We start from the raw sequence: 255,272 nt of genomic DNA on the forward strand, positions 1-255,272 counted from the left end.
TCTCTCAGACCAGAGTCCTCTTAGTGCAGCAACCTCTTTTGCACATAGGCTTGCCATTTGCCTACCTGCAGCAGAGAAAAACACCACTCTTAGCTGCAGCCATTGATGGACTTCTCCTCCATGAATCTGTCTAATCCCTTTGTAATGATTTATTTAGTTTTGAACCACCCTGTAATAATTTGTCATCACATCACCAGTGCCTCTCTAGCATTTATGCAAAACTCTATGGTTAACCATAGAATTTGGGATGCATACCACAGCATTGCCTGGCATAGTAACATCTCTTCCAGGTTGCACCAAAAGTGACATAATGGCATCAGGTGACACTAATCCCCCTCCCCAATTTCTCTAGCCATTTTTCCCCTATCACCCAGGTGACGTACTCTCATTCTCAAACCTAAAAACTCCTAAATACACAAAATGGCAGTTCTCACCATCAACCTTTACTTCCATTTCTTGTTTCACTTTATTTGTTACCTATCCCATGTCCTTCTCTCTTATGATCTTCTCTGTGGTATTTGTGATACGGTATGAGCTTTCGTGAGTCACAGATACCTGTATCTGAAAAAGTGAGCTGTGATTCATGAAAGCTCATATCCTACCACAAATTATGTTAGTTGTAAAGGTGCTACTAGACTCTTGCTCTTTTCTACTGCTAGACAGACAGACTAACACGGCAACTCATCTTGATCTAGGCCCATCATGTATCATGTTGGTGAAGCCATAACACTCCCATCACCATATCTACAGTGTATCATTTCTGGGTTCTCCTTTTGTCTCTTTTGTTCTGATTACCTTGGTGAGGGACCATAGCTCAGCAGCAGTACACAGCTGTGCATGCAGAAAATCCCAAGTTCAATCATGGACACCACTAGATAAAAAGAATCTTCAATAGCAAGTGTTAGGGAAAAAAACCTTTCGCTGCTTCTGGGCTTCGAGGGCTACTTCTGGGCAGAGCCAATGATACTGAACTAGGTGAACCCAGGTGTGCCTTTGTATAGGGGATTTTCATATATTTGTTTCCTATTATATATATCCCCTGCTGGAAACAAATAATGTTCGCACTGATTGTTTGAAAACTGGTCATAAAAACAGTTTTTCTCTTTCCCTCAGAAATATTTTTTTCAAGCAGGCGTCAGGGGATAAAACAGGTGTGAAAATAAGACAAGTCCATAATTATCACTCATAGCATCTGGAGAAGCAGAATGGAAGAACAAGAGAAGGACTCAGGGTGGAAATTTCTGCTTCTGTATTCTTCTTTGCTGAGCTCTCACATCACACTGAGAATATCAGTGGGGCCTGACAGCCCCATCTCCTCTGTGTGTTTAGGGTTGCAGTTCGAGTGATTGCAAGCCTGGTTTGTCCTTCTTGATAAAAAGATGATCCTTCTTTTCCAAGTACGCTTCACTTGCAAAAAAAAAAAAGGAACTAATATAAATCAATACCATTTACGGGGCAGGGGAAGGGGAGCTCTGATTAAATGCGGTTCACTCAGGAGAAGTGAAGTCCAGCCAAAGCATAAAAGCCACTCTGCCAAATTCTTAAAATTCTCATCAGTACTGCTTCTAAACGTTTCTTGTTCCATACAGAACTTGCTGGCGGAAGAGTGGAGGTGCGCAGCCCAGTCACTTCATTGCTTATGGTGTACTGCCCTCTGCTGGCGATTTCTGTTAATGTCACAACTGTAAATGACAACATTTTCTCCCAAAACCTAATTCAATGTGAGTTTGTGATGTTTCACTCAGGCAAAAATTGTGTGGAAAATCCAAGGCATGTTAAAAAATAGTGCTGATAAGATTCAGTTTGTAATGCATGTTTTGAACGCCATCCAAAGGGAAGGCAAGACATGAAGCAAAAGTAAAATGTGTCAAAGTCTAGTCACACTAAGGAGGAAGACCATAGAGGCCCTGTCAAGAAGCCAGTGCAAACTAAACCGCATTTACTTTATTCCATATCCTGAAGTGGTTGCACTGCCCTTCCCATTGGTGGTAGTCTATTATTTATTTGTTTGTTTACCAATATGGAAAATATATATCTTGTCTCTCTCTTTCTGTTTGAGGCAGGTACAATCAATTCATTAAAAGTATAATAATATTAAAATCACAATGGCTAAAATGAACCTAGACTACAGCCAACTTTTACTGATCTACTAAATCACTCAGCAGCATTATAGCTCCAAAAATGGTTCCGAAAAAGAATGCATTCAGAAAAGGAAATTTCTTACACTGCTTTTGAAAAATTAACATGAAGGATGCTCACTGGGTCTCTTCTAAAAGTCACGCCAAACAACTGGAAAGGTAACAGAAAATACTATTTGCCCTAGGAAGTTTTCACTCTGTCAAGAAGAGGGCACGGGTGGTAAGTTTTCTAAGGACCTATGCTGGCATGTAGGTTTAGGACAAAGCCCTTCAATATATTCAGTGAAGATGATAATTCAATGTCTTTTGAAAAGAATTTCATTAATTCATTTTTAAATAAAATGGGATGTATTGATAAAGTCAGCAGTAATAATGTTTTGCATGAAATGTATTTAATTTGGATTTTATTTCTGCTTGCTAATGTGGGTTTTTTAAAATTGTTACTGTCAGTGTAAATGCATGCCTCTGAGAAAAAATGGAGTGAGGCTGGGTGGGTGAATAAAGAGTGATCTGATTGGATGGTAGCTGTACTCTAAGAGGTGAACTGCAGTTTTTTTGTGAATGGGCTGAGAGAAAGTGTCCAGTATAGTTGAGTCAGGCAAACTGTGTGGAGCCTGAGAGAGTCTGTGTCAGTGTGTTAACCAGCCAAGAGATTCTGGTTGAGTCAGTCTTTGGGTTTCTCAGAGAAAGGGTTCTGGTTAAATCAGGCAAACTGTGTGGAAGCCTGACACCCTAATACTGTCTAAGTCAGACAAACTGTGTGTGCACCTGGAGCCAGTTTGTGTGTGAAAGAGATGAGTCTATCTAAGTCAGACAAGCTGTGTGGAAAGGCCTGAGTGAATCTATGTCTGTGTGAATGAGATAGGAGTTTATGTTAGTGAAGAACTGAGGAAAATAAGTCTTTGTGACTGGGACAAGGAATAAACATTTAAGAACATATAGCTATTTTGAAACCATCAAGTTTATGAATCTATTCTGAAACCTTATCGCTTATCAATATTCTGAAAATCTTACACATATTATGTACTTATAAATAAAATCTATTTATGGTTAAGCAAAATGCCTGTTTCATCTGGAGTATAGGATCCCTTATTTAATTAATTGGCTCCACTTATTTAATTAATGTATTTATAATCAGCCTTTCTTACTGAAAATCAAAATAGATTACATACTATAAGTCAGTACAAACATTGGCCAGGCCATTCAGTAAACAGTACAATAGAGTATGACAGAAGAAATGTGAAAACAAGCAGAAATCCCAATATGGAGCTGAAGAACAACAAAAACAAAAAATAATGCTGAAGCAAAACATAAAACAGCACAGAACTATCCAAGTAGGATCATATTTGTGTCGAGAACCACCTGACTGAAGGAGCATGTGGTACTACCCAGGCCAGGAGGGTCACACAATAGGCACAAAAGCCTTGACCCAAGACTTTGTTTTTAACACGAACTGAGTTCTGGAAGAAAAATACTTCTGAGCGTGCATAGAATGTTTTCCCCTCAGCATTGAAAAACTGCAGTCTCCTTTCTTCCCACACACTTTCATAACTAAGTAGCATACTTAATAATGCCCTGACCTGGATAGGCTAAGCTAGCCCAATCTCATGAGATATCAAAAGCTAAGTAGGGCTGGCCCTGGTTAGGACTTGGATGAGAGACCACCAAGGAAGTCCAGGGTCACTACACAAACACATGCAATAGCAAACCAGCTCTCTTTGTCTCCTGACTTGAAAACCCTCTTGCATCGCCAGATGCAGCAGCATCAGACTAGTACATAACACCTGGATTCACCTTGCTCCAGTGCTGCCCCAAGGCATGTGTGTGCCAGAGGCAAAAGGATCCAAATAGTAACATCTTCCCATGATTAACTACCCCCCCCCCTCAGAGCAAGGCCCACTGACAGAGGATTGTGTGGAGTTCCCATTCATATTATTGCCTGGATTTTTTTTGTTTTTGTTGCTCTTCAACTCCGTATTGGGATTTCTGCTTGTTTTCACATTTCTACTGTCGTACTCTATTGTATTGTATACTGAATGTCCTGGCCAGTGTTTGTACTGACTTATAGTATGTAATCTATTTTGATTCTCAGTAAGAAAGGCTGATTATAAATAAATTAATTAAATAAGTGGAGCCAAACATTGCAGCCTCTAGTTGTATAATGACTAGCCCCCCCAACACACACACACACACACACACACACACACACTTCTTTGCTTTCCAAGTTTTTGTGGTAATGCTCAGCTACAGATGGTCCTGCATGTCCTTAGATTTCCCACACAGGAAGCTTTAAATTGGCCATTATGTAATAACTGGCTGTTTGATCCCACCCACAGTGAATTCAATGACCAGGCCGAAGGAAGTCGTTTTCTTCCCCTGTCATTTATTTAATCTGTATGCACACTCTTATTTCTGCAACACCCTGAAGGGAAACCAAAGGCCCATCTCTCCCTGGAAAATCCAGTCAACAACCTCTATCAGCCACAAACATTTCAGCAGGACAACCACGGACTTACCTCCCACAGTCATATACATGGGTGTGAGAAAGCACATTATATATTAAGCATTGGAGAAAAATGAAAGGGAAGAAGGGACATAGGACAGAAGTCTGTGGGAACCTTGCAAAATGACCAGTTTGTATCTGCTCTCAGTTTCAGAATGGCAACTGAGAGGAAATTGTTTTTCTCTCTCTTTCTCTCGCTTTCTTTTTTTCTTAACAGGTAAAACCAGCAGACTTATTGCTATGAAGGCTGCAATTCCTTACCTTTATATTATCATACAGCTGGGCTGTTTTTCAAAGTGCTAACCAGCCTACCACCCACATTGGGCCAGATTACTTTGTAAAAAGAACAAAGCAGAGCCTTGCCACCTGATGCTCTGGGTGATAACCGCTCCCTCTGGGCTTGTGGTTTTGCCCTCATGCATGCTTGCTCTACGTTAAGCCTGAAGTGACATCCAAGGAGATGAGAATGTGCAACAGCATTGCTCAGATGGGAATGCCTCTGTGTGTTCCACATGCTGAACTCCATGGAGACAATAGAGTGGGCGGGGTAGGGAGGATGAGAAGGAAGATCTAGCATTGATCCAGCACACCATAAACAGAAGACGTTCAAAGAGCACTTAGGCCGCGATCTACATCTGAGTTGCACAGAACGAAGAGATACTTTCATCATTCTTTCATATAACAAATCTGTGATAGTATCTTAAGACCTGGCAAATAAAGGGAGAAATCAGAGGGGGCTGGGAATGGAAGTTTATATAAGGAGTGGGATTCTAGGACAAAGTATACAAAGCATCATAATGATGCCACTTAGCACTTCAAGATTCAAGTCCAGCAGCACATTAAAGACCAACAAGATTTTCAGGATCTAAGCTTTCAAGAGACAGTTTTCTCTTCATCAGATACAAGTAGGAATGGAGGTCCCTGAGTTTTTATATCTCAGCCAGAAGGTGGGAGGGGTATTGTAAGGAAGGGCATCAGGATGCAAAGGTACAGTGTTACAATGCAGTTAGATTAGAGCAGAAATTAGCATCTGTAGTGAGATGAGAATTTTATGTCTCAATTTGGGGGGCAGGAGTCATGAATTTGTGAATGAACTCAGTTTCATTGTAATCTTCCATTGAAGCTTCTCTGACTGAGAACAGCCATATTTAGGTCAGCAATGGAATGTCCTAGAAGATTAAAATGTTCTCTCACTGTTTTTTCAATGCTGTGATTTTTAATGTTCTATTTATGTCAGTTTATTGTTTTGCATAGGGACTAACTTGTTTGTCCAATGTGGAAAGTAGAAGAGCATTTCTGACACTTGACAGCATATATAATGTTGGAAGATGATATAAATGCTGGGATCTCCATTCCTACTTGCATCTGATGAAGGGAGCTCTGAATCTTGAAAGGTTATACCCTGAAAATCTTGTTGGTCTTTAAGGTGCTACTGGACTCGAATCTTGCTGTTCTACTGTAGACCCATCTTAAACTATTTACCAGTTGTATAACATTCTATAGTTTCCAAAGCACTTCCTATACATCATTTAAGTAATCCTTACAACATTTTAAAAACTGAGAAAACAGTGTTTCACCTATGCCTATCGCATGAATACTTGGCTGAAAGAAGGTAACTGGTTCCTCCTCCTTTTCAGTTTAAGATTCCAGATTTATAGCATCTAGATTGCAAATATGGCAGGCGCCCTTCACAGAATGTTAGCCAAATGTGTTTTAGGGAAGGGAGACAGTCTCGTTCTCAAATAACTAAGGAGGGTGACTTCTCCATTCATTTCAAGATCACCCCCCCCCTTTTTTTTCTTGTTTCTTCTCCAGTAATGGACTGGAAAGTTAAAATGGCTCTGGAAGAAGCCAAGTTGTGTGGCCCTTATAGCACTACAAACCAGGGATGCAGAAGCCACTCAGCCTAGCAATACCAGCAATGTGCTCATCTATTGCTTCCTCTTTCAAATTGATAACAGTACAGGAAACAATGTGGGAGCTAACATTGATAACTACTGCTGATAATCTGAGCCAAGGGGCTCCTTAGGCACTAGCCAAGCCACAGGGACATCTTGCTGAAGTTACACCTGGCCACCAGTGCCCCAGTGGCCCCTCTGGAAAATTTCTCTGCAAGTTAAGTGGCCAGTCTGCTCTTGTTCCTCTTTTTCTTTCCTGCTCATTGCCTTCCTGTTTCTTTCTTCTTTATTTCCCCTTTCTCCCTGCCATCTCTTGGTTCATTCTCATTTTCCCTTCTTTGTTTCTTGTTCTCTTTTGGTTTCATAAAACTTGAGAGCCAGGTGATGTGAGGGCTGCTTGTACAATAGGGCAAAAAGGTTTAGAATAATCCCTAGAGTAAATGTTATCTCTTTGGATTAATCCTCTGTATTGTTTCTAAGTGTTTTGTGTGACTTTCTGTCCTCTTTTACATCTAAAATCCTCTTTTGTTCTTTGATGACTCATCTGTTTATTTCAGGGGAGAACTCAAGTTGGGTCCAAACTTTCCATCCTGAGTCCTGTGTAACATGCACATGTGAGATCCTCAGTTCCCATGTTTATGGTGCCTAATGATGGCATGTGTGGAGAAGGAGCTGTAGCCCCTGGACCCTTGCCTTAAGGAGGGTACTTTTGAGCCTCAACTTTGGTTCTAACATAGGCTTTGGGCTAGAAATTAGAGTCTGCATCCTGATGAAGTTAAGCTAACAACAGTAGCAGAGAGCCATGCCAATGACAAGATGGTGCATCATTAAGCAGCAATGGAATGCAGACCCACTCTTCCCTGAAGCCCTCCTCAGGCTGATTAAATGGAGGGCCAATCTCCCCATGGAGTGTGGAGCCTCCTCCCTGAATAATTTGGCCCTAATGAATGACTGAGTTCTCCAAGACAATGAGCAATGGACTGGCCCCAGTTAGTTCCTCCCCTTTTCTTAGTAGCTGTACAGGAAGATTTCTGCCTCCTCCTTAATCTTATTAGGGATGTGCTTCTTCAAACCTCCTCCAGGAAGCATTTTAACTTTATGCAAACCAAGAAAACTCCTCTTTTCCAAATCAGCTTCCTCCGACTTTAAACTTGGGTGATCCTCCAGAATTAGATTTTTTGATAGCCTTAACAGATCTAGCAGGTACTCAGACTTATCATAGACCCCTCATCCTCTCAGAGACAGCCATTGGTCACTCCCAGTCTTTTGTTCACTTATCGTTGCCCCACCTTATGACCAGCACATTCCAGATCATGGACATCTGTATTATAAATATAGCCGAAGAACCCCCAATTCTTTGCAGCAGTTTCCTTCCAGCTGCTGCCCCTTTGTGGTGCAGGTTCTTTGGAGACAAGAGCTGGTCTCTGTACACCCCACTCTTCTGGCCTTCACATCAGGACTCTCCACATGCTACAGGACAGGTCGTATGCTCTCATTTGCCACACACACTTTTGTTTTCCCTTATAGGCAGGTAGCTATTAGGGAAAGGTTTTTTGTTTGCTGTTTTGCAAATCCTCTCTCTCTTTTCTTGTAACAGTTGTTTAATTCAGCTTATGTTATCTCAATAAAAACCATTTTCATTTTAAGAGTGCTTATTCCCCCTCATTCTGAGTGCTTTTTGCTGGATCTGCACCTTTGTATACACTGGTTAAAGATCCCCAAATATTGTTTTAAATACCCTGCCATATACATGTTCATTCTGGACCAGCGAAGAGACACCTTTGCTAGTTGTTACAGGGCCTCCATGCATACAGTAATTTGGGTAACAGGGCTTCAGCCTTCCTCTCACCCAAGTACCAATTTCCTGACCTGAAAGAGTCCAATGGGCCAAATAATTTTTTTATTTTTTTATTTTTTATTTATTTATGTCATTTATATTCCGCCTTTCTCACTGAGACTCAAGGCAGATTACATAGTGTGAGATTAGTACAATCAGTGGCAAGGACAAGGGCAGGCATTTCCATACAGTATCAAGAATATTTCCATAAACAATGTCATCGGGTAAATGAATACAAGTTTACAAAGACATAGCATTACAAACTCAGTTCCGAGGAATAAAATCCACTGAGCCATGTAACGAAATACAATACAAAACTAATAAAGCTCTCAAAACGTAGTTGTATCAATACAAAATTATCTATTCAATTCATACATGCAAACAGTCAGTTCTAAACATATTTGATACATTCAATGTACAGAGAATAGACCATATAACGTCACTTGTATCTCACAATGTGAATAGCTCAAATTCTTCAAAAGTAGACACAGTCCTCTGTTCAAAGTATAAAGTCTTGTCTAACACACTGGATAACAAGAAACTGTAGTCCACACGAAGGTAAGGAAGTTTGTGGTGCTATAGATTTATTCCTTGGGACCGCCTCTTTTTATGATAAAGACATAGTATTAGCAAGGATCCAATATGAAGAATTGCTGCAACAGAACATAATCAATTCTAGGACTTACATTAAACAACATGAAGCACAGGTAGTATATAGGAGTACATACTTAAAGCAACAGATAATATGTAAGGCAGCATAATGGTGAAATCTATGGTTCCTAACTCATTAGTGAAACATCTGGGACCTCTTTCCTACAATACCACCCTCTTAGCTGAGAAAAAGGTCTTTTTAAATAATTCAGTTTTGCATTGTTTGAGGAAAGCCAGGAGCGTGGGGGCTCTTCCGACCTCCTCAGGCAGGCCCCTATGTTAGCAGTCAGACCCCTCTTCCTGCTGAGAGGCAGTTTGTTGATACAAAATCATAAACATCCCTACATAGCACAAGTGCAAGGCATGGCCTGGCCTGAAATAAAAACAAAATGGATGCCAGCCAGGTAGGAGACTGGAAAATATTTTTAAAAGAGAGTCAGAGTGGCTGGCTGACTAAAGACCCCCTCCTTGCCTTGGAGAGGTGAATAACTTAGGACAATGAGGCTCCCAGGAAACCCTTGACTCATCTCATTAACACCTGGCCTCACTTCCCCTCACCCGTTTACCCTAATCTAGCAATACTTAATGCTATTTGGCAAACCTGGTAGCTTTTCCCATCTGGTACTCCAAGGGTCATCAAGCACCATTCACATCTATAGTCCACTTTAGGTAGACCCATTAAGCCTCTCCCAGTTCATTATCCACCTCCAGAAAACCCATTAAGTAATTCCTTTGGGGAAGAAGATGTCAGCTTACCCTAGGGAGCATTTTGCCCTATATCTGGAGTCCCTAGCCACCAGAGAGAGAGTGAGTGAAGAGGGGATCTGGGTCTGTCTTTGGATCTGAACACATGCCCCCAAATCCATTTGGGCCTTCTCCATGAAATGCTGGTCATTTTGCTGTTGCCTCTGTGGACTGGTAACTATAGCCTTCCCCTAAAACTGTTTTCTCCCCCTTCATCCCTGATTTCCTCTTAGCTAGCCTCTTGTGTGTGTTTGTATGTTTGACCTTTAATTTTAAAAACCTTTCCAATTGAACATTTATTTTGAGAGTTCTCTAAAGGAATAATTTCCATAAACATAGGTGGAGAATTCGTTACCCCCTCATGCTTGTTTCCTTTAAGCTAATTCCCCCAACTAATTAGGAGACTGCCTATTTGGGTAACATCCAGGTCTGTTTCAGATCAGAAAAATTGCTGGGGGAGAGCAATTTTTGCTGTGCAGGATATGTGTTTGGACTTTATTTTAAATGCTGGTAATTGTACTCCATACAACTTAGACCTCCACCATTCAAACATGCTATTCAAAATGACAACCAGAGGAAGGGAGGTGGCTGGTTGCTAGATTATTCATTCCCTAGGAGTTCACAAGCATGGTTGTAGTTGTTTCTACCAAGCCTGCCAGGGGAGCTGCTGGTCACCTGCTAATGTCAAAATTCCAAAAGGACTGGCAAGTGAAACCCCACTGCCTGGGTAGGCACTCTGCTGGTTGAATCCAGAAACAGGGTAGCATATGGCAAAATGGCCAAAGAACTGAATTTGGATTGAAGGCACAACTTTCAATAACTCCACACCAAATTAAGAAAAGGAATGTATTACACAAAACTGCAAAGGCAAACAAAATAAACATAGAAGAATGTGAGAAAACACAAAACAACAGACTATTTAAGATAGGCTATATTCACTAGAAGCCCCAGAACTTGTTCAGCAAGTTTCAGGGCCCAAAAAAAGAGCTTTAGGTCTTTAAGTCCAGAGGTCCTAAAGACAAAAGCACAAAGGTTGCTACTACAGGGATCTATCAGTTTCGTAGGATTCAGGAACAGGAGCAAAAGCAGGTACAAATACCAGAACAGGAATAGAACCCCCTCTTCTTCTTACTTCCTTGCTTGTTTCTGAATATTCCCTGATACTGAAAAAAAGCAACTCTTTTCAAGACCAGCCACCTGCAGCTGCCTGTAGCCTAAGCTCTTAGCCAATCAGATGGGTCAGAAGAACCTTTGATGACAGACTCAGCCATGGTCTGTTCTCACAGGTAAGGGAGGGGGGACTCAGCACCCCACCCCCATAAGGCTACATGCTAACAAACTAGGAGGCTGGTACCAGCCTCTGTCAAGCTTTGTCCTTGAAAGCTGTTTCAGGTTTGCATCTGTGGCTCAAGGCCCCTTATCTGGCCGGAACAGACAGTGACAACCAGCCCCAATATTCTTAAAGGGAAAAAAAAGTCTCAAAAGCCTAACCCAAGATATTTTAACTTTAAAAGAAATGAATTGAATAAGTGAAAAGAAATGATGGTTGTTGTGGGTTTTCCGGGCTGTATTGCCGTGGTCTTGGCATTGTAGTTCCTGATGTTTCGCCAGCAGCTGTGGCTGGCATCTTCAGAGGTGTAACACCAAAAGACAGAGATCTCTCAGTGTCACAGTGTGGAAAAGATGTTGGCAGGTCATTTATATCCTCATCAGGATACAGTGAAGCCTCCCGCCATTAGCATTCCACACCCTGGGAAACTCTTACAGGATGACTCAGCTCAACCCCACCCCTCCTGAGTAGATATAAATGACCTGCCAACATCTTTTCCACACTGTGACACTGAGAGATCTCTGTCTTTTGGTGCTACACCTCTGAAGATGCCAGCCACAGCTGCTGGCGAAACGTCAGGAACTACAATGCCAAGACCACGGTGATACAGCCTGGAAAACCCACAACAACCATCGTTCTCCGGCCATGAAAGCCTTCGACAATATATTGAAAAGAAATGAATTGAATAAGTGAAGTGGTGGTCACCAATCATTGGGTCATGGGAAACATAGGCACTAGGTGGGACCTTTCATCAGCAACACAGAAGGTAAGCTGGGAGTGTGCTAACCCTCTTGGCAAGTAATTCTGAAATTGACCAGCTGGTAGCAATGTACTGAAGGAGAAAAACAAGATGTCCCCTTTGAGAGTCAGGAGAGTGGTGGGTCACCAGGTAAAGACTCAGCATGATCACTGGTGCCCAGACGCCTTGGAGAGCCAAAACTCACCAGGACTTGTGGGTCAGCAGGACATTCTGCCACAATAGGGGTAAGGAGTACTGCTTCCAGCAGAATTTTCTGAGTTTAGTATGTGGCATGAGAGTTTGAGTCATGTGGTAGTGACAGAAAGGTCTGCTTCCCCCTCCAATTGTTAGCCTCCTCCACTCATAGTAGTTTTACCTGCATCCCCTGTATTCAGCTCCAGCAAAGGGGAGAGATTAATCAACATTAGTTCATACATGGCCACATTATTCATATAAATAATAGAGTTCTGCACAGAATAATTTTCCAGGGTTAGTTTCAGCTTTGTTAATGACTGAGATACTAGGGAGTTAACCATGCAGGGCCTGGCCCAAGCAAGGGGTCCAAATCCATGTTTATGTAATCTTAGAGGTCATATTTCTGGTGAAAGTAGGAGAGAGAACAACTTTGAACTGAAATAGACTTGATCTTTATTGAACATATTGGTCATTTCCACACGGCTTACCTTTGATCGGAACGACCCAGAACATGGCGCAAAAAATGCGGAGGATCGCATTTTCTCACAAGAGATTTGCACAATGTCGAACGATGTCTTGCAAATCTCACGCAGGAAAATGCAATCTTCCACATTTTTTTGTGTGATATTCCAGGTTGTTCCGAGCAAAGGTAAGCCATGTGGAAACGGCCCTTGATTGGTTGATTTACTTTATACCCTGCTTTTCTCCCTAATGAGGACATAAAGAGACTTGCATTGTTCTCCTCTGCTCCATTATACTCATGGGTAAACATAAAGAAAAAGCAAGAAAAGAAGCCAGATTAAAAGGCAGTGCAGTAAATATACCAAAGTTTGGGGAATATACTAAAAGTTAATAAATCACACACGTTGCTAAATGGAAACCCCATAATAAGGGAATAGGTAAACAAGCAATTAAACAATTCACAATGGAAGCCATCCTGTTAAGACACATATATCCACCCACAGGTAATCCAAACAGAGTTCAATCATAAAGAATATGTGTATGGTGTCCCCAAGAAGGAAGCCAGATAGGATAGAGAGGGAGGAGAGAGAGGAATACAGCAGTTGAGGGAGGGAGAGATGGGATGAGGATTCAGATTTCCACTGAATGGGGCTTAAAGGTGGGGGTTGTCAAAGCAGTAGATTGTATCTTTTTGTTTACCCAAAGTAGTAGGGGCAGGGCTTTTTTTTCAGCACCAGCACCTCTTAAAAATATCCAATGACTGATGAGCATTCGGCCATTTCAGCCACATTGCAGTGGCCCATTCCAGGCTGACTCGGGCCTGATCCAGGCTGTTTCAGGCCCATTTCAACCATATTGGGCCCATTTAGGCCCAATTAGGGCCCAAAATGGCCAGGATCGGGCCGCTGCTGAGTGAGAGATAGTTTCTCCGCATGGCAGCCTCCCGTTCCAGGCCAGTTTGGGCCCAATCCAGCCTGTTTTGAGCTCATTTTGGCCATTTTCGACAGCAGCAGCCTATTCCAGGCCTACTCAGGCCCAACTTAACCCAATTTGGGCCTGAAACGGCAAGGACTGGGCTGTTGCCAGGCAGGGGAGTGCTTTCCTGTGTGGCAGCAGTCCATTCCAGGCCTGATCCAGGCCGTTTCAGGCCCAATCTCTGCCATTTTGGGCCCCTTTCAGCCCAATTTGTGCCTGAAATGGCCAGGATCAGGCCTTTGCCAGGCAGGGGAGTGCTTTCCCATGCGGCAGTGGCGTGTTCCAGGCCTATTTGGGGCTGAATCGGGCCCACTGTGGAGTGCGAGAGCCTGTGTGATGATGTCACTTTCCGGACATGACATCATCACATGGTCCTGGGAGTGTGCACATGCGCAGGTGGTTTCCAGTGAGTTCCACCAGCTCTTTTCCCAGAAAAAAAGGCTTGGGGGGTGCTAGCCCAGTTTTCAGCACAGAGATTTGGAAAATTCCTAGACTATCACCCAACACCATAATATCACTTCCAGGTACCAAACTGAAATTGATGTCACAGTGTTGCCCAATAGTAGCCCAAACCCTCCCATTTTGTTCCTGCTGTGTCAATGAGAAGGAACATGAGAAGCTTAGGAAAACCATGGATGGAAAGGGAAAGGTAGAGGAGGTAAGGGAGGTTAAAGGGATGCTAAATCCTACATGCACACCTGAACCCTGCACCAGGTTCTTTTGTTTCAGCATGTTGCTTGCAGCTTGTGTATAACTTAAGTTACTTCCCATCATCCATCAAAGACTCCTATACTGACTTGGAAAAAATTAAATGCTTTAAAGAGCAAGTAAAGAGACGGTGTGGGAAGGCACAGGTTTTACCTCCCACATGCTCCATTTTGATAACGAAAAATACGCCCACACCCTGATCAGTGAGCCAGCCGTGCAGTGTGTGTGTGGTGGTAGGAGGTGTACAAAAACTCCAACCCAAATCCATACTGTGCAGCAAAAAAATATAGGCTGAGTGTTCTGGTTGAAGAAGTCAATGTGTGCCTGAGTTATTCTCTGCCCTTGCTCCTCTCACCTTCTCTTGCACCCTCTTGTGAAACAGAAACAGAGCAAGGAGATTAAAACTGAAAGCGGAGTGCATCTGTGGAGATAACAGCACTATCAAAGAAATGGGCAGGAGTGCCCTCATTAGTTTGGTTCCAAATGTCAGAAGTAATTTCAGTGGGACTAGTTATTCTCTTGAGGTTTACAGAAAAGGATTTTGATTAGTTATTTTCCAAATGCACACCCCTAATAAATAACAGGAGTAGAGGAGTGTTGCGCTATTCTCAAGTAATATTTTGCTGCTTACAGATTATTGTCTTTCTACTCTTTTGTTAGAGCAGTTTCATGTGATTTTTCCACAGACAAACCAATATGAACAACAAATTTCAAGTTCCTCTGAGTTGCTTTATGAGCAAATTTCTGCAGACATCATGAATACCAAAATTTTATAGAGGATTGGGCTAATTATCAGGCTAATTAAAAACAGTTCTGTGTGACTGCAAAAACCAGTCAACTGTAGAGCTTTTAAAATGTTCCACTTTCATAGTTTGCTAAATCTTTTTAAACATAGTTGATAAATGATAGTTATTAAAAAAATCCAGAAACTGAGCTTCTTTTTAAAGCTCAGTTCCTGTGCTGACAAAGAACTACATTTCAGATTTGGTGTATTAGTAGAATTAATAAGCCCTTTGACTAGATTAGCCATTGTCATCACATAAAATGGGTATAGTCAGGAGACTTAATTAGGATTTCATAGCTTGGGAAAACAAATTAAGAGACCATCAAGATTTAAGGAGAAGATGAATCAAAATTTCACCTCTGCAATTTTCAGTGCATCAGAAGATTCAAGTTAGACAAGTTATAGACTACCATTTCGAGAGTGAAGTCATTTCAATGGAGGGGTGTGTGTAAAGAATATCACGAGCTGTAAACATCATGGAAGTAACTGTTTCTGGGTCTTACTTGTGACTCTCTGGAATTGAAATGCCAGTCCTGGCTGCTTGGTAGTCACAATTCCGAAACCCCTCCCTGAACATTTCCAGTTTTTCTGAGTTCCAGCAATTACCTGCAATGCAACAATGAGCTTGCATTTCGCTTTGAATCTGTACTTATTTCCTGAACAGTGTCTCCCTTCCAATAAGATAGTTGCACAGCAGGAGCAAAGATCACTCCAAGCCAATCTAAACTGCAGAGTGCTGCTGACATTCTCCTTCCCCCCCCTTCCCCCTCCTTGCGGGATGGAGAGGTGTTTTTTATCTTATGAGAGTAGAAAAGCCTTGGCTTGCTCAGGGTCCCATAGAATTCACTCCTGAACTGTCTCTGTGGTATTCTTTCCTGAGGCAGCTCTTACACCAGTTTGTGTGAGGAGCACCAGCTAATGCCACTGAATGGGGAGGGAGCTTGGGGAACCTTTATGGCAATGCATCAAGAGAATGCTCTGTGCCTTCTGTTGAAGTACAATGCAAACACATATCTGCTGAGTAGCTAGCAGCACGCAGTGCAAGCCAGCAATATCATTGCTTGCATCCATATTAGATACTGTTAAGCTATTCAGGAGCCCTGTGCCTACACACGGCTATAGTAGCACCCCAATGCCTCCTTAATCACAACTTAACAGCCCTTGGTAAAGATGTTGAATCATATTCTCCATTTAACTGTGCTAGGTAGCCGATTGTACCCCCAGTAAATTGCTGTACAAGCTGCTGTTGTTCTCCCCAGCTATTGTTAGACTGAGACAGCAGGATTCATTGTTGTTTCTCCCTCTCCGAAGGAGGAAATATTCACCCAGTTCCTTGTCTCTTATAAAGCCTTCAGCAGTGATTCAAATAAGTAACAAATCTTTGCATTTGCTCACACAGGTCAATTTACCTCTCTGGATTAACTACTCTATTGTCCCCAATTTCCACGAAGTGAGGTTCAGAGCACCTTCTTGATTGTTTCATTTCACTGTAAATCTTTTTCTGCCTCTCTCCATGGTTGCTTTATGGATACTTCACTGAAGGCCAGATTCTGAATCAGCATGATGTGGGAGAAGTCTACAGCTGTTGCATACCAAATATAAGCCATTTTGTTCATTCTATAACCAGTTAACTTCTTCATTATAAACTGGATAACTGCAGTGCAGGAATATACAATCAGAGTGTAAGTCCTACAGTGCATTAAGCAGATATTTCAAAGTCACCTGTGCTGTTCAGGTCATCCTTAAGTGCTTCACACCCCATATTCTTAACACTTTTCTCAGAAGTGACTGCCACTACCATTGGTAAGAACACTGTCTTCTTAAGATATAAAACTGACTTCCAGACAGTGAAATCCTAAGCAGAGCTCCACCTTAAGTGAGTATAATTCTGTTTAGGATTGTACTGTAGGTCACTTATTTCAAATAAAGTTCTGCTGAAATCAATGAGAAATTTGCAAATAGAAGTGTGTGAGGTCTGGAAGGTAAGGGAACATAAGTTAGATCCTGACTAAAGTTTCTGCTAATGGAGAGCATTTCCATCAGCAGAGCAGAACTTTTCTGCCTCCTCTCCTCTCACTGCAACCCGCTGATCTCTCCAAAATGTTGTTCCTGGGGAACAGGGGACCCACAGGAATGGCGTCAAGTGCAAATTGGGGGTCTGAAGCAGGAAAGGGAAATGGGCAGAAATGATGCCTCCTTTTCGTATATGAAGATGATTTATCCTGATCCATCAAGCCCAGCATTGTAACTGGCAGAAGACCTCCAGGATGTCAGGCACACAACAGTCTTTCCCAACAACTACCACCAGAAATCCTTTAACTAGAGACCCTGGTGATTAAACCTAGGACTTTTTGCATGCCAAGAATGTATCTAGGCCATGGCCTCTCTCTCGGGTAGATAAAGATTATGTGCATTTACAATCTTGTAGATTCATAGATTGGGTAGATGCGGAATAAGTACTGCAGAATTTGGTGTGCCTGAAATTGCTGGTACCCACAGAATACCTTTCAAAGGATACTACTAAGCTAGCTGGATGGTGTCCCATCTCGTTACATCTGCTCAGTTTTATAAAGCAAGCTTGTCATGGTGTATGTGCTTATATTTCCCATTTTCCTCTTTCAGATCAAAAGTTCTCTTCGCATGTCAAGGGTTTTAAGTGTACAGTGAGTGGACTTAACTTGTATTCAGATTTCAGTAACAGCATTTTTGCAAACTGCACAGGGGTCTAAAACTATACCACCCTAAATGCTGGAACAATATTATCCAAGAAACTTGGGTAATCTCAAAAGCCTGTCTGCCTAATGATCCTTTGAAGACACATGGAGAACAACCTCAAAGGAGAAGAATGGCACTTTATTTATCTATTCAATTTTTGTATCACTTCTCTTCCATTAAGATCTTGAAGTGGTTCACAATAATTACAACAGTTAAAAATCAATACAAAAATATAATATATTCAATAAAATCACAATAAAACAACCGCCTAATGCAAATTAAAAACCACTCTAGTCCCAACCCAGCCTATAAAACCCTGTGAATAACATAACATAACAGGTAGATAAAATGCTGAGCAATTTGCTCTGCCTCACAGTAGAATATTAGATACCAAAAGCAGATAAAAGGAAGTACTTCTTCACCCAAAGAGTGATTAACACATGGAATTCACTGCCACAGGAGGTGGTGGCAGCTTCAAGCATAGACAGCTTCAAGTGGGGATTGGATAAACATATGAAGCAGAGGTCCATCAGTGGCTATGGAATTCTCTGTCTAGGGCAGTGATGCTCTGTATTCTTGGTGTTTGGGGGGGCAATCAGTGGGAGGGCTTCTAGTGTCCCTTCCCCATTGGCAGACTTCCTGATGACACCTGGTTTTTTGGCCACTGTGTGACAGAGTGTTGGACTAGGTGGGCCATTGGCCTGATACAACATGGCTTCTCTTATGTTCTTATGCCAGAGTAGTTCTGCCTTGCAGAGGTTCTAAAACATCAACTGATCTCGCTGAGCACAAGTGCCTTCTGGCAGCGCATTCCAAAGGGAGGGCATCACAATCATAAAGGCCCTGGTGGAAGAAAATTGTGCCACTCTGGGACTGGGAACCACCAGCAAGACCTGTAAAGATGAAAGAAGCATGGGGAGGTTCATAATGGGAGAGGTGGACCTAAAGGTATGAGGGCCCGAGACCATAAAGGGCTTTAAAGGTGAGTACAACAACCTTGATTTGGATCCAGTGGCTAATTGGTAACCAGTGCAGCTGATTCAAAATCAGTGTTATGTGAGCTAACCATGGTGCATTCTGCACCACCTGAAGTCTCCAAACATCTTCAAGAGTAGCCCTACGCAAACAAGTTGCAGTAATCTAAACAAGAGGTGACTGTTGCATGGATCACTGTGACAAGGTCAGATTGAGATAGATATGGGGAGAGTTGTCAGGCCTAGTGAAGATGAAAAATGCTGTTCTAGCCACCGTGGACACATTTTTGTCCACAGAAAGCTTAGAATCAAGCCAAACCCCCGAACTCTCCACAGAGTCCGCAGCTATATAGACACAGCCTATCATAATCATGGCCATTTTGATAAGTAAATTAAGTATTTTCAATTTGGCACAAGCTATAACTTAGTGGTATGGCTACAATTGTTTTTCTCAATATTGCTGTTTAGGTGTAATCTAGAATCAAACAGTAATGATAAAGTCTCAATAGGACTTCCGGTTTGGGATTCATGGAGGTCTAACGCAGCTCCATTTGTGGAGCTGACCGGATTGCCGTTTTAACCGGCCGGAGGGGTGAAAATAACCCGCGGCCGACTGCTCTCAGGCGGGGAGCAGGCAAAGAACGCTCAAGACCCTAGGGTGAGCTAGATCTCGGACGAGGGGGGGCTCTACACAAGGAGTCTCCCCCCCGATCCTTGAGGTCCCACCTTGCGACGGGTCGGCTATAATCTCTGCGGCAATTTTGGGGCCAATTCGGCTGGCATAAGACCTACATACCCAAGCTTCGATCGGGGAGGGAAGTCGAGAGGAGAATTTAAGATCGAAACAGCGATTACAACCCGAGAAAGTTGAAGAGAAGGTAAAGATCGCTATCTCTTGAAACGGGACAGATTGATAAAAACAGAGAGGAAAGAAAGTAGATTTTTAAACTGCAACAGACTAGTGAAAAGGAGGTGAAGACTCGGCAGGAGTTGTATTTTAAAAGAGACTAAGTTTAAAGAAGTTATTACAAAAATCGGACTATTGTTTTGAATACCTGTGGTTTTGGAGCTGTGGGAAAAAGACACCATCGCGAGACCTGCTGTGGGAAGACGGGAGACAGGAAGTGCGTAACAACAATAGAGTGGCTGGAGGGAAGCGGCCCTTGCCAAAGGACAGGAAGTGGGGAATCGCCATCTTTGAAAGTGGAAGGGTCGTGGCTTCAGCGGAAGAGGAAGTAGGCCATCTTGGATTACAACAACATAGAGAAACCATAGAGAAAAGACGCCCGACATTTTGGATATAAAAAATTAATTTTGGCAAAGATTGGGACTTTTAAAAAAAGGAAAACGTTTAATTATACGCCACGGAGCTGAGGAAGAGAGCAGATTCGTGGGAGCGAGCTAAAGCAAGCCCCACGATGTCGAAAAAAGAGTGGCAATCGGCAATAGAAAACTTGGACAAAAAACTTATAGACATGATGAAAGAACTTAAGGACACGAAATTGGAGCTTATTAAAGAGGTCAAGGAAGTTACACAGACAGTAAAGTCGGAGCTGTCAGAAGTGAAAAAAGGCGTGGAAACGATTAGTAGTGAATTACAAGGAACGCAGCAGAGAGTTAAAACAGTAGAAGACGCGATGGAGAATTTAATAGACACGCAACAAACAGAGATGAGGCTGGTGAAGGGGAGGATGTCAGTTGCAGAAACTAAACACATGGAGAAGCAGCTTCGTTTTCGTGGTCTGCCAGAAGTGGAAGGGAAGTCAGCGCAAGAACAGATGACTGAGGTGTTGGCTGATTACCTGGGGAAGGAGGAGGAGGAGATTGTGGCTATCCTAGATGTGGCGTATCGTGTGAACTCGAGAATTGCAACCCAGAGGAAACTACCAAGGGATGTGATTGTGCAGTTTACAACTAGAAATATGAAAGAGAGGATTGTGACAAAACAATTTCAAGATCCATTGGAGATTGATGGCAAGACGATTATTATAATGAAGGAACTGCCCAGATCAGTGTTATTGGACAGGAAAAAATATAGAGTGCTAATTCAGACTTTGAAGGACATGAATATCAGATACAGATGGGAGTTACCGGAAGGAGTGTCCTTTGAGTTTGGAGGGGCAAAAAAACGCATCAGATCTGAGCGGGAGATGGAGAGATTTATCAAGGACAATGAAAAAGACTTACCAACAAAACCATGAATATGGAGTGTAAAGTATTATCTTGGAATGTAAATGGACTAAACTCACCGAATAAGAGAAAAAATATTTTTCATTGGCTATTAAAACAAAAATGTGATATTGTTTGTCTGCAGGAGACCCATATTAGAAAACGGGATGTAAAATATTTAAAATCTGGAAAATTGGGCAAAGAATTTGTAGCGGCTTCCAATAAGAAAAAAAGAGGAGTGGTGTTGTATATAAAAGAGGAGCTGCAGCCAAAACTTGTTATGAGAGATGTGGAAGCTAGATTTGTAGTAGTGGAATGTAATTGGAATTTAAAGAGAGTGTTGGTAGTCGGACTTTATGCACCTAACGGTGCAAAGGAAAGCTTCTTTAAGGACTTAAGGAAGCACCTAGACGATCTTGTATATGACCAGATAATTCTTGCTGGAGATTTCAATGGAGTGACAGATTTGGAACTAGACAAAAAGACTATAAAAGCACAAAAGAAAAGAGGACTATTGCCAAAGCTTTTTTTTGAGTTGATTCAACAAGAGACTCTCGAAGACGTATGGAGGAGAGAATATCCTAAAACCAGACAGTTTACTTTTTATTCTGCAAGGCATCTTACATTATCAAGAATTGATATGATCTGGGCCTCAAAGGACTTAGCGTTATGGACTAAGGAGGTAGAAATAATGCCGATGGTAGGCTCAGATCACAACCCAATTATGTGGAAATTTGGAAAAAGGAGAAAAAGGAAAGCCTGGAGAATAAATGAGGACTTGTTACAGGAAAGTGAGAATATGGAAACATTGAGAAGAGAGACTAAGTTTTTTATACAATACAACGTGAATAAAGAAGTACCAACCAGTAAAGTTTGGGACGCGTACAAGGCGGTTGTAAGGGGCATACTAATGGACTTAAATGGCAGAGCAAGGAAAAAGAAAGAGGAGAAGAGACAAGAGATTGAGGAGAAAATAAAGGCCAAAGAAGCACAGTTAAAAAAGAGACCAGGGAAAAAGAAAATACATCAGGAAATCAAAATTCTTCAAGAACAGTTAACAGCAATGAGTAATAAAGAATTGGAGTGGAATCTTAAAAGACTGAATCAAAAAGCTTTTGAGGGTGCTAATAAACCTGGGAAATATTTGGCATGGCAATTGAAGAAGAAAAGGGAAAAGAAAATAATAAATAAAATCTGTGAAGAAAATAAAACGTACCTGGAGCAGACTACCATTAGTAGAGCCTTCTATAAATTCTATGCGAAGCTGTATAATAAAAAAGAAGTAACCAAAGAATCAATAGCATCATATTTGGAGAAAACTAAACTTCCAGAGATCTCGGAAGCTTGGAGAAACAAGTTGAACAGTGAAGTAACTGATGAAGAAATAAGTAAGGCAATACAATCCGCAAATCTAGGAAAGGCGCCAGGGCCAGATGGACTTACGGCTAAATTTTATAAGACAATGGCCAACGAACTGGCACCATTCCTAAAAGAGGTGATGAACGGAGTTTTCAGGGATCAAAGAATTCCAGACACTTGGAGCGAAGCGAATATATCATTGATCCCAAAAGAGGGCCAAGATCTGACTAACGTGAAAAATTACAGGCCTATATCATTACTTAACAATGATTACAAAATTTTTGCGAAGATATTGGCGGAGAGACTGAAGGGGTGGCTCTCGGAAGTCATAGAGGAAGAACAAGCAGGCTTTTTGCCGGACAGACAAATAAGAGACAATTTAAGGACAGTGATCAATGCTATTGAATACTATGACAAGCGTTGTGATAAAGAGGTTGGTTTCTTCTTTGTAGACGCTGAAAAAGCGTTTGACAATTTAAACTGGGACTTTTTGTTTGCCACTATGGAAAAGCTACAATTGGGAGAAAGATTCATCAGAGCAATTAAAGAAATTTATAGAGACCAGACTGCAGCAATTGTAGTGAATGATGAATTGACCAAGAAATTGACGATTAGTAAAGGAACAAGACAAGGTTGCCCGTTATCTCCATTGTTGTTCATTTTAGTATTGGAGATTCTGATGATACAAATACGACAAGATGAGGAAATACGAGGAATAAAAATAAAGGACTATTCATACAAGGTTAGAGCATTTGCAGATGACATAATGTTAATTGTAGAAGATCCATTGGAGAACATGCCAAAAGTGATAGATAAGATCAAGGAGTTTGGTGATTTGGCAGGTTTCTTCATTAACAAAAAGAAGTCAAAGATACTATGTAAAAACATGACTAAGCAGAAACAACAATTGTTAATGGAAACAACGGACTGTGAAGTAACTAGTAAAGTGAAATATTTGGGAGTTGAGCTGACTGCAAAAAATATAGATTTGTTCAAGAATAATTATGAAAAATTATGGACTCAGATAGAGAGAGACTTGATCAAGTGGAATAGACTGAATTTGTCATGGTTGGGCAGGATTGCAGCAGTTAAGATGAACGTGTTACCAAGAGTAATGTTTTTGTTACAGACAATACCAATCATCAGAGACTCTAAACAATTTGAAAAATGGCAGAGGAAAATATCAGATTTTGTTTGGGCAGGCAAGAAGCCTCGAGTGAAAGTAAAAGTTCTACAAGATGCAAAGGAGAGAGGCGGAATGCAACTGCCCAATCTGAGACTTTACCATGATGCAATCTGTCTAGTTTGGCTAAAAGACTGGATGACATTAAAGAATAAGAAACTATTAGCCCTAGAGGGATATAAAAAAATTTTTGGATGGCACGCATACCTATGGCATGACAAAGTAAAGGTCAACTCGATGTTCCTGCATCATTTTGTAAGGAGAAGTCTATATACAATCTGGAAGAAGTATAGAACTTACCTACAAGAAGGAACCCCCTTGTGGGTGGTTCCATATGAGGTGATAGATCCGAGAGCTGTGGATAATGAACAACAATGTTTAACGTACAAAGAAATAACTAAGATTGAAGTATCTAAACTTAGAATAAAGACGCAAGAGGAACTATCACCTAACTATGATTGGTTTCAGTATAGACAGATTAGAGACTTATACAACTCGGACTTTGCAAAAGGGGGCATACGAACAGAGAACTCGGAACTAGAGCAGACCCTTCTTAAAGAAGACAAGAAAAGAATATCCAAGGTATATCAAGTACTGTTGAAATGGTATACTGAGGATGAGATAGTTAAAATACAGATGGTGAAATGGGCTATAAACTTTAATAAAGAAATAACAATGGAGGCATGGGAATACTTGTGGAAAACTACAATGAAGACAACGACATGTATTAATATTAAAGAGAACATTTTCAAAATGATCTATCGTTGGTACATGACACCAAAGAAGATTGCGCTAGGGAATTTGAATACATCTAACAAATGCTGGAAATGTAAGAAACATGAGGGCTCCCTCTATCATATGTGGTGGTCGTGTGAGGTAGCTAGGCAGTTCTGGGGGGAAATAATAAGAGAAATGAGTGAAATTTTACAGTTTCAAATAAATAAGAACCCAGAACTCCTGCTGCTAAACTTGGGAATGGAGGGAATTCCAGCCCATCATAGGACGATGATATTTTATATGACTGCAGCAGCTAGACTTTTGTATGCGCAGAAATGGAAAGTACAAGAAGTGCCAACTATTGAAGATTGGATCTACAAATTGCTGTACATGGCTGAAATGGACAAGATGACAAGAAAACTGAGAGATCTGGACTCAGGGCAGTTTAACACAGACTGGGAGAAGCTGAAACAATATCTGGAGAAGAAATGGGAGGTGGGAGGAAAACTGTGGCAGTTTGAGAACTACTGAAGTATAATAAAAGTATAAAAGAGAGGGGTGACTTTACCGGGGGAGGAAGAGAAATGTGAATTTATAAGCAGTTAGATTAATTGATCGAGATATATATAGATATGTAAAGATTAAGTGATAGAATATTGATAGAGAATAATTAATGATAAGGTTTAAACATGAGGATTGAGTAACTAACAATATTTTCTTTCTTTGATAAGATTTATATGCACCAAACTGAATGCATAGAAGAGTTAAATTGATTGATTATGTGATAAGTTAGATAGAATTACCATAAAAAGATGAAATGAGTAATATATAGAGAATAAATCAAATTGTTTGATTTAAATGTGGGAAATTTTTATGGTTTACGATGTATAGGTTTATGATATATAGAAATATTCAAAACTGGAAAATGGGATAAATTGGTTATCTAAAGACGTACGGTTTGGGTGTATAATAAGTAAAGGAGTTAAAGATGTACTGCTTAATATAATGGAGAATGTATATTTGTTTTAGACAGATGAATTTTAAAGAAGTAAGGGAAAAGGGACAGAGGGTGGGAAAGCTGTTGGAAGTCAACAAAAGGGGGGGAAAGGGAGGGGGTTAGAAACGAAAAATTAGGGGAAAATTGAATGTAATGTAAAAATAATAATGCTCTAACCCAATAAAAAATTTTTCAAAAAAAAAAAAAAAAAAGTCTCAATAGATATATATGTCACTGTGAAGACAAGAATGAGGAAGAGTGTCTGGGGAAGAAGCTTGGTATCTGCTCAGTATCTGCCTCTAGAGGGCAGTATTTGTTTATACATTGAAGTTAGGGGGACTGTTGCTGATCCAGCATGAATTTCAATTACAAAATCGATCTTCACTTTTTGCCATGAAACAATGGGATGATGTATGAAAGACTAAAGTGCAATTTATATTTACATTAAATGCAAGCAGAGTCTAGCCAGCTGGATCTTTAAAAAAAAAAGTCATATATATGATAAAGTATGGCATTAAGAAGTGAAACTGCACAAGCAAATGAGGAAGGTCATTGCAGAACACAATGGCTTGTGCTCATTCAAAAAATGTGACATGATAATAATATTTGCTTCTGAGCATGTTTAGAATGCATTTTCTTCATCACTAAGGAACAGGAACCAATTCTTACTTGTCTTGATTTAAGGTCAAAAGCAGGTCTTAGGGAAAGGCTTAAATTTTCATATCTCATTTTAGAAATTTCTGCATATGTGAGATATGCATCACTGCAAAACTATCTGTTCACTCATCCTTTCTTCTTCACTCACAGTTGTGAGCCCTGTACAATCTCCTTTTCCTTGTATGTGTGGCACACTTCAGCTTGAGTTGCACAGGGATGGTTGGCAGAGGTCCTGCTTTTGAAAGGTGGGTGAGTTGGTTAGATGGTGTCACCATACCTTTGGTAGAGAGTGCCCTTGTCATAGCTGACTTATGGTGACCCCTGGTGGGATTTTCATGGCAAGAGACTAACAAAGGTGGCTTGCCATTGCCTGCCTCTGCAACCTAGTCTTTGTTGGAGGTCTCCCATCTAATTACTAACCAAGGCTGATCTTGCTTAGCTTCTAAGATCAGATGAAATCAGGCTTACCGGGGCTATCCAGGTCAGGGCCACCATACCTTTATGTATTACAAAATATGAACATGAGAAGAAACCTTTGGGATCAGGCCAATAGTTGTCTAGCCCATCTTTCTCACAGTGGCCAACCAGATAACCAAAAAAGTTCACAAGCAGGGTGCAGTGAAAAAAGTCTTCTCCTATTGGTGCACCCAAGCAACTAGCATCTGAGCGTCTCTGGACATCTTCCTTATGTCTCAGTTCTATGCCTTTAATACTCTTGTGCTGGTTATTGAACCCAGCCTCAAAAATGGTACTTCAGATCGGACCTTTCTATTTCACCATAAAAATCCCTTCAAGTTCAAACCTAGGAGCTTTGGGCAGTGCTCTGTGTATTTGCTGTAGAGAAAAGGATTATCGTGGAATTTTGACAGATAGTGTAGATCAGCCTAGAGCTTCCCTACCTGCCACACTGCAAGACACTTTTTGCCACAGTAGCTGACTCATGACCAGACAAGTAAAAGAAGAGTCCCACAAACTCATGAGCTCCCTTTGAAAAATGTATTGTGGACCAGCTAAACAGTTTCCTAGCATGCACAAATGTAAATCAGTCTCTGTTGCTATGCCCCTTGGAGTATGCTTATGACAGGTGTTACTGTTTCAGAGATACCCACAGAGAAGTGCATTCTCATATTCTTTCACTCCCCTTTAAGAGCTGTCTAGCTACCATCTCCTGAAAGGAGCCTCCAGCATTCCTCCCCTTTAATCTCAGTTTACTGTTAGCACTGTGTTTGCCTTTAATCCCTGCAGAGCTGAGCAGGAGAATCAGAGAACAGAAGTTCTTCATTCAGATCTTGGGGGTAAGCTGATCCTATTTCTTTGACTGTCATTTGTCTTCTCTGCTTGGTCTTGTCCAAAGTGCATCCCAAACAATCCATTTTCTCTTTTTAGGTTCAGTTTCCTTTGATGCTTTCACCCTGAAGATACAGTTTTGCAGATTCTGTCACTCAGTCTAATACTCTACTAGTTCTGACACTTTTATCTTGAAGCATGGCAGCAGGGGGGAGGGAGCTATCTTTATTTTGCAAACATTAATCTGCAAATGGATAGTAAATGATTTCTGAATGACCTTTCCATTGACTCTAAGTTAACAAATTCACTAGTATCAAATGTTGTCTGATGACTGTTGTATGGGTTACATGGTTTTCTTTTGCATATTTCATTGCTAAAAATGTGTTATATTTTCCTTCCTGAGCTTTCCTTTTAGTTATGATTATGACTGCCAGAATTTGATTGAGGGCTGTATTAGATGTTTGCCGAATTGTATTGAGATATTATAGAACTGAATTATATGAAGAATAATGTTTGGATTACATATATCCTCTATTTCTTTCTCTTTGAAGTTTGAAATTGTAAAACAGAGTTTTTTTTAAAAAAACCTGCATGATTTTGCATTCTTGTTTATCTTAACTTTACCTTTCAACTAACAACCCAATGTGTCTGTCGTATTATTAATGGACCCATTCAGCAGCAAGCTATCCGTGGATGAATCTGCTGCTGCAGGAGGACACAAAATGGAACAGTTTCTTGGGGCAATTATTTATGCATGATCAGAACAGCACTGATTAGATTGCAGTTGGTGACAGCATTCTTTGGATCAAGGCATATGAAGCAACAGTTTTATTCATTCATTGATTTCCAGCGGAGGGGACGGGGTACTCTTAAATATTGCAAGTTTTTGCTCTTTGTAATAGGAATTCAGACTTATATATTGAAGGGACAGCTTTTCAACTACTTTGCATGCTGTTATTCTTGGGTGGCAAAAATATATTATAATAATAATCTGGTATATATGTAATCCAAGGTGCTGGGGGCAGCATCCATTGTTTTTCTCCCTTCCATTTTCTACAACAGTCCTGAAGTTAGGCAGAGAGAGAGAGAGAGAGAGACTGTCCCAATGTTACCCAACAAGTATTATAGCAGAGCAGGGATCTGAACATGGGTCTTCCATATCCTAGTCCAGTACCCAAAATATTTCAGAATACTCCCATGTAATATCATACCATATAATCAATAGTATTTTTATCTTCATAGCATAGCATTCAAAGCAACACTTTATACACAAGTAAAGAGTAGAAACTGTACTTTGTGAGAACTTTTTAATGGTTATAGATATACAATATGTTATATTTCTTGCCCTGACTTCTAGGAGTTAGTGGTGGTTTGCTTTCCTTCTTTGCTGCTGCTTTCTTTCATTATTTGTGTGTGTTATTATTGTAGTGGTTTATTGTAGTGTTTATCACCTGACAGGAAGAAAATTGATTTCATTGAAATGTGGTACTGGAGTAGAATTTAACAGATACTGTGGATGGCCAAAAAGACAAATAAGTGGGTTCTACTAGAGCAAATCAAGCCTGAGTTCTCCCTAGAAGCTAAAATGATGACACTGAGGCTATTGTACTTTGGGCACATCATGAGAAGACAAGATTCTCTGGAAAAGTTAATAATGCTAGGAAAAACAATAGGCAATAGGAAAAGAGGAAGACCTAAAACAAGATGGCTTGACTCAATAAAAGAAGCCACGTCTTCCAGTTTACAGGATCTAAGCAAGGCTGTTAATGATAGGATGTTTTGGAACTCTTTAATTCATAGGGTTGCCATAAATTGGAAGCAACTTGGTGGCACATTACACACACTCATAGTGTTTATCATTATTATCAATAGTAATTTATATTTTTGAGCATTTAAAGATTTTCACATACAGTATCTCTAACCATTACAAATCCCTTTTAAGGTAGGCCAGCAGTGTTACCCCCCCCCCCCCATGAAAGATACATAAAACAGCTTTAGATAGGAGATGATGTAGTTGAGTAGAAGCTTGAAGCAGCTGGAATGAACATTCACAGTTGGAGACAGTCTTGCTAGCAGCTATGCAAAGTTGCCATAACATCATAAGCAAAGAAGCGACAAGCATTTTGTTTGCCATCTGTATAAAGAATGATCATGCTCAAGGGGAGTTTAAAGAACTGAATCAGAATCTAACCCCAAGTAAGGAGTTTAGGGCTTGTAACAGCCAGTGGAAATGACTGTAGGGTAGAAAGGAGGGTACAACAAATCTAGAATCGCTGGAAAATAGAAAGAGGAAATATAGGATTTTGATAAGTGGCTCATGTACTGCCTATGCCCCTTCTTATTAATTTATTAACAGAATAAATAGAACTGTGTCATGCAAGCTACATTACTAGGGCTGCCCACTCTGGATTGGGAAAAGCTTGGAGATCTGGGAGGTGGAGCCTGGGGAACGTGGGTTTTAGGAAGAGGAAAGACCTCTATAGGGTTTAATACCATATACCTCCATAGCCTCCGAAACAGCCATTTTTCTTGAGGGGAACTGATCTCTGTAGTCTGGAGATCAGTTGTAATCTGCAAGATCTTCAGGCCTGTCCTGGGGATTGGCAACCTAGTGGCAGATGGAACTTCCAGAATGCTGAGATCCATGAAGTTCAGCATCACAGCAATCACAAGCCCAGCACTTTAAGATCTCCCCATCAGTTTAAGAGTACTCAGTATCCAAATCCATATCCAGAATACGGTTGGAAACTACATGATACAATAGCCATCCTGAAGCCCGGCAGTGCCTGGATATATCTTCTGGGAATCCAATACAATTTGCCTTATGTTCTATAATATTTTCTTTTGTCTCAAAGGGCCTCTGTATATTCAGTAGATGGAATCAAAACATATGAAAATATGATTCCTTTGTCCACAGATTACAAAGGATATACGTCAGGAAGACAACTACCTTTAGAGAGCGTCAGAAATGGAGTGCTTCATGGAAGGGTGGTTCATTTGCACAGATAATTCTGTATCTCCTCCCCGCAAAAATCCTGAAAGTGGAATGATGGAGGCATCATTCCCCAGGGTGTGCACACTCATCCCGTTATTATTCAAAGGCTTTTGTAGAGTTTCAATAATCTACTAAACCTTTCTGACCACAGTCAACAGCAAAACAAAACAAATGTGTGTGTATGGCGTGGGAGTTAATGTCTCTGCCTCCCATTCCCTCAAAACTGTTTTCTGTCTGCAGTCAGAGAGACTGGATGCTGCTGAACAGCATGTATGAATATAGAAGCATATGACAGCAAAATGCATTCCAGCAGAAAAAGGCGGTTCTCCCAAATGCTCTAGTATCCCATTCCACACAACGTGTCTATTCTGCATTGATAAGATTTCTCAGGGGATCTCTCTCTTGCATCTACATCCTCTGAATTAGTTCCCCAATTACACTTCAATATTTAACAACAATCAGCCTTGTTCACAGCTTCTTTTCCTCTTCATGCTTTGGTGATCACAGTGGCTTCTCGGTTGCTCTTCCTTGCCTTCACTGTTCATTTTAGTGGCTTAATCAGATTGGCTTAACTTTCACATGGCACCCATGTGTGTTCAGTGCTCACCAAGGGGAAACATGTGCAGTGGAAGAGGAGTACAGCTATATGTGCTCACCTGATGCTGTCTGTCAGGGTCCTGTGATCTGAGAGGAATGGATTCCCCAACCAATTCTAGTAGACGGGAAAATGAAATCACAAATTATCCAGAGAAGGAATAAATCAAATAGAAGTAGAAAGGCTCTTTTCTTATGCAGATGTTTATAACTTCTCTTTAATTCATCAAGCAGCTTGGAACAGTCTCACCAAAAACAAATTATACTGCAACAACAAACTTACCAGACCTGCAAAGTTAGCAGATGCTTTTCTCTACCCTAAACTTCATTCCTGCAAGAAAAGTGGACAATAAATGAAGTAAATAAATTCAAAACTGAGCTCCAGTTCTAAGTATAGCAGGTGGGGATATAAAGCCAAATCTGATCACAAAAGTAATTGCCAAATGGGGAAGAAGAGCCAGTGGGGCAAGGAGACAAAACACATGAGACGACAGCCAAATTTGACTCCCAAACCAGTAATAACCTACCCTACAATAAGTAATAATGGTAAAAATCCTCCCATCCCACCCCCTCAAATTCAGATCAGATATTATAATTGGGGCCAGCTTCCCAACAAGGGCTGGCAGCGGACCTGAGAAGAGACTGTGCCTCCCAGGTCTGCAGCCCATTAATGCCCACGCCAGCCGACTTTGATTGGCTACCCTTGGCTTTGAATCCATGGTGATGTAGGCTGCCCCACAGAAGCTGCAGGGACCTCACCACCCTCCCAAAATGACTGCTGCCATGCTCCCTGCTCCCCTTCTAGCCCGCAACTCAATCCCCCAGTTGAGTCTGGGAGCTGGTGTTTTTTGCAGACAGAAGTTTGTATCTGTCTTATCTGCACCTGTTTGTCTGATGGCAGGCCTCCCAAGGGGTCTCAGGTACACCATAGATGCTTCTAAAACAGCAGTCAAGGTCTGGGGAAGGGAGGAGGAACAAATTTTTATACATTGATTGAAACAGAATTAAAATTCCCCTGGTTTTTAATGTGACTAAATATTTACCAAAAATCCGCATATGTAAAGTACTGTACCAGAGAAAAACTTTTATATTCTCAGTTTTCAGTCCATGACCAAAGACATTTTATAAGGGAAGATCCAAAAAATCTGGTGTGAGACTAGACCATGTAGCTACGGCTCTGAGGAAACTGAGGCACCACCTCATTATTTGGTGTAACACAGCCTGAAGTAATAGTTTACTAGCCTGAGTTTTCTGGAACTCAGTTCTGAGCTGTTACAAATAAGATTGCATTTTGTGCTAGAGGGTGACAATAAGGCAACAACAAAGAGGTAGAGTGATGAGGTGAGAGAATAGATTGTAACACTTCAGATTGTAGATTGAGGACAATATTTTTGAAAGCTTTCCTACCATAAAAAAATTACCCACAAGAAGAATCTAACATATTGTGAGTGGGGTACACCTGAATATTTCTCCTTGGGGGGAGGGGTGTTAGCTGGAATCTTTTGTACATAAGAAAGGTTTGAAAACTGGCATCCTATCCTACAGTTCCCAGTCCACTTATCTTCCCCATGGAATACCAGGCAGCCAGTTAGATTCTTCTTGTTCTGGGAACAAACACTGCATTGTGCAAATGGTGTATTTTAATTAGTTATTGTAAAATATATCTGGTACTCACACATTTTAATGAGCAGGGGTTAGTTTTAAACTGAAGGGATGAAACAATAACATCTTTACTTACTAAAAAGCCATTGAATGAGAAGCCTCATGGCACGGTATTGATTAAACCGTTCTTGAGACTCCCCCTCACGTGGCTTTCATCCACTACAGTCTTGTTGTTGCCAATGTGCTTCCTGTGTGGTAATTATAGAGGAGGCCTTTCACGATTTCCATTTGCTACATGAAAATCAAGGTGATTTTCATCAGATGGTAACTCTTCCACCTCTGGAAAAGTTGTGTGAATCAATCCCTCATGTTTACTATGGTTTCCATTCTGCTAAATCACCCTCCAGTCAGACAGAGGAAGGATTGTACACATAGTTGATCCCTGACTCCTTTGAGAATGCTTGCTCTCTTTTCTAGGACACAGTGTTCAATCAATTCCCATGAGAATCCAGCTTACAAAATCAAAATCATTTCAAGTCAATAAAACAAAATATAATTCCTTATCCCTAACCTGTCTGTCCTCACCGGACTTGCCTCCATTCATTGCTGTTGCTGCATTGCCAGGGATATGCAGCAAGCCAAAGCCCTTCAATGCCTCCCATAGGGATATCTAACAACAGTTTATTCCCTGGCATTTTGCGTACCATTCTCCACAAAAGCAGGTGCCTATGTGGGCCTGGAGACTTGCTGAATGTTCCCAGAGGTACAGAGGAGCCTGTCTACAAAGCTATGCACTTAACCTCATGGTGCCGGGCAGATATGGACATAGCTCTATGGGGATGGCAAGGGTTATACTGGTTCCTATGAGCCAGCTCCACATGCTACTCCATGTATGCTGGGTGTATAGGACTGTAGACTTTGGGGGTGGGGGTGGGGAACGTTCACTAGATATCCAGATTGAGATTTGCCAAATTATCTGAAAATTCACACACTGCAAGCTTTGCTGTGAATGTATGACTCAGCTCAAGAATTATAGATTTGCATTTCTTGTGCAGATGATGGGATAGGTCAAGGGCAATATTGGTTACAATTCAACATCTACAAGTTTTGCCAATAAAAAGTCTCTGTTTAATACTCCTACTCTACTCAAATCTTTTCATCAGCATATATTAAGAAGGCTACCTCTTTATCACGATTAGCTGCTTAATGCTCACAAGGGAATATAACACTCTTGTAAGAAGGTAAAGGCCAGTTCAAACTGTGGCCTTTAAGTGGTTTATACACTGGAGCTGTCGTTCTTTAGCAGCTGAGTCAATTTCTCTTTTACTACAGTTGAATTAACCTTTGAAATCCAATGCTAGGGCACTTGAAAATCATGTAACCCTGTTAATTAAAGGTGGCAAATACAGTTTCAGTGGGGATTGAAAACCTTAATTACCCATCTCAAGATGTGAACTTTCATCTTCTTTGCTAGTGATTTCTCTCTGCTTAGAATGATCCTTTTTAACAAAAGAGTCTATTTTGTTTCCAGGAAATATGAAGGCTCTCATTGCTCCTGAGAAGTGAGAAATGGAGCAGTGCCACTCTTAGCAACCAGACCCCCCCCCTCACCCCAATGCATTTCTTTAGTTCTCAGTTGCAAATGATGACTATTACTTCCAGGAACCTGTACTTAACACATTGATTAATGCATTAATATTTCTTGTTCCAGTGCCAGTTTGCCATATAGATAGGAATGGATTATTCTTAAGGACAGATTCAGTCAGTGTTGTGTCAGTGGAAATGAACTGCCTATGCATGAATGGGTGAACATGAGCCCAATCGCCTCTAAATTTAATCAGTCTCACAGGGTTGCTGTAAGGATGAAGGAGATCCACTCATGCCGCCTTGAGCTACTTAAAGGAATGTGTGTGTGTGGGGGGGGAGGCTTTAAATGTAAAATAAAATCAACCAACAGAGCTAGGTCTTCTGGAGTGACATCTGTTCATTGCACTTTAGTCCATATTGAATTCCCATCTCTCCACCTTTAGGCATTTTGCAAACTGAAAAGATGAAAGAAGCCCAAGTTTACAAACACAAGTAAAAATATGGCCTCCACTGCTGGTGGACATGGAACCTCTGTCCTTGCCCTCTTCAGTCTCTGTCTGGATTCTTCTTATCTTGTGTCAACCTTCATTTTAGCCATCCAACCTACATATAAGCCCTCCATGTTCAGTGACTATTTTGAAATGTTAATAATCACAGACAGCAGAAGAGTTTCCTTTCTGCAGGTTTTTTAATCCCCTAATCTTGGTTTTGCAGACTTTAGGTTGCTTGGGATGTACATGGACCTAATTCCTCATTTTCCCTTGACCTGCTTGCCAACTTGCCAAATCTTGCCAACTTGAGCCATCTTTAAGAATATAAGAAGAGTTTTGCTGGATCGGATCATTAGTCCATCTAATCTGGGATCCTGTTTCACAAAGCGGACAACCAGTTGTCCTAGAGGGCCAAATAAACAGGGCATAGAGGCCATCTGATGCTGCCTCTTAGCATGGGTATCCAGAATTCTGCTGCTGCTGGCTATGAAGGTCCCTTTAGCAACCATTGCTGTTCACCATTAATGGACCTCTTTTCCACGTATCTGTCTAATCCCCTTTAAAGCCATCTGTTCTTGTGGCCATCTCTTTACTCATTTGTATGGAATTCCATAATTTTATTACTTTGTAAAGAAGCAAATTCATTTTGTTTGTCCTCAGTCTATGGTCCATCAACTTTATTGGGTGTCCCTGAGTTCTAGTATTATGGAATGCAGAGGGAAAGTTCTCTCTATCCACTTTCTCCATCACATGCTTAATTTTAAAAACTTCTGTTATGTTCTTCTTTAGTCATCCTTTTTTCCTAAACTAAAGTTGGATTCTTTAAGTGTGTCATTTTTATGCCAAAGGAGGCCAAAGAGCTTGTTTCTTCAAAGGCAGCCAGCTTCCAGGTTATATTCCTAGATTTTTTTATTGAAGATCTGTAAGTAAGGGCTATATTTTTATGCATATTTATATGGGACTGAGTGCACCATTGGATTCAGTGAGACTTACTGCCAATTGAACATGCGTAGAGTTGGCCTGCACCTTTCAGCTTTGGGTAATTTAACTTTGAATGTTACCCTTTCAAATTCTAATGTTTACCTATTTCAAAATACAGGGATGTCCAAGTATTAAAAATCCTGTTATCCAGATCCTGGCCAGTTTTCCCATAAATAATACCTCCTAGTAATTCAGGCTCTCCCAATCTACCATAACTCCGTGTTAAAATAATCCCATGTTAACACTTTGGTCTATTTTTTACTGTCCTTATGTTTTGGATACCACCAGAGTCCTTTGGATAAATAAGACCACATATGCAGTCAGTGTCTGAAAATGAATCCATATTTACAAATCTTGGTCTCTCCTACTCCTTTCCCTGTTCTTTTCTGTTCCTGTCATTCTCATGATGGCCTTATTGTCATTGAAGATGCTAAGCCTGTAGACAGGCTGTGTTCTTTTTCATCCAGCTCTTTGGTTGGATCCAGCAGCAGAGTCTGCTAATGGAAGAGGAAGATTATTTTTTATAATGTTACATTTCCACTGCAGACCTATGATTTACCCCAGTGCTAGGGTTGCCAGCTCCAAGTTGGGAAATTCCTGGAGATTTGGGGGGGGTGCAGCCTGGAGAAAACCAATTTGGGAAGAGGAAGAACATTAGCAAGGTATAATTCCATAGAGATCACCCTCCAAAGTACCCATTTTCTCCAGGCGAACAGCTCTCTGTGGCCTGGAGATCAGTTGTAATTCTGGGAGATCTCCAGCCACCACCTGGAGACTTGCAACCCTACCCAGTACTGCTCTTAAGTGGTTCCAGGGAGCATTTTTGGGGCTGCAGCAGGATAGGAAACCCAAGGAAGTCCTGTTATACCACTGATGGAAATCCCTTCTATTAGTAAAAATATACAGCTGGATGCAACTCCAAGGTTTTGATGTGTATTATTATTATTTAGTTCAATATTTTGAAAACAGAAGCCTTTCATTTGGAAGAATATACACAAAGATTTTTTTTTATTAATTACTGTTTTGTTGGAAAACATAACTCTTATCAAGTGCTGCTCATTTGTGGCTGCTAAATCTGTTGTGTAAAGTATAAGCCTTAATTCTGTGCAAAGTGTGACTACAGAATCTATTTGGCTTTCTGTGTGATTACTCTGAATTCCAGTGGTGGGCTATTACATTTCATGAGCCTAGCACAATGAGATCCTGCAACTCCTGAAGCAACTATAAACTGCCATCATAACTACTGCATTAGCATCTAATATTCCCAGGCACTGTGTTTAACATGCAAATGAGCAGACAGCCACCTTAATAGAAATAGCATACATAATAATTATTGTGAAGACATTGATGGAACAGAATCAGGATTTTGTATGTGATGGTTTCCAAAACTGATTCACTATGGTAATTGTGAGCATTCCTGTTCTCTGTGTGTAAACAACAGGTTTAATACCTTTTGCAATGTCAATCCAGCATCCTCCATCACTGTAAAAGGAATACAAAATAGCTATCATTACCTCAACTCAGTTCTTAGATGCTAGTAATTGCTTAGAAGCTATTCTAATGTTCCAAGTCCCAGCCACCACACAGCCAGAATGTTTCTGATGGAAAATTCCTGGGTCCAGCACAGCTATTCTATAAGAACTGCTGAATCTCAGCTCAGCTATGTTTTTACAATGTTAGTCCTCAGAGTTGTGCTAAAAATTCTGAAGCCTTAAACATCAAGAAGCAAACTAAACATGAATTGTTTTACTATTCATGATTTTCTGTCCAAGTTTATGGCTTTTAGCATAATATGGTGATAATTACTAATCTGTTCATTGTTGTGGACAGCTACAATGCAGCGGCTGTTGCTCTCCAGACTTGGCACCTAGTGAGGTGTGGTGCACTGCTGGGTTAGGATCTCACCTAATTTGGAAAATCATCAGTGGTACCACCATTTCATTTTCCTTTTTAAAACGTTAGTGAATCCTCTGTGTAAGATTATTGGCTTTAAGGCAGGCCTGTGCAACCTGCAATCACCAAGTTGAGCTCAGCTGAACAGTCATATAATGTGTTTTTCCAGCGCTTAAGAATCCGCCCACTATCCAGTCAACAAAGCCCATGTTGGACCACCATCCATGGATGCTGGGCAATGTTTGGCTTAATGGGTTGCAACCACAGCAACATCAAAGTAAAAACTGAAAGCAGATCTAGAATGCAGGCTTAGGATGTTCATAAATATGAATTTGATCATTAAAAAGGCAAAGGCAATAATCTAAATTAAAAATGGGAGAACAACACTAAAAATAAGATCCTTCTACTAAAGAGGTAGTGGTTTTTAACTCTAAACAGTCCTTGCAAGGCATCATAACTTAGACCAGCAAGATGATGTCCATTATCTGCAGCAGTGATATAAAAACTAAATGAACCATACACACAGAAAATAATGTGTTCATAGGTTAGCATAAATATATCCCTACTACAAGGCATATTCCGCCCCCCCCCCCCATTTTTTAAAACCAAACTCTCACAGTTTTTATATTCTAACAGAACACTCAGCTTCAACACTGGAGAAGATGGGCCGCAAACAAGAGGAGGAGGGCAGTTCCTGGAAGAAACAGACTAACAACATCAGGAAAACATTCATTTTCATGGAAGCGCTTGGATCGTAAGTAGCTTTTGTTGTGTTTGTTTTGCTTTTTTCCTTTTTGCAAGAAAAATCCACCAAATATTTAGGGGAACTACCCCAGACTGTCCTATAAGTTCCCTCCCAAGTTTCATGGAGATTGGACCCCAGGGTCCAATTCTGCTGGCCGGGAACAAGGTGCCCCATCTATTCCATTTGTTCCTATTGAGGGGAAAAATTCCAATCTGGCTCCCACTGCAGAAACATATGGACCAAGGCTGCCATGGCCAGATGCAAACTCCCAAATACAAGCTCCACGCCAGATAGTCTAACAGAACCAGACTGATGCCTACCCCCGCAAAAAACCCAGAGCCCCCTGACCAGGCTGACAAGCCACTCTCCATTGTTCCCTATGATGAGAACTTTTACAAGATCTTTCCCAGGGATACATATGTATAAGGCAAGGATGCCACAGCCAAGGTGCACTCCCAAATGTTCCCTGCAAGAACCAACATCACACCAGAGAATCACCCAAACTAAACTGAAGCAAGGGGCAGTCTTGCAACTAGAAGCAAACTCAAGCAAGGGGAGAGAATTACCCCAGAACCAAAGTGAAACAAGGGGATCAACTTCACACCAGAAAAATCATTCATTCCACCTAAACCAATCTGAAGCAAAGGACACTCTTGCAACTTAGCTCAACAGAACCAGTGTCATTCACAGCAGACAGGTGCTGGGTTAAGCCAGTGAGGTAACACTACAGAACAGAACCAAGGAGTATCCAGCAACAACCACAAGGTACCAGCAAGCAAGCACAGTTGCAGAAGATGAATCCCACCCACATGACAATGAGGTACTTGGAAACCCAAGTAATATTCTCTCTGCAGAAGCCTCTTCATCATCAGCCCCCTGCCACCCATACAATGAAAAAAGTTAGGTTAATATTAGAACAACACATTGCATACATTATATTACACATCAGCATTCTGTAGCTTCATTTGGGTGTTTCTGTGGTGTGTTGTTTTCTGCTTTCCCTAACATCTCCCTCTGACTCTTCCCATCCCAGTGACAAGAGAACAGCATTTCTGGGGGCTATTTTTTGAATTATCTGCAGAAATTTGTGCTAACATGGGCTGGTGGTTTTGTGAGGTGTGTGGGGGGGGAATTCCAAATTGCAATGTCCTTTCGCCACTGTCCTTCTCCTGCTGGTTTTCTACCTAAATTTTAAGTCTGGGGAAGAACATTTTCCCCCACCTCACAGATGCCTAGAGGATGCAGGCCACAAGGTGGGCTTACCTCATTCACTCTGGAAGTTCAAAGTTGAGCAGTATGTTGACCATCAGGAAGACCAACTGCCCAACTCTCCAGGGAAGAAAATGAGTGTGATGTGATCTGACAATGTCACCTGCATGGGAAAAGACATGATCTCTCTCCATGCTCATCAGAGAGCATAAGAGGAGCTTCTGAAGCTCAAGAGAGAGGTCCAGCCAGACCACTGTTTTCTTGGCCGAGTACCTCAGTGGATTGGTGGAAAGCAACTCACAGGGCTCTGCAAGGTAATAATTGACTATTGCGTCCACTGAATCCTGGCTCATGTGCCTCACATTCCCAGAGTGGCTGAGGGCATGCCAGAGTATCCACCTCCATGGACATCCTAGAGTTGGCTGTGGGGGGAGCCTGCTGTGAAGGAGCAGGAGGGGGACCAGCAGCTGGGTCCCTCCCCCATTTCCCCTGTCCCATCTGCTGGCAAGAGGCCCCTTTTGGTTTGCCTATGCTGCACCTGCAACTCTCACACTGCTTGGCCCACTCAGCAAAAGTGCTCCTGATGTGCAGGTTGCACACAGTTGCCAACACATAATGACTCATTCTTCGTGAAAGGCTGCAGCCAGGATGTGATGCCCTGCTGCAGGCTTCTCACAAGTGTGCACACTCCTGGAACAAGATCTGCATGTCATGCATCTGGGCCCAGGAAGAAGACCATAGCGCTCTGAAGGGTATGCACCATAGGTATGACCAGACCCATGTCTCCATGTCAGATGAGACTGCATCAGTGAATTCCTTGAAGGGCCTCAGGACCTCCACTGTCTGGCATATGGCGAGCCAGTCCTCTGGGCTGAACTCCCCCTCCTCCCTCCAAGTGTTGCTCTCTGAGAGCCACACCATGAGGGCAGCCTGCTGCTCCACCAAATGCTCAAGCATGGCATGGGTGGAGTTCCAGTGAGTGACAACATCAGAAATAAGGTGATGTTCTGGCATGCCTGTCTGGGCCTACTTCTGGCACAGTTGGTGAGTTGCTTTCACACTGCATGAGAAGTGACTCATGAGTCACTGGCATTTCTGGAGGAGACACTGGAACTCATGAGTTGCAGGGTCCTTCCTCTACAGGTTCCTCAGAGGAAGGCAGACCAAGCACATCCTTCATCAGGAGGTGAAGTCTGTGGGCCGCATAGTAAATGTACTTGAGGCCCACTCACACCGTTGCTGCTTTATTTTTGCATCACTATCAGTCACCATGTATCCTGTGGTGATTCTGCCCACATCCTTACCTACCCAGTTCAGTAATTCCCTCCACTGCTGGGTCTCAACAGCTGGATGAGGGCAAACCTCAGCAGCAGGCCCCTGCCCAGTGCCATCTCCTGTCTCAGGCACCTGTGGTAGGGGTGGTGCTCCTGCAGGTGTCTCAGGAAAGAAGGCCTTGTGAATCCTTTTGCTATCACCAGAAGCCAGGCTGGTGAATGGCAGCTGTGCTGGGGCGGGCATCCTCTGCTCAGATGGGACGGAGAGCCACAGCCCTCTCCCTCCCCTCCAGTCCTCTAGACTTATCCCTCACCATTCCCCCAGGGCCACTTTCTAGTCTTCTGACAATCATTTTTCTGCCCCCAGGACCTACACTAACTAGTAACTAACCTTATGAAACAGTTAAATTACCCACCCACCCAGAGCACCTAGCCAAAGATGAAAGTTTCTTTTAAAACCTTCCTACCTACTCTGAAAGCTTGCTTTTTGTGGGTCTAAACCTGGAGATGGACACACAAATCTCTTTTAAAAGGTATGTGGTAGCACTACACTAGCAAGCAGCTTAATTCCTCTTCAGGAATCAAGCTACCCCTGACCTGAACCCCAATCTACAGGTAAGCATACGACACACACAAAAAAAAAACTACTTCTAACGTGTCTGGCCTGGCTCCAAGGGAGCCAGAGGTGGCCAGGGAAAACTTAGTTAAATGTCACTAATGGTCGGCCTATTTATCTATAGAATTTGAGTAGAACTTGAACTCTTCTTAATTTCTAAACGAGCCTATTAAAGGGGGAAAACTCTCTTTGGTCCTGAAAAGCTACAAATTAAGGTTTGCTTTACAAGACTTACAACTAGCCTATCTTAAAAACACTTTTTTTTTTTAAATTCATGCTTCACAACCCTTTCAGGATACCCCAAAAGTACACCCAAAAGCACTAGGTAATTTAAGCTAAACTGAACCAAGCACCACAGCAAACACCACATTCTCAAAAAGAATAACAACTCTGAACCAACAACAATCAAACACAAAACCAAATTTATAGCAACAGAAAACAGAACCTAGCAAAAAAACACTGAAGACTATAAAGAAACAGCACCCAAGCCCCAACAACAGGAAAACAGCCCACTCCCCTAAATAACAACCAGCAAAAACGGGTGAATGTAATAAAATTAACTTGAATTATAACACCAAATGACAAATCACCCATAACAGGATAAAACAAAAAGACCCCCCCCCCAGAAGAACAAGCAGCAGAATGAACAGTAACCAATGTCAAACCAAACAACAACAAAAATTAAAACGCAAAGTAAAAAAAAACCTTTTCCCTCCCACCCCCAACAGCATCCTTCCCAGACACCAGACCACCCCCTCCCCCCAAAGTCAGAAAAAAAACAGTGAGTCTACAACTCTCAAACCAGGAAGTGGCATAAAATCTCCAGGTGCAAGTATGAGCAGGAAAGAATCCACTGGACAGCACTCACAGTCCATGCCAAACCCAAAGCAACAGGCAGAGTCTCAGATCTTTACAGCCAGAGCACACAAAATGGAGGCTATTCTGAGGCAAGCCTACTTATTTAACTCCTTGCAGGGCAGTTTAAAAAAGATACTCTCCTAGAGAATCCCATTGATCAGAGAAGGAGGGGTCCTGCAAGGACTCGCCACTCACTCTCCCTCCCTTCCTCCTTCCCCCTCCCTTCTGCCTCTGCCTCACTCCCTCTCCCTTCTTTCCCTCCCACCTAGTAAAAAAAGGTAGGAAACAGTGTTTCTTTGCTGTTCCTTAGCAACAGAACAGCAAAAGAACAGCCCAGCCACTATTACCAAATTTGAGTTCAGAAACAGCAAAGCTTACCAAATCAAGTAAAATTCATTATTTTAAAAGGAATACCAAACCCAAATTGCACATCTCTAATTACCTTATATTTAACACTGGTAATTTAGAATTTGCTCTTTGCTCACAAACCCCAGGGTCTTTGAAAAAACAGTTTAGAGACCATTGTTTCAGTTGCTCGTTATACTGAAACTGTTAAATCTTCCCACGTTCCCTGAGTCTCTGTCTGTAGACCCAGAACGGTTACATGAGGCAAGGATTTTTTTCCCAGAATGCAGTCATGGGAACTGAGGTGTAAAGAAGCAGACCAGTGTGGCCATCCCCCCATCAAAAATCACCACATCAGTCTGCTTTTATCTGCAATTGAGGGAAAACATGAGTACCTATACATTGTGAGTACTTCCATTGGGAGTAGAAACATCTTGGTGTTGATTTTTTTGCAGCATATGCATGCACAAGGAGGAAGGATTGTATAGCCACTGTGCTGGTTTAACACTTTAAACAGCAGCCTGCACAACATCAGCATCATCCAGAAAAGGGAGGAAAAGCCTTGGAAGAAAAATAAATCATGGAATTACACCTAACCTATAATCCCACTGTAGGGCATAATTAGAGATTATGAAAGGCAAGAATCTAAAAAACTGTGACAGTTTAACATTTCCCCCCCCCACACACACACCATTAACACCTAGATAAACACTATGGACATTCAAAAAGAGTCCAGTAGCACTTTTAAGACTAACCAACTTTATCGTAGCATAAGCTTTTGAGAATCACAGTTCTCTTCGTCAGATGCATCTGACGAAGAGAACTGTGATTGTGTCACCTCATGCATTGTTTAGACCTAGATTTTTCAAGGGGGTACAGAGAAATGCAGAGTCTTTTCTTTTGTAAAGTATACTTCATCTCTAAGTTTCAACACAATCTCTTCTCAAGCCTGCACACATCATGCCTTGAGCCTTCCCTCTTATGCCCTTATGCAATCATTTTACTTGCTTGCCTCCTCCCTTTCCATTCTGTTTGACAAACAAAATCATTGTGTTTTCTATGAACCTCTGCCCTGTTTAGCAGTTACCCCAGTCGCTTGATTATGATTACATGGCTGAGTGGTCAAAAGATTTCTCCTTCACACTTTACTTCCTCTTTAATTCCGCCTTGGCATTCAAGTGACTCTAATATTGTACCATGACAGTCATTTGCTCCTTCCTTATGCCTATGAGGGGTCTGCTTATCTTCTCAATTATCCCTCCCTAGCAAGACTCACTTTGTGAATAATGGATTCTTAAAAACACTTTACACAGTATGTTAATTTGCATTTTTCCAGCACAGCTTTTTTTTTCCTTTAAAAAAAAAAACTGAAGAAGAGCTGAAAACATCCGAAAACAAATGCTTTCACAAATAATATTATTTCAATCTTCCACACATCTTCAGCTGGAGTGAAGTATTGAAATCCTGATAGGGTTTTTTTTGGGAGGGGGGTGACCAACAGTTTCTCTCCAACATGTCATTTAAAAAATAACATTCAAGCAGATGAAAGATATTATTTTAAAATATTTGTCTATATGCAAGGTGTTTGATATTTAAAAGCTCATATTCTTTCTTAATAATCAGTTTATATTAGAAAATGTACCCATTTATGTAGCAGGTGTTAGACTGAAGTATGGGGGGGTGAAGTTTGAACAAGATTTTTTGTGAAATTATCACTTACATAACAGCTGTTGATTAGCCGCAAAATCTGGCTACGCCCATCTAGTCCTTTCCCCAGTCTTCTTCCTTCTCTTTCTTCTTCCTCTCCTCTTAACTACATGACCCGTCAATCAGTGCACCAAACCCTGGGTTAAAAGTAGGGTTGCTATGAATGGGATCAAATGTGAGCTGATCACCTGGGCCGTTTTCACACTGCTTACCTTCCCTCGCAATGACCCGGAACATTGCACAAAAAACGCGGAAGATCGCATTTTCTCATGCAAGATTTGCGCAATGTCGCGCAAATCGCATGCGAGAAAACGTGATATTCTGCAGTTTTGCACGATGTTCCGGGTCGTTGCGAGGGAAGGTAAGCAGTGTGAAAATGGCCCTGGTCTGTTCAACTGTCACAGAGTGGCTCAAACCCCTGCCAGACAGGTTTACATGGAAGGTTTTTCAAAACTGTGCATGTGTGCAGAGCTGCTGATCCAAACAGATTACACAATGACTACTTTGATGATTACCAAAAGGTGGGATTTTTTTAATCAAACACCTCATAGATATTTTGTTTAAAAACACAATATTTATTTCATGATTTGGGAGTTATTTGACTATGCCTTCATCTGCCTGCCATTTTCTGCTTGCCATGCCACCAGGAGGCAGGGTTGAAATATTATCTATCTATCTATATAAAGACAAGTGTCCTGGCTGACTCATCAAATCCCAACCCAAACCCCTGGACCTAGAAAAGTGAAATTTGGACAGGACATTCCTTTTGCAGTGTAGGGGCTCACTAAGAAGGGGTTTTAAGAAGTTTGCTCCCTGAGGGAATAAAAAAGGGTAAAATGTGTTTTCCCATAGGGATACAGCTTCCTGTGTGGCTGGCAGGGTCCTCCCCCCTCTGTCAACTGCCACTCATTTGCATATGTGGCCTTGATTGGTCATATCTCCAACATTCTAAAGAGTATATACTTGCTATTGGGAGTCACTGAATGTGTCCTGAGGTAAAAATACACCTCCCAGTCCAGGGTTGCCAATCTCCCTGTGGGAAGTAACTAAAGCAGAAGGGCACCGTGTAGTAGATAGCAATAAACAAAACAAAGACCTACCACAGTCAGGTCTAATTGAGCCACAGTATTAAAGGCCACTATATAGCTGAAAGAAAACATGCTCCCTCTCACAACTTATCAAAAATATTACTATTTATCTAACCAGCTAGGTGTTCATACAGTCATATTACAACAAGTATGGTAGTATTCCAAAGACAATAGCAAAGAGTCAATAACAATACAATTTGAGCATCAAAGAATTATATTCCATAGAGAGGTCCAGATTCTCCAAAGTCCATACAAATTGAAAATGGAGCACAAGCTTTAAATGCCTTCAAGGGAACATGAAGCCACGAGCAAGCAGAAAGCCGACTTCTGGATCGGTGAACCCACAGTGGAGGCGATGGACATACAGGGAAAGAATCACAGCTATCAACTGCTCAACAGGGCGCAAGCTGGTTTCCTGTTTTGGTGTAGCTTTTTCAAGAGCATTGATAGACAGCTGTAATATTAATAAATCATAATAAAAATACAAAGCTTAAGCACTCTCACGATCAATATATAATATACATTACATAGAATCTTTACTTACAGTTCCAAATGCAGAAAGAAACCTCACTTCTCTAGTCCCAAGTGGGAAACCCAGCTATCAGGTAAAACTGATGAGTGGAAATGACCTATATACACAAGTCGTCCATGAGAAATTTAAAGGTACAGTGCACATCAATAATCCCAAGCTAAAGGCTTATAAGGAAAGCATACATTCAAGGGTAGCACAACCAGTCCAATACCTGATTCAAACCTCGTGGGTTCACAGTATCTAACTTGAAGATCCAAAAGGACTCCTTCCGCAAAAATTCTCATTGCATATTCCCGATAGGTGATGTTTTTACTACTTGGATCACATAGTATCTAAGTTCCCGGGGATCTCTAGGGTGGTTTAAGAAATCTTTCGCAAGCGGTGCTTCCATTGTTTTATTACGAATGCAGGAGATGTGCTCCTGTGTGCAAATCTTTACTGGTCTAATCATACTATCAATGTAAAATAAATTACAAGGGCATTGTACAACATAAACAACATTTGGTGTATTGCAGGCATAAAAATCTTTAAGGGAAATCAGTCTTTGTCCATTGCTATCGACTAGCAACGATTTCCCTTCTAACACCAAGTCACACACATTGCATCTCCGACATTTAAAGTGATCCATTGGCTGTTGCTATCTGTGGGTAGTACAGTAAAAGTCAGATCTAACTAAAGAGTCCCTATGGTTCCTTGTACGTCTATATCCAACCGACAGTGCTCTTTCACATCCCTTGATATCACTAACAAAATACCAATGATGCTTAACAATTTTGGTGATATCGCTAGCCAATGGGGTATAGTCAAGAGACCAGTGAAAAGATGATTGCTCACATCCATTTTTTTTGTACAAAAAGAGAATCCCTAGGGGTCTGTGCAACTCTCGCTGCTGCAGATGCAATAACGGCCTTAGGATACCCCTGTATAAGGAGATCTTTACTTAATTTGTCCCTTGCCTCAATATAGTCATAAACATTCACGGCATTCCTATGTAGCTGCAAGAACTGCACTACTGCCACTTCCAGAACAGCAGCAGTGAGAGTCAGTTGTGTCTGGGGAGTGCTCCTCAAGCCATAGCTGATCTGCCCCATCTGGAGGGGTCCAGAGGCTTTTGGAGTCCTAGGGGGACTTTGGCGAAGACTCCTGAAGCTTTGGATGCTATTAGGGGAGAGATCCTTGGATGCAGCTGAGGATAATCTCTCCGTAACAAATCCTTTTGCTCAAAACAGAAGCAGAGCCATCATGGCGTTTAACTACTAGCCTCCGGTAAAGCTACACTATCTCTATCTGCAAAGACTTTCTGTTTACAATTGCCACTGAAAATCTCCTCTGCTGGATGTGTGAGCTTTGTTAATTAATTGTGAATTGTTTGGGAAATTGATTTTATGGCTTAATTAGTAGACAATCCAAACTTACTGATTGGGAAAAAGAAGATGGAATTTCAACATCGTTAACTAGAAAATATTTTTACTTATAAGTGTCATGGATAAAACCTAAATATGGAAAATAGTTTGATAAAATGGTATTGTTAATATAACAATTAACTGAAAATTGCTGGTGCATGTTATGATTTATGGCTTTATGATCCCCCTTGCTCCTGCCTCTTCCTTTGTCTGTTCTACACATCAAATGTGCAAGTTGGTGCTGGAGGGATAGTGGAATCAATGGTTTAGGTTCATTGGAGATATGAGTTCAAAGAAAATGAAGGTTTAAGAACTACTTTAGAGGAAAACACAGTGAAAAAAGAAACATCCTTTGTGTCTTTCTCTATCTGGAGAGAATCCCGGCCCCTGCTTCCCTCTTATCTTGGGGTTAGACAGCAACTTTTCAAAACAAAAGCTGTTTACGAGTAGCTGAGTTTTGACTGAAAATAACCTCACCAGATTGTTTTGGGTTCTCTACTGACATCTACTGGAGAAGGAGTGATGCTGGGGATACTACAAAAAAACAGAATTGAACTACAGTATTTTCTACAGCTGATTATACAGTCAACCATGAATCAAGTAAAAAGCACATTGGACCAAGTCATGAACCAAGTTGAAAACTTGAAAATGGAAATTGTAGAGCTGAATGTTATAATGAATGGCAAGCAATCTCAGTCTGTTGAAATTCAAGAGGTAGCAGATTTGAAACAGGGATCTGATACACAAAGACTTAAAGTAATAGCTCTTCAGCAAAAACCTAAATGGAATTATGGAAAAGAATGGAATGTAGAAAGATCAACAAATAAGCAAAGATTACAAAGGGGACCCAGAAAGCAAAGAGAAGATATGAAGAAGAGGACAGAGGAGCCTTTGGAAGACTTAAAGGAAGACAAGTTGGAAGATATTCTGCTACACTACATATCTCAATTTCAAGCCAGTTCAAGCTACATCAACCAAAACCTGTTTAAGGATTTGAATAAATTAACTTTAAAAGTTATCTGCCAAGGAAAAAAAACTGAAAATCAAACTGAAAGCATATTGGGGAAAAAAGTGTGTGTGGGGGGGGGGGAGTACAGCCATGACATCCAGCTCTGTAAACAACAAGTTACCCGGAATGATGACAACAGCTATCTGAACCTGAGGACTTGAAAACTGTTAGATATATACTTATGGAATATGATAAAGTTGGGATCTATAAAGATTTTGAAAATCAATTTAAAGAATTTTATCCTTTTCATATGGAAAAGTGGTAACATTGATATAGGTTGAAACAATGTAAGAATATAATAACTTGTGTGATATGCTTTGGATAAAATGATAAAAAGAAAAATGTATGTATACTAAGGTAAAGAATGAAATAGACAAAAGAATATAAGATTAAGTACTCTCAAAAGTAAACTAGGAGAAGGATGCAGAATTTTGGAATAAAAGATAGAAAACCAAGACAATAGCAATTAAGATGTTAAATGTAAATGAGAATTCTTTCTTAAAAGGTTCTAGGGAGGTTATTAGATGTTTAAATAACAGATGTAAAATGTGTAAGACTATTTCAAGTAAAGGTTAGAAAAAATGGAAAGTATATAAAAAGTTGGTAACAGAAGGAGCAATTGTCTAAGGCTCCAGACAATTTTCTAAGATTTCATATAGTGGGTAGATAATATTAGATCATATATGTATTAGTTCATATTATTATATAGACACCTATATTCTTTAAGATGGATGTGTTTGTTACTGAAGTTTGTCCCAGATGAAGGTAATAAAGACCATGAGAGATGGAGGAGATTGCTGGACAGTAGAGACTATCCTATCGCTGGAACGATAACAAATATGAATAACAAGGAACTATATGCTCTATTATAATCATTATAATGTACTTATTAAGAATATTGAATGATATATTAGATGCTATTGTGAGCAAATCATCATGAAGATACCCCCCTTTTCCCCTCTTTTCCCTTATCCCTGTCCCCTTAATCCACCCCTCTCCTTATAGCTTGTTACTCTCCTCTTTAATACCTGTGATCTGTATTCAAAAACCAATTAAAAAACTATTTTTTAAAAAAAGAACTGCCCTACTGGCCAGTTCCGTTTAAGATGTGGGGGGTGGAAGGAACCATAACGTAGGAAAGAATTCCTGTCAGTGGGTTTGCGAAAAGGACATACACTAATTGTGTTAGAACCGTTCCTGTATGTGATCACATCTAAAAAATTGATACTTCCCCAGCTGTAAGGCCAGGAATACTGTATGTGTGGATTCATGGCATTGCCCCATGGCATCCACCGTGTTGACATCTTTATACACAAAATACAGGTCATCAATGTACCATTTGAAGTAAAGGATGCTAGAAAAGAAGGGATTGATATCCTTATTCAAAATAAAAGTTTTTTCTTGAATAATCATGTAGATGTTAGCAATACTGGGAGCCGCAGAACTACCCATTGCGACTCCCTTGATTTGTAAGAAAAACTCCTGATCAAAACGAAAATAGTTATGCTCAAGGTTAATATCCAGAAATTGCAGAAGTAAATCTTTTGAGGGGACATTGTTGGTCTGCATGGCGTCCTCCACAGCCCTCCAAGCCTCCTCATGAAGTATATAGTGCTGTGACATCCATTGTAACCAAAACGGCCTCCAGAGGGATCGGGCTATTCTCAACGGAATAAATGAAGGATCTGGTATCCAAAATAAAAGAATTTGGACTGGCTATGCAAGCGTGCCATTCTGACTCCCAAGTTCGACAAGGCTGCAATCATTAAAGAAACACAACTTAACTCACTCAAAAGGGAGTACAGATCTGTGGACTCAGTGATGCAAACAGATGATGTGGTCCACTACTTTGTGGAGTTCCTCAATATGCTCAACCCTCCTGGCTCCCAGCCCACAAGCTTCTCCTCTGAGTGGGGGCTTCAGTGATGCTGCTCCAGAACCTCAGCCCACCCCAGCTCTGCAATGCCACCAGACTACATGTGAAAGACCTCCACAGGACCGTCATTGAGGCCACATTGTTCACTGGTGGTGCTTGGTGGGGGGAGTCAGTGTTCATACCATGCATACCACTCATACCATTAGAGAACCCCTTCAAATTCAAGAGACTGCAGTTCCCCCTCATGGCCTGCTTTGCTATGACGATGAACAAGTCCCAGGGGCAGACACTGAAGGTGGCAAGAATTGACTTGAGGAAGGACTGCTTCTCACATGGGCAGTTCTACGTGGCATGTTCCAGAGTGAGCTCACCCAGCAGCATGGTGATCCTAGCACCTGAGGGGAAAACCACCAATGTGTTCTAAAAAGAGGTCCTTCAGTAGGAAAAAAAATGGTTGTACGTATTTTTCACTTTATTTATTGCACTACAATCTTTTCTTTTTAAAATCTCTTCAATAAATGTTACATTTCAAAATTCACTTAATCAGTTTTCGGCATCAACACTGTTGTGATCTGTACTTTCTTTAGGGTGGATTTTGCTTTAACTCTCCCCCTTACACCCTCTGGGTAGTTTGCTGCCACCAGGAATATATTATTCCAAAATGTTTTATTTAAATTTTCCCTTTTGTAACGTGTTTGAGCGTCAGGCTCCTTCGTGGTTCTATGTGGCCCTGAGGATAGGAATGGGAAATAACTCTGGGATATAACAAAACAAAATAAAAGTTTATTTTGTTAAGAAGCGTATTGGTTACATAAAAGTAGTTCTTAGTTCTTCTAGTTGCTTCATCCAAACTCATTCACACAGATCCCTTGTAAGGCTTCACACACAGCCTCTTTCTCTAGGCTCTGTATTTCTCTCACAGAGAACTCCTCAGGCAGCACACAGCTAGCCTATTTCCTTTTCACTCTCAATTCTTTCTCTCTCAGGCGCACACACAGTTTGCCTGCTTCGAATAGAATGAATATATAGTCTCACAGACACATTCAGTTCAGGCTTCCACTCAGGTTGCCTTTCCCTTACAAATACATGAACACACTCAGGCTGCACACAGCTCGCCTCTCTTGCCCTAACTGAATCTTTTTTCTCTCCCTCAATAACTGAAAACTGCCTTCACTCCGCCCACTCTCTGTCATCAACCAATCATATCACTCACTCATCTCTCTCTTTCACCCCCCACTCTTCACCTATCTCACCAAACATTTAAAGACACATGCACCCATTTCTTGAAATCATTACAAATCCCCCCCCCCTTCTCCTTAAGCGGAACACATCTCTTTTCCAGAAGAGTTGTGTGTAGCTTTCTCCGGCTTAGGGAATGTTTTATTGTCTCTGTAGTTCCAGTTAAGTCCACTTCTCACTCTTCTGTGGTTTTTGGTTTAAAGTCTTGGGTTTCTTTAACTTGCGTTCCTCCTCTGCTGGGGTGTCATCTCCCTCTCTGGGATGTTCCACTCCTGGGCTGAGGTCATCTCGCTCTCTGGGATGTTCCACTCCTGGGCTGAGGTCATTTCGCTCTCTGGGATGCTCCACTGCTGGGCTGAGGTCATCTCGGCTTTGGCCTTCTCTACTAGGTCGTTGTTTGCTTCTTCTGGTTGTTTCTCTATCAATATTCTGTTCTTTTCCAAACAGTCTATTTCTTTCTTACGAACACAGCTTGAGCTGCTTAGTTCTTTACATGCTCTCTTCATGTTTGATGCACTGGGTGACTCATTTAGTAGGCTAGCATCCTTCAAGGAGTTTCCTAACTCTTTATTCTGTTTTTTGCACATGCTGAACTTTTCTAGTACTTTACATTTGTCTTCAACCAGTTCAGCAACTGTACTATCAAGTTGTTTCTCTCTTCTTACATAAAGTCTATTTCTAACTGACTGATAGCTCCTGTGCATTAGTAGAAAGACAATTAAAAGGGTAACTGCGGCAAAATAAATCAACATTTCTAAATGCTGAATCTTTTTGTTGGTGTTTTCTAGGGCTTTTTGCAGCCTTTGGTTTTCTGTATCCAAACCTGGGTAACTGACTTCTAAATGTTCAGCCTTCTTAAAAGATGTTTTCCTAAGCCTTAGACTTTTCTGAAGCTGTAGGTTCTCACTTTCCAGTTCCTTGTTTTCAAATTGTAACTGAGCCACCATGAGGTTCATACTCTTCACAGATTCAACTGTTCTGAGTTCTAAATTCTCTTCATCAATTTGTGTATTCTATTTCTCTAAGGACTCTAGTTGAAATCTGAGGTTTCTCTGGCTAGTTAGAGTCTTTTTTGGCATTCTGTTTCCTATATCCAGATAAGAGTTTTCTTGCTCTGACCTATCTATTTTTTCACAAATTAGCTTTAGGTTAGTAACCCTTTTCTGTAACAACTCATTTTCCCAAGCAAAAATGTCTCTTTCTGTGTTCATTTCATTCTGCCTGGCTTTCTCTCTTATGTCTTTTAACTCACAATCTGTCATAATTTCTCTTTTAAACTCCTCAGAGTTTTTATTTATGCCTCCCCCTATTTCTTGGGACATTTCAGCAGTAATACTGACACGAGTTTGTGTCTCTCTCTTTCTCTCCTGCGATGTATCAATTGTGTCTGTTGCTAAGATACCTAGGGGCTTGTCTTCTGCTCCCCTAGCTTCAACCTGTGGAAAATCATTGGAGTCAGTGCATATTTGAATTCTTGCCTTTGCTCCCATTACATCTCTTCCCAGTATTACTGGTATTTTCTGTTCTTTAATAACTGCTACAGGAAAATATTCTTCTTTTCCTCTCCAGTTAATTTTTAGCTGGGCTAATGGCACTCTTTTAGAATTTCCCCACACACCTTGTAAGGATATTTGCTTATCTGGAATCAGGTTTTTCTTATTAACAAAATCCTCCCTGACCAGTGTTACTGAGGCTCCTGTATCTAGAATGGCTAAAGTATCTCTCCCATTTATTTGTACCACCTCTCTCAGTTCAGTATCCTGAGCAACCTTATCTATCCTTACCCCACACAAGTAGACTGTTTCTTCAGTGTTTTTACTGGGTGTTTCATTTGGGTTTGTTGAGCTTTCAGAATTTCTAGCATCTTCATCACTCTGATCATCTGAGTCAGTTCTAGAGACCCTCCTTACATGCTCAGGCATTGTTTGCTTGGGTTGGTTCTTTAAACATTTGTAAGCTAAATGTCCTTTCAGACCACATACATAACATCTTTTATCATTCCAGTATCCATCTTGGTTTCTTTCTATATTTTTATCCTGACTTTTTATAATCGCAGCTCTCTCATATGTTCCTTTCCTTTCTCCCTCTTGTCCTTTACTGGATTTAAACTCTGGTTTATAAGAATAGTCTTTCCTTTCACGGTGATCCCAACCTCCTCTATTAAGGGTTAATCTATCTGCCCACTCTGATGCTTGGTTGACATTCTCTGGAAGTTTGTCTTTAACCAGAAGTCTGATCTCTGAAGGAAGTTGAAATAAAAACTGATCCAAAATCATTAGATCCCTTATTCCTTCTTTAGAGTTAGCTTTGGCAGATGAAATCCACTTATCAAAATAGTCTGTCAGTTTGGCACTAAAAGACTTAAATGATTTCTCTTTCTGAGGCACTAGGCTTCTAAACTTCTTTCTGAAGTAATCAGCACCTAGCCTAAATCTGTCATATACTGCCTCTTTGTATTCAGCATAAACAACAGGCTTATCTGAGGGAAATGTGTTGTAGATCTCAGCCAATTCCCCTCTAATTAAGCTGGGTAAATACTTCATATATTGTGTCTCTGGTATTTCCCAGTTCTGAGCAGATCGTTCAAAAGTGGACAGGAAAATTTGTGGATCTTCTCCTGACATATACACCATAAAATCTTTTGGGGTAACTTGAGGTAAATAAGATGTGGGTTCAGAGTTTCCCTCCTTTTTGTCCCCATTCTTAAGTCTCTCTCTTTCTAATTGTAATCTTTCGGCTTCCAAACTGGTGTGTCTTTCCATCTCTTGAACTCTAAGTTCCATTTCAGCTTTCCATTTTTCCCTCTCAAATTGGTTTTGTTCTATTTCAGCTTTCAGCTTCTCCCTCTCAAATTGTTTTTGTTCTATTTCAGCTTTCAGCTTTTCCCTCAGAAATTCTAAATATTCTGGATTAGGGTTGTACATTCTCTCCTCTGCAGTTCTACTTGGCTCCACACTGCTCTGTATCAGTATAACTCTCAGTTCTTCTACACTTTTCCCCTCATGAGGTAAATTTAACTCACTGCACTTCTGAATCAGAGCCTCCTTTTTCATCCCCATAAACTCTGCCATTTTTCTCTTTTACTTGTAATTCCTTCTACAATTTTACTAAACTTCACCAGATTATGTTCGCTCTTATAAATCCTACTAGTTCTTCTGTGTCCTTCCTTTATAACAGTTCTATATTTCTCATAGGATTTAACTGAACACTCTGTCTCCTTGGCTATCTGTCCCTTCAGAACGCCTTTCTCTCAGAATGTTCCTTCCTCCCAGGCTATTATATCCCCCTTAAAATATATTCTTCTCCTCAGGATGTTTGGATCCCACCGCTATGCCACCACTTGTTGTGATCTGTACTTTCTTTAGGGTGGATTTTGCTTTAAATCTCCCCCTTACACCCTCTGGGTAGTTTGCTGCCTCCAGGAATATATTATTCCAAAATGTTTTATTTAAATTTTCCCTTTTGTAATGTGTTTGAGCGTCAGGCTCCTTCGTGGTTCTATGTGGCCCTGAGGATAGGAATGGGAAATAACTCTGGGATATAACAAAACAAAATAAAAGTTTGATGGTTGTTGGGGGTTTTCCGGGCTGTATTGCCGTGGTCTTGGCATTGTAGTTCCTGACGTTTCGCCAGCAGCTGTGGCTGGCATCTTCAGAGGTGTAGCACCAAAAGACAGAGATCTCTCAGTGTCACAGTGTGGAAAAGATGTAGGTCATTTGTATCTACTCAGGAGGGGTGGGGTTGAGCTGAGTCATTCTGTAAGAGTTTCCCAGGGTGTGGAATGCTAATGGCGGGAGGCTTCACTGTAACCTGAGGAGGTTCTTTTGCATATGGATTGGTGCTTGATGTGCTAATCTTCTCTGCAGGGCTATTGTCGGGTGTGGAGTGTTTTGTTGGCCTGGTGTTTTTCAGAACTGGAGCCCATGCTCTGTTCATTCTTAAGGTTTCTTCTTTCCTGTTGAAGTTTTGCTTATGCTTGTGAATTTCAATGGCTTCCCTGTGCAGTCTGACAAAGTAGTTGGAAGTGTTGTCCAGTATTTTGGTGTCCTGGAATAAGATACTGTGCCCTGTTTGAGTTAGGCTATGTTCAGCCACTGCTGATTTTTCAGGCTGTCCAAGTCTGCAGTGTCTTTCATGTTCTTTTATTCTTGTCTGGATGCTACGCTTTGTGGTCCCGATGTAAACTTGTCCACAGCTGCAGGGTATACGGTATACTCCTGCAGAGGTGAGGGGGTCTCTGCTGTCTTTTGCTGATCGTAGCATCTGTTGTATTTTTCGGGTGGGTCTGAATACTGCTTGAAGGTTATGCTTTTCCATAAGCTTTCCCATCTGATCAGTAATTCCTTTGATATATGGCAAAAACACTTTTCCTGTAGGTGACTGTTTTTCCTTGGTTGTTTGATTCATCCTGGGTTTGATTGCTCTTCGGATTTCATTTCTGGAGTAGCCATTTGCCTGAAGTGCGTGGTTTAGATGATTAATTTCCTCATTGAGAAAGCGCGGCTCACATATCCGTCTTGCACGATCCACTAATGTTTTCATTATGCCTCTTTTCTGTCGGGGGTGGTGATTGGAGTTTTTGTGTAAGTACCGATCAGTGTGAGTTGGTTTCCTGTAGACCTTGTGACCTAACTGAAAGTTTGCTTTGCGGATGACCAAGGTATCCAGGAATGAGAGTTTTCCCTCACTTTCTTTCTCCATTGTGAATTGTATGTTCAGGTAGATGTTGTTGAGATGATTCAAAAACTCCCTCAATTCTTCCTCCCCATGGCTCCAAATGATGAATGTATCATCCACAAACCGGAACCATACACTGGGTTTGTGGGGTGCTGATTCTAGAGCTGTTTTTTCAAAATGTTCCATGTAGAAGTTTGCTATAACTGGGCTGAGTGGGCTCCCCATGGCCACCCCATCCGTCTGTTCATAGAATTCGTTGGAATTCTATGAACAGACGGATGGGGTGGCCATGGGGAGCCCACTCAGCCCAGTTATAGCAAACTTCTACATGGAACATTTTGAAAAAACAGCTCTAGAATCAGCACCCCACAAACCCAGTGTATGGTTCCGGTTTGTGGATGATACATTCATCATTTGGAGCCATGGGGAGGAAGAATTGAGGGAGTTTTTGAATCATCTCAACAACATCCACCTGAACATACAATTCACAATGGAGAAAGAAAGTGAGGGAAAACTCTCATTCCTGGATACCTTGGTCATCCGCAAAGCAAACTTTCAGTTAGGTCACAAGGTCTACAGGAAACCAACTCACACTGATCGGTACTTACACAAAAACTCCAATCACCACCCCCGACAGAAAAGAGGCATAATGAAAACATTAGTGGATCGTGCAAGACGGATATGTGAGCCGCGCTTTCTCAATGAGGAAATTAATCATCTAAACCACGCACTTCAGGCAAATGGCTACTCCAGAAATGAAATCCGAAGAGCAATCAAACCCAGGATGAATCAAACAACCAAGGAAAAACAGTCACCTACAGGAAAAGTGTTTTTGCCATATATCAAAGGAATTACTGATCAGATGGGAAAGCTTATGGAAAAGCATAACCTTCAAGCAGTATTCAGACCCACCCGAAAAATACAACAGATGCTACGATCAGCAAAAGACAGCAGAGACCCCCTCACCTCTGCAGGAGTATACCGTATACCCTGCAGCTGTGGACAAGTTTACATCGGGACCACAAAGCGTAGCATCCAGACAAGAATAAAAGAACATGAAAGACACTGCAGACTTGGACAGCCTGAAAAATCAGCAGTGGCTGAACATAGCCTAACTCAAACAGGGCACAGTATCTTATTCCAGGACACCAAAATACTGGACAACACTTCCAACTACTTTGTCAGACTGCACAGGGAAGCCATTGAAATTCACAAGCATAAGCAAAACTTCAACAGGAAAGAAGAAACCTTAAGAATGAACAGAGCATGGGCTCCAGTTCTGAAAAACACCAGGCCAACAAAACACTCCACACCCGACAATAGCCCTGCAGAGAAGATTAGCACATCAAGCACCAATCCATATGCAAAAGAACCTCCTCAGGTTACAGTGAAGCCTCCCGCCATTAGCATTCCACACCCTGGGAAACTCTTACAGAATGACTCAGCTCAACCCCACCCCTCCTGAGTAGATACAAATGACCTACATCTTTTCCACACTGTGACACTGAGAGATCTCTGTCTTTTGGTGCTACACCTCTGAAGATGCCAGCCACAGCTGCTGGCGAAACGTCAGGAACTACAATGCCAAGACCACGGCAATACAGCCCGGAAAACCCCCAACAACCATCGTTCTCCGGCCGTGAAAGCCTTCGACAATACAAAATAAAAGTTTATTTTGTTAAGAAGCGTATTGGTTACATAAAAGTAGTTCTTAGTTCTTCTAGTTGCTTCATCCAAACTCATTCACACAGATCCCTTGTAAGGCTTCACACACAGCCTCTTTCTCTAGGCTCTGTATTTCTCTCACAGAGAACTCCTCAGGCAGCACACAGCTAGCCTATTTCCTTTTCACTCTCAATTCTTTCTCTCTCAGGCGCACACACAGTTTGCCTGCTTCGAATAGAATGAATATATAGTCTCACAGACACATTCAGTTCAGGCTTCCACTCAGGTTGCCTTTCCCTCACAAATACATGAACACACTCAGGCTGCACACAGCTCGCCTCTCTTGCCCTAACTGAATCTTTTTTCTCTCCCTCAATAACTGAAAACTGCCTTCACTCCGCCCACTCTCTGTCATCAACCAATCATATCACTCACTCATCTCTCTCTTTCACCCCCCACTCTTCACCTATCTCACCAAACATTTAAAGACACATGCACCCATTTCTTGAAATCATTACAAACACACTTTGCTTTATTCAAACACCTTTGTGAAGCTCAGGTTCTATTATACTACAAAACCAACTAAAAAAAATAAACTCCCACAAACCAAAAATTTTTTACATATCCATAAGTATTATAACTGGATTTAAAGTAGTTAAATACAGTAGTGAAGCACAGGCATCAAGCTAGTCTATATATATAAAGACAAGTATCCTGACACAGTATCATCAACACCCAGCCCAAACCCCTCAATCTAGAAATGTGAAATTTGGGCAGGATGTTCCTTTTGTGGTGTAGAGGCTCACTAAGAAGGGATTTGAATAAATTCACCCCTAAGGGGGTAAAGAGGGGTAAAATATGTTTTCCTATAGGAATACAGCTTCCCTGTGTGGCTGGCAGGCTTCTCCTCCCCCGCCCTGCCAACTGCCAACTCAGCCACTCTTCCCTGATTGGGCTAGCTTTCAAGGTCATTTGCATATGTGGATCAGCCCAACATTCTAAACAGTTGCTAAGGGAGTCATTGAATGTGTCCTGAAGTAAAAAGCACCTCACAGTCTTCCCCTAAAATTTCACTAGGGTTGCCAATCTCCTTGTGATGTTGAGTTGCCAACCTCCAGGTGGTGGCTGGAGATCTCCCAGAATTACAACTGATCTCCAAGTGACAGAGATCAGTTCCCCTGGAGAAAATGGCTGCTTTGGAGAGTGGGCTCTATGATATTATATACCATTCTGAGGCCCCTCCCCTCCCCAAACCTCACTCTATCCAGGCTCCACCCCCAAAATCTCTAAGAATTTCCCAACTTGGACCTGACAACTCTACTGTGATGCCTGCCTGCTTGACCCCCCTCTCTCTGATGGGTCAGTTGTGGAACTCGGTGTTCTGAGGTAAAAATTGGGTCAAGAAACCGCAGACAGTTGAAGAAAGACAGCATAAGACTCCTGAATAGGGATTTTATATAAAAGTCAGTATGGCAACTGAGTTTTCAAATGTTCATGGGGAGATGGTGCATGACCTTTCTAGGGGCCATTTCAATGTGAACCTCCCACATGAACCTGTCGAAGTGTCCACCACACCACTCCTCTCTCAGTCCAACTCCACCTCACACCTCTTGCAGCCAGGGCTTTTTTTCAGGGGGAACACGGTGGAACGGAGTTCTGGAACCTCTTGAAAATAATTGGTAATAGTGCTTGAAAATAATATTATTTCGGACTTCTGGTTTGGGATCATGGTGGTCTGACGCAGCTCTAAAAGCGGAGCTGTCCGAGCCGCTGTTTGTGAGGGCCAGTGGGGTGCTAGATCACCCGGGCCCCCCTGTTCTCAGGCGGAGAACAGGCATGAACGCTCAGGATCCAGAGGGTGCGTTGATCTCAGCTGAGGGGGGAGATCTGCGCAACGATCTCCCACCCAGTCTTGAGGTCCCGCCCGGAGAAGGATGGCAAAGATCTCTGCAGTGGCTTTGGAGTCATTGTTTTGGCTTAAGAACACCGTGCCCAAGATTCAGTAACTAATTGGGACTAATTTGGAAGAATTTGACTATTGAAACAGCAATTACAACCCGCAAATAGAACTATTAAGGTAAAGATTGCTATCTCTCTTTTTGAGAAGAAATTCAATAAGAAGAATTGAATTAATTTGGAAGACAAAAGTTGCTAAGTGCTAAGGATATATTGGCTAAGCTCCAGTAAAGTGACTGAGTTAAAAGGAATTTATTTAGAAGAATTAGAGCGAAGAAAGAAATGATTGTTTACATACCTGTGGTTTAAGAGAGATAGTGAACTGTGGGAAATTGGAAAAAACGTGAGAACCGCTGGGCGGTTGTGTCGGAGCAGGAAGTGCGTCAAGGCAATAGAGTAACAGGCTGGAAGTGGCGGCTAAAGGAAACCCGGGAAAGGAAGAGAGCCATTTTGAAAAAGGGAAAGGGCAAGACCTCAAGTTAAGCAGAAGTGGGACATCTTGGAGAAGGGTAAGGGCAGAAACTTCGACTAAAAACCATAGAGAAAAGACACCCGCCATTTTGGAGATCGGAATTATTTAATCGGAGAAGAATTTGTTTTAAATAAAGGACTTAACTTTAAAAATAATAAATTACCAATGCCACGGAGTTGCGGAAGAGAGCAGACTCGTGGGAGCAAGCTAAAGCCAGCCCCACGATGTCGAAGAAGGAGTGGCAGTCGGCGTTGGAGAGTCTCGACAAGAAAGTGGCGGATGGAAATAAGGAGATTAAAGATATGATAAGAGACATGGCAAGAGATTTTAAAGAGACACTTAAATCGGAGGTGGCGGAAGTAACCAAGAGTATCGATGAGGTCAAGAAGGAGTTACAAACGACGCAGTTGAAAGTGAAGGTAATGGAGGATGAAGTGGATAATTTGTCTGTTTCCTTCAAGACAGAAACTAAGGGTTTGCAAGGAAGAATGGCCGTGATGGAATGTAAATACATGGAAAGACAACTCAGATTTCGTGGGGTCCCAGAAGTAGAAGGAAAGTCAGCCCAAGAGCAAATTTCAGAAATACTTGCAGAATTTTTGGATAAAGAAGTGGAAGAAATTGTGGTTTTACTGGATGTGGCGTACAGAATCAACTCGAAATACGCAGCACAAAAAAATCTCCCAAGAGATATGATAGTGCAATTTACAATGAAAAGAACAAGAGAAGATATTGTGAGTAAACAGTTTCAAAGCCCTCTGGAAATTGTTGGGAAAAGAGTACGAATAATGAAAGAACTACCTAGAGGATTTTTGTTGGAGAGGAAGAAATACAGAGAACTGGTTCAAATATTGAAGGATTTGAATATCAGATATAGATGGGAAATACCAGAGGGCTTGAGCTTTGAATTTCAAACAGTTAAAAAAACAATCAGGTCCAGTCACAAGATGGAGAGGTTTTTTATGGACAATGAAAAAGACTTACCTAAAAGATCCAGAATATGACTATGGAGCGCAAAATTATATCTTGGAATGTAAACGGACTTAATTCGCCTTTCAAACGTAAAACTATCTTCCATGGGCTAATTAAACAGCATTGCAATATAATTTGTCTACAAGAGACTCAAATCAGGAAGCAAGATGTGAAATATTTGAAAAATGCTAAATTGGGAAGAGAATTTGCAGCCTCATCGAAGCAAAAAAAAGAGGAGGAGTTTTGTATGTTAAAGATGAGCTGCAACCTAAAATGATATTTAACGATGTGGAAGGAAGATATATAGCTGTAGAAATTATTTGGAATATGGAAAAGATTTTATTGATTGGAATTTATGCACCAAATGGAGCTAAGGACAATTTTTTTAAGGACTTACAGAAACAACTGGATGGACTAACTTACTCACAGAAAATTTTGGCAGGTGACTTCAATGGAGTTACGGCGTTAAACATGGACAAGAAAACAAAAGGTGCTCACATAAAAAGGGGACTATCACCAAAATCCTTCTTTGAAATGATGGATCAGGAGAATTTGGAAGATACCTGGAGAAGAAATAACCCCAAGGTAAAGCAATATACCTTTTTTTCACCAAGACATTTGACACTATCAAGAATTGATATGATCTGGGACTCTAAAGACTTGGTTGTTTGGACAAAAGATGTGGAGATAATGCCAAAAATAGGCTCAGATCATAACCTAATTATGTGGAAATTTGGAAAAGGCACCAAAAGATGGAGATGGAGAATAAATGAGGATTTGCTGCAACAAAAAGACAATTTAGAACTGCTACAGAGGGAGACCAAATTCTTTATACAGTATAACTTGAACAATACCGTTCCAACTCACAAAGTCTGGGATACTTATAAGGCAGTTATTAGAGGAGTATTGATGGATTTGAATGCAAGGGATAAAAAGAAAAAAGAGGAGAAAAGGAAAGAAATTGTGGAGAATATAAGAAATAAGGAGTTACAATTGAAGAAAAGACTAGGGGAAAAGAAATTATTTCAAGAAATTAAAATTCTGCAAGAACAACTGAAAGCAATGGAGAACAAAGAGTTGGAGTGGGAATTGAAGAAGCTGAATCAAAAGTTGTTTGAGGGAGCAAACAAACCTGGGAAATATTTAGCATGGCAGTTGAAAAAGAAAAAAGAGAAAAAGGTAATAACTAAGATTCAAGAAGATGGAATGACATTGACTGATCAAGCAGCGATAAATAGAGCATTCTTTAAATTTTATGCAAAATTATGTCAGAGGAAAGAAGTAAGTTTGGATGCTATTGAGCAATATTTAGGCGAAGTTAAACTACCATTGATACCAGAGAATTGGAAGGAAAAATTAAACGCAGAAATTACGGATACAGAGATAAGAGAAGCTATCCAGGCGACTAAATTGGGCAAAGCACCGGGTCCAGATGGAATTACGGCCAGACTTTATAAATCTTTGCCAGATGAGCTGGTACCTTTTTTGAAGGTGGTAATGAACGAAATTTTAAGGGGACAAAAGGTCCCAGAGTCTTGGAATGAGGCCACCATATCATTGATACCAAAGGAAGATCAGGACCTTGGTAATGTTAAAAACTATCGACCTATTTCGTTGCTGAATAATGATTATAAAATTTTTGCAAAAATACTGGCGGAAAGGCTGAAGGAAGGCCTTGTGGAATTTATTGCAGAAGAACAAGCAGGCTTCCTTCCAAATAGACAAATCAAAGACAACTTGAGAACTGTTTTAAATGCGATAGAATATTACGACAAACATTGTGAAAAAGAAGTTGGTTTCTTCTTTGTGGATGCTGAGAAAGCTTTTGACAATTTAAATTGGAGTTTTATGTTCGCCACAATGGAAAAACTGCAAATGGGAAAAGACTTCATTCAAGCAGTAAGAGCGATTTATAAAGACCAATGTGCAGCAATTGTAGTCAATAATGAGCTAACCAAAAAATTGGAAATAAGGAAAGGTACAAGGCAGGGCTGCCCATTATCTCCATTGTTGTTTATCTTGATTTTGGAAATATTGTTGATTCAGATTCGAGAGGATGATGCAATAAGAGGCATAAAAATCAAAGATTTCACCTACAAAGTTAGAGCTTTTGCAGATGATGTAATGGTTATTGTTGAAGATCCAATGCAAAACATGACGAAGCTGTTGGACAAAATAAAGGAATTTGGAGAGCTGGCTGGATTTTATGTCAACAAAAGAAAATCTAAGATATTATGTAAGAATATGACCAAACAAAAGCAACAAGAACTGATGGAAATTACAAATTGCGAAGTAACACATAAAGTAAAATATTTAGGAATCGAGCTTACAGCGAAGAATATCAACTTGTTCAAGAATGACTACGAAAAGCTATGGCAGCAAATCGATAGAGATTTGATTAAATGGAATAAATTAAACCTGTCATGGCTGGGAAGAATACCGGCAGTTAAGATGAATGTGTTACCATGGGTTATGTTTCTACTGCAAACAATTCCAATTATTAGAGACAGTAAGCAATTTGAAAAGTGGCAAAGGAAGATTTCCGATTTTGTATGGGCAGGCAAGAAACCGCGAATAAAAATGAAAGTTTTGTGTGAAGCCAAGGAAAGAGGTGGACTGCAACTGCCGAATATCAGACTATACTATGAAGCAATTTGTTTGGTATGGCTTAAAGATTGGATGTCACTGGAGAAGTGTAAGCTACTAACTTTGGAAGGTTATAAAAAATTGTTTGGGTAGCATGCCTATCTGTGGCATGACAAATTGAAAGCTGATTCCATGTTTTTACATCATTATGTGAGAAGGAGTCTCTTCACAGTCTGGAAGAAATATAAAAATCACCTGGGCGAAGGTATCCCCTCGTGGGTGGTACCATATGAATCTATTGACCCGAGAGTTATTTACAATAGAGATCAATGTCTGTCCTATAAAAAGATTCTCATTCAGGAACAAAATATGTTAAGAATTAAAACAGAAGAAGAGTTAGGTTCATCTTATGGATGGTTTCAATATAGGCAGATAAAGGACTTATATAACTCGGATTGTTTAAAAAGCGGAATTAAATGGAAAGATTCGGAACTGGAGGAACTTATATTGCAAGAAAGTAAGAAGAAAATTTCAAAAATTTACAAAATTCTTTTGAAGTGGCATACAGAAGATGAAGCTGTTAAAGTCCAGATGGTGAAGTGGGCTATAAACTGTCAAAGGGACATAACAATGGAGTCATGGGAATATTTGTGGAAAAATACAATGAAGATTTCAACTTGTACCAGTATTAAAGAAAACGTTTTTAAGATGATATATAGGTGGTATTTGACGCCAAAAAAAATAGCTTATGGAAATGCTAAAATGTCTGGTAAGTGTTGGAAATGTAAAATGCATGAAGGATCATTGTATCATATGTGGTGGACTTGTGAGGTAGCTAGGCAGTACTGGGGAGATATTTTAGAAATGATAAATGAGATTTTGCAGATTTCAATAATAAAGAACACAGAACTCCTACTACTGAACTTAAATATGGAAGATGTTCCTATGCAATACAGGACATTGCTATTTTATATGACAACAGCGGCAAGAATATTATATGCGCAGAAATGGAAAGTGCAAGAAATACCATCTATTGGAGATTGGATACAAAAGTTGCTGTACACGGAGGAAATGGACAAAATGACAAGAAGGCTGAGAGACCAGAATGCTGAAGAATTTTTCAAGGATTGGGGTAGATTGAAGGAGTATTTGGAAAAAAAGTGGGATGTGAAGGGGAAATTGTGGCAATTTGAAAGTTATTAGGGAAACTTAGTGGGGACTGTAATCTTTACCATTTAAAGAAAAATCTTAATTACGGTAGAATTTAAATTTTAGATAGATTTAAAGATAATGGAAAGTATTTAGTTTATAAATGTAAAAAAAAGTTACTATATAGAGGGAGGATAGAAGAATAGGTTATATAATAAGAGATGGGTTGGAAACCTGTTGGAAGTCACTAGAAAAGGGGGGGAGGAAAGGGGGGGAAATGTGATATTTAGGTTCAATAATTGAAATATTGATTGTAGACATGCACTCACCTAATAAAATTTTTTTATAAAATAATAATAATAATAATATTTCAAAGAATCTCGTATTTCTTCCACATTTCCCTCGAGAGTTCCGCCACTTCTTTTTCCAGAAAAAAACCCCTGCTTGCAGCCCTGCCCTCAAGAAGCCTCCTGGCAGACATCATGCAGGATACACCATGGTAAAAAGGAGGAAGGGGTGTTTTTAGGCACTGAGCATAACCCTCAAAAATGTCAGGAGCTACAAGAAAGTGATGGGGGGAGTCACCGGAATGCTGGTTGGAGACTTCTGGCAGACTCTGCCAGTAGTCCCAAGGGGAGCTCAAGCTGATGAGGTTATTGTGTGTGTTAAGGCATTGTATCTGTGGCTCCTTATCAGGAAACTCTCACTAAGAAAGAACATGAGGGTCCACTTGAGAGATGAGGTGTCTGCTAGGGAATTCTCTGAACTCCTACTAAAAATAGGGAACAGAGAATATCCTGAGTTCAAGGAAAAGGGGACCATACTTGCTTATCTGGGCACAGTAGTGATGACCCTAGCAGACCTAACAGCCACAATATACCCTGATATCATCACTATAACGGAGAAGTCCATGTGCAAGTGTGCCATTCTGACCCCTAAGAATGACAAGGCTGCCATCATTAATGAAACACAACTCCCTCAAAGGGGCAGAAATGGAGTACAGATCTGGGGACTCAGTGGGGCAAATGGATGACATGGTCCACTACCCCATTGAGTTCCTCAGCACACTCAACCCTCCTGGCTTCCCAGACCACAAGCTTCTCCTCAAAGTGGGGGCAGCAGTGATGCTCCTCCGTAACCTCAACCAACCCAAACTCTGCAATGGCACCATTCTGTGAGTGAAAGACCTCCACAGGAATGTCATCGAGGCCATCGAGGCAGTGCTTGGGGGGGAGGGTTGGTGTTCATACCATGCATACCACTCATACCATCATAGAACCCCTTTGAATTTCAGAGACTGCAGTTCCTCCTCAAGGCCTACTTTGCTATGATAATCAACAAGTCCCAGGGGCAGACACTTAAGGTGGCAGGAATTGACTTGAGGGAGGATTGCTTCTCACATGGGTAGTTCTACGTGGCCTGCTCCATAGTGAGCTCGCCCAGCAGCCTGGTGATCCTAGCACCTGAGGGAAAAACCACCAATGTGGTCTACAAAAAGGACCTTCAGTAGAAAAAAAAAACAGTTGTACATATTTTTCACTTTATTTCTTGCACTGCAATCTTTTCCTTTTAAAAATCTCTTAAATAACTGTTACATTTTGAATTTTACTTCATCACTTATCAGCATCAACACACTTTGCTTTATTCAAATACTTTTGTGAAGCTCAGGTACTATGCTATTATACTACAAAATCTACTCAACTCCCCTCCCCCAGGGCTGGATCTAGGGTTGCCAGCGCCTGGTGCAACCCTTGCCTGGCATTCCACTTACGCGCACAGCGTGCACACGCTCCCGGCGATGCATGATGGTGTTGTCCGGGGTCAGCAGCCCAGCCCCCGGACTTGCTGACAGGCAGTGGCAGGGGGCAGCCAGGAGACAGAAGTTCAACTGCTCTGTCTAGCAAACAGAGCCAGAACCTGCCTACTCCAGGGGGAAGGGGTGAAAGGCCAAAGCCTCAGAAGGCTGGAGGGAGCAGGGAGAAGCCAGCTAGTCCCACCCCCCAGGGGGAAGAGAGGGGGCTAAGCAGGCTAGAGGAAAAGGGCCAAGGCAGGGGGAATAGGGACCCAGCAACAGCCCAAACAGAGCCCTTACCTTCCAAGGGGGAGAAGCAGCCACTACAGCCCAGAGCCACACCCTGGCTAGAGGACAGCAGCCTGGCCCAGGAGGTGCTAGGAGCCAAGCCCCTCCAGGTGGAGCTGCCACAGGCATTCTGGGGGAGGAGATAGGTAGCCCTGCCTGGCATCAATGAGCAGGCAGCCCAGTAGCTGGCCAGGGCAGCTCCTCGTGAGCAAGGCCAGGCGTGCTCAGCAGCACAGAAGCCGGCTGGGGCAGCTCCTCGTGAGCAAGGCCAAGAAGACCTCAGCTGGGGATGGCTCGCCTTCAACCCCACCCTGCCAGCAAGGCAAGGAAGCCAAGAAGGGATTAGTGGTAGGAGGGAAACACCTGAGGGAAGGCACAGCTGGGCCAAGTCAGGAGAGGGAACAAGCCTAGAAGGAGGGTGGGGCGGGGAAAGGAAGCCCTATATAAGGTGGCTAGGAAGAGCTCTGAGGTGGTGGGTGTGAATAAGGAGTGATGGTGTGGAGTGAGAGCAGAGCAGTGTGAGAGTGGAGGCTTGGAGGAGAGTTCTGGGAGGAGGAGATGATGGTGGATGCAGAGGGTAAGCAGGCCAGGTTGAGCAGGCCAGCGAGTGGACTGAGAGGGAGTCTGGGTGATGTATACCACCCCTCCTTCCACAGAGCAGGGTCCTGCAGTATCCCTGGTGCCCCTCTGTTGTCAGGGCTGGCCCAGCTGGGGCCCTGCCCAGCAGTGGCAGTGACAAGCCCTGACAGGTGTCACTTCCGTGACATCATGCTGTGAACCTGGTGGCGAACCTGGTGGTGGTGGCGGTGGCATAGGTGTGCACTGGGGTGGCCAGCTTGCTGTGCAGGTGGCTGAGAGCAGGGCTGGGAGGTCCTGCGTGCACAGCAAGCCAGCTGCCCCATCGGCGGGGCAGGCGAGTGCCTCCCAACCCTGAGCTCAGCCTCCCGGCAGCAAGTTGCCAGCTCTGGTGCACTCCCGGTGACTGGCAGCCGCACCCAGCACACCCTCTTTGGTGGCACTGGTGGGCAGGCTACCCCCCTTCCCCCCTCGATCCAGCCCTGACCCCCCCCCCCCACAAACCAAAAAATGTTACATTCCTGTAAGTATTATAATTGGACTTAGTTAAATACCATAGCGAAGCATGGGCATCAAGCTAGTTTTAAATAAGTCGAAGATACACTTTAACTGTGCCTATTTATTAGCGTCAGAACTTAATACTTATCTCTGTCTTTAGTAAATTAGTGTGCATATTTGGGGGAAATTTGGAAGATACCTTTGTAAAATTTAGCAAGTGTGTCAGCCTGACAATATACATTTGAGAGTCCCTTCAGTAATACATTTGCCAGGCAATCCGAAACAGAGTTATACTTTTCTATGTCCATTGAACTGAATGAGCTGAGGAGGGTGTAACTCTGTTTGGTATTGCACTGTTGCTTCAGAAGCCAGTGCAGAACAGGACAGTGCTGAGTAAATGCAATACAGAGAAGTGCCTTGAGAACTGGAATGGGGTGGGAAGTGTTAAGCAAGTGAACTTTGGTATGAGAATAAATTGTTTTTACCCTATTTTCTTCATAGGGTATGCAAATCTATAGAATTCCCAGCAGTTATCCAAATCTAGTAGTTAAGAAGAGCTGTAATCTCCTGCCATCCTTTTCATAGCTAACTTATCAGGTACCGCACCTTTTAGTCACAAAAAGGGCCAAGTGGATTTAAATAGCAAAAGAGCTTGAGCTCAGCCCATAGACATGTGGTACAAGCTTGGGGTTTTGAATGTCACTGTTAACCGGAGAACAAATTCTAATTGTCTTGGTTTGAAATTGAGACACCGTTGAATTTGAACAGAACTGGGGCTCTGGTTATGAAAGGACTGAGGAAGGCTTGTTCCTTTAAATTCTATTAATTTCATATATCATGTCTGCCTTCTTCCCTCATGTTTTTTTGTCCTTGGCTTGTGATGCAGCAATGGTTAGTCAGCCCTAGGAATGAGCTCACATTTGCAGAGCCAGAACCCTGCTGTGCAATGTAGAAGGAGAGCTGGTGAATGCTTTTGTTTCCTCTGTGCCAGCTTGTTGATTCAAGTAGACTAAATGTGGGGCTGTAATTATCTTAAACTGTTTAGGAATGAAACATGGAACAGATGCCACAGCATCTGATCTGGAGGTTGATGATTTCCTACTGACTTGGGTAGTGAGGAACATACTGCTAGAAATTCTGATTCCCTCCCAGTGCAGTGGGTGTTTTCAGCGGGGAGATTTGATGAAGTAGTTCAGTTATGAGAATAAAAATAACATGAAAACTACAGAGGGAATAAGCAGCATTGCACCAAAACTTCAATATTCCTGGGATCTGCTGTGTGGTGCAGTTTAATACCCAAGAGCTGGTAATCCCATGCATATCTATGTAGAAGTAGCTCTTTGCTCTTTAACTCCCCCTTTAATAAAACACATACCCAGGACATATTTCTGTTCCTCATAAATGCAAAGTAAATGTAGAAACAAATCAGCACCATTTCCAAATGGGAACTGAAATGGTTCTGGTTATAGAGTTGGATCCCATGAAGGTTTTCTGATGATGGAAGCATTTCTGTCAGTGGAGCACAGTTTTCTCTCACACCCCCCACCAGCCCCAAATGCCTGTGATATGTTGTTCTTACCCAACAGGAGCAGCATTTCAGCAAGCGTTTGGGGTTGCAGCAGGAGGCTGGAGCCAAGGAAGTCATGCTCCATAGACTGTGTTGTCATGTCTGGCAGTAGAATATTCTTGTGGGATCCAAGCCATAGTGTCTAGCACAGTTCTAAACAGATAAATTAATGCAATTACAGAAGGATTTGTTCCAAGCCCCCAAAAGTATTCTAACTTAAGGGAAGTTTCAGCTGCACTTCATGGGTTACTTGTGGAGTTTCCTTTCAAAGAAAAAGAATTTGATGGAGATACATAAGGTACAGGATATCTGTTCTGAAGACAGGGTATAAACCATGTAAATCCAGCTAAGAATTGCTAGAAGATTACTGGGTTTCTCTTCAAATTGGTTTCATGAAAGTGGTGTGCAGAAGAACTTCACTGAACCCATGTATAGAAAAAAGGTAAACAAAGGAACAAAGGAAGGGAAGAACAGTGTCCTTTTCCTCTTTGCCATGGTCCCTCCACATACCATGATTTACTATGAGCTGCCATTTCTCTGTTTCTAACACCTGACCCACCCAAGCGTGAACATGATCTTAAATCACTGTGATGGTAGAGAAATAACAAAATAAAGGAAGACATGGGCTGCAGTTTAAAAAAATTTGTAGTTATTGATTGATGTCACAGAACCTTAGTGATCAAAGAAGTGAGTCTCCTGAGATGAGTTTCTGCGTTGTCATGTAGTATACACGAAAATTCTAGACAGCTTAAGGAGTTCAAATATTAGCACATAGGACCCAAATATGGGAGTTGGCAGTTCAGAAAGGGCTGCAGAGAAATAAAAAGACAACTTTAAGGCTGTGTGTGTCAATGGAACATATTGGTGTCATGAATGTGTATGATGAATTCCATAGATTTTTTAAAAAAATTTAAAAATGTCTGTGAACTGAAGACCTTCATTTGTTGATTTTAACTGTTATTTTACTGTTGTTTTAACTACTACTTACAGCATTGAATGGGCAAATGGGTGGCTTGGACTGGAAAAGCAGTTGAAAGATAGACAGTAACAGTTTATATCCAGATTACTTTTTAAATTATTATTTGAAAATGAAACAGACTTATAAGGAGGGGAGACAGGCCACAATTGCTACTAGTCCACTTTTAGTCTCAGTGAGAAAGGTGGACTACAAACTAAATAAATAAATAAAATAAATAATGTAATAATCTAACATGAATATGGTATAGAGGAAACCAGGGGCTTCCTTTACCCCAGAGAATAGCCTGGATGACATTTGTACAAATGAAATATGTAGATATTTCGCAGCAAAATCCACAGCAAAAATATCCTTGAAGCAGTCTCTCTTCAACTGAGCAGCTACTAAGGTGGTGAGAATTAATCAGTATTAACCTGGTAAGACAGCCAGCAAAACTGTGGGTGGCCACGTGCAAAACCTTCCCGTGCAAAACCTTTTAATAAGATTACCATCTTACTTCCTATCATAGAACTGAGTTCTTCAATAACCAGGATAGGATGTTCATGTATCAGGTCTTAATTAAGCCATGACAGCTCTAAGTCTGTTGTGCAACAAGTTGACTAAGGTCAGAGACCAAAGGAAAAGTTTCTCCTGAGGCTGAGCTTAACTGATTGTTTCCCATTCATGATCCAGCACAGAGTTTTGATTAACCTACAGATATAGAAAGGCAGCTTGGCTGCAGAGTAAAATAACGCTTGCCTCTCCAAGCAAAAGGCCCAAATTGACGGATGCAAAAGATAATGAGCATGATCTTGGCAGTCTCTTTTGGTTCAGTAAAAAGAGTATCTGACATTTTTGTCTTGATGCTCTCAGGTCATTTCTGCACATCAGCTGGAGTGCCATAACTCTAGAGATGCCACCCTAGAGTCCACTAAGCATATCATATGTATCTAGGTTTTCTTACACTGCCTATGGGCAAAAAGCCCAAATTCAGTAGTCTAAGGGAGCAATCCTAAGCAAGTCTACTCAGAAGTAAATCCCTTTTTATTCTGAGGAGCATAGTCCCAGGAAAGTGTTCTTAGGATTGCAGACTCAGTTTAGCAGATTACTTTCTTCAGTGTACTTTCTAACACCCATGATAGCTTATTTCCAGTGCTCATGTGCTAGAACTGCATTCTGTGTCTTCCTATAGATGAACAGGAAAACACACTTATTTCAGTGCAGACTCATAATAAGAAATTTAACTGGTGTGTCATGAGGGCATCCAGGAATATCAGGAGGGGGCTATGAGTGGCCCAGGGGAGCATTACAAGATAATTTAACGAGTTAACAGTCTAAATACTTCATTATTTCATATTTCATATATTTCATTATAATGTTTAATATTTTTAAAGTAAAGTTGAATTGTAATGGAATCTAAAAATAAGCACCTATGGACTACGGAATCATCCTAATGGATTTATATTCAATGAATAGTTGAAGTTCTTGGAGCTGGCTTAACTCTTACTGATCATGCTGCCTACATGTTCTTTTCTGTAGAAAACAACCCTGTGAAGCACCCAGATTGCCTTTCTACATGTACTCGGTTTCCAAATTGGTACATTTATACTATGTATTTTATACAGTAGACATGGTTACTGCATGTACACTGATTGCCAACAACCTGAAGGAAAAAATGCCCTGCCCCTTTAACAGAGGCTTAATGGGGTAGTATTTATGTTACATCCCCCTGTGCCATTAAAAGCTTCAGCATCTTAAGCCTCCATTGAAGGAGGAATATATTTTTTTCTCCAGGTTGTTGGCAACTCTATAAAAAAGGCAACACATATATGCAAAGTGTGGGTAAAATGTTCACATATCTTTAAACACTGGTACATGCATCTGGAAACCCTGTTTCAGTTGGGTGTACATGGGCATTTAAAGGTACACATGTTGTGTGTTTTTGATGCAGGCAGGCAGGATGTTAACAACCTGGGATATGTCCAAAGGAGGGCAGCAAAGATGGTGAGAGGTCTGGAGACCAAGTTCTATGAAGAAAGGCTGAAGGAGCTGGGCATGTTTAGCTTGGAAAGGAGGAGACTGAGAGGTGATATGAGAGCCACCTTCAAGTATTTGAAGAGCTGCCACACAGAGGATCAAGAGGAGTTGTTTTCTGTTGCCCCAGGGGTTGGACCAGAACCAACGGGTTAAAATTAAATTGAGTTTTCAGCTAAATGTTAGGAAGAACTTCTTAATAGTTAGAGCAATTCTTCAGTGGAACAGGTTTCCTTGGGAGGTGGTGGACCTTCCTTCCTTGGAAGATTTTAATTAGAGGCTAGATAGCCATCTATCAGCAATGCTGATTCTATGACTTAGTATGAATGTAGGCAGATTGTGAGAGGAAGAGCAGGAAGGCATAAGCTGGTGCTAGATTGCTACCCTAGTCAGAAGTAAGAGGCAGACACAGGCTTGGGTACTAAGGGCTACTTTTTAAAAGCAACAACATAACATTCAACAGCAACAACAAGGGGGCTAACTAGCAGTACAGGTCGAGTCAGCGGTTGCCATGGGACCTCCTCCTTGTACCTGTCTGGGCGAGACCCACTGTCCCGTGTGCGAGCCATCCAATAGACATGGCTTGGGCCCGGCCGGCCAGGCAAATGGCTCTTCCCCTGCCCCCATAAAGCTCCAAACACCCCAAGCTGAACAGCCTGAGGGAAGGACTTGTCCAGGAAGTCCCATCAGGCAGTCTGCTCTCACAGCTGGGCCATGGAGCCACAGCCGCTCCTGACAGATCCAAATTCCCCACCAATGGGGATATGCCAAGGGTACTCACCGGCCCGCTCTCATTTTCCCAACTCTAACCTGCCAATAACCTAATTAGGCTGCAGCACCACTGAGACAAATGACCACAACCACTGCATACGGAACAAGGTAGGAGAAAACCCCCCACACCACAGCCAGTCAGGTGAAAGGGGGGGGGATTCCTACCTGGCCCTAATAAGTTGACCGGCTAATCCTGTTCTGTTACAGGGTGTAGAGGGTAGGCCAAGCTCGAGGCACCAACTGAAGGGGAAAGCAGATGGAGCGTGCTCTAATGCACCTAGCTCTGCCCCCCTTCAGGTCCTGGAAGGAGTGAGCTGCTCCTACTCCTTCCAGGGCAGCAAAAGGTGGCCCCCGGCCTTAATGGCTGTAAGCCATCGCCAAGATTGCCATCTTCTCATGGCCTGTTCTTATATGCCCAGGGTAATGCTGATTGTCACTTTGGGGTCAGGAATTGGCCAGATTGGCCAGGGATCCTGGAGGTTTTTTGCCTTCCTCTGGGCCTTGAGCAGAGGTCACTGGAGGAGTAGGAGGGAGCTAGCTGTGAATTTCCTGCATTATGCATGAGTTGGACTAGATGACCCTTGGGGTTCCTTTCAGCTCTAAGTTTCTATATGTCTAAGTGTGTTTGCTCAATAAATTGTGAGGCTGCCTTCAGTACTTAAGATTCAGTGCCTGCCAATATTTACTGCAGTAATTCATCCAATACTTCACAGAAACTTAGAATGGACAAGGTACTCATTAGGGAGAATAAATATAAATGACAGAATATAGGATAACATCATGGTAAGTAGCCATGGCACTGGCACTGACAGTGAAGGAAAATGTCTGCATCTTTGTCACAGCTTACAAGCTATACTTCATTCAAGATTTATAAAGGAGCTTCAAGAAATCCTGCCAATGACCATAACTCAAGTGAAACTAGAAATGCTCCAAAGTGAATAAGATGATGTCTTGGCTTAAGATGCCTCTTGGCATTATTCATATAAGTAATGCTGAACAATCAAGTTATTAAGAGGGTGCAGCATCTGAACTTACTCTTTAACTTACTGGTGAATGATCCTTCTATAATATCAGCCTACTAATTTTTGTGTACCTTTTTTGTTACCCTACGTTGTTTGCTGTACCTTAGTTGTTATCCTGCGTGCTCTCAGCAGAGAAATAAATATCACACGGGTGTTTATATCCTGGCACATGAAATCTGTCAGGGCCAAACTAGATACAACATTTTTCCACGAGTGGGGTCTGGGTTTCTCATACTCCTATAGTCTGATGATACTGTGCTGAAAACTAAGTTCCCACCAAGCACCAAAGGGGCCCAATTCAGATTATGTCCCTTGTAGCTGTTTGGGGTTGGGAAAAGAGCAGAAGAGGGAGGTGACACCCATCCTCTGCCTGCACTGTGGTCCCAGTAGGGCCCTGAGGTGCTTGGAAACTTAGATCCCAGCAGCTGTCATCCGACTATTAGAGTATAAGAGGAAAAATGTCACATCTAGTTGGACCCTAAGGATTTCAAGTGTGGTGTGGTTGCTAACAACCTTGATAAAAAATGTTTTCTCCCTTTAACAGAGTATTAATGTGTGCAAATGGACAGTGGAAGCTTTTCAGGGCATAGAAGTAAACACCTCAACTAGTAAATATCACACCATTAAGCCTCTTAATGGACATCTTTTCTCCAGGCTATTGGCACATATAGTTCCAAAATGTTAGCAGTATCCGACTGTTTGTTGTGTCTGTGTTTTGCATATTTTCCTTGGCTGTTTATGTACCTGTTTTGTGAAGAATACCCATTTTTCAGAGTTTAGCCATCTTTCACTGAGTAAAACCATCAACATGCATAGCTTAGTATTGTCTAGTTTGCCAGTGGCTATCAAACAGAAAAAAAGTCATTCCCAATACATGCTGCCTGAGGTCCTTTAACTAGAGGTGGTAGGGACTGAACTTTTAGTTCTCCATTAAATGCAGTGGGAGCATTCTAACTTCCGTCATCTTTGGTCCCCTACACTATTCAAGATATGCCTTCATTGCCATGGTACCAGTGTAATTTTATGTGGGTGTTGCAGTGATGTTATGATAGCCTAGAGTCACCAACACTGCTGTATCTTTAAGTGAAGAAATAAATCAAGTGATTTATAATCTGTTGGTGAAAAAGAAATATCCTATATTAACATGTGCAAATTGTTCTGGCAGCTTATATTGTTCTGCATTGTGAGCATTGCTGGAGTCGTGTATTTCACATCATTGCCACTGCTCCTGTTTGCTGAGTTCCATTGTCACATATCTCCATTCTGTTATTCCCCCTTTCCTTTCCTGCCTTCTTTTTCCCATACAAAGGCATAGAATCTTTAGGATCTATGCCTATCTATCTGAGTTAATTGTTATATTGATAACCAATTGTATGCTTACACTCCTCATTTTAATGTTCAGAAGAGAACTTTAGTTTTTCTAAAACCTAGTGAGCACAGATGTGGGACTAATATAGGTTTTGATGCTTTCGATTCTCTGTGGGATTACTCTGGACTGGAGCAAAAGTGGTGGTAGAGTGTTGGACTATGAGTGGGGGAATCTGTATTCAAATCCCCATTCAGCCTTCAAACTCACAAGTAACCTTCAGACAGTCTCTCTTCAGTTACTTCACAAGCCTATTAAAAGGGTAATGGAGGGAAAAACATGTATGTCCTTATTAGTTCCTCAAAGGAAGGGTGTGTTTAAAATGAGACAGAAAGAGCTGAATTCTCCTGAAAATATTCTCTCATTCTAGATGCTGAACATTTGAAAAGGGACAATTCAAACGTTTTGGCTGCTCTAGATAAGCAAAATGAAGTTGTTACCGGAATGGGCCTCCTTGCGAGTATGAGTGGGGAATTAACGGCAAGGAAGATGGCAATGCAAGAAGGGTAATGTGGGAAATCTCCACCAATTTCTACCAGGTCCCCTCCCCAAGGTAGCAGATGAGGCTGGTGCTTTTAAGGTCAAATAATAATTTTATTTAAAGAGGAAAAACTAACATACACACAAGAAGTTAATTGAAAATGGTTGATACACAGAGAGAGAGAGAGTCCTAGGAAGCTAGCCAGAAGTTGGAATAGAGTGGGAGGAGGAGTATATTTACCAATCAGAGGAGCAGCATGGTCCATGGAAGAAGAGAGCTTCAAACGCCAGCATTCTCAGCCAGGAGTGAGGGAGAGACTTAGGGAAGAAACCCTAAGGGAGCAGCGCTTGGACTCAGGAAGCGTGCATCGTTTGAATGGGGGGAACCCCAGGTTCTTATAGGGTAAAATGTATCCTGAGGTGGGAGAGTCCTCCCAGCCATTAGAACCAGCCATGGAAATGTAAAGAAGGTATAGGGACATTTTTACATATGTGGTGGTCCTGCAAAGAAGTACATAGATATTGGGTAATGGTACATAAGTTATTACAAAATATCCTACAGATAACAATTCCTTTGAAACCAGAGTTTTTTTATTAAACTGTATGTTGGATATGAAGAGAGAGCAAGAACACTTAGTAACCCATATAGTAACAACAGCTAGAATCTTATTAGCAACATATTGGAAACAACAAAGAGTCCCCCAACAAGAAGAATTAATAACAAAGGTAATGGAGATGGCGGAAATGGATAAATTAACATTGTTAATGAAAGGGCAAGTGGAAGAAGATTTTTCTGTACCATGGGAACCCTTCTATAAATGGATGACAAACAACAATAACCAGTAAACATAAATATGATACTAAGATTAACTGTATAATGACATAATAGAGCTCACAATTGATGTAATAGGGTGGAATATAAGAGATAAAAGAAATAGATAATAGATATTGACAGATAAAATGATAACTGTCTCATGTTTGTATATATCTGTTGGAAAACAAAAAAAAAATTTAAAAAAAAAGAACAAAGACCATGAAGGTCAGTCTCTGGGAATTACAAAGGTTTGATTACTTTAGTTACCTGCTGCCGGGGTGTGTGAATGAAAATGTCAATCTTGCCCTGAGACTGCACAAAAGGGGCAATCTATTAGTGCATACCACCGGAGCTGGGTTGATGAATTTAGGATTGGAATGTACCTTACTAGAAATACTTCTGAATGCCATTTGATTAGCTCCTCGATCAAGGACAGGAGATCTCATCATGGAAGGAGGGAAAGGAATGTGTTGTGGGATGACACTGCGAGTCCTTTGTTGCACTGGGCTCCTCTGGGGCAGGAAGGACTGTAAATCCCATCACCTCTAATCACTCCACATTCCTCTGTGGCATTCCATTATGCCTGTATCTCCCAGGTGGGACTCAGCAACGGTTAGCTTGATTCTTCCCTGGTAGCAATTTCAAACTGCCATTTTAAGCCATGGGTTATGTGACATGGTATCACATGCAGCCATGTTAAAAATGGCTATTAAAATGGTGGAGGCTGGGCCGACCGCTTACAAAGTGAGGCTGCATCTGTGGGGAAGAAAAAAATAAACATATACACCAAGGTTCCCTGCATTTGTTGCAAAGGATTATAGTGTGAGGAATGTGCCATGCCAGAAGCAGTGTAAGAAAGCCTAATTACATGTGATGTGCCAGTGGACTTGGGGTATACCTAGCTGATGTACAGAAATGACCTGAGAGTATCAAGGCAAAAATGTCAAATACCTTTGTTGACTGTGCCAAAAGCACTAAGGGGATTGCCAAATCCATCCTCATTATCTTTTGTATCCATAATATGCAGGCCTCTGGATATAGTGGCAGCCTCCGGCATGGATGTCTTTAAAACAGGGATTAGACATATTCTTGGAGGATAGATCCATAAGTGGCTGACTAAATGGAACTTCCATGTCCAGGGGCAGTAAACCTCTGGATGCCAACATTGGCAGGCAGCTTCAGGGAGAGGCATTGGCCTCTGTGCCCGTATGTTTGGCCATCCAAGGGTAATTGGTTGGCCACTGTGTGAAATTGTGAACTAGATGGACCACCAGTCTGATCCAACTGGGCACTTCTATGTTCTCTTAGGGCCAAGCTACAAGTGACGAATGACACTTGAACGGCAAGTGGATTGAGTGGAGAGCAAGTGAACAGGGAAGAATACACTTGCTGTTCAAGTGTTGTTCATCACTTGTAGTTTGGCCCTGGGTCTGCAGTTCCAGCACTCAACCTACGTATCTATCATTGATTAGCACTGCAATTATCTCTCAAAATTTCCTAAACAATCACAAGATCAAATCCCGCCGGATATTTATGCAATTAATATACAAGTTTCCTGCCAAATCCTCTAGTCTAATTACTAATGCCATCTGCTTTTGAAAGGAGTGTTAATTTTTATTAGTATGTTCTTTGTTGGCTATTTGTGTTACTGCCTGTTCCATGTGCATTCTGCTTACCAGTTAAATCAAACATCCTTCCAACTTTGCTTTCTTCACAGAGGAGCCTTTTCAGAAGTTTTCCTGGTAAAACAGAGAGCTACTGGCAAGCTTTTTGCTTTAAAGTGCATTAAAAAGTCTCCAGTCACTCGGGAGAGCAACCTGGAGAATGAAATAGCCGTGCTGAAGAAGTGAGTACAGAGGGAAACAGAGCCAGCTACCACTATCCCAAGAGTCCCACTAAAGGCTAGAAGGCATTCATTTCTCAGGGACTGACGAGTGTCAACCAAAGGGCTATGTCATCAGAGAAGAAACATAAGAAGACATAGCTGAAATATGAATGTTTTATTAATGATGTAATTCATTATAGGAAAAGATGTTTTAAAGATTTTCTTCCTAGTTATGCTTTGCAACCCCAGGCCCAACAAAACACAAAAGAAGCAAAAAATGTAACTAAGACTGCAATTTCCATGTGTTAAGGCACATGGCACATGGTATGTCAGGCAAAAGAAAATAGTTTGCTGTCAGGGTTATCAATATGCGAGACAAAGGATGTGATCTGGAACATACTTGTAAGGGAATAAGCAAGCACCATTAAGGTTAGTGGAATTTAACTTCTGAGTAAACAAGTGTTAGGTTGCACTGAAATTTTCCTAATGGTGAACATATAGCAGACTTAAACTGATTTAGAGTATCTGACATATCACTGTGAACCATTTCTGTCTTTGGTTGCAGAATAAAGCATGAAAACATAGTAACTCTGGAGGACATTTACGAAAGCACAACCCACTATTATTTGGTCATGCAGCTGTAAGTATTAATTCATAGGTTGTTCAGTCAAATATCAGTGATCTTGGGTGCCATGAGAGATATGCACTGGCCACAATCACTAATAAGCAGCCCTGTCATATAAATACCCTTTTAACATTATAGTAGAGCAATGAGAGCCACTTTCCTCTGGATTCATCCCATACTGCTATAACTTTCAAAAGCCTGCAGCCATAGTGAGGAAGCCAGTTGAATAGACCCTTACCCTGATAAAGGCCCACATCCTTCTTTGGAATTGTAAACTAGACTAACAATGCAATCCTAAACGAAGTCAAGCCCTCCCGATCCTATTTATTTCAATGTGATATTAATCTATTTATTTACCTTTGTTATAGTACATCTTTCTCACTGAGACTCAAGGCAGATTACACAGTGGAAGTCAATGCAATTATTAGGATGGAACATCCAATAAGCAATGTAATAGGATTAGAAGGGCAAAAATTAAACCAAGTTTAAATATGGAGCAAAGCATAAATATTAATGTTGCTTATTAAATTATGCAGAAATCACACAACAGTATAATACAACAACACACAGTAGTATAATCCTCAGTCTCTTTCCCTTTATTAAAGTGCCTTCCCGAATTATTCCTTTATAATAAATCCTGATTACTTTGGTAAAAACACCTTCCTGAATAATTCAGTTTTGCATAGTTTCTGGGTGCCAAGAGAGTGGGAGCCTTCTTGACCTCATCAAGCAGACCATTCTGCAACAGAAATACACATGTTGATTTTGTTCAGTCACAGGGTGGCCTCTGCAGAAGGCTCTGATCAAATGTGCATAGGAGAAGAGGAGGTCCTGCAGATAGGAGGGTGCAAGGCCACAAAGGACTTTGTATGTGATAGCCAATACTTTAAATTGAACCCAGTAACTGTTGGACTGCATGGGAATAATTGCAGAATGGAATTACTATTTATGTTCTGCTAGCTCCTGATAATAACCAAGCTGCAACATTCTGCAACAACTGGAGTCTCCGAGTTAACTTTGAGGAGAGACCTATGTGGAGTGCATTGCAATATTCTGGGCCGATTCCAGACAGCCCCCCGCCTTGCAAAACGTCGCGCGTCGTCGCGCAGAAAACACGATATTTTGCGTTTTCTGCGCGACGACGTGCGACGTTTCGCGAGGCGGGGGGCCGTCTGGAATCGGCCCTAGTCTCAACTGTTGCTGTGGCATACAACCAGATGGCCAGATTGGCCATGTCAAGGTAGGGGGCCATCTTTCAGGGTGAACTAAGTTGGAAGAAAGCATTTCTTGCAGCTGCAATATCTTGCTTCTCCAGAAATAATGTTCAGCCTAGCATAACCCCTAAGCTCTTGACCAAGTAAGAGTGTCAAATAAACCCTATCGAAGGTGGGAAGCATAGTGTCCTTCAAGATCTCTTCCTTCACAACCAGCATGACCTCTGTCTTGTCAGGATTTAGTTTCATTTAACCATAACAGACTTGGTGAAGGTTGTGAGAGACATATCACTTCATGTTCTTACAACCACATCTGTTATACAAGCCAAGTAATTTTTTTCTTCTTGTAACAACTTAGACAAGCACACCATTTTGTGCCTCACCAATATGGTATTGCTCAATATTAACAAAGATCCAGAGGAAATAAGGGCCCTTATTTCCTCTAGAAATACCAAATGAGAACAAAGAGAAGAAAGCTAATTCCCAGCAACTGGCTTCACAACTTGCTCTAAAGAGACTCATGCATTGTCAATTCTCAGTTGGTTCCATCAAATTTTACACTTTTTTGTTTCCAGTCACCCTCACTCTTATTCACATAGCCACAAGTCTACTTGTGGAAGAAAATTGCTGCCATTAAGTAAGAAGGGCAGGGAATAGCATACCAGATATATACTCATCAGCCATACGTGTGTATGTGTATCACTGATTGATCCCAGTTTAATTCTGAACTGCCATTAAAATCTATCTCTGAAAATTCCAGTTGGAGAGCTTGAAACAACAGGATGCTCATAAGGAGCATCAACAATTATGCAACACAAAATCTAGGTGGTAGTGATTTCTTTATAAGGAAGTGGCGCAAGCAGGTGGGTAGATAAATTCCACTCTTCTGATAGATGTTGATAGATTCCACACTGCTACCTCACTCCCGGTAATAATTTTCTACAAAGGAAGAAACTGTGTGATTGGCGCAAAGATTTCAAATTAACTTCATACAGGGGCAATTTAAAAAGTAAAATGGGTTAGCATGTCAGTTAGTACTGAATTAAAGGAAGAATTGGCTACTGAAAGTATTTCATGAAAATTAACTGTTGGTAAATCAGACTGTGTTATGGAAAACTGGTGAGAGCTTTGTTCACAAAAATTACAGCTACACTAAAATTGATCCTAGTTCTTTGCAGGTAATAATGCACAAGTTGCACATGATTTAGGCAACGTTAAACTGCTTCCAAACTCTACAGCAACCATAAGATAACAACCAATAAATGTTAAATAGGAAGGGGAGGGGGACCTGACTGAACTATGGAGGATTCTGGAGCAGATGTGCCAAGAAGCTGAGCATTGTCTTCCTAACAGGTCTAGATAATCTGTCTCATCCAAGAAAGCCCAAAGTCACCTCAACAATGCTCACTGAAGCCATTTGCACTAGAAAGGGATTATGGCTATTAAAGTGCTCTCAAGAAGGCTTTTAACATTACTCTGTCCTTCAGTGAACAATTCACTGCTCCCTGCCCCTCCATCTCAATGTGAGGGTCAAGGACTAATGCAACAGCTCAACTCCAAGCAACTTGTCCTTCAAGCTGCTGTAACTGAAATTTAAATGGCCATTTCCCCAAGGAAATGGCCATTTACACTTTTCCTGCTGCTTGCAAGTGGCAGGTCCCTTTAAACTATAAGCTGGCAGTCGGCAGGGGGGATCCCCCCCTCGCCGAACGCCAGCTAATAGTTACTTCAGAAAGCCGGTAACAGAGCACAGAGTCTGAGGCCTTCCCCTTATGTTGCCTCTTAGTACTGGTATTCAGAGGTTCCCTTTAGTCATCATGGCTAGTAGCCTATGATATACCTATCCACCATGAATCTGTCTAATCTCCTTTTAAAGCTGTCCAGTCCTGTGACAAGCACTACACCCTCTTGCAGCAAATTCCACAATTTAATCATTCATTGTGTTTCTATCCTGAATCTACTGTCCATCAGCTTCACTGGATGCCCTCAGGTTCTAGTATAATGGGGAAGAGAGAAAAAATTCTCTCTGTCACTGTCTCTGCCCCATGCATAATGTTATAAATCTCTATCATGCCCCCCCTTTGTTGATTCTTTTATAAACTGAAAAGTCCCTATGCCTTTCTGCATAGAAAAGGTGCTCAGACCCCTTAATAATCTTGGTTGCCCTCCTCTGTATGTTTTCAAGTTCTGCAATGCCCTTTTTAATAATAATAATAGTAACATTTGATTTATATACTGCCCTTCAGGACAACCTAACGCCCACTCAGAGCAGTCTACAAAGTATGTCATTATTATCCGCACAACAAACACCTTGTGAGGTGGTGGGGCTGTGAGAACTCCTAGAAGCTGTAACTAGAGATGGGCAGGAATAAACATGGGCATGAACGAAAAAAACCCCCAACAAGCTGTTTGTTGTTCGTTGCCATCCACAAACAACAAACAACGAAGAGTAACGAACATGACCCTGTTCACAAACATGTTCATTGTTCGGATTCGGTTTTGTTTTCTCAGCCATGTCGGACGCTCCTCTCCGCGGGTCCGGGAGGAAGCGCCCGAGCCCCCTGACCGGGCGGCTGATCTGCAAGGATTAGCCCCCAGGACTCCCAGTTAGGGAGGCAGGGTCCGGGACGCTGCGGGAAGAACCCCCCGGAATCTATGCGGGGGGGAATTGCCCGTTTGTCCCCATGGAGGCCAGCAGAGGTGCGCGGCGCCTTGAGTGCCGCCGGGCAACGAGAAACGGCAAATAAAAGAAACAGGCGGAAGCCTGCAAACAAGCGAATCCCTTCTGTTCTACAAGCGTTTGTGAAGGAGTGGTGGATATGAAGAAGACTCGCTCTTCCCCTTCGGTGAGTTCCAGAATTTGGCTGGCGCCCCCCCCCCTAAAATGGCTGCAAAGAAGCAAAGTCCCGCTCTGGGTAAGTCAATCTCGGCTACCTTGCAGAAGGGAGAGTCGCTTGAAGAATTGGTGCGCAAGGCGGTGGTGGAAGCCATAAAACCCTTTGTTGACAAGCTGAACGAAACGGATCAAAGGGTGGGCTTAATTGAAAGCGAAGTGAAAACCATTAAGGAAGCAGCGGGGGGGCAGAGAAGTCTGCTCTGGAAAGTGCGTCACTTGTGAAGGCTACGAAAAAAGAGCTGAAGTTGGTGGAGAACCAGCTGATCGGGCTACAGGTGGAACGAACGCAGACAATTTTGCGTCTCCAAAACGTGAAAGAGGAGGAAAATGAGGATCTGTGGGGTTTGGTCTCGGAACTACTGGCGACACCCGCGAGGACAACTAAAGAAGAGGTTAAAAGCGCCATTTTGGAGGTCCGTCGGGCTTCTTCAAAATATGCAATAAAGCGACAGCTGCCTCGCGAGATCATCATTGACTTTTCATTTAAAAAGATTCGGGACACTATCCTATATAACTCATACAATGCGGATTTGGACTTTATGGGCAATAAGGTCAAGATTTTGAAGGACGTTCCATTTCTAGTCCGGAAAAGACGTTTTAAGTACAAAAAGTTGGTAGCTCTTCTGAGGGACCGCGGAATAAAGTACAAATGGTTACTTCCGGAAGGAATATGGTTTGGACATAAAGATCAAGCCTATAAGATATTATCAGAAGATCAACTAAGGGATTTTGAGGAGAAAAACCCGGAATTCCAGTGCACCAAGCAGGAAGAAAGGGAGAAGTCTGAGGGGGGGGGAGGAAACGAGCACCGCAGTTGCGGCTGCTCAGAGAGAATTGCGTCCGGGACCCAGAAGGGGGAGGAAAGTTTAATTAGAATTTGGAATGTGTATTCTGTATGATTAACCACTCCATCATTATCTTACTGAGCTTTTTTTTATTATGGCAGTATGAAGGGAAAACATTGAAGTGTAGTGTTGATTGTAGGTTATCCTCCCTTTTTTTCCTATTCTCCCCGCCCCTTTCCCTTTTCTCCATCTTTTCCCGTCCCCTGTGATAGTCTTGTGTAGTGTTTTGTATACTGAAAAATAAAAAAAATTATTAAAAAAAAAACATGTTCATTGTTCGTTGTTCATGGCCCCTTAAAGATCCCTTTAAACTATCAGCTGGCAGGCGGCAGGGGGAATTCCCCCTGCTGCCTGCCAGCTGATAGTTTAAAGGGCCCTTTCTTGCCATGTGCAAGGGGCAGGGCCCTTTAAACACCCCACAAACTGACCCTCCCGATGTCCAATACCCACCAAATTTGCAGGGGACATAGTCCTCACTGTCCTCCGAAGATCCCCCAAGTTTCAGAGAGATTGCACCACGGGAAAGGAACGATGCATGGGTCTCCCCCTTTGTTGTCATTTTCTCTTCACAGTGGCAAAAACGGGACTCTCTGCTGGAAGTACTTTGAAGGGTTAAAGCCAGAAGGAAAGCCAGAAGGAGTTCAGACAGAGTTCAGTCCCTGCTGTTACCAGGGGAATTGATTGAAAGGCCCCAGACTGTCTGGCTTGATGAACGGCTGACGAAGGCAACGAATGAGGCTTGCAACAATCACTTGTTCGTTTAGAATGGAGCCTGACGAATGGCTTGTTCGCGAACAGACGAACGGGCTGTTTGTGAGTTTCTTCCGTTCGTAATGCATTCATGCCCACGTCTAGGCACGAACAGCAATACAAACAACAACAAAAAAGCCACGAACAGCCCAATCCGCTGTTTGTGAGCAAGCTGTTTATGAGGCTCCGTTCCCAGTGAACATCTGTTTGTTCCAAGCCCTCTTCGTGGTGTTCATTAGCTGTTCGTAAAGCCAGACAGTCTGGCACCTTTCAATCAATTCCCCTGGCAACATAGGCATGGACTGTCTGAACTCTGTCTAAACTCCTTCTGGCTTTCCTTCGGGCTTGTAACCCCTCAAAGTAGCTTCCAGCAGACAGTCCAGTTTTTGCCACTGTGAAGAGAAAATGACAACAAAGGGAAGGACCCATGGATCATGCCTTTCCTGGAGTGCAATCTCTCTGAAACTTGGGGGGTCTTCAGAGGAAAGTGAGGACTATGTCCCCTGCAATGTTGGTGGGTATTGGACATTGGGAAGGTCAGTTTGTAACTCCTCAAAGTAGCTTCCAGCAGACAGTTCAGCTTTTGCCACTGTGCAGAGAAAATGACATTAAAGGGGGAAACCCATGGATCATGCCTGGCTCAAGTTCAGTTAAGTCCCAAGGGGGCCGTCCTGGCTCCCATGAACCTCCAACTACGAACATGTTTGTGAACAGGTAATGTTCGTCGATGTTCGTGAATCTCTGTTCGTGGATGGCAATGAACAACGAACATCACGTTTGGTTTTTTTCACTATTCATGCCCATCTCTAGCTGTGACTGACCCAAGGTCACCCAGCTGGCTTCAAATGGCGGTGTGAAGAATCAAACCCGGTTCTCCAGATTAGAGTCCCACACTCTTAAGCACTACACCAAACTGGCTTTGAGATACCAGAATTGCACACAGTATTCCAAAGGAGGCTGCACCGTAGATACAGGTGTATTATAAAATTGGCTGTTTTATTTTCAATTGCTTTCCTGATAATCCCCAGTATAGAGTCTGTGGTATGCTGGATTGACACACTTCTATTGAGTTATTTATTATGACCCCAAGGCCTCTTTACATCTCAGACTCAGCAAGTTCAGACTCCATTAGCTGTTCTTTTTCCCAACGTGCATCCTTAAATTTATCTATATTGAACTTCATTTGCCACACTGTTGGCCATTCACTAAATCTGTGGACAGCCTCCAGGACCTCTTCATAGTCAGCTTTGGTTTTCACCATCCTGAACAATTTTGTGTTACCTACAACCTTGGTCACTACTAATCCCCAGTTCCAGTTAATTTATGAACAAATTAAATAGGACCAGCCCCAGTACCAATCCCTGTGGGACCCCACTCCTTGCCTTCCTTGTGAGAACTGTCCATTTAGGTCCAGGAAGAAAGTCACGCTCCCCAGGCAAAAATCCTTCCATCCACAGAAATGTCCCAGCAGGTTTAAACTGAATTTCCATGCAGTTCAATCACAGAATCACAGAATCACAGAGTTGGAAGGGGCCATACAGACCTGCTAGTCCAAGCCCCTGCCTAATGCAGGATGGGCCTAAAGCATCCCTGACAAATATTTATCCAGCCTCTTCTTGAAAACTGCCAGTGAAGGGTAGCTCACCACCTCCCTAGGCAGCTGATTCCACCTTTGAACTACTCTGACCGTTAAAAAGTTTTTCCTAATATCCAGCCGGTACCTTTCTGCATGTAATGTAAGCCCATTGCTTCAGGTCCTGTCCTCTGCTGCCAACTGGAACAGCTCCTTGCCCTCCTCCAAATGACAGCCTTTCAAATATTTAAAGAGAGCAATCATGTCCTCCCTCAGTCTCCTTTTCTCCAAACTAAACATTCCCAAGGCCCTCAGACTTTCCTCGTAGGGCTCAGTCTCCAGACCCCTGATCATTCTCATCGCTCTCTTCTGCACCCTCTCAATTTTGTCCACATCCTTTTTGAAGTGAGGCCTCCAGAACGGCACACAGAATGCCAGGTGTGGCCTGACGAGGGCAGTATACAGAGGGACTATGACCTCCTGCAATTTCGATGCAATGGCCCTTGTGATACAACCCAAGACTGAGTTTGCCTTTTTTGCCACCGCATCACACTGACTGCTCATATTTAGTTTACAGTCCACTCTTACCCCAAGATCTCTTTTGCATACACTACTACTCAGAAGTGTATCCCCCATCCAGTATCTGTGCTTCACATTTTTGTCACCCAGATGAAATACTGTGCACTTATCTATGTTGAATCGCATCCTGTTCACAACTGCCTACTTCTCCAGAGTATTCAAGTCTTGTTGAATTTTAACTCTATCTTCTTGGATGTTTGCCACTCCTCCCAATTTGGTATCATCAACAAATTTAATAAGTAGCCCATTTACCCCTTCATCCAGATCATTGATAAAAATATTGAAAAGTGCCAGGCCCAAAACCGAGCCCTGCAGCACCCCACTGGACACTTCCCTCCAGTCGGATGAAATGCCATTGTCCACCACTCTTTGGGCATGGTCCTCTAACCAGTTCCCTATCCACTGAACTGTCCTATAGTCCAGTCCACAGTCTTCCAGTTTACCCATTAGAATGTCATGGTGAACAAAAGCTTTGCTGAAATCCAGGTAAATCACATTGACAGAGTTCCCACGATCCAGTAAGCTTGTCATTCAATCAAAGAAGGAAACTAGGTTGGTCTGACAAGATCTGTTGGGGGCAAAACCATGTTGACTTCCCCGGATCACTAAGCAGTCCTTCAGATGCTTATAGATCGATCCCTTTAAAATCTGCTAACATCTTCCCAGCAACAGAAGTCAAACTGACCAGCCTGTAGTTTCCTGGGTCATCCTTCTTCCCTTTCTTAAAGATTGAGATAACATACGCTCTTCTCCAATCTTGTGGCACATCCCCAGTCCTCCAGGAGGCCTCAAAGATGGCTCTGTAAGTTCTCTAGAAGGTTCTTTCAGCACTCTTGGCTGTACACCATCCGGCCCAGGGGATTTGTATTCATCCAGTGCAGCCAGGTGCCTCTCCACAACCTGTCTGTCAGTGTCAACTAGCCACCCAGGTGTCCTGTCCTGTCTTCTACCATCTCTAGATGGGCTGAAGTTATTCAGAGAGAAAACAGAGGCAAAAAAGTCATTAAGCCTGTCTGCTTTTCCTCTATCCTCCACCAGAGTTTCTCCTTCTACTCCCAAATCAGGGCATTTTAAATTATTCTTATGGCTGTCTTCCTCTGCAGAGTGTCTGGAGGGGAATTATTTGACCGTATTTTAGAAAGAGGTGTATACACGGAAAAAGATGCAAGCATTGTAATACGACAAGTTCTGGAAGCTGTGCATTATCTTCATGAAAATGGGATCGTTCATCGAGATCTGAAGGTATAGTTGTTTGGCCTTAGTATCCTAAATTATTTGCTAAATTATTTGCTAAATATGCTTATCCAGGGGTCCATAGACTCATACAGCCCTCCACCAATAGTCTTAACACACCTCTGGAAAAAGCTGGAAACAGTATCATTTACATATTTATTGAGTTATTTACTCATTTGCATTATTTTTAATCATGGCAAATTGCACAGTCAATATGATCATCAGCTAGTACATTCAATAAATAATACACGAGGGAGTGGACTGCAGCAAAGATTTGAAAACAAGTGGAAATGTCATACAGATCTGAAATAATAATGAAAAAATAAGCAATTTGACATGATGTATTAAATGACATAGACTCTACCCAGTAGGAACAAACTTACAGTAATAAAGAGTACAAACATGCTAGGCTAGTCTACACTCCCTATGCCTTTAACCAAAGCATCTTTCTGAGATATTTCCTCACAGCACATTCTAATTGTGTAAAACAGCCCTCCTAAACTACGTCGCATTGTTTGCAGAAAGCCAGGAGAGTGGACACTTTCCTGACCTCTTCAGGCAGACCATTCTGTAGGGTGGGGGGCACTACAGAGAATGTGTGTGTACAGGCTGTTGTTGGTTTTGCCAATTGGCTGGGTGATATCTGCAGAAGACCCTGTTCAGATGAGCGAAGCTGCTATGGTGGAGCGTAGGGTCCTGTAGATATAAGGGACTAAGGCCATGAAGGACTTTGTATGTGATAGTCAACACCTTGAACTTAGCCAGGGTAGCCATTGGAGTGATTGCAGAATGGGAGTAATATGTATGATCTGCCTAGTTCTTGATAACAATTGGGCAGTGGCGTTCTGCACCAACTGGAGTCTCTGAATTGACTTTAGAGGAAACCTATGTAGAGTGCATTACAGCAGTCAAGTCTTGATGTTACTATGACATGGATCCAGGTGGCCAGGTGGGCCATGCCAAAGTCGGGGGCCATCTTCTAGGCTTGACTGGGTTTGTAGAAAGCATTTCTTTCAGCTGCAATGACTTGCTGGATCCAGTATAACCCCTAGGCTTTTAACCAAGTCTTGCTTCTTACCTACAGCCTGAAAACCTGCTCTACTTAACTCCTGAGGAGGACTCCAAAATCATGATCACCGACTTTGGTTTATCTAAAATGGAGCAGAATGGCATCATGTCTACAGCATGTGGAACTCCAGGATATGTTGGTTAGCATTAGCAACAAAAAAGGGTTATCTATTCCTGGAATTTTATTTTATAATAAGAGTCAAAACTTCCTTCCAGTAAAGTTTTCTAAATGTAATCATCATACATAGGATATTAAATGCCAAATGGTTCTGTTTCATTTGATCCCCTTTAATTTTGTTAATGAAATAACACTGTCTCATCTGGAGATTGCAAATACAATCTAGAAACTGATATTTATTAACGCTTTTTTCTGGACACATTGATGTCAGGGGGCCTTAAAGAACATGCACATAGCATTGCAGTTTTAATATGTATAAATGAAGCTAGGAAGCTGAACTATTGTCCAACCAACAACTTCAAAAGTTGTAAAATTTTGTCCTATGTGCTACCAGTACATCAAACTGTGTTTTGTATGAGTTAAATAAAATATCAAACGATGCCTGGGACAATCAATGAATTTATAGAAATTCACCTAATACATTTATAGGCAATGCTTTTCAAGGATGTTTTTTACCACTTAAAGAAGAACCTTTTATGCTTTTAGTAAGGAGAGAGAGCAGAAAAGAAGGAAAGCGGTCTGTTGTATCTGAGTAGAAAAATATTTGTTGGATAAAAGTTAATAATAAACACATTGTCCTCAGCATCCCTGGAAATCCTTCTGATTTTTCTGTGGATTTGTGTGACTCTTATTTTTTTTATTACATATACTTTCCAGATTAATCCTCAGTCTTACCATGACAGGTGCTATCACCTGCCACAGACATGGGATGTCTCTTTTCTGGGTCACTTGAATATTTTTTCCTTGCTTGCTTGTAATTAAATTGTAGAATTGACTGGCAGGGGAGGTAGTGATGGTCATAAGCACAGGTGGCATTGGGAGGGAATAAGAGAGATTCAGGGGGGATAAGTGCATAGATCTGGCATGGCTCTTGTTATGTTCTTTCTTTCTCTCTCATAATGTTGAAAGAGATCCTTGCGCTGGTTTAGGGTTTTGTTTTAAAAGAAAAATCACATTGTTTCTCACAGTGATTTTTATTTGTTGCAGCTCCAGAAGTGCTAGAACAAAAGCCATACAGCAAAGCTGTGGATTGCTGGTCAATAGGAGTCATTACTTATATCCTGTGAGTGTCCTCGCCCATTGTCTTTACCAGAGCATGCTTGTAAATAAGTCCACAAATGTTACCAACATACAGAATATTATTACCAGCCAGTCTACTAGTGCAAACCATTTGTGGCACGTAGATGGCTGGATTTTTTTTAAAAAAGTATTAAATCTCTTCCCATTTTAAAAACACTTCTCTACCTCAGTTACCTGGAAGGTATTGTTGCTCAGCACATGCACCAAGTGAATGTTTTCTACAAGCCTATACTACAAGCTTAGTGGAATTTCATCTTTACAAGTGTTTTTTTCATCCTTACAATACGTTTTGAGGGGGGGGTCTGTACAACCTCTTTCTGTGTTGGTGCTGTGGGCTAAGAGGAAAAGAACTTGCCAAACCAACTAGTTCTTGGAGTTTACATCATCATCATCATCTATAGTCCACCTTTCTCACTGAAACTCTAGGCAGATTACACAATGTAAATCAACACAATCAATGGCTTGGACATTCAATAAACAATACAATAGGGTATGGATTGCAGAAATTTGAAAACAAGTAGAAATCCAAAGCAGAGCTGATATAATGCTGAAACAAAACATAAGCAACGTGGCATGACACATTAAATAACCCAAAAACTACTTAGTAGGAACATACTTATACAACAGACAGTACACAGTAATATAGTCTCAATACCTTTATTAAAGCATCTACTTGAACCATTTCCTTACAGCACAGCCTTATTATCTGTAGAAAAAAGCCCTCCTGAATAATTCAGTTTTGCAATTTGTGGAAAGCTGGGAGAGTGGGAGCTTTCCTCAGCTATTCAGGCAGGCCAGTACTGAGAATTTTTCCCATTTGCAGAGTGGCACCTGTGGAAGGCCTTTTTCAGATAAGTGAAGCTGCCATGGTGGAACAGATAAGTGAAGCTGCCATGGTGGAACAGGGAGAGAGGCAGTCCCATAGATATGAGGGACCAAGGCCATGGAGGGGTTTATATGTAATAGCTAAAACCTTGAATTCAGCCAATGGAGTGACTGCAGAATGTGAGTGACGTGCATGCTCCTCCTAGCTCCTGATAATAATCGAGCTGCAGCGTTTTGTACTGAGTCTCCAAGCTGACTTTGAGGAGAGACAAATGTAGAGTGCATTACAATAGTCAAGTCTCAGTGTTACCATTCCATGACGTAGGTCCAGTGAGTGGGATTGGTGTGGTTGTGGGGGTGACCATTGTTGTGGTGCTCCAAAATGGGAGCAGCATCGGTGTTCACAATAAGCTTGGTAGGGGCTGCCCATCCATAGCTTGTGGTGACCCAAATATAGGAGACCACAAAATGAGCCCTTGATGTTTATCATAAATCAGTCACTGAATCATGATTTTAGCAGCCAATACAGGAAAGGATGCAGTGCACAAGTAGTGGTCTTCACAGATGCCAGTATTCTGTCAATATCCATCGCGGTAACTAGGTCAAAATAGTCCACTAAACAGTATATTGAGCATTTCTTCCACTTCCACTTCTGCACTGCCACTAGTGGAGGTTGAGAGAGTTGGATTGAGGAGGGCAAAAAAGTGAAATCATCCTCCATCTTCTTCTGCAAGAGCAGTTCTCTGAGGAAAGGGGTTGACTCCATCTCCCTTACTCCAACCCACAACTCTTCACTGCTTTTCCTCCACATGGGTTCTGCAACCCCAGGAGTGATCATATCAGGACTTGGAAGGAGCCTCGGGAAAAAAGAGGAAGATGCAAAAACTCCATGTGCCTTCCACAGAGAGTTAGTAGGATACTGCCCACTGTTTCCAGGTACAGATAAATGAGCCATTGGATCAGCTGTCTCTTTATATTTCTGTAAGTAGCAGCCGCAGAGGCCCCAAACTGGGTCCTGAGAGTGGCACTTCGGGAAGAAAAAACTTAATCCTTCTACCCCAAACCACTTTCCTGATGTAAATCCCTCTCCCTTCAAAGCTGCTATTTGCCCAACTAAGGAAAAAATATCGGGCGGGGGGGAATAACATTTTGAGGAAGATAACGTTTTCAGTGGAACAAGCAAATTACAGAGGTGGGTGATTTGATCATGGTCTCCAAAGTCTCACCTAGATGCACATTCAGACTAGGGTTGCCAGGTCCCCTCACCATCCCAGCAGGAGGGGGGCACCTAGCATTCACTGTGGAGATCTTCTTGCATGCATGCATAGCATGCACACCCACCCAGAGGGGGTGTGATGATATCACACTCATGTGCCAACTCACGTGCTCACGAGTAGAGTTTTTGCTGCTAAATTGATTTTATGATCTGTGATTTTATTGTATTTTATTATGATCCATGATTTTATTGTATTTTATTGTAAAAGACACAAGGTATTATTGTTTTTAACAGTTGTTGTATTCTGCCCTGATCCCGTTCGCAGGGAGGGCAAACTATAAATGTAATAAATAAATAAATAAATCACTTCTGGACGTGACTTCATCACTCCCAACATGCTGCTGTGTTTCACAGGGGCCAATTGGGGCCTCTGTGAAGCTCAGGAACATGCTGACCGCTGGGAGCACTGATGTCACTTCTGGAAGTGACTTCATCATGCTCGGCATGAGTACACCCCCCATGCGGTGGCCTGGGAGGTTTTCGCCTCCCAATCCATTTCCCCAGGCCTTTTCCCCCCTGCTGGCCAGTTGAGTGGCAGCAGAGGGCAAAGGCAGGGAGCGGGGGATACCCCGTTCCCACCAGGGGACTGGCAGCTCTACTTCAGACTTCTATGAATATGTTGACACCTTTGTTGATCCTCTTTGGAAGATGAAGTGGTGCTAGTCCCGAAGTTTTGACCAATTTTTAAAATGTTTTTGTATGTGTATTTTAGTTTGGTTTTAATTGTTTTAATGGTGTGTTTTGTTTTATTTAAATGGTTTTCAAGACATATTTTTATTATATATGTTTTTAATTTGTTAGCTGTCTTGGTGGCCCTGATGAGGCCAGAAAGGTGGGGTATGAATTTTGTAACAGACTAAATAAATAATAAATAAAAGGCCCCTCATTTCATGAACAAGGAGTATGTTTCAGCTCTGCTGATAAATAGTCCCTCATGATTACAAAAGTATGGTGTTGTTTCTGCTATGCTCCCTCCTTAGTGCCTGTGTGCATCACTTACTATTTCTTTATCCCCAGTAATGTGCTAAGATACTACAGAGATCACAAAACTCATTTAGAACCCTACCCATACATCTTGAAGTCTATTGAATGGGTGAATTCTTTGTATCACACTGATGTAATGAACCCTCTTAACTTCTTCTGTAGCACCACTTTCAGAATAAACTGTGTGTGTGTGTGCACATGTGCACAAGTTTGTGTATGTGTGTTGCTTTATGGAAGCATTACCCTTTATTCTGCAAACATCCTTAGATTCCTCATTTTGACAAAAGTAAACTGTATTATAGCAGCATCTTATCTAATTCCCCTCCTTTTTTTTCCTAATCCAACTCAGCCTATGTGGGTACCCTCCTTTCTATGAAGAAACAGAATCCAAGCTGTTTGAAAAGATCAAAGAAGGTTACTTTGAATTTGAATCTCCATTTTGGGATGATATCTCTGAATCAGGTACTTTTCTACCTCCATGGCAAAATTGCTCAGAAGCCTTCATGGTTCTATGAATTTGGCTGTGTATAAGCCTCTCACCAAGGAACTCACCAAGGCTCTCACCCAGTAAGAGTTGTCAGAGATTTAACAAAGGACATTAGTTCTTCTTGACTGTAAAACTCTCTCACATGCCTTTGGAAGGTAACACCAGCTAGTAAGTTAACAGAAGAACAATTCTTTGCATATTCACTCAGTATGAGGCAGCTGAGGTTCCTGTGTTTATGTTCCTATACTCTGAGAATGTTTTCATATAGAGCCACTACAAGCTATATTCATGTTATTATGTGAATAAAGCAAGAACCTCTGAGCCATTTTATGCTTCACAGGATTAAAAGTCTGGAACAGTGAATCTTGTGACAGATTGGTTTTGCTTCCTTCATTTACTTGTCCTGTTTCCCGGATTGTGCATCTCTCCTGTGCTGATAACTGACTCTCTTCATTCCTCCCAAACAGCCAAGGATTTCATCTGTCACTTGTTGGAGAAGGATCCAAATGAGAGGTTCACCTGCGAGAAAGCCCTCAGGCACCCCTGGTAGGATCGACTCTGCTATTGCAATCAGGCTGTGCGATTGTGGGATGTATTAGTGACAAAAGGGTGGTAGTTTAACTGCCACAGCATCAGCCATGGCTCATAAAACAGGATTGTCTTCTGTGAAATTGCCATCTGCATGAACCAGTAGACAGGAGAATGTGTATAGGGAGCTATAATTTTTCATGTTACATGTGCTGGGAGGCTGTTTAAAACAACATGATTTTTAAAAAATTAAAAATTGCCCTGACGATATGTGATAAAACTGAGAAGTAAGAAAACAGCACAGTCTGGTATGAAGGCCAGTGGAATACCATGATTAGACCATTTCACAGGGCATATTCTCACTAAAAACTAAAATTGGTTTAATATCATTCCCTGTTCCCAGAAAACCTGGAGCCAGATTAAATTTTCTTTAACTGAAGGGGTGGGGTAATTTCCACGAATTCCCTTTTCCGGCTTCAGATCCCAGGTTGGTGGAACACACGAAACTGCCTTATACTGAATCAGACCACTGATCAATCAAGGCCGGTGTTGTCTACTGAAGTGAGAGAGATGCCATAAAGTGAGAGAGGAGAACGTGACAGATCAGTTCATAAGTGGATTTGTACAGTTTCATTGTAATAGCTGGAAACAGCCCCTTTCAGATCTAGGCTGGTACATCAGAATCCTGAAGTGACAAAATGGATATTGATCCAGAGGAGTTAGCCGTGTTAGTCTGTAGCAGCAAAATCGAAAAGATTCCAGTAGCACCTTTAAGACTAACCAACTTTACTTTAGCATAAGCTTTCGAGAATCACAGTTCTCTTTGTCAGATGCGTCTGACAAAGAGAACTATGATTCTTGAAAGCTTATGCTACAATAAAGTTGGTTAGTCTCAAAGGTGCTACTGGACTCAAAATGGATATTGTTACTTTAGACTGCTGATGGTGGTGGTAGGCAAACATATGTAATGCTAAAAAATCTGCAAATTAAAAAATAGCACATGAGAGTGAAAGGTTCTAGCCTAGCTCTTCAGGGTTGTGCTACTTTGCACAGAAATGTGTCTTTATTAATGTAGGCAACTTTCGAAAGGAGTGATGTGATGCGGTGGCAAAAAAGGCTAATTCAATCTTGGGTTGTATCAAAGGAGCCATAGCGTCGAAATTGCAGGAGGTCATAGCCCCTCTCTATACTGCCTTGGTCAGGCCACACCTGGAGTATTGTGTGCAGTTCTGGAGGCCTCACTTCAAAAAGGATGAGGACAAAATCTAGAGGGTGCAAAGGAGAGCGACGAGGATGATCAGGGGTCTGGAGACTGAGCCCTACGAGGAAAGGCTGAGGGCCTTGGGAACGTTTAGTTTGGAGAAGAGGAGGTTGAGGGGGGACATGATTGCTCTCTTTAAATATTTGAAAGGCTGTCATTTGGAGGAGGGCAAGGAGCTTTTCCAGTTGGCAGCAGAGAGTAGGACCCGAAGCAATGGGCTTAAATTACATGCAGAAAGGTACCAGCTGGATATTAGGAAAAACTATTTCATGGTCAGAGTAGTTCAAAGGTGGAATCAGGTGCCCAGGGAGGTGGTGAGCTCCCCCTCACTGGCAGTTTTCAAGAAGAGGCTGGATGAATACTTGTCAGAGATGCTTTAGGCTGATCCTGCACTGGGCAGGGGGTTGGACTAGATGGTCTGTATGGCCCCTTCCAACTCTATGAGTCTATGAGGAGTAACCCCGTACCCTGTAGTCTGAACTGGTACAGTCCATTCTATCTACTGACTACTCTTCCATCTCACCACCTGGTTTTGCTGCTGGTGTAGACCAGGCCCTAGTTCTTAAGGAGGTGGTGGTAATGCTGGGTATTGACCACTCCAGACTGAAAATGGGGGCTACACAACTGACTGCTCCTCTGCAAAATATTCCCTCCACAAAAAGGTCAGGGAGAAGGCTGGAGTCCTTCTCTCTGATTTCTTGTTTTCTGTAGGGAGGGCATTTTTATTTGTAAAACCATTCAGTCACAAAAACCCAAATGTGCACACTCCACATCAAGCTATAGACTCGGCAAAGGGTGGAGGCACCACACTCTGATCCTATCCTATTGAAGAAATTGTTCATATGGTGCTTTGTTGACTTTTCCTTTGAGTTTAATTACTACTGATGAATATATCAAAAAAGTTAGAGAGCTGTTGCAAGAATGCAAAGTGCCTTGCAAGCACCATCTGCCTACATCCCTGATCTTCCTCTCATTCCATCTGCAGGATGGCTGGAAACACAGCCCTCCACCGTGACATATACCCATCTGTCAGTGCACAGATTCAGAAAAACTTTGCAAAAAGCAAGTGGAAGGTAAGTTGTATGATGCTAACATCCAAGCAAGTGCCACACAGTCACTCTTGTCTAGTAATAAGGTGTTGTCATGAGTACATTGGTATAAAATTTCCTAGTGGCACCACAGTCTGGAAATCCTTCAAAATGATAGCATTGGACTACCAGAAGGCTTGATCTGGGTTTCTGTCTGACATACTATACAAAAATTGAGATGAAGCCCCTTCTTAAAGCTAGAATTGCCATGCAAATTAGGTATATCAAGTGTAGCAGAAATAAAGGATTAACATTAATGTAAACAGTTTAAGAACCCCTGTACTGAGTTCTTCCTTGTATAATTTATATACCACTTTTAATGTGCAAAGTGTTTTTATCATCTTCACTGAAGTGTTATGACATCACCACTTCTGTGAGAAATTCCAGGGGTAGCATTTACCCTTGTTGGTTCCCTTTGAAAAAGAGAACAACCAAGTCTTATAGCGCTGGTGAAGAGTGCCCTCAAGTCAAAGCTGATTTATGGCACCCCCCCCCCCAGTGGGGTTTTCATGGCAAGAGACTAAAGAGGTGGTTTGCCATTGCCTGCCTCTGCAACCCTAGTCTTTGTTGGAGGTCTCCCATCCAATTACTAACCAAGGCTGACCCTATCTGAGATCTGATGCGATAAGAATCACCTGGGCTATCCAAATCCCTCCTTAAAGCTAAGTCCCCTCCTTATAGCACTATTGTGATAATATTTACAATAACTCAAGCAGATCAGAGGTGGAGGAAAAGACATACTTCTGCAGGGAAACTGATCTGCTATCCTACATCAGATCTTCAGAGAGAGAAATCCTCTATTCCCAAGGTTCCACAGCCAAGTCACAAAGCCTGCCTGCTTCCCACTCTCTGCAGATACTGAACTACCACTTCTTGTCACATACCTGCTCCTATCCTCCCAGTCAGGGATTTTTTTCTGGGAAAAGAGGTGGTGGAACTCAGTGGGTTGCCCTCAGAGAAAATGGTCACATGGCTGGTGGCCCTGCCCCCTGATTTCCAGACAGAGGGGAGTTTAGATTGCCCTCTGTGCCACGGCGCGGAGGGCAATCTAAACTCCCCTCTGTCTGGAGATCAGGGGGCAGGAACACCAGCCATGTGACCATTTTCAAGAGGTTCTGGAACTCCGTTCCACCATGTTCCAGCTGAAAAAAAGCCCTGCTCCCAGCAGAGAGGAGTCTCTTTTTCTATGCTCTGATGAGTGCTTCAAGAGATCCACCAGTGGTGACCATCTTCTAACAATTTTGCCCCCACCCCCTTGACTCATCCACAGTAGAAAAAAATTAACATTTTAATGGGTCCCCACTCTAGTCTTCCTAAGGCAAACATGTAATAGTATCTTATCCCTAACAATCACCCTATGAGGCTGGTTGTTGTTATTTCCATCTTTCAGAAAGTGAACTGAAGTTTAGAGGGAATGACTTGCTTCAGACCATGCAAAGATGGCATGGTACACACTGGTGGGACCTGAACCAGCCTAGTATTTCCCTTTTGAACAACTCTCACTGTGTGATTGCCAATAGTAGCACAGGCATCCTTTGGGAAAGAAGGATTAGCACCCAATTCAGAGTCTTAACCTCAAGCTCAAGCTTCTTCTAGAGGTTCTTATATATTCTAAGATATTTTGAATGTCAAGACAGTGACACTACTATGGAGTAGCTTGGAAGACAGGGATAGGGAGGGCCTCTGTTACTACTTCCCGTCATTTCAGTGAGCCAAAGTCATCTGGTGCAAATGCAGAAGTCTCTTAGTAGCCTTTATCCGTCAATGATGCCATTAGTTTGTACTGGTGAAGGCAATCCATGCTTACAACTGAGTGAACCAGACCCACAGCCTGTTACCCGCTAGCAATCATGCCTGCCACAGTAATAGTAGCCAGTAAATGCAAGAATCCCAGCTGAAGCTTGATGGTATGATTGGAACAGCAGCATGCACTACTAGATACTTGCTCCTTCTGTTTCTTTGGGCCTGTGGATGCTGCAGGAATGCCTTCTTTCATGGCACTTTAGCTACCTTTTTGTGAGAGCACATGAGCTTGTGTGTGTTTACATGAGAGGCTCAGGCATAACACTCAGAAACTGTGTTTATGAAACAGCTCAGGGATGCTACAGATTGTAACATCCATAATAAATGAAGACATTTTAGAATGTTTGGGATGGAAATGTTAAAATATGATAACATTATGCATGAAGGAAATGATTCATGCAACCCTTACACCTACTTTGGAAATGTGTATTTATAAGGATACAGCTAAATAGTTCATATACTACTTTGCCCCCCTCCCAATCCCGAAGAATCAGACAGGCTAGAAAGCTGTTTTGTCTTGCAGGGCTGAGCAGGGGGGGGCGGGGTCCTAGATTCAAAGAAACCTGAGATCTCCTGGTTCACTGATTACTTTCTGCCTATAACATTCGATTTATATACCACCCTTCAGGACAATTTAACACCCACTCTGAGCAGTTTACAAAGTATGTTATTATTATCCCCACAACAAACACCCTGTGAGGTGGCTGGGGCTGAGAGAGTTCTGGAAGAGCTGTGACTGACCCAAGACCACCCAGCTGGCTACAAGCAGAGGAGTGGGAAATCAAACCTGGGTCTCCAGATTAGAGTCCCACTACTCTTAACCACTACACCAAACTGACTCTGTATAATGACTATTATGAGAGTAGTGTGGGAAAGATCACAATGAGACCTTCTTCCAGATATTAAATTCCAGTAGTGAAGTAGCATCTGAAAGGACCCAATGTCTGTTCAGATTCTAGCAAGCATTTTCACAGAACATGCTGTCTTCTCCTTTCTTAGCAAGCTTTCAATGCTGCAGCTGTTGTTCACCATATGAAGAAACTTCACATGAACTGCCAACACACAGATACCAAGGCTGAAAGCAGTCTCCCAGTCATAGAAGTGCAAGATACATCAAGACCCAACAGTCCACCAGTCACCAATCAGGAGCAACCAAATCAAGATGCCAGTACTTTGATGCCTCTGTTACCTTTCCACAATGTGTTAGATCTTTCTGATGAACATGACAAAATGACAGACAGCACCTTTTTGGATCACCTGGTTAGCAAATCCCTCCCCATGAATGCCTGCACAGCTACGGCAGACAATCAGAGCTCTCCAAACAGATCTCCATTTGGCTGCTCTTCGGTATGTGGAACACATGAGAAAATGAAACCAACCTTTTGTTCAGAGTCAGTGCTCCTCAAAAGAGCTGTTAAGCCTCAGTAAGTGACTGTTCTATCATCTGGCATTATTGAAAAAAAATCCTAAGTTTTGTTTGCAGTGGGGTTGACTACTGGGAACACTGAAAAAGAACAGTATAAATAAAGCTATTATCATTATTTTAAAAATTAGATATAGCCTTTCTGCCCTGCAAGGAATCCTAACGTAGTTTGCAATTAGCGATCCCAGATTCCTCAATGGGGGTGGGAAATTCCCTGCTCCCACCCTCTGCCCACCACCCCACTCACCTGGCCAGCAGTGATGTCATCATGCCATGCTGAGAGTGCTCCCGCACTTTGCAGTGGGCCAATTTGGGCCCCAAACGGGCAGAATCTGGATCATCTGGGCCCAAATCGGCCTGCTGCGAAGTGCTTGCATGCTCCCCTGCCCGTGCGATGATGTCACTTCATGGAAGAGCCATCATCGCACAGGCTTGGAAGCATGGATGCTTTGCGTGCATACAATGAACAAAAAAAAAATTGAGTGCCAGGTTCCCCCTCCCACCCTCCAGGAAGGTAAGGAGCAACCCTATCTGCAATACAAATGTAGACTAAATGTAATATTAAAACCAACTCCACAACATAAACCATGAAAGAGAACAGCCAACAGTAAAAACAGCAGCAAAATAAAAAAACAACAGCATCAAAGACAACCAGATAAAATCAAATACTTCTTGTTGCCTCTAATAGCATGAAGTATAAAAATGGCATGAAGTATAAAAAGGTCTCTGGGTCTCTGGGAGTGATGTCATTGCACCGTGCCAGGAGCAATCCCCTAGAGGCCCATTCCCTTGCCTTTCCCCCCCGCTGGCCAGGTGAGTGGTGGCAGGGGGTGGAAGGTGGTAGTCTGGGATCCCCCACCACCACCGAGCAACCGGCAACCCTATAACAGTAAAGACATATAGACATACAAAAAAAGTTAATGTTTTCAGTGCCTTCATGGTTGCTTCATCATGGATCCTATTTGGGTGGAAAGACAACAAATAAATGTTTTAAATAAATAAAATAAATATGGCTGATGATGAACGTGTCCAGAACTAGTAGCTGTTGTGGGCAATTTAGATGCACATGTATCAGGTTTGTCTAAAATATCTATCATGATCCTAAATAATATTGTTTTCAAAAAAGTGAAAATAATATTTTAAAGATTCCCCCCAACTGCTGAAACATCATTATCTTGTCCCCCAGTAATTTTTTTGAATTGCCCCTGAGCTGCTTTTGGCATCCAGGATTTTGTGTTGGTCTGCCTTTCAAAAGCATGAAGAAAAAAATAGTAGCTTACTGCCTTTACTGATGGCATTTATTGGTGAATTCATCCTTGAATCAGATAGCTAGGATGACATTTTGCTGACAAGCTGACTCATCTATACATAAGTAGATGTTGATTTTTCCATTCATAAAAGAAATTCACTATTTTGCTTTTCCTTCATTGTCCTTTTCTAAATCTCAGTCACTTCAAATCAGAGGTCCTTGTTCCAGGGAAGGCCGGTAACCACTCATATTTTGGCACTGGACAAACTGGAGTTTGTTTGATCATGTGATTGGAGAATCAGCCATATGAATCACATGCACACTTTTACAGGTAACCAATATAAATATAAACTTCCATTAAGTTTGGATTCAGCCAGCTTTTCTGCAGGTGAAAAAGGGTTGCATTGTCTGACAATGCAAAAAGGCTATGTTGGGGGTAATGAGACTAGAGGTGGGCACGAACCGCAATACAACCCCAAAAAATGCACGAACCGGACTGGTTTGTGGTTCGGGAAAACGTGGTTTGTGGGGCCGCGTTTTCCATGAACCACATGACTTTTTTGGCCCAGTTCATGCAATTTGTGAGCGGTTCGTGACCCCAGACAGGCTGGGGCCACTGCGGGGTGTGTGAAACTGACACTCCATTCTGCTGCCAGCAAGTGTCAGGAGAAGGGCACTGTCAGTTTCACACACTGCACGCCGGGTTCAGCCCATGGCTGAAGTTGGTGCGGGGTGTGTGAAGTTGACAGCCCCATTCTCCTGCCACCGGTGAGTGGCAGGAGAATGGGGTTGTCAGTTTCACACACCCCACACCAGCTTCAGCCCATTGGCTGAACTCAGCACGGGGTGAGTGACGCTGACAGCCTTGTTTTCCTGTCCCCCAAGTGGCAGGAGAACGGGGCTGTCAGCTTCACTAACCCCGCACTCGCTTCAACCCATTGGCTGAACCCAGCATGGGGTGAGTGAACCTGACAGACCCATTCTCTTGCTGCCCAAGTGGGAGGAGAATGAGAGCTGTCAGTTTGACAGATAGCTAGGTTTTGTGGAAGTTCGTGGTTCCTGGTTCGTGGAATAGCAACAAACCACGAATCAGGTGGGTCAGGGTTTTTTCGGTTTGTACCCATGTCTAAATGAGACCTGCAAAAGTTAGATGGGACAGAGGCTGAAGTAAAGAGGGTGAGATGGCGAAAAAGCTGATGGATCCAAATTATAGTCTTTCTAGATGATGAATTAAAAACTTGGATTTCATGCTTAGCATCCAGACAGTATAACTCAACAGTTAATATAAAATAAAAGTAAAAGTAAATAACTGTGGATGCTAGAATGTTCATCCCATAATTGTCCAGTTAGTTATCCCCAACACTTTTCTGTTGTGTTCCATAGTAAATCAGAGCCTCACTACAAGTGACATCTTACACGCGAATGGTACTTGATCATTTTCGCAAGTCTTTCTGGGAATTGAAGTCCCTCTCCCCCACCCCTTTTCCTTCTGTTTCTTCCCCTCTCTGTTAGAATGGCTGCCTGAAGAGACGGAGAAAGCCTACGAGAGCAGCTTTTGCAAATCGTCTTGCTGGGGGGTGGGGGATGCTCTGGAGAAAGCTGACATGTCGGTGAAGTCCTAGTGTCCTTCCCCTCTCTGTTAGTCTGCTCTCAGTGATCTTTGGGGGCGGGCAGCTGCAACTTTGCTAATCGTCTTGCTGGGGGGGAGATGCTCTGGAGAAAGCTGAGAAAGTCGCAGCTGCCCACCCCCAAAGATCGAGAGCAGGCTTGTGACTGGAGGAGCGATTTGCAAAAGCAGGCTTTCTCCGTCTCTTCAGGCAGCCATTCTAACAGAGAGAGGAAGAAACAGAAGGAAAAGGGGTGGGGGAGAGGGACTTCAATTCCCAGAAAGACTTGCGAAAATGATCAAGTGCCGTTCATGTGTAAGATGTCACTTGTAGCGAGGCTCTCACTCTTTTATGTTAGTTCTCGTATGTGGAAGAAACAGAAGAGCAAGAAACCTCACAGGGCTTTTTAAAGTACAAGCAAGATAAAAAATGTAAAAGGTCTGCAAAGGATTACTTTCATTAGCATAAGCCTATCTGGTCAGAAGGAAACATTCTGCTCTTGTGTATCTCCACCAGTATCTAGAGTCACATCTTACAGAACTTTTTGAATGGTAGTCCATGGCACTGAGAATTTGGAACTGCCTGCCTTGTGAGGTATACAATCCCAACCTAGGTCTGCCAAACTCCAGGTGGGGGTCTGAAGATCTCCAAGAATTATAGCTGATTTCCAGAGTACAGAGATCTATTTCCCCAAAGTAAATGGTTGCTTTGGAGAGTGGTCTCTGTGGAATTATACCACATGATATTATACCACAAACCATGCCATCCCAAGACTCCATCCGCAAATCTCCAGGAATTTCCCAACCCAGGATTGACAACCCTATCCCAATCCCATCCCTTTAGCCTTCAAAAGCCTTCAAAAGCCAAAAGAGCATACTTGCTCCCTTTGTTTTTGGTATGGACAAGTTTTTGTAGTTTGCCTATTTCCTCTAGCTGAGCTATCTGGCTGCTGTCACCTGTTTTTGATCATTATTTAGAAATAGAGTATTTAGTAAGCAGGTTTCAAATGTAAGCAGGTATCAAATGACTGAATAAGAAGTTATTTTCATCTCCCCTCCCCCAACCCCACTTTCCATTGCAGAAGGGCTTCAAAGGGCTTCTCTGTGCTTCAAAGTCAAACATCAATAGTGCAAAAAGAGAGACGGGCCTAAATTCTGCCCAGTGCAGCTGCATTCTCAGATGGCAGTCACCATTCATTGAAGAGGTGGACATCCAGAGGCCTGAGTAATCTGATGGAGCGATTACCTTGAAACGTTAGAAGGGTCATTTCATTCAAACAGAGAAGCATTTTTTTAATCGAAGAGAGAGATGCCAAGCTTCTGCTATCAATTTCAGTGTAAGGATCTACATCTTTGGGGGGGAAAGCTTTGTTCCTTTTTTTTTCTTTGGGTGGGGTGTGTTGTGTATCTGCAGTTGTTCAGGAGAATAACAGAACCATTGTAAAACGTTTTCCTTTTGTTCTGAGCCCCTAATGGAAGAGATGGTTGAAACTGAATGTATCTTTTTCTGGTTTGTTTGTGTTGCTGTCATCTATAATTTGAGACCAATATGCCAAGCATGGCTGCTGCCCAGTTGTTATTTGCTTCAAAGGATCTTTGCATAGGGCTTCCATACAGCCCCATTGGAATGAGTAGAAGACGCTATGCAGCTTCCCAATTCTGCGCGTACTTAACTGCTGCTTCCCAGTTAGTAACTGTATAATAAATACTATGCTTAATAAAGTTGATTGTTTTTCAAGTTCTTGCTGTTTATTGAAAGAGGCTGTTCATTCACACTGGAGAGTCCCACTCCCCCACCCCCACTGTGATAGCAGATTTGTTTCCTACAGTATTTTGCCTGCAACATGTGATGCTGTCAGTAAAGCAGGTGGTGGCTAATAAACCAGATTTCTTGTAACAGCCATTTGCCCTGAAGACTGAGATATATTTCTGTCTCTATTGTTCCTGAAAACACTATTCATTCCTGTTTGTGTGCTTTTATTCCAGTCTCAGTTCCAGCCTTAATCCAGTTTTTCAATGATATCCCTATAAATATTTCAAGAGGTTTACAAAAACATGCATTAAAGGTATCTCAAAGGTGGTATTTGACCCTAGTTAGGATAGCCCACTTAATGAAAACAAAGAATAAAAATTGCAGGAGAGGTTGTGGTGAATTAAGCATGTTTTTACATATGTGGTGGTCCTGTCCAGTTATAGCAAATGTTTGGTAATTAATATTTACAGAGATTGTTAATATAACTCAGGAACAAATAAAACCTACTATTGAATCAGCTCTGCTCAATTTATTTGCCAATGAAGACTCCCAAAGTAAACAAAAAACACATTAATTTTCTTTTAGTCGCAGCTAGGATAAATTATTGTTCAGTGCTGGAAGAAGGCTAAAGAGATTTCCTTGGATAGGTGGCACACTAAATTAAGAAATATAGCAGCACTTGAAAAATTAACAAACAAGATTAGATTAATGGTTGTTGTGGATTTTCCAGGCTGTATAGCCGTGGTCTTGGCTCCAAGACTCGGCTATACAGCCCGGAAAATCCACAACAACCATCGTTCTCTGGCCGTGAAAGCCTTCGACAAGATTAGATTAATTCAGGGGAGAAAAAAGAAAAATGATTTTAAGATAATTTGGAATAGCTTCATAATTTATTTAATAGAATTTCCAGACTATAGCTCTTTTTAAAACTTTTTCTAATTAGATGGAAACCTTCATCTGAATATTTGATTAACTTATTGAATAATTATATTAGAGGATATTATTATTCAGAAATATATTTAATGATTTTATGTTAATTTATAGCCAATTGGATGGAAGCTTCCCCCTTCTTTGTTTCTCCTTTTTCCTTTTTTTGAGCTTAGTAACAATTATATAATATGATGGTATTAACTATTGACTGGATAGGAGGTTATCAAATGACTGTGTATTGTTTTATTTTCTTGTGTGGTATTTGTTGTTGTGTGTATATACATATATACACAACAATTTTTTTTTTTAAAAAAAATGCAGTTTTTCCTAGGAGGAAAATGCAAAATAAATCTGAAACCTGAAACCAGTTTCCTCGTCTCAGCCCTCCCGCAGTAGCCATTTCCCCTAACATGAAGGTTTTCCCATTTTTTTAAATCAACAATTGACATAACAATATAGTATTATAATGTTCAAGTTTTTCCTAGGAGGAAAATGCAAAATAAATATATATCCTACAAAAAGCAGCCATCAAAAAGTTTTAATTCAATAAGTGAATTCCAGGGTTTTTTAAAAAAAATCCTGAAATACTAAAACAAATAAGTTAATGCACCAAACATCAGTTTCTGTCTCAGAAAGATTGACACTGAAAGAAGGTACTTCACAAAGAGCTCTTTGGGGTTCAAAGCCACATTTTTGTAAAATAAAAGGTAGATAAAGTTGTGTGATTTGCAAAAAGGCCAGGAAATGAGAATAAGCTCTGCTAGTCAGTACAGGTGGCAAAGTACGCTGCTCGGCGGCTGATATGATCTCGAATTGTTTCCACTTGCTTTTCCAAGCCTGCCAACTTGGCCGATTCAAGGATAAATGCATTATTGCTCTCTTGGACCTCTGTTTCTAAAGCTGGTAAAATAATGAGAAATGGGTTAACACGCAGAAAAACTCTTCTACCTCTAGTCTTCATTTGGGCTGCTTCCAAATGATGCAGATTTTGTGGAATATCCACACAAAATCATCCTCTAATTGTCCACTTTCTGCATTTTCCCATGTTTTGAACTTTCCAAAACCTGAAACCAGTTTCCTTGTCTCAGCCCTCCTGCAGCAGCCATTTCTCCTAACATGGAGGTCTTTTCATTTTTTTAAATCAACAATTGACATACCAATGTAGCATTATAATGTTCAAGTCCAGTTGCACCACAGAGACCAGCTTTGACTTTTAAAAGCTCATACCCAGGAAATCTAGTTAGTCTCTAAGGTGCAGCTGGACTCAAATCTTGCTCTTCAAATGCAGACCAGCATGGTTACACACTTAAATAATGTTGTAACACTCTATTGACTAGTCCTTCTGACTTCTCATGTTTCATTTAAAAAGAACACAGGAAGTCTGTAGCCCTTTTTGACGTGATGGTGGTAATATCTCGTTCCCTATATACACCGCTGCAGAAGAGTCTAAAGACTTCCTTTTAAAATAAAAGCCAGGAATTTAGAGGGTCTAGTAGACAGATGATTATAACACTATAGTATGTCAGCTGCCAGTACTTACTTACTTACTTTCTTACTTTATTTATTTATTTATTTGCTGAGCCCAAAGAAGCCTTCTGGCTACACAGGAGGCTGAGGCAAAGAAAGAGCAGGGGAAATTGTGTGGGTTCTCAGCTATCTCTTCCTTTAAATTTGGCAATGAAAGCTTCATGGAGAATTGTCACCATGCCTTGGTCACCAACATTATGAAGCTATTGGCCAGTATCTGTTTTTCACCCCATTTAATTAGAGAATGACAAATCAGTTACACCCCTGCAAATCATGTAACTTCTTACTATGGAGAAGGCATTCATTTTAAACTGTCAAGATTATGTTTTACCTCTGGAGATCCTGAGCTGAGTCTTCCTGTCTATATTGTTACTGTTTGCTTTTTAGCAAAGTTACTGAAGGTGCACAGCTATTTGTGCAGACATTCAGCATTCTTTTAAAACTTTTCAGCTCTGCAGAGGGAGTGCGTATGCATGCAAAAAGCAGCACTGAAACTGCCAGGGACATAAAGAGGAAGGCTGGTTCAGACTAGACATGGGCACAAACCAAAAAAACCTCTGAACCATGTGATTCATGGTTCATCGCATTCCACGAACCAGAAACCACGAACTTCCACGACCTTTTCCCAGGTCACGAATTGGTTTGTGGTTTGTGAAATTTCAACCACGAAGCCAGCACCAGGTGTTTGAAACAGACAGCCCCCTTCTCCTGCTGCTTGCAGTGGCAGAAAAACGGGGCTGTCACTATCGCACACTCCAAGCTGACTTCAGCCCATGGGCTGAAGCCAGTGCAGAGTGTGTGAAGCTGACAGCCCCGTCAGGAGGAGAACAGGGCTGTCAGTTTCACTCACCCCACGCCGGGTTCAGCCCATGGGCTGAAGCCAGAGTGGGATGATTGAAGCTGTGAGCCCCCATTCTCCTGCTGCCCCAGGCGGAAGGAGAAAGGGGGCTGTCAGTTTGACAAGCCCCGCGCCGGCTTCAGCGGGGGCTGACAGCTTCATTCACCCCACACAGGCTTCAGCCCATAGGCTGAAGCTGGTGCGGGGTCTGTCAAACTGACAGCCCCTGTTCTTCCGCCCAGGGCAGCTGGAAGGGGGAGAGTTTGAAGGGAAGGAGGTTCACCACACTGCAAGCGAGGAACCTTCTTCCCTTCAAACTCGCCCCCTTTCCTCCAGCCAGCTGGAAAGGGGGCGTGTTTGAAGGGAAGGAGTTTCCCCACGCCGCTTGCAAGCAGCACAGGGAAACTTCTTTCCTTTAAACTCGCCCCCCCTTCCTCCAGCCAGCTGGAAAGGGGGAGAGTTTGAAGGGAAGGAGGTTCCCCATGCCACTTGCAAGCAGCACAGGGAACCTTCTTCCCTTTAAACTCACACCCCTTCCTACAGCCATCTGGAAAGGGGGAGGTCCCGGCATGGGGTCTGTCAAACTGACAGCCCCTGTTCTTCCGCCCAGGGCAGCTGGAAAGGGGGAGAGTTTGAAGGGAAGGAGGTTCACCACACTACAAGTGAGGAATCTTCTTCTCTTCAAACTCGCCCCCTTCCTCCAGCCAGCTGGAAAGGGGGCGCATTTGAAGGGAATGAGTTTCCCTGCACCACTTGCAAGCAGCATGGGGAAACTCGCCCCCCCCCTTCCACCAGCCAGCTGGAAAGGGGGAGAGTTTGAAGGGAAGGAGGTTCCCCGTGCCACCTGCAAGCAGCACAGGGAACCTTCTTCCCTTTAAACTCACACCCCTTCCTCCAGCCATCTGGAAAGGGGGAGGCCCTGGCATGGGGTCTGTCAAACTGACAGCCCCCGTTCTCCTTCCGCTCAGGGTGGCAGGAGAACAGGATCTGTCAACTTCACTCACCCTGTACCAACTTCAGCCCATTGGCTGAACCCAGCACAGGGTCTGTGAAACTGACAGCCCTGTTCTCCTGCCGCTCGGGTGGCAGGAGAATGGGACTGTAGTTTCACACACAATCAGTGGTGCAAGCTTGTCTGGCTTTACAAACCACTGACGACTTGCACGAACCGGGCAGAAGAAGTTGTGGAGTTGGTGGAAAATGCGGTTTCACAAACCACAAATCGCCCCTGTTCATGCATTTTTTTGCTTCATATTGTGATTTATGCCCACCTCTAGTTCAGATGCATAATTAGTCACTGCCACAACTTAATACAAATATCTTAATAAATTCTAGGAAGCAGCATTCATCATTTCAATACACAGATTCAACCTTGAGTTTTTGCTTGGGCCTCTTCCCCACCAACCTATTCCAGGCCACATTTTCTGGCCATCCATAGTCCCAGTAAAGGGAAGCTGCTCAATGTCCCCTTAACCACAGGTACTGATCAGGCTTTCCATTCAGGAATCATCGCCCCATACCAATCTGCATCATTTTAGCATTTCTTCCTGATACAGCTGCAGCTTCTCCTGACAAGACCAAGTGGGTTTTGACATTGACGTCAGCAGACACTGATAATGTATGTTTGTCATGTTCTGCATGGGAAATTGTCGGCTGGCCTATTTAATAATATCAAGATTCTTGCTGCATTCAGTAAATGGTGAGTGGGGGTAACTGGCTGGCAGCAGCCAGCTGCCAAGTCTCTGGCATGGAGAGACACCTTCAATGAAAGACATTCATTAGAGGCACAGCTTTATCAATGAAAGCAATGCTGAACCTCCTTCCCAATAAAATCTCTGGCTTTGAGCCAGTCACTTATTCATGCAGCACCTGCTGCTGGGGCCAAGGTATTTAGTCCACACACTGGCTGCTTCCCAAAACATATTGAATGAAATCATTAAACCTGAATGCTTAAAACTGAAGTGTGTGACTCAAGCATCGAAAAATGGGGCTTGGCAGCCGGATGTTATTAAGTGAGCCTATGAGAGGCTGTACAGAACAGAGTGTTTATATTCCTTCTGAATGGACATGCACCAAAAAAAAGAAGCTTCCAGACATGCTGTGATCATTGCAGTTCAGATAAGCATTTGCCTTTCTGCAACTCTATCAGCAAAGATCTTATTGCTGAAAAGCTGTACCCAGGTTCCATTTTGGAGAAAGTAAACAAGAGCATGCTCCGGTGATCACAGGGTATCTTGCAGTAAGTATTTTCCACTTGAGATCCCAGACTGCAACAAAGATGTACCATAGTCTATTCCACTTCAACTGCTTTGTTACTGTTTTCACAACAAAAGTAATAAACCGTGAACTAGCCCATAATCCTTGTAGGTGGCAGTGATGCATGAAACACCATAACTGTGAGGTCAGCTAAAATATGTGAGCTTACATTCATGTTTGACTTACCTCCCATCTTGGCCATCATACCCAAAGTTTCTTTAAACAATGTGCTGGCTTCCATCTGAACACTTTGGATCCGGATCCCTTGTGCTCCCAGGTTTGAACCCTGCCCCATCCGCTTCTTCAGTTCTGCATATTTTTGTTTCACCATTTCAAATTCCTACCAGGAAAGGGATGAATAGAACTTCAGAGGGAACTATCATGTTGATACCATAGAACTCCTAATGCCAGAACCTAAGTTATCTTTCCAACTATGTGATTTTACCATTAGGGCTTGTCAAATAACGTGGGCTTGGTGCCATGAAAATGGAATCATAACTGCCTGCCTCCACTTTGGAAACGGTGACATCAGAAATCGTGCGAAAGGACCCACCAGCATTCTGTGAGTGTGGCACTATTTTTAAGACATGAGGAAATGGCCTATGCTAGCCTCAAAGAAAACTAATATAAAGCCATCAGGTCTGTTGACTGAGGGAGGGCTTGGGGTATAAACCTCTGGAGGTCCCAAGAAGTATACATACTATGTATTATTGATTTAGAAAAGTTGTAGGCTACCTCTCCAGAGACTTGCTCGAGGCTGGTCATGAGAACAAAACAAAGCATTTAAAAAATCTTAATAAAACTACTTCATGATGCTCTCACCTTGTAGGATGCCTTGGGGCTTTGGCAGTTAGAAGCTTGTCTAGGACTGTTATAATCACTCCTTTTAACAGTTTGTCTAACTTTAAAAGCAAAAGAGTATCTGCCTTTCCAGTCAAGCAAAGGTTTTGGGTTCCTTAGAGAGACTTGTTCCATTAAGGATAAATTAATTCTTTCCTTCCTTCTCTCTGTCCTTCTTTTTCAAATCGGAGGGGGGAATGGGGCTCAGCCCTGACAGTGATATGTTCTCCTTGGCTCATAAATGGATTTTTTAAAAAAAAAAAAAACTTGCAGTACCTGTCAAATCCCATTGGCGTACCTGCTGAGTGCTCCTTGCTTGCTCACTAGCTTCCACTGCTTTCTGCTGAGCATCTAAAGCCCACACCCGGTTCTGGTTTGCCTTGTGCCGTAACTGGCTGAGTGTTTTTGTGAAGTTGTCCAGTTGATCAGTGATGTCCTGTACACCCTTCTCAGCTGGACTAAGGACCATCTGGATCTGAACATCCCAAAACAGGAACCATTTAGCAATTTAACTAAGACTCTCCCTCTGGAAAAATAGTCATTTTATTGGATGGGAAACTTCATTCTTCTCGTGGAAATAGTAGAATGCACTGAATGAATGCACTGGTCTTATCAAGATTTTAATAAGGAATAAATGTTACAAAATTAACACTGAAATAGATAAAAGCCTGATAGTTGAGGTTTAGGAATAAAGTTCTGTTGTTTTACAACTAAAGCCAAATTTTAGATCTAATGTCTGTTTAAAGTAGACCAAATTAATAAGGGAGAATGCTCTATTGTGTCTGCTAATGAACATTCAGCCTACACATTACTTCCTTGCATTTTAAAACAAATAAATGAGAGAATGTGCATTAAGTTCTCTGATGGTGAATGTGTGGCCTTCACTGGCTGAATCAGATGAAAAAGATGTGCTCTTAACACCTCTCTACCTGGTCTTATCAGTGTATTGTACCTTTCAAGGTTTTTCTTTCAACCAAGCTCCAAGACTGGAAGTGAACTAGGATGGAAGTCAGATGCTAAAGGTATACGTTCACATGTCCATTAAAATGTAGATTTGTTTGAGAGATTAAAGGAAAAAAGTGCTTTAAAAGTGCTGAAAGCAACAGAGCACAGGCAGCTAGCACATGGATCACCTCCCGTCATCCATATACTCCATTTTTTAAAAAAATAGACACCCACCCCTACTTCTGAAATGGAGTGTTCGTGGAGGGAGGGGAATTCTACTCTCCTAGAACATATCTAATTGTGTGAATTGCTGACAAAACACATAAAGCTTATTTTGTGTGAAAAAGTGTTCTGCACAGTTTTCAACCACAGGCATTCTCACCAACAGAAAACATGTTCAATAAAGAATGGCCCTTTCTGAATTTTGCCTCATTCTTGGAAACCAATTTGACTTCTTCACATGCATTTCCCTTATTCCCATTTCAGTGAATGTTATTATTATTATAAACTGGAAGTAAGGGCAGCAAGACTAAGAGGAAAAGATAAAACTTGGCATGGGGGCCAGCTCTTTTACTTCTCTGATTCAAATTTCACCCTTGTAGACTTTAACTCACTCGATATATGTCAATAGGTGGGAACACTCTGCTTCTTTTATTTGCTCAACACATTTTTGTCCCACCCTTCCCCCAAGGAGCTCAGGAGAGCATACATGGTTCTTCACATCTCTGTTTTATTTGGATATGTTTGTGGATTGGCTGATCCATCATATGACTAGGCTAATAATGCCACGTGACTAGACAGAGAATGCAAGAGGAAAGGATCATGTGCTGCCATGATTTCTTTCAGGACAGGATAAAATTGTAATCATGGACAAATACACAAAATTCACCCAGTTTCTCCAGACTTCATGTGTGTTGAAAGAGGATACCTAGGATAAAGACCTCCAGGACAAAAATAAAAAACTTCCAGGAAGAAGCGCCATCTATGCAGCATGCTGGTCAGGGCCTCCCACATCTGCAGCATAGACAGAAAGACAATCTGCACATGCTGTACAGGATGACTTCATGCCCTAGAGGTCTTCAGCACACTTATAGCATGCCAAAGACCTAAAGAAACTTCTGGAGAAAAGTTCAAGTCTATGTGAGATCAGAAAGGGCTTTTCTCACTTATTCCAGGCTCTGCTTTAACTTCAGTGGCCTATCTTGCACAGTATGTTTGCTTTGTCCATGAAGCATCAAATTACTATAACCTTAAAATTACAGCGGGGAATGCTTAGATATTGTTCACTAGCACTCTAGCCTGCTCAGTTTATGATGCAATGACAAAAAAACAAGCCTCCTCCTCCTTTGAATTTATGGTCAGTTATGGTAAAATAATGTACTGTGGTTCAGAAACAAGACAACAACAAGATAACAAGAACTTGAAGAAAGAACAATAATTCCCCTATTAACTTACATGCAATAATAATGCACATCTCACAGTGAATCCTGCACAACTTGTGAGGGATCAGTTTGAACAAACCACAAGCTATGTACAGTGGCTGAGGAAGGCCCCAGAAATCCTCCTTGTTGCTTGCTTGCTTATGCCCCTTGGCTTATTGGTGCGCTCCGTTTAGAAGGCCATGTTTTGCCCACCTGCTTCAGCTCCAGCTTGGGAAGTTCCAGGAGATGGGGGGATGTTTGTAGATGGCAAAATTTAGAGGGGTGGGGAGCTCATACAATCCACTTTCCAAAGCTGCTGTTTCCTCCAGGGACCTTGATTTCTGGAGTGTGGAAATCAACTGTAATTCCAGGAAATCTCCAGGCCCCATGTGGAGGTTGGCAAGCTGAGCTTCACTGCAAGCAGTTCCTACAAGAATGCAATGCTAGAAGCTCAGCATGCATCACTCACCTCATCAAGGCGGTCCTGAATGAGCCGGAGGGAATATCCAGACCCATGTATAGTGTCTTCAGCTGCCTGGAGGGCTGTGTTAGCTTTTCTTAGATTTTCAGCCACGTCCTCCAAATTGCCTTCAATAGCATTTGCTCGATTTCTAGGAAAATATTAAATACAATCACCCCTCTCAATACTGCTTTGTGATTAATTATTATAAGATGGAAGATAAGACAAACAACCCTAATAAGAAAAATGGGCATGAGCAGGTTGCTAATTGTGACCTGACTCAAGCAGTCCCTGGAGAGGTGGCATCTATTCTTTCTAAACAGCATCTGAAAAAAAAGTAGGAACACCTTGAGAAGCAGCACAAATGGACGGGTTTTCATTTGATATCTTTAGTGCCCAATGAGCGTGTGTTGAAAAGAAGTGGCTGTAAGAAATTCCATCCCTATCGGCTCAAAACCAGAAGGACTAATCTCAGGTTGCATAGTGGCTATGAGAATGACCTATGAGCCAGGAAGCCCCTGGTTCACATGTAAGTCCAGACTCTCTTACTTGCACCATTGGGGAAATATTGCCCCAAAGAGCAAATAGTAGTTCCCTGAGACTGTTTTTTATTATGAAAGTTGCTCAGACCTTCTCCCCTTGCACTGTGGTCTCAATCCAAAGCAGGTCTCTGCACACCTGATTTTTATAGGGAAATGCTGGGAGGCAGTTACGGAGCTCTCAGCATCTGTTTGAGCCTTTAGCCATAAAGCATCACTAGGGGGCTAAAGGCAAGCCACTATTTCTCACTTGGCTTCGCACATCAGTTCCTCCCCCCACTCACTCATTCATCCACCCATTTGCAACATAGGAATACTGGCCTGAATAACAGGAATGTTGTCAGGATTTCTGAGATAACGCCTAATTGCTTCAACCACTTAGGAAAATCCTATACAAATATTAAACATTATTTTGTGGAGAAAGTCTAACAGGAAGCCTCATCGGAAATTGCTCCATACCTGTGGCATCTTCCCATACTGCTGCAATAATTGGTTGACTATGGGAGGAGAGGACCAGCTTGCATACTTTCTTCTCATCTGATTGCAGCATGACCAAAATGAAGGGCAACGATCAGCTGGAAAGGAACTATGCAATTGTCCCCACTCACATGGATCCTGTATTCAACCACTTACTGCAATGGTATGGGGAGATTCTTCAGAAAAGTGACCCTGCAACTAGCAATAAATGTAAATAAGGAATCAATTAAAGCATTTTCCATTAAGGTGAAATGTTAACTTTTCCTGATGAGTGAGCAGAAAATGCTCAGGACAAATGTTATTGAAATGATGTACCAGTTCTCTCATTGCCCTACACTGAGGCAAACTACCCAAGACCTCTTTTACCTGGCTTCTTGAGCCTCCTGTTGAAGCTTTTTGGCCCTAGCAATGTCCCCAGCAGTCTGGGCAATGATGCTCTCAGGGCACTGCAGCTTAGCAGCCAAGTTCTGGATTTCATTCATCTTCCTAAGGACCATGGCAAAATCAGTGGGAAGGCGAAGGGAAAGGACATAATTGCTGACCTGCTGGATAGCCACTGCATCAGTGTCTGGATCTGTGAAGATTAAAAAAGTCATATAAAGAGCGTATGAGATTACACTGTTTGTTCAATTCCATAACAAAGTTCTCATGTTAAAGAGAAGTTGTCATCAAACTTAGGGGTCTAAATCAAACAAAATGAGATAGGCAATGCATAGTTAGGAGCAGCTAAGCGCCAAGCTACAAGTGATGCCTGACACAGGTTGGACACTTGTCAGCTTCCCTCAAGTTTTGATGGGAAATGTAGGCGTCCTGGTCTTGCAGCTGTAATGGAGAGCCAAGCTGTAAAACCAGCTGTAAAAAACATCAGTAAAATCTTCAAAACACTTGTGAACTTCTGGATAACATTTACTGGGAGACAAACTGGAGGACACCTCCCTGCAGTCCCAGGGACTTCCTAGAAGCATGTGGCAGACCACACTTAGAAACAGGATTCCAGAGTAGGTGGACACTTGCATTGATTCATCAGGGATCTTCTCGTGTTTCTTAGGTAGTTAAATTACTTCTGCTATAATTCTCTACCATTGTGACATTACACACAGGCCCCACGAAGTTAGAAAAGGCCCAGAGAAGAAGGGGTACAACAGCTGAGGCTCAGAACCTGCTTTGTATGCAGGAAGTCCCAAGATCAGTTCTCAGCACCTCTAGGTAAAAGGATACGATTGTAGCTGAGAGAATGGCCTCTCCCTGAGACAGGGTTGCCAGCTCCAGGTTGGGAAGGGAGAAACCCCAGCAGGGTATTATGCCATAGAGTCCACCCTCCAAAGCAGCTATTTTCTCCTGGGGAACTGATATCAGTTATAATTCCTGGAGATATCCAGCCACCACCTGGAGGCTGGCAACCCTGCCCTGAGACCTTGGCCGTCGACACACGGGCTTTTATTTAGCACTAAAATGGCGCTATTTCCTGGCAAACACCCACCTTATTCCAACACTGTAGCGATTTTCTCTCTTCTGCTTTGTGCTTGATAATCGCGCTATTTTGTGCCTTAGTGTGAATGCCTCACATCGATGTATTTCACCTCGCAACATCCTATGCCCTCCCTTCAATCCCAGAATCCATTTCTTCCTGCGACTCCCCCTTTTTAAAATTTTATTATGTCCTTATAACACCATAACGACATAACACAATGCAAACTTTCTGCTGAAGTAAAAACGACTCAATTGCCATGGCAGAGTCTTCAGCGATGGGGATCACGTCAGACACGGAGTTTTTGGCGGGTAAAGGACTATTTATATAATTTCAAAGTTGGAAAAACAAAAGGGTCGTAATGTTTTGCTCTAACGGAATGTTTATATGCTGTTATTCCGTTATAGCGGAATTTAACACCAGAATAATAAAAAAGGGGGAGGAGCTGCTTCTGCGCGGTTAGAGAGAACAGAACAGAGTGCTTCAGTGTGGACAGCTGGTGGCGTGAAGAGCCGTTAGGTGACCCAAAGAAACGTTACTGTGCCGATAACAGGTAGGACGCTATATGCTGTAAATTTAACGGAAGAGATGCCCGTGTGACGACGGCCCTTAGAGGGCTCACAGTCAGACAGTACTAACCTTGATAAACCAAGGGTCTGGTTCAGCATAAGACAGCTTTAAACCCAAAATGTACAATGACTCAGCTCCTATTTAAGGACTAGGCCTTATTGTCCCCTCATTAGCAACACTCACTAAGTTGTCTTGGTCACGAGGCCAATGTGTTATCTTAAAAAATTTCAATAATTAAGTCATGCTATTACTTTCACTTAACATAAATAAAAACTGCAATATCTTCTGAAGAAGCTGCCTTATATGGCATCTTACCACTGGTCTGGTCAATATTGTCTCTTTGGTTGCCAACCTCCTGGTGGGGATCTGGCAATGTTCCAGAATTGCTACTGATCTCCAGACAACAGAAAGGAAAAAATGGCAGCTTTGAAATGTGGACTCTACACTGCAGCGGTCCCTCCTCTCCCCAAACCCCACTTGCCCTAGTTCCATTCCCAAATCCCCAGGAATTTCCCAACCTGAAATGGGCAACCCTATCTGCAGTTCTCCAGAGTCATGGGCCGAGGTCTTTGCATCACCTTCTATCTGAGCCTTTTGACTGGAGATGCTGAGGACTGAATCTAGTATCTTTTGCAGGGCCAAGTAGACGTTCTACCACTGAACAACAGCCCCTCTCCGGTTTTCAGATGTTTAGTTCAGATTCACAGAGAACAACAGAAAGTTTGGCCTGAAAACTGTATAAAATATATAAAAATGTCATGGCTGTACTGTCAGGATTGACATCAATGTCTGAAAATTAGGCAAAATTTTAATGTCAGAAGACCACCGACTTTGGAGACATGTAGGCTAAACTTTTGGAATCATTTCTAAGCTTAGCAAGTCCTTTCAGTGAACAACACAAGCCTAATGCCTTTCCACTTTTTTCTCTTGAAATGTGGCCTTGAGTTGGAAGAGAGTTCCCATATGTTTTGATTGGAACACAGGAAGTAGCCCACCTGATAACCTTTTGAATAAAACTTTGAGCACGACTACTGTTATGCAGAATGGATTCTATTTCAGTACAGAGCAGGGAAATCAGACAATGGGCAGAAAACATTGTGTAAGCACTTATGTATAAAAAGGTGGAGCTGCCAACACAATGCTGCTTGTCAGAACTGAAGGAATTATATTGTATTATCCAGCCTTAAATAGTTCGTAACGTTTTAATCAATTAATTGCTCTAGTAAGTGATACTATTTCACTTGTTCTATGCTCAGTAAAAAACCAGTAATTTTAGAGAAGGGGATCTAATGGAAAGGAGTAATTTGCCTAAAATCACACAGGAAGTCTGTGGAAGAATAAAGAAATAATACTACTACTGACATAATCTGTCTTATTCAAGATAAAATTGGGGGTATTATGGCACAGCAGCATCCAGAACCTAAAGTGTCAAACATGTGGCCTGGCACATAGGAATAATAAAAGCAATAATGAACTGTACTAAAAACATAGGAGAGATGAAAATCTCAAATAAATGAAAGGCTGTGAGCAATACAATATACCCATTTGTTTGAAAAAATGTTTGTTAACTTAAATGAAGAGTGATATTTTTTATGGCTGGTTGCTACTAGCTTGTTTCAGTTTGGCCTGGAGAGAAAATGTTTAGCAGCTGGATTTAAGCCAGGGAAAGAGACAGATGTCTGGATTTTTCAGTTGAAGAGAAGTGTATGGGAGAGAGGGCTCACTAGGGCAAACTATGTGGTTTTGTTCAATCGTCACTGCTTTAAAGACTAGCATTGGCTATTTGAGTGCCTGCCTCTTCTTCAAGCTCAATTTGTTATTTGTAAAGAAAAAAAATTCACAAAAACACAGCATATTTCCTTATAAGGACTTGTGAAAAAGATGTACCTGGAACCTGCTAGAGGTCAGGGGAGCTCAGCATTTTCACAGCATTATGAAAAAGTGAACACACAAAATTAACATATACTTGTCAAAGCAAAAACCATGTTACACTAAGGCTGCCAAGTACCCACTGTGGGTGGGATATCCCCCCACCCCATTCCTGTTGCCTGCCATCACTTCAGCAGCTGGCAGCATAAAAATAAAGATAAAAAACACCATTGCCAAAATGGTGTCACATCACTTCTGGAGAATACCCAGAAAAGACATCACCTGAGAGTTTCCAGTGATTCCTAGAAAGGCATGATTCGGGAGTTTCCTGTAGTGCCATCATGCCAATGATTCCCCCCCACCCGCCCCATGTCCCTGTCCTCCCAGACTCCTGCTGGTTGCCAGCCACTAGCTGGCAATCTAATGTTATGCATACTTATCCAAACATGTACATCCCAGATGAGTCCCTGACCCTGATCCATCTATGATTAAGTGTTCAGCTGTATGGCTGATCATTGGATCAATATCCTTGATTCTCAAGAGATAGTAGAGCAGGCATAACACACATCAAGTAAATGGAGAATGTCCATTTTGAAGCCTGCCTATAAGTGGCCCTCAGAGCTATCTGGTTTGTGCACCCCATCCCACAACTTCTGTCTAGTTCTTGCTGCCACCATCTTTAGATACATAATGTTTAGAGCCCTGGGACCTATCTGTACAGATGTTTTAAACACTGCTTTCTGGCCTTACCAGATAGAAAGTTGCGAACTTGGCGGATGAACTGCTGAGTGCGTTGGATGTCTCCATCTATCTGTGTCCTGGTTGTGCTCATTTTGTCTCCCAGACTTCGGGCATTTGCTTGGATCTGGTTGGCAGCTATTTCTGCTGATCTGATCTGTTAACATGCAAGGCAGAGTCAGTATCTGTATGGCATTTAATTATCTATTTAAATGTGCCTTTTCTCCTGAAAAAAGACCTAAAGTGGGATACAGGACACCCCAAAAAATTCTCATTCCTACTACTATTGCAGGAGTGTCTTTCAGCAAGCCTTTTCTAATAACCAACCTCAAAGTGGGGCCTGGAGGTCTCCTGGAACAGGAATTGATCTTCATACTACAAAGATTAGTTCCCCTCAAAGAAACAGCCGCTTCATAGGGTGGATTCTAGGGCATCACACATCCACTCTGAGCTCTCTTCCCAAATTCAACCCTCCTCAGGCACCACTCTCAAATTTTCAGGCATTTATTAAGCCACAGTTGGAAACCCTACCTATTTCACAGTTAGCCTGTCTTATTATCTCACAGGAAAAGTGCAGAAAACATTCACAGTTCACAGCATGCATTCTCCTTGGCCCTTATGTTCTCTCTGTGATGTTCTCTCCATGACCCTTATATTCTCTCTCTGTTCTCTCTCATCTAGAATCCCAGTCTGCCTCACCACAACTCCATTCTGGACACTTACCATCTGTATAGTCTCCTGTAGTCGAATGCTTAAGTTATGGATCTCTTGGGTGGTTTTCCTGGCAATTTGGATGGAGCTGCCAGCACGTGAGACAATCCCTCTACAGGCCAAGCCAGGGCCACATTCAGTGGCATTGTGCTGAGGACACAGTTCCGCATGACACTCTCCAGGACTGCAAATTTCTAATCTGATGCCACTGCAGATCTAAAAAAAAAAGCCGCAAGATCAAGTGAGTTATGCAATCAACAGGATAAAAACTAATTAAATAAGCTAATAATTTTTACATGGTCACAAGGCAATTTTATTTCTGTGTATTTTTGTATATTGTTATTGTGCAGCTTTGTGGTTTGCAACCATTTAATTTGCTAGTGTTTCCAATTGAATGGGTTCATTTATGCCAGTTTTGTTCAATGGAGCCTAAACTAACATTAAGCATTGTGTACATTTAATTGAGAAAATTCAGCATGAAGAAACAGAAAATAGTTTGACAAATAAAGACTTACAGACAGGGGCAAATCAGCCATTAAGAGCACCAGGAAAATCCTGTGGCCCTTTCCAGCAGGGCCACTGGCCACAAGCGAGGGCAGCTCTTGGCCAGATGAATGCAAGGGTAAGCCACTGCCACTGTCAGAAGCCGGCTGTCAGGTCTGTTGCCCACTGTCCCTCCATATTGTTATTCCTTGTATAGTATGTTGCAATAGCCTCTTGCACCTGCTTCCTGTTGCTTTCCAGATCCCGAGACGAGCGAGCCCTTCTCTCGGATGGCTCGCCACAGTGGCCTTGGGACAGCTCCTTCCATCCCGCTACTGATTGTGTTCGGCCGGGAGAGCCGGAGGGGTCGGGGGAATATGTGAAAGCCTTGATATAATGTAACCTGTGCTCACTGTGTCATTCTTAACAAGAGACCTGTGTACAGCCAGACGCCTTTAATTGCTTCTGTGTAACCTATGGACATATGTACCGAGAAGCCTGTGATATCTCAATAAAGACCTATTTACTCAAGAGAGCTTGGATTTCTTGCTGCAAGGGTCGGGAGTCACCTTCAACGTATCCTGTCTTCCATAGTCTGACATAGGCGCCCCCTCACTGCATGAGGTAAGTGGGAGCATCCTCTTCCTCCTTCCCCCTCTGTTGTGAGGACAGGCTGGGACAGGCTTTTCTGGAGTTGTTTTTGCCTCTTCTGTATGGAGGGGCAGAGCTGGCCTGACCCTCTTTGTCCTTCCCTCTGCCTTGCTGCCTCACTTCAGATCACCTCACCAGAGGGCAAGGAGGATGGGCGGTGGCTTTCTGACTCACCTTGCCTCAGTGTAGGGGGACAAGCAGGGCAGGCAGCAGCTTCCACACAGCACTTCTTGCTGTCTCAGCTCATGGCAATGCAGGGGGCTGAGGAGGGTCGGCAATGGCTTCTTGCCATGCCTCAGTGAGGGGGAGGGGGAACAGTTACTTCCCCAAGGTCAAAGAGGCTGCAAAACTTCACCACCTAAGGTGCCAAAAGTCCTTGGGCCAGCCCTATAGCAACTTTAGTTGTTCATACAACTTTAGTTGTTTTATGTCTGAAATATTCCTGCTACTTCCACTCTGCCAAGGCAGGAAAGAGACCACCACCTTGCAAAAATTCTGGCTCAATTTTTAACATTGCTTGGCTACATATAAGCAGAAGCCCCTGAGTTTCAGAGGCAACTAGAGTAGCTGACATCCCTGCCATCCCACCAATACATGTTTTTTATTTGAAAACACTGCTTGAAAAAGAACAAGATGGGTGTTTTGTGATTTTCATGGCAACAGGAGATGCTGATATGAGTCTCCATGGCAATATCAGAACAGCAAAAATGAAGAATAAGAATGAGAGACCTTGGCAAATAGATTTACTGGCTCATAAGACTACAGTCACTTAGTTCTCAGTGGGAACCATGAGAAACAAATTTCACTCGGTACCAAATTATTCATGTATCATCAGACTCAGCAATCAGACAATGCAATTCCAAGTTTTGCAAGGCTCAAGCAAAGGTTCAGTTAGCTTCACCTTATTAATGACTGGTGTCAAGTTTGGAGAGAAGGCCAGTTCTCCCTGCAGAGCCTCCAGTCCTCCTGAGCCACGATCCGCAAGACTGTTTACTAGCTCCTCAGTATTTTCCCTGTTCTTCATGGACTGAGCCAGCAGCCTAGAAGATCCAGCTATGCGCATGCTAGCATTGGAAGATGTTTGGTATGATGAACCGACAGTCTTGAACGCTCCTGTGAGCAAAGAAAAATGCAACATGAATGGCTTCATGACTCATAAATGCAGCATTGTTTCCCAATGCCTCAGTATTTAATTTTACCTTGGGTGGAGGGGAGAGGATGAAGGATGTGCTAGAGCTGTGAATCACAAGGATGTCAACAGAAAAGCACTTGTCAATTACCTCTCACATCTACTGTCTCCATTTCTAATAGTTGTTCAATAGAATGAATCAAGACGGGAAAAAATAGATGTGAACAGGGAGCACATGGCATAGAAAGGATTGACTCTGTTACCCCTAGCTGTTTTATCGGAACATAGCAAGTTGAGTGTGTGACCAGTCATATTGTCCTCCATCAGAGTACAGGAAGGGAGACAGCACTGAAGCTGCTGCAGTAGCTCATCCACCTGGAATGTTTCATCATTAAGTTGAATTATGGATCAAATAAGAGCACAACTTCTGCATGGATCCAAGTGAGCCAATGGCTTTACTCTGACAGTGTTGTGAAAATAATGTTTACACAATTTTTTTGGTGGATTCATCATTACCCCCACTCAAATTCTAATGTATCTTGGGTTAGCTAAATGTCCAAAAAGTCAGTAACCTGTATCCAACTATCTGTGTACAGAATATGGAATCTTCCCATGTTCCTCCTTGCTCCTGCAGTCCCTTCCAATCTCAGGAAAGAGTATTCTGGGGTTGTGGAACCTCTGTGTAGGAACAGCCAGGGACAAGGAGGTAAATTGCTCCTCCTCCCTCTTTTGCAAGTGCAGCTCTGCTGTGGAAAGGGAGCGATTTCATCCCGTCATTCCTCCTTATACCTGCATCACAACCCAAATGGCTATTCATCCATACCCAAGAAATGACTTTTCCAAGGTTTGAAGGGACTGCTGGGACAGAGAAGAACATAAGAAAACTAAACTTGCCTTCTGTACAGAGACAGAGGCAGGTTAGTGCCCATGGGTGTCTGCGGAGGGGGAGTGCCAACGCAGAGCTTCCCCCTCCTAGGAAATCTAAATTCACTGATAGTTTTATATACCCATAAAGATACACACTTCCATCTAGTCAGCAAGAGGGCTACAGTGATCACTAAGTGGCTTTTCCCCCTCCCTCACTAAAATTATTTAGTGGATTCTGTTGCTAATATGTTTCAAAATGCCCTGAGCTTGTTTTAAACACCCACAGCCTCGAGAAACACTTTGACATGTGGTGGAAAGATTAAGTTGTTTAAATTCTCCACTCCTCTGCTTTCATGTTTAATAACTTCATGCCAGAGAAGAGGTTGGCAATCCTACATACAAATCACATGTCAAAGTAAGTGAAATCTGGGGCTGCAAGAAAACTTAGTAAATATATTCAACTGAGCTTTGGTTTCTTCGTTGTGACAAGAGGTCTCCTCTCTCACAAACACCATAATAATAGAAGAGCAAGATTCAAGTCCAGTAGCACCTTAAAGACCAACAAGATTTCCAGGATATAAGCTTTCAAGAAGTATCTCACTTGTATCTGACCAAGGTAGCTTTGACTCTCAAAAGCTTATACCCTGGAAATCTTGTTGGTCTTTAAGACACTACTGGACTCAAATCTTGCTGTTCTACTGTATACCAACACGGCTACCCACCTGAAACCATAATAACAGAAGGTAGACAAATATAGCCCAATCTCTCTGTATGATGAACGCACACTAATGGTAAAAATGAATTTCAATAACATGGTAAATTCTGTGTGTGTGTGTGTGTGTGTGTGTGTGTGTGTGTGTGAGAGAGAGAGAGAGAGAGAGAGAGAGAGAGAGAGAGAGAGAAGCTCAAATAAATTTAAAACCATTAACCACATTTCTAAACTGGAATTAAACCAAGGCTCCACATCCCATGTTGGGGAGAATAAATAAACTCCAATTCAGCAAGATGCCTAACACATCTTGGACCTCTTAGCAAACTAGAGCTTGATCAGATGCTGAAGCTGGGCATCAAGTTCCACATAAGAAGAGAGTCAGAAAAATACAAGAGCATGACAACAACGTGTTTGTCCCCAATTTCAGTTAAATCTCAGTTGGTTGTGATGTGCAACTTTGGCTGTTTTTCTTTTTTTAACAGCACTTAATCTATCGTTGCAGTTCTCTTGTCAAATGACATCCAGAGGCAAAGTGGCTCAAGGGGCTAAGCAGCTATTAGAAGGTTAGCTTTCAGATGAAAAATGCATCTCAGAGAGACAAAGGCTGCATTTGCATATTATTAGATATTGCACTATTCTTGCTGTATAGCAATTATTTGCAACTGGATTTCCTTGCCCACACAGGACAATCCAATTATGAACAACTGATATAGTACATTAGCTAGCTATGTGTGGACACAGCCAATTAAATAGATTTTTGCTGCTCTTCCATTCCATACATTAATAGAACCTATTTTACAAGCAAAACCATTATTACCAATTTCACTATCAGATGCTATTTTCATAAATGAAACTGCAAGTAACTCTCTGAACTTCCAAAATGCTTTTTATGCATGTGTGAATGCTGTTAATATGGAACAGAAAGTAAGAGAGTCAATCTGAAATAAAGTGATATGCTTTTGCTAACATTAATTTCATGTTTGGATTGCAGTCATGAAGAAAAGCAGTGAGTACTATTATTTATGTATTCATTGTCAAAAACACTCAGGGTTAGGGTCAGAGAACAGTTTTGTAGAGAGGTGAAGATGGTATGGTTGAGGCATGGCATGGTTGCCCTTGGTGCAACACCTCTTTTGTCCAACACTGCAGAAAAAGAACAAGCCCTACACTGGAGACACAGGTTTGATGATGTTTTTAACCATGAAAAAATAAATCCATAACTTATCTTCAGCCCAAAATGATTTACAATTTTCAATCACTAAAACAACACTGTCTCTGAACATGGCCAGAGCTTTTGTAAAGGTGTACAAAATTTTCAGACAGAAATCACTTCATTCACTGCTGTGACCTGTTTTCACTGTGGAATTATAAAAACAAAATGTGAAAGATTGTCATTTTTGATCTCTTAGAAAATACTTCTGTACAATTCTTCACTGCCTGAGACAGAACTTAAAACCATCAATACTTTTAACATCAAGTATTTATCCTCATTTGCAGCAGAAGATGCATCCATCACAACCCATTTATGATTAAGGCACTACTCTTACAAATTGAGAAAAACGTAATACCTGACAAGTCTGTACTGCGGCTGGTTTCAAACTGGACTTTCTTATTTTGATATTCTGCGGTAATCAGAAGCAGGCTTCTAGCGAGAGCATCCATGTCTACGGTTAAGGAGGACATTTCATCCATAAGAGGTATCTCAGATCTTAAACCAGCAATGGTCTGCCTGAAATTATACATCAAAATGCATTCTTATTGCAGTCTTCACTCTCCCTCTCTCTCTCTGACTGCATCCAGATGGAGGAATGAAAACATGCCCATCACCACCATGGCAGCAGCAGTGGGACAGAATGGCATTCCTATATACCCATTCCTGCTAAGCTCACTATCACTGCCCCACTATAGCCCCTCCCCTTCTTCCATTGCCCTTGTGCAGAAGTTCTGTTACAATAGTGATTTTCCTCTCCTTTACTTTCAGCTTCTCTCTTTTATTTTTTACAAGAAAACACTATAACTCTACAGTGCAGCTTAGCAGGGAAATGCCCTTTAAAAGGCTAAAAGGGAATAAGAGCGCTAATGGCACAATAACAAGCAACTCAAAGCCATTCTGAAAGTGGAGTTTAGCTCAACACGCTTTTCTTATAGTGGCTAACATTCACACAGATGCTCCACCTGTAACCCCCAGCCATCGTCCCTTTGAATCAAATCAAAATAGGTTTAATTTTTTATTTGGCTTGAAAGAGAAAATCTTGGGGGGGGGGAGCACCATGAGTCACACTATCAGTCAGTACAACATTGTGTGCACATCTGTCTGAAAAGTGAAAGCTCCCTATTCTCCATGTGGGGGGAAAAATTCCCACGTGGAAGCTGTTGTGAGTGACAGAGAGGTGCAAGATGCCTTGAGTTACACCCAGGAAACACCAATCTCAGGTGCTATAAACTGTTTAAATGCTAGCTGAGTGGCAATGAGTTTCTGGCATGGAGATAACCACTTGCCCAACTGACAGGAAAGGACAAGGTGGATGGCTATTTGGATGACCTGAGTTGGACCATAAAGGTTTGAGACATACAACCTAAGTTGATTGGAGAACAGCATACAGAGTGATCCATACGAGGCTGACTCGCAAACATTTTATAGGGTGAAGAGAAACCTACCCAGTTGGGACAGGAAGGGTTAAAAGATCTGGATAAGCTTTCAGAAGTGCCCAAGCTGGGGCCAGGAGAGGTTACAGAGTGGAGTTTGTCTTGACCACCCTCTGTTTCTGATGTTTCATTCCCAGGGGGGCTGGATACCAAAGTAACACTTATGACTGTAAAACTAGATTAGTCCCATATTTTCCTTTCTTTGATCTGCCACACTCTGTGGTACTGTGATATACTTTCCCTATGTATTTGTGCTCTAGTGGCTATAGTCTGTATTAAGTAAATTAAGATCTTTTTCTTTAAAAGAGCTCAGACTAGGTTAAAAGATTCTCACCTTTGTGCCTAGCCACTCTTTCTAGGCAAAGGCTAGATATTCCGAACTGGGCTAAGTTGGATAGCAGGCAGGAGAAAGTGGTGTGAGTGCACACCTCACATGGAGCCCTACCTGCACCTCAAGCCACAGGTGGACAAGAAAAGGGGCAATGCTTGAGTGGTTGCAGTTTTTCTCAATCCCCACTCTGCCCATGCTGTCATACTGAGGCCAGTGCTATAGGCCAAAAGGCTTGAGCTTCTGGACTACATTTCATTAGCAAAATGATCCTGTGGTGCTAGATGCAGGAAAAAAATATAGAACATACATTGCCTAACAGAAGTTTAAATTATCTAAGCAAAGGCTGAAGTTAATATAAAAGTGAAACAACTGATTCAAACTCATAAACAGTTTTACTGTACAAGTTAATTTGCAGCTTGCAGTACAATTTAATTTACAGTTTGTGATGTCACTTCCAGAGCAAAACCAGAAGTGATGTCATCATGTTGGGACAACACTCTAAAATTCACCCCAAACTCTTTGGTTAAGTTGATGCCAGGAAGCCCCAGTTCCCTACTGGCCTGAGAAGCAACAGTCGGGAATAGGAGTCAATGTTGTTCAGAGAGGGCTGATGTCCTATGGGTAGTCCTTATTTATTGCAAGTAAAAAGTACAAAAACCGTTTACCGGAGTGTAGCAATGGTGCTGGCCACATGATCCAATCCCTGCTCTGTTATGAGAGCATTTCCCAGGATCCGTTGTATGCTCTGAATTTCACCTTCTGCTTCCAAGAGGCGAGTATTGAAGCTAGAGCTCAGTGTTCCCAGTTGTAGCCGCTGAGTGGAGTTTTTCAAGGTGGCCTGGCGCAAACCAAACCTATGGATGTCCTCATCGTAAGCCTGAAAGCAGGGGTGGCATGCCTCACAGCTGTGGTAGTTGCCACAATAACCCCGTTGGCACTGGTCACAGCGGGATCCAGTAAAGCCAGACCGGCATTGGCAACTGCCTGTCAGCTTGTCACAGCCCACCTCCTCTGTGCCCCGGAAATTGCAGTCACATGCTGTTGAGAGGACAAAGAGAGAAACATGAATCTCTTGAGAGTTTTTAAGTGGTTTGCTGGTGGCAAACTAACAGGACATCCTAATCAAAATTACACCTGTCTAAGGCCCAAACGATTCATTACGTATAATTGCCATGGGGGTCTTGCAGCCATAAGTTTCATGTGAGATCTCAATTCTAAAGCACTTCAGGGACCCAATTTGGATTGGGACAATGCCACAAGGGGAGAAGGGGCTGAAGCCCCCACCCACAGCGCCATTTTCTCAACTTGAAAAGGGCTCAAGGAGAGACTATACTTGCCCCGTGGAGGGTGGGGTACAACTCCAAGTATTACATTAGTTTTTACAGTGGATATTTTGTAGTATAATTTTATGTTAAGTGAAAGATACTATTAATTAAGTCAAACAGGATAAATCTCTACTTATAAGATCTACTTCCCTGAAGCATCTACAACATTTATCCCACCCTTTCAGGAAAGTGAAACCAGGCCACTGAGAAGAAGGATCTGTTTCTAACAGAAAGGAAAAGAAGTAGAAGGGAAAACACCCTTTGTGTTGTGCAGTGAGCTTCCTAATTTCCTTATTTCCATAGGAGAAACTCCCCACAGCGCTAGAGAAATCATGCAGTTCAAAGTTCCACTTTGAAAATCATTTTCTAAAAGCTCATTTCATGCAATGATGATTATGATGACGATGGTAACCAGGAGCTTATATACCACTCTTCTGGACAAATTATTGCCAAATTCCGAGGAGTTAGCAAAGTCTGTGTCATTTTTATCCCCACAATACATCTGGGGAGCTGGGGCTGAGAGGAGTGGCTTACCCAAGGCCACCTGCAGTAGTGGGAGTCAAACCAGCAGAGTGCTGGCTCAGAGCCTGGCCACTTAACCACTATGCTACAGCAGCAACAATAAGGAAAAGCTAATTAGACCAAATGAACAGGTGAGCGGAGCAGAGCTGCAACAGGTAAGCAAGCAATGGCAAGAGGTGGAACAGAGGAGGCTACCAAAAATCAACAATGGCAAATATCTTGTGCCTACGTAAAGGAAGCAACAAGACATGCATAACCCTTAAGAAGATACGCAGTGACTTCTAGGCAGATGCAACCTGTGCCCCTTACCTCTACATCCTGTCCTGACATCTCCATAAGACTGGTCTGGGCAAAACTGTACTCCAGATGCAGAGCACATCAGGCCCCTATAGCCTTCTCTGCATGGGCACTGCCCTGTGAACTGCAGAAAGAGGGGTGGGGAGAAAGAGAGAGAGAAGCAGTCAGAAATAGCTTCAATACAGCACCACAGTAGTTTGGAAGACAATTGACTAGGCCAGAAGATGCTTGCAAGTCTGAACCACATAACAGCAGACTGCAGTGGACTATCACTTTCAAGAAGATCAGCTGATGTGAAGGATTCCAGACATGGTTGTTGTGGATTCCAGACAGCTTGCTGCTTGAAACAATAGGCTGAGATACCTGCCTACAGGCAGATGACCTAAATAAGCATTTTAGCTTGGAGTTTGGGGGCGGGGACTGTGTGTCCTTTTTTCATATAATGTCTTCGCTTACAACACTGAAGGTCAGGAAATACTGTTTTCCAGCTACAAAGCCCAGTAGAAGACATTATTACCCAAGATACGGTGGAGACTGCAATTCCCAGAAGACAGATCAGGCAAAACAGTTGGTGCAGGATGTCTTTGGAATGCTCTCACTTCTTTAAAATAATTCCTCTGCATGCTTAGAGGTTTTGTTCATGGGGAAGTCTTTAAATATACAACACACCCCTTTCCAAGATACAACCTAGCCAAGACATTAGCCCACAAGTCAGGTATGAGTTTCTCCTGAACCAGCTCACCATTCCTATAGCCACGTAGAGCCCTGCAATGGACCAAGTAACACCCCCAGGCCATCTCAGCTCTGAAAAATGGCATGCAGAGAGGAAGAGGTCCTTCCTACCTCATGCTGTGATCTCAACCCATACTGGACCCTGTGGCACTTGAGGAAATAAATTCCCTACAGCTACCATCTGACTGCAGGGAAGATGAGTGGGTTCAGGAGAACCTGGACTCATGGACTAACAGTCTCATCTAAGAAAAACTTCCCCACTTAGTTTTGTTTACTACATAAACTAGTTTCAATGGTGGCTGTAGAACAAAACATTTCCTCCCTTTTTACCCATAAGACTGGAATGAGGCCCTGACTAGGATGCTACTAATAGCAACTGCCCAGAATTTTCCTCTGCTGGCTCACAATGAAGCATTGCATGATGCCACCTCACCGCCTCCTCTTGACAGCCAATACCTGGTTACACTGAGAACTAAGTGAATTCCGAGGGTCACAGTTGCAAGGCTGGCAGCCCTCCCCACTAGCAATTTTCCAGTGATTCACAGCACATTTATCACACTTGTCTCCCACCACGTTGGGGAGGCAGAAACAGCGCCCCGTCTCATCATCACAGGGCATTTTGCGGCTCCCTAAGATGTTGCAGGCACAGTCTGAAAGACAAAGAAGCCATTATTCTTGTCAGACATGGGTCAGCAATGACTGGCTTTTTAGACGCTATTGAAGGAAGTACCAGAGACACTCTACACATTATGCACAATGAGGACGTAGACTGGGGAGGCAGAATTATGGATTGTGCCTCTGTAGGCTACAGTGAGGGTCATTTAAGAAACCCTGAGTGTAGTAGAGAGATAGCAATATTAAATCCTTCTGCCTGTTGGGCTCATTTTCTAAATAGACAGATTTTTTTCTCAATGGAGAAGCATTTAAAAATATGACACATACCACCACCACCCTTTGCCTGCAATCCAGAATTCTTTAAATCTGCGTCTACCACCACACTATGTGTGATGTTTCTCAACAGCTTAAAGGCTCTTTTCATGGTGTTTTGACAGGGTGAGAACAGTTTCTGTGCAGCTTCTTCCTTTGCTATTTAGATAATATGAGTGTGGAGGACCTAATAGTTTCTGGGAGGTGTGAGCTCCTGCCACGTAACTCAAGACTTCTAACTTTACCCAAGAGCCACAAGAGAAAGCTGCTCTCATGTCACCAAGATGATATTGGAAGGGGGCCTGAGTTATTTCAAAAATGTAGTCTTTTGAAGCAAAGTAAATCTTGCTTTGAAGAGGCCAACAGCACATAAGGGGCATGTGGAGCTGATGTGTTTGACTTTATGAAGCCATATTTGATTGACTGAATGGGACTGTGGCATCATCAAGCCAGCTACATATTCCTTGAGTCAACAAGAACCTGGTTTTTAAGAAAAATGTGCCAAGGCAGCTGCTGGTAGCAAACAGGTGCTGAATGGAAGGAAATGGATTCTCACTTTTTTTTTGCACAGAAATATTTGCCCACAAAAATTTGTGTCAGCCTTAACTGAAATTCAACTACTGCACTAATGTCCCGGCAAGTACCTTTGCAAATGCAGGAGGGTATATGCATTACACCCCCAAAAGTAGCATTAGTGAGTGATACATTGCAGTTGTTTTCGTTATATAGATTTTTCTTCCTGGCTCTCATCAATGGAAAACAGGCAATCACAACTCTATCCAGTTACTGCTGTTTTCCTATGTCATTGTTCAAATTAAGTACCTACTGCCACCTGCTGGAGAGCAGCTGAAGTTCATCCATGCATGTTTTGCAAGTGTTCGAAACATTGTTTATGAAGTCACTAGTCCTGGATGGATGTGGATCCACAGCTCCTAACGGCAAACTTAGTGTAATTATTTTACTGGAGCTTAAAGTAGCCAGAGCAGAAGTTCCAATTGGGAAACAGCACGGGAGAAGGCAGGAGTTAACCTGCCATTAGCTCCACCATAACCTGATTTCCACACACAAGTTGTTGTTTGTTTTAGGACCAAAAGACATACATGGGATTCTAGTCACAAAACTCTAGCATTACCGTAGTTTAGTGCAGAATGCTTGGATTTTTTTCTTATGTGTTCAAGCAAGGACATTCTTAATAGGGTTATTTCACATTTTTCCTAAAAGTAAGTCATTATCTACGCAGGGACTCACTAACCTCTGCAACCTTGTGGGTTAGAGCCGACTAGCTGGGTGAATCCAGGTTTGCAGAGATGGCAACGATCCCCTTGCACATTGTCCTTACAGACACAGCGGCCACTCATAGGATCACAACTGGAGCCAGGAACAGTGCCATCTGGATCACATTCACAAGCTAAAAAGGGAAGGCATCAAATCCATAGCATTTTAGAAGCTGCAGGCTATATCAAAGCACCAAGCAGTGGTTGGAGGGCTTGCATGGAGGTTTCATACCTCTTGATTTCTTTTTTTACCACACCATTAAATTGCATATAGGATTGCCAGTTTTGGCAATCCCTTACAGAAGCAAACCCTTACAGAAGCTCAGGGGAAACACCTAGTGGGACCTATTGAGAACAGTTGGAACGTACAGAAAATGTTCTCTGCCCACCAAGCTCTACTTGCAAGAGAAAATAACACAATTTTCCAGACTACAGCAGAACTACAAGCATAAAAGAAGAACTAAAAGTGAATGCAAAGTAGATTCAAGTCAGCTTGCATGCATAAGTTACTGGCTCTCCTTCTGAAATGCAGCACACCCGTGTGCTGCATCTTAATAAGGAATTCCATATTTTAAAAAATGTTACTCATTTTACAGAAGCAAAGCACCAAGGCTGACACAAGTCTTGAGGTCCATCACTGAATCCATGGCTTCCTCAAAATTAGCATTGAGCTGAAATATTCCAGATATGATGGTTCAGAATGAATTGGGAATGAGACAGTTTTGGAACATGAAATGACTTTCTAATCCAATCCAAAACACCTTTAATTGACTTCTTCTTTGTAAAATTTCACACTTATAGAGATATTAAGGCAGTTTCAGCACTCTGGGAATGTTAACAAGCAATAGGGAAACTCCTCTCTAAGCAACAAGGTTGATGTACAGTGCAGAAAGGGCAGGACACCTGTATTGCCTAGGTAATAATGGTGAAACTTTCCCTAGCTCTGTAAGGTCACTTCAAATAACTTACAAAGGGGCAGTCCAGCCGCAAATGAGACCTCAAAAATAGGGCTTTTGTTTCAACTCAACTATATATAGCTCTGAATTACTCTGCCCAGAACTCAAAGGCAAAACAGACCACTCAAAAAAGTGAGCCAAGTTACAGAGTACAAGGTCCATAAAGACACATATGCATTATATGATAATGGAATTAAAGAAGATCCCCTCAAACTAGCCACCATTTTTCCTGTCCATTTATATTCTTCCAACGGCTACAAGGCAAAATATAGGCCGTCTCCACATGTTGTTAAAGCAACGGGCTACTTACTGAAGGCTGGCGTTTTTTTTTCACAGATTCCAGATGCCTCCAATTTCAAAGCGGAAGCAGACAGTTTGTCTTTCATCTGATCAGCGTCTTTTCTGAGACCTGGATTTCCCACTCTGTCCTGTGCTGGGTCAAGGACGCTGATCAGACAAAAGACAAACTGTCTGCTTCCGCTTTGAAATCAGAGGCATCTAGAATCTGTAAAAAAAAAAAATGCCAGCATTGAATAAGTAGCCTGTTGCTTTAACAGCATGTGGAAATGGCCATACTGAAAATCTGAGCTTTCAGGCAAGAATGGCAAGTTCAGTTACAAGTAGAGGTGGGCACGGATCGAGAAAAACCCATGGGCCGTGGGGCTGTGGTCTGTGGCATTTCATGGACCACGTACCACAAACTTTTCACAGTCCAGCCCTGGTTCATGAACTGGTTCTTTGGCCTGAGCCGCCAGGAGCACTTTAACTCCCCCTCCCCCCCGCTCCAGATGACTGGCAGGCCACCAGTCAGATGGAGCAAAGGGGGATTTAAATGTTAAAGCGCTCCCAGTGCCACTTGTCAGCAGTGCTGGGAGCATTCGAATCCCCCCACCAGGTGACTGGTGGGCCCGCCAGTCAGCTGGAGCAAGGGGGAGCAACGAGCCTCCCAGGTGTGCTCCCAGGGTGGCACAACGATGTCAGTGACATCGTTGCACCACCTGAGAGCACTCCCGCGCTTCACCACTTTGGACCCCAAACAGGCCGAATTGGACCTATCTGAGGCCCAAGTTCACTCGCTGTGAGGCATTCGCTCACTCCTGCACCTGCTCAGTGATGTCACCAGAAGTGACATCACCAAAAATAACGTCATCATGCAGCCATGAGACCACATATGAGTAAAACATTGACAGGGAAAGAAGGAGGTAAGAGCCAGGTCTCCCCCCTCCCACTGAGAGAGTAAGGAGACCTGGCAACCCTACTGCTATGTGAGTAGGAAATTTTGGATTTTCTACGCACATGGCAGCCATTTTCCCCAATTCTGTCCCCTCAGCAGCCATTTCCTCCCCCTGCCTCTGAAACAAAAATATCATTATACCAATATAATGATACCAAGTTTTCTTCAGGTTGCAAAATATTGGATAGTAGTGTTAGCTTGTGAGACTGCTGAACTCTCTTAGTATTCTGGTTGCTTTTTCTGTTCAAGATGATGATTGAATGAACAGTAACACAAGTAAGCAAGAATTTCTAACTCTCTCTTTTAAAATTAAAACATAAAACTAACATCTTTCATTGAATACGTATGCCTTTCCCCTTATATCTTTGCAACAGAAGGCACTAAGGACAAGTTTTTTGAAAATAACGAAAGATGGGAATTCAGAAAATGTGGTCCAGATAGCGGTATAATGTTATAACCATATTCTAGAGACATTATTTCAAAAATACTCTGGTAGCCCAGGGGAAGTGGGGTGGCTGCTGATCAAAGACAGAGGCAGAGGAACTGCAGGAAAATCTGCCACGTGGAAGCCCCATTGCTGCTGTGTGTTATTAGCACCAGTAACAGGGAAGCCACACAAACCCCTCCTCATGCAGAAACCACTTTAGACACGTTCAATAGAGAGTCATTCCTTCTCTGCAGGGAATCCTTGGAACTGTAGTTCTGCCAGGCTCCAGGGATCTCTCACAGAATTTATAGTACTTTACTAATGTAACATTTTCAGTGTTTCCTTTGGGTGGGTGGGGATTTAACTGTAACATTAAATTGATAAGAAACCAAATTGTGGATAGACTGTTAACTGGATTTGATATTTCAGTCTTATTATCTTTCCCTAGCCCCTTTCATCTTTGATTATTTAGAATGCGAATTTTTGAACACTGTTTTGTGTTTTTATAGCAATATTCATGCTGCAAACTTGAAACAAATAAAAATAAAATACATATGGCTTCTGGAGAAGCTTATGGTGGGAAATAGAATGTTAAAAGCACCCACTTACGGAGACAGGCTTCAGGGTGGCTGAGATCATACCGCCGGTTACGGAAAAAGTAGGTCTTGCAATGCTCACAGTTCCTCCCTGCTGTATTGTGTTGGCAGTCTTCACACACGCCTCCACTCACTCCCCCACTGGCTTGGTACACAGCTGGGTCAAAATAACACTTGTTGGAATGACCATTACAGTTGCACCCTGGGAAGAAGCAAACCATGTATTCATAAAAATGGAAACCAATAGTGTATATTTTTAATCATTCCACCAGATGGTGCTCTGGCCTCCCACATCAAATTCCACAGCACGAGTCTACAGCGTTTCCCAATCTTTTTTCCATGGAGGAACCCTTTAAAGTTTTAAATCCTGAGAAACCCTACCTATGAAAACATTTACAGGCCAGAAAAGTTGATAGTGAGGAATTCAATCCAATTACTACTGTATTATTATCAAATATACATATATCCGTAAAGAGCTGAGATAGACAGACAGAGAAGTCAGCTTACATAATCTTAATAACTGTTACATTTTGAGGGATATTTGGAATTTTTCACAATATTTCAAAATTTGTATTTATTTATTCCACAATTTCTTGCAGAACTCCTGACGATGTCCTGTGGAACTCCAGGGTTCTGTGAAAGCCTGTTTGGGAAACACCAGGCTAGTAGTAACAGACGAAGGAATATTTCTTTATATACTGCTTTGTTTGAAATAAAAATGTATCCTACACTCTTAATTAGTTGGATTTCTGAGGCTAAACAATAAGAATCATGATCAGGGCCGGCACCACCACTGAGGTGGTGAGGCGGGCACCGTGGGTGCTGAGGCGTCGAAGGGGGCGCCGGGGGCAGAGGCACGCACCACGGAGCTGGCATGCCTGGCCCACAGCTGCTGCAGCCGGCCAGCCCTGTGCCACTGCTGCCACCAACACACGGCCCTGGCTGGGTGCAGCAGCCACAGTCCCGGCACAGCAGGTGTCTGGGGTGGCATGCAGAACCTCCCCAGCCACCTGCCGCACCCAACTGGGAATGAGGGCAGCCTCCGCACGGCGTCCCAGCCACCCGCCGGCCAATGTGGACGGCTTGCTGCGTGATGGCGCCGCCCCTGATCATGATAGTTAATATTTTAAAATAATAGATGTAAATATCATAGCAACCATTAAATAAAAGCTAAATAACAGCAGCTTCTCTTAAAACTCCAGATTTCTGCACATCTTTTAAAAAGATTGGAGTCAATGGACTTAGACTGGAGTAACTCTCCATAAGATTGCACTGTTAGACATTTTCCTTACTTTGGAAGAAAAGGGCACATTTCCATGAGAGAGATGATCCTTTAAGATCTCTGTTCCCTAGTTAGGGTTTTTAAGATAATAACCAGCATCTCAAATTGAGCAGCCAAACTGAATTATTTTAGAAGGGGTTATGTTCCCTGTTATTTGTCCCAGATATTAATCTTGCTGGTTCATTCTGTACTAGATGAACCTTCTAGACAAGGGGTGTCAAACTCATTTGTTACGAGGGCCACATCTGACATAAACGTCACTTTGTCAGCCTGGGCCATATAGACTATAAAATGTAATGCCAGGTATCAGAGATACAAACTTTATAAGGGACACAGGCAAACCCAATTAATTATATTATTGTTTACTCAAAATACAAACATGCTTAAAACATGAACGCTCTTACATTATTTTCTTTATTTAACTGATAACTGACACCTCTTGCTCTGAACTATTGCATTAAAGTCTGGAGTTACTATAGATATTAAAGCTATTAACTTCCAAGCAATTAAGATTTCAGTTTCACCTATAAATGCCACTCTTCCTACAACATTTACAAACAATGAATTTACATTCTCACACATACATTACTGAACGTTTGTGCACTAGTTACCTCGGGATCCCAGGTCCCCTGATAGGGGAGGAGGAACCCTTGCTCCCCCCTCCCCCTCCCACCATTACCTGGCCGGCAGGGGGGGGAGCAGAAGAACAGGCCTTCCGGGTATACCGCTGGAGCTGCTCAATGACATCACTCCCAGGAGTGCCCCAGGAGCACACATGTGCTTTGTGTGTGCAAGGAGCAAAAAAAAGATCCCCCCCCCACATTGGAAATCCCTACATTAACCTTCCAATCCATTGTTTCAGCAGCCTTCTTGAAACTTAAATCAGAGAAAACTAGCAGCAGTTGTCATGTTAAGCAGCCCCCACAACACTCGGGAACACTGAAAATTTACAATTCTAAACAAACTTATTTCCACCTAAACATGTACAAGACTGGGTTATCATTCCCATTTCATCCAACAAGCCTTACTCCACAGTGAGTACACTCTGAATTGTAGCTTTCTAGGGAAGATAGTCCTGGTACCTTTACTAGAGATGGGCACGAACAGCAATACGAACTAAAAAAAGCCACGAACAGTCCAATCAGCTGTTCGCAAACAAGCTGTTCCTGAGACCCTGTTCTAAACGAACTCTAAATGAACAGGTGGTCATTGCAAGCCTCGTTCATTGCTGTTTGTCAAGCCAGACAGTCTGGCACCTGCAATCAATTCCTTTAGCAACCAGAGGCAGGGACTGCCTGAACTCTGTCTGAACTCCTGCTGTTGCCCTGGAAACCCCAATCTAAGCCCAATTTAGCTTGATAGGTAGGTCTTCCTTTCAAGTGTGGAGCTCCAAATTTGTTACAAGGAAGCAAAGAGGAGGGCTCCCAGCTCTGTTTTTGCAGACATTGGAGAGGGAGAGACAGTTGTTGGTATTTTGAGAGAGAGACAGGGAGAGTGCACTGGAGCTTCAATTTTCTTTGTGTGTGGCAGGATAGGGATCTACCTCTTCAAGTTCCAGGGCTGCTGCCAGGCTCTGGGGCCAAGCTATTATTTATTACTGGTACCTTTCCTGCTGCCTGCTCAGGTAAAGTTTCTGGGAGTGGTGCAGTAGGGATCTACCCCTTCAGGTTCCAGGGCTGCTGCCAGGCTCTGGGGCCAAGCTATTATTTTTTATTGGTACATTTCCTGCTGCCTGCTCAGGTGGGGTTTCTGGGAGTAGTGTAGTATGGATCTTGATGGCTGGAGGAGAGCCTGCTGGCCCCCACGAACAATGAACAATGAACATATTCGTGAATAGGTCATGTTTGTCAATGTTCGTTGTTCATGGATGGCAATGAACAACGAACACCATGTTCAGTTTTTCCTGTTCGTGCCCATGTCTAATCTTTACTAGTACCTTATTCGCGAGTAAGGATGGTTATTATAGGAGACTGGAGAACAATTATAAACAAATTCTGTTCAGAATCCTACTTAGGTTCGTTCAGTTGCTGGAACACTCTCAGGACCTGGCATGCAGGGTGTATGTTTGATGCCCTTGTTCTAGACTATCTTCAAAGGAAGCCACACATAGAGCAGATTTCAATAATCTAGCCTGAGTGCAATCAGAGTATAAAGAACTGTGCCCAAATCCATGCCTCTCAAGGAAGAACCACAACTGATAGACCAGCCAAAGCTACTCATTGACACTATGGGCTACAATGCAGATCTGTGTTTTGTTATGAAGCCTGGGACACCCGAAAACAACTTGTTCACGTCCTCAGGCCACAGTAACTGAAATTCATCCAAGTATTTGGATTATAAAAAGGTAAAGGTGCAAACACCGAGTCATTACTGAACCATGGGGGGGAACGTCGCATCACGACATTTTCTTGGCAGACTTTTGTTATGGGTGGTTTGCTATTGCCTTCCCCAGTCATCTACACTTTACCCCCAGGAAACTGGGTACTCATTTTACCGACCTCGGAAGGATAGAAGGCTGAGTCAACCTTGAGCCGGTACCTGAACCCAGCTTCCGTCAGAATCGAACTCAGGTCATGAGCAGAGCTTGGGCTGCAGTACTACCACTTACCACTCTGAGCTCCAATATCATCCTGAGAATGTACTGTCAAATTTATGAAGTCTAAATTCTGGCACGTGTTTTTTCTCTGTGAAATGCTTAGCCAAAAGGTCACAACAAGCTACTCAGTGTTTTTATTTATTTATGTATAGTCCACTTTTCTCAAGGCTCAAGGTGGATTACACAGTGTAAGTCAAATGAACACGAGCTGGGATAGTCAATAAACAATACAATAGGGTATGCATTGCAGAAATATGAAAAGAAGCATAAATTCAAATGCAGGAAACTACCCAGTAAGAGCATATCTACATCAACAGACAATATGCAGTAGAATAGTCTATGGTCTCTGTCCCTTTACTTAAGCCTCTCTCCAAGCCATTTCCTTACAGCCCAGTCTTATTGCCAGTGTAAAAAGGCCCTCCTAAATAATTCATCTTTGCAGAATTTGCAGAATGCCAAGAAAGTGGGTGCTTTCCTGACCTCTTTAGGCAGACCATTTCATAAAATGGAGGCCACCACAGAAAAGTCACGTGTACAGGCAGCTGTTGATTTTGCCCATTTGCATGGTGGTATCTGCAGAAGGCCTTGTACAGATGAATTAAGCTGCCATGGTGGCGCATAAGGGGAATGGCGATCCTGAAAATATGAGGGGCCAAGGCCATGAAGGACTTCGTATGTAATAGTCAACACCCTGAGAGCCAGTTTGGTATAGTGGTTAAGAGTGGCAGGACTCTAATCTGGAGAACTGAGTTTGATACCTCACTCCACTGCTTGAAGCCAGCTGGGTGACCTTGGGTCAGTCACAGCTTCTCAGAGTTCTCTCAACCCACCCACCTCACAGGGTGATTGTTGTGGGAATAATAACAACATACTTTGTAAACCTCTCTGAGTGGTCATTAAGTTTTCCTGAAGGGACATATATATAAATCAAATGTTGTTGTTATTGAATTGAGCCCAGTTATTGATGGGTAGCCAATGGAGCAACTAAAGAATGGGAGTAATATACATGATCTGCCTAGCTCCTGATAATAATCAAGCTGTGGCATTCTGCACCGACTGGAGTTTCCAAGTTGACTTTGAAGGTAAACCTGCATACAGTGCATTAAAGTAGTCTAGTCTTGATGTAACCTTGGCATGAATCCCAGCAGCCAGGTTGGCCATGTCAAAGTAAGGGGGCAATCTTCTACGCTAGTCTGGGTTGAGAGAAAGCTTTTCTTGCAGCTGCATTTACTTGTTTCTCTAGCAACAGTGTTGGATCCAGTATAACCCCTAGTCTCTTAACTGCAAGGGTCAACTGAACCACTCAAAAGTGGGAAGCATTATGTCCTTCAAGATCTTTGCCTTCCCAATCAGCATCACTTACATCTTGTCTAGGTTCAGATTCAATTGGTTCACTTTCAGCTATTTGACCACAGCTGGCTGGCAATGACTTAATACCCTGCTGCATCACTGGGGGATGCAGATAGTGAGATTTAGAGCTGGGTATCATCTGCATATTGATGACATCCAATTCCATAACTACAAATGATTTCTCCTAAAGACTTTACCTGGAGAGTGAATAACATGGAAAGAAGACTGCACCTTGCGGAACCACACAAGATAATTTCCACACAGAAGATAGTCAGTCACCAACAGCAACTCTTTGAATTTGTTCCATGAGGAATAATTTAAATCAGTTTAAGTTACGTCCCTAATACCATATAGGATGGTATGATCTACTGTATCAAAGCTAGATCCTGGAGGAGCTGCAAAGAAGCATGGCCTTTGTCTTCATTCCGGTAGGGGTCATCAGCTAAAGCCACTAGAGTTGTCTCCATCCCATAGCCCAGTCTGAAATCAGACTGAAAAGGATCTAGAGCAGTGTTTCTCAACCTTTTTCCAACTGTGGCCCCCTTCCGACCTTGTTTCCTTCCTGTGGCCCCCCTGTCCTACTAGTATAAAGGTAGCCTTATAAAGGTACACCTAGAATATCAAATATGTAGGTTTATAACAACATTTGGAGTCCTTCAGGCCTCCCAATAACTCTGGGGAAATTGCGCTTTTTCTTCCTTATATGGAATACCCCTGCTCTTTAGCTCCCCCTAGTGGACTCAGGGTTATACTTGCATGAAGAAACAGCACCCCACACACTGACCGTTTCCACATGGCTTACCTTATACTGCAAAATAGCGAAATCTCGCGAGAAGATGCTGTTATCACGCGAGAAGATGCTATTGTGCGAGAAGACACAATAACAGCGTCTTCTCATGAGATTTCGCGCGAGATTTTGCTATTTTGCAGAATAAGGTAAGCTCTGTGAAAACGGCCACTGTCTTTTCTGTTTTCTTTTCTCGGTCACTTCTCTGTTTTCTTCACTTTTCACTTCCCTCTGTGGCCCCGTAGTCTCATGCTGTGGCCCCTCATTTATGCAATTTTTACCTGTGGCCCCCTTGGAATATCCTGGGGCCCCCTGGGGGGCCATATGGCCCCAGGTTGAGAACCACTGATCTAGAGCACAAGAGTTAACAAAGAAGACCTGGAGTTGGTCAGCTGCTGCTCTCTCAGTCATGCTGCCTAGGAATAACAGATTAAAACTGGGCAATAGTTGGCCACACCATTTTTGTTTGGGGTTGGTTAAGTAGTGCACAGATGACCACCTGTTTGAATGGCTGAGGGAAGGTGCCTTGGGTTACTGACTGATTTATGATAGAAATCGAGGGCTCTTTTATGTGATTTTTACAGGATTTTAGCAACCAAGGCGAGCAAGGATCCAGTGCACAAGTAGTGGCCTTCACAAATACCAGGATCCTATCAATATCCATCATGGTAAGTGGCTCAAAATGGTTCACATATGGGCCAGATTGAGGATTTCTTCCATCTTGCCTATATTATAGCTGTGTTTATACTATGGGATTATATCATCAGGGACATGGGAAAGATACTTCCCCACAACTTGGAACAGTTCAGCTGTATGGCCTTGCACAGATGGAATGGTAGCAGGAATGTAATGTATTTTTACCACCAACAGTACCACAGAATGGAACTGAAAATATTCTCTCAGTAAACTTCATCAGACTTGTTTGAGTTTTAATCCCCTTATTCCAACTGACTGCCAGCTCATTTCATTGCTGGAAGCTATACAAAGGGCATATAGAACTAACTCAGAAAGAGGCTTCCTATATTATATACATAAGGCTGAGATATAGATGTATAGATCTGCTTGAACCTTTGAACTGGAAAACATTTAAGAACAGAAGCTGTAACTCAAGTGTTAGAACAGGCAGCTTGCATGACCAAGACCCCAAATTCAAGACCTATTAAGAGCTCTTACGGATCAGGGCTGAAAAAGAGCTGGGGCCTTGAAGAGCTTGTACAACTTGTTGGCCAACTGGATAGAAATAGAGTCAGACCTGCTTATATGCCTTTAACAGCAGCCCAATACTCCGTAACCAGCAGGCAAAATGTCTCATAGCACAGAATAGACTTTTAACATTTGCTAAAGGCCCATACAAACGTTGGCAACCAGAGTCAGGGTTGAAAGTCATAGGACTAGACTGAAACGGGCTAAACGTAAGGCAATTACCCAAAGAAAACAGATTTGGTTTTATTTTGTATCTCTCTTCAATTAATGCCACAAGCATTCACATCATTAGCATTCACAATGCAGCATTGTGCGTCTTCTAATTACCACCTTCACCAAGTTTTATTCTGGAAAACTATTCCAGGAGGAGAACTCAGCCATTTCCACTGCAATAATACACCAACCCCATTCCTTTCATACCCACTGGGAGTTATGTATCCATTCAAACCTTCTAATTACATTACTGGAATTGTGAGGTTTAAGATTCTAATCATATTCACAAGTTCCAGAACAGAAGCCCTAATCCCAAAGACGCAATCTATATATGACAAATGAAATATCATGGCTGCAGGAATGCTCTTTATAGCCTTAAGGAAATCATGGCATTGATACCATTCTATACACACACTGAACCATCCCAACCCTCATGGCCTTTCTCCAAGCTGATATAGAGATTAGTTAATAAACAGACTTCTTCCTAAATGAAAATCATCATCAACTGTCATCAGTTTTCATCAGTTGTAATATTTTCCAGTAATGTTATGATTTTTCCCAGTTTTTTTTTTAATCTACTCCCCCAGCAAAACTTTCAATAAGCTAACTGCAAAGAGGAAACCATAGTTCTTTAAAAATGGCAGTTATTATTTCTGAAAGGCTTCACTAAAATTAGCATGATCTTTGTTTTGCCAGGCATACATACTGCGGCATTCATGGGGGTTGTTGTCTTCAGCAGGTCTCCATGGCTGGTCATTGAAAAAAACTGCACAATGTTCACAGTTTGGACCAGCTGTGTTGTGTTGGCACACACAGTGTCCATGAACCTAGAAGAGAATGTTTTCCAGTAATGTTATGATTTTTCCCAGTTTTTTTTTTTTAAAAAATCTACTCCCCCAGAACAACTTTGTAATTCAATATGCTACCCTCTGACAAGGGACTAGTACTCACATTTTGTCTTTGCCTAACTGGTCCTATAGAGATTTGCTATCTTCTGATTTGTTCAAAGAACTCGTTCAACGTGATTCTACATTTTTAGGTGTTCTTATAGACACCGAATTGGAGTGCTTGAGATCTGCAAGCCATTTGTGTAGATCCCTGCAATTTCAATTATTGCTTAGGATATTGGTGGGATTGCTACAAGGCTGCCCAGCCCAAATGAAGGAATTGTGCTCAAAATCAGGTGCATTTTAATATCTACTTTTGCTGGTTCTGGAACTAACATTTTGGGCATAATTCTACAATGCCAAACTGACAATGTTGGAAACTCCTGCCTGATCTAAACTATGGCAGAAAAGGAAGAGCTCATCACTTCTTTAGTTACAAGATGCAAACAGTGGAAGTCCATCAAAGCCAAAGGGCTGAGAAGGGTGTAACCTGACCTCAGATGGCACAATAAGTGAGGAATTGGGGTAGGAAAGTAAGAATCTCATATTGAAGTAAATCTAGGGTTGATTTCACGTGTGGGTTTTTTCCATGTTAACCATTATGCCAGTGTGATTGTTGTTCAATTCACACTCACAATGAAGATTCCACATGGCACAAAGTAATTATTTTTTCTCCTTATTAGCCAGATGAGTATTGCATCCCTGCACCTAGCTGTTTTCATGCTGCCATCATGATTATCTACCCACTCTTTTAAAAAAAGATTCTGGCGCATGCATAACTCTGCTCAGGATCAGTGCAATTCTACATCCCTTTTTAAAAAAAACACACATATTCGCTTAGTTGCAGAGCTGAATGAGGCAGATCTTTCCTCCATCATTACATAATGACTGTGTTTCTCCTTTTATTTGGGCTCCATTGCACTCCTGAACAAGACATTAATGCTGATTTCTCCCTTCCCACCCACCCCCCCACTCCCTGGTTTAGTATTCTGCTGAGCTTTGCATGCACAGGGGGGAAAAGAACAGAAACTGTGCAAATGACAAACAATATTACAGTTTGTGCTTATAACTGGAATTTGAATCGTTTGATGGCCATGGAGAAAGGTTTATTTACAATCACATATCAATCTTCTTGCTTTGACAGTGCATGATTTTGGTCTCTGTAGGAAACATTCTTTCTTTCCAAAATCACAAAGAGCTTCTGGTATATCTTTGCAAACCGGAAGGAACAAATTGCACAAACTGCAGGGTATCTAAAACCTATGAGGGGAGGGGAGCTGGAAAGCAATGTAGCACCATCACTGTTCTCACCACAGCATTAGGTTCTCTAGAAGAGGCATCCGGTGCAGCACAGCGCTCTGCATGACCATTACAGAAGCAGGTCCCTTGCACCTGCATCTCAGTCAAGGCATAGAAAGCACTTGGTAGGCGGTAGCCCTGGTGTGGGGGACGGGACAGGTGGGTGAAGTTGATCCTCAAGTTGGTGAATTCAGCTAGATCTATTAGGAAACAGGTGAGAGAGAACAATGAAGGGCTGAGAAAACAGATAGAACTAAGAACAGACAGGTCAAGAGAAAATGCAAGACCAAAGTTACAGTAAGATATGAAGGTGACAACTATGCCGGTATGTGGCTCTTTTTGTACAGCAATAAATGAAAGAAAATAATAAGGCTATATCCACATCCCAATGAGATAAGTATATTTTAGAAAGCTCAGTAAGAGGTCTTGCTACTCATAGAGAACATTTTCTAAAGGGATATCTGAAGCACTGTATACAGCTGGCTCCCACAGAGGGTTTCTAAAGTATTTTAAGAAATGCTTCACCATCTCCAGACAGTAAATATTATTATTTATTAGCACACACAATTGCACCACTGTGCAGAGGTTTTCATTTGGCATCAGAACAGCAGTTTGGGTCCCAGTTTCTAGTGACACCAAATGGGATTAAGCTAAACCCTTTTAAAAGATAGCCAGCACATTGTACTTGTTAGACTTCAAGACTAGACCTGGGTTCTAATCTCCACTCTGCCACAAAGCTTGCTGACCTACCTACATAGGTAGGGTGAAGAGGCACATATACCCACATATACATATACCCCTGAGCTTCTTAGACAAATAGCAAGATAAATATCTAATAAAGAAAACATAAAACTAACACAAAGTCCTAAATTGAAATAGCTTCACAGTTCTTTCATGCTCCTCACTACATAAACTGCACAGACAAATCCTGAACAATGCTGATAGCTGCTCCTAGAGAAGCTGAGCATGGTGTTACATAGATAACACTACCCATTAATACGTTACATTATTTCAACTAGTGGGGAAAAATGTCTAGTATTCTGTGCTTTAAAAATCCCAGATTTTGCAATGGTGAACCCTGAGTTATGAGTTATGACATCTGCTCTGTTCACAGGCATGCTGACATACCACTTAAAAGTTCCTCAAAACCAATCTGTCCCCTGCATGTATCAGTTTCACTTCTGATCCTTCCACTTAACTAATGACTCACATCATCACCCATCCTGCACCACCCCAAACACACATTCTTCTTAAAAGTAATTAGAGAGCTAGTTTGGTGTAGTGGTTAAGAGCGCGGGACTCTAATGTCAGGCAGGCAAGGCAGCCTGCCTGCCATACCTGTGAATGTATTTCTACTGGGGGGGGGCGGTGGGTGGGTAGTAGAGTAGCTTTCCTCCTTCATTGTATCTTGGCTATGCTTCGCTTGGTCCAAGCGGTGCTATCAGTGCAGCTGGAGCGGCGTGTCTGGGAACAGACCTTGGGAATTTCAGCTCTGCATCTCTTTCAGGACTTTCGCGCCAACTTCAACCGACGCTTGTGTGGCCTGGGGGGAGGGGACTGGAGGTATGACCTCTTGGGGAAGACTTGGCTGTGGCATTCCAGGCAATTACTCTGTACTCGTGCACTACTAGGGAGAATTATCTAATAAAGACCTTTAACTCATACAACCGTGGTTGATGGAGTGAAGAGTCTGAGAGAATCCCCTAGCCGGGCCTGACATCTAATCTGGAGATCTGTGTTTGATTCCTCACTTCTCCACTTGAAGCCAGCAGGGTAACCTTGGGTCAGTCACAGCTTCTTGGAGCTCTCTCAGCCCCACCCACCTCCTCACAAGGTGATTGTTGTGGGGTAAGAATAACATACTTTGTAAACCACTCTGAGTGAGTGTTAAGTTGTCCTGAAGGGTGGTATATAAATTGAATGTTATTGTCATGTCTCTACCTGTACATCTATGCCATTGTTCTATGTGTTGAACCATTGCTAATGCTGTACCTTGTTGAACCATTGCTAATGCTGTACCTTGCTTTCATTTTGCAAGTGCTCTAACCAACACTTTCGTTTCTCTAACAGCCTGAGAACCCAGCTGTGTTATCTCATTTCTTTGAAGCTTGCAGAAGTGACCTTGTACAGTCTGAAATGTTACAGTTTGCTTTCATGCATTCCCAGACCCTTTCCCACGCAAACCTGTGGTCTAGCTGGGAGGGGGGAAATGAGTGGGTATTTAGAGTTGTACTTTCCTCAAGTCTCTATTCCTATCAAGGAAACATGTACTGCTTAGATGCTTTCTTGCCTCTGAGTAATTCTATGGACATATATATGGAAATGATTGGATTTCTGAATAAAACCATTTAACCAAGAGTTTGGACTTCTTATTGCAATGGTACAGGGACCTGTCTACCATATCCTGTCATCCATAGTCTGACAGTTATCGAAGCAGAAGCACAGTCTGATTATGAAGCATATGTTATTGCCAAGGCTGCAGTATCTTCAATATCTGCTGAATGGCATCCTCCCACATGGGCTCTCAGTTATGTTCTGCCCCCTGTAGCCCATCAATTATAAATATCATTGACAAAAATATGTACATACTGTTGATACTTTGGCTTCGAGATGTTATCATCCCAGATGTGAGACCAATGAGGCTGAACTCAATCTTACAAGAACAAAAGAGGAGGAAAAGAATAAGGTAAAAGAATGCAAGCACAGGTGTTTCTATCCCATTTTCTTGCAGAAAAAATATTATTAAGAATATAAGAACATGAGCTGGATCAGACCAGTGGTCTATCAAGGCCAGCATACTGTTTCACACAATGGCCAGTCAGTTACTACAAGATACCAAAAAATATGGCAATAGATATTCAGAGATCTGCTACCACTGTACCATGGCGAACAGTCACTCATTGACATTTCGTCTGTGAATCTGTCTAACCCTCCTTTAAAACCATCTATGCTCATGGCTCATGCTCCACTGTCAAGGAATTCCATAATTTAATTTCTCATTGAGTAAAGAAGTACTCCCTTTTATCTGTCCTGAATCTACTGCCCAACTACTTCATTGGGTGACCCTGAATTCTAGTTTTATGGGAGAGGGAGAAAAAGATCTGTGTGTCAATTTTCTCCAACCCATGCCTAATTTTACCAACCTTATCATGCCTCCACCTTAGCCATTGTTTTTCTAGGCTGAGAAGTCCCAGACTCTCCTGCCTTTCCTCATAGGAAAGTTGCTCCAACTCCATAGTCATCTTGGTTTATTTTATTTTATTACATTATTTATAGTCTGCCTTTATTACTGAGACTCAAGGCAGATTACACAGGCGGTTGCCCTCTTCTGTACTTTTTCCAGCTCTGCAATGCCTTTTTTGGTAGTGAATAAAGTAGTGCACAAAGTAACTAGAGTAATAAACAGTAAGGGCACATCATCCATCAGAGGTTGATCTCATGGGACATGCTTGTGAATACTACCAACCAATAAGTTATCTAAGAAAGACTTTGTTAGCTGTGGCACACTGGGACAATGTAATGGACTTTGACCGAAAGTCCAAACAATATTGTTAGAAAACCAAATATTCAATTCACAAATTTGAGACTGATGCAGGGAAGCACATAGCACAGAAAAGGAATGGGAACTGGGATTTGTAGACAATGGACTCTAATCTCTAAACAGGGTAGCATGTAATTTCCAGCGAAGGTTTACATTAAGTCAGAGATTTTCCCAAAACCCATTTTTGAATGTAAGGGATCAAGTTAGGTGCATAAAAAGATCACTTCTGAGCAGGTGCAAAGTACCTTCTCATTCATGAGGAACCACAGTTTTCTCACTCTCTTCTTGGATTAGAGAACGAGTTTTCAGAGTAGAGTGTTGGACTCCCAGCCAGTTTCAGATATAGCATCTCTTTTATGAAATCCACACAAAATCTATAGTGAACTAATTCCAACAAGGCTGGAAAAGGCTAATTAAAAAACTCTCCTACATTTTTTTCCTGTGCAGTTACCACCAAGCAGATATATAGAGGAATGGCTATTGCCTTCACAGTGGGTGTTGTCCTCAAAACAAGCTAGTTGAAATTCTAGAAGTTAGTTAAGTTTGATGAACTTCACATCAATTTTGTAGCTGCTTAGTATCATACTGATGGAGGGAAGGCAGCAAGTTATGCCCTGATCTTACATCTTGGAAGCTGAGCAGGGTCAGTACTTGGATGAAAGACCACCAGGGAAGGCTCTGCAGAAGAAGGCAATGGCAAACCACCTTTGCCTTGAAAGCCTGAGAAGAGGTTGTCATATAAGTCAGTTGTAGCTTGACCGCACTTTACACAGACAGTATCATATTGACTGTACCTTCCCCCCACCCTGAGGTGGTCTGTGATGAGTCTGCATATCCTGACACCGGACATCCTGCCAGCTCTGAGGGAGGCCTCTGGAGATCCATGGAAATGAAGTGGCACAATCTGTGGACAAGTACTGAAAAACTTTCCATGATGCACCATAGTCAGTAGATCGTTCAATCACCATGCCAACTGGTAGAGGGCTCTAGAGAAACAAAGGGAAAGAGAGCTGAAGGTAGATTCTTCTTAATACACCAAATCAGAGTTCATATGCGTTTCTCTATGCCTCCTCCCCTAGAAAGGGTTAACGATGCATCTTCTTGGAATGGATTCAGTTTTTAAAACTGTGTGTACAATTGCTCGATTTGTGACCTAAATAACTGATTTTCTTTTGAACATTTTCCAGCTGTATTTGGTCTTTGCAAGAGCAGAAAGAAGGATATATAGAAGGCAAACTGGGGAGGCAAAATAACTTCCTTGAACTCTCTGCTTCCAGAGATAGGCGTGTTTATAATTGCAGCCTTAATTTGTTTATTTGGAGGAGGGTTTATTTTTATTTTTTTTGAAATTAGTATTTTTTTTCTCTTTGTAAGCCACATTGGGCCACTATAGAAAGAAATGTGGCTCAAATAAGAAGAAAAAAAACTTTTTACTGGGCTCAGTAAAACATGTAGAACAGTTTATTACTATTAATCTCTGCCTTTCATGCAGGCCTTGCAGACCTTTATAAATAGAAGCCAAACTTGTTAGAAAATAGGCACACACATACACTAAGTACATGAGATAATTATGGTTGATTTAAATGAAATAAATATGATTTATTTAAGATATGCTACTTTGGGGAGGGTTGCACTAGGCTGCTGTTGTCTGGGTAAATCCACCCTGGCTCTAAACTCGGCCAGCTGTTCTACCAACTTTGCTTATTTTCATCTAAACATGAAATGTGCCGAGAGGTGCCAAGCTCCACCCCCTTCCCTAGTGTGCAGTAAATCACTACCAGGTTTGAGACAATGCTGGCTCAGAACCAAGGGTGCTCCTCTTAGGGACTGGAGAACCCTGGGTTCGGAAATTCCGTGAGATTTGTGGGGTAGAGCCTAGGGAGGGCAAGCTCGAGGAGGGGAGGAACTTCAGTGGGGTATAATGCTATACAGCCCACCCACTCACCCCCAAAGCTGCTAATTTTTTCAGAGGAACTGATCTGAGTTGTCTGGAGATCAGCTGTAGCTATGGAAAATTTCCAGGCTCTTCCTGGAGGTTGGCGACCCTAGCTTCTTCCTACCCCATCACAAGACACATGATGGGCTGTTAAGGAAACCCCTCCATCATGCTTAATGCCTTAGGGTATTTGCCAATTCTCAAGACGTATCCTTCCTGAGCAACCCACCACATTCCTGCCAAACTAGTTACGGCCTAACCAGTCAATCAACCAATCCTATTTATACTCCACCCCCCAGGGACATCATGCAGCAGGCAAAAAATGGTCCCTCCAAAAGCAAATTAGGGGAAACTCAAAAATTACTGCTTGGCTCCAAAGAATCTGGCATATCCCACAATACTGCACTGCAGATTAGCAGCCCACAGCAAACATCTGGGTAAGAACAGCAGAACTCTCTTCAGTAGCCCCCCCATATGCGCCCTCCAATTGGCATCTTCAGCCCTGCCAATCCTGTCACATGACTTACTAGCATGAAAATGGGCTGGGACAACTGGTTCAATGGCTATTCTGCCATTAATGCCTTTACTCCCTTCATAATCAGATAAAAAGCTATTTGGTGGGTCCTTTGATAGGGCTATAGATTCAGATTCCGACTCCCCCCTCACCCCAATAGCTAACACACAGCCATACACATACCCTAAAGTCCAGGAGGATGCTACTCAGTTGAAACTTTTTATCCAGATCTAGTTCGAGAGACACAGGATTCACATCTAAGAAATAGAAAAGAGAAGTTTTCATAGTACCGGGTTATAGAAGATGGGAAAACAGAAACCTCTTCTCTTCACGTCAGATGTCTCAGGGTATCTGACACAGAGAGCTTGACTCTTGAAAGCTCATACCATGAAAGTCTATTTGGCCTTTAATGTGCTACTGTACTCAAATCTTACTCTTCTAAAGCAGACAAACATAGTTACCCACCGGAAGCTCTTCTTATCAGAAAGGTCATCCTGTTTCTCTTTACGTTTGATCCACTGAAAATGAAATCCCATTTGCCGAATCTGCACTACCCTTGCCCCATCTTACTTCATCAGCCCCATCAAAAGATATCCTGATGCATAATCGGGTGTGAATAGGGTTACCAGTCCCCTGGGATCCCCTGCTCCCAGCCTCTGGTCCCAGCCTCTGCCCCCCCCCACTCATCTGGCCAGCAAGGGGAGGTAGGGAACAAGCCCCGGAGCGCTGGCACATGCTCCCCCCATACTACACAGCTCTTCCTTATCACTCTGAAAATGATGTCATTCTTGTTGTGACAATGAAGGGAAGGCCCCTGCGAAGGGCTGTTATGATGAAAACTGGCCTCCAAGGGACTGATTTTCATCGAAACAGCCCCACATGGGGGCCTTCCCTTTCTTGTTGCGCCATGAATGATCTCATTTCCAGAGCAGAAGGAAGAGCTCCGGAGTGCACACACTTTGCATGTGAGTGAAGTAAATTCCCCCGTCCCCCCCTACAATCCCCCCCATCCCCCGGGTTAGGCTCCTGGGGACCAGGCAACCCCAGAACTGAAAGGAATAACACCAATTCAGACAATGTGTGTTGGGAGTTTTGTGCTTCCCTGGTGCATGGAGGCCTGATTCTGAGCAGGATTATGGTCTACATAGAGGATATTCAGCCTTCCACACCTCTAGTACCATTCTTCCTGACTTGAAGCAGCTCTGGGACCACTGTTTCATCTACAGGGAAACATATATGTAAGTTACCCCATGGAGCAAACACAAGCACCTTGGAGCCCTTTAAGATCAGGAAAACTGCAGGTGTGTGTGTGGGGGGGGGGACTTAAGGCCATTCTCTATGCATGCTGTGGTCCAATTCAAATCAGGTCCTTGTGTGCATGGGAAGCACATAATTCCCAACACATATATAATCCAAATGCCTTCTGGCCTCCACAAGGAACTCTGTATTGTGTGAAGCTGTTACAGGCTGGTACAGAGCACTGGTATGATGGGGTCTGTAATGGTACCTCTTGTCTTCTGCTTCAACACTACCACCACCCCCAAGAGGGACAGTAGCAGTAAGATTTTTCTTTCAATTCTGTGCATAGTTTTAAAATACATCCACATCATTTTATTGAAGGTATGCTGAGTAAGAGAGGGGCTTACCATTCTGGGACTGCCACCACCTCATTTGTCCTTTGGAAGAAAGGACATTGTCCACCCGGTGACTGTTGAATGCATGAGGTGTTCTAGAATCACATCGGCAACATTTCATTTGCCACTGAAAGAGAGCAAGAGGCAAATGAATACCAGATTATACTAGATTAGGTTGCCCAAGAAATGAGATTTCTATCCTTTAGAAAATAATCTGTTTTCTGAATGAAAGTTTTTATTACACAACAAATCCTTGTTATTATTCAAATGTAAGTGCACACTAGGAAACACAGAAAGAAAGAATAATGTTTCGTTTGGATTAACGAATTTAGAGACCTGAGAGGGAAATGATCATCCAGCTGCTGAAACAGGATATTGTATAGGACTTTCTCCTAAACTTGGCCAAATAATGAAGTGCAGTTAAGAAAGGCCAGCTTCATTTTTACATATCATGATTTATTGCATTTATTTCCTTCCTTTTATCCACGAGATCTCAAAGCAGGGGGCATAACAGGGTTCCCTGGCAGCTTTTTCCCTCTCCCAAGTGTCAGAAGAGCTTTGGGGTTTCTTAAATTGGTAATAGCAACTACTAATACTTTTTAAAAGCAAGTGAAAGCCCACTGATAGCATGTTGGAAGAAAATTGTGGTTTCAAGTGGATCACGGGGGTATGTGGGTGGGAAGTTTAAAAAAATCTACATCCCACTTACATAATAGACAAACCTGCTTTGACTATGACCTTTTTGGAAAGATCATGCCAAAGGAGGTGGTGGAAGATTACATAACAATGTCATGCAGACATTATGAAAAAATGCTCCAGTCTAGAGGCAATGCAGAGCAAAACAACCATGTGAAAGCAGCCACTGATCAAAACCAGATCTGCTTCAGCAAGACTGTGGCATTATATGTCTGCATATCACGAGCTGGAAATATTATAGTCAAACAGTCTCATCACTCTGTGACATTCCAAGATACTAAGTTGCTTTATTGATGCTTTATACCTCTGGGCCATCTACCCCAGTATTGTCTACTTTGACTAGCAATGGTTTTCCAGAGCCCTGAACAAGGATCTTTCCCACTCCTGCCGCCTGAGATACTTTTAGACAAAGAAGGTGGAAGGAGGTGGGTGAGACCTTAGGCATGCATGTAAAGCATAAGAACATAAGAAGAATCCTGCTGGATTAGACCACTGGTCCATCTAGCCCAGCACCCTGCCTCACACAATGGCCAACCAGTTACTCCAAAGGACCAAAAACAGAGCATAGAGGCTGAGGTCTACCCCTGATATTTCCTGCTGGCACATCCATTCAGAGGTTTACTGCCTCTGAATGTGGATGGAGGTTCCCTTTAACACCATGGTTAGTAGCTATTGATAGAAGTGTCCTCCATGAATCTGTCTAATCCCATTTTAAAGCCATCTATGCCTTTGGCCATCACTATATACTCTGGTAGCAATTTCCACACTTTAATCACTCATTGAGTAAAGAAGTATTTCCTTTTGTTCATTCTGAATCTACTGCCTATCAACTTCATTGGATGCCCTTGAGCTATGGCTGTTCACCAGAGTTCTGAAAGAAGAGGTTGAAGACTATACTACTTAAACATAAAACCATAATCAGTATAATCCAAGTATGACCCGCCAGGTAAGTCTGTACTCATGGTAATGCAAGCCTCAAGAAATTAGAACAGAATTGGACATTGTCTTTCATCTTGGAATGCTTACATGGATTCTAAATTACTTGGGACAGATATGCTAGTTTAGTATATGGCAGAGCCCCACTTTTTGAAAAGCCTTTGACAATACAAAGAATGTCCTCCAGGACATTGGTCAAAAGGGCAGAAAGATATGGCTTGTAGCCAGTGCCACAATATACAGCAGCGCACTCAAGACAGGATCAAGTTGTGACAGACCAAGCCCTCCACTTCACACAGTCCATACAAATGCATCAAGAGATAATGCTAAAGAATGGGATTTTATAACCTCTAAAAATGCCTTTCTTTAGAGTACTCTAAAGATAAGCTAGGTCAGCCCTATCCCCTCTCAGAACAAAGTAAGTCTGATGAAACCTATTTATCCCTGACAGATATTCTTCTGGACTACACAGCCTCATAATTAAAGTGCAAGGGCCTAGTCTTGGTAGGTATTTCATACTAACCTCACCAAACACTATGAGTTACTGTTCTTGGCTCATCCATTGCCATGAATCTACAAATGCTACGGTTTAAGAAACTACAGCTTTAAAAACTACACAGAAAAGAATATATTCATGGAGGAATTGTAATGCTCTCAATTGTTTTCATAACTTAATGGGATGGATTAGAGGTAAACCGCATAATGGTGGAACAGTAAGAGCAATGCCATCATTTATTGGTGAAATGATGAAGAACAGGCAGATGCAAGAAGATCATAGAGTGCCCTTCTGTCATTTCTACCCAGACTGCATCACTTCCTCTCTGACAGGGGCAGTTTTCGTGGTTCTGAGGCCCCAGGCAAAAGTCCAGGACAGAGCACCGGACTCAGTGTTGTCCTCACCCCACTGGCATCCTATGCAAGGACCAAGCAAGGGGTGGCCCTCCCATGTGAGGCAGGTGGGAACCATCCCTGGAACCTGGCTCCCAGAGCCCCAGACAGAGTGGGCACAAGTGGCTGTGAGTTGGCAGCCCAAGCCCTGGAAAGGATATGTGTGAATGGCAGAAGCAAAAGGTCGCTTTTTTTCTTCTTTGCCCACCTCTACTTGGGGGGCAGGGCTGAGAGTGGTCTGTGCCCCCCCCCCCAGTATAAGTCCCACCACGAACACCTGCCACTGCCATTGGTTAAGATCATCCCTGCTCTCTGGGGTTCCATTCTCCATTCCTCCATTCTTATAATCCCATCTCTTTCTTGTCTCTATTTTCTATTTCTAACAGCAAAATCACACACGCTAATATAGGATGGATGTCATTGTAAATAAGCTTTCCTGCATTGCACCTAGTCATCTCAAAACCTGATAAAAGCACATTTAAAACATGTATATCATATGTTTTTCACACTTGCACTTCCATGTCAGACATTTATGAATCCATTATTACACAGAACCTGGATACAAAAAACTCCTCTCTGGCCAAATATTATGGACTGAATCAAGTGTCAACAGATTGTCTCCACCTGTAAGCCATGCAACAAACAGTCTATGAAACCCTGTCCATGAATTGGATGGAGGCTGCTAGGCTTGAGGAGATATGGGGAGAACTAGATAGAGTGGCATCAATCATAGCCTTTTATTGTTGAACTAGGGTTACCAACTCTGGGTTGGGAAATTCCTGGAGATTTGAGGGTGGAGCATGGGAAAGCCCTATTACCCATGTTTAAAATGTAGTAGTATAGTCCTTAACAGTGCATCTTTCTAAACCATTTCCTTATAACACAGCCCTATTACCTGTGCAAGAAAGACCTCCTGAATAATTCAGTTTTGCACAGTTTGCAGAAAGCCAGGACTGCAGGAGCATTTCTGACCTTATCAGGTAGACTATTCCATAAAATGGGGGCCACCACAGAGAATGCATGTGTATGGGCAGTTGTTGATAGTCTAAAATTCAAGTAGGCAGAAAAGGATGTTTCAGGGCTCAAAAACAGTGCTGAAAATGGAAACTTTCTTTGGGTTTTCACACACAGTCAGTTTGTTTTTATCAACTACAGATCCACCAGCAACAAACAGTACCAACCCCATTTCTGGATTAGTCCTTATATCTTGATTTTTTTTCCCGTTCACAGGATAAAGTTAGCACCTTTGGTTTCTCACTCCTTTACCTCAGCCCTCCATGCTGAATGCCCCGAGCATTGCCCTGCATAAGAAGGGTGGTTACCAAAATACCCAGTTTTACAGTTGCCTGTGGTTGGAGTGTTTCATTTGGACAAACAAAAAGGTCTTTCTCTCTCAAAACATTTCAAGCCTAGCCCCCACCCCATGCACACACACACACACACCCTCTCCTAAGTAAGTCATATAGAGGGCAAACAGCTTTAGTGGGTGAAAGGTTACTAGGTGGGAAGTCAAGCAGAATAAAAGTCATCCCCTCAGCTGGAGTGAGTAATTCAAGAAGCAAGGCGGGCTGGGTTATCCCCAAAGGGTCATGCACATACGGATTAAAGAGACTGCAGTCCCAACTTCACAAACAAACGCTGGCAAATGATAGGTCAAGCTAAGCCTCAAATCTTAAGGAAAAGCTTTCCAACCTCCCCTGCTATAAGCAGATATGCAAAGAGATATGGTAGAAAGCACTCCATAAGGGAGTGACTATAGTTATAAATACTGTCTCATTTACATACTATATTCAGGATATTTTATAAATACTGCATTCAAACTTCAACTAAAATCACTTGGGTGGGGGGGAACGTGATATTCCAAGGAGCACCAATGCGAAATCTTCTAAAAGCATCTTGATTTTTTTTTAAGTATTCAAGAGGGTTTTTTAAAAAGGAAGAAAGCAGACATAGGAAAATACAAGTGTCAGAGGAAGAAATCTACTTCAAGTGGTGGTTGAAAGAGAGAGGAAGAGCCCATGCTCTAACCGGCAGCCACTGAGCCACAGTCTAGGGGAGGACCCACAGATCATACCACATGGGCATTGTGGCTGCCCACAGTGTTTATATAACCAGATCATGCCTGAGGAAAATGCTCGAGGCCTTTGCCCTGGCACATCTTTGCACCACCTGACCAGCAGAAATTGAACTATAATCCCAGATGCTACTTTCACCCAGGTCCTGCAATTGTATATGGGTGCATAATTGTATGCCAGGTGCCCAGCATCTCAAGGCCTGAAACGTTTGGTGGGGCAGGCCCTATTAAGACCTAGGGATGCTAATAGGCTGGATAAAAGTCCATTTAATACTGTGTAATGTTGCTTGCCTCAAGGCCGAGAAAAGTTTCATCTACCTATTTCCACACATTAAGCCTCTGTTAAAGAGGCAGGACAATTTTCCCCAGTTGTTGGCAACCCTTGCTGAGACCTGATGATATTGCACTGAGCAACAGTACTAAGTCACATAAAAGAGTAAGAAATATTATGGAAATTATGTGCTAAACATAAAATATAATTGGCCTCTTCATGCCAGATTATTACCTTCAAATTATCACAAAAGAGCTAGCACATTTTTTTTTTAACCAACATCCCTGGCATTCCAACCTACTGCCCGAACGATGTGCACCAAAACCTCAGTCTCGGGCCAAAACCTGAGACCTGAAAACTAAGGTTACCAACAGGCCTGGAAATAACAGCCTGTCCTTTTAACAGAGACTTAATGAGACCAAGGTTATTATTTACCTCCATGCAATGAAAAGCTTCAACTGCCCATTTCCACATATTAAGCCTCTATGAAAGGGACAGGAGATTTTTTTTTCCTGCAGGCATGTTGACAACCCTACTGGTAATCTAACTGCATTTTGTGCACACTGACTTGGATTGCCAGCTTTCAAACTGTTTGTCTGATAGGCTTTGTACGTGATAGTCAAAACCTTGAACTGAGCCCAGTAACTGATAGGTAGCCAATGGAGTGATTGCAGAATGAGAGTAATATTCATGTGCTACCTAGCTCCTGAAAGTAAATGAGCTGCAATATTCTGTACCAGCTGAAGTCTCCCAGTTTACTTTGAGAGTAGACCTATGTATAGTGCATTACAGTGGTCTAGTCTGTGTTACCGTGGTATGAATTTAGGTGGCCAAATCGGCTGTGTCAAGTAGAGTTGCCAGCTCCAAGTTGAGAAATTCCTGGAGATCTTGAGGGTGAAACCTGGAGAAACCTGGAGAAAGTGGGGTTTGGGGAGGGAAAGGACCTAGGTGTGGCATAACTACATAGAGTCCACCCCCCAAAGTAGCCATTTTCTCCAGGTGAACTGATCTCTGTGGCCTGGAGGCCAGTTGTAATTCCAGGAGATCTCCAGCCACTACCTGGAGGCTGGCAACCCTAGTGTCAAGGTAGGGGGCCATCTTCAAAGCCAGTCAGAGTTGGGAGATGGCCTTTTTTGCATCTGCATTTACTTGCTTCTCTAGCAGCAGGGTTGGATCAGTTATACTCCCTAGGCTCTTAACGGAGTCTAAAAGGGTCAACTGATCCTCACTGACAATGGTAAGCACGATGTCTTTCAAGAGCTCTGCCTTTCCAACCAGCATCACTTAAGTATTGTCTGGGGTCAATTTCAATTTGTTTCCTTTCAGCCATTTGGCCACAGCTGACAAACAGCAACTCATTCACTCCAGTGCTAGGGCTCAGTGGAGAAAGATGAAGAATAAAATACAAATAGGATGTGGTTTCAGAGATTTATTCGAGTATTTTTATTTATTTATAATCTGCCTTTCTTGCTGAGACTCAATGCAGATTATAAAATTAGAAACAATGCAATAAAAAGACATACTATAAACAATACAAAAAGTGGATAATATGAATTTCAACACAATGCAATAAAAACAAGATAATACAATAAGCTACAACCCTATTTCCCTTGTAAAAGTGCCCTCCTGAAGAATTCCAGATGAGGGCTGATAGTTGCTGGACTGATCATTTAAAATTTTTGTATATACCATGTTTTATCATCTATTATATTTATATCACATCTTTCCACGCGGTTCTGTCCTCCTTTAATTTCTCTTCACAACAACCTTGCATGATATGTTAAGGCTGAAAAAGCAGTTGGTCCAAGGTCACCCAGTGAGTTTTTCAGCTGACCTCTTCAGTTTTAGTCAAAAGTTCAACCACCACACCACTACAGGACTTTGCTTTAGAGTTTTTTAAGACCCTCCTGCTCTGCAGATTTCGTTGCTGTGTTGGGATATGGCATGATGTTGATGGAGAAGCTCAGAAAGCTCTTCAAGAAGTAGCACAGGAAAAAGGAAGAATTTGCACTCCAGTCTCCAATTGCATGGATTCTGAGATGCAGATCTTAGCTCATACATAGCACTTGCCCATCATTTCTACCATACCAAACACTGCACACTACTTTTCCAGAAATGTGCAGGCATGAGCCAGCATGGCCTCCAGTGAGGAAGCACCTCCTTTGCTGCTTTCTACTACTCAGATAGGAGGCAAAGAAAAGCAGGATGAAGAGGAAAAAAAGCTGAAGATTGCTCCCATCACTGGTTTCTTCCTACAATTTTCCCTCCATTCCCTCATTCCTACTATACCCATGGAAATGTTTGAAGATGTGAGTAGAAGATATGAGTACATATGAAACTTCTTTATACTGAATCATACCATTGATCTATTAATTTCAGTATTCTGCACTCTGTGCAGCAGAAGATTTCCAGGTCTCAAGAAGAGGTCTTTCTCATCAGCTACTATCTGCTCCTTTTAACTGGAAATGCCAGGGATTGAACCTGAGGCCTTCCATCCACAGGCAAAGCAGATTCTCATATACACTGAGAAATCATGGAAGGAGATCCTCGTTCCGTGAAGTTTCAGGCACACGAATCCCCTAAATATCCACCCCTTTTCTGCTTAATGCAAGACACTGTGCAAAAGGTCTGTTTGCTGTAAATAATTCCAGTAGGATATTACATTGGCTCAAATCAAGGTTATGCCGTTTTGGAAGAGCTTCACCCAAGTGTTCTGCCTGCCACACAGATTGGCTACAGCTACACTTGTGCACTGAAATATTTGTTTCACAAGTCAAACTGTTGCCGTGTTGAAATCTTTTTTGGACAGCTAAAATTAACACTAAAGGCAAATGTAGGGGTCGTCTGTTTTGAGCAAATTGTGTAACATTTTCATTGCTTAATAACAGAATGTTGCCTTTGGTTGAAATTGCAGTGTGTGAGAGGAGGCACATATTTCAAAGTACTCCAGGAGAGAGGGAAAATTACTAGACAGAAAATAAAACTATGGATTAGAGACCCTATAGACCCTAAGGGCAGATCTGTATACCAGTTTAATTATCATAGCTGCCAACAAAGAGGCCTGGGAACTATAATTGTGAGAGTGTTGAGATTTCTGTGTCAGATTACCCCTAGTTCCCTCATGGTCCTTGGGCTCCTGGAGGAGAAAGAATAAGGGCTACTTCACAGATTACAAAATCCTCATGGCTGCCCTAAGGACTTGGTTCACATGTGAACTGCTCAGTGCTTTCCAAGTGCACAGAAGTCCGGGGCGGGAGAGTTACATGCATGAATCAATTCATGTAAGTTTTCCACAGGGCAAATAGCGTTGGAAAAATAACAGGAGAGGCTGAATCTCTAAAAGGATTATACTCTGTCTCAATCCAAATAAGGGCTATCTGTTCATAGAACGCCCAATGCATGTGTGAATTGATCCAGAATTCTTGTGGCAGCCAAGGACTTTGGAACTTTAATTCTCATATCAGATTAACCAGTGATATAGTCTTTCACTTACTAGTAGAGTTGTCAACATGCCAGGAGAAAAATGTCCCCTCTCTCTAATAGAGATATAATGCAATGTTATTTACCAGGTGGTGTCCTTTACCTCCCTGCCATGGAAATTCTCAACAGCCTACTTCCACACGTTATGACATTTTCTACAGGCTGGGGAAATGGGTGCAAATGCACCTGCATCCTCAGCCAATGACATCACTTCTGGTGCAAAAATTATGTCATAGTGTGAAAGCACTATGTTTTGGGATGATTCAGCCCTGGTGTGATGCTATCACTTCCAGGTTATGCCAGAAATGATGTCGTTGTCTGGCACCATGGAGGCACATGTGCATTGGTGCACAAATGCAAACAGAAGAGGGGTAAGCAGTGCACCAACCCCCAACATCCCACCTACTAAATCCCTGCTAATCAGGGGGAACCAGGCAACCCTAAATTGTGCCCCATCTTTTCTCTTGGCTAAGGCAGGATGTTATTTATCAGGTAATGCTATTTAGCTCCATGCTGGGCAAAAACTTCAATGGCCCATTTCTATATATTAAGTTTCTATTAAAGAGACAGTTTTCTCCAAGCCTGTTGGAAACTCTAGTTACTCCTAGTATAATTCACATTAAATCTAGCCTTGGGCATGCCCATATATACATATAGTCAGGGTTTTTAAATCCATTCTTAGTTGAGAATGGTGATCAAAGTCATCAAGCATTTTGTAAATAAATATGGGCATGTGCCAAACTGAGGAATCTGATACCCTCAGATTCCCTTTGCTTCCCTTGTCAAGTGGACAAAGTATATTTGAGGTTCAGATAGCTGCTTGATGTATGGAATAATCTGTGTTCTTTTAATATTTCTTTCTAAATTTTGTGGCTCATTGAGGGACATCACCTGCATTCTAATGCAAAACAAAAGCCTGAGCTGTAATCAGGGTTGTTAACAACCTGAAGGGAAAATGTCCTGTCTCTTTAATAGAGGCATAATGGGATGGTATCTACCAGATGATGTTACTAACCTCCAGTACTTTTTTCTTTAAGCCATGCACTCATACATATATTTGCCCTGATTTCCTCCAATTCCCTTTTCAGGACTTGGGAGAGCCCCTCAAAATATACCAGTCAGTACTAGTGAGTACCACTAGAAAAAAGTCCTGCTTACCTCTAAGCCATGAGGAGTTTCACTTGCCTATTTCCACACATTAAACCTCTGTTCAGGATTTTTCCCCCCAGGTTTTTGGCAACCTAGCTTTGGGGACTGAAGGAAAATTATTGCACTCACATCTAGAAGATTTAAATATACTGAACAAACATACATAGTCTCCCTAACTAACACTTTTCACAGCCTTTGATAAAGAGAAATGTGTGGATATATAAACAAAGATAAAGGCAGAATTGCAATGGTGCAGGAATGCCACTGAATTCATTATTATGTGAAACCATGAGAAAACTTTAAGATAGCCTGAAACATTTGCAGGCCATGTATATCTATTCATCTCCCAGTCCATAGCTACCAATACACAGCTTCTCAAGTTGAACCTTTCTGTGTCCTTACATTCTACGCTATTAAAAGAACTATTAACTGCTAGTGTTGAGCTGTATCAGGGAGGAGCTAGAACAGTACACAGAATTTTTTTTAAGAGTGAAAGATATCTCAAGGACTGGCAGAAGTAGAACTGAGACAAATGGTAAGTCAGCTCAGGACAAGGTTACCCATTAAAGCTTGGTTACACAATTCTCTTTTTATGTGCCTAATTCTGATATAAATATAGAACCAAATCATATTATAAAGGAAAATTCCAAAATAGAGCTCTCGTAGACATCCATTGTCTTCTGTGAGCAAAGGGAAGTGGGCCAGACATGCTATCCACTGCAGATTTCCAAGAGTCTCAAAGGACAATTTGATATTACTCCACTGATCCCTGCCCCTCGCTTTGAAAACTCTGAAGGTTACCATAGGTTAGGATAACCTTTTTAAGCATGAGGGCAGCTTTACAATTCTGGAACAGGGTGGTAGCTACAACCACAAAATGGCTGCTGCAGTAGGTGAAGCCAACCACAGGAGGCAGAGCCACACACACATACCCCAGAGAAAGTCTAAGTGCAGGGAAGAAGAAGGGTAATTTTAAAAATACACTGGGAAAGAGGAGCAAGCCAACCACTCAACACTGGTGGCAACTGCCATCAAAGTAGCATTATTTTAATTTGCACAGCCAATCAGATCTTTTGTAATGCAGAGGCTCACTTCATCAGATGTATAGATTGTACATAGGAGACATATTTAAAGTTACAAACAACAGAAAAGTGGGAGTTACAATAATCAATCAAAGATAATTCATAGGAGACATATTTAAAGTTACAAACAACAGAAAAGTGGGAGTTACAATAATCAATCAAAGATAATTCAAGCTTCTGATGAGCTTTGCTTCACCTTTCACCTTTCATGATTAGGTCTGATTTTATGTTTCCCCTACTCTGCCCATCTACCTACAAGAGGCTAGTCCAGTGGCACTTTTAAAACTAATAAAATTGATTCTAGCTTAAATCTTCATGAATCAGAGTTCACTTCATCAGATGTATGGAGCGCATAATTATTTTACAGATACCATTATAAGCAATGTTACAAACGAAGGAGAGAGATGAGAGGGATTGTGACAAATCTTGTTGTAAATCACTGAGCTATAAATCCCTGTGAAAGGGACTGGAATGATTGGAATTTACTGATGGTAGTGATACTTTAGCCACTCTGAATGCATTGAATTCTTTTTGATTGGTTATTCACATCTGTTAATTATAGGACATTTTGGAGGTCTTTCTTTCGCAGGGTCACCATAAGATAGAAGTGACTTGATGGCACATCAAACACACCCCTATTATTTCTAACTTGCCTCTCTTTGTAGCATCTCCCCACTCCCACCTTTCTGTGGCTTGTAAATTTAAGCCGATTTTAGGACCCTGGGTAAAAGTCAAGCCTGGGCCCCAACATCACTCCCCCCTCCATCTCCCCCCTCCAGCCAAGCAAGTGGTTGATAAACCAAGAGAACATTTTCACATTCTCTGCTTGTGGGTGCCAAAAAGCACCTACCAGCGCTACTACTAGAAAAACAAGTTAAGGCAGCTGCAAAAAACACTATGATCTCACTCTAGCCTGGAAAATCACTTCTTATCTCGACATGGCCGACATGGCCACCTGGATCCATGCTTGGTAACATCAAAACTTGACTACTGTAATGCATCATACATTGGCCTCCCATCTAAGTGAACTAGGAGGCTCCAATTGGTGCAAAATGCTGCAGCTCGACTGTTATCAGGAGTGAGCAGGAGCTTAAACATCACTCCTATCCTACAGTCACTCCATTGGCTACCTATCAGTTACCGTGCTCAGTTCAAGGTAATGGTTACATACAAAGACCTTCATGGCCTTGGTCCAGCATACATAAATAAATAAATAAATAAATAAACACTTGGCTGTCAGATCTTGATTTGGTCCTGGCAAGACATTTTCTTACACAGATATGACCTGAAAAATGCACGAAAAACACAGAGTGTTTCCGTTTCCTGTCTGGAAACTCAATGTGCTAACTAGTTTATCCTGCATGTCTATTCCTGACAGAATAGTTGTAGATTTTGTGTAGTTATTTCTCCCTGTACAGAGGTTACCTTCATGTAGGAAAAATGGCATCTGTGAAAGAACCTTCTGGGTGAATTGACAATTAGGCTCACAGATGATGAAATTCTCTCTCTAATTGCAGTGGATAGAACTGGAAACATCCTGCACATATTTGCCAAGAAACTGATGTTAGCACCTAGGAATTAGAAATATTTGTTCATACCTGTGTAAGGCTGGATTCATAAACATTGGTGGTAAGAGGTATGAAATATTTTTCTCAGCATGTGAAAGAAAGAAAGAAAGAAAGAAAGAAAAGAAAGAAAGAAAGAAAGAAAGAAGAAGAAAGAAAGAAAGAAAGAAAGAAAGAAGCCTCACAACAGTGAATGATCAAACTATAATACAATTTGAATTGTTGAACTGGTCCATCTGAGGCCTTCTGAGGTCTGAGTTGGAATTCATTGCTAGTCTGAGACAAGCAAAAATTCACAGTATATTTTTGTCCAAGTTTGTGCAAGGTTAACCTGTGATCTTCTGTTGGCCATAACTGAGAAACCAAGCTATGAGCAGGAAAAGTAACAATTATAATTGTGATCTATAAAAATAGCAGTGAGTAGCAGCACTTTATTTGTTTTTATTTACTTCATTTGTTCCCTGCCTTTCTCCTCAATGGGGACCCAAAGTGGCTTACATCATTCTCCTCTCCTCTATTTTATCCCCACAACAAAGCTGAGAGACAGACTAGGCTGAGTGTGCAATCACCTAACAAGCTTCCATGGTAGAACAGGGATTCAAACCTGAGTCTCTCAGATTTTAGTCCAACACTACACTGGCTCTCACTTGAGCCAGCACTCTCAGCACTTGAGAATTAATCTGGTGTCTCAGAACTGTAACTGTTCATCTAGGCCTGTGACCCCCAATGTGGGCACCGTGACACCCACTGCTATGTTTACTGGTGCCTGTTTCCTACTTCACCAAAGCAAGAAGCCAGTTCTAGCCTTCCACTATGTTACTGGAGCAGAAGAGTTCAGTAGGCACCTCCTCATATCTGCAGGGAGCACCTATTCTATAACAGCTGCTGCCTTCATAGGAGAACACTAGGGTTGGAATTTCTCAACATTCTGTGATTGGCCTCAGACCCCACAGCGTCCATTTTATGGTTGGCTGCATCCCTCTTCTTGCCAGCCATTTTATCGGGTGCCTTGTTCTCAAAATCCAGAAGTCCTTATAAGCTCAACAAAGTTGAGGCCCCTTGATCTAGGTTGTTCTGTCCGTTGTAATGCATATCTATGGGCCAAGCTACAAGTGACAAATGACACTTGAACAGCAAGTGGATCGAGTACAGCGCAAGCGGAGGGCAAGTGAACAGGAAGAAATATACTTGCCATTCAAGTGTCATTCGTCACTTGTAGCTTGGCCCTAAGTTACCACCAACATACAACACACTTTAGTCTTTGTCAGCACTTCTAATAACAAGGATTCTTCACTGGTTTTCCTTAACTCTCCTCTTTTATGAGTTTTGAGAACCTTCACTTCAACAGCCACTTCAGGCCCTTCTATTTCAGTTATAATGGCTTTTGGAGATTAGATTTGCTAGGTTCTTGACAGAACCAGAGAACAACAGGAGGGAATAAAACTATTATACAAGGACGAAACCAGGGCTTTTTTTTCAGTGAGAATGCGATGGAACGGAGTTCCAGCACCTCTTAAAAAATGGTCACATGGCTGGTGGCCCCACCCCCCTGATCTCCAGACAGAGGGGAGTTTAGATTGCCCTCCGTGCTGCCAAGCAGCGCAGAGGGCAATCTAAACTCCCCTCTGTCTGGAGATCAGGGGGTGGGGCCACCAGCCATGTGACCATTTCTGCCAAGGGCGATTTAAACTTTAAAAAACTCCCCCCTTGTTCCAGCTGACCCAAAGTGACATCATTGTGCGGTCCTGAGTTCCACCACCTCTTTTCCCAGGAAAAAAGTCCTGGACGAAACTATATACCCATTCCTCTATCAGTCTCCTTTGCATCATCTACCTGATAAGGACACCATTTTTCTTGAGCATGGTCAAGGAGGAGAGTGAGCAAGAGGGCTGCAAACCAGGACAGTAATTATTCTGTGTAGCTTTCATTGCTGCTGCAAATGCAGATGCTTTCAAAGTGGCAACAGAGTGCATGGGAAATGTAATTGCTGCATCCCAAACTGGACTGCTTTGCCTCATAACTTATCCCAGCTCATTCACTCGCTTTGCTTTTTTGGCTATAAATCAAAAATACTTGGTCATCTTCAGTAAGATTTTAAAAAATCCCTTCTCTCACCACCACCCCAACACCATGCACATGCATATGGTCTTGGGTAAGCTTGTTTTGCTCCTTTACTGTACCTATGCAAGGCACTAGAGATCTTATCTCTAGAAAATGAAGTTGACAAGGCCTCACTTAACTGAAAAGAATTAGCTTGGCATGCTCTCGCCATGCCAGAGGATTGGGGTGGGGGGTAGGGGTGGAATCACATGTTGGTTTGTTTCAAGTAGCTTCAAAAATTTGGAGATAGATTTTGGCTCTGAATGCTGCAGTGATATTCAACTCTAGCTGGAACCTGTCCCATACCAGGTCTGATTTCATATGTAGTTTACATGTTGACATTTTAAAGATATCCCATGCAAGGACACTGGCATAATTATTTCAAGAGAAGATGACTATATATTTTAAAATAGAAAAGAGTCCAGTAGCACCTTTAAGACTAACCAACTTTACTGTAGCATAAGCTTTCGAGAACCACAGTTCTCTTTCTCAGTTGCATCTGGTGAAGAGAACTGCGGTTCTCGAAAGCTTATGCTACAGTGAAGTTGGTTAGTCTTAAAGGTGCTACTGGACTCTTTTCTATTTTGCTACTACAGACTAACATGGCTAACTCCTCTGGATATATATTTTAAATCAACATTATGCCTTTTAGCTTGCTATTTTTCCCTGATAAAAAGGAAGTCTAATAATAAAGTCAACAGCATATCCATCAGACAAAAACATATAAGGAAGGAGCATTTGAGGACAGCAGGATATTACCAACAGCATGAACTTTGTGTAGGTAAGTTAGATAACTACTCCTCAACTAGTGCTTTGAACTCACATGGCACATACAGTGATAGTGTATACATAAAGCACTACAATAACATGGGCTTTGAGAGGAGAAAAATTGATATACTAGTGTATCAGGCATTATGCTGTGATTCAGAGGTTGTGGGTCTAGAAATAAACAGCCAGATTGAATCCCCATTTAGCTTTGTTGTCCTTATTCCTCAGTATTGAGGAAGAATCCTTATACTGATCATTTGATCTATTTCACACCAACTTACAACTGAAGTCAACACTACTTTTCCACCTGCTATGTCAGATACAATCTCTATTGAAGAAAAAGTGAAGAAAAAGTAAGCCAGCAAAATTCAGCAAAACATTATCTTTTGAATACCAGAAGAACTGCATTGTTTGCAAACCTCACCATCCCAATTTCATTTTCACATACAAGTTGCTGCTGTTTTTCTCTTTCTATTTGCTTCAGACCCTATTCTGTTTGATTAAGTATTCCCTATGGTCATCCTTTCTGTCTATGAAAGAATGTCAATCTCTTTTGTATCCCACCATTCCTCCAGGGTCTGAAGGATCACTCTACAAGAAAGGTTAGACCGGACTTGCCAGAGTTCACATCTGAACTTTATGAATGAGGAACTATTAGAAATTAGGCTTCCTCTATCTAATTTCAAAACATGATCCAATAAACCATATTTGAGATCTGAATCAACACTACAATGCCAAAATGCAGCTTTTAAAGATCCTTTCATTTCAATGGACTTAACAGATTTTAAAGAACTAGTAAGATGCTATGATGGCTCCCCTGTCACTCCCCCCACTGTGAGGCAGATTTTCCCACCAAAATTCAGTTTGCCTGCTTTAACTGAGCAGCTCCAAGTAGTGTGTTAATATTTGAGGGTTTGAAAGTCTGTTTGTCCCACCCTGACTGGCAGATATAATTTTGGCTTTTTAGCCTGGTCCAGAAACTTGGGGAAAGCAGAAGCCCTCTTCCTTTTTGTAGGAAATGGCACTAGAGACTATATATCATTAAAAAAAAAAACAATTTTGTGTAACCGGCAGGGATTGAATACATGTAGTCAGAGAATGAAAGTGCTGAAGTAAAATTTTGTTGGTGGTACAGAATACACTTTGAGTAACAAGCAAAATAGTTTCCTTGAAGCTCAGTTTCTTCTATTCTTAGCAGCTAGAGGTTTTTACTTAATACTTTAGTTACGGCAACAAAGTTTCTCCACAAAGTTCCCCATGACAGTTCAGGTTTCCTGGAGTTCGTTTAAAACTGTTTTCCCTTCACAATAGATCCGGGGTCCTCCTCAGAGCCAAACCCCCTTTAGAAACTGGGCAGGAATTAATCTTCCTCTCCTCTGAAGATAAAACTCTTCTTCTTTTGGCTCAAAAGGGAGTCACAACCCACTACCCAATCACTCTTGCCAAAAACACACTCTCAGTTCTCTCATGTCTTTGTAAAGAAGGCTTCAGCTTATGATAACATACTTTGAATTCTTAAATAGAATTCTTCCTCAGGACAGTAATGATACAGTTAAGGCAACAGAGTCCTCTTTCCTCACACCAAAGGCAACCTGACTGACCTTCCCTGTCAGACTCACTCACACACACTGAACAATCCTGCCAGAAACCAACTGACTCACTTCAGACTGGTTCTAAACGTACTAATCAGAGAGGAGAGAGCAGTCTGTCTCTCAAGCCCTCTATTCCAGGCAATAGTTAACTCTTTCCCTCCCAGCTCTCTGATTGTGTTCCACTTAGAGTCTCTCTACATGACATCTTACACAGAGATGCTCAAGTGAAAGATCTTACACTTGCTGTCCCATTGTGGATACACATGCATTGCTAGGGAGACAGAGTACACTTGACTATAAGACCACACAGAAAGGAAGTCACTTGAGCATGCCTGTGTAAGATGTCTTGTATAGAGAGACTCTTAGAAAACCTGCTTTCAAGTGCAGTCTTTCACAGATGCTATAATAGTTTAAAGCATCATATGTCATGAACCTGACAAAACAACCTCTCTGACTCACTTTTCTTTTTGTAAACTTGAGACCTTCACTCAGTACTTGCTTCCCTTCCTAAGAAAAACTGTAGAAATCTACTAAAACAACAAAAGGAAACCACAATGCATTTCTTAGCTACCCTTACTAGAATTCTATGAGGAACTATAATGGTTGTGTGTCATATGGGAAACCATTTTTTATCTTTGAATTCCAAAAAAGCTCATTATGGGTTTCTGCAGCAGAGCACAGCCTTGGTGGATGAAATAAACAGAAAGCCCAGAAAAAGCAGGGAAGTATTTTCATTGTACATGTTAAAACATATCCCTGTCAAAACTGATGCAAGAAAGGAGTGTCCAAATAGAAGGGTCTACCACTTAAAAGATTAGCTGCAGATACAGGTAGGGTTGCCAGCCTCCAGGTAGTGGCTGGAGATCTCCCGGAATTACAACTGGTCTCCAGGCCACAGAGATCAGTTTACCTGGAGAAAATGGCTACTTTGGGGGTGAACTCTATGGAATTATGCCACACCAAGGTCCTTTCCCTCCCCAAGTCCCACTTTCTCCAGGTTTCTCCAGGTTTCACCCTCAAGATCTCAAGGAATTTCCCAACTTGGAGCTGGCAACCCTAGATACAGGAAATCTCCAATTCTGTGCTTTTGAGTATGCCATCATCTCTGCTGTTTGCTTCCCACTTGTTTACACAGAGGCGATTTTTGTTTAATCAGTGCATTATTATGCACTCATATAAATATGATGTGCCACTGCCTATAGGTCTATCATGGGTATGGTTGCCAAACCTCAAAGTGGGCCTGGAGTTCTAGAATGAAAATTGATCTCCAAACTACCAGCTTCTCCAAGCCCAGTTTCACAGCAGCCCTGGCTTCCCCTGGCTTGCCTGTTGAGCCCCAACTTCCCCCTGATGATTCCAGGAAAGAGCCATGGAATTGTGATGTGTGCCATGTACCTTCCATGATAATATCACTTCCAGTCTGCAATGATTGCCTTCCAAATGGCTTGCTGGCAGCACTTCTTCAAACTCTAGAGACGCCCCTTTCCAAGGCATCTTGCCACAACTACATTATCCGTATTTCAATGGAATGATCCATATGACAAATCCACTGCCCAGGATGAACAGGCAGCTTCAGAGGGTGGACTAGACTCTGATTACATGAGATGCTAAATGTGAGGCTTCCCCCACAAAATGGGGGGATGGGTTCCCAAGCATGTGTGTGGAAGCAAGAGAGGCTTCATCATTCCGTGCTTTCCATCCAGCATGCTTTTGCAGATAGAAAAGGGCTGTGGAGGTGAGTGGTTTGTCTTACAGCTGGAGGCATGAGTCTTCTGGGCAGATATGTGGAATAAACAGTAAGAGAAACAGCCCTTCCCCTTGCCTTCCTTTTCTATCTGCAAAAGCATGCAAGGTGGAATGCAGGGACCAACAAAACCTTTCCTGTTGCACCCATGTGCTGAGAAACCCCATCCACCTCATGTTTAGCATCTTGTGTAAGGTTCTCATTGGCCACAGAGGGTGAATGCTAGGACTTCTGTTTCTCCTATGGAAGAAACATCCCCCCCCCAATTCTGCCTTCCCCCAACACTGTCCCCCAATCTCCAGTAATCTCTCACGCCAGAGTCAGCAACTTTAGCTATGGACTGAATTTGAAACTGATTTTGTTCCTAGGATTAAAAAGGCTCAGATCTACTCATAACTGACTCAAGCATTACATTCCCCAAAATCACTAAAAATGGCTTCCATAAGGTGCCACTCTGTGCCTCTACCTGTTAGCATTTGATGGTTGTTCTTCACATCAACAGTAGGCTACATACCCATGATGCTTTGCTTTTCTGTCATCACTATCATGAACACAGATGCATTCTCGCTAACAACAGAGCATTTACGTATGAGTGTTGTTTGCGCTTTCTTCCATTAGCAGCCATTTTCCCTCACCACCGACCCCAGTGCTATCAGGCAGCTTTTGGAGGGCTTTCAATTCCTGTAAATTCCCAGCTTTGCTTTTTTAAAAAGTCTCTAGTCCTTTTGGTTGCTGATCTCCATGGCTCTTACTTTTTCATTGAAAGCTGGGGTTTCAGAGGTACTGGTAGATCATAGCAGTAGATTGTTATAACACGATTGTGCTATAGCACAATGGAAATTAACCATTTTTAAGCCCTCAAAAATGCTCTCCAGTGACACAGCAGGGTAAACAGTGGCTGCACTGGATTGATGGAGACACACATGAAGCGGCCTTATTCTGAGTCTATTAGTATAATTCTCTTGGTGCATCAAGATTAGTATTGTTGACTCAGGCTAGCAGCAGCTCTCCAGAGTTTTAGGCAGAGCTCTTCCATATCACCTTTACCTGATCATTTTAACTGGAGATACTGGGGATTGAACCTGGGTCCTTCTGTGTGGAAAGCTGAAGCTCTGCCAATGAGCCAGAGCCCTCCCCTAAGAAGGCATTATTGTACACAAGACTTTCAAAAATGTGGAAGCCATTTCACATCACTTTCACCTGGGTTTGCAACATGTGTATCAACCTTGAGCAGAAAATATGGGCCAAAAAAATCACTTTACTGCAGTATTTTAGCTCTTGCAACTAGAAGGCAATCTTAAGATTTTAAAAAGCCTATGTGTGCAAACAGGTAGAACGCAAATCGTTTGGCATCTTCCAGTTTCATAAGGGCATGAGGAGGATCTGCCACTATCAGAGAGAGGAAGGTAGAAAATGTTCAGTAATCCTGACTAGGCTGACCATAGCATCCCACACTTCCCCTAGGCTGAAGAAAGCAATCATCTTCCCTGAATAATAGTAGTTTCCTCGTGATGAATTGAGTATCCCAATCCAGATTCCAGAAGGGCAGGTGTGACCAGCTTGTTTAGCAGTCAAAACACACTCCTGTCTGCCTTGATAAAATTATCTCTCATTTGCTCTGTATTTTTGTATGATTTAGAACCTAATCCTAAGCTTGTTTGCCAGTGTCTTGTAGGGTTGCCAACTCTGAGTAGGGAAATTCCTGGAGATTTGTGGATGGATCCTGTTGAGGACAGGGTTTGAAAGGGCGGGGGGACGGGGACTTAGCAGGGTATAATGCAAGTCCACCCTCCAAATCAGCCATTTTATCCAAAGGAACTGATCTCTGTCATCTGGAGATCAGTTGTAATTTCAGGAGATCTCCAGCTCCCACCTGGAGGATGGCAATTCTACTTCCTAGTAAGCATGACTAGAATAGCAGCAGAAGTACACTTAGACCCAGAGTTACAAGCCGAGGCTTCTTTCCCAGGCTTGCTGATGATACAGACAGTTTTCTTATCCTGCCATATCTCAGATGATAAAAGCATTTTCTCGCTCTGTGTGTTTATCATGCACTAATACTTTCCTTGCTTCCAGGGAAGGCAATGAGGAGAGTCCTTGTCCTTGTCCTATGGTAAACAAGATCTTAATAGCCACAGACTCTTCCTTGAGAAGAGAAATATGGAGAAAGTTAGACTGGTGAGTTTACAGATAATCCTCCAAGATTACTTGCCTCATGATAAAAAGTTGGAACTCTGAGGGATACCTCAGAGTAAGATGGGAATTGCTGCCTTCTTGACTTTTTCACAAAACATCAAGAGGGTCAAAGGGCCTTCTTTCTGTAACAGTATAATGCTTCTACCTCTATTTTAAAGGTAGGCAACAGTGTATAGGTGTGACATTATGCCATGGAAGATGAGACAGCTAAACAGAACAGATAATATGATCTGTCAGTTCAATAAATCAAATTGCCTCTACAGCTGTCCCTCTTTTTTTTTCTGGCAGGCCCCCTAAATCTTTAACAGTGGCTTAACAAACAGAAATCCAGATAGCCAGCATGCCCCTATGACTATATCACTGTATTAGGAAAAGTTTTCTTTGGTAAGGGAAGTGTTATGGCGCAGTAGCAGAGTATGAAGCAGGTCCCTGGTCTCCCCAGCAAAAAGGTTTACGGTGTAATGTGGAGAGAAAGACCTTTCTTTGTCTAAGACTGGGAGAGCCACTGCCTGTGAGATGAGACAATTCTGAGCTATGTAGGTTAACCATCTGACTCTAGCAGAAGGCAGTTTTGTAAGTTCACCTATTTAATTCCAGCCAGTCACAAAGTTGTTAGAAGCAGAGGAGCCCTGCCAGAAAAAAGTCACACAGCATAAGAAAGCAATCCTAAACTGCTCTACTCAGAAGTCAGTCCCATTTTATTCAATGTGGATTACTCCTAGGGCAGTGTCTTTAGGAATGCAACTTTGGTCACTTGTTTTTGCCCCAAGGCAATACATATACGGATATCAATATAGATTCTGATGTGAATTTGTCTTTAAGCAACAGAGGGCAACTTTCTCCAAACTACTCAATAGGATTAATAGTCATTTTGTATAAATTGCTATAATGGATATGGTCTGGACTTTGCCACTCCTGGGCTACATGCTGTCACAGAGGGGTGTACAAAGTATAAAGGTTAGAGGGAATCACAGCCAAAACAAGGAGCACAGACAAGAGGCTCAGGACTGGAGTGTTTCCATCAGCAAGAAATTTACCAGGATTGCAAAAGATCACACTTTGGGACACTTCTGATTGGCACTAGACTCAGACAGTACACATTGGCCAGCAGGGCAGAGTGTGAGGAAAGAACAAGAGAGAAAGCAAGCAAAGGTTTGCAAGCAGAGGTTGCAAAAAATGGACTTTAAAACTTTCAGCTGTTTGGCACAATCCTAGGAACGTGATACATGGCATCATTAAAATTATGCACTAGCCGGATTGTGGGGAACAAATGAAAAAGGTCTCACTTTCAATTCACTGCACTGACTCATCAAGCTGAGCTTAAATGTATTAATTAATTCACCACACACACGCCCACACACACACAAAATCCAAGCAGCAAGATTTTGTGAAAAGGACTGCCTGCATAAGTATGCAAACCGGAGAAAGGAGCAGTGCAGGGAAGGCAGACAGGACATGATGGGGAAGGAGGAAATGAGAAGCCCCCCCGCCCCAGAAGTCCTTGAGGGGCCTCCACTTGTACAACCCTAATATGTGTGACTTCCATTCAAGAAATTTCTGAGGATATAAATGAAAACATTATTCCGTATTGGCATCAGCAGGTCAAGGGCAAAGAAGAAAGAAGCAGAAATACAACTAACATGAAGTTCAACATCTCCTAGATGCTTAAAAATGTAGGGTACCGACTGAAACATAGAAAGGACATGGAGCATTACCACTTGTTGAAACAAGTAACCATTAGCCCATGCAGTATGTTTTTTGTTTCTTTGAACTCATGGTACCCTGTGACTTGATTTCATAAAAGGAAATAACATTTTATTTCATGCATTTAAAAATATTGGAGAACACAACCTGATAAAACTCTGATGGTCATGATGGAAAGTGCCATTAAGTCCTAGCAGACCTATGGTAACTTCATAGGGTTTTCAAGTCAAGAGATAAACAGAGCTAGTTTGCCATTGAGTACCTTTGTGCAGCAACCCTGGTCTTCCTTGGTGGTCTCCCATCCAAGTACTAACCAGGACAGGCGCTGCTTAGCTTCTGAGATCTGACGAGATGGCCCAGGATGGCCTGGGCCATCCAGGTCAGGAAAAAACTCTTGATACTTCTATGTAAATAGACACACCATATTTGGACAAGATAGGAATGCTGATGCATGACTTTTTGTAGAAACCATTTTGAGTCATTTTTAATATGTACTGCTGAGGCCCTTGGATGTACTATCATTAAATTGAGATCATCCGTTATGCCTCCTAAAATCTTAATTTTATAGACACTCCATCTAATATTATCACAAACAAATATGAAGCAAATACGAAGCAACTCTCACCAATGTTAAACATGCCCTTTTCCTAAAGGAAGGAAGGAAGATACTTTGGGTCATACATACCTCCCCATATGGAGTGCAGTAAGTTTCAGGCTGGACAAGTCCACAAGTGGAGGAGGCTTTCAAGTGATGGATTCTGCCTACGAGCAGATCTCCCACAGGTGGGTAACAAGCCCCATCTGAGCAGGTACGCTGTGCAGCCAGGAGGTCTGAGGAAGCTTGAGCAAAACAAGAATTGTAATTTAAAAATACCATTCACTGGGGCAAAAGGGGATATAAAGGGCACTATTCCTCAAGGCAACATAAATCCTAGTTACTTTGACCACAGTGATTCAAGATGAAACATATATGTACTACAAATCAAGTGGATAAGAAAACTTCTTTTTTGAGTGACTCATGCTAGTAACAGAGTGGCCATTGCATTGTTTGGCAAACTGAGGAACACTACCACTGAAGGAATGAGCCTTTATTTCTTCAATGAAATGTTCACATTTTTTGATAAAAGGATGCAACAGATGCATGTTGTTCAAAGGTACAGAACTGACAATTACAACCAGTGAATCTGACACAATAAAGATACTCCACACTAGCCTATGTTACAAACCAGCCAATCCTTGTTTTAAAATCTCAGCTGCCAAGAAACCAAGAGGCTTTGGCAAGCCAGTCGCTTTCAGTCTCAGCACAACCACAATATGGCAAAATAGAAGTAATCTGCCCTACCAGGTTGTTGTAATGATTACTGCAATAGTATGCAAAGCACTTTAAAGTCCTATATAAATGTTAAGTATTGATATTTCTGTGAGGGTAGAGGAGGTAACACGGCAGCATCTTTTGACTAAATCTGGCAGATGCTAAAGCTGTGGCTGTCACAGTTGTTTCTTACTGCCAAGTATTTCCAGTGAGTGATCTTGGCAGAAGGAGCATAATTTAAACCAGGCTCAAATGGAGATGTTTAAGAATTTTTGTATTATAGAATTAACCCTCTAAACATAAGCAGCATCTAAAACATTGTATATTGCCACCAACAACTGAGCTGCAAAGGCTTTTGGGGGAGCATGCCAAGGAATAGGACTACTTACCTAGAATAAAAAGAATTATCCACATGATAACAAGTATCCACAAGACTAAAGATCCACCTGAGATAAAGATTAAAAAGGTACATAAATGATGAAGAGGAAAAGGACAAGCCAAGCCTTTAACCCCTCCCTCAGCCCCAGATTTGCAATTATCTTATTTCATTTTGCTCGTGATTCCACATTATGAAGCAAATGGAAGGGATAAGATGCACACTGACCTCTTGGAGAGCCAGAAGGTCTCTCCTTACCTTCAGAGCAGGATACAGCTCAGTGTGCACAAAGGGCTGCAAAGGAATGGGGCCAGGTGCACAAAGCTGCCCTTTTTTCCTGAAGTGAGTGGGAAAATCTACTGTGGCAGGAATGGTTCCTGATGAGTTAGAATACAAGTGGAGTTCTGCATTAGCACCTCCCTCCCTCTGCATTAGCAGCACCTCCCTCAGGAGTGGTCAGTGATGGGACAACTAGATGCTGATACTGCAGATGCCAAAATAACGATATCACACCATGATCAAATCTACCTGTGATGCATTTTTACTCTTGACATAACTTCACTGTCATGCAGACTCATGGCACAGTGCAGATTGAATGGCTCCCACAAGTCTATATGCATCCTTCCTGTGCAAAAGAACCTTGAGGCTAATTCTCACTGACAGTCCTGTTTGTAAAAAAGAAAGACTAGACCCAAAAGCTCTATTGCTTCAGGATTCATAGCTTGATCTGAGTTTACCTTTGTGCCTGGTTGCTATCTTTTTTGTAAAATTTATCTACTCATAAAGACGCTCTCCAAGGCACTGAACAACTATCCTTTGGTTTCTTTATTCTGTTCCCTCCATGGGGGATAGAAAAGTACAACAGTTCTACTCAAACTCTGGAGAACCTGATTATGTTATCTTTGGAGCCGCATTTTATAAATCAAGCTGTAAATACATGGCATACACATAACTCTTAGGCATATAATGTAGATATATAAACTATAGGCAGTTTTTAAAAATATATGTGCTGTATCTCTTGTCCTCACTAGCTTGCCCTCTTTTTTATTTGCTTACTTCATTCTGGATAACATTTCCTTAGCTCTTTAGAGACTTGCAAACCTTCAATATTATGTAGTGTATCAAAAAAGAGGCACTCCATTTACATAACCACATCCCCACAACTGTGAATTGATAGCCAGCTAGAAGCACATGAAGAAGATAATAAGAAATCTGTTGCCAAAGATGCTGTGGCAAAGGGGGGTGATGTCCATCTCTGATTTCCCCACTGCACATTGCCTAACCTACCTTCTCTGGAGCTAGATTTTTTCTCCTCTCATTTACAGGGACCAACGTGAATTGTCGTCTGAGAGCTGTCTTGCACTCACCGTCTTTAAACACAGCCTCACCTGAGGAAATAAGTTCCTATGGGTGTAGCAGTGATAAAAGGAATGATTCAATGATCTCTTCAGACAAGGCACACCCATTTACAGTATAAATCATCATACCTGCTAGACAGTGAGCAGTGCCTGAGACATAAAACCGCCGATCCTTTCACCCGCGAAGCAATGGATGTACATTTAAGAGTAAAGAACTATATCATGTTTAAAACAGCAGAGGGAGAGCAAATTGGTTTTGCTTTGTTGCACCCACACTAAGGAAATACAAAAGTAAAGAAGAAATCTCTTTTCATATCAATGTTGGTTTTCTAAAGCCACATAAGGCTTTTCCCTTACTTAATACTTTGCATTTAAATGCTGATGCTGGCTGTTCAAAAGGCTTCACCTACACTGTGATGTATCCTGCAAACAGAGGGGAGGGGGGAGAAATTGTTCTGTGGGTTATGTGAAGATCTGCGGAGGGGGGGGGGGTCAATGAAAATCACACCCTCTTCCGCCAGCAGAAAATGAGACATGCATGCCCACACTGGAGAGGATGAGAACACAATCTCTGAGAAACAAGAAGGGACAAGAAGAACAAAGACAAGATGAAAGTTGGTTCAGCCTTCAAAGTGGCACAGTTAGGGAGTGAGTCTTGAGGTGCAGCTTTGCATTATGTCAGAGGACCATTCGGTACGTGTCCATCAGCATAACCACAAAACACCAAGGATAATTGTGCTTGCTGAAGTTTTTTTTAAATATATATAAAAGCTGTTTCATAGCAACTGTACTTGGTGTCCTGATTGCTGAGGAAGCTAATTTCCTCACAACTGCAGCACTGACTAGCCCTGCGTCATCAGGACGGATAACTCACTTTACCTGCTGGAAAACCAATGTCTGGAAGACTTCGTGTGTCAGCATTTTTCTCTTTTCTGACACAGCGAACAGTTCTTTGTTGGCACTGTTCCTATACCTTCAACTGTATTCTGACACATGGAAATTAAACAGGTGAAGCTTCCCCTTCACTTAAAGCAAGAAAGAGCTTACACTATTAAATGTATTTAAAGGCACAGGAACAGGACTAATTTTTTTTAAAAAGCAAACCTGCAATCCTACTGATAAGAAGGACTCTACTGTTCCTGTGCAGCTGGTGAAATGTGCTCTACTGTTCCTGTGCAGCTGGTGAAATGTGCTCTACTGTTCCTGTGCAGCTGGTGAAATGTGCTCTACTGTTCCTGTGCAGCTGGTGAAATGTGCTCTACTGTTCCAGTGCAGCTGGTGAAATGTGCTCTACTGTTCCAGTGCAGCTGGTGAAATGTGCTCTAGACTCCCAAAGATTATTCCATAATAAATGCATTGGTCCTTGAGATGCCACATTTAATTCTATTTTCAACTCACTCTTTCCGTAAAGTGCTCCAAAGGGCCTACATGTCACCTCCACAAGCCAACCCAAGGGTTTTTGGCACCCCAGGCCAGCCACTCTCCTGCCAGTGCTACCCCACCCCCACCCCCTAGCTAGCCATACCACCCCATTATGGGACAGGGCATGTTCAAGCTTGCAAATGAAATAGCTGAACTTCCGACTGCAACAAAAGAAGAAGAGAGTGGTGACTGGGGGTGGCTAAGCTGGGGACCTCCTGTTCTTCCTCCCTTCTACCCAGGTTCAGATTAGAGGAAGGTAAGCCGGGCCAGCCACCACACCTGCCATGAAGCTCTCTGGCAGGAGCAGAGTCCAGCACAGTGGTACGGGCAGCCACTTGCTCCCCCTCGCTTCTGGGTTAGGAAATTGCTGGAGATTTGGGGGTGTGCAGCCTAGGGAGGTAAAGTTTTGTGGGAGGAGAGAGATTCCTGGGGTGGGGGCGGTATAATGCCATGAAATCTACCCTCCAAAACCGCCATTTTCTCCAGGGGAACTACGCTCTGCAGTCTGGAGATCAGTTGTGATTCTAGAAGCTCTCCAGGCATCACCTGAAGGTTGCCAAAAAACACAAATGAGCACTGATGCAGTGAACTAAATTCTTCACACAATGTTCACAAAAATAATTTAGTGAATTTGAAAGTAATATACAAGAGTGAATACAACATGTGAAATTCTAAAACATCATAATCACTATAATATCATCACAATCAATCACACACAGCAAGGTGTTACAACACCGAGTAGCATGTGTATCCTCAGAAAAGGGAAGAATCCCAAGAGTTCTCTTATGAGCTGTCTTCAGTCAGTACACTGAGGATTCCCGCTGAAACCGCGGGGGCAGATGAAAAGTCCCTCCGGACAAAGTGGAAAGGAGCTGGAAGACTGGGAGGAGAATGGAATGTGCAGGTGGAGAACAGCAACCGGGAGCCCCCCGAGGGGGACCTCCCCGCCCGACAAGCCTCCAGGTATCTCAAGCTTGTTTCATGAGCACTTCCTCACGGGGCGTGGTTTCTCCTACCACGATGGTATTTCTCCGACTCTCCCACAAACTCTTTCACGTGCTGAAACTCTGCGCACTTCCAGGGACTGCGGCGGGACTTTTCATCTGCCCCCGCGGTTTCAGCGGGAATCCTCAGTGTACTGACTGAAGACAGCTCATAAGAGAACTCTTGGGATTCTTCCCTTTTCTGAGGATACACATGCTACTCGGTGTTGTAACACCTTGCTGTGTGTGATTGATTGTGATGATATTATAGTGATTATGATGTTTTAGAATTTCACATGTTGTATTCACTCTTGTATATTACTTTCAAATTCACTAAATTATTTTTGTGAACATTGTGTGAAGAATTTAGTTCACTGCATCAGTGCTCATTTGTGTTTTTTGGCAAGTTTGGGTGGGTGAGCATCTTTGATAGCCTCTTTTGGTTTGAGTATCACCTGAAGGTTGGCAAAGTTGGGGAAGGCAGACCCACCCATCAAACTGTCATGCCTGCCCCCAAACCAGTGGGATTGTGCAGAGCTTGATATAGTAAAGTTGGTGACCACCTGCTCTTCCTCCTTCCCTCCTTTGCAAGGACCAGGTGGGGCAGAGGAAGGCAAGCAAGTCTCAGAGCTGCCACTTGCCATTAGCAAGCCTCCTTTGGTGCTCCTGGTACCCCCATCCTCTGGCACTCTAGGCAATAGCCTAGGTCTGCATACTGAGCAGGCTGACTTTGGTTGCCAACTTTTAAACTATCTCTTTTAGTTGTAATATCAGTATGAACTACAGCAAATATACTTTAAAAACCTTCACCTATGTGGGATGGCAGACATCTTAAACCTCTGTTAAAGAGCCAACGACATTTTATTCCTGGCTAGTTGGCTACCTTGCTCAAAACAACAATCTGGTGAGGTAGATTAGGCTTACTAGCCCAGGATCACCCACTGAACCCCTGTTTACAAGTTACAATGAATTTACACATAGAGTGCACATAGGATTGCCAGGGAGACTGGGGGGTTGGGGAAATGTGGGGGGAAGCCATCAGTGACACCATAACATCACTTTTAGGATAAACACAGAAGTGACATCATACCTCTCTAGAAATCAGTAGAAACTCTATAGAACTTCCAGTGATTCCTAGAGATGGCTAACGTTGCTTCCAGGTTATCTCCAGTTGAGACTTCAGTCCTTTCCAGGAATCACAAAAACTCTGTGGTTTCACCATAGAGTTTCTGGTGATTCCTAGAGAGGTGTGGCATCACTTCTAGATTTTCCATGGAAGTGATGTCATGCCGTTGGCTCGATACCCTTTTTAAAAATTTTCTTCCACAGCTCAGAATGGCCACAAGAAAGAAAAGGCAGGGGCTCCCACTGGGGTGGGGGGAGGGACTGGCAACCCTAAGTATACTTCATTTGTTTTAATATGTACATTGGGTAATTCTCATATTACATCCAATGCATGTACAGCTGAACATGTGATACAAACCCCACATTTATCCAGATACTGGTCCCTGGTTTTAATTGCAGCAACTGCAAAGTGAATGCACATTGGCTCTTTCTTACAAAAATATGTATACTCATACATGCAGAATGTACATGCGTTCACTGTAACGTGGAAAGGGCTTGAGTTTCATGGCAAGCAGAAATCTGAAAGTTGATCTCCTCAATCCTAGCCCAAACCTGTAACCACTACCCCATGGTGACACTTTTTTGTTTTGTCCTAACAAACTAACACTTTTCTTTCCAACTCTTTAAATTTGTAGGACCACAATTATTTTGGAAATGTGTTAATATCCCATAAAACAGTTGCACTGTTTGCTCTTTATATTCTTAAAATGGAAGGCAAAACCTACTGTTTAGAGCTTTTAAAAAATCTGCCTCCTAAGGCTACACTTTTGGAAGCTCGACAGGGAGTTTTTGCCTGTTCTCTCTTGGGTGGGGCAAGAATGTTGGTAAGTGGGTAGCGCTGCTGGGTGTGCCTGCCTGCTTTTGTTCTGCTTGCTCAGACACCAATTACTAATGCTGCAATGCCAAATTTTTCATCCTGGAATCTTGATTCAACAAACCACCTTACAGTCAACAGCTCCCAGCATGTCAGGGGACTGAGCAAAGTTAGAGAAAGAGAGACTTATGTGTTCTTTAAACCTTGTATACAAATACCATTTATATGTGTGAAGCAATGCTATTCTAATCCATGTGGGAGTGAATCCAAATGCTAATTACAGTCCATGATAACCCATTGCTTGGTCCCTCCCACAATATTTATTTATTTATTTATTTATTTATTTTCTTTGGATTTCTATTCTGCCCTCCCCACAAAGGGCTCAGGGTGGATTACAACATTTTAAAAACACATTAAAATTAATTTATACAATTAAAACCATAAATAGATTTTTTTTAAACTTCACACGTAAAAATATACACTCCGGTGGCAGCAATTAATAGCAGCAGACACAGCTCGACAAGATAAGGTGGTGGACAACCCTAGTAAGGAGGGATTCAGATTTTATTCTTCTCCATTTTTCGGCTGGTGGAGACCAAGCCAACCTCAACCATATGCCTGGTGAAACATCTCTGTCTTACAGGCCCGGCAAAACTATAACACATCCTGCCGGGCCCTGGTCTCAGTGGACAGAGAGTTCCACCAGGCTGGAGCCAGGACCAAGAATGCCCTGGCTCTGGTTGAGGTCAGGTGGACCTCCTTGGGGCCAGGGACCACCAATAGATGTTTATCTCCTGATCGGGGCATCTTCCGGGGCATGTATGAGGAGAGGCGGTCTCGCAGATACACTGGTCCCAGTCTGCGTAGGGCTTTGTGGGTTAATACCAGAAACCTTGAACCTGATCCAGTACTTCACTGGCAGCCAATGCAGCTGGCGCAATATAGGTATTATATGCGCTCCAGTTGGCGCTCCTACAATAACATGCGTTGCTGCATTTTGAACCAGCTGCAGTTTCCGGGTCAGGATCAAGGGAAGCCCTGCGGAGAGCAGGTTACAGTAGTCCAGCCTAGAGATTACTGTTGCCTGGATCACTGTAGTTAAGTTGCTGACTAAGAGGTATGGGACAAGCTGCCTAGTCTGTCGTAGATTTTTTTTTTAAAAGGACCTGGCAACCACTGCGACCTGAGACTCTTATTTTCAAGGAGGCATCCAGAATCACCCTCAAATTCCTAACTGACGACACTGGCATAAGCGGTGCCCCATCGAGGGTCGGGAGTCAGAGTCCGACACCTAACCCCCCGTGACTCAAATACAGGACCTCCATCTTTGTAGGATTTAATTTCAGTCAACTCTGTTTCAACCAACTGGTCACGCCATCAAAGGCACACTCCAGGACATCTGGGGCTGAGCCAGGCTGGCCGTCCATCATCAAGTATAACTGGGCGTCATCTGCATATTGATGATACCCAAGTCCAAAGCTCTGCACCAACTGGGCAAAGGGGCGTGTATAGATGTTAAACGGCAACGGGGAGAGTATTGCCCCTTGTCAGACACCGCACACCATAGGTTGGCAGAATGACAGTCTCTTCCCAAGCGCCACCCTTTATCCACAACCGTGGAGAAAGGAGACCAGTCACTGCAAGGCAACCCCACATATCCCCACGTCGGCGAGGCAGTGGGTCAGAAGTTCATAATCGACCATATCAAACGCTGCCAACAAATCCAATAATATCAGCCGTGCTGATCTACCTTGATCCAGGTGTCTGCAGAGATCATCTGTGAGGGCGACCAGCAATGTCTCTCATGTCCTGGGTGGAAGCTGGACTGGAAGGGATCTAGAGCTGAGATTTCATTCAGGAACCCCTGCAGGATGGTGAGCCAAAGGGAGGAAAGTCCTGCAGGATGTTGAGCCAAAGGGAGGAAGAAGCAATTAGATGACAGGATTAAATATTTTCCCTCTTCAAAGCCAAATGCTGCAAAAGCCTATAAATAAGGAAACTACCAGAAGCACCTTTGTTATCACTTATGCATTATATAGGAAACAGGCTACATTATGGGTTGTCATTTCTTGTCTCTCTGAGATAAGCTGTTGAAATTTAATAGAATGTTCCAACAAAATTCTAAGCACTGCAAGAGAAGGATCAGTCATGGAATGAGGGATATAGTGCAGCTATTAGGAGGGATGTGAAATGGGTCTGTTTGGCTGGAAGGAAAATGACTCAAAGTGCTATGGAATTGATCTGGATAGACTGAAAGCATGGAAAGGCTTGTGGCGGAGAGACCCACTTCTGAGACCGACACTTGTGGCTGTATTCATTCCAATGGATTCATCACCCAATAATTAAAAATCTATTAGTTTGTGAGGCATATGAAGTAATTTTTGTGTACACAAACTGAATATGTGCAGTCTGGTCTGTGGGAATCACGCTGGTTGAAAGATTCCCACATGTATGCACATAGTGCAGTCTGTATGCACATAGGCTGTGTTCAGGAAGCAGACGGAATACACATCGCTCAGGGTAAGAGCTTGCTGCCTCAGTTCCATTCTGTACCCAGAATGAATGTTTGTAATGGCTAGAGAGTACAGGGATGTTAGAAAAAGAAGAGCCCTTTGGGGAAATAGTAAGTAGAAAGTGCCCTAACGTGTCCTTACTGTGCTCGTAATTCCATTGCTTTGAAGATTGCTACTTATCACACATCAATTTACCATGCCATGGACAAGTATGTGGAACAGAATTCCACAGATTGAAAGTTGTGATAGCTATCTATGGGCAGAGCCAGTTGTCCTACTGTCTTACCATCATTCCAGCATTCCTGGGGATTGGGTATATGTGTTTTCCCCTTAATCTATTTGCTAAATGAGCCCAAATTATTCATCTCCCTGATGAGAACTAACAAATAACCTATCATGTTCAAAACCAAGAACCACATAATGCCAAGCAAAACAACACAAAATAATGTGCAAGGTTTCAGGTTGTCCAGACCTCTTTCATCAACATGTGTTATAACCCAGTACATACCAACACAGAAAACAAGTGGCTAGCCACATTTTCAAGGTAGTGTGAATCATGGCTATGACTTTTTCCTTAACACTATTGCTTCCTGTTTCAGTGATTCACAAGCTGATAACAGAATAATAAATGCCAATGTGCTGCCCATGGAAATGTTACATTTCAGAGACAACTGGTTCACCAAGCAGGGCAAAGTTCATCTTCAGTGTTTATCTCACTCTTCTCACAATTTCCTCTCATTAATTATGAAGTCCTCAAGTAAACAAACTCCTTGTCTTTCAGGTCCGTGGACTAAAGCAAAACTAGGAAGCCACTTTAGAAGGAAGTTACCTGTGACACTTAGATCTCGTTTAAACCTCTTTCCTCCTGTTGGTGTATATCTATGTTTCTCAACAGCCTGGGAAAAAAAATATTTCCTGCCCCTTAACAGAGGCTTAATAGGATGTTATTTGCCAGGTGATGTTATTTACTTCCATGCCATGAAAAGCTTCAGCTGTCCATTTCCATACATTAACCTATAGTTCATACAGAGCAATCCTAAGCATGTATACTCAGAAGTAAGTTCCATTTAGGACAGTGGAATTTACTCCCTAGTAAATGTGCTTAGGGTTGCAGCCTTACAGCATGCTCCTGTGCAGGTTTACTCAAAAATAACTCCCAGTGTATTCAATGAGGCTTACTATCAAGGCAAAGGACTATACTGTAAATGGTCTTGAATCAAGTTTCTGAACAGATTTGTGGCCAAACAGAAAAACTGATATACAATCTATTTCCAACCTTCCAGCATTTTTGAGACACATGAAATTTTGGGCCTGCCGAACATATGACACCTTTGCAGGGCAAACGCTATGGCATCAAATTCCTGCTGAGCTGCCTCCCCTCCCCAAACTCTGCAGTCCCCACCTCTAAATACCCAGTAATTTCTCAAGCTACTCAAGAGAACCTGCGCTGTCTGCCTTCCCAACCCCAGCTGTTCCACACTTTACTCCCATCAAAGCTGTGTTTTTAGGCATTTGTGGAATAATCCCCCATGCCATCATCACTTTGGTGGCACTGAAGTGCCCAGGAACATCATTGAAATAACTGCACACTTAAATGTTCCTTCACAGTCTCTTGCCTGATGCGCCTTTGAAACTGTATATAAGATTGATATGATGTAGAGTTGAGAGAAAGTCACCCTTTAAAGGCAGCTGCTAAACTGTTCTTTATTTTGGCATTTAACTTTATATCTCAACATGGCAGAGAGCCTCTACACACACACACACACACACACACACACACACACAATCTATTGGAGAGCCTCTCTCAGAGTGGTCACATGACCCCTTTCCTTCTTGAAGGCCTCTGAAGTCAGATATTGCATTAACACCTTGGTCCTTTTGGGATATGGCACAACGACAGTGGCTCCTTTCCTTTATATGGCATTGGGCTAGCATTGGGTGGGGGTCTCTAGACAACTTACAGCTCAATCCTATGCCCTGAGGCAGTGTCATCACTCGTGCATCGACATAAAAGGGGCACCACTCCATGGCTCCCTATGGACTTTTGCAGAAGTCCCACCAGCACCCAAGCATGGCAAGGCGAGGTGCAGCCGCCACCAGGAGCACCCGCCCACTGTTCCCCTGACAATCCTGCTCACACCAGCCAATGGCCACACCCCTCCTCTGACCAGCAGGTGAGGGGCAAGCAGCGGCGCAATGGGGGGCCCAATGGGGAGGCCGTGATCCCCGCTGCTGCCAATAGGCCCCCCCTCGGAAAGTAGGCATCCCTGACAGGGAGGGTGGCAGAGGTAACAGTGAAAGTCTGGATTGAACATCCATCCAGCCCCCATTTCCAATGCGGGCCAGGCCGTGGCTGCAGCTTGGTGCGCCTGCAAATCCACGATGCTGACGCTGCTACCACGAAAAACAGGTTCCCCTCCCTGAAAAGTGTGACCAGAAAGCCTGCAGCACTTGGGAGCAGCCCCCAGGATCTAGAGGGGCAGGAACGCCCATTGGAAAGCACGCAACAGGCCAGCTCCCCGGGCCAGATTTTCCAGGTCCATTCCTGCTTCCACAAACAGCGAAATGGAGGGTGGTCCATCCTTCTGCAGGCGGAGGAGAACCGACGATGTCACTTCACAGCCCCCACCTCCCTTCAGTAACTTCTGCCTTCCCCTCTACCAGCAGCTCAGAGAATGAATGTCCTCAATGGAGCATCGCCCCCACCCACCCCCGCCCTGCCAGACATTCATGGGCCACAGTTCAATTCCCACCCCACTGCCTGAAATTACATTGAGGGGAGGAAGGGGGCAGGGAGGCTGGATGGGGTGCCACTTGAAACATTTGCAAGGATGTGTGAGAGGACATTCCAACAGGGAGTTGCCAGCTACTGGCAATGTCAGGCAAGCATGCAAACACAGCAGTTTGTTGTTTTTCGGCACGTTTTATTAAACTGGAAAAAGTGCCAATGTCCCTCGGCTGGAAAAGGAGCCAAGGCAGTTTGCGCAGTCCTCGTTCTGCACTCCCAGGGGCGAGGCTGAGATGCGGACTGCCTTGGGATATTGCTCCCTGGGCTGGATCTGAATGGCGCTCATGGAGGATTACGGGGGAGGGGGTTGAAGCAGACATGCTCTGTTGTCTCCTGGACGAGTCACCACGTGCCTGCAAGGAAAAGAGACACATATGCTGCAAGTAACCCAGCCCAATCCATGGCTAAGGCAAAGCCCACACTCCAACATCTGGGAAGATGCACATAGTAAAGAACAGCAGCAGCAGCCCCACAGGTGCAGCTAGCAACCAGATGATGTATGACCCTCTGGCGAGGAAGTGCTCTGCCTTGGGGTGATTTTACCTTTAAGGGAGAAAGTCAACAGGTAGTTACAAACACCCAGTCAAGAGTAATTCTCTGGGCAACTGCCTCTGGGGCAGGCAGGGCCTGCCACCATCGTCCCCACCCCTGTCAAGCCTCACCTGAAGAGGATAGCGGTCGGGCGAGTTCAGGTGATGGAGCAGCCAGCACAAATAAGTGAGCTAGAGTAGCCCCCACCCCATCTCCTTCTCACCTGTAAGTGCTCCCGTGCTCCTTACTGAGCTGGAACTTCAAAGTCAAATAACCTGCAAGGAGACTAGAGTGGTTATTGTTAGTTAGCCAGACATTCTGGACTTTGCCCTTCTTCCTTTGGGTGAGTGCAAAGTTCTCCCGGGTTTCCCGCTAAGTCCCCCTGGTGCACTTAGTGCCCGTCACCATGGGTACTCACTCTCACACCTTGTGCACAAAGCACCCATGGCAGAAGGCTGACGGACAGAGCTTTTGGCCGTGTGCTCACCTACCTGAGGACATGAGTAGCGCAGCTGGACATTTTGTAGGGTGCGTGAGCAGGTGATTGGGTGCGGGGAGGGGGGCTTGCCCACCTCAGAAGCGGACGCAGATTGGCCCCTGTGGTAGTTCCCATCGTATGCTCCTTTGGGCCATGGGGGCAGGGCTGAGCGGCAAGAGAGGGGCTCAAGTTTTCCCTTTCAATGGGCGCCTATGGGCTACGCCTCCTTTTTCCTGGTGTAACTTTCTGCAGCTGGGGGGGGCATTCCCAGAGCTGGAGGGCTTAGGAAGTGGACTAACTTGAGCCCCACCCCCTGCCCCACCCCTGCCCACACCAGGGTAGGGAGTTGCACCAGACTTGCACCTCCCGGCTGCCAAGCGTGCCCACTGGTGGCAACCCATCTACAGTAATGCACCTTGGGCAGGTGCTGGCAGAGAGGGGTTTACTTCCATGTAAGTGCCACTTACGCCCATGCAAGGCTTAGTTCTCTCCCTATGTGGTTTCCACCCTGCTGCTTAGGATTGTTAAAGGATGTTATACTGTAAATATCCAGAGGAGTGTGTTAGTCTGCAGTTGCAAAATAGTAAAAAGTCCAGTAGAATCTTTAAGACTAACTGACTTAATTGAGGCATAAGTTTTCAAGAACCATAGCTCCCTTCATCAGGTGCATCTGAGGGAGAGAGCTGTGGTTCTCGAAAGCTTATGCCTCAATAAAGTTCGTTAGTCTTAAAGGTGCTACTGTACTTTTAATATACTGTAAATATAGCATATAGTAAGTATGCTACACTGTATTTTCACTGGGAAATCTGAAGTGAGAAAAATGCACATTTAATTTAAATACAATTTTAAATACTGTTTTATTAAATGTCCAAGTGATTTTTGTCATTACAGTATAAGTAAATAAAATACATTTAAAAATTATCTAAAATATATGAAGAAGGAGTTTTGGTTCTTTGCCAGTTAAAAGACCAGGTTATGAGGAACATGAGTTTATGAAGGGCTTTGGGATTTGAGCCATGTCCCTTGCATAGCCTGGTTAAGACATGACACAGGGTTGTTTACCCATCAAGTGTTACATTTTAGTCAAAGCTAGATATACTCTTTACCTTTCTTTTTGCTGGTTTGTCCTCAAACTGTTATTGATGTTAGGAGAATAAAAGGACAATTCTGGCAGAAATACCCACATCAAGAAATAAAGAGGTTTTAAAAAACTTTTGTAATGTGTAAATACCATTTTCTATTTCACTAGATTTGCAGAGTCAGGCAATGGCAAACAACCTCTGTTAGTCTCTCACCATGAAAACCCCACCAGGGGTTTGCCATAAGTCAGTTATGACTTGAGAGCTCTGCACGAGATGGGCAAGAACAGCAATACAAACAAAAAAAAAAGCCACGAACACCCCAATCTGCTGTTCGCAAACAAGCTGTTCGTGAGACCCCATTCTAAACAAACAGGTGGTCGTCGCAATCTTCGTTCGTTGCTGTTCGTCAAGCCAGACAGGCTGGCACCTGCAATCAATTCCCTTGGCAATGTAGGCAGGGATTGTCTGAACTCTCTCTGAACTCCTGCTGTTGCCCTGGAAACCCCAATCTAAGCCCAATTTAGCTTGATAGGCAGGTCTTCCTTCCAAGTGTGGAGCTCCAAATTTGTTACAAAAAAGCAAAGACCATAGGGGAGGGGGGGCTCCCAGCTCTGGCTAGTCTTTGCAGACAGTGGAGAGGGACAGATAGCTGCTGTTTGTATTTTGATAGAGAGACGGAGAGAGTGCATTGAAGCTTGAATTTTCTTTGTGTGTGGTGGGATATGGATCTACTCCTTCAGGTTCCAGGGCTGCTGCCAGGCTCTGGGGCCAAACTATTATTTACTATAGGTACCTTTCCTGATGCCTGCTCAAGTAGGGTTTCTGGGAATTGTGTGGTATGGATTTACCCCTTCAAGTTTCAGGGCTGCTGCCAGGCTCTGGAACTAACCTATTGTTTATTATTGGTACCTTTCCTGCTGCCTGCTCAGGTAAGGTTTCTGGGAGTGGTGCAGTAGGGATCTACCCACCCTCAGGTTTCCAGGCTGCTGCCAGGCTCTGGGGCCAAGCTATTATTTATTATTAGTACCTTTCCTGGTGCCTGCTCAGGTGAGGTTTCTGGGAGTGGTGCAGTTGGGATCTTGACCAAACTTGGATGATGGCTGGAGGAGAGCCTGCTGGCCCCCATGAACATGAACATGTTCGTGAACAGGGCCATGTTCGTGGTTGTTCTTGAGTCTCTGTTCGTGGATGGCAATGAACAACGAACATCATATTCTGTTCATGACCATTTCTGTTCATGCCCATTTTTTTCTGTTCATGCCCATCTCTATTCACAAATTCAAATCAAAATAGTCTTCTTTACATCTACTAAAAAGGAAACCTATAGTTTATTGCCAGAGTTACAGCATGATTTTACTACAGCCAACAAAAATTTAGTCCCAGAGTTACTTGTTTATCTTCATCTCTTAAAAGCCAAGAAGATAAAATCCTGCTTAAACAGAGGAAGAATCAATTTAGCTTGCCAATCTAAAAATTCAAGACAATGCAAAAGAATATGATCTATAGAATCAATTTGGTTAGTACCACATCCACAGAGTCTGTTAGAGTATAGAATACCACAAAACCTTCCCAACAGCACTGCTAATGGCAAAGGAAACAATAGTTATAAGAACATCTTGCTAAAAATTTAACATTTTCTCTTTTTCAACAAGATTTTTTTTAACCTGTTCTTGCAAAAAGGACTTCGCTATTGAAGCGCAATAGTATGTTGTGTTTGTTGTATGTTCCAAGCTTGGTAATTTCTCTCTTACTGTTGCATCTTATCTATGTTGAAATGCAGTCTTCTTTACCAGACTGCTGACCTCAGTCTCGTCTATTGGTCAGCTGACCAAAGTCTAGCAATAGGGGCCTCTGTATAGAAATGTATTGCGGCATAACAAGCCAATTTCCACTGGAAGGGTGGACAATTCCAAGCGTGTCTATATGTCACGTTTAGGCAAACAGGACTGGAATATTTCCTGTCTGGCTGTATTGACCAATGCCTGCAAGGTTGAAGCTGACATAGTTAAATCTAGGGCCGATTCCAGACGACTAACCTTAAGTCGCCTCATGCCGCCCTCTTCCGGATCGCGACGGGGAAAATGCGAAATATTGCGTTTCCTCGCGCGAGTTTTGCGCGACGACGCGCAAAACTCGCGCGAGGAAACGCGATATTTCGCATTTTCCCCGTCGCGATCCGGAAGAGGGCAGCATGAGGCGACTTAAGGTTAGTCGTCTGGAATCGGCCCAGGTGTAACGCAGCTATCTGCATTTCTGGTAATGGAAACAAGATATCATTTCTGGTAACAGAAATAAGATATCAAAATGAGAAGAGAAGTTAAGTCAAGGGAATGGGAGAGAAAGAATGGATAGGATAAGAATTCATACAAAAGTATTTCTTCACATAGTTTTCTTCAGCTGTCTAGAAAAATACACCAAGCAACTACAGCCAGCATTTTTTGCTCACTATCAACTAATACCCCTTCTTATAACAGTCAGTGTCCCACATGGCTTTTTTCTATGTAGGTCCTATCATCTCCAGCATTGCCTTTTGATAGTCGAAGACCCCTTCCTCCCTTTTTCACCAGAGGAAAATCTGGTTGTCTCTGTGTTTGCTGTGTTTCCTCTCTTGGGGCTTCCCATAAACAAAGCAAAAGCACCTTATTCCCCTCCCCACCCCAGGTTTCTAAACTAATATTATCAAGCCGCACTAGTTACAGTTAGAGACTTAAAGGAAGCATTAAAGGTTTTAAATTGTAAATCACGCTTTCCTAGTGGGCACATGTGAAATCAGACACATGGAGAGGAAGATACACACTGTCGCCAAGCTAGCCACAGAATGGCCTGACAATTATGCCTCTTATGAGTAGACTATGGGCTTCTCTCAGGAAAACTTAACAGATACAACAGCATAGAGGCTTGTGACAGCCTTAATAAAACCTAAGTTTTTGTTGACTAGAGTCCATTTTCATGATTTGCAAGAAACATTCTCAAATAGCAAATTATATACGGCCTGACTTCTGTCTCCTCCTAAGGACATACTTCATTCATGTGATGAAGTGGACTCTTGTTCATAAAAGCTTGAGGAGTAGTCTTGTAAGTTCCATAGGACTCTTTTTTTAAAAAAAACCTGTAAGACTGATATGACTTCCCCTTTGGAATGTTTAGCAATCCATGAAAAATGTGAATTTTCACAACTCCTGCCACATTCCTTACAGGAAGACAAGGTAACTTTAAAATCCAGTCAGTATGGTTTTCCTTCTGTCTAATACAAAAAAAAAATCATTTACCAGGTCATATCATAAGTATGTATCTTTATCACATCTTCAGATGCTATATTAGTCTTGAGGACAAGCTACCAAAAAGAGTGGAGATTCATTAATAGTTTCCTATCTCTTTGGTGGTGGAGAGTGCCCTCAAGTCATAGTTGACTTATGACCACCCCAAAGTTCTCTAAATAGCAGATACTGGTAAAACAGCTTGGACAAGGACTGTGGTACTGGTGAGCAGAGGTTAATCCTTCACTTTTGAGCCCTGCTATCAGTCCCCTGGTGGTGGTATTTGTCCCAGTGTGGAAAATATACTTTCCCCATATGTTTCTCCTATTAAGGTAAACACTACCACGGGGCCAATTTTCATCTGGGAAAAAACACTCGAAGAGAAAGGGGTACATCATCCATGACATATTGCTGCAGCCCCAGTCCAAATCTAACACACACACAGCTGCTATTTAAAAAACTTTTTAAAAACGGTAAATACAATTGCGGATCTTTAACAGCTTTTCTAATGTGGCCTTCAAAGGGGCTGAAGAAGAAACCTCCTAATTTTGCACATGGATTTGTTTCAATCCCTCTCCCTAACAAAGGAACTTGTAGATAGATCCATAACCCATTTCTATCCAGTCCTGCCCCTTTCTCTCTCACCCAGCTTCCCAAAACACAAATCCACTCAGCCCCCCTAAGACCACATGTGTGTGTTTTTCTTCCAGTGTCTAAGACTATTCGTTAAGAGTGGACGCCTCCTCACTCTCCACATACATCCAGTACCTTTACCCAAATAAAAACAAAACAAAACATTTAGAATCCTTAAACTAGGCCTCTATTTCCCAAATGGTATAAGATTAGCCAATGCTCTTTCTTCCCTCCCTTCTGAATTTCTGTCTGCAATTTTTTGTGGCCTTTATTATGTAATCTTTACTCCATGCTAGTAACCAGCAAACCATTTATCTTTGTCAGTCAAAGTCCACTTGCTGTTGACCCTTGCCCGTAAAGAAACCATGTGGAACTGAGGGATGTGGCAATGGTCCCTTGTGCCTTGTCAATACAAGGGTAAAAATAACACTGTGCAATATTTGGGAAGTATTGCTGTCTGGCAGAATACAGAACTGTTCTGCAAACTAATGCCACAGTCTCCCAAACCATTCTGGACAATGAGAGAAAAATCCAGGACACAAGCACAGAAATAGCACCTATCATATTTGAAAATCCCTCAGAGCAACATGTTGAGGCTCAGTAGAAAAAATACTAACTAGGTTTTGGATTTCCTAAGTATCAAATACTTGCCCAGAAAATATCCATATTAAAGTTAATGTATTTGCGGGGGAGGGAATGGTAAGAAGCTTAATTATCTAGAGGAGGAAGAAAGTGCTCTCAACTCTGGTCTTCCTTGGAGGTCTCCCATCCAATTACTAACCAAGGCTGACCCTGCTTAGTTTCTGAGATCTTATGAGATCTGGCTCACTTGGACTATCCAGGTTAGGACAATTATCTAGAGGAGTGATGCTTAATTGAACATGTGTGTATGTATGTGTGAGTTTGGGGAGAGAGAGACACAGAGAGAGAGAGCTGGACACTGTACCTGACCAGACACTCTTGGAGTAAACCAAACCCCAATGGCACTGCCATCATCTCAGGGTTTTGCCTTGACTAGGGGCTGCACAACAAAGAGGGAGTGTTATGGCCAAAACACTCTAGTGAAAAAAAGAAAAACACCACCATAACAATCTAACTGCTTTCACTCTTTACTCTCAATTCAACTTTTTAAACAAACCAACAGAATATATAACCACTTGTCAATGCCTGTTCATATGCAAGTCAGGTAACAACACTCTTCCAGATACATAGTCGTAAGAGGATCACCCATATTATAATCTTTAAGTACATATAATTCTATTAATCAGTCCAGTAATTTATTTTTACAGGAAAAATTCATCATTCCAGACACCGTCCAATGAGGGGCCTAGCTTATTGTTGCCTCATTTCTGGCTGCTTCCTCAAGAACGTGTCTGCAACTCTTTTCATATGAATACTGGTTTCAAGTCCACTAGTTATATCATCCAAAGGCTTCTCTCAAATGCTAGGGGCTGGGCAGGTCAGAAAAGCAATGAAGCACTAAAGCCATGCTTGTTGCTTTCTCACACAGAGATGGCCCCAATAGTGCTGTCAGAGATCTGGCCTGGGGTGCCACTTTCAGCTGCTCAGAGTCAGCACACATGCCAGGAGCTGCCTGCCTACTTTTGCTCTAAATAGTTAATCCATTTGTCTTCCCTGCTTTTCCAAGGGTAGTTTCTTATTGGAAGTGAGCAACATATGCTGTCTGTGTAATAATGTTTGATTTATTAATATATAAAGTATGTGGGATCAGAAAAAAACCGACAGCATATCTTTGAAATCTTCTCAATGATCTTTCTTGCAAGCCAGCTACAAAACTCAGACTTCTTTTAATTTGACTGGCTGATTACCCTCCAGTTTACAAACTGCTTCTCTCCGCCCTCAGGTGAAATGCATCCAGTAGCCATCAGATATCAAAAACCATCAATACTCATTCAAAAAGCAGATTTAACTATTAATTTAGACAAATCTAAAGGAAAAGTAATCTCACTTTGAACAGCCATGTCAATATAATTAGAGTAAGCTATTAGACTAGATGTATGATTAGAACAACCCCTTGGAATCTCTATGCTTTTCTTCTATGTGTCTTAATACCTGTTGCTCTATTATATGTGTGGGCTGTTGTGTGCTACTCTATTAGAAATAGCTGAGTTCCTGGGTATGGCACAATAGAAGCACTCTATCACTGTGACAACTTTCTTGCCTTTTTCCTACTTAGTTCTAGAGACACTGAAAGATCTCCAGTCCTGGGACCAAAAATATTAAGCGCACTGCCCAAGCAAATGCTATCTCAAGCCCATTGATGGAATTACATCAGAAGCGGAACAGCACCTGGCTTCTCCGCTGTTCTTTTGGCATGTCCATTTGAGGAGATGCAGCTCTGAGAATAATGCTTTGGGGTGGGCTTTCTTCAACTGGTTACAAACTGGTGGGGGGGCGGGGTTAGGGTGATTGTTCATCAAGGATAAATTACAGCAGAACTATATTTTATAGCGAGGGCTAAAGTATTGGCAAAATCTGTGATAAGAAGTAACTAAAATTGTATTCTAAAATGTTGTGAAGTGCTTGGAATATAAATGGAATACATATTAACTCCTTTCCTCATCCTTTTATATCCAAGGCTTTTCCCCACAGACCTCTTACCACCTTACATGGGCATTGCCTATATTCCTAGTTATTTGACAATAGGTCACATGAGAACAGAACATCCCTCATACTGAGCCAATGCGGTATAGTGTGGGGTTGTGGTTGGAGTGTCAGACTAGGATCTAGAAGAACCAGGTTCAAATCCCCACTCTGACATAGAAGCTTGCTGGGTGATTTTGGACCAGTCACACATTCTTAGCTTAAGCTGTTGTGAAGATAAAATGGACAAGAGGAGAATGATGTAAGCCATTTTGGGCCCTCATTGGAAAGAAAGGCAGGCTATAAATGTAGTAAATAAATAAATAAATATTGGTTACCTGACAATGTCCTTGTACTTGCCAGTCAGGGTTTGTGTCCTTCCCTGCCCTGAATAGATTCTGACCATTTCACATCACAATTTTCAACCTGAAGATGCCCCAAAGAGACAAGAACTAGGAGGACCTCCATGATGCAACTGTATGTAGGGACAAGACCATGACATGGGCTGTAAAGCTTGTTGATGTCCCTTTACGGATGCTGACAGCTTAACTGAGATGCCTCATGCCATCAGAGCCACACCATAGACTATGGGATGTTTACAAACACTGAAAGTCAATAAAAAGCTCTGCCGGACCATATAATTTTACAACACAAAATCCTTAATAAAACAACAGATCAGCAGTCAGACCGATGTTCCCAGCCACACTCTTTCTCTGCTGATGTACCTGTACACCTGAACAGCCGAAGTCCCTATCGCAGCTATAAAGATTACACAGGGACACTTTCCTCACCACGGGCCTTTGTTCACAAAGGTGGCTGATAAGGATTGTGCCCTTTATCCCAATGCTCAGGAGGGTGAAGGCAACAGCTCCTGAGAATTTGTGCTTAGTGAAGAACTAGTCTTCCATGCTCTTATGAGGAAGAAAACATGGGAGGCAGGATCACTTCTAAATTCAGAAGTCACTTAAATAATATTCATGGCTCACCACTGATTTGATGTGTGATATTTGGCCATCCAAGCACCCTAAAAATTGTCTTTCTGATAGGGGTATTTTGCTCCAGTGAACATATTATGTGTAAGAAAGAGGGTGAAGTTTCCCCAACTGTATTTTCTGAAATATAATACCGACTTCACAGATTGTCCTATAATAGGGTTGCCAGCTCCAAGTTGGGAAACTCCTGGAGAAACCTGGGGAAAGTGGGGTTTGGGGAGGGAAAGGACCTTGGCATGGCATAATTCCATAGAGTCCACCTCCCAGAGTAGCCATTTTCTTCGGGTGATCTCTGTGGCCTGGAGACCAATTGTAATTCCTGGAGATCTCCAGCCACTACCTGGAGGCTAGCAACCCTATCCTGTAAGCAATAATAATAATCACCCTCATAAAAAGCCTGTTAGAATCTGTCTACCAGGCTTAAATTTAACTGTTTCTGCTAGAGTGAAAGACAACTCATATAACTAAAAGTCCTCTCAGGATACATGAAAAGTTCAGTAAATATTATAGCTGGCTAATCCTATATTCTAAGTATACAATTCTCTTCTATATTCTCTTCTATACAATCAGACGGCCTGGTGTTGGGTGAACTCATCAGTGGAATCTTAAGATGGCAAACAGATTGGTCACATAAACACTTAACCACAAGGCAACTGTAATGAGTTTTGAACTTGCTCATGGGCAGGGCATTTTTTGTTCATTGGAACATGTCTTGATTGCTTGTTACAACTGATTATGTTGTTCAGACAGATATCCAGAACAGGATATTTCAAACTTATGCCCCCTTTTTGTGTTTCAGTTTCCCAAATCTGGAAGGTTATGAATTTATCTTGAGTCCTAAGCTGCAGGCTTTCCTTTCCCTGTTTGTGCACCCATCCACTCCCTTTTCTTCCTCTGCCTTTCCTGAATTAGTTAGGAAAAAGCAAGGTTATAGCTGAATCCTGAATTAAATGCAAGTCATAATTCTAAAAAGCATCTGAACAGAAGCAATGTACTGAAATCAGAAAAAGTCACCAAAGTCAGTTAATGTCAGGAAGAGTTGGATTAGGGTTGCAAATGCCAACTTTCAAATAGGACCCATAGTTCTCTGACTACAGAGGTCAGTTCCCCTGGGAAGAAGCAACAGCTCTGGAGGAAGGTTTGCCAACCTCCAAGTGGGGGCTGAAGTTCTCCTGCAATTATTACTGATCTCCAGGCTACATAGATCAAGATCCCCTAGGCTTGCCATCTCCCTTCCGGGGACGGTGGGAGAACCCCCATCCCCACCCCCACCCTGGCTTGCTCCCGGTGCACATTGAAATGGAGGTGAGTGAAAACCACCCCTTTGGAGGCAGTTTCATCCAGCTTGTCTTCAGCATGTGCACCTGCATGCACGCACCACAATTCCTTCCTTCTTTGTGTTGGAAAACGAGAGCCAATGGGACAAAAGAAGGAGTCATGGTGCATGTGCTCTGAAGAGGAGCAAACTGCTTCCAAAGGGGTGATTTTCACTCACCTCCATTTCAACATGCACCAGGATTCTTCGGTGAAGGGGGAGTGCAAGAGATCTTGCACTCTATGGGCGCGCATGGGAAGTTAACTGGAGCTACTTAGCTATGCAGTTTATGCATAGTTAACACAACATCACCTTGAGAAAAAAACTGAGTCTTTTTCATCTTCCAGGCCAAAAGTTGAGAGCCGAGTAATTTAATTCTGGAAAGCAATGTCATTTCTGACACGATGTGTAAGCACACGTAAGGTAAGTACCCATCACCCATGCTATCCATCAGTTTGGCCCCCAGGGTACCTGGCAATCCTGGGCAAAATGTCAAGGAGTGAAGTTATGGCTAACTCTATACTGATTCAACATTTCAAGCAGAAGGTCTATTTATCAGGATGCCGTTTTAATGAACATATTGTTTAAAAACATTTTCTTCCTTGCACACACCTTTCCTTCAGTCATGCAGTGAAGAGCCTTGAGCTGTGTGGCAGCTGATGCCAAAGCAATTTTTTTATAAATCTGAATGGCTAATCAGATTTCTATTGGCCAAACAGAAGATCTGCTGGGCAAAATTCCCACTTGGCCCTATCCACTTTCTAAAAACACTTGGATGCCAGAAAAGGTGTTGGCAGGCAACACAGGCACCACCTTGGAGATCCCTGGCCTAGCACGTAAGAGAATGAGCAGTAACCTGGCAGTCCTCAGTTCAAATTTTGCTTCTACCTCAAATTCACAGAAGACAGAAGTTTTATGCTCTCTGCTAAAACAAGACCAGGAGCTGATTGAACTGTTAATATTAAAAAATAGAATAAAGCTGAAAAGAAACACTAAAAGAATCAGAATGCCAAAATATAATTTAAATAACATTCCTGAAGAATTTAAAGACCATGGAAAGAAAGATTTGCATTACTAAATTTAATTGATTGTGAACTGGAAGAATTATGGGCTGAAACCATAGATATTATCAAAGAGGAATGTGCAAAGACTGTTCCTGTAGCCATAAGAAAGGAGAAGCCTAGATTAATGACTGCTAAAGACAGATGAGAAACAAAAGTAAAAGGTGACAGAAATAGAATCAGAATTCTAAATGCAGCTTTTCAGCAACATGCATGCAGAGACAAAGAGATTTATTATAATAACCAGTGCAAAAAAATAGTTCATAACAACAAATAGGACATAAAAAAGAAGCACAAGAGATGTTCCACAAAATCCAGAAAATCTGGGTTTATGGATTAAGAATCATGAACAACAGAAAAAAAAGAGGGCTCTTATGTTTAACATAGAATAAGCAAGACTTTGAAAACAATATATAGTTGTTGTGGAGAAAATTGGAACTCAGTTTGTGGTTTAGTTTTTTCCTTTTCCTTTTCTTATCTTCAGGGCTTTTTTCTGGGAAAAGAGGAGGTGGAACTCAGTGGGTTGCCCTCAGAGAAAATGGTCACATGGCTGGTGGCCCCGCCCCCTGATCTCCAGACAGAGGGGAGTTTAGATTGCCTTCAGCGCCACTGAGCAGCGCAGAGGGCAATCTCAACTCCCCTCTGTCTGGAGATCAGGGGGTGGGGCCACCAGCCATGTGACCATTTTCAAGAGGTTCCGGAACTCCGTTCCCCCGCGTTCCCCCTGAAAAAAAGCCCTGCTTATCTTTATAAACTGTATTTTCTTTTTATTATTATTAGCTGCTTGTCTTGTTTGCTATTTCATGTTTATATGTATTGTTAGTGTGTGTTTTTAGATTGTTGTGGGTTTTTTTATTCTTTTATTTTTACTGTTTATAGCTTAAATAAAATTTGTAAATTCCACAAAATCCAGAAAATCAAAGGGAAATTCAAACCACAAGTAGGAATGCTGAAAGATCAACATGGAAATGTAGTATCTGATCAGGACTCTTTATTATATATGAAATAAGAAATCCAAATGTTCAAGATGGCTTCAGAAAAGGAAGAGGCACAATCACATTGTAAATTTATGATGGCTAATGGAGCATACCAGAGAATCTGAGAAGAAAATCAGCCTGTGCTTTATAGATTACAGCAAAGCTTTTTGACTCTATGGATCATGAAAAGCTATAGATGGTGTTAAAACAAAAGAGTGTGTCACACAACATCTGATTGTTTTGATCTGCAACCTGCACTCTGGACAAGAAGCTACTGCTAGGACAGAAAATGGAGAAATCAAATTATTTCCAGTTGGCAGATTTGTCAGAGAAGGATGTATATTATCTCCTTATCTGTTCAATCTATACCATAAGGAAAAGTGGATTAGATTTTGAAAAAGGGGGAGTGAAAATTGGTGGAAGGAATATCAACAGTTTGAGATATGCAGATGACACCACATTACTGGCAGAAAATAGTGAAGACTTGAAACAACTACTGATGAATGTTAAAGAAGAAAGTGCCAAAGCAGGATTACAGCTGAGCATAAAGAAGACAAAAGTAATAATTATGGAGGAATTATACAGTTTTAAGACTGATAATGAAGAAATTGAAACTGTTAAAGGTGTTCTATTCCTTAGCTCAATCATCAACCAAAATGGAGACTGCAACCAAGAAATCAGAAGGATATTTAGACTTGGAAGGGCGGCCATATGAAGGAACTATAAAAGATCCTTAAGAAATAAGATATGTCACTGAGGACCAAGAAGATCAAGATAATCCACCCTATAGTATTCCCCAATACTATGTATGGATGTGAGAGTTGGACAGCAAAGAAAGCTGAGAGGAAGAAAATTGATTCATTTGAAATGTAGTGTTGGAAGAGAGTTTTATAGATACCATGGACAGCCCAAAAGACAAATAAGTGGGTTATAGATCAAATCAAGCCTGAATTCTTGTAGAAGCTAAAATGACAAAACTGAGACTATCATAGCATGAGAAGACAAGACTCATTGGAAAAGTCAATAATGCTAGGAAAAGAGGAAGGTAGTAGGAAAAGAGGAAGGCCTCAAATGAGATGGTTTGACTCAGTAAAGAAAGCCATGGCCTCAACTTTGCAAGATCTGAACAAGGCTGTAAAAGATAAGATGCTTTGTAGGTCTTTCATTCATAGGGTCACCATAAGTTGGAAGTGACTTAACAACACATAACACACAAACAGCTGGGCCTTGCTTGCATTAGATAACATTTTCCACTGAATCTGATGCATTTATATTCTTTTCCTCTTGAGAACTGTCATCCTCATCGGAACCTTTTCCCCCTATCTAAAAGTTTGCCCAAAAACATGCAGCCTGTAATAGTCCGCCTGCTTGCGTCAGTATTTTTAACTCTGTAAAAAAAAAACCCAAGTAAAAACTCACATGAGAGATTTTTAGCTGTTAACAAAACTCAAGAGCCTCATTCATTCTCAGTGCCTTCATTCCACATTCTAATGTCAGTTCATGACTTTAGCAATGCAGAAGGATAAGTTAGTATCTAGGGAACAATACACTAAGGACACCCCAATGCAGTCCTTACTCTTGATGTATAAAACTTTGTCAGTGTAACCAAAAAATGAATCGATTGTTAGGGAGGTTGTGTGGGAACTTGAAGATGGAAGTTCACCTTACAAGCCACACTTTTTCTGAGCAACTTTAAATAGATGGTTCCTTCCCAAATTATTTGGGTAGAAACCTCTTTAAATTCAAAAAGTTTCAAGCAAGTGGTAACGGATTGCTACCTTGGCATCTCCTCAATTCTTCTTTCTGTGAAATGGAGATAACTACATGCATATGTTGTTGAAAAAAATAATTTAAATATTGCAAGTTGATAAGATACTATGAAAGTATGGGATCCCATACATATACACCGTCATGCTAACAGAAATTATGTGTAGGTTTACAGTACCAAGTATATCATGGGCACTGTTCAATGTCATTTTGGAGTACCAATATTCATTACATATAACCAGGACATGTAATATACTATATGGATTTAGGTACCGAAGCTCATTAAAAAAAAAAATCATTGTCAAGCCATCATTTGCCCAGTTTTTACAAGATTCTCCTTCTGTTGTTGAGGCAGGTAAGACTTCCTTTGTTCCATCTTGCGGCCTCAGTTTATATGTTGCCCATTTTTTTCAGGTGACCCCTGACTTCTGCTGTCTATGAGCACATTCAGGCCTCTCTGGGATGCTTTTTTAATGCAATAACCATGCATTCGGTGCTTTGTATAGAATTCAGACTCCTTTTCTCATGCTGGTACTTTTGATTGGAAGATACTGTACTTATGCAAACCTAAACTGCACGACAGCAGAAAATACCATTTCCTCCTCTACCTTAAAAAAATTATCTAGAATGGTTTAAATAACAGTCACAAGCCACACTGGTGACTTCTCCATTGACCAACTTCCCTCACTCATCTATGCCAGATTTGTGGTATCTGTCAAAAATTGGTTGTTCTCCTGTTACATAATGCAAGAGCACTCCTATAGACTTTTGATTACAGAATAAGCTTCCATGCCCACACCGAAGTATCCTGCAACACCAACACATCAGTATTTCATGAAATGTATTGTTTTTAAAAAAACATATACATTTATTTGTTTGTTTGTTTTTGTTTGTTTATAGTCCACCTTTTTCACTGAGATCCAAGGCTGAAGATCTGTTCCTTTCATCTAGTGATTTTTTAAAAAAACTTTTAGAAAATACAGCTAAGCGGAGCATGGCTTGCTGCTCCCTGCTAACCTCTCCACCCACCTAGACAAATTATCCCTCCTGCAATACAACTATTCTTCCCCCATTATGGAGTCACACAGAAACAGAGAATCATGGGGGGGGGGGATCCTTTCCCTTGACCCACCTGTTGTTTTTCTCCTTTTTCTCCCGTTCCATCTCCCACACACAGACTCGCTTTCTCCCACCAAATTTCCTCATCAAGCCTACCTTCTCAGCCCCACTCATGGTCTCCTATCGCTTCTCCTCCCATACTTCCACTGCCTCCCCTTGCCCTCCATCCCTGAAATAACCAAATAGAGATTAATGGGATTCAGGAATACCCTTGCAACTGGCTCTGGGGTGGTTAATCATGCTCAGCTGACTTTGGCTCCTGAGCCAATCACTGGGGCTTTACATTAGGTTTCTCTTTGGCCACCCACAATGTCCCAGCAATCTAAGAGCTAGTAATTGCACACCGCTCTCCATTGATGTTTCAACCAACAAGAAGGTTGCATACATGCACACCCTTAGTCTACTGTTCTCCCATTGTGGATACACACGCACTGCTAGGGAGACAGAGTACATTTGAAAATAAGACCACACAGAAAGTAAGTTACTTGAGCATTCCTCGTGTAAGATGTCTTGCGTAGAGAGACTCTTAGAACCCCTGTCCTGCCACATCCTACCTCCACTTCTCATGTTAACACATGTCCGGGGTCAGCAGCCCAGCCCCCGGACTTGCTGACAGGCAGTGGCAGGGGGCAGCCAGGAGACAGCAGTTCAACTGCTCTGTCTGGCAAACAGAGCCAGAACCTGCCTACTCCAGGGGGAAGGGGCGAAAGGCCAAAGCCTCAGAAGGCTGGAGGGAGCAGGGAGAAGCCAGCTAGTCCCGCCCCCCAGGGGGAAGAGAGGGGGCTAAGCAGGCTAGAGGAAAAGGGCCAAGGCAGGGGGAATAGGGACCCAGCAACAGCCCAAACAGAGCCCTTACCTTCCAAGGAGGAGAAGCAGCCACTACAGCCCAGAGCCAAACCCTGGCTAGAGGACAGCAGCCTGGCTCAAGAGGTGCTAGGAGACAAGCCCCTCCAGTTGGAGCTGCCACAGGCATTCTGGGGGAGGAGCCCCGCCCAGCATCAATGAGCAGGCAGCACAGAAGCCGGCTGGGGCAGCTCCTCGCGAGCAAGGCCAAGGAGACCTCAGCTGGGGATGGCTTGCCTTCAACCCCACCCTGCCAGCAAGGCAAGGAAGCCAAGAAGGGATTAGTGGTAGGAGGGAAACACCTGAGGGAAGGCACAGCTGGGCCAAGTCAGGAGAGGGAACAAGCCTAGAAGGAGGGTGGGGCGGGGAAAGGAAGCGTGCGGTGCGGCGCAGGGCAGCGCGGTGCAGGGCAGCGCGGCGCAGGGCAGGGCAGCGCAAGAGTGGAGGCTTGGAGGAGAGTTCTGGAAGGAGGAGATGATGGAGGATGCAGAGGGTAAGCAGGCCAGGTTGAGCAGGCCAGCGAGTGGACTGAGAGGGAGTCTGGGTGATGTATACCGCCCCTCCTTCCACAGAGCAGGGTCCTGCAGTATCCCTGGTGCCCCTTTGATGTCAGGGCTGGCCCAGCTGGAGCCCTGCCCAGCGGCGGCAGCGACGAGCCCTGACAACACACATGTGCTGTTACAGGGGAAATACAGGCTTTTAACTTTCAGTCACTTTTGTATATTTTACTCATCTTTTAAATGTTTGCTTGCATAAAAAGCAGGATGTTAATCAAAGAAGGCTATTAACTTACCCAATTTTACCATGTTTAGAATACCAAAAACATTAAAAAGGCATAACAAAACAAACTGATACAAGAATTGTTTGCTCAGTTCAGAATTTTTTCAACCCTTGTTGCTTTCTTGGGAAAGCTCTTTCACACAGGAAGAAGAATGCAGACTACATATAGATCATTTTCTCTGATACACACATCTGGATCAATTTCACTGCATGTATCATGGAGTTTGTTTGAACACCAAACGGTTTTCACTCTGTTTCCTCTGTACATAGAGAGTTTGAGGGATGATTATGCACAGGAAACCTTGCAAGATTAGTGTCTTATCTTTTTCTAAGCTTAAATCAGTTCTTCCAATTCTTGCTAAATTCTGAGTGAGTCACTTGTGCCTTGTACACACAAATGGCACGTACCATAAGGAGCTCACAGCCTACAAAACCATGTGTTATACCATAAGCAGCTTCCAAGACAGGGTATTACTCACTAGCTGAGTATAGAGAAATCACTTCTAATAATTAACTCTCTGAAATCCCATTCATTCTTATGTTTGTAGGGCAACGGTTGCCAGTCAGTGTTCTGGGGTTAGCATATGATATTGCACCAAGAAATCATGCCTTAGAATTGCATGACATTTCTTGGCAGATGCGTCAAAGTAGAAGTGGTTCTCTGAAGCAGAAAATATGTCCTCTTGACCTCTGTGACAAGATACACTTGACTATGCCTAGGCAACATAATGCTCAATGGCTGTGTGGCATGTTTTCCTGGTAAAGTCAAGTTTAAAAACATAATTCCCTTTTAAAGGTTTAACAGATTTTGATTCTGGCACATATATAGATCATCCAATTGTTCAGAAAACCTACCTTACTGTATCCTTATACCATTATGATCCTCAATAAAAATTCTCCCAAGGGTTTGCTGTGATATTACTGGCATTTGAAATTCCCAGGCTTGGAAAATGACTTGTTGACTTGTAGTGCATGCCTGCAATTTAAGGTGAGGTTTACACTTCCAAGAATTCTTCCCCAGCTTGGCTCACAATTTGGAAAAACCTTTCTTGCATCCTTTCCTGTTTACTGCCCTTTCCTTTTACTCAGACATACCTAGCTATGGTCCAGGAGAGATGGGTGCAGCAAGCTTTCATTCTGGAAGCCTCCCCCTTGCATCTAGAATGCTGCCCCAGCAGTATCCCAACTGCAAAGAGCCCTGGGTAGTGTAGTATTTCAGGCACTAGAATTCATAGCAAAACTATTTTCTAATTGTTAGAAAATTTGTCAAACAGAAATACCAAATCAAGCTGCAGGGAGTTTTCCCATAATTAACGGTGACCATTAGGCTGAGCCTGGGATCATGGGTTTAATGGCAAAAGCTTTTTAGTTCTCCTGATCATGTGAGGGCAGATGGTAAAGTACAATCAATTATTTTTTAACTAGACACTAAGGGTCTCTCTACATGAGACGCCAGGGCATGTGTCCATCAAGCGTCGGGAGACAATGTTAGCCGGAAAGCATAATTTTGAAAAACAGAACTGGCAGAAATTGCTCTGGAGGGATGGATTCTCTCACAGGTTTCTGTCGCATCTGGCGGGCCAGACTCTCACCATCCAGAGCTTTTACTCTGCCTCCCTTGCTGCTTAAAACTTTGAATTAACCAGGCCTCAGCAGAGCAAAGGCTCTGGAAGGAGAGACACCAGAGGCAGTGGAAGACTGTGAAAGAATCTATCCCCTCTGGAGCGATCTCCACCAGCTCTGTCATTTAAAACTATGCTTCCTGGCTAACATTGCATCTCTTGACTCGTGAAGAGCACATGTCAAAAGTATTACGTAGAGAGACTCTAAGATGTTCAGGCACACTCAAATCCACACTTCAGTAGAGATTTGGCAGCACACCTTTCACAAAGGTCAGATATGAGCAGAAGAATGACCCAAGGATATGATGTGCAATATTTTATTTTTAAGTATATCCATTAAATTATAGTGAATGGAGTATGCAGAACAAAGTGGCAAGATTAATAGTATCAGTTGTGGGGAACTCTTTCCCATTTAGGAAGGTACAACAGGTACACTTCCTGGACACCACTGTACAACTACATAATGGACAGATAAATACCACCTTATACCGGAAACCAACAGACCAATACTCATATCTACATGCCTCCAGCTACCACCCTAAACATACCACTCAGTCTATTGTCTACAGCCAAGCCTTACGTTACAACCGTATCTGTTCCAATGCTGTTGATCAAGACTCCCACTTAAGAGATTTACAACAAGCATTTTTGGGGCTACAGTACCCACCAAATGAAGTGAGGAAACAAATCAACAGGGCCAGACTAGTACCCAGTGTCAGGTCCAGTGTATATCTAAACTGTACTGACTCCATTTTCTAATGCTTCTAGTGTTTAAGTGCTTTCTTCCCAGGTGCACCAGTTCCCAGGCAGCATTCCCACCGGAGGAGACTGTTTTGTCTAACACCGTTCCACCAAGCATTGGCCTTGAAGGAGAGCAGCTTCCCAGGACTGAGCGATGTTGTTTTGAGAACTGTGGGGGGAGGCTAATACAGATGGGTATTGTTACTCTGTACCTTATGCTTGCCCTTCATTGGTAACAATGATCATGTACCATCCTGAGTCTCCTATTCAGGACAGTGGACTATAATGGACCTTTTCTGCAGTAAAGTTTCCTTTTTCAAACAATGGACTTGTGTTTGCTTCTAAAGGGAATTCTGTAGTGAGAGCCTTATTTAGCCACAGTCTGACATTTTATTACCAATCATGCCTGAGTTGGGCCCAGCGGAATCCAAGGTTGTCCCGGACAGGGATCCTTTGTTTGATCCGTATGCGTCTCCCGACAATCAACCAGTGCAAGCCCAAGACTCCCAGGAGCTGGGACCAGCCGGGAACGGGACCGGAGCCTCCGCTTCTACCCCGCCTCTCATCGACCTCGGTTCTGAAGGGGCAAGGCCGAAGGCGACCGCTCTCCCCTTGATCTCGTTACCCACCCCGTCGGCGTGGGGAGCCAGACCCCGAGAAACGAGAGAGCGCCGAGCCGGTGGACTCCATCCTCGAGTTTCGATGGACGGGCGCCGAAGCCTAGAAACCGTCCCTGAGCTAGATAGCAGCCAACCATGGCGATATTGGAACAGGACGTTCGAACAAACGGAGGGGGACACATCCCACCGCGGCGCCCTGAGTTGGGATTATTCAGAACTTGCTCCGTGGAAAGAGCCAACGGAAGTTCCTGAACAAAGTTGGGTGCAGATGCAAAGTCGCACCCATGCCGTAGATTCCGGCATCTCGGCAGTGACGGGCCTGGCCAAGGGAATTCTAGCAGCGAGATCGCGAATCGTTCAAGGAGACCCTCCGCCTTGGGGCCCCTTTTCCCCGGTGAGTGCAACGAATGGAGGTTCCATGATGGAGCAACCGGGGCCAAGTCGAATGCAACAGTTAGAAGCTAGACTGATGGATATGGAAGAAAGTTTGGCTCATGCCATTCACCTAATCTCTGCAATGGGAGCAGGAGAGAGACTGTCACCGGAGGAGATGGCGGTGCAGATAGCTACCCTCCAGAGCGTCATCTCGTATCCAGTGGAGGGAGTCCAGCAACGGTCGTCACCTACGGGAGAGGGGGACGCCTACCCTGGCGAATCGGGAGAACAGCCCAAGGGATTTCCCAAACAGCACGAAATTCCACCGAGAGGGGATACCCCGGTTGAGCCGCCTGGAGAAACTCCAACCGAACCTCCTAACTCGGGAGGGGACCTGCCGCCAGACGAGACTCCCGTTGAGCGGCCTACAGAAGGGGAAGAAAAGCCAAGCGAGACACCGGTGATACCCCCTCACACTTCTTCAACAACGGTCCGGCCGGACCAATCGGAAGAGCACCCGGCTCCATCCGAGGAGGGAGCTCCTCGTCAACCCCGGGAAACTGTCCCCATCGGGCAAACTCCAGGGGACGGTCTACCGGCGCCGCGGGACCAGCCTTCGCTTCCCAGAATAACGACGCCGGGAGGGGCAAGCCCGCGCGGCCTTCCACCCATCCGGCCTTCGCCACTGCGGCCCCTCCCGCCTCGACCGCAGGCCATACCGTTGCAGCAGCCACAGGATCAGCCCGTTTTACCACCCCCGAATCAACCGGGAAGACCCACACCACTACGACATCACCCACCCCCTCCTCCGCGGCAGATCCCCGCTCAACCACACCAGCCTCCTCCACCTCGACAGCTACCACCAACGCCTCCCGTGTTACCAGCCCAACCAAGACCGCAAACACCTGCTCGCCCGCCTCTGCAGCCTCCGGCCCAACCGAGACCACCCCCTGCAGCCCAGCCACGGCAACCTCTGCCAGCACCGCCGGTGTTGCCGCCGCCAATACAACCACCACCGTTGCCCCAACCGGGGCCCCAGTTGCCTCCTCCTGCGCCTCAGGCGCAATTAAGACTACCGATGGACTTCTGCCCAGCGCCAGCTCCGAGACAAGAACTCCCGATGGGCTGGGTGAAACTGGAAGCCACCTTCGACGGGGATCCCTCTAAATTAGGATTTTTCCTGGTGCAAGTGGTGCAATTTTTCAACCGGTGGGGTCACCTCTTCGGCAGCGAGGCCAGTCAAATTGAACATCTTGGATCCCGCTTACAAGGCAAGGCAGCGGACTGGTATGTAGGACTATACAATGTTGGGGCCCCCGAACTCGATACTCTCCAGGGGTTGGTGGATGCTATCCGAGCGCAATATGAAGACCCCTTAGAGGAAACCAGGGCCCGAACAGAGTTACAAGCCATTAAACAAGGTAGCATGTCAGCAAGAGACTATGTCACGAAATTCCGGCAATTGGCAGCCAAGTGCCCTAGGTGTGAGGAGTCCACCAAGATTATTCTGTTCAAGCAAGGGCTAAACCCAAAACTTTTGGACCGAGCCCTCATGCAGGACAATCCCCCCACGTTGTTAGGCTGGATACAACTTGCATGCGAAGTAGAGAATCGCATTTTGGAAGTCCGTTTGGTTGAACAACAACAACAAACGGGACAAAGAAGACCCTTGACTCTACAAAAGGGGGGACGGGGAGCTGGATACGCCACCCGTGGAGCGAGAGATGCTAGATGGCAACAAGGGCTGTGTTTGCAATGCGGACAAGCCGGTCACTTTGCAGCACAATGCCCCTATAGGCCTGTGCAAAGACCTCCGCTTCAACTACGGCGCCCAACCCTTGCTCCGTTTCCCACTCTGCAGCGCCCGATTCCCGCGCCACGAACGAACAGAGGCCGTGGAGCTTCCCAAAGGCCCGCCTCAGAGAGAGGGCTGGAAGCGGAAGAAGTTATGGAATACGACCCCGCTTCCCCAAATGCCGAAGTCAATCCAGAAAGCCCCCAGTCGGGAAACGAGATGGATCTGTCGTAAGAGGACCCAAACGACAGATCAGTTCCAAGCCAGTCCCTGCACGGAACCGGCCGCCTGGGTCCATCTTATTCATGCCAGTGACTCTCATCAACCCAGAAAGAAAAATGCACATTCGAGTGCAAGCCCTTATCGACTCTGGCTGTTCAAGAGACATCATAGCGCCTGCCCTAGTCAATGGGCTAGTCTTACCAACTCGGGAATTACAAAACCCAGTAATCTTTGAACAAATGGATGGCACCAATATGAACCCCGTTACCGCTGAAACCATCCCAGTGATCACAGGCATGGGACAACATTGGGAAAAGAGGTCTTTTGTCATCAGCTCTACTGCCAAATATCCGTTAATTCTAGGCAGCAAGTGGCTATGTGATCACAATCCCTACATAGACTGGGCACAAGGATGCATCACCTTCAGTCATGCCAACTGTAAAAATCATCGTTGGAACCAAAACTGGGGGGATGATCCAACTCATACTGAAAAGGCCCTCCTCACTCAAGAAGAAATCAATCAAATCCCCGAACCGTATTGGCCTTTTCTAGACGCTTTCTCTGAGGAGGAAGCTGATACTCTACCCCCGCACCGACGAACAGACTGTGCGGTAGAAATTTTACCCGGAGCCTCACTGCCCAAAGGACGACTCTACCCCATGAGTCTCCACGAACGAGAGGAGCTCCGGAAATTCATCGACACCAACCTCCAACGAGGGTTTATCCACCCAGCCAACAGTCCCCACGCCGCTCCAGTTCTCTTCGTGAAAAAGAAGGATGGGGGACTACGACTGTGCACGGATTTCCGAGGACTTAATGCAGTGTCCACCAACAACGCCTATCCTATACCACTCATCCGAGACCTTCTCAACGTCGTGGCTCAAGGTAAGATCTTTACAAAATTAGACTTAAAAGATGCTTACTTCCACGTCCGTATCAAGGCAGGGGATGAGTGGAAAACCGCGTTTAATACGCCCCTCGGACAATATGAATACCTAGTTATGCCCTTTGGATTGACGGGAGCCCCGTCTGTATTTATGTCCATGATAAACGAAGTTCTGCACGAATTCCTGTACAAAGGGGTGGTGGTGTACCTTGATGATGTTTTAATTTATTCAGACACAGAGGAAGAACATATTCAAATGGTACAAAAGGTCCTGGCCACCTTGATGAATAATAAACTGCCCATCAAGTTGTCCAAATGTGAATTCCATAAAACCGAACTCACTTACCTTGGGTATTGCATCTCCCCAGAGGGTTTAAAAATGGATCCAGCCAAAATACAAGCGATCCAAGAATGGCAAACACCCACCACCCGTAAAGAACTGCAATCCTTCCTGGGTTTTGCCAACTTCTATAGAGACTTTATAGCAAATTTCGCCCAAATCACGCTCCCCTTAACAGAACTGCTGAAAACAAAAGATAAAGGGGACCAAGCTAAAAAACCCTCCTCCAAACTACAATGGACCCCCGATTGCCAAACTGCTTTCGAATGCCTAAAAAAGCAATTTGTAACGGAACCCATCCTCTCCCACCCCAACGAACAATCCCCTTTCATAGTGCAAGTCGACGCCAGCGATACGGCAATAGGGGGAGTTTTACTGCAGACGGGGGAGGATGGAAGATTGCGGCCTTGTGCGTTCTTGTCTAGAAAGTTTTCGGAGGCAGAAAGGAATTGGAATGTGTGGGAGAAGGAGGCTTTTGCAGTAAAAGCAGCCCTTACTAACTGGAGACATTGGCTGGAGGGGGCGCGATACCCTTTCGAGGTCTGGACAGATCATAAAAATCTGGAGGCCCTCCGAAGCCCACGCAGACTGAATGCCAAGCAATTGCGATGGGCGGAATTCTTTTCCAAATTCAACTTCACTCTAAATTATCTCCCGGGCAAAACTAACTTCTTGGCGGACGCCCTATCGCGCATGCCCCAACATAAGAGCAAACGGGAGGAGACTGTCGACACAGTCTTCTCGCCTACGCAACTTGGGGGCGTGGTGACTACTCGCAGTCGTGCCAAGCCGCCCCTCCCGGCCAACCAGGAGTGGAAATCGAAACTTAAAACTGAAGTGGAAAAGGAGGGGGATAAAGCTCCGCGAAACAAACTGACCCAATCCCCACAAGGGGATTGGCTAGCTGGGAGCAAGTTTTATGTCCCAGACAGCCTCAGGCTGGAGGTCTTGCAGCGCTGTCATGATGCTCCCACTGCTGGTCATTATGGGTATCTGAAAACATTGCACCTAGTCCAAAGGCAATTCTGGTGGCCGGGCATGCGCAAAGACATTTCCCAATATGTTAGTTCCTGCCCCGTTTGCCTCAGCGCCAAAACCAGAAAAGGAAAACCTCCGGGTCTCCTACAACCATTGGAAACGCCAAACAGACCTTGGGAAATAATATCTATGGACTTTATCACTGATCTACCTATTTCAAAAGGACATAATTGTATTTTAGTCGTGGTAGATCTGTTCTCCAAACAAGCTCATTTTATTCCCTGTACTGCTATACCCTCCGCTCGAAAACTAGCGGATTTGTTTTTGAAACACATCGTAAAATTACATTCTTTTCCGTCCAAGGTATTTCGGATCGCGGCGGACAGTTCGTTGCCAACTTCTGGCGGGAGCTTTTGAGAATGTTGAATATTGAGCAAGGTATCAGTTCAAGCCACCACCCACAAACAGACGGACAATCCGAAAAAACAAACCAGATACTAGAACAGTTCCTTCGTTGCTACATTAATTTTCAACAAGATAATTGGGTGGACCTTCTCCCTCTAGCCGAATTCTCATATAACAACAGTGTACACGCTTCAACTGGAGAGGCCCCTTTCAAAATTGTCTATGGAGCTCACTTCAATCCCTTCCCGTTGGACGCTCCCCCTCTCCATTCCTCTAAATTGCCAGATGTATCTTCGTGGTGGGGGGAGGCGGCGCAACAGTGGACTCTTATTAAGAAACACCTTGAAAAAGCCAAACTGGATTACAAAAAATACGCAGATCGCCATCGTGTGGCCGAATGGGATTTACAACCTGGAGATCATGTGTATATTTCCACAAAGAACCTGAAACTAGCTCAGACAAGCCGCAAACTCGCTCTGAAATTCCTGGGACCTTTTCCTGTGCGCAAGATAATAAATAAAGTGACTGTTGCTGTAACTTTGCCCAAGAACTTGCGCCATGTTCATGACACGTTCCATGTCAGTCTTTTAAAGAGAGCTCCCACCGATGACAAATGGCACATCAAAGCTCCACCCATTCCAACTTTAATTGACGACCAAATACACTATGAGGTACAACAAATTTTGGACTCTAAACTCAAGCGAAATCAGCTTTTTTACCTCATTAGATGGAAGGACTTTGATTCTGGTTACGATGAATGGGTGAACTCTGCACATGTTCATGCTCCTAGATTGACCAAAGCTTTTCATACTCGCTACCCATATAAACCAGGGGGGGATCTGTTTTAAGGGGGGCAGAATGTCAGGTCCAGTGTATATCTAAACTGTACTGACTCCATTTTCTAATGCTTCTAGTGTTTAAGTGCTTTCTTCCCAGGTGCACCAGTTCCCAGGCAGCATTCCCACCGGAGGAGACTGTTTTGTCTAACACCGTTCCACCAAGCATTGGCCTTGAAGGAGAGCAGCTTCCCAGGACTGAGCGATGTTGTTTTGAGAACTGTGGGGGGAGGCTAATACAGATGGGTATTGTTACTCTGTACCTTATGCTTGCCCTTCATTGGTAACAATGATCATGTACCATCCTGAGTCTCCTATTCAGGACAGTGGACTATAATGGACCTTTTCTGCAGTAAAGTTTCCTTTTTCAAACAATGGACTTGTGTTTGCTTCTAAAGGGAATTCTGTAGTGAGAGCCTTATTTAGCCACAGTCTGACACCCAGAAACAGCCTGCTCCAGAACAAACCTAAAGGAACTAACAACAGAACACCACTGGTTGTCACCTATAGTTCCCAGCTCAAACCCATCCAACGTATCATCAGTGAGCTACAACCCATCCTGGAAAATGATACCTCTCTCTCAGAAGCCCTGGGTGGAAGACCTTTCCTTGCCTACAGACAGCCCCCCAACCTTAAACGACTTCTCACTTACAATCATGAATTGGCTAGCAGAGTCACCAGTACAGGTACCAGGCCCTGCAACAGACCCAGATGCCAGCTCTGCCCTTATACCTACCCAGGGAATACAATTACAGGACCCAATGGCATCAACTACACTGTCTCTGGCTCTTACAGCTGCTCATCCTCCAATCTGATATATGCCCTCATGTGCCAACAATGTCTTTCCGCTCTGTACATTGGACAAACCAGCCAACCTCTACGCAAAAGAATAAATGGACACAAATCTGACATTAGAAATGGCAACGTCCAGAAACCGGTGGGAGAACACTTCAATCTACCAGGACATTCCATCAAAGACTTAAAGGTCGCTGTAGTTCAACAGAAACCTTTCAAAAACAAAATCCAATGGGAAGCTGCTGAATTGGAATTCGTATGTAAATTTGACTCTGTCAAGCTGGGACTGAATAGGGACTATGAATGGTTATCTCAGGGCCAAGCTACACATGGCGAATGACACTTGAACGGCAAGTGGATTGAGGGGAGGGCAAGTGAACAGGGAGAAATACACTTGCCATTCAAGTGTCATTCGTCATGTGTAGCTTGGCCCTCATTACCACAGGTAACCGATTTCCTTTACAGAGGCGGGGTCAGGGGGAGTCCAGTGGCACCTGGCGTGGGCTTTCGGGGATCACAGTTCTCTTTGTCAGATGCATCTGGCGGGGAGAGCTGTGGTTCTCGAGGGCTTGTGCTGCAGTGGAATTGGTTGGTCTTGGAGGTGCTGCTGGACTCTTTTTGATTTTGCTCCTACAGACTAACACGGCTAAGTCCTCTGAACCTTTACAGAAGCAAACTGATCTCCGCATCAGAAGGAGCTGTTTGCATCTGCATATCAGAAGATGTTTGCATCTACCCCACCCCCCTCCTCCTCTATATCTGACCAGTTTCTCTTTTTGCCCTCCATGCATCTCACGAAGAGAACTGTGATTCTCAAAAGCTTATGCTACAATAAAATTGGTTAGTCTTAAAGGTGCTACTGGACTCTTTTTGATTCCATTTAGGAAGGGAGCTCAAGAAAAACAAAAAGGAGACTTGAAGCACTCTCAAGGCTAACAGGTTTATTGAAGCATAAGCTTTCATTGGCTGGAATCTAACTTCAACAGAAACAAAGTGAATGATCAGTTAGTAGATCTAAGAGGGGAGATATTGTGAAGAGTGAGTTAAAAGGTCATGAAATACAAAAGTCATAATCTGTGACATTTGAATGTAAAACTCTGAAGTATACAAAATAAACACTGTGACCACTCAGAACTGCTGGAGGTGATAACAAAGTCTACCTAGCTATGTTAAGCAATTTAACACCTTTAGTGGATAAGAAATATTTTTGGCTCTGTTTAAGCCCTGATTAATACAATTAACCTATTGATAAATTCTAATTCAGCAATTTCTTGCTGGAATCTTCCTTTGAAATCCCTTTGTTGACTTTCAGCTCAGCTGTGCTATCACTCACTACAGCTGATCTGAGTGGGCACTGGTGCTTATCTTGTACATTTGAGTTTTGTATAGAAAATGCCACAAAGGATGCTTCTTGAATCCTATGACCTTTAACCCACTATTCACAATGTCTCTCTGGCTGCTTCCATATGGTGGGGAAGGATCCTCGCCGGCTGCAGTTGTGAATGCTGAGTCATTCACAGCAGCAAAGGAGAATCCACACAGAAGTTTTCTGCTCACTTTCCTATACCGGCACCATTGTCCTTGAATTTAATCCCAATCATGCTACTGAAGGGATTTTTTTATTTTAAAAATGGTAATTGTTATAGTTGAATATTCTTCACGTTTTACGGGACTGTAACTTAATACCAATATCTGTAGATTTTCATTTAAACTTATCACCATGCTTGTTTGAACCTGACTTCTCTCATCATCCATTATTTGTAACTGTTTCAGACACACAAAGAGCTCACATATTGAAGTTTTATGACTAGATTCATGCCTAGCCTTCCTCTCTCTTTTTTTCCCCACACAGATTTACACCCCAAAAGGTTCCTGACAGAATTCAATCTCTGCCTTAATTCCTCCCTCCCCCCGCTCCTTCTCAGTTCCCCCCTCTCTATGACATCAAACACTGTACTGGAAGAGAAGCCAAGAAAAGGGCCGTCGTCACACGGGCTTTTATTTAGCGCTAAAATGGCGCTATTTCCTGGCAAACACCCACCTTATTCCAACATTGTAGCAATTTTCTCTCTTCTGCTTTGTGCTTGATAGTCGCGCTATTTTGTGCCTCAGTGTGAATGCCTCACATCGATGTATTTCGCCTCGCAACGTCCTATGCCCTCCCTTCAATCACAGAATCCATTTCTTCCTGCGACTCTCCTTTTTTTAATTTTATTATGTCCTTATAACGCCATAACGACATAACACAATGCAAACTTTCTGCTGAAGTAAAAATGACTCAATCGCCATGGCAGAGTCTTCAGCGATGGGGATCACGTCCGACAGGGAGTTTTCTGCGGGCAAAGGGCTATTTATATAATTTCAAAGTTGGAAAAACAAAAGGGTCGTAATGTTTTGCTCTAACGGAATGTTTATATGCTGTTATTCCGTTATAGCGGAATTAAACGCCAGAATAATAAAAAAAGGGGGGGGGGAGGAGCTGCTTCTGCGCGGTTAGAGAGAACAGAACAGAGTGCTTCGGTGTGGACAGCTGGTGGCACGAAGAGCCGTTAGGTGACCCAAAGAAACGTTACTGTGCCGATAACAGGTAGGACGCTATATGCTGTAAATTTAATGGAAGAGATGCCCGTGTGACGACGGCCAAGAAGTAAATGACATCTCATGTCCTCATTTCCTGCCAATCGTATGTCCCACCCTCCAATTAATTTTGTCTGAACTTTGTGGGGAAAGGGATTGTAAACTGTTTCCCAACACCTCTGTGTCTATTGTTGTTGTTGTTGTTATTGAAGAGATTCGTACCCTGCCTTTCGGCTTCCAAAGCAATTTGCTAAAACCTTTAAAACAAAAACATAGCAATAAATATAGCTGACAATTATCATACCATAAATAACAAACCTGCAGAAGAAATAACAACAATCCTATTCAGAGGGGCAAGATAGAGGAAACTGGTATGCAAAAGAGAAAGAAAAAGAGGGAGATAGCCTGAGAGAACAGTTACATTTTATAACCTGGCACCTGAGGCTAAACAAAGAACATACCATGGGGGTAATTATGAGGGGGAAAGTACCATAACAGAGGGAGCACTGCAGAAAAGGCCTTATCTCTGGTGGCCCCTACCTCAGCTATGCTAATTGAAGCATATATAGTAGGGTCTCAATCAGAAGAGGTGAGGTAGGCAACAATCAGAGACATGGTCTTTTCTGCCATGACTCCTCAGTTATGGAACTCCTTTCTCAAACCTATATATGATTTGATATCTCATCACAGACAGCTTAACATGTGAATTGCTTCTACTGAAAAAACATATTTGTTTTATTATACCGTGATATGAAAACCCTGTCTGTGGTGTTTGATGTATGGTGGCCGTTTCACACATGCAGACCATCATCTGATATCAAAGGCACTGAGTGACAAACATACATGTGTGAACCAGACCATGTGAAGAGTCACAGAAGAATCTTGGAGAGTAAGTAGCAAAATACCAGATGACATTCAGTGTGAATATATTTCAAATGAAAAACCACAACTATACTTTCACAATACTGCCTCAATTAAACATTACAGTGCATGAAGATGACATAGGGCAGCTTAAAATACTTTAAAGTCAAAAGCTACTGATTGTCACTCACATTTCTAGAACATTTAATATTATTATGTAACAGCATTAATATCACCATCCAAACTCATAGCTGAAAACATGGTGTAACCTCAGTGTACACAAACTTGTGTTGGCTTTGCAGGAACTGTGGTAGGGACTATGAAAAGATCAATAATTATTGGAAAATAATAATGAAAACCATCTCTAAGTTAACAGGATATACTTCTCAATCAACAATACTCAGCTTACTGGGTTTATTTAAAAACAAGAAGTATTGCTCTTGTGAAGAGTTTAACAATGGAAAAAATATGTATAGCTAAAAACTGGAAATCAGTAACCATTGGACATAGAACTTTGGAAAATGAGAGGTTGTTGTAATCATGGGAAACAATCTGGCTAAATGATATCCATGGTTGGAATGAGATCTCTCTTCTCTTTAAATGTCTACAAACTGTAGCCAGGGTGAAGAAGGACAAACTGGATCTTGACAATACTATTAGACAAGGGGGAGGGAGATGTTAACCCTTTCAGCCAAACATTTTCCCAAGGTAAATTAGCTCCAGTACTATTTGCCCCAACGTGGAACGCAGATGTGTACCTGCATGTTTTCCATACTTTGGCAAATAATTTTGTGAGAAACTGAAGCCATTAAAAAGAATTAAAGGAACTTGACATTTATAGAACAAAGCAAAAAGGAGTCTTGTGGCACCTCAAAGACATCAGAATGTCAAGCAAAGGTTAGAATGTTATCAAAAGTATTTTTTAAATTATTTTGAAAAAAGAGGTAACCTTATCTTTTATCTGTGTTTGGAATATCATAGTTAAAGGGTACAAGATCTTGAGATATACTGTTCATTATGTCCATAGGGCTGCCAACTTCCAGGGGTCCTGGAGGAATACTCATCCTGCAGCCTCTACCAGTCCGTCTTCTCCAACTGCTCCATTTATTTGTTTATTTACTTTTAAAAAACAAACTTCATATCTCTGCCTCCAACTTGGCACCAAAGGTTACAGATGGATAATATGTTTGAGACATATTTCCCCTTCTGTGCATTGAAAAGTGAGCATTTGCAGAGAAGATAACGGCCAAGGCCCTGGAAGTTAAGTAGAGAAAGTTCAAGGACAGTGTAATTAGTACCAGACAGGTAGTCAAGGATGCAACCCTTGTCTGGAGAAAGATTTACACCATACAAAGTCCTCCTGGCCGCCACAAAGGCTTTGTATCACATTTGTACTGGGAGTTCTCTGCCTCCCAGGTGCACACGAGTTGTATTCCAACTGTAATTGTAATGTGCATGGAGAAGGAGCTACAATTTTTGCCTCCACATTGTTTCTGAGAAAGTTAGTATTTGATCCATTTGGAAACGTATCTGTAGCAATAATTACACCAACACATGAATACGTAAAGCTGCCTTATACTGAATCAGGCCTTTGGTCCATCAAGATTATAATGACTACTAGTGGCTCTCCAGGGTCTCAAACAGAAGTCCTCCACACTGCCTACTACCTGATCCTCTTAACTAGAGATACCAGGGATTGAAACCTGGGAGCTTCTGCATGCAAAGTAGGTGCTACTGAGCCACAGTCCATCCCAAATGTAACTCTCCCAACAAAGCTAATAGCAGCTCCCCTGGGCTGTGCAGTTTGCAAAAGTTTCATGGAGGGAAGGCTGAATCTTGGAATATAGCCTGCACATACCTGGGGCTCAGGTGGCATCCATGAGTGCTTTGTATCACCTGAATTAGTTCTGATAGAACAAAGCTTGTTCTATTTTTTCAAAGTCTTGTTCTATTGCATAGGAACCCATTCTCTAGCATTGTAGAATTACAGGGAAGCACTCACTCCTTCCATTAATAATGTACCCCATGGACTGGCCCATTAGGGTTGCCAACTCTAAGTTAGGACATTCCTAACACTTGGAAATGGAGCTTAGGGAGGGGGAGGGGGACCTCAGTAGGACAAAATGCCATAGAATTCACCTGCCATAGCAGCCATTTTCTCCAGGGGAAATGATCTCTGTCATCTGGAAATCAGTTGTAATTCCTGGAGATCTCCAGGCCCCACCTGGTGGTTGGCAACCTTATGGCTCATCAACTGGTTCCTACTCTGGGCCCCATCTTCAAAGACTGAGCTTTTCGGGTATAACTCCCATCCACAACTGCTCATTTGGTATCTAGCTTGGATAGCTTTAGGTACCAGGTTTATTCAGGCACCTGGATGAGTTAGGGATTTTTTTGACATCTTACTAATGCTTAATCATTATCCCATATTGTTCAGCCCACCATTTAAAATCTGCCTTCCAAGCCCTGTCTGTGGCATCAGAGATAAGGTGGGGGGCAACTACAAACAGTATTTTTGGTGGTGGCACCTTGCATTTGGAATGTCCTCCTCCCCTTAAGATTCACTTGGCAGCTACCATGCGGTCTTTTAGGTGCCAGGTCAAAACATTTTTTCCAAAGTTTTCAACTAAAGGTTTTCATCTTTTTAGCTGTTTTATGATTTGCTTCTAGTCTGAGGTACATTTTAAAGATGCCTTTATTTATTTTTATTGTTTATAGTCTGTGTTTCTCACTGAGATGCAAGACAGATTACACAGGATGAGATGCCCAATAAACAATGCAATAGGGTTAGGATTGAAGAAAGCTGAAAATAAGCAGAAATCTTAAACAGAACTGAGTGTTGAAACAAAGCATAAGCATTTAAACATTACAATAAAAATGCAGACATTACATAGTAGGAGCATACTTACAGTAACAAACAGTACGCAATAGTGCAGTCCACAGTCCCTATCCCTTTACCAAAGCATCTTTCTGAACCATTTCGTTACAATACAGGCTATTCCCTGGGTAAAAAAGCTCATGAGTAATTCAGTTTTGCAGTTCGCAGAAAGCCAGGAAAGTGAGAGTCCACCTAACCTCATCATGTGGGCCATTCCATAAGGTAGGGCACAAAAAAGAATGCAGAGAGTCACCAGGGGGTGCAGACGGTTGGGGGCAGTAGGATACTTACTTCTCATGCGCATGTGAATCCTGCAAACAGGCAATTTTTACTGACCTGGGCATCAGCATGTCCTGCATCTTCTCTGTTGTCAGAGCGATGGGGCAGTGTGGGAACACATGGATGCACATCTTTCCCCCCCACCCATCTCCCAGCCAGGTGAGTGGGGCTAGGTGAGTGGGCTGGGGGGGGGGGCAGGGAGATCACAAAACCTAAATGCTACATTCAGGCAGTTGTTGATTTTGCCCAGAGTGACACCTGCAGAAGGCCCTGCTCAGATGAGTGAAGCTGCTGTGGTGGAGCATAGGAAGAGAGGTGGTGTTACAAATAGGAGAGACCAAGGCCATGAAGGTCTTTGTAACAGTCAGTATCTTGAATTGAGCCCAGTAACTGATGGACAGCCAATGGAGTGACTGCAGAATGCATGTTCTGCCTAGCTCCTGATAATAACTGAGCTGTGGCATTCTGTAATGGAGTCTCCAAGTTGACTTCAAGGGGAAACCTACAGTTCTATCTTCCTGTGAGGAGAATGTATTTATTGAGGGTACAATCAATCACATATTCTTCTGGGGTATTCTTCCAAATATATCCATAGTGGAAAGGGGAATCCAGGAAAGATCATCCTCTGGCAAGAAGACCTCTGAAAATGGAACAATGTGAAGAGAACACTTAGACCAGACCGGTTGGCCATCAGAGAGTATTACTAACTTCCTTAAGTCAGTATTGTTCCCACCCAACCTTTCCAAAGCTACACTTTTTGTAATATATGTGAAAAATGTTAATCCTAATTCAAAGTTAAGGGAGCTGTTACCAAAGCTGATATCTCTATTTTTTATTGCAGCTGATGCAAATTCCTGTAAAGAAAGAGAACAGAAATGTGCTGGTGACTGGGAAAGACCCATTTCTTCCTGTACAGAGTGTGCTGTCCCTTCTAGCTATGATTCATTCCTCAAGTCAATGCTAGCATTCAGTCAGTTTCTCTTTTTCTGCAGGAAAAAGAAAGGAAATCTTTTATATAGTGTTGTTTTAAATCCCTAATTATAATAGTGTTGTTTTCTTTTCCAGATGTCAATCTATATATGATAAAAAAGAAATACTGACAGAGGAAGACCGTCTTCCCTATACCATCAACTGGTCCAGTGTAGTCAAATTGGAATCTTCATATAATTAAATTGTTAAGAACAAACTAAACATGGAACATTGTGGTGAGAAGTTTTACAGAAAAAGAGCAACTAAAACCAGTTGACATAAGTCCTGTTCTCTCCGAAAGATGAAGAACATCCCTTTTGTGGACATTGCAACTAAGTTGCTTTGCAGTACTAAAGTCCATAACAATGAAAAATGCTTGAGTAACCAGTTCCTATGGACTGGAATAAACTGTAGTAGCAAGCAAAGGTATTTACTACCGTATCTCAGGTGTCTGGGGAGACAGCTAGTTCTGACTCACTGCACAAAATCCATCTCTTCTGCTTCTTATGCATGACCTCTATGACTCTTATGGACTACACAGCCCCATGAAGTGCTGTGAGCCCTCAGAGTAATACAAATGTCATTGCATGGCCTAATGTCGAAAACGGAAGTCATGGGGATTTGAAGAAGCAGGCGGTAGCACTAAAAACAGCTGCTCAGGTGAGGGAAGGCCTGACTTTCCACCATCACACCATCTTCTCTGATGCCATACAAGTGGAAGGACCCTTGATATTGATTCTAGAGTTAGCATATTTGCTGGCTGCTTCTCTCTCTATATATATATACACTATGGAAGTGAAACTCTTGAACCAGAAACCTGGATTACTTTTCAGCCAAAAGTATGGAACCAAATAGAACTTTACCTGTATTCAAAACTAACATGTCTCAGTGCATAAGTCAAAAGCAATCCTCTCTTTGTGCCACTGTATAGTTATTCAGAGCATTTATACCACTACTTTCTATGTGCATCAATGCCCAATAAGAAGATATTCTAACATACCTACAATTTTAGTCTGCGGCCAGATTCTTAGCACCAGAACCTATTTGCCATGCTGGAGCTCAGCCAGTGGATACGTAACAACAGCTCCTCTGAACATGAGATGACCATTTTTCCTCCTCTCTGAGTAAGCACAACCCCTCCCCACCATATATCTGGGATTAAGAATCAGAATGTTGGTTTCAACGTCCAAGAATTGGGCTCCAGGTCTTCTTTCTCTCAGAAATCTATTAATCAATCTATCTATCTATTAATTTTATTTTATTTACTTATTTATGTCATTTATAGTCCACCTTTCTCACTAAGACTCAAGGCGGATTACACAGTATGAGGTTAATACAATCGGTATCAAGTAAGTACAATACAATTCCATAAGGTAATCATATACAAGTTTAAAGACATAGCATTAGCAAGGCTCCAAGACATAGCAGAGATACCGAAGCAAAACATAATCAATTCTAGGACTAACATTAGATAGAATGGAGCAATGGTTGTACATAGGAGTACATATTTAAAGCAGCAGATAATATATGAGGCAAAAATGATGATGAAGCCTATGATCCCCAACTTGTTAGTGAAGCACCTGAGACCCCATCCCTACAAAGCAGCCTTCCCATTTGAGTAAAAAGCCTTTTTGAATAATTCGGTTTTGCATCATTTACGGAAAGCCAGGAGAGTGGGGGCTCTTCTGACTTCAAGCAGGTCATTCCACAGGATAGGGGCCACCACAGAGAAAGCCCGTGTACAGGCTGCTGCTGAGTGCTGACTTCACCAGTGTGCAGCCTGGTACCTGCAGGACACCCTGTTCAGATGAGCGAAGCTGCCGTGGAGGAACATAGGGAGGGAGGTGGTCCCGTAGGTATGCCGGACTAAAGCCATGAAGAACTTTGTATGTAATAACTAATAATTTGAACTGAGCACAGTAAACGATGGGTAGCCAGTGGAGCGACTGTAGGATAGGAGTGATGTTCATGCTCCTGCTCGTTCCTGGTAACAATTGAACTACAGCATTTTGCACTAATTGGAGCGTCCTAGTTAACTTAGATGGGAGGCCAATGTATAGAGCATTACAATAGTCAAGCCTTGATGCTACCATAGCATGGATCCAAGTGGCCAGGTCAGCTGTATCAAGATAAGAAGCCATCTTCCAGGCTAGAGTGAGGTTGTAGAAAGCATTTTTTGCTGCTGCCTTGTTTTTATAGTAACAACTCTGAATCCAGTATAACCCCTAGGCTCTTAACCGAATAAGCAAGGGTCAGACAAACTCCATCGAAAGTGGGGAGTACAATGTCCTTCAAGATCTCCGCCTTGCAACATCTAAATCCTACTCCATCATTTGATAATCACTATTCTTATCATTTTTTTGGACAGCATTGAAGATCTCCCTCTTTGATTCACCAAAGACTTGGGCTTTCAAAATTAATGCATGGATGGGGAGGGTTGTAAGGGAGTGAGATTCTGCCTGCTGCCCCTCTCTGTAACTTCCATGTGTTCACAGGGCCACTTACACAGGTGCTGAGGTACCTACACACTCACAGCCGTATATACAATCTGTTTCCCAGAAAAACTGAGAGTAGGAAGCCTATGCACATTTGGGTAGATGAGTGTAAGATCCAGTGCAAATTACACAGTGACAATATGGAGACTGTAGAAGGGACAGCACGGGCAATTCAGACTTCATGAGTCCAGTTTGAAGGCCTGAACAGGGATCTAGTAAAAGAAATTCTACCCATACTTATCTGAATACCATAACCAAGTCTCTGTTTCAATGAGCCTTTCTTTCTCTTTCTTGCTTTCTTTTCTTTTCTTTATATTTTCCCAGCAGCAGCCTGTAGACTCACAACCCCTTATTGTCCAGACAAAGCAGCCAGTGGGTGAGAGGTGAGAGGCAGGCACACAGACTTATGCAAGGTTGCATAGCAGCCTGGTGGACAGAAATAGAATACAGATCCCTTGAGTAAAGTCCTAGACCCGTGCCCTATGCACTAGAAGGGAGCTAACCACATTCTTCCAAAGCCTGGACAGAATCGGAAAGATACTAAAATGTACAGCTAGCCTTTCACCTGAATGACTCACAAACTGCCTGAAGAAGCTGGCCAGGGGCTACTGTGGGGTGGTAGAATTGGAATGTGGTTGCTTTACTAAAATAATTTGGTCCTTAATATGTTTATTAGTTAAAATATTGATAACTTATCAAGGTGACTTACAAGCAGTAATTAAAACTTTACAAATATAAAGAAACTCTGTATGTTGTAGAAAATGCTCAGGATATCAATCTAAATGAAACTAATGGCAAAGCCAGGCAAAATGAGCGTAGTATAGTGAGTGGTGTGTTAGGGATGAAGAAACAAGGGTTCAAATCCTCTGGTCACCCACAAAACTCACAGGGAGACCTTGGAGTCAGCTGTAGTTCACAACGGCACATGTTGAAATAAATATGGTTAGTCTTTAAGATGCCACTGGACTTTGGTTTTATTTTGCTACAACAGATCTAACTCAGCTACCTCTCTGCAATAACCACACTGTTAGCCTACTCTACCTCACAAGATCATTGTGAAGTGAGTGGTCCTAGGTTGGTCACCCTAAGCTCCTTGAAGTTAGCAGAGACAGACAAAAAAGCTGTCCCAAGTCTCTTGGCAGGACAGATGTGTAAGAAAGAATAAACATGAGGCCAGGGAAGGCGGTAGGTATACACCACAAACAGTTTTCTATAGTTGTATCATGGGTTGGGTGTTTAAAGCAATGGTTCCTTATACTGCCAAGTGAACCACCAACCACAGGATGAAAGGCCAGGATATTTTGAAACGGTAAGATCCTTCCTGTGATATTCAATATATATGGGTTCAAAATGCAACCTTCTGAGAAGCAACGATATTCTGCCAGAAACGCGTATCTTCGAAAACGAAGTGCCGCCTGGCCAGCGGGCCGTCGTTGCTATCTGAAAGGCTGATCATCCAACAAAAAGGGGTTAAAACCCTCTCCTGGAACGGCATACAAAGCTCTGCTTTCTGGGCCTGCCTTTCGAGGCGCCTCGGGATTCTCCTTTTCTTACCTGCGTTGTTCCTTCGCACCCTTAAGCCTTAAGTAAAAGGGGCGAGTTAAAAATGCCAATCAATAGAGCTAAACAATGAGCGCGCCCAGGCCAAGTAACCCATTAAACTTCTTGGAGTTACATGAAAGCCTATTAGCACAAGGGCCGTTTTGAGGGGAAGAGTGAAGGTCACCCAACCCCGCCGTGGCACTGTCACACGTATCTGCTCAAAAAGCACAGTCGGGCCCCCTCCCTCTGCCCGCGCCGCCTTTGCAAGGCGCAGCCCAAAACCAGAGGCTGCCCGCACGTTTGCTACGTGACTCTCGCCCACCTGCCCCCCCATAGGATTGATTGCTTGATGGCCACGTGTTGGATGCATGCACCCCCCCCCTCCCCAGTCAGGAAGGAGGTGACGACCCCTGGCCGCTCCAAAGGCGAAGGAGGGTCTAGCCGCCGGCCAATGGACAGCGCGCTAGCGGCGTGCTCGGCGCATGGGCAGCCCCGACGGCCCTTTCGCCCGCGGCGACAGTCTCAAAGAGGCTGGCCGGGCCAGAGGAGGAGCTTCCCCGAGCGTGAGGATAAAAGGCAGAGGCGGGCGGCAGTAACAGCACGGCTCAGAAGCCCTGAGCTCCGAACTGAGTAGTGGGGGGAAAAACCCAAAAGCAGAGAAAGCAGCTCGGTTGCTAAAACGCCTTGAGCGCCACCGACGAATTCTCTGTGGTAAGTACAGCAGAGCCGGAAGCAAAGCCTTCGGGTTATGATTGTAAGCGCTGGTTTGACGTGGCATGGGGTTGGTAGGAAACTGCTCGGGACGCCCAGCGAGGAGGGCTTCGCCTGCCCTTGAGGTTCTCCAGGCACGGCGGTCTTCCGTTTCAGGCCTGTTTTGCAGACGCATTTGCACGGGTTTTCACCCCGGGTTTAACTAACGAATGCTCTTAAATGATCTTGCACTAGCAACGTAGCAGCATATGTGTGCTATACCGGCCAGCCAAAGATTATTATTGGACGTCTCGATTAATATATGTACGGGGGGCACCATCTGGTAATGCTGTGTGAGAACTGTGGGCTATTGTGAGTTTGCCTTATGCCTGTTTTTTATAAAGGAGGATGAGTTGGGACTGGAAAACTTTTAAATCAAGCTCCTGGAACTGATACACCTTTCCTTTGTGCTTTTGTTCTCTAGGTTTTGTGACTTTGGTCTAACTGCAGCTGAACCATGGAGACCATGCAGGAACTGATCCCCTTTGCCAAAGAGATGCTGAGCCAGAAGCCAAATGGGAAGATGGTCAAAATGTACATGCTGGGAAGCGTGCTGGCTTTTGCTGGGGTGGTTATTGGCCTGGTGGAGACTGTATGCAGCCCTTTCACCTCTGAGGGAAAGCTGGAGGAAGAGGAGGCCACGGCTGCAGAGGAAGAGAAAAAGAAAAAACCTGCTTCCTTGACACAAGAGGCCGCTGTTTTCCCCAAACAGGATGAGGTTATCTTGGAAAAGAGCAAGCAGGCTGTGGCCCTGAGGAATTTGGTGAACAGACAGCATGCATCATAAGACCATCCAAAGAAATCATAAAGACTGTCTTGACTGAGTGAGGACGTTGGGCCTGCAGAGCATAAACACATGCAAGCCTGCTTTGTGAAAGTGCAGATGTCAGGAGACTAGAACACAGCCCTGTGAGGAGAGACTGCACCCTTAAAAGGACTCTGAACAAGACTCCTATTTTGCTGCTATGCAGCAGTCAGACACAGTGTCTGAAATCTATGTACCTGTTCTGATGGTATGAATAATATGTGAAGCTTGTAGCATCTTGTACTTCCCCATGTGGGGTTATTTTTTATGATGAATTTACATGCATTTTACACTACATTTTAAATAAAATATTTTATACCTATTAGATTCCAGTGTGCACATCTTGCACAGGGAATTGCTGACAGGGGAGGGGAGGAGGGAATCTCTTGCAGGAGCATTTTAATATTCCTTTTGGGGTGGGGGAGGATCTGGAAATGACAGAAAAAGAGCTAATACTTCAGTCCTAAATACATACCAAACCGGAAAAGTTGAGACTAAAGTCAACTGAATCTTTGCGTTTAACAGAGCACTCAGACTTTTAATTCCAAGGTGACTTAACTTTGGACTAATTTTTGTGCCTGGTGTATGGGAAGTCCCAGTTGCTTTAGTATCAGGAAATGTGTTGCATCATAGCCAGATATTTACTGTTGCAAAGATACAACTGGTTTGAATCCTAATTATTCTGGTTTCACTGGAACGTCATTAAAGTAGGTCTTGGAATAGGTATTGGTGTATACATTCCAGAACACTTATTTGGAAATGGATTCAAAATTAAGACTATCTGCTGTCTGAATTAACACATTTTATTCTTTGTAACAATGAAAGTAATTCAATAGAATGTAACATTCTATATGCAGCGGATAAATTCTATTTCTGAAATATATAGGAAAGTGGTTGTATTGAGGGGCAGCAGGGGTTTGGGGGTATCACAACAGCCTGCTTTTCCTATTCCCATCTGTTATATGTTCAATTCTCTAGGACACTATAGAGCAACATCAGACACTGGGGCAAAGAAACCGATAACCTCTATAAATAGGAGTCTCCACCAAACTTGAAAAGAGGACAGCTTTAAACAGATACTCCTAACTTCTAGTCACACAAGCTTTCAAGGCTGTGCTGTTCCCAAGAGTACAGACCTAAGTTCAAATCTCCTCACTTGGTGATTTTGAACCAGCTATTCTTACTAGCTTAATCTATCTCCCAGGGTTCTATAAGGATAAAAGGAAGGGAAAACTACATATGTGACTTGAGTTCCTTAGAAGAGTGGGATAAAAATGGATCTTGTTCATTAGGGTTTTCCTAATTCATTACATTTCTGCTGCTCCAAAACATAAACTACACACCTGAATTTCCCTGTTTTTCTATAATTGTTCTTAACTATAATTAACTCATCCTGTGCTGGTAAGAAAGATCCAAGATGAGTTAAAGGGAATTTATTGTACTTCAGTTATATCCTGCCTTTCTCCTCAATGGGGATCCAAAAAAGGCACATGTTCTCCGTGTTATCCTCATAACAAACCTGTGAAATAGGTTGTTTTATTTACTATATTTACAGTCCCTGTTTCTTACTGAGACTCAAAGTACAGCGTAAGTCAATAAAATCAATATGAAAAGACATTTAATATCCTAGTCCTACTAGGAAATGGAAATGGGAATAAGCATAGCATATTAGGAAAGATACGGAGTGCAAATACGATAAAAAATGTATCAGAAAACAATGCAGCACAGAGTAATCCAAGGAGCAAACTGATAATGTTGGTATACCAGGTTGTCAACCTCCAGGTGGGGCCTGGAGATGCCCTGGTCTGGGATTACAGCTGATCTCTAGATTACAGAGATTCAGTCCCCCTGGAGGAAACGACAGCTTTGGAGGTGGGCTTTATGGTAAGCTCCCTCCTCTTCATAAATTCTGCTTTCTTTGACACCACCCTGAAATCAAAGAACCTCCAGGAATTTCCCCAAAGAGTTGGCAACCCGTTCATATACTGTGGTATAGTCCCTTTATAGAGTGTCTTCCTGAACCATTCTGTTATAGCCCTATTACCTTTATTTAAAGAGTCCTGAACAACTCTGTTTAACATAGTTTGCAGAATGACAAGCATGGAAGCCCTCTTGATCTCAGGTACAAGGCGGGAACCACAACAGAAAATGCCCATGTACAGAGAGTTGGTTGATCTTGCCCATTTGCAGAGTGGCCCTCGCAGAAAGCCCTAATCAAATGAGCGAAGCTGCTGTAGCAGAACATAGGAGAGGCAAACTGCAGATATGGATTGAAACTGGTAACTATTGGGCAGCCAATGGAGTGACTGCTAAATGGGTATAATATGCATGCTCCACCTAGATTCATGTAATAACAGAACTGCAGCATTCTATGCAAAATACAGTTTCTGAGTCAACTTTGAGGTCAGACCCATGGAGAGTGCATTACAAAAGTCTAATCTTCAAGTACTGTAGCATGGATCCAGATGGCTGTGTCAAGGTTGGGGGCCATCTTCCAGGCGAGACTGAGTTTGAAGGAAGTATTTTTAGCAGCTGCAATAACTTGCTTCTCCAGCACTAATGCTCTTAACCAAGTCCGCAAGGGTCAGCTGAACTCCCATCAAACTGTGTGGGTGACTGGCCTGAGGAAACCCAGCAAGATTTCATAGCACAGTGGGGACTTGAACCTGGATCTCCCAGAGCTTAGTCTGACACTGTTGTATACCACACTGGCTCTGGTGAAGGCTTGCTTGTTTCTGCAGCAAAACTTGTAAGGTCATATTGTATTGCATCATTTCTCCCCACCCAATCATTCCCATGAAAGAGCTGTAATTTCTTTTTAGCATAGATTGCAGCCTGTTACTGTTACAGTAATTCCAAAATTGGTAAATTTTTTAGTTTAGAGGTGGTGGGGGCTCAGGTTCCAAAGCTTCAGAATGTATTTATAAGTGAATGTGCTGTTTCTAAGCTTACTAGATCATCTTTCTCTTTTCCAGCCTTATACCTCATTGTTCATACATCTCACAGTACTTCCCCTCCCACCCACACTGGGCCAGCTCAACTATAGAGGCAAACAAGGCAGTTTACCTTGGGTGGCAGGCTTAAGGGGTGGCATATTAAGCAGATCTTTTCTCTGTATTAACGTTGTATCTTATTTTTCTCTGCATTGAAGGAGGGACACCAAAGTCACAGTTTGTCAAAAAACCATGGGCTAGCTCTGCCCACTGACTTACCTTTCCCTCAACTCCATTTTTCCACAGTACCATATAACTCCCTTTCCACATACTATCTCTAGCCTCAATTAACTAACTAGTCCTGATTTATAATATTTTTATCCTTCTGTTCAGCCAAAACTGAATTGCAAAGTAATTTGCAAGAATGAAATACCAATATAAATTACAGTTGAATGCAATACAAGTATTCGTGGAAAATGGATTCTCAGCTGGACCCAGGCAAGGTGGGGGGGGGGGCGCTGGCTACTTCCTGTCCTTCCTCTGTAACTGTTTGGGATTTGCAAACACACTCTTCCTCTTCAGTGCTCTTAGTAAGGTATAGAACCCTCATTCTGAGAGCCAAAACACACGTTAAGAAAAACCTAGGTTCAGCACGTGTTCTCTTACCTCAAGGTTTGCTGGGATCTGTAGGCGTCCTGGAAGCTTAAAGTTTAGCATTTACAGAGCAGCAAAAAGGGAAAGGGAAATACAGACGCCTGTATTTTAAGCTTTAAGCTTCCAGGACGCCTTTAAGCTTCCAGGACGCTTACAGATCCTTTAAGCTTCCAGGACTTTAAGCTTCCAGGACCCCTACAGATCTTTAAGCTTCCAGGACGCCTACTTTAAGCTTCCAGGACTCCTACAGATCCCGGCAAACCTTGAGGTAAGAGAACACGTGCTGAACCTAGGTTTTTCTTAACGTGTGTTTTGGCTCTGAGAAACACTATAATTTGATAGCCCTATTGTCAAAAAGATGCCCAAGCCATTTCTATCTCTCCCACTTGATGACGTTGCATGACCACAATTTAAAAAGCACAGGCCAGTTTGGCGTAGTGGTTAAAAGCACGGGACTCTAATCTGGAGAGCCAGGTTTGATTCCCCACTCTTCCACTTGAAGCCAGCTGGGTGACCTTTGGCTAGTCACAGCTCTCTGGAGCTCTCTCAGCCCCATCCACCTCACAGGGTGTTTTGTTGTGGGGATAATAATAACATACTTTGTAAACTGCTCTGAATGGGCATTAAGTTGTCCTGAAGGGCGGTATATAAATTGTATGTTATTATTATTAGTTGGAATGGAGTATTCCATTGCAAGTAGTCGGTAACATTGTATGCTGTCATTCACAGAATATGACGTCAACACCTGTACCCAGTCCGTTTAGGAAGACAAATCACATCACAAATTTAATGGCTTGCTTTGTTCTTTGATGAATTTTAAATATTTTCACCCTGCCTTTTTGACCTAGCAGGCCTGCAAGGCCGCTTATATAGCAGCATAAAATCATACAATGTAAAATCTAAACAATATAAACAGGAAAACAGTTACACAGAAACTCAGCCAAAAAGAACTTGCAGTTATCCAGCCAAAACCAAATCCAAACAACCCAAAGTGCTGACTGAAACAGAGCAGTTTTTATCTGTTTCCTAAATGAAAACAATAAGGAAGTCAAATGGGCTTCCTCCAAGAAAGTGCTCCACAGCTTTAATGCTGGCACGTCTCGTGCCCACAGAACATCAAAAGATGGGAGGGCACATGGGGCAGGGATTCAGAGGAAGATCTCGGAGCAGATCCACACATTACAGAGGATGAGTGTGGGTCCCTGTCCTCTGAAACAGTCAGACATCGGTTGCTAGTTCTTCTCAGTTTCTGCACAAGTATTGCCCCATTCATATCGAGACCACAGTGCTTAGAGAAGGGGCTTCAGTATTCTTCCTCAGACCTTTTTCTGACCTGGAAGGCCCTTGGGGGGAACAATTGGGCCCACTGGAGAAACCCATGCTCATCCCCAGAAAAATGGGCTTCTTCCCTGAGCCAAATAATACCTCCACTCCTGGCCTTTCAAATTGGGGAATTGATGCAGGGGAGGGTGAATTCCTTTCTCCATGTTCCCCATAGCCCTGATCTTAATCAGGTACTATGCATGTGAGAATTAAGGAGCATCCACAACTCATCTCTGACTGTTATTCAGGGTAAGGAGGATCACCCAGACCCAGACCCAACCTGTGTTCTCTGTAATGTGTGTTTGTGAAGTTTTAGCACTACGAAGTTCTTACTTGTAGGACCCTCAGTACAGTGATGGGAACCCTGCTCTCCTAAGCTGACGTCAGTTGCTATAAGCAATATAATGCAAAAAGAAGAAATGTGCATGGTTAATTCTGGGTTGGTGTTGAAATATGAAAGGCAGGTTGTATTTTGTTACAATACAGACTAATTTCTGGAGCAAAAGGAAGCCATCCTTTTAAAGACAAGAACATCCTGAACTTTTAAAGTATATACAAAGGAAAATCATGGTGTGAATGAACCTTTTTTTAAAAAGTGCATACATAGATTTGCCGATGAAAAATGGGTGTGCATAAGGGTCTTTCTGGGTAGAAAGGTATTAAATGATACCTCACACAGTGCTGCTAATGTTAACCACAATTGCATAACCCATAGAGAAGGGACAGAAATTAACCAAACCATGTGGCCATCTGCTTCACAAAAACAGCTTTCCAAATGGAAAAAGCATCCATGTAGTTTAATTTGGTTGGTTACCAGGCCACAAAAAATGTCTGAAACAGCCTTACGGCTGAATTGCACATTACAAAGGGAGAGTCAAAACTCCCAAAATATTTTTAATAGTAAAAAACAGCCACGGCAACTCTATATGGATTGTGGCCAGAGTGTACAGGTATCTATACACACACACATATAGGGTTGCCAGCTCCAAGTTGGGAAATTCCTGGAGATCTGGGGGGTGAAACCTGGAGAAACCTGGAGAAAGTGGGGTTTGGGGAGGGAAAGTACCTAGGTGTGGCATAATTCCATAGAGCCCACCCCCCAAAGTAGCCATTTTCTCCAGGTGAACTGATCTCTGTGGCCTGGAGACCAGTTGTAATTCCGGGAGATCTCCAGCCACTACCTGGAGGCTGGCAACCCTACACATATAAGCTGACTCTAAAAACAAAAGCAATGTAATATCATTTATTAGGAACAAGCAAAATAACACAAAATATTATACAAGGTTTCTCCAGAGTTTTGAATCAGGCTAGATGTCAAAAAACAAAAGTGAAGAATGGAAAAAAGAATATTTCAAGCCCTGATCTTAAGGTCCCATTTGCATTCTGTGTTGGCATCGCAGGGGCAGACTAAGAAAGAAAAGAATGACCCTGACAAGGGCCCCAAACCCATGAGGGAGGGAGGGAGGGAGGGAAGGAGGGAGGGAGGGAGAGCCAGCCAGTCCCATACTTGGCACAGTGTGGCTGGGTGTCTGCCACAAGACTGCTGGATGCAACCATCAGCTTGCTGGGCTGGATGGATCCACACATGGCTTGCCCAGGTTGGGAGCCACCTTCTCTGGGCCAGGCATGGCTTGCTTGGACTCTGAGCCACATTCCTTAGGCTGTGTGCATTTCGCCTGAGCAGTGCACCACCTTCCTAGGGTTGCCAACCTCCAAGTGGTGGCTAGAGGTCTCCAGGAATTGCCACTGGCCTCCAAGCTACAGAGATCAATTACTCTGGAGAAAATTGCTGCTTTGGAGGGTGGACTTTGTGGCATTATGAACTCTGAAGTCCCTTTCCTCCCCAATCCCCAGGCTCCCCAGGCTCCGCCCCCCCCCCAAATCTCCAGAAATTCCCCTGCTGGGATCTGACAAACACAACTTCCTTGGGCTGAATGCAGTTCACCTGGGCTGCAATCAACTTCCCCAGGCTCGGCCCAGCTTGTCTAGGCAAGGAGCCACTTTCCCCAGACAGGGCATACCTGAGCCAGGAACTGCCTTCCTCAGGTTGTATGCGGCTTGCCTAGGCTGCACACTGCCTTTACTGGGCCACACACAGCCCTTCTACCGAGAACTAGACTGGCCCAAGTGGGGGCAGCAGGTAGGGATCCCAGGTCCCCCAATGGGGGCAGTAGGGTTGCCAAGTCCCTCTATCCTCTCGCCGAGAAGTTTGGGATCTGGCGCTTACCTTGTCCCAGGTAGTTTCAAATCCTCACACGCGTGCTGTAGCAACGCCGTGATAACATCACTTCTGTAAGTGACGTTGCCACGCTTCACATGGAGCCGATTCTGTAGGTTTGGGGGCCAAATCAGCCCCAAACAAAGTGTGAAAATGCTCCTGTGGGCAGCACAACGACGTCAAACATGGAAGTGATGTTGGTGTGCTGGTTGGAAGTGTGTGCACAGCACGTGCTCCTGAGGTACCCGCCAGTGGCGGGCAAGCTCCAGGAGCTTGCCCTGTCCCACCGATCGCCCAGTGATCAGCAGACGAGCCCACCACTGGTGGGCATCTGGGAAGTGGGAGATCCCCCAATCTCACCCTCCAACTCCTGCCACCACTCACCTGGCCAGTGGAGGGGCTAAGTGTAAGAAAAATGTGGTCATCAACAGAGTGACAAAACTGGAGATTGGGTTGGATCCAGCAGAAGATTTTACAGATGGAAGCCAGTGTTTTTTGCCAATTACTGCCTAGACTGCAGACCTCTGACTCCCTCCAAGCTGTTCCTGAGGATCCCTTTTCCCAAGAGCAGCATTTTGAGGAACATGTTGCACTACATGAGAAGGAGGAGGCAAGAACTTTGCACTTTGCTGAGGGAAATCCCTTCCATCAGGAGAAAATTCTGGTGAAGCCAAGCCATGGTGTTTTGGATGTTGCAATGGGTAAAGACTGAGTCTATGGTATCAGGTGCTCAGGATCACCTGTCATATTCAATACCCCTTTGCAGCTGAAGCTGATGCTGTTGGGGTGTTTCTGTTATTTGAACCTGGGTGAGAAACTGAGAACGAAAGGTGTTTGTTCCTGTTGTAACCTCTCTGGATCCTGGGAGCCTGCTTGACCTTGAGCAGTCCATGAATCACACAGCCTGTTTTCCTGAATGCAAAATTAGAGAACCGTTAGGAGAAAGGGGGAGGGAATTAGGAGTAGCCTTGAGGAACCTATATCTGCATCATACTTGTCTGTAGTCGCCAGTCTTAGCAAAGATGGAATAAGTGTATGATACTAATATCTTATCAGTAAAGAACTTTTATTCATGAAGTGAAGTCTCCTGAGAGGTGCCTGGAAATCCTTACATAGGGAAATTAAACTGGGTAATATTACCTAGTGACGAGGAGCAAGGAACTCCTATTATAGGGGACTATACATTACAGGGACATACCTCTATTATACCCGTACCCCTTCCCAATTGGGACTAATAGAAGCTTTGGTACTTTATGCACCATATACATGGGCTGTAATCCTATTCCAAATTGCAGCCCAATAGAAGGTCACAGTGCAAACGACTTGCTGGTACCTCAAAAATCACCAGTAGCCACAGGACCTGACTGCTTTTTTAAAGTTCTTGTGTCCTCCACGTGTTCACCCTGATCCTTTTTACTAGACTAGATACGCTGTGGGAGTTCTGTGCTCAGAATTTAATTCCCAGGCATACACAGCCTGATTTAGACCACTCCCCCATGCTGTTTTCCTGGCCTTGGGAAGAAATTGGAGAAACATTCATGTACTGATGGACTGCATGAAGTTTCCCCAGCAGGATAAATAGTGGCTCCTGGAGCCGCTACAGGTCAGAACAGCACGAGAGGGAGGCTTAAATCCCCTCTCCATGCACACTATGGTCCCAGTCCAAATGGATGTCTAGCAATTAAGATATGAGCATGGAATTCCCAAAACATGTCTGGACTGTTTCCACACAGGTCCCACTGCAGAAGCAACAGCAAATGTTGCACCGAGCAACTGGGTGGGAGGGCTGGGAGTAGGGGTGTGCAATTCGGGTTTCTGAAACCCGAAAGAAACCCGAAACAAACTTGTTTCAGGTTGTTTCAGAATATCCGAAACGTTTTGGGAAACCCGAAACGTTTCAGGTTATCCGAAACAAAATAACCCGAAACGTTTCGGGTTGTTTCGGATTGTTTCGGGTTTTTCAATGGGAAAATGCCTCTGTCTTCCCGGACGCCTGGGGGAGGCATTTTCCCACCGAATCAAGCCAAAATTGGTGGGGACCTTCCTCTAACTCCTCTCTAACAACCCCCCACGTTTCAGACCGATTGGACTTTGGGGGCCATGTTATGGCCCCCAAACCAGGTCCCCCTATCCTCATATAAGAAAGTGAAGGGTGAGCATATTGTTAGCTTGCTGCTGCTCATCTTCTTCTTCATTATTTCCTATGGGGAAAAAATGAAGAGGCAGGCTTCCTTTGCCAGGGGTGGCATTTTGCATGCAAAATGCCCCCCCACCCTCAGGGGCCCTTCTCCCACCTTTCCTCCCACCCCCCACCAAGGCACAGCCTGCTCCCACTTGGGGGGGCATTTCATGGCCTCCCCAAGTAGGTGATCTTTTCTCTACTACTTACAGCTGGGGGAGGCTTGTCTTGCCAGGGGTGGCATTTTGCATGCAAAATGCCCCCCAACCCTCTGGGGCCCTTCTCCCACCTCTACTCCCACCCCCCACCAAGGCTCAGCCTGCTCCATGGCCTCCCCAAGTAGGTGCTCTCAGCCCCCAAAGTCCACCCCCTACAGCCCCACACAAACCCAATTCCCCCCCAGCTGCCACACACAGACCCAAATCCCCACATTAGCCCCTCACAGACCCAAATCCACCCCCAGCAGCCCCACACCCATAACCCCAGGAACAGGCTGGCAAAGGCCAGCCCTCTCCCTTTGTTCCCTATGCTGGGAACTTCTAAACTCTCTTTCCCTGGGCAATTCTGCACAGCCCAGGGGTGCCGCAATGGTGGGCACACTTCTGAGTGCCAGCTGGTCCCTGTGAAAGAGCACCTGAACCACAGACACCCTCCCTCAAATTCCCCCACCACCTACAGAGATGGCTGGCCAGCCAGCCCCATTGTTCCCTATGATGGGAACCAACTGCACAACAAAGAATAAAACACGAACAACACAAAGTAAAGTTTTTTAAAAATTATTGTCTCCCTTTCAAAGTACAAGTAGGCAAAGCATTATGACACATTACACCAGCAGTCCCCCACACAGAAAAATAACACAACTCACTTAACATCAGAGAATCACAAAGCACAATTCCTGTCAAAAACACTTTATTTCTTGAACAGCTTTAGGTTACACAGCAGGGGGGCACACCAAAGGGCATGGCAGCAGTATCTTACACAAAAATAACACAACTCACTTCCCATTAAAGAATCACCCCAAAAAATTGCTGTCAAAAGCACTTTATTTCTTTAACTGCTTTAGGTTACACAGTAGGAAGGCACAACAGGGCATGAAAGCAGTGTACTACACAAAAATAACACAACTCACTTCACATCAGAGAATCACCCAAACACAATTGCTGTCAAAAACGATGAAGTGGGTTGTATTATTTTGTGTAGTACACTGCCATCATGCCCCCCTGTTGTGTGCCCCCCTGCTGTGTAACCTAAAGCTGTTCAAGAAATAAAGTGTTTTTGAAAGGAGTTGTGCTTTTGTGATTCTCTGATGTTAAGTGAGTTGTGTTATTTTTGTGTAAGATACTGTTACAGCACCATCGAATTACAGTTAACAAAGTGAAATCCGGCATCCTCACACACCAGTACTACTGCAGACCAACATGGCTACCTACCTAAACTACACTACAGAACAGTACAACTGGACTGCATGGCCCCAATAAAATTGCAGCTGTAATTCCTTAGAATCATCTGGACATGACTTAATTCAAAGCTTCTCCTTCAGAATCTTTGTTCATACTGAAATCAAGACACATCTCATCCTGTCTCCGTTGTATTTTGCTAGTCTCTTCCCATCATTGTTAACATGTCACAAATGTTGATATCTTCTTGATTGATTTGATGGCATCAAGGTGGTCTCCTGCCAAGAAAGATGTTAACATAGGTTATAGCCGGTAGCCATCATGAAAAGAACAGATTGTTCCATTAATTTACTAAATGAAAGAGGCTGGGATATTGAGTTACAGGTTCAAAAAAATAGCAATGGAATGCAAGGATACTTCATTTATTTTAAAGAATGGAGGGTTAATATTCTGTTTATGCCATGACCCCTGGATGGTTTTACTACATTCTAGGATCACTGCATTTTTCAAAAGCGAAGGAGGACACTTCATCATAAAAGAATGTTAAGCAGAGCTCCTAAATTCCCTGCTCCTGTATTTAATGGCTTGGCCCACACAAGTTTACTTGTCAGGGGAAATCTAGGAGAACAGCCAGCAGCTCCATTGGAGAAAACACTCTGTTCCCACAAAGCCTTTCAGTGTTTTGTTTCCCCAGGCTGTTAGGATCCAAAGCAATTAAATTCCCTAGCAGCTAGCATACAAATGAGAGGAAACTTCACCAGGCTAAAAAGCTTAACTGCTTTCTTCTTTTCAAGAGCAAGGTCTGATTTTGGTTATCTTTGTGGCACACGCAGACCCTCACACTTGGAAACAGGGTTGTACAATTGCATTGTTATAATTGGTGGTATCAAATAAATAAAACTGAGCCCCTCTCCTAAACAATTTACCAGTTTTACCCAATGTGCTCATTCCCCAAAAACTTCAGCTCAGTTTATACTTATCCCCAGCCCATCTACAGGATATACAGAGATGATATTGGGGTTGACGTGACACAACATGTTGCTATGAGGTTCCACAGCTTATTCTTCAGCAAACCTTCTTTTGAGGGGACTTCTTACACCTTTCCAGTTTAGCATCAGTCCAAGAACAAAAAAAGCTGTTATGCATAGCATCTGATCAGGGACCAGAGAGACCTGGGTTCAAATCCCATTCAGTCATAAAATTTTTGAAGTGATCTTGGGCCAATCACTCTCTCTCAATTAAGCTACCTCACTGAGTTGTTGCAAGGGTGTGTTTGCCAGTATCTCATCTATTTTTAAGCCTAATTTTTTATGTGCAAGTAGTTCTTATATGATAAGGCATCATTCATTCCACACATGCAGTCTGAACTGGTCCAGGAATAATTTGTTTTATCCTTTGATTAGCTGTTTTCCTAGAGATCTACTCAGTGATATTTCTGCATATACAGGCTTCTTGAGACGAAGGTTCTATTTCAGAGCAAATGTTCAGTCTTTGCTAAATTGCTGCATGGTATATCAACAGTGCAACCCTAAGCAGTTACACTCTTCTATGTCCACTAAAGTCAGTGGGTTTAGAACAGTGTGATCTTATTTAGGATTGCACTACAAACATCTTTCTGAAAGCTATCACATCTGGTATCTAAAAAGTCTGCCAAGCACAATCCACAGAAACGGATCTCTTTGAAGACTGAAGATTTAACTGTACAATTAATTAACTTCAAGGACGCATAGGCACTACCAAGATTGTCTGATTGTTACCCATTGTGTTTCTGTAATTTATGTGCAGGTCCAAAACTCCCAACAGTTTAGGACATGCTTGTGGGCAGAATTACATGTCACAAAGAAAACACCACAGCCTTGTATTCAATGCAATTTAACCCTAAGACAAACTCCATTGTATGGCATTTCCCAGAGCTGCTGTAGAACAGTGGTTAAGTGGCTTGACTGTCAATCAGCACTCTACTGGTTTGAATCCCACCACTGCCATGACCTTAGTAGGTGGGCTTGGGTAAGCCACTCCTCTCAGCCCCAGCTCCCTAGCTGTATTGTGGGAATAATAATAACACTAACTTGTTCACCGCTCTGGATGGGGCACTAAATCTGTCTAGAAAGAGCGGTATGTAAGCGGAGTTATCATCATCATCATCATAACCAGCACAAGGTAGGGAAATGCATCATCATGATGTCAGAGATAAGTTGAAAAGGATGCAGTGGTGCAGGAGAGAGGAATTCAGTGGTGAGATTGCCATTTCCTTATTTTTTTGTAATATTCAATACAATTATGGGGAGACAAAATTTTTGAAAAGTAAGGCAGGTCTATTAATATGGTTGGGATGTGGGTGTAGGATTCTGGCTGTCCCAAACATCCAGAGAGACTATGTTATTGGGTAAGTTATATGATTTCTTCCCCTAAAAGATTTGGGTTGGGTCTGGTTGTGAGGGGAAGACAGAGAGCAACTTTGGTCTGGGGAGCTGTGGTCTCAGCAACCCTACAATAGTGCAATGGCTTATATCAGGCCAAACTGCAACATCACTAAGCAGTGACAAGGCCTTACAGTTCAGCAGTGGGGAATAGAGTAAGGTGGGATGTAGAGGTCTCCCACTATTACTATGGATCTCCAGACTACAGGGATCAGTTCTCTTGGAGATACTGGCTACTTTGGAAAGCAGACTCTATGGCATCACACCCCTGCTGAGCAGGACTGGATCTACGGGGGGGGCAGGGGGGGTAGTCTGCCCCCGGTGCCGCCAGGGAGGGGGTGCCGGGAGCAGCTCCCAGCTGCCGGAGCATGCAGGCAGCAGTGTGGGCAGCCTTGCAGCCCCCGCGCTGCCTTTTGCCTGCCCTGCAGGGCAGGGGGTGCCCAGCAAGCCGGCTGCCCCCTGTACTGCGGCGCAGGCGAAGCAGTGCAGGGAGCCGCGCTGCCTCTTGCCTGCCTTGGAGGGCAGGGGGTGCCCGGCAAGCCGGCCGCCCCCCATCCTGTGGGGAGGCGAATGGCGCGGGCAGCCTTGCAGCCCCCCGCGCTGCTTTCACCTGCCCTGGAGGGCAGGAGGTGCGCGGCAAGCCATCTGCCCTCTGTCCTGCGGAGCAGGTGAAAGCAGCGTGGGGGGCTGCGAGGCCGCACGCGCCATTCGCCTGCGGGGAGGCGAATGGGGCGGGCAGCTTCTCAGCCCCACACGCTTCCTCCATCTGCCCTGCGTGATGACGTCACCAAAGTGACATCATCACGTGGCGTGAGGCAGTAAGCCAAGGGTTGCCCCGGGCATGGGCAACCCTGGATCCGGCGCTGCTGCTGAGCCCCCTACCCAAACTCCATTCCCCTAGGCTCCACTCCGAAATCTCCAGGAGTTTCCCAACCTGAAGCAGGCAACCCTAGGGAGGGGTAGAAGACTGTGGAAGCAAAAAGCAGCAACCAGATGTAACAACACAAAACTTCTGTACCATGACTAGTGTGCAGTAGAGATGGGCACGAACTAGAAAAAACCAAACCACATGGTTCATGGTTCGTCACATTTCACAAACCACAAACCACGAACTTTCACAAACCTGCCCCGGTTCACGAATCAGTTCATTTGGTTCGTGAAAATATCACATCCAGGTCAGAAAATCATCACTTCCAGGTCAGAGGAAGGTCTCTTCCGGGCCAGCAGAAGGTCACTTCCGGGTTAGCAGAAGGTCTGCAGGAAGTCCATCCCCTGTTGCCTAGGAAACTGATTGATCAGCACCAGGCTGCCTGCAGTGACAAACCAAAAAATGAACCAAACGAACCAGCCTAAAGTTTGTGACGGTTCGTCAGAAATGGGATCTGACGAACTGCTGGTTCACGAACCATGAACCAGCCTGGTTCGTCATGAATTTTGGTTCATATTTTGGTTCGTGCCCATCTCTAGTGTGCAGCCACAAAGCTGAGTGACTTGATGCTTATCTCAGGCAGTGAACAGTAAGTGTAAGACAAACTGAGCTAAGGCTTGACTCACAAGTAGGCAGAAGTGACTATACAACTTAAGTTTGCCTGCTGTGAGCACATTTGCTGCAAAGTTCTCAGCATGCCTAATTCTCTTTCCATGAAGCCAAAAGTACATTTATGACATGAATGGTACTGAAGACAAGTACTTTTGAAAGTAAGATTTTGCTTCTTTGGTGCCAGATTGTTTTTAAAGCAAAGATTCCTTGCATGCAGCTTTGCCAGAAAAAATAGAGTCCCCTGTTCTTAAGTAAGGCACAGTAACATACCCAGTATTACAATAACAAAGCAATGTCAGGGATTAATGAAAGCATTCAGCAGGCAGAAGCTTCGGCTTCCAAGGAGCAGCAAAAAGGAGCTCTGAGGTCCCAGTACCTTCCAAACAAATACAGGAAAATTAAAGGCAGCCTCTTTTCTAGCACTCTGGGGCAACAAGTGGCTGGCTGAATTCTTCTCTTGACTCAAGTGATATGAAAAAAAGGCCCTTCTGTCAAGTGTGCAGACAGCCTGCCAACCTCCCTTCCTGCTTCTGATCACAGTGACTGTGATATTTAGCTAGCAGGATAACGGATGTGTTACCAACATTGTCTTTTAAAGAGATGAGTAAACAAATGCCTGAGTTTTATTTTTGGTATCTGATATTTGGGGTGACTGATGTTTGGACTTAATGGCTGTAGTCTTAGGATCAAACGAGATGTGATGTGAGAAGATCTGTAAGCGGTTCTCCAGCACATTCAAGAGCTGCAGTGGGAACCTATAGGGAACCAGATTTAGTTCTTTCTCCAGCAGCACTTTCCCAACCTCTAACAGTCCTCTGGAGCTGCGAGGTGTCTTACTGGGGAATATGTAGAGGCGTTGTTGCGCAGAAAACGTGAAATATCGCGTTTTCTCGTGCGAGTTTTGCGCGACATCACGCAAAACTCGTGTGAGAAAATGTGATATTTCGCGTTTTCCGCGCGACGACGTGTGACAATTCGGGATGGGGAGGGCCGTCTGGAATCGGCCCATATGTTTTCCCATCTGGAATTGGTGGAGATTCTTGCAAAGTCCATCTGAAATTTTCATGCCGGTACTATTTATGAATAAGCATTCCTCTCTTGCACTTCAGACTACCTGGAAGGGCTGAAACCTTGCTCAGTCTCAGCCACTAGGCTTCTGAGACTTCACTGTGCATTGCCACTTTCTTTCAAAGCTACAGTTGTTATAATAAGTGCTAGACGGTTTTGTTTTTTTACTACTGTGCTTGTGCAATGCTGCTTGAGGATGTAGATGAAACTGAGAGCTACTTGGCTAAAAGCAGTACAAATTCGCCTACCTTGTAATGCTGAGAAGTGAAATTTCATTTCTCTGACAAGGTTAAAATTGGATCACAATGTAAAGTGAGATTACCGTCTGATTTAGTCTTAGTCAAAGGAATTAGTTGCAATTCACACTGAAGGGGCCCATGATTCTTAAGTTTTCATGGAACTATGGGCAAGGCAATCCCAAGAAAGCTCTGGAGTATCAAGGGGAAAAGCTGTATAATCCCTGAGTTTCTCTGACCAAATACTGGGAAATTTCTTAATCCAAAAGCCAGTGGTTTATGCAAAAATCTTTTATATATTCTCCAATTACCCTTTACTTCCTTGTTTTCTTGCTCTTTTTAGCTATGGAGAGCCACAGATTTTCTTCAGGTACCCTCTTCTGAAGGCCCTCATCTTCTGAAGTAAGATTGATAAATTCCTAAAACAGGACTTTTCGGTTGTGATGCCTTGTCAATTGAATTCCGTCCCTACAAAAATGGGAGAGTTTCATTGGCTGTAGTGATGCCTTGGCTGTAGTGATGCCATGTAAACAAATCTCATTGGCTACATGATGCGATGCAATCATTCTGTGCCCTACATATTCCTGACTGGCTGAGATTATGGCATGAAGAAGTCCTTTCAAGTAAAAAGATGATGCCAAATCAGTAACAGAACAATGAATCAATGGCTGTGGAAAAGTATGAGAAAAATCTGTCAGTGACTGGAAAAGAGAAATTGCTCACAGTACCTTTCACTGCCATTCTTCAATGACACATTAGGTCACATTAAAAAAAAATTCTTGTAGAAATTTGATACAGTGCTAGTCTTTACCTAGGCAAAAATCTCTTTTTTAACCCACCATTCCTCTAAGGTGTTAGCAGTCAGATCCCTCCACTCAGTGAGAGGCACTTTATAGATATGAAACCATAAACACCCCAACCTCAAATACCATAAACAAAATGGATGCCAGCCAGGTAGGAGCCTGGGAAAATATTTCAGAAGTAGAGATGGGCACAGAATGATTAAAAATCAAACCGCTCGGTTCGTGGTTCGTTAATTTCCATGGAATACGGAACACAAACTTAACAAACCCAATTTCCAAACCAGTTCGAGATTCAGGGTTCGGGGGGGGGGGGGACAACACCACAGCCAGCCACCAAGCTCTCCTCCCTCTCCCACTCTAGAGAAACTGAAACCAGGAATCACACAGTTTCCCCTATTTATGGAAAAAGCCAAGAGATTGAACAACACAGGAGCACTCTGGTTAGCAGAAAAACCTGCCTAACATGGATTTGGAAGGAGGAGATTGGTGTTACCATGGCTGCTGAAGGCCCATCTCCTCAGGCCCCCCCTTTTCCTGGCTGGATAGGCCAGAGTGGGAGCTCTCTAGTTGGCAGGGACAGCTGCCAATCAAGCCTGGAGGCCTCAGATTGGGGGCAAGCTAAAGACTGCCATCGTTGCCTGCACGAGGGAGTATTTGATGCAAAAGTGTCTGAACCGGCAACGGAACAATAAGAAAAGTTGGTTTGGTTTGGAAAAACGCAGTCCCATGGAACGCGTGGTTCTTTAACTATGAACCGGCCGTTCCGTATGGAATTTTGTTCCATAGTTCATTTTGTGCCCATCTCTATTCAGAAGGAGAGCCAGAGTGGCTGACTGACTAATGGCCCCTCCACGCCTTGGAGAGATGCATATTTTGGAACAATGGGCCTCCCAAGAAAGTCTTGACTAAACTTGTCAACGCTTGGCCTCACTTCCCCTCACTCATTTACCCTGATCAAGCAAGCCTGGTAGCTTTTTCCCATCCAGAAAAACCCATCAAGTTGAGCTCAGTACACTCCAGGTGGCTAACTTTCTGCTTTTCTCTCCAGGGGAGACCCAAAACAGCTCTCATCATTCTCTTCTCCTCTATTTTATCCTTACAACAACCCTGTGAAGCGGGTTAGACAAAAAGAGAGAGACTAGTCCCAGCCCCAGGTCACCCAGCAAGTCAGTACGGTAGAGTGAGGATTTGAACCTGGGTCTCCCTGATCAATTTCTGCTTCTGCTTGGCATCAGAGGTCTTCATATCAGAGGTCTTCATATCACTGACAAATTAATATTTCACCTAAGTTATACTGTGTTAAAAGCAATGAATGGAAAAATGAAGCGCAGGCGCACCTCATCAATAAAATTTAAAACACAGACTCACATACACTATTGCCCCAACTGGAACAAACAGGCATTTGGATGAATCCATGCCAGATACTTCAGACAAATGAGCTGATTTTTCCATTTTCAAAATGGTGTCATCTGGCATTAGTCAAACAGGTCAGATTCCGCACTTTCCATTATTGTTACTTTAGGGAAATAAAGACATTGCACATGACAGCAAGAAGCATTCCTGCATGAATCTAGTACCTATGAAGTCCCAAGTTAAACTTCAGTGCACAGTTAGCCTCATTGTTTAATTCTGGTTTGACTTGAGAATGGTACAGATACAACTAGAAATTCTGGAGAACTGTTGCTGGATCTGACTATGTCTTTGCACGCAGAAACATAGCTAGAGATGCCACAAAGTGAGTAGAAGCCTAGAATAGAATGACCTTGGAGAGGAGCACAAAACAGAGGAGTAACACAGTTGTGTGGCCTTGCACAGATTAGAAAAGCCCTCTAACCCATATCAGTGGGTACATATCAGTGCAACTGGGTGTTGAGGCCCAGTTGCAGAGAGTGTCTGATAGTGGCAGGAATGTCCATCTTCACAGAAATTAAAGATATAACTCAAGAATGGGTGCATTGGTTAAGGGCCAAAAGATAGTTATATGTATGAGAAATTTGTAATGACTAATTTTCCATAGACTTTATTTATTTATTTATTTATTTATTTATTTATTTATTTATTTATTTATTTATTTATTTATTTATTTAATATTTTTATTTCAGTTATTAACAAAACTGTTTACAATATGAAATACAACATGGGTAAATTGTTAAAAACTACATAACAGAGAAAGGTAAAACATGGAAAGACAATTCCATAGACTTTATGATAAAATGTAGTAAGAATGAACTAACCATTGTATATATTTTAGAAGATGTTTCATTTATAGATACTCTTGTCTGCTGCTTGAAATTAGATAATTAGTTAGCCAAGAATATGAGCCGTTTTAAGTGGGACAGAGATGGTTCTAAAACCCTTTAAATATGAGAAGGTGAATTGATCCGGAGCTTCTTTCTGGAAGGGTTTTTTTGCCTGTGAAGTGCTTTTCTTTGATTAAGATACTTTCTTGGACTCATGTAATTGCTCTCCTTTAATGATCTATGTAGTTATAAATTGAAATTGAAATATAAAATAATGTAGTTATATTAGTATTACTTGTGTACTATACCAGGTAACGAACCTCAAGTGTTATTTGTGGTACCTTCCATGAGGATATTTTTATGTTGGTCTGCAGAAGAAAAGTAGGATTTGAGACAGGGTTACCAGTCCCCTGGTGGGGACCAGGGAGCCTCCACTCCCAGCCTCTGCTCCCCGCACCTGTCACCTGGCTGGCAGGGGGAAAGGGCACAAGAATGGGCCTGGGAACCTCAAAGAGTGCTCCTGTGAGCGCCAGAGCACTTCCACATTGTGCTGTGTCACGGGGCTGCTTTAGTAAAAATCGGCTCCCAATCTAGTGTTTTGGGGCAATTTTTACTAAATCAGCCGCACACGTAACCCATTGCTTCCACGTCATGCCAGGAATGATGTCATTCCCAGAGTGATGCAGAAGTGCTCCAGAACATGCATAAGTTAAATCTTCCCATTGGGCTCTCACCCCACAGCCCCTGCATCCCCCACATTCATGCCCAGGGTACCTGGCAACCCTAATTTGTGTCCAGTGACACCTTCTGAAGAAGGGAGCTCTTACTCTCAAAATCTTACATCTTGAAAATGTTGTTGGTCTCTAAGGCACCACTTATTTGTGGTGTACCTCTTGCCAGGAGTTAAATGATTTAATATAGGAAAGCTAACTAGACTCTTATGGCTTCTTCAGTGCACAGCTAAATCTGAATCTGGCCTTACCAGAATCATCTGGAACAAGAGACCCTTCACTGAGAAAAGGGTTTTTACAAGTACAAAATAAAAACATAGTGAAACAGCAGCTCCTATAATTGCTTGAACAAGGGATATCCTAGCTCTGCAAACATCTTTCTGATGGGTTCTGTCCTGAAATAAGGGATAAACATAGACTATCCGAGTTTTGCTGGTTATCTCATTGGCCATAGTAGAACCTCAAAGTTCAAAGTCAATATTCTTCTGAATACCAGATGCTGGGAACAAACAACAGGGGGATATTATTGTCTTCATGTCCTGCACCTGGATTTTCAAGAGCCATTGGCTCATTGCTGTTGAAAACAGGATGTTGGACTGTATGGCGTTTGATACAGCAAAATTCTTCTTACGGGGAGGGGAGGGGGAATGGGTTGAACTGGAGAACATGATTCTAGGGACCACTCTCATTTGCATGCCAGAAAGCAACCTGGGACAAAGTAACATCAGAACCAGTCAACAGAATACCATTTTTGTGCTTTTATCTCACATTTTATCTATGCATTTGTGACTTTCATTTCATCCCTCAGTTCCAATGCAATATAAACAATGTGTTCGAGCTGGGGAAAGTAATTTGGGGAAAGCAATTAAAATAGTTATTTCAGAAGATTTTATATCTCTGATTCATTATTTAGGTAAAGGGAGGGAAATGATGGCAAACACTTCTCAGAATGTCAATATCTTTTCTAGGTCTATCTTAAGGGCAGGGGCACTGTTTATAGAAATGCATAGCGCTCTTGCAAAGTCATTTGAACCTGACACTGCGAGGCTAAATTTAGAGTACTTGAAAATATTATCCAGAACAACAGCAAAGAGGAGGGTGTCCCTTGGCCCCACATAGTGGGAATGCAAATGGCATGTGGTATTGGTGAAACAGCTGCAGCTAGATGCCCTAAATAAACTTACATAGGAATGACTTCTCAGCAGGTGACTGAGAGCAAGATGAATTTCACTGTCAAAATACCAGATCATTACATCTCACTCCCAGTGTGTTGGGAGAAGGTAAACTGCTTGGAAATGAACTAAGAATAGTCCGTGAAATAAAATTAATTCAGGATACGATGGCAATTTTAAAATGGTTGAAAGGTTTCAGAAAGAATTTGGGGAACAATTAATAATTCTGTTCTTATAGGGAAGGATTAAACACAATGGGTTTAGCTATAGGACTATCGTTCTAAGTTAAATAGAGGGGAAATTCAAAACAATGTTGAAGCAATGAAGGAAACCTGTACTTTCTTGAAGCATTTCAAAATCAGGTTGCATAGGCATTGTTGGGGTTGCTTTAAGAACAGGATACCTTATGGCGGAGCATTGATATATGAGATACTTTCCAGTACAGTGTAGCTTTTTTAAAAAAAATAAGGAGATCTGGTTCCCTTATCTATTGACATTGAATAAGATATTTTTGGTTCATGAAAACACTCCTTGATATGCAGGTGAAATTCCTTTGCTGCACAGTAAAATTCCTGCTTTCATCTTTCATCAAAAGACATGCCAAAATGCTAGCTACTATAATTGCCAAATTTGGTGATTTAATTGCCCAAATTCTAATGATTACGAAATCTGGAATCATTGAAATGTAAAAATGACCACACCAGTCTACCCAACTTGATTCCCAGACATTGTTATGGAACCAACATCAGTGGAGGAGCAGAGTTATATTTCTCAGTTCCCCACAATCTCACTTCAACTCCTACCATACAGCCAGCACTGGTACAGGAATCCCCCTGATCCCCTCTGGGAAGCATAAGGGGCAGTGCTTGAAATATGTCTCAAGAGGCTATCATTAACATTGTTGACTCCTGGAGAGGGGTTTACAATGCTCCCAGTTCACGAAGGTAGATACACCAAAAGAAGACTTTCATGTGCGTAGCTGTTGTAAATGGATGAATAACTGGATGTTCATCCATTTCCAATGAGCCAGTTGAATATGACTTTTGATCCAGATGGAGGTGTATACTACTTATTAGAAATTTAACAATGCCATACTACGCCGAGTTACTTCCTCCTAACTTCATTGCAGAAAACTATTTTCAGGATTGTGCTGTAAATCATTGTGTATAGCTGGTTGTGTGTTCATTTTCTGCCTGATTTTGGTGGTTTTCATGGCTGTAATGGTTCACTGTTTTTTATATGGTATTTTATATTTCTTTAAGTTATTATGAATCTGCATAGAAACCTTTATGATCTACAGAATAAATAAATGACTAGCGTTGGATTAGAATCCTCAATGGTAAAGACAATCTCTTGAAACTAATCTCTGGAAAGGGGATCTCTCCTTTTCTTTGCTTCACCGTTTATGGAGAGCAAATTACATACAAATGTGTTCAGCATTACACAGAGTGGGACATTTGCCCAACAATCAACTTTCCCAGTAAGACTGAACTGCATTCCATTCCCTATAATGGAATCTTAAAACGAGCCCTATCCAAAGAGCACAGGAGGGCAGCTTGTTTTCCTAAATGTCTAAATAACCGTTTCATGATGTCAACTGAACTTTTCAAATAAATTTCCCACAGTATTTGGCAGCTAGGGAAAATAACTGTTTACAGGCTGCAGCCTCAGGGAAATACATAGTTGAAAAAGCATGATCTGCCACCAAAGGAGCTAAGGCCACCTTGATGCCTATTACCAAGGCATCATATTACTATTGCAAGCAAATGTAGATCCTGGGACTCGATTATATCCTATTGGTATATTTGTCGAGATGCATCATGCATGTACCTCTAGAATGGCTCTCTCTCTTTTTTTTATTTTCAGAACAAATGAGGTACAGAAAGAAAAAGGGAAAGAGAATAAACATTTACAAGGACTATTAAAATGCAATAACCATAGAACCTTTAAAATATAGTTTTCAGGTATACCTCTTTTTGAAGCCAGCAGGGTGACCTTGGGTCAGTCATAGCTTCTAGGAGCTCTCTCAGCCCTACTCACCTCACAGGGTGTTTTGTTGTGGGGATAATAAAAACATACTTTGTAAACCACTCTGAGTGGGTGTTAAATTGTCCTGAATATATAAATCAAATGTTGTTGTTACAAACATAATCAGGAGTATTTCCTTTCTAGAACTGCTTTTGTCCCAGCATATAAAGTCAATTGTTGAGCTCCAGTAAAAGATGTAAGAATAGAGCCAATATACAGTATCTCAGGCCTGTTCTATGACTCTTCATCCTCTTCTTAATTTAACAAGGCTAATGTGATATTATTATGCTTTAGGTCCCCCTGTCACATCATTGGTTGGTGGGACAGAGGGTGGGAAAAACACTCATTATGGGTTGATGTTATTCCCTGCATTGTGTTAGATGTTATAAAGAGGAAAAGAGACCTCCCTTCTGGCCCTTGGGAACCTAAGAATGTGTCTCTCTCATCAAAACTTCAAAGGCAAAAATATATCTGCAAAACTAGAATGGTGCTCTTCCGTTTTTTCTACTGTGATATGCAAACAAAACTAACTGGTGTGTGTATGTGTATAAAATAAACTATCCACTCTGTTTACAAAAAACATATTGAATTGCTTTCTTTCCTCCAGAAGCAAAATGTAAAGAAGATGAACATTAGCATACCAGGGGAGAGATTTTATTTGCTGTTTTATTTTCTGCCCACCAAGATGAGCTGAAATATACATGCTTCTTGAACCACATGGTATGGTAAACCATCTCAAGTGAATTATGCATTCGTGGCTCAGCTTGCCCAAAATCTAAGTATGTAGCATAATTATTATGAATTGGGAGCGTTTTTATTTCAAGCGCACCTCAGCTACAAACTCACTCAGTTTGTTAAACTACCGTTCAGCTCTCCCACATCTGTAAATGAGGAAATAATACCAAGGATTGTTGTAGTATAGGAAAGAATGCATATGAATCTGTTTCAAATGTCTAATACAAATGTGATGGTAATTATACAATGATAATGATGAAGTAACTTTTCTTAGGACTTCAAAAAAGTGATCCATGTGGAACTTGTGTCCCTTCTTGCAATGGATGACCTATATCGAGTATAACTGGGCAACTCTTTCAACAAGGGCAACAAGTAGCTCAAGCCATTTGATCATCCTGCTTCTTTCAAGGGCAGTCTTGCAGTATTTATTGTCATGTATATCTTCATTAGCTGATTTTACGGTCTGGCCATGCTTTCCCCGCAGCTCTAGGTTATTTTAAATGTTGAAGGTTAAAAAAAACAGGAGATGAGGTGCCCAGAAAAGATGTGAGTGGATATTAGTATCATGATGACGACTGCTTAGTACATCTCACCCCTTTTCATTGGATAGGTCAGATTGGCCTATGAAAATGTTTATCAGTTAGGAGCCCCAACACTGTATGGCTCATAAACAACATTCCATCTTTAGAGGGAAAATACTTTTGTTCTATCGGTGTGGTCTCTGTACACGTGCAGTGAAGTCTCATTCTCTAGCACAAGAAAAATGAGAGCTAAGTCTGAATCACTTTGTAGCTGCTGATTTGGAGATAAATCCTGGATCTTGCATTTGGAGATAAATCCTACATCAGCCTAATGGAATCCTCAGCATGATGGCCTATTTGTTCTGATAAGTAATCTCTCTATCATAATCTGTTGACCTATGTTGCCGGTTTTCAGGGTTTCTTATGACACTGGGCATTTTTCTTAAAGCTCAAGGACTGGAATCATAAATCTCTGCCAGAATCTCACCTTGCCTTTTAACTGGAGTCATCGGTGCTTGCAGTTTTAGATGCAGAGTTTAAAGCCCCTAAACTGATACTAAAAAGCATAATGCAGGAGTAGAACAATAGTCTGCCTAATATCACTCAACCACCAACAACCAATGTCTCAAAGAATTACATTGTTTGGTCAATGGTATGTGTTTCTAATATGCAAAAGATAGGCTACTGCTGAACAGAGAAATGCACTTCTGACCAAGGACATCTGCAGAAATAATTAGGGGAGGGCAAGGACGCTCAGAGATTATTAGACCTCTTGCAGACTAATTGGAAATAATGTGTGTCAACTGTACATTGAAAATCAGTAAATCTGGGGCTCTGCTTGACCCCTGCAGACACCCATGTTCCTGACAGTCAGCCATTGATAGGTCAATTGTTTTTTGAATCACTTAAATACTCCACCCTTCCTTTAAAAAAATCTGAGTAGCATCCATAAGGGTTATTCCATTTTGTTCTGAGAGATTATAATTATAACAAGCATCTTTACTGAGCTCAAATGTTGAAGTAGGTCTTATTTAAGTCCAACATTCAAGTCCAACATTCTACCCACTGTACCTAACTCTCCTTATGCTTTCAATTATCTATTTTCTAAATCCAGAAAAATCATCTGTGCTTGTCAATGGATAAAAACAGATCTACGCTTTGCCTCCTCATCCTGTCAAGATCCTGTGTTTCTTTTATTGGCTAGGAAGACGTTCATCCCTCTTATAGAAACACTTCAAAAATACTTCAAAAATTGGTTTTATAAAAAAATTCTGTGCTCATATTTATAGAGTAATTAGAGGTCAGATTAGGAGATCAAAATTCCAATTCTCACTCAGTCTTGAAGTTCACTGGCAGGCCTTGGGCCTTTCACTGTCTCTCAACCTAACCCTCCATACAGGATTGTTGTGAGATCTAAATGAAGGATTGCCATGCATGCTGCCGTAATCACCTTGGAAAGTTCTGCTCACCTCCAGGCCAAGGATTGCCGGATTGCGTCTGGAAAAATCCCAAGGGTGGGGGGCCAGCACTCACTTACTAAAAACAGGTAATGTGCACACTTTGCTTGCACGCTCCTGCCCACAACATGATGACATCACTTCCAGGGTGATATCATCACACTGCCCCACTTCCAGGGCAGGTGGCCTGGCCAGCCATTCCCAGGCAGCACCACAGAGGAGGCACCAAGCTAAATTGCCCAAGCTAAAGCCCTAGAAAGTTCTCAATTTACTTCACAGCTTACAAACTATATAGGCATACATTAAAGCTCATTGGACACTTACAACACATCTTAAAAAATTTCATTGGTTGCTTAAGACATGTGGTCACTTAATGCACAGCTTCAAAGCTCAATTGGTTACTTAATACACATCTTAAAACTTAATTGGCTACATCATTAACATTTCAGTGGTCAACTAGCAAGATTATTCTGATTACAATCAATTTCAGCCAGTCTTCTTATCTCAGTTCAAAAGGTAACATATTCCATCTAGCAATCCAATCAAGAACAGAACATTCTAATCTCCTCTTTTCATTTTTAGTTCCTTGTTACATTACCTTATTTAATATATAATCTTTTCATCACCTGAGGGTAAAATAGAAGAGAGAGAAATGATGTTAGCTATTTTGGGTCTCCATTAGGGATAGAAGGGGCTATAAATGAAGATAATGCCAATGATGATAATGATGATAACAGGATTTGTTATTGCTGGTACCTCAGGGCCAAGCTACACATGACGAATGACACTTGAACAGCAAGTGTATTTCTCCCTGTTCACTTGCCCTCCACTCAATCCACTTGCCGTTCAAGTGTCATTCGTCATGTGTAGCTTGGCCCTCAGTGTTCAAGTTAAGGCATAAATTGATTGACCAGCCTGTTGTCAGGGCACTTTCTTGGCCATCAAGAGCTGGCTTTGACTTTCTCCATCTATTCTGGAGCAAACTAATCCCTTCAGAAGCTGTGTGGGATTAGCTGATTGCTTTGGAGCCACCCAGAAAGTTTTTGAGTTCTCTCAAAAGACATTGAATAGCTATCACATTATAGCTTGCTTTACAATACTTTTTTTTGGAGGGTGTATAATTAAATAGGCCTGGTTCGTACTTGTTAGGCCCTAGCTGAGGGGTAGACAGGATTGGTGCGGTCTATGTATTGTTAAAACTAGTTAAGGAAGGTAAGGAAGATTCCCTGGGGGGGGATCCTCTGCTCCCAGCCTCTGCCCCCTCCCACCCCTGGAGGTGAGGGGAATGGGCCTAGGAGCTCTGGAGCTCATTTCTGCACACTCCAGAGACTTCCTTGTTGCACCAGGACTGACATCATTCCCAGAGCGACAAGGAAGTTAAGGCCCCCATGCAGGGCCAATTTGATAAAACACTCGTTTGGGACGATTTTTATCTAAAGTTATCAAGGGAAACTGTGCTCAACCTGGCAAAAATAGAACACATGATGAAGGAAAGGAGTTGCAGCCAGTACATAAACACCTAGCACCATTGCTAGGTACATCTTGAATTTCTCCAGTACTTGGTTCTTTTCTCTGAGCAGGTAAATTACAGTAAATCTTGAAAAATCATCAGTAAAAGTCAGAATGTACTTACTTCCACTGGGTGTCACTGTTCCCATTGGTCCACAGACTTCACT

At 42.8% G+C, this 255,272-nt stretch overlaps 3 protein-coding genes across 4 annotated transcripts; 2 read left to right on the forward strand and 1 right to left on the reverse strand.

The window, feature by feature from the left end:
• Window positions 1-37,818: 37,818 nt before the first annotated feature.
• On the forward strand, window positions 37,819-104,686 carry CAMK1G (calcium/calmodulin dependent protein kinase IG). Its single transcript, XM_054980907.1, has 12 exons — window positions 37,819-37,919; window positions 78,424-78,552; window positions 79,097-79,171; window positions 88,117-88,255; window positions 89,331-89,454; window positions 90,480-90,555; window positions 94,007-94,119; window positions 94,612-94,690; window positions 96,919-97,006; window positions 99,824-100,248; window positions 101,696-101,827; window positions 104,185-104,686. The coding sequence occupies exons 1-11, from the start codon at window positions 37,828-37,830 to the stop codon at window positions 101,784-101,786; spliced, it is 1,431 nt and encodes a 476-aa protein (XP_054836882.1). The 5' UTR covers window positions 37,819-37,827; the 3' UTR covers window positions 101,787-101,827; window positions 104,185-104,686.
• Window positions 104,687-106,308: 1,622 nt separating this feature from the next.
• On the reverse strand, window positions 106,309-178,120 carry LAMB3 (laminin subunit beta 3). 2 transcript variants are annotated; one of them, XM_054980975.1, is made up of 23 exons: window positions 178,016-178,120; window positions 176,742-176,798; window positions 175,726-175,880; window positions 152,808-152,922; window positions 151,345-151,418; window positions 149,506-149,697; window positions 147,760-147,823; window positions 145,183-145,370; window positions 143,691-143,811; window positions 135,567-135,755; window positions 132,319-132,474; window positions 130,596-130,789; window positions 129,420-129,531; window positions 127,929-128,301; window positions 125,855-126,015; window positions 122,480-122,691; window positions 120,457-120,660; window positions 119,746-119,890; window positions 115,455-115,662; window positions 114,082-114,223; window positions 111,545-111,721; window positions 110,593-110,746; window positions 106,309-106,685 (listed from the first exon to the last, which is right to left on the reverse strand). In XM_054980975.1, the coding sequence occupies exons 2-23, from the start codon at window positions 176,764-176,766 to the stop codon at window positions 106,546-106,548; spliced, it is 3,501 nt and encodes a 1,166-aa protein (XP_054836950.1). In that variant the 5' UTR covers window positions 176,767-176,798; window positions 178,016-178,120; the 3' UTR covers window positions 106,309-106,545. The 2 variants fall into 2 exon arrangements, with proteins under 2 accessions (XP_054836950.1, XP_054836951.1); XM_054980976.1 differs by lacking the exon at window positions 178,016-178,120 and adding an exon at window positions 176,987-177,007.
• Window positions 178,121-226,965: 48,845 nt separating this feature from the next.
• On the forward strand, window positions 226,966-228,266 carry G0S2 (G0/G1 switch 2). Its single transcript, XM_054980917.1, has 2 exons — window positions 226,966-227,097; window positions 227,561-228,266. Exon 2 carries the CDS (start codon window positions 227,594-227,596, stop codon window positions 227,921-227,923), a length of 330 nt encoding a protein of 109 aa, XP_054836892.1. The 5' UTR covers window positions 226,966-227,097; window positions 227,561-227,593; the 3' UTR covers window positions 227,924-228,266.
• The last annotated feature ends 27,006 nt before the right edge of the window (window positions 228,267-255,272 follow it).

The sequence above is a fragment of the Eublepharis macularius genome, chromosome 5 (assembly GCF_028583425.1).
Source record: "Eublepharis macularius isolate TG4126 chromosome 5, MPM_Emac_v1.0, whole genome shotgun sequence".
NCBI lineage: Eukaryota > Metazoa > Chordata > Lepidosauria > Squamata > Eublepharidae > Eublepharis > Eublepharis macularius.

Coding starts and splice junctions, on each gene's coding strand:
- CAMK1G (XM_054980907.1), top strand. CDS start 37,828: ATGGGCCGCAAACAAGAGGAGGAGGGCAGTTCCTGGAAGAAACAGACT. Junction 78,553..79,096: donor GAAATAGCCGTGCTGAAGAA/GTGAGTACAGAG, acceptor CTTTGGTTGCAG/AATAAAGCATGAAAACATAG. Junction 90,556..94,006: donor GGAGTCATTACTTATATCCT/GTGAGTGTCCTC, acceptor AATCCAACTCAG/CCTATGTGGGTACCCTCCTT.
- LAMB3 (XM_054980975.1), bottom strand. CDS start 176,766: ATGTGGATAATTCTTTTTATTCTAG. Junction 120,661..122,479: donor TGACACCAGTCATTAATAAG/GTGAAGCTAACT, acceptor TTTTTTTTTTAG/ATCTGCAGTGGCATCAGATT. Junction 114,224..115,454: donor CAGGAGGCTCAAGAAGCCAG/GTAAAAGAGGTC, acceptor ATATTTTCCTAG/AAATCGAGCAAATGCTATTG.
- G0S2 (XM_054980917.1), top strand. CDS start 227,594: ATGGAGACCATGCAGGAACTGATCCCCTTTGCCAAAGAGATGCTGAGC.